Source organism: Lissotriton vulgaris, chromosome 7 (assembly GCF_964263255.1).
Source record: "Lissotriton vulgaris chromosome 7, aLisVul1.2, whole genome shotgun sequence".
Lineage (NCBI taxonomy): Eukaryota > Metazoa > Chordata > Amphibia > Caudata > Salamandridae > Lissotriton > Lissotriton vulgaris.
Window position 1 is genome coordinate 668,977,737 of NC_141695.1, and position 288,358 is coordinate 669,266,094.

Genomic DNA, 288,358 nt, shown 5'->3' on the forward strand with positions numbered 1-288,358 from the left:
TCAGAAATGGTTCTAGCTGTGCATCCTCTCCTGAAAATGAATCATGCCATTACTAAAATTCCGATAGAGGGTATTTCACTTAAACTACATTAATCAAATCATGATTTCTCTTCATCCGCCCTCAGTTCAGCCTTAGTAATGGATTCTATTACTGTTCCAGGAAGCAATTCTGAGGAAGTCACACAGTGGTATTACCTTCACTAGCAATGTGATTTGGGACTCCCTTGTCCCTTCTACATCTGCTTGAAAAGCTTTCTGCAACTCGATTATAAGTTTAATCATTGCTGGCCCAGCATTGTTCATATTTTTCTAATGACATATTATTATATATGATTCTATAAAAGTTACCTTCATTTTGTCTTACTGCGCAAAAGAAGCGTAGTCCCAGACCTTTTAATTAATATGAATATTTGGCCCAATTTAAAGCAATATTTGGAATATGCCGAACATCACTGACAACTCATACAAAGCTTTCCACTTTGCCGTGTGCTATAGTCGGTTCCAACTGTGGATGGCCAAAACCATGTAGGCAGATTAGGCATCAGCTGCAGCATTTTATCAAGGTTTGGGGAGTAATTGAAGGATACTCTCTCTTTGGTGGTTAATCAACCTACTATGGCCATAGACAGATGCAAGACTACAAATTGAGGTTCAGCAACAGGAAAGGTAGATGAAGAAGAGAAGGCCTGCACATTACACCATGGACCGATTCTGATGCAGTTTGGAAAGCTTCCCAACTGAATGGGTTTGGGTATGGTTCCCGACCGAATCCGATCGGTAGAGTCCAACCGACTGAGGACGATGCATCCGGATGCTTCAAGATACGATTTGGTTGGACTCCCATTGACTACAATGGAAACCTTTGTTCCGACCTAATGCATAGGCTCCTATTGAAGAAAGGGGTGGCTGGGGAAAATTGGGCACCCTGTCATGGGCACCCCCTGGTGTCAGCCACACTCTGCATGGCTCATAAGGGGGGACCCATGGGTATCCCCATGGGCACAGTTGTGAAGGTTCCGGGTGCAGGGGGGTCCACTATGGGCTCCCAAAGTCTGATTCTGATTGCCGATTCGAGTCGGACGGCAAGATTCAGAAAGACTGTCTAAATCCAGCATCGTACTCGGTCGTTCCGAAACGCGGCCAGTAGAGAAGTACAATTCTGCTCTGTCATTCCAAATGCTGTCGGCTTCCGATTGGGACATTCCTAGTGCCTAACTCACATCACACTCAGTCGTTTGGAACCTTTCCGAGTCGGTCAGAAAGACACGTTCCCGATCCGATTTGGACGGAGCAAATGCTGTTAACTAATATATAAAAAGCTAAATATTTTCTCTAAAGTAGAGAAATTAAAGGCTCATAAATTCTTTCTTGATTGACAGATACAGTCACAGGCATGAGTAAAAACTCCATATACAGATTCAGCCTACACGTTTCGCAGTACAGCAGTACAGGACTGCTTCTTCAGGGCTTTAGAAGAAAAACATAGATAACACCATGATTAGCACATGTTGTCTGCAAGTTAAAACCACTTCTAAGAGTGCTTTACAACAAAGTGAATTGATCTCAATAAAATTTAAAACAATTTGACGCCCTTCGGATACTCCATATCTAGAAAGAATATGTAAGATAAACACATTTTTAAAGGAAGTCTAGCCTATTTAGAGTTTGCATTGTTCTATGGGAGAGCTTCCAGGCTGATTTTGATGTAAAGTTAATATAATTATAATTCTACATGAAATTCTTGAATCCCAACTAGTTACAAAAATATTCTAAGCTTTCTCAGTATAACACTGTATTAAAATATTCATGAGTCGCATTAGCAAGAATAAAACTAAACCACCAATGAGCACTAAAAGTATCCTTTCTTACCTTAATTAAAAAAGGAAAAATTAAAAATTAAGAAACCTGGCATCTGAATCCCAAAAAGTCCAACGTACCCAAAGTACACAACAGTGGATAAAAATATAACATCACTCAATGTGTTACTATTCAGGTCCCTATCTACAGTGGCCACTCATTGGGCAGAAGCTGGACATAATATAACACAACTCAGGTTTACAATCTTGGAAGCTATCAAACCACAGAAAGACATAGACCTTTGTAAAAAAAGATTACAAGCTGAATACCATTGGATTCGGAAAATGGGTAGTCTTCACCCTCATGGATTAAATGACAGAATCGAATTATCTTGTTTTTTGTAAATACCTTATATGAATGCATTTGTGATTCTGCATGACATGTATATACAACTTTATGCAATCTACAACTTGGCTGCCACTATCGTTTCCCTTGTTCATTCCATCCACATTACTAGACATCACATAGGTCATAACATGAATCTTTCCTCACCCAATATGGCTGACACTATTTACCTTATAAACAGTTTATTATTTTTAAGTTTGTTTAAACTATACAACCTCCAGGGTAAACCTACAGTATTCTTATAGTCCTCTACTATGTCGATTCATTGGAATTAAAACAGACTCTGAAGATCGGATAATAATTATTTTTTTCAATTTTTGACCCTAGCATGTTTCACATTTATTAGAGCGGGAAATCAGACTACCGTCTGATTTTATCCTTCTTTATAATGTTTAGCCTCCCGCTTTAGAATATGCAACATTATCTTATATTTTCGTGACTCTTCAAGCCGCGATCACGTGACTAACCCGGAGCCAATAGAGGATATTAATTTAAAGACACTAGCACACCCGAAACAGGCACCGACTCTGATTGGATGCAGAGACGACGATCGATTTAAAAACCAGCAAGAGATACTTCATGCTCACCATAGTAAGTTACCGTTTGATATAAGACTTTTTCGATAGAATTAATATGCAGGCTCTTGCATGAATATATATACCGGCTTGACGGTTTTTAACGGTGTTGAAGAAACCGGACTTTTCTCAAGATCGTTCTAGGCACTAAACAGAGTAGCGAATGGTTTACCTAAGAGCTAACTATTACACCGGCATAATTCGTGGGCACATTATTCACACAGATAGCATCCCAGACCATATGTTGATTGTTAAAAACAGCAATTAATTCACCTTATAAAGAATGATCGCACAGGAATTAACCATGAGGACTTAATCTTTGAATACAGCACCATTGACCACAAGGGAACCGAACTAAACACTGTAGCGATTTACTTATCCAGTAGTCCCTTAAGACAGTTGATTCAAATTTTTATAATGTTCACATTTATATATGTATTGTTGAAAAATGCATTAATTTAAGTTTAACATAAGGCTAGCTCAAGTTTCCCTTTCTTTCCTACCATAGACCCCTGAGGAAGGGTCCCACTAACGACCCGAAATGCATAGGGCAAATGTGGAACTATGAAGTAATAATGAAATTGAAAACATGAATGAAAATGAATAATGAAGAAAAAGAAAATATGAAATAAATATTATTCCTAAATGAACACAAGAGTGATTGGAATTGTTTATTAAAGAGAACAACTCGATAAGACCTAAAAGTCATGTAAATGTGCCCACACCCACCAAGGGCGGAACTTTCCATCCCTCCATATTACGATTCATGTCCCTTTATATTAGAATGATCTACTTAAACCCATTTTAGCTATACTTTCAATATTTATAGAAGTAGAGAAAATTTATTTTCTGACATATCCATGGTCTTACATATATTACCTTCCAATATAAAAAAAGCCAAATTCCTTCCATTATACTACCACCATACCCTCTTTACCCTACTGCATGCCTCCAGATTAAAACATGGTATACATCTGCAAAAACCAAACATTACATATTGTTACATTGTATACCCTAAATTTTTAAACCACACAAATGATTCCAACTGACCGGGCGATGGTCAATCAAAAAATGGACTTAAATGGGAGGGCATAAAGCATGAAGTATATGGGAACTCATGTAACTTCATCAAAAGGTGAGCAAGAAAAAGATTTATTTTTGTTTAGTTACCCTCACACACCCTAGTGGTGTCATGCTTCATCATCGGGTCACCCCGACGCCTATAAGTCGGGGTGGGCTCGACCACAGTGTTGGGAGCTCTTTGAAGTTTGTAGAAGACCAGGGGGACTATAAAGATAAAAAACCTCCAACAAGACCCCAGTTTGCCTTTATTTTTGGGTCCGTCAGAAAAACGGGTTGGTATAGGAATATTATGGTCCAAAGACTCTATTGCCAACATGTTTCAGTCCATATGCGGCCATAAAGGTCCTGGACTTTCTTCAGGGCTCTGGTTGGCCTCCCTGGGGTACAAAAAAGGGAATTCCCTATCCTGTCAGTGGAAAAAAAGGGCAGAGTAGCTGCTCCTTATGTGTGTGATAAATAATTTGTCCATCACATGTCGGTCTCTATCTGGAAGAAATCAATAAAAAAGAAGAGGGAAAAACATCCAGAATTGTATGAGTATACATGTAAATGTACACGTTCGTGTTTCCCAAATATATGCTTAGTTGAAATAGCGAGCCCACCAGTGCAAAAAGGTTGTGCCACTAGGTAGTATTCAACCTCTTTCAATCTTGTGCCACTCACATCAAAATCTGTACACAACCAGGCTTTGTGACAGAATATAGTGGTGTGGCGAGCTTGCTCACAAACCGACATTATCAGCATGCCAGGCCGTGCGTATTATCAATGAACCAGCACACAATTAAAAATCTCTCTCATCACTCTTGCAGTGTCCAATTTAAAACCTTTTGTAGATTTGTGATAGTTATACTACTCATACTCTTAGCCCGCCATACGATACACCATACACACAGTCTTACCCGAATTCTATGGAGTCTCCGTTTCTCAGGGGACCGTGTGGCCATGTAGGGGTAGCTTTGTAGTCAAATCCTATAGTGTGCCCCAATACGAAAAAATAACTCCTAGCTGGCTTCAGGGTTTTACATGCTAGTGATTTTGAATGGGGCCAGGATTCACATACAGCTCTGTAAAGAAAAACGGGCCGCAAGTCGCTCTAAGGATCTTGGGGCTTGTGGTTTGTTTAGAGTGTTTTTACCGTGATCAAGAATAGAAATGCCCATGCAACATTAATAGTTAATTTTTAAGTACAATGTGGGGCATATATATCACAATTACGGCGGGGCCCGCTCAGCATAAATAGGTAAAGTTGAGTGCACTGTTCAGTATTTATTGTAATCACAGTACTGGACACTCAATGGAGGAGTAGGCCTCGTACCCGTATCTGAGGTATTTTCTATCTCCATATACTGGCTCAATGAAAAAACAACCAAAGTGGAGTGGACATCCTGTTTTTTTTTTTTGTTAACGTGAGATTTACGATAAAGAATGTTTAAATTTCAAAATCAAGTGTCTGTTTCGATACTCTTCCTTGCTCATTCCTTATGTCGACGTGGGGCCCACTTTCTAGCTGATTATAAGTTAAATGCAAGGGATGCACAAGATAACATATAGAGCAATGCCTCATAGGACATGCAAAAAAAGGCTCATCTGTTCAGTTGGCTCCATGGAATATAGTCGTTCAAACCCACTTCGTGGTTCTTCAAATGATATACCCATCGTTGTTCACGCTCGAGGACTCTACACTGTAAATTAACAGTGTCTTTGAACTTCTCTATGATGGTCCACCTGATCTCAGTGTCTTTGTGACCCTTTTCCTTGTATTGTGCAGTACATTTTGTAGCTGTTATCGCATGACATATTGTCATATTGACATATGTTCGCTGATGCAAAGAACGGTGATGTATTAAACCCAGATCTGTTGACTGGGTGTGAGTGTTTGATTGGTTCAGATGCTCCGTCCATCACCATCCCCTTTTGTACCGCTTTGTTTGCCATAAGTTGGCAGGGTATGCTCAGATGTGAGTCTCTTGCTCACTTTACCACTGTATTCAAGCAAGCCTGGCTGAAGACGGCTGTAATGTCAGAAATTAGTCCTAGGAAGTGTGAATCCGGTCCAGGGAAGGCATGGCTTGGCAGTTCGGGCTGGACTGTGCCCATGATGCACAGGGTCAGACTGATTTGCATATGGCCATGTCTGAACTGGGGTGGCAGAGTGGGCTAAAGAACAGTGATGGATTAAACCCAGATCTGTTAACTGTGTGTGAGTGTTTGATTGGTTCAGATGCTCCGTCCATCACCACCCCCTTTTGTACCGTTTTATTCGCCATAAGTTTGCAGGGTATGCTCAGACGTGAGTCGCTTGCTCACTTTGCCACTGGATTTAAGCAAGCCTGGCTGTAGATGGCTGTAATGCCAGAAACCGGTCCTAGGAAGCTTGAATGTGGTCCAGGGAAGGCATGGCTTGCCAGTTCGGGCTGGACTGTTCCCATGAGGCACAGGGTCAGACTAATTTTCATATGTTATGTTATGTTATACTGTATTTCTAAAGCGCACAGCTACTCAGAGTATCCCGGTGCTGCTACCCTGAACCCCCACCCACCAGCTGAGCAGGAAGAGCCTCTAAGAGAATGAGCTTTGATCAATAGTGTTTTTAAGTTCTTTTTGAAGACAGCCGGATCAGAAATCCTCCTGAGAGCAAGAGGAAGCTCATTCCAGGCTAAGCCAGCCTTACGGGTGAAAGAGCAGCCACCTAACCTCTGGCATGAAAAGCGCGGATTCTGGATAAGGAGTTGGTCCGAGGAGCGCAAAGTCCTGGAAGGGATATAGAAAGCAAAGCGCTTCTGCAGATAGAGTGGGCCCAATCCATACAAGGCCCGTTGGACAATGGCCAGCATTTTAAATTTCAAACGGGCCTCAACTGGGAGCCAATGAAGGTGGCGGAGATGGACCCGCACGCTCTGCCTGGAAGAAAGACCCAGTAGGAGTCGAGCAGCTGCATTTTGGACTACCTGTAATTTTTTTTATCAGATAGCCTGGACATCCCACTAAGAGCGTGTTTGAGTAATCCAGCTGAGAAAGGATCAATGCCCGGACTACTGTTTCTTTGGCCTCCACAGGCAGAAGGGGGAGAAATTTGCGCAGGCTTTTAAGTATGCCAAAGCAGGTCCCTGTGAGTTTTTTGACATGCGTCGCAAACTTCAAATTTTCCTCAAACCAGACCCCCAAGTTTTTTGCAAGACCCTTGTCTGATTGGTGGGGTGGAAAGTCCGGAGGCCACAGTCTAGTTCTAAAACCCGCAGAAAACGCTCCAAACAGGAGCACCTCTGACTTCTCCTCATTGCACTTGAGTTGTTGACCGAGTCCTCCCCCCTTCTCCAGGTAAACAATAACTGCGTGTCATCCGCATAGGCCATCACCCTAGCCCCCAGTGACTCCGCCAGGAAAACCAGGGGAGTCACAACGATGTTAAACAAAAGGGGGCTAACGGGAGAGCCCTGCGGCACACCAGGGGAGGGGGACGTGGCAAACGGGGGGGGGAGCCAGACTTGCTGTGACCTATCCTCCAAAAAGGATTGCAGCCAGCTCCACGTCATACCCGAAATGCCGATGTCAGCAAGTCTATCAAGGAGGAGAGAGTGGGGAACCGTATCGAATGCTACAGAGAGATCCAGCATCACCAAAGCTGCTCTCCCGCCGGCATCCAAACAGTCCCTGATAGCCTTAGCCACCTCCAGCAGTGCTGACTCTGTGCTATGGGTGGCTCGGAACCCCGATTGCGCAGGATGAAGCACGCCCGACTTCGACACTGCAAAGTGACCGCCTTTTCGCAAACCTTGTCCAAACTAGGCAAAAGGGAGATGGGTCTATAATTACCGGGAAGCGAGGGGTCAAGAGTGGGCTTCTTAAGTAATGGAAGTAAGAGGGCCTGCTTCCAAGTGAGTGGAACGTGCGCCTCGCGAAGCGACTGGTTAATCAGAATATTAACTTCCGAATTAACCATGTCGGCTAGATCAGCCAGCAACCGAGCCGCACAAGGATCGTTGGGGGAACCAGATTTCAACGCCCCAAGGATTTTGCGGGAGGCCAAGAGGTCAATGGGGCAAAAAGGCCGAGAAGGAGTGATCTGCGTCCTTTGCCACACTAAGCTCCCGCTGGGGAGGCATCAGGTTTTTTGGAAAGGAATCTTGAATATCCCTGATTTTCTCCCTAAAGTGATTGGACAGAGTATTCGCCCTGATGACTGAGGGCGTAGCCACTATCTTCTGTGCACGGGGCGCCATAAAACTCTGCACAATGGCAAAGATTTCCTTCGCATTATTGTTCACCCTGTCAATGCGAGCGGCAAAATGGGTGCTTTTTGCCGAGGAGATGGCTGAATAGTACAGTTTCTGTTTGTCCCTAAGAGCCTGTCTGGCCATAGGACAATAGCCGCTGGCCCTCCATATTCTCTCCAAAACTTTACAAGAGTGTTTGAGATCCCTCAACTCTGCGGTGAACCAAGGCTTAGAGGGGGTTTCTCTCCCCAACTTACAGGGGCCAGAGGCCCATGACAGCATCACTAATCCAGTTCGAAAACATAGTAACATTCTCCGATAGGGTGCTCCCAAGGATTGGGCGCGAAGCCACCAACTTAGCACTCAAAAGCACATATGGCCATGTCTGAACTGAGATGGCAGAGTGGCTAAAGAACGGTGATGGATTAAACCCAGATGTGTTGACTGGGCGTGAGTGTTTGATTGGTTCAGATGCTCCGTCCATCACCACCCCCTTTTGTACCGCTTTGTTCGCCATAAGTTGGCGAGGTATGCTCAGACGTGAGTCCCTTGCTCACTTTGCCACTGGATTCAAGCAAGCCTGGTTTAAGACGGATGTAATGCCAGAAACCGGTCCTAGGAAGCTTGAATCTGGTCCAGGGAAGGCATGGCTTGGCAGTTCGGGCTGGACTTTTCCCAAGAGACACAGGGTCAGACTGGTTTACATATGGCCATGTCTGAACTGGGGTGGCAGAGTGGGCTAAAGAACGGTGATGGATTAACCCCCTCACTGCGGCGGCTATTCCGCCACAGTGCTAAGGGGGCGGGGCAGAAATACGGCGGGCGCTGTGCTTATGACAGAGCGGTTCCGTTATGGCCCCACCCGCTCAATAGAATGCTCAGCGCAGGCGCGGAACTCGCGCCACGCAGGAGTGTCGGGCGGGCCATGACGGAACCGCTCCGTCATCAGCACAGCACCACCGCAGCTGATGATGGAGCGGTTCCGTCATTAGCAGGGGAGGGGTTAAACCCAGATCTGTTGACTGGGTGTGAGTGTTTGATTGGTTCAGATGCTCCGTGCATCACCACCCCCTTTTGTACCGCTTTGATATCAACACTTTGTGTCATCATATTTGGTGTCTTTTCACTGGCATAATATGTTGTCAAATCTAGCCCTTAGCGTGCATGCCTGACATGCGCAATCCTTCCTGGGTCATTTCTCTCACCTTACTTTACCTTACCTCACCTCACCTCACCTCCTTCTTTACTCTTCTCTCTTAATTGCTCTTTATCTACCTCTACAGCGATATGACTATACATACTCCTTCTTCTCCTCACCTCTCTCTAACCCACCTTTTTGTACCTCTATTGTTTCTCAATATACCCACTACTCTTCACACAACTTTATCTCCCTCAATCTTCTTCACTTGACTTTGCCTCGCTCGCATTCTATATGCCTACCACAGGATTGCTCTGCTGCTTGAGGACTGCCTTGCTCTCTCAGAATGTAGATTGGTCCTGCTCCCTTTATCACAGGTAAGCCTGAGTGACTCCAATGGTCTGTTTGCTGACCTCTCGTCTGTCTCCTATCTAAGCTACAGGAACATAAAAAGCTCCAAAGGTCTCCCTGCAACTGTTCAGTTTACCTGCTGTAACTGCACCTGCCTAAACCTGCAACTGGACCTGCCTGAGCCCTGTAGACCTCTGATGCTGCCTGATCCCCAAGAGATGCTTCCCTAGGTCCTGGACCCATTGCTGGCATCAGAGTGTCCTCCTTCCCAAGAAAGGGCAAAAATCCTGAAGTTTTTGTTGGGGTCTTTGTGACTGCAAACGGACCTCTTTGTACTGAAACTCTGCTGTCAGCGATGACCACCAATGCAAAGCTACAGTGAGACCTGCTCTTTGCGCTACAGAAAATGAGAGCCCATGGTGACTGCCAACATGAAGTCCCAGTAATAACCATCTACAGTGCGAGACCGGCTTTTCATGCTACAGCGATGATAACCCATAAATTCCAGCCTGCTCTACACACTAAGGTGATGACCCAAGTCATCTCAGTTGGCCTAAACTTGTGACTTTCCCCTGATCGAGTATGATCAGATGATTGTAAGTACTGCTTTGTACTTTTAGGTGCTATTTTTATACTAGAAACATTGAATTTGTATAACTCCAAATCTGATAATTCGATTTTTATCACTCTTGTATCATTTTAATTATTAAAATGTACTCTTTTTTCTAAAATGGGTTGAGATTTATTTTGCAATGTGCTTTAATTTTATTAGCATTTCTGTGTTGCATAACTGCTTTATGTATTGGCTCTAATTAAAGCTTGACTGCTTTGTGCCAAGCTACCAGATGGATATGCACAGGTTAATTTAGTGACTTTTTGTAGTTTGCACTGACAAAGATTTTTTTTGTTTCCTGAGTGGTACTTCTACAGCCCTCAAACAATATCCTAATTTCCTACGCTCAACCCTGGCTATGTACCATACTGCTCTTTTCCCATCTGACCTCCCTTTATCTCTTCTCCATTGTCTTCACTTGTCACACCACCCCATCTCTCTCTTTTACTCACCTTTCTCTCTCTCTCCCCCTCTCTCTCCATGTCTTCACTACCTTACCTCTCGCTCTACCACTTTCAGATCTTTTCTACCTCTCCACTCCCTCTCATCTTTCTGCTCCATTTTTCTATCTCATATCTCCTCACTACCTCGCTTGTTTTTACACCACAGCTCTCTTTTTCTACTGTGTAGCCTCTCAATTTACCTCGCCAGTAGTTCAGAACCATACCTCTCCAGCTCCCTTTATCTCTAGTTACCTCTTTCAATTCTCTAAGTATCTTATTTACTCCTTTCTGTCTACTTCTAAACATGTATCTTTTTTTCTCTATCTTCAGCACCCCCCTCCCTCTTGCTGCCTCTCACACAAACACATACAGAACCACATATCTCTTTCTATATATCTCTTTCTGGAGATCAATCTCACTTTCAAACCACCCCCTTCACCTCAACCTACCTCTGTATCAACCTCACCTCGTTTTTTCTATTTCATGTCTCTCAACATTCTGTTTTTGTACTACAGAACATTTCTTTCTACCCTACAATCCCCTCTTTACCATTTTTCTCTTACCTGGTACTTACCTGGCCCATTTTTCTGTAACTCTTTCAAATGTGTTCTCTTGACCTTACTTCTCTTTGTTTTTCCTGTGATTCTGTCAGCATATCTCTGTCTCACTGCCAATTCTCCTCTCTAATTCACCTCTTTTTCTACATCACCTTTCTCAAACACCTCAACCCTTGGAGTATTGTTCTCCGCTGCTTCACTCTCCATTACCTTCTTGCTATCTCTCTCTCTCCTTCACTCTAAAACGTTATCTATTTCACTACCTCTATTTCTCTGTCTATATCTTCTTCTTTCTAGCTCACTTTATCTTTCCTTCTTTTTACCTCACCGTTCACTAAATACTGTTTCTCCCTGTCTCCCTTATCTTACTGAATTATATCTGTATTATATCTGTTTCTACCCCCTTCTGCTTCTGCTTCTGCTTCTGCTTCTACTCTCACTATTCTTTTCATTTTGCCTCTCTGTCCCTTTCCTGTATCTTGCCCTGTCTAATATTTCTTACTTGGCATGGTCACAGGTAACTGTCTAGCCTGAGAACTGCACACATATTAAGAGAAGGTTGGGCGTAACTTGGATAATTCCCTGAAACGCGCTATTTTCTTAGTGCATAAATGCCCTCTTGCATTCAAAATGGATGCAAGTGTGCATTTCGTGCTGACAAATATCACGAAATACAACAGAAAATGAAAGGCGAGCTCCCGCTCGTGCTCACTAAATGTACACTTGGGTTGGGATTTTCCTACTCTCAGCATTTAGAGCTAGTTTCTTAGCACAAAATACTCCTTGTGTCCAAAATTAAGGCCAGGCTGCTAAGAAAATAGAGCAATATGCAAAAGAACATTAACAGCACATTATTTGCGACTTGTGCTCACTGAATGTGCTCTCGAGTTAGGATTTTGTGCCCCAAATTACTCTTAATTACGCAAGCGGGCGCAATCTCTTCATTGTTAGTAATTCCATGTCCAAGAGTAACACTGAATTATTTAAATTACTCCAGCGTAATTAAGTTTACTCTTAGATCTAATGAATAGGAAAGGAGCGACAAGGCGGGGGAAGAGAAATTAGTAAAAATTATGACATTTTAACCCATGGAATGTTGAAAATCATCTGAGCAACACTTAAAAGTTCAATATTTGCATCAAGAATGCCTATAACAATAGGGGATATACTTGTGATACGAATATCCAGAAACTAAGGCTATGATTTCAAGAGCTTCATGCATATGTCATATTTTAATATTTTGTACTAGTGCTCCAAACACTTAGCAAGCACCCTTAGCAGTGGGACAGCCTACAATGAGAGTAGCAGGCTGTATAGAAACTAAACTACATTTTAAATGTTGTTGTTGCAAGTAAAACAATCTAGATCCAAGCTTAAAAAGATATTTCTTTATCCATGATTCTTCAAGCTTTCTTTGGTACTATTTGGATGGAGGATACCAGGCAATGTGAGCTTTTCTCTGTTTGTGCGTGCCCTCATTTCTGAATATTTAGCAAATAATTTAACAGATAATTCCATATACCGTATTATATCACGGGGGCTTCAATGAGCCAAATAGAAGTATTAAATTAAAAGGTGTTACAAGCAGGGGACCCCAAAATACATCTAGCCCATGACCCCACAAATCCTTAAGCTATACAGATGTGGCATCTGTATAGCTTTGCAGACTGCTTATGCTAATATTGTGCATTCTATAGTAATACGAACAGAGGCACAGGATCAGGCTCTATATTTAGCATGCTCTCAATATTTTCGATGCTGGCAGCTGAAAACTACTTACACCAGTCATCAGGGTCCACGAGGTTAGTTAATTTGCCACTTTATTGCATGTTTAAATGCATGACTAGTGTAGTCTGTAAACTAGAACATACAGAGCATATTTGGAGGAGCACTTATTTTTGCATTGCTTGTTCTCTGTTTCCTATCTACCCCAATCAAAACAGTGAGCTAGTAATTTCAAATGAATGATTTGGGAGACGTTATGGTAAGTGCCTTTCTGAATGTAAAGGTGCGTCTGGAAATGTAACCACTCAGTGAACCAAAAGGTCTACGATAATAAAACTCCAGATACGAGATCCTTATCACCCCAGTGTTTTTTAAGGATTTTGGGGGCCCAGGGCAAGACACCCTGTTCGTAATTTTACTGCCTATAACCTGCTAATTGAAGCCCGCATGATACCAAAGGAGTTTTTAGAAATGGAATCCACACACAGTCAAAATATGCCTTTCCAGGGCCTCTAAAAATCTTTAAGGGCAAAGAGAGAGAGTCTCATAGCTGGGAGTAGGCAGAGAGAAGAGGGGCTAACATATGAAAATATACAAAGCAGGGGATTAACGAAGGTCCCTACAGCCCCTGGAAAGCAGAGCACCCCTAGCATCCACTGGGTCCCCAACTCTTCTTGGGGGAGTGGTGGTGGGGGGTGGGGGGGATGTTCCTCCAGCCCAAGATAAAAAATATCAATGAGATATCAGAAACTGAGGGGTTTCTCAAATCATTCCTCAGGGTGGGCGTCATTTTGCCTTAAGGCTCTGTGAAAGAGGTGTGCTAGATAACTAGAGAACGTTTACTTTCTCTGGTGGGCCTTGTAATGACGTAAATAATTAATTTACTCTCTTAATTTCTATGCAGGTAAGTACTTAATCAATAATAACTCAATCAAAATGAAAAAAGACAGAGTCCGTGGTGTTAGAGTTTCTAAGGGTTTTATTCCTCATAAAGGAATCAGGATATCATGTTCTGACCACCACAGGGGTGTCAGAAGGGATAGATGAGCGCGCTCTCGTTTATTATCAATACATAGCTTATATACTTGATTTATACCATAGGAGTCAATGTAAGAGGCGTAACAGCTGAGAGAAGACAAGATAACAGTATACACGTGGTACTAGTACATCATCAAGAGGCGTAAACTAGGCGTGAACCAGAGGTGTGTGCTAGAAACGTCACTGATAGGTGACGCAAGTGGGTGGCACCAAGGGGTGGTGCTAACAGAATGTTGCAATGTCAGCAGAAATCGGAAGCTTGGATGCGCGTGCAGCTGCATGACGTGTGATTGACGGGGTGCAGGGGACTTGACATTCACACTGACGGAAAGAGACAGAAGTCTGGCATGTCAGATCAACTTGTACCTCTATCATATCTGATATCTGATGTTTAGGAACTATACTATCTGGGCGGAAAGGTCTCTAGGGCAGAAGCTATTCTATGCGAACTGTGGATGCGCGTATAAGCGCCTAAGTGTCTACATGTAGAGCGTGGGGGCACGGGGCCTTCCATGGAAGCATGGCAACGGAGGCTATGAATTACTTGCATTAAGACAGGTCGGCCCTTTGGCTCTGCAGCTGGAGAGGATGTTTACAGGATCTAGTAGGCAGGAATGTATTCTCGGGGAGCGGAACAGATAACTCGAAGGTTATAGTCAGTCTTGGCAGAAAGCAGGCTTGAGCTGAGCGCGAGGGGCCGCGCTGAAAGTAGGACAGAGTTCACGGGTACAGAGGTAGCCTGGGCAGAGTCAGGAGCCACAAAAGAGGTTCAGATGGCAGGAATTCAGGGCCTACTCTTGCTAGAGCAGGAATACATGAAAAGTGTACTACAAAAAGACGGTGGCATAGCATACTTAGGAACGGACTATAGGATCCATTCATGGTGGATCTGAAAGAGGACTTGTTAACGGTGGACGCAAATGTATTTGCGTCTTCATGGCTGGCACAGGAGGGAAGTTACCTGTACTTTAAGCTGGTACATGGAGTCGGTGGGGTACGCGTTAGGGAACACATCATGACCAAAATTTAATTTTCCTCATTCCCTCCTTGTTCCCTACGGACCCTTCATGAAATATCGATCCTCATGAATCGATCAGTCTGTTCTTGTAACATCATTTGTTCTTCATTCTTTCGGTTACGTTTTGAGTGAAAACTGGAATGTTCAATACAAGAGGTGGCACACAGTCCACAAATCGCTGGCCCACACTGCAGGCACAGGCAGCAACTGAATACTAGGACTAGGCCAATGCCTAGGAAGGATAGGATCTTCCATCCCCAAGCTGTTAACGTTGTCGAGAACCAACCGGACCAAGTCCAGGTGCCTGGAGTCTGATGTATCTGATTTGCAATTTTATGAAGACGGGTGATAGCTTGATATACTGATGGTGCATTTTGTGGGATGAAAACACAGCAGCTTGACCCGATGACCTTACAGGCTCCACCTCTATCAGCCAAGATGACGTCAATTACAAGACGATTTTGAAGGACAACAACCCGCATAGCGGACTGCTCTTCTGTTAAGTTACCTAAGGCGGAGGTAGTTTCATTTACTACGGCTTCAAGTGTTCTAGTTAATCTGCGTATTAATTTACTATTCTGGACAGGGCCTAAAAAGAAAAAGAATCCTTTATTAAAGTCAGTGTACTGTTCCCATGCCGTTTCTGTGTAGTCGACAAGTGGGACATCTCTTCTGGGTCTATTCTTTACTAGATTGCTATTTCTGTGGTAATCGGAAGGAGCTAGAAAAACAGGTGGCAGGAGGAATGCAATGTAACAGGTACCATCCCAATCTGGAGGTAGACGTATGTATGCGGTATGACCACAAACAAAGTAAGAATGGCTGGTAGCTTTGAAAGATGATTTTCCATCATCACTGAATTCGACCACAGTAGTGCATTTACTATGACCTAAGTGTACTGAACCTTTCTTCTTGATACATAATTCACCAGAGACTGGCAGTACTGACATAATAGGTAGAACTGGTGTGTCTTCGGATTCGACAGTAAGAATCATAAAGCTAATTGTATAATTACCTAATCCATATACTTCATTTTCTAGATCAGTTCCTATTCTAGTGGGAAGTCCCTCCTTATCTGGGTAACAGACGTCTAGTAGGACCAAGTTCAGGTTTCCCCAAACCCAACCCCCATCGAAAACAGCAATGTCGGGATCTAAAGAATTTATTATCTTAAACCATGCTCCGCAGGAGCCATTGTGAGAGAACGGGTATGGAAAGAGAGGCAGAGCTCCCTTGTGATTCTGGTAGGGAGGGAGTCGGCCACATATCCAGCAATTTGTAGCATTGTTAGTTTGATGAGAATGATGTAACATACTAATGAATGTATTGTTGCGCAGCGCGAGTCTGTAAGAAAGCTCATGAGGAGGTAACTCACTAAAAGTGTGTTCAGCAGAGACATTGTAAGCAGATTGTTCACGCTTGAAAATAGGATAGTAGATAGGTAATAAGATGCTAGCAACAATGATTAAAATACTGAGAATAAACATAATTATTAGTGTCACTATGCAGTGACTACGAAGTGATTTGCAATATGTTCTTTTCTTTTCTTCTCTCTCTCTAACTCGATCTAGGGGATACATGTCAGAAACTATTTAACCGATTCACCTAGGGGAGGACTTAAACAATTAAACTGTCTGACTTGCTAGATCGTAATTTCGTGCGGTATTGTTCTTGAGGAGTCTTTTCTCGTTTGGCTTCGGTAAAGTCTTTGTTAACACAGTCTTTGGTGGGGGTGGGTGTGTCTTGTTCCGGTTTTAGTCCTGGGAATGTTTTGATATGGCTTAGGTGGACCCACCCCTCTCTGCCTTCCAATTTGACTGCGGTCTTTGTAGTAAGAAGAACGGTCTTCGGAGACTTGCAATAATTACATGTCCCTTTAACGGGAGCGGCAGAATGATTGGTCTGGGCCCCACCTTTTCTATGACCTTCGGCTGGAATCGTCTGAGCTACTAACATTTTCATTTTCGTGTCTTTCATACGTTTCTGTTCCTGATCTTGTTCTTCCCTTATTCTGTTCTGGTGATATTGTAACATTTGTAACATCTGTGATGGCGTATTTGCCTGCCAAGTACTTTCAACCTTGTACACTCTGTTTTTAACTAAGGGTAGGGCGTTCTCGACTAATTTTGTTACAAAAAGGTGTGGATATGACTCGCTGCTGACTTTTAGGCCACTATTTATAATGAAACATTTCTCGAATCTTGAATAAAAGTCACTAGTATCTTCATCTTGTTTCTGTTTACAGGACGAGATTGCGTCCCAATCTTCCTTTCTTGTCGTCAATAATCTTGGCAAAACCTGTACTATTAGACCTGGTAATGCTTTAGTCTTATCCCCAAGGCCTACCCCTGGGACTCGTTTGCTTTCTTCGTCTTCTATTTCTGCCCATGCTATCTTTGACTCTCCCACCTCCCAATCTTTTTCCTTTAATTTCTCGTAAATGCCCGTAGGCAACAGTACTTTTAACATTTTCATAATATCATCATACGTGTAATCTCCCATCAGTAACATGTCTTTAAGCTCTCTATGAAAACCTGCAGGGTCTTTATCATGGCACGGAACTAATTTCTTCATTTCTAACAGTTCTAACTTAGTCAGTGGTGTGTGAACATACACACGTTTCAAGCGCTGGTCCTCACCCATAACTGGATGTACTTCTCGTAAAGGATTCTGGCTTTCAATGCCACCACCGCATTGCATGTGGTACGTTTTTCTCTCTTGAGGCGGGGCGGGAACATATTCAGAGTTTATGAAGGTGTTATACTTACGTCGTTGTTCTAGAATTATTTGTATTAATTTGGTACTAAAACCTCTCCATCTATCCATGAGTAGTGCTTCTAATGTCTCGTGTAAGGGACCTGGATCAGAATGGTGATTTCTGAACTTGATGAGGAGGTGCTGAATCATGTATATACCTGCTATTTTCTGCTCTTCCGGGGAAAGGTTCAAGAATGTCTGTACTAACGTGTCATCATTATATACGTCTGTGTTTTCGGCCCATAACACGGCTGACCGGGCTAGTTCCTGTTCATCCATAGAATTGAGTACATGGTACCCCATTCGGTCTCGAAGCCTTTTATCAGTTTCCTGGAACTGATGTTCAGAAGAATTCGGATTTGTTAAAGCAGAGAAAAGAACTCTCTTGCTCTCCGGACGGACACCTTTCCTAAGGTAGGCTCCCCTTCCTACATACGCTATAGTATCTGTAGATCTTCCTGGTGCCTCATGTTCATCTTCCTCCTCGGAGGAAGTTTTATCATTTTCTTCCTGGTGTGCAGTCAATACTGCCTTTCTAATTTTCTGGGACATACTGGCTATGCAAGCCCCCTTATCATGCCTTACGTCTGCTATATTTTGACCCCACTTGTTTAATGCGTCTAACTCACTTTGATCTGTCCCGGGCCTGTCTCGTTCTCTTATCACACAATTTATGAAAAATCGTAATATCTGTGCTTGAATGTCAACTTTCTGTTTATGCATGGCAGCTTTGACACTGTCGGGGTCTTTCCCTGTCTGTATGAACTTATATAGTCTGTCGAGAATTTCCTGCATTCCTACATAGCATAGCAAGTTATCGGTGGCAGATCTTAATCGGAGTGATGCTAATATCATTAAATCGTCTTTTCCGGGTACTGGATCATATCTGCAAACTGACATCTTATCTTTAAATGCGTCAAGCCGGGACGAGTAGGGGGACTGGAAAGGATTCTGCGTGTCTCTTAAATGCAATCTGTGTGTCGGTGGCGGGGTCTGTAGACCCGCTGTCGCACCTCCTGAGGCGGAGGCTTGGGCATTATCTCTCCGCGGAGTCTGGATTTGGACTTGAATTTGTCGTTTAGTAAGGTCAGGTAGGACTGGTTTCGGTAGGTCTGTCTTAAGTACGGGGAGTGGCGGAGCTGGCGGAACGGGGGAGGTCTGTTGTGGTACCGGCGGGACATTATCTGGGGGCGCAGCGCCACCCCCATCCCTGTCAGTAGGCAGAGCACGAACAGGCAGATTGGTATAAGCTGGTGCTACATCCTCTAGATATGAATTTAGGAATATGTCTTTAGTAGTTTTATGCATTACTTTAGTTGGAACTAATGGTGTCGGTAAGTTTTTCGGTATTTCTGATTCAGCTTCAGGTGTGCCATCTGCTGCAAGATACATACCGTTTACAAGATTATTTCGGGCATGGTCTATTTGTTCTGTTTTTACTCGGATCCCTTCAGTAACTAATTCGTTTTCTTGCTCTTTATCTGATTCCTTAAGTCTGTCTTCTCTACGGAGTGCTTTGTCAGCACGCTTACGTGATTCCTTACGCCAAAATTCTATGGCGTCCTTCTGAGATTGTCTAGCTTTCTTTTTCCATAATGCTTCTTCTACCCTCATGATGCACTCGGCATCCCACGTTCCGGTAACAGGCCATCTGTGTCTTTCGTCTAGGTGTTTGGTGTAGTCGGCCCATAAATCTAGATATAATATGGCATCTATGCCATGTTTCTGATACATAAAATTGCCTGGAGTGTCCCTAGGGGGGATAGGAATTTCTTCCTCCAGTAACCCTTTCCTAGTTCCTATCTGTTTTAACTTGTTGAAGAACGGCATCTTGCCTACTTATTACTGAACGCTAGATCTTTATTCCTTAATACAAGTTACAGCTATATTGTACGAGAAACACAATAATACACGTTTAAACAGTCACATTCATACCACAACATTAATCACATAAAAACATTGAAAACATAGATGACCACCCCCCTATACTAGATGTACTGCTCAACAGTACGGATACACTGGTGTAACAGTGCAGAAATTCGGAATACTTGATATACTGCTAAACAGTACAGATACACTGCCTAAAAACAGTGCAGACCGGACTTGCGTACCCAAACCCGTCTAGATACGACCCAGCAATGGTACTCACCGGGAAGCACGGAAACAGAAGGCCTCGGAAAACTCGACTGAACTCGACTCGGAACTTCGGAAAACTTCGGAAAACTTCGGAAAACTTCGGAAAACTTCGGAAAACTTGTGGGCCTCTTCACACCTCGGACCTTTCTTCTTTCGGCTGGGCTCTGGTCGGGATCCTCCGCACTCCTCACCGCCTCGTCTGGGCACTGATCGCAGTCTTCGTCACCTCCGTGGGTCAGAGGGAGATGCAGGAAATCCTGCCAGTACACGTGTGTTCCGTCTAACTGATGGCAGGGGGCAGAGTTTGCAACGCACCAACCGGCGCGTGAGGTGGGGGAGGGGTCCCTGTTCGGGCGCCAAATGACGTAAATAATTAATTTACTCTCTTAATTTCTATGCAGGTAAGTACTTAATCAATAATAACTCAATCAAAATGAAAAAAGACAGAGTCCGTGGTGTTAGAGTTTCTAAGGGTTTTATTCCTCATAAAGGAATCAGGATATCATGTTCTGACCACCACAGGGGTGTCAGAAGGGATAGATGAGCGCGCTCTCGTTTATTATCAATACATAGCTTATATACTTGATTTATACCATAGGAGTCAATGTAAGAGGCGTAACAGCTGAGAGAAGACAAGATAACAGTATACACGTGGTACTAGTACATCATCAAGAGGCGTAAACTAGGCGTGAACCAGAGGTGTGTGCTAGAAACGTCACTGATAGGTGACGCAAGTGGGTGGCACCAAGGGGTGGTGCTAACAGAATGTTGCAATGTCAGCAGAAATCGGAAGCTTGGATGCGCGTGCAGCTGCATGACGTGTGATTGACGGGGTGCAGGGGACTTGACATTCACACTGACGGAAAGAGACAGAAGTCTGGCATGTCAGATCAACTTGTACCTCTATCATATCTGATATCTGATGTTTAGGAACTATACTATCTGGGCGGAAAGGTCTCTAGGGCAGAAGCTATTCTATGCGAACTGTGGATGCGCGTATAAGCGCCTAAGTGTCTACATGTAGAGCGTGGGGGCACGGGGCCTTCCATGGAAGCATGGCAACGGAGGCTATGAATTACTTGCATTAAGACAGGTCGGCCCTTTGGCTCTGCAGCTGGAGAGGATGTTTACAGGATCTAGTAGGCAGGAATGTATTCTCGGGGAGCGGAACAGATAACTCGAAGGTTATAGTCAGTCTTGGCAGAAAGCAGGCTTGAGCTGAGCGCGAGGGGCCGCGCTGAAAGTAGGACAGAGTTCACGGGTACAGAGGTAGCCTGGGCAGAGTCAGGAGCCACAAAAGAGGTTCAGATGGCAGGAATTCAGGGCCTACTCTTGCTAGAGCAGGAATACATGAAAAGTGTACTACAAAAAGACGGTGGCATAGCATACTTAGGAACGGACTATAGGATCCATTCATGGTGGATCTGAAAGAGGACTTGTTAACGGTGGACGCAAATGTATTTGCGTCTTCATGGCTGGCACAGGAGGGAAGTTACCTGTACTTTAAGCTGGTACATGGAGTCGGTGGGGTACGCGTTAGGGAACACATCATGACCAAAATTTAATTTTCCTCAGTAAGGTGGATGTCTTGGCAATAGCCCTCTTTATCCATCCAAGAAAACATCTCTGTATCATACCTCACATTCACTGTAAGACCATCATGCCAATTGAGCCCTCTGGAGCTCACAAGAGTATGGATAATATGCATGTGCAGAACACTTTGTAAATAAAAGTCATGCAAAGCATTATATGGACATGGGTACCGAGTGTTTAGCGAAGGTTGAGACACAATTAGGATCTGCACAAAGTGCACGTAATACCATTGTCAGTCTTCAAACTTTTTGATGCCAAGACCCCCCCCTGTCAAAACCTTTTAGGTGTAAGGACCTCTTAATGACAACATTTTCTGGAACTAGGGCCTCCTCATCATTTCCAACTATCGACAACCATAAACGCCCCCAATTCCCACAGCAAATCATTTATACATTGGGGAAATAAATTAAGGCGTGTTTAGGAAACCAAAGGTCAGTGGTTGGGGGGTGATGAAAGGTGTGGCTAAAAACAAAGGGCCTCATGTATGGGGCATTGGCATAGAGCAGCACCTCGAGTCTTCTTGCTGTGTTCCACTACACTAATGTGAAAGTGCAGGAATGCATCTTATTTATGAAATATGGTGCATTCTTGTACTGTTGGCACACAAATTGCTGCCTAGCGTGAACATAGGCAGGATGATTTTTGTGCAGGAAGGGTTTTCTATACCATGTGTGCTGCAAATGCAGCACATATGGAAAGAGGGGAAAACAAGGAGAAATGAAAACATTCCTTCTTGTTACGACTGCTGTGGGGAGGCATAAGGTTTTGGCACTGCCCCAATTTACATGGTTTTGTAAATAAGAGGCAGTGTCAAAATCCATGGGCGCTGTGTGGGAAAAGCCACCGCAACGCCTATGGAACACCATCTTAACATAGAGTAAGGCAACCCAGCGGCTTGCGCAGTTTTGTCTTACGCCATATCTATGATGCCATGCAAGACCACGCAAGGAGACTTTGTCTCGCCTCATAGATATGATTACAATGCTTGTGCTGTCAAAGCTTCTAAAAAACTGGCGCTCCAGTGGGGCAAGCCTCTCATAAATCAGCTCCAATATATTTTGTTTGTTTTTTAGGTCTTTCACCATTAGGTAGCTGCATATAAAACAATCAGTAGCTTAAATTAAAATTAAATTTAAAAAGTGGCTACTCAGTGGGAAATGCACAATATAGTACATTATAAAACCTCTATTTTCTAATGCACTGCATAGGTCTGTGTGTAACCAGAGAGCTGCAGAATAAAATTTGGTAGGTGCAGTGGAAAATAGTGACTATTTTTAGTGTTATGAGGTCACAGCCTGTGACAGAAAGCACTGTGAATGTGTGCCTACTTATTTTATACTTGTATTACACACATTAAAAGATAGACTGATGCAAAATGTGCAAAGAGTTTTAGGATAAAATAGAGCTTCAAAAGTGTAGATTTGTGTAATATCAGACCACAATTATTGCATTTTTGTTTATTTGCATTACCGCCCCCTTCCACACCTCCACAGGGGTACTAAGCGCTTTGTAAATACATTTAGCATTAAAAGCACACACTTCAGAGCCCAGTTGCTAACCACCACACAAAAAACACATCTTTGCCATCATAATTCTGGAAGGGATTCGAGCAATTAAAGCCAAAACCACTCCCAAGCATCCTTTACATTTGCAGATTAACTCCTAGGGAAATTTGCATTTCATTCAGGCAAGAAAGGCACCCTGGCATGAAGGCTTATTTCAAGGACTGTTTTACCTGTCTGCCAGGCATCTTCGTTTTTACAGCACGTGTCACTGAATTAACTTAAGCTGAAAAAAGGAAGAGCGCGTTTTGTATTCCAGGCAGAAGTTAGGCCTGGAAATAATGCGCGACCCCCTTCACAGGACTCCGGGGCACCCCTGGAGGTTGCTGCCCACAGATTGAAGACCTCTTGCCTAGAACCAAGGTGCTACAAGACATCTGTAAGCACCTCTACAAAAACACAGAAGAGTCTACTGCAAAGTCTTTTAGAGAGCCCAAAGGGACTGCTTTACAAAACACTCTACTTAGGCCATCCAACCATAAAATCTGTTTTAAGACATTACCAGACAGACGTGGTACAGTAGCCCTAACCTTAGGCAGATTATACATATATGTTTAGCATGAAGAGACAGTCCCTGCATATAAAAAAGTAGGGTAGGTCCTAACTTTTTATCTGCCGACACTCCACAGTCATGAAGATACTACTGGTAAAATATCTGAGTGACTAGCAAACAATCAAAAATGTATAAAAAAGTATATTTTTACCTTTGAGAATCAGGCCCCCAGTGACTGCATCACCTGTCACACAATGATATTCAAATGGCCTAGACACAGAGACAGCCTATATGGAAGTCCAGAGTCCGAGCTTGAAAAACGAATGAGAGTCAAATTAAACTACATGTATTAAAAAAAAAAAAACCTCAAGCTCGGATCTAACAAGATAAAAAGAGATGAAGAGTAACTACGAAACCAAGAAAGTAAAGAATGGCAGTAAGTGGAGTATCGGTGGTTGTACTGATTTACCGCGGGATATAAAAAGAAGTTAGACAGTGGGAGAGTGGGAGACCCATCTGGATGTTGAGGTATAGTAATACAATCAGTAAAATTAAAGAAAAGACCTCATGAGCTGTGTCTTTTAAAATATTGTTCATGCCAAGCAGTACGTTACACACAGAACGGCTTTGCCGAGATAGAAAGGCTGTGTGGACTTGTTTTGCAATATGTCGACACAAGGGCAGTGCTCGGCATCGATTATAACAGCCTTAAACGCAAAGATGACAGAGATGAAGAAACTACCAATGTGTGGGGCGACAGGACGAGCATGCAACAGAGCTAGACTTACTGTTAATCCCACTTGGGCTGGACACGTCCCGAGATGGAGTATGGCATAATGAATTCAATCAGTGGTGGCCGTAATTAGAGTTAGGAGGGATGTAAATATGTTGCACGTGCCCCGGAAATGATCGTAATGAGCAATGAGTGCACAACGGTGAGAAAAGTGGAGCGCCTTGTAGGAAAAGAAAAATGGTATGCAATATGTCTAGGAGAGAGGATACAAAATGGGACATTTCAGTGTCTATAGATACTAATGCAGTCAATGAAATGTAGAAATATGAAAAAGATATAATTGAAAGGGAAATAACGTGAAATGGAAGAGTAACAGGGGATGATGGGGTAATGGGCTCCACCTATTAGATAATCCACTGAGATCTAAAATTCTGGCATGTTAGAATGGACCAAATCAAAGATCATTTATATAGGGCAAGGAGGTGCAAAGGAAATGTACTTCTGAGAAAATACGACTACAACATGCAATGCAACTGTAGTTAGTAGTTGAAAAGTATGGCTTGTTCACAAAGTTTAATTATTGAGACCCTGAATCTTTGTATTGAGAGAGAAAATACCAAAAACCTATCTGCCTTTACTGATTGCTTCTGGATTGATACCTGTTTGCGCTTTTATTTTATCTAAAATAATACATTTTATGTCTTCAGGTGTGTGGTCTAGGTCCAGATAATGTTGGACCAAGGGAGCTGAGAGTTTCTTCGCCCGAATTGCTGATTTATGTTAAGTAAGTCTAGTTGAATGGGTACATGAGGTTTCTCCCATGTACCCTAACTTACACGGACAAGTGATTGCAATTGGGGAAAGTCTTGAGGTTGATTTTATGACCATTGAAAACATAAAATGTCTGTTTCTAGTGCTCGATCGCACGCTTTGCATGTTGTGCATTTAAAGTTAACCAATACAGGTTTGCTGCCATCTATGGTCTTTTGGATAAATCTTGTGCTTGGTTGGAGTCTGGATCTGACCACAAAGTCTCGTAGGTCCTATATATTTTTTTATTTGAGTTTTATATAGCGTTGGCTAAACCCTAAGGCATCAGAGCGCTTTACATAAGGAAACAGTGAGTTACAGGTTACCACTTATTCACATAATTTACAGAATGATTACATAGTTGAGACAGGTGTTACTAGCGAACATAAAATCAAGACCCAAGAAGACCAACGAGAGCTGGAAGTCCACTGGGAGGAGACAGCAGCAGAGAAAACAACGAGACGAATGTCCAAAGTCCGCCTGGGTAGGTGACGGCCATAGCGGTGTGCCGGAGCCAATCTCCCCTATAGCTGTTGGTGCAGCTCCACCGGGAATTGCCATGTGGTTCGGTCTCCGCCTGGTTAGAGTAGAGATCATGAAGTGACCGAAGGTCTTGCGTCCTGAAACTGGTGAGAGGAAATAAAGAGGATGGCAGGATAGGAAAGGGTATGTAGCTTTGTGCCATCTTACAGTCAGGCAGTTGAGTCGGTTCGACCCTGAGACTCTGCAGCTGGGCTTGCCTATAGTTCAGTGGTTCGTATTGCTCAGTTATGCAAATTATCCCGTTGGGACATCGGTACTCCCTAAATTAATGGGACATCTTCCCACTTTGGTGGAAATACCTGGCGGGCGCCATTTTAGAGAGATCTTTCCTCTCTGCTGGAAGTACCTTGGGGGGGACGCCATTTTAGGGTCAGGCTCAGCAAAATCCGATTTAAGAGTAATTGCCGAGGTTTCTAAGGGGATTCATATTAGTGCCAATCAGTCTACTGAGCCCACAATTGGGCTTACATGTGGCAGTTTGCCGCTCCGCGATGCCCCAGCGATTTTGAACAAAAGGGGCTAGGGTGCACCCTACAGCTTTCTCTGCAGTGAAGGTCGACTTCTAAAGGGGTTGAACCACCCCTATCCCCGCTGGTGTAGACTCAATGGGCCGGACCATGGAAGCAAATTAATTTGTAGGCTAGTAGAGGGCGCTTACTTGGTTGAGCTTTTTATTCGGTCATCAATTCGGCAGAGGGACGGCTGCCAATTTTCGGTCAGGCGTGATCCTACCTGGACCTGGTGATTTTTAAGCTTTTGGGTCTTGTCCTGGTGATTTGTCCATCTGGTGCGGTCAATGAGAGCTCTCCTCTCTCGTCCGAGCACCTTGCTGTGCTCGTTATCATCAGAGCACCGGCCTTCACCTCTCCTCTGCGCCCACAGGGCTCACTCAGGCGCGTCTTTCCGGCTCCTTGCAGTGCTAAATAATGAAGCGGGTGAAGACCCGGGTCTCCGCCTCGTCAGCGCAGGAATATTTCTCAGCTGTATGGGTATCCCCCGCAATGCTTCTCTGGCTACTTTCCGACTTCATCAATGGCAGGGTCTGACCCCTCGCTTCACGGCCTCCATCTTGGGTTGACCTGCAAGGAATCGAGTTCTTATTGAGTCGGTGAGCAAACATTGGTCTCGGTATTTGTTGTGTCTTCTCTTTTTCTGCGTTAAGAATGTGCCCGTTGGAACAAACAATTTGGCGTATCTTTTTATAAAGTATAGAGTGTCGAGTGACAAATACTAGCTTGGGTGTCTCTTTGGGTCTTGTATTTGTTAGTAGATGGAGGTGGTCATATAAGCATGCCCTTTTGTATGAGTCTCTAACAAGTTTCTTAAGATAGCCTCTGGAGATGAATTTTGTTTCATATCAGTAGCTCTTGTATAGTAATCAGACAGGTTGCTACTGTTTCGGCGTAACCGTCCAAATGGTATACTCTTTTTTTTTGTTGTGTGGAGGGATAAAAACTATCGAAATGAAGAAGAGTATTCAGACCTCTGGGTTTTATGACTAAACCGCAGGGGCAGATCTTCCTTGTGGGCAGTAGTACAGCACCCCACTGCTTTCTCGTAGTGTGAGAAGCAGAAACACAAAGTGGTATTATGAATACCATTTTATGTTTCTGCTTCTCGCACTGTGAGAAAGCAGAAGGGTTTGGCTTGGGGTGGGCGGGTGGTCAGTCCTGCTTTAGGGCAGGGGAGGAGTGGCTTGCCCACTGTTGTGGGCACTGAAGGTTTGGGGCTGACCAAACCAGTCATGCGCACTCTTCCTTTTCTTCATGTGGGCTGCATGCAGCCTACTTGGAGAAAATGGCCTCCCCATAGACACCTGACTGGTCGCCGTTGTGATTGGCTAAGGGAGGGAGGCTTCCTGCTTCCTGCCTCTAGGAGAGAAGGAGACACGACGCAGGACCTGGCCGATGAAGGTAAGTTAACTTTCTTAAAATGTATTTTTTATTTTAAATTAAACCTCCACCCTTCCTTGTGCGACCCCAGGTGCCCGTGCCCCCCACCAGTGAGTCATGCCGGCCGCAACTGCTAAATCGACCTCACGTTGGTCAGCTTTGTGTTTAATGATAATGTTGAGAAACTCGACCTGTTATGTATTAGCACTTGTTTGTAAAAATGCATGTTTTCATCACATAAATTGAGCCAAGCTATAAATTCCCAAAACATGTCAGAAAGACCTGTCCACATAAAAAAGATATCATCAATATCTCGGGACCATCTGATGACTGATTCTGAAAATAGAGCAACTTCATTGAAAATAAATCTCAAATTTAGCCATGAAGATATTAGCTATGGTAGGGGCACAAGATGCGCCCATGCTGATAACTTTTATTTGCTTATAATGCCTACCATTACATTTTATTATATTTTCCTGCAGAACGATTTTGAGACAGTCAAGGATAAAGATCATGGAACAATCTATGTGAAAAAAGTGTTGATGAACCATAAGATAGCATCTAGGGCTTCTTGTTTGAAGATGTTGGTGTATAAGGCCTCAATATCTAAGGTGACCTTTAGATCAAGGGCAGGGTTGAACTGGAGTCCTTCGACAATATTGATAATATGTCTGGTGTCTTGGACATGGGAATGAATAATTGATACATAAGGTCTTAAGATAGTATCAACATATTTTGCTAATTGTTCCGTAACTGAAACTATCATAGCCACTATGGGATGATATGGGGGTACATTGCTATTTGTGTGGATTTTTGGGACACCATATATACTGGCCATCTTGGGGTGTCTGGTATTCAAAAAGGCGTATACTTTTACGCAAATGTGCTGATTGCAGAGAGCTCTGGCAGTGAGGCGTTTTATTTTGGTCTTAACTCTTGTCCTCGGATCAGAGTCCACTGGCAAATAGTATGTAGTGTCTTGTAGTAGATCCATCATTTTGGATATCCAACTTTTGGTATCAAGAACCACCTTTAATAAAAGTTCTTAATTGTGATAGTGGGGGTCTGTTTGAGCACTGAAAGGGCCAAACATTTGTGGCCATTAAGATTGGATCGAGTCTTAGGACTATACCCAGTCGCTGGAATGAATTTTTTGTATACCACCTGTTCAAAGATAGCTAATTTAGGTCCTACCTGATCTAAGGTAAGCATAAAGGTGGATACAGGGGCTATGCCTGATCTGTTGGTGGTATCTGAAATGGCTAGTTGGTTGGAATTAAAAATGCCCTAAGTTAAATTTTTCAGAAAATGCCATAAGATCTGTGAATAGTTCAAAGGTATTTATACCAGTATGGGGCACAAAAGAAAGGCCTTTAGAAAGTAAATGATGTAAGGGAGAGTAAAGGAATGAAGTAGAAAGTTTAAAGATAGGAATCTGTTTAATTTCTTCCAATATTGGGCATTCCTCGTGACTAGATATCGATTGTGATCTAGTGGCTGTTTGCCCCGATATGGGAGCTGATACTGTGGTCGCCATTGCTGGCCTGGCTAAAAAAGGCTGGCCATTAAAGTGTCCTCTTGGTGCAGTTCTGTTCCCATTATGGGCAAACTGGTTCGAACTGCCTTCATTCTCAGAATCAGAGGTATCTGAAAAAGTTGAATCCTTGCAATTGAATTGCCTGGAAGAGTGTTGATCTGTTACTTGATATTCTCCTTGGCAATAGTAGTTTTGTGCTAGATATGGATATGTATTCTCTTGTGTAGCAAATCGGATGTCTTTTTTAATTTATCAGTTTTCCTTTTTGTTGAAACAATCATTATATGAGGCCATTTCCAGCCTACTTCTTCCAATTTCTTTTTTGCTTCTTCAAGTACTAGTGTGCTTTTGATCTTAGTTTCTAGTTCTGCTATTTCTGCCATGAGTGTTAGTACAAGTTCCTTCGCTGTCTCAACAATTAGCATCAAGTCTCTTAAACAGCAATTGGCAATCATGGACTAACATTCTCGAAATTTCTTCACTTGCACAAACAACCCTGGGATATTTTTAATTCTTAGGCCTGGTGGGATAACCCTAGCATGCAGATATTCTATTCAACAAAGTGTGCATCACAATACAATTCAGAAAAGTGCTGAGCCCGGGTCTCAGGTGGAAAATGAATCTCCTGTTTTGTCACTGCTTTAGTACCTCCAGAATATACGAAAACATATTTGTGTCCTTTTTACGTGATGCTACGGCCATGATTAGATCCTACTAGAGATTGTCTTCCGACTGACCTTACATTCCCTTTGAATGGACGTATAGGATGATCTGGCCACTTTAATTTTGTCCCTGGAGCAAGATTTTATTGTTCTGAGAAGAATAGTTTTGGCCGGTTTGCAGCTTTCCTCAAAACACAAGTGTTGTTTTCAAGGATGCTTTCTATCCTTTGATAGCTTGGTGAAAAGTTGTCTCAGTTGTGAAAATATTAGTTTACAGACCTCAGTAATCATTTGGCCTAAACTGTTTTGATATATTCAATGGCTGCATCTTCACATATTCAAAACTGACAGTAGTTTGACTGGCATATTTGGTGGGTGTGATAAGTCACCCACTATTCACCCTTCATACTGACGGATAGGGTATTGTGGTCACTTTCAGGTCTTAGAACAGCTTCCCATGTCGATCAAACCATACCAAAGGTATAGATAAAATAATACATGATCAACGTTGCTGGTTGGGTTGCCTCTTCTAAATGTGGGAGTTACCAGGCAGAAAAAGTCTTCCCATTGCAGGTTCGTAATCATATATCATTTAAGAGAAAGTAATTGAAAGGCTGCATACGACCACAGATTAAGGGTCACCGATATAAGAGGCATTAGACCTCAATGTTCACCCACCAGTGACTTGACCTCAATCATGAAACACAAGGGCTCAAATGTTACTTTGAAATCCCTTGCAGCGATCATAAATTGATTACATTATTCTAAATAATTACTGAGAGAGTATAGAGTGGTGGAATCCTGATTATTAGGCAGACACATATTAAAATATTGAATATGAGCAGATTTTGGGTCCTATTGAGTTTTAATGATTGTGTCATTATATCAATTGACCCCCACATCAATTTGACTAATTATGCAATCTAGTGATGACTTCACCCAAATGGTCAAACCCTTAAAGCTCTACCTCTAATGGACTGCACAACTTCTAGGCAGTAATCAATGTATCCTGTTCTATGTCCTCGGGCGGTAAACCATGTCTCTTAAAAGAGATAAAAGTTATAATCATCCACAAACTTCCTGCAATCACGATCCCTATGTTTTGAAGTAAGTAAGTAAATTTATTGTATATAGTTAATTAAAACTGATACAAAATTTACAATAAAAAAGAGCCTACAAATTATGTTTGTGTGTGACTAGGACAAGGAATTAAAACCAGAAAAAAATTGCCAGGCCCAGTTTAGAGAAAGTTCATGAGTCCTAAGGTTGACCCTCTTGGGCTATTGCTTGATTTGTTCTTCAGCCGGTTTACGCAAAGGTTTGTAACAGTGCGTTAATAATATGCGCTCTTCCCACTGAGCAGCGAAGTTCTAACATTTGGCTGTGGTGTTACCATTGTTACCCAGCTTCTCTTCTATCCGTGCTAAGATTTTTACTAGCTTACAATTCATCTGTGGGTCGTCTGAATTAAAGCAGCCTATCACAGCTTGCCTCCATGTTCGGATTTTATACAGACTAAAATGAAACTTGTGCAGATGTGATCTTTCTCTTCTTAGGCTGGGGCATGTGCAGATCAAGTAAGCCATGTCCTCAACACCTTTACTACACAAGCAGCAATTTGGAGACTTTTGACCCCTCAGACATGTTGGAAAATGATGAGCAGCTGGCAATTTTCCAAATTGATGTTTCAGGAAATTCTCCTTGATGGTCCCGGAGTACCCTACACTGAAACATGCTTGTGGCTTTAGTGATACATAACTGTTTTTGTCATCCAAGCGTGTTTTCTCTGCGGGTAGGTAACTTTGTCTTCTACAAGGGACATACTCCTTATCGTCTTCCCCACAATTTTCTTCAAGACCGCATCGGTGGTCAGAATGTTCCAGACCTGACAGAGGCTGGTGTTCTTTATGCACTGATATTAGCTTTTGCTTGCCGGAGCCATTTTTCTCTGTTGAAGCTCCTGCAACAGTAAATGGCTTAGAGTGTTTGCAGTAGCGCTCTTGATCTTGTCCCAGGAAGTGTTGTATGCCCCCTGCCTTGCTAACTGTTATTTGATGAGGCCAAATTCAAGCTGAATCTGGGAGGTGGATGTGTATGACTGGATATTGAACATGATTCTATAAGCCCTGATTAAGGTACTGTCCAAGGTGTGTGCATCTCTTCCTTTTAACGCTTCATTGCTGTATGTAATCGTGGTTAGGATTTTGGCTTGCGCAATCTGAAGTAGTGGAGAGAGCTTTGGACCCATGAGCTGAGTTTTTATTTGCCTCAGCGTCATCGCCAGGGCCATTCCTTTCCTTTCCTTTTGATTGACTCTAGCTGGCTTGTAAACTGGCCTCTATTGTCAAATATTACCCCAAGATATTTGTAATGGGTTGTTTTTTGTAGCTGGTTTTCCCCAAGTGTCAGGGGTGAGGTTTTCCCCTTTGTCTTTTAATGGACATTATTTTCATTTTATCCACATTTTCTTCCAGTGAGTTTTCATTGGAATATTTTTGGAAAGCGTTTAAAAGATGTTGCTTACCCACATGCGTGTGACTGATTAATACTACATCATCAGCATACAGGATTCTGGTTACAGCCTTCCCTCGTAACCTTGGAGCGTAGATTTGAAGTGATTCCAGTGAGGTTCCTACTAAGAATATGTCAATTTTTATTACATAAAGGCTAGCAAATGCTCAATAAAATAGAGTCATAGGGAAAAGCAGCAACTATTGGATGATAAATTGATTAACATTGTAAGACTAAAAATGGTAAAGTGCAACAAATAGTACAGTGGGTACTTGTTGTGAATTGCTTGCAGCTTAGAGTTAATCGCATTCTCAAAAACAGACCTGTATGTAGATTGATACGACTCACAAGCTGATGGCACACAATCTACTGACAATTGCTTTAATTGTTTCATATTATGATTGATTAAAGAATCTTTTGGGGAGGGTATGTTCTCAAATAGAATGCCATTAGGCCCTCCACCAGAGAAGAATTAGCTAAAGTCAAATGGATTTAGTCATACTTCTCTCTAGGGCATGAGTATCTCTTTGCAGACATTATATCGGACCTAATTGTTAACTATCAATAACAAACATTCTTTATCCAGTATGTCAGTTGGTTCTTTAGTGAATAAAAATCTTCAAATACATAACATTTTGTGGTATTTCTCTATAAAATCTCAACTTTGTTCAAGGGTGTGCTCCTCTGGTCTCTTTGCCTTCCCATCAGTTTGTTGGTCAAAGGTCCATTGAACAACTGCATATATTTGAGGTGATATATCTCTATAGCTAATTTGTTAGCATTATTTCCCTAGTATCTCTCTTATTAATGACAGTGGGCATCAGGATACCTTTGCGGGTGATACAGCACTTTACAAACACACATAAAAATGACTAGAGACCTGGTCAGGGCTACACCAGGATCCCTTATTGCATCCCATTACTATAGCCAAAAATATACAGTCTGGTATCATTAGAAAATGACCTAACCTATCTAAATATGAGGCATCTAGGTTTTGTTGGTTAGAGTAGAACCCATTGAAGATAAACAGGATAGACTGCACAGCTTCTTGTTTTGCTCCTGTTAGTGCTCTAGTATTCTTAAAATGCACAGGGGGCATTTTCATGACTTGTTCAGAATTGGGTCTGCCTAGACATCTGGGTAACCCAAGATATGGGTGAGGTAAAGAATGAATCTGACTAGATGAAGACTAATCATCCATCTTTCTTCCTCGCAAGCTTTAGCCCTGCCTACATGACTTTCACTGCTAAATTCTATCAGTCCATAGTCTATATCCTGTACCAGGCTTTTTAAATCATCAATCTTAGCTGTTAATTTTTGAATGTGTGGTATCAGCCATTAATAAACAACCTATATTAGGCCAATTTTCACATTGTTATTTAATATTGTCTTTCCTTCATGTTCTGTTTTGGAACTTGCAACAGTTGGGAAGAGCTCCACACAATCAGCATAGTCTGTCTCAATTAAGTTTAGGGGGACAAACTTGTTTTGGCATACTATATTCAGTTCAACATGTACCAAAGTATTACCATCTTGATTAGTCCCTTCCCCAAAATAATCTACCTCCACTGTTAAATTATTTATGTTCTTAATAGTTATATTCTCAGTTGTGGCTTTCTTTGCCTTCTTTACATTGGCTCTGCCCTACAGGCTCACATTAGTTTTTTTGTTTCCACATATTAATGCAATGGCACCCTCAACAGTTCATTCAGATCGCATTATTTACCCCTTAATTAGTGGACATTTTTGACTAGGAATACAAATCCAAATAGAGAACAGACTTGAACCCCAAACAAAAAAAAACACAACAAAAATAAATTCTTCCACGCAAAAAACACTTAAAACCAATGTCTGCATTATAAAGTTATGCCCTAAAAGCTATAACAACTATAAACATTTTATCAACATAAAATAAACATTTGGCCACAGTACTCATTAGCAGTAGACAACCTCTTGCAAGTCAAATAAACAGCAATCTAAAGCAAAGGAAAATATCTCTACAAAGTAATCGTCTACCATGACGAGTTATATTGTTATAACTGAATGCCAAACATTTGCTTAGCAGGAACTATTAAAAATCCAGAGGTGAAGATGCAGAAGACAGTAGATTCAAAAGAAGTTAGGGGCTCATTACGATGGCGGAGGGACTGCCACCGCTGGGCCGGCAAAGGCGGTCTGTCCGCCATGTGGCTCCCATTTCCCCGGCCACATTAGGATGGTGGGGAAATCACTTACTGAACACAGCGGTCACAGAGACCGCCCTCCATGCTTCTGCCACGGCAATCATCACAATTGCCTGGTGGAGCGGTCAGCATGTGTGAAATGTCGGCGGTGCCTAGCAAGCACCGCCCTCCAGATTGCAATGCTGGCACCGCCATGGAAAGGCTGACGGAGGCTGGGTTCTTGGGCCCGTTGCGAGCCGCCCCTGTGAGGGGGCTGGGTCAATGTGCACTGGGGGGGTACCCGTGGTACCCTCCTATATTCCATGCACAAGGTGGCAGGCATGGCGTTGTGCATGGAAATGCACTACGTGCCATTTGTGCATTGCGAACAGTGCTTCAGCACCGTCCGCAATGATCAGGGGCCTTGATGCACCCGCCATAGTGAGGGGCACATCCTAATACACTGAGTGAGAGTGCCGCCTTACCGGCAGCAGGTCCCAGCTCCACAGTGTAATGAGCCCCACTGTCACGTATCTAATATCACAGTACCTTGTTATCAATACCATCTGTTACCAACAGGATTTGAGAACGAGGGCCAAGGAGTGTGTCCCTGCCCTACCTTTTTATGGCCATGATGCTTGTGGGCATGGATTAGACTGTCCTTGGCCCATGCTTCACCTGCATGCATCCCATGCAGCAAGGTCACAAATGGCGCTTTGTAGCACTACACCTGATGTGAAGGACTAGCCTTTCTTCTCAGGTGGTTGTAGGAAACGTCATCCTCTTGATGGAAAGTACAGCAGCAGCCCCACATATGTGTCCCATGCAGTGAAGTTATGAATGGTGCTTTATAGTGGGTCTCTCAAAACAGCGACAGCACTCGGCGTTCCATTTTCTAAATTCAAATGTACAGTGTATAGGTAGTTGGCTGGTTGAATAAGAAAATAAACCTTATTATCCAGGCCTCACCAGATGTCTTCCCCAGATTAATTTTTTCTTCTTTTTCTTCTTTGCTGAGATAAAGAACTTTGGCACAACATAAGTGATCTGTAGGGGTACTTTGGATTTTAAAAGCATGCACTGCTGTGGCACATGCCAGGTGACAATGTACACATCCGAAGAGAGCCTTGTTCACTGTAAACTGACCAGTAATTACTGTAAATGATTGTGAGATTTTAAGATACAGTTTTCCTGGAAGTCTGACTAGGTACAAACTAAGGGGCTTATTTACAAGTTCCTTGCACCACCGGTGCATCACTTTTTGTGATGCTCCAGGGGCACATCTGCAAGTGTAAGGCAATGCAGCCCAAATCACTACGTTGCCTTACAATGCTGCAGGGGGCAGTTCCATGGGCATTGTGGTGGGTTTTCCCATGCAACACCCATGGGTTTTGACACATTCCCAGATTAACAAGGATCTGTTAACCTGGGAATGCATCAAAACTGTACGCCTTCCCAGGGAGTTGTGACGAGGTGAAATATGTTTATTTCTCCTTGTTTTTTCCTCATTCTAAGTGTGCTGCATTCTATTTTTATGCAGAAAGGTGTCCCTTTCTGCACAAAAACAATCCTCTCAGCAAAGCAGGCACCCTAGCACCATATTGCAAGAGTGCCTGCATTGGCACTAGGCACCAAATTGTGCATTGACACAGGCAGAAAGGACAGGAATGCACCTTATCTTGTAAATAGGGTGCATATTTTGAACCGGCATAGGGTAGAACAGCAAAAAGACTTAAGGTGTTGCCTTTTGCCAATTCATTGTAAATGAGGCCATAAGTCAATTATTGTGATTTTGCATTCATTAGGGAAAATTTAAATTAAGTGTATTAGAAGAATATTACCAAGGATGATTTTTAGTGTAGATAGGCAGCCAAGCCTGTTACCCATCATTTTATAAAACTAAGAAATATTGCTTCATGAAATTGTTTTTGCCATAAAGCCTATGAAGTGCTGCAAAATAAAGGTAGAGTTTGCATTGTAATTATGGCTTGATAGGTTTAGGGAAAGTCATAATTCACTAGAGGGTCATTAGTGGGTCATACCTATTATGTAAGATTTCAGTACATTGAAGTCAGAATAGTGCTGGTATAGAAGGAATGAAGTTATCTGCATGGAAGAAATTATGATGCCTCTTGTAAAAGTATATGGAGTGATTTTTCAGCTCTCTTGAATCTCTGCTTCCGAGAGCTATTTTGACGATCACGGAAGCTGGTGGTTTGGTCATTCATTAAGGGGAAAAGGAATCCAGGACTTTTCTAATCGAGTTTAGTATTATTGATAAACTTTTCCTGTTGTGAATAGAAGAAAATGAGTAGGAATTGGCAGAATTTTAGTTCCACTTGCGTAATAGGCGTTATTTTGTTAACTCCGCATTGCACTTGTAATGTGGAGTTCCTGCTGAATTCGGAAAAATAGTGCACAGTGGAATGAATCTGCAGTTCCCGCCCCACATGACAATGCAAGGCTCCAAAACACTTACTTGCGAGTGTGAGCAAATGTTGTGTGCCAATTTTTATAATGCCAGCAGACTCAAGTGGTCACACTTAGAAAGGGTTACTCTTCTAGTAGACTTGATGCCACTTGAGTAAATTTTCTACTCGATAAGCAGCAACATCAACTCAAATGGGTTCATGCTAATTTTCACCGCTGTTTGCACTACCGGCATTAAGTTGCAAAGCGAGCCGCATATTTTATGCCCATTGGGAGAATTCAGCAGAATTCAGCAAAGTGAAGCTCTGTGAGTTCCGCCCACCTCTAAAAATTAGTAGACGTTAACATCTTGGAGAAAACTACCCGGTGCACTTGGATCTGGGACTTTGGATGTGGTCCTCAAGAGAGTGCTTAAGAAGCATGAGTCTGAATGAACTCCATAGCCTGTTACCCTAAAAAGTATTCAAGAGAATGTGGGGACAGATAGACTATTACTTTTATACATTTTTATAATAATAATAATAATAATAATAATAATAATAATAATAATAATAATAATAATAATAATAATTTGTAATGAAATTAATTAACAATACCATTCGTATTTAAATATAATTGTTATTTGTATTAATATTATTATTATTTTCAATAATAATAATAATAATCTGTACCTACATCTTCCAATAATGAATACTATTTATTATCATTATTATTATTATTATTATTATTATTATTATTATTATTATTATCATAAATAATGTTACTTTTTTCCATTAGTATTAATATCATTATTGTTATTATTATTAGTATTAATGCTAGAAGGAGGAAATATTTAGTTATGCATGGAGTAATGATTGACAACTGCCTCACTTTGAAGCCCCAGATTCTTGGCCTAGTTGGTAAATGCTTTGGCATTGTTAAGATGCTCAGGAAATTTCTTCCGTTGCTCTCCCCTGGCCATAGAAAAATCACCGTGCAGGCACTAATAGGTTCACGCCTGGACTATGCTAACCCGTTATATCTCGGACTTCTGGAGTATCGCCTATCACGTCTTCAAATAGTCAAAAATTCGGCCGCGCACGCCATTTTTGGCCTTCACCGGAGAGCCAGTGCTAAAGATCTTCTGAAAACTCTCCACTGGCTTCCTATTCGGAAACGTATCGTTTTCAAGAAGCTCACACTGGCCTTTAAAGCTCTCCACGGAACTGGCGCTAAGTATATCAGTAAGCGGCTGGTCTTCTACCAGCCATCTAGATCACTTAGGTCAGCTTCGCTGGCATTGGCCGCCGTTCCTGGTATTCGGCGAGTCCGTATCCGAGGCCGTTCTTTTAGATGCCTGGCGCCACAATTGTGGAATTCCTTGCCGGTCACTCTGAGAAAGACTGTCACCTTGCTAGCTTTTAGGAAAGGCCTGAAGTCCTGGCTTTTCGTTCAGTAAAACCGGTCATCCTCTGCCTGCCCTGCTCCTCTTCGGGTTTGAAGCGCCGGGACACTCCTCGGAGTAGCTGAGCAATATACAAAACATACAATAACATAACATAACATAACATAACATAACATAACATAACATAACATAACATAACATAACATAACATAACATAACATATGCTAGCTAACCAGGACATTTTCAACAGAGTACCAAGTTATTGTGCCATATAAACTTTGCAGTTTGCATGTATAAACCTGAACCTGTAAGTCTTGATGTGTTTTATTCCAGAATGTTATTATAAATATGGGTCTGCGGAGGTAGGGACATTATTTCCTATACAGAAAGAAGATCATCATCATCATAAACTTTACATGGTAATGCAGTTATTGGTTTTCTGCACTTGCTACATATTCAACTATATGCAGCAACATGTGCTTATATTTATAGGTGAAACGGGTCAAAGATTGTTGTAAAATGTGCTCCTCGTGGTGCAGAGCAGTGACAGGCACTTAAAAAAAGGTTAAGGGAAGATAGATTTTAGAAGGGTTGTTCTGTCCTGAAGAAAGAATATGGTTGTAATGGTTGTTATTCATATCCTTACCCTAATAACGTATTTTGTAATGTAATAGCCATTACTATTATTATTAATCTGATTGTTATTAATATTATATTTTTTCTGCATTAAAGGTCATGATCAGTGCACACCTCTGATCCTCGCAGGGGCGGCTCTAGGGTCATGGTGGCCGTGGGCAGGGAGCGTAGGTAGGGGGCCCCGGAAGAGGGGGTCCGGGTGGGGCAGAGCGCAGAGGCCAGTAAAGAGGGGGGGGTCAGGGTGTTTAGAAGTGGAACTGAGCCGGAGGCCGCCAAATCCCTGCCAGGGGCCACCACACAAATATGTATCCATCCTCGGAGGATAAATATATTAAGGATATATATTGGTGTGGTGGCCCCTGGGGAATGGTGGCCCTGTGCAGGTGCACAGCTTGCACATGCCTAAGGCCGGCCCTGGATCCTCGCAGACACCTCCATCCACTTGCACGTCTTAACACATTCTCCAAGCTATCAGTAGCCACCGTCAATTCCTATCTCTGTACAATAAATGCTGCACCATGACTTGATCCCGCCTCTGTACGTCGTGTATGTGTACCCATTACACGTATTCACCTATGCAGTTTTGCACTCACATGGTACTAACCGCCACACTGAAGCCACACAAATGTGGTAAGGCCCCCATCCTAGCAGTCATTTTATCCCATTTCATTCTCATGCATGTTGTGTTTTATTATGCTGCATAGTCCCTGCAAAATGCTTGAGTATTTCACCAGTAAACACCCAAAGAACTCCCATGTCAACCAGCACGTCTGCCATAGATATGCATATGCACCTACATGCTTTTCAGAGCAAGGAAGCAGATCCTTTGGCTAAATTAGTTGCTTCAGTGGAATTTTGACCTGTACAAAGTACTGAATCAGACACTGTACTTGGCAATAACTAACATTCCACATGAAAGAAAAAACAATGTACTCAGGTTTTTTGTGTTGCTGTAACAACGTTCTATGCTGGAAACAGCTTCATATAGTCGATGTGTCACACAGGCCCTGTATCTCCTTATAAAAAATTAAAAAAATAGGTGGGGCGGGTCCATGCTGGCACCAGGCATGAACAAATCCTTTCATCTTTCCCCAGGTGCCTTGAGCCCAAATACTGCAGTCATCCACATGGCAAGTGAGAGGAAATTTGAATGCCTTAGAGTGTAGTTATGGGCCTTTCCTGGGTGGCTGAATGACTATCTAGTTTCTGAATATGGGACCCGATGCTAAGGGTGGTTGTGCCCCACACCATTCTTTTTTTAACACAACCCTGGTGTCTAGTGTGCTTTCTGTCACTTGGGATAGGAAAACAGGAGGGTGCCTCCAATCATTTCTCTAAAGGAGATAAATAATAGTCCAGTGGCCAGGACTGGTGGCTGTAGTGTAGTCAAAACACAATAGTACATCAGGTGTATATGTTAGCATGTGGATTGTGTGTGATGAATGTACAAGTACTCTCAAAAGAATTGTGAAACAGATATAATTCCCCCTTATTGGTTATATCTGTTTCACAATTCTTTTGAGAGTACTTGTACATTCATCACACACAATCCACGCGCTAACATATAGACCTGAGGTAGTATTGTGTTATTGATAAGGTGTAGGGGAAGTTCTCCTCGCTGGTCTTTAAACTTATTTCCCCAGCACCCCACCCCATGCTTTTGTTTGTTACTGCTGTAGTGATGTGCCAGGATGGGAAAGCCCTGCATCACATTCTGTTCAGCACTCTTTTTGTGACGGCTTGGTGGGGTTTCTGACCTCCCCAGGGATTGGGAAGAAGGGGGTTAACACCCTAATCTTCCAAAACAGATTGTTAGAAAGCCTGTCAGAATACCAGGGGAAAAGTGAGAAAAGGTACGTCATAGTGGAATACTGGACCATTTTAATATCAGGCCTTATCCAACCCTTCCAGAGGGAGACAGAAAGACGGTAATTATTTCAGAGACAGAAAGAGGGTATTGTTATGTTTCATACAGGTATCCTGATATAGACTCAGGTAGTAGTACCCAGACCTTCCACCTATATTTCCCCTGCCATTACACTACATAACGGTTCATGGTACTGACCTTTTACCTAGTTATGGTACTGCATAAATGACCTGGGGTTTTCTCCACGAACTAGCCTCATTCTTATGCATGAGGAATCTCAGCAGGACTACCATCTCCTGCATAATAACTATGTAAAAGGGTCAGTCCTTCCATTATCCCAGTCCGACATGACACAGCAAGGTAGATCCCCTGAGGATACCACTTTGGATAGATAAATACCATATCTTTGCTGAGGCAGGGAGAGGAGAAAAAGGACTTCCATGCTGACACACTGACGCAAGATGCTGAGGTTCCCGCATGCAGACACTCCAGCTAGCAGTGGTCTGACATCCCTCGCGGGGTTCCCATCTCTAGACCAAGATGGGTTCCCACAGTCTCTTACTTCGGGTAAAGGGGTTGACTTCAGCCTTGATGGATTCTTGGCTCTACACCTACATACATGCTGGTGACACTTAAGTACAACTGGTTAGGGTTGCTTCGTAGGAGTACTCATTATTACTGTCATGTATTTTTATACCTGCCTGTGTTCATTGTTTTAGCACTATGGTAGGAATCTACTATCCTTTTACTACGTTGGTGCTTGTAATCATTTATATCTGTTTCTGTCTTATGGTTGTCTCAGCACACCTATTTTACACTAGAATGACGCTGGTTCAATAAATGCTTATTGAAAGCCTCCCCACGGTTTCTTAAGTGTATCTCTCTGAGATAAAGTGAGCACCAGCGATTGAGAGAAAATTACTTCACCCTTTCCACGATCCTTGATGGGACAGAGTTGGCATGTTCAATAGTTGCCAAGAACTATTCTCTCCGTGGTAAGAGGAATTTACAGTGACACTGTGTGCTAGCTGGTATACAGGCTAACATGCCAGGTGTGGGTGTCTGGAATCAGTATGGACACCAATTCCACAGTCTATGTTGTCTAAATGCCCAGATCCCATATATGCCTGTAGGAACTACACAGCAGTAGTTACTTCCTCTCTGCTAGTTCAAATATCTAAACTGCACTGAAATTTCTGATTAAAACTCATCCATGGCTGTAGTATGTGGGCTCTGAATCAGATGGCAGTGGGGAACCCTGCAGATCCGTGGCACTCCTGAAACCTAGAAATCAAGGGGAATCCACAGGGCTGTGGCTTCAATGAATCTGAGCACATGTTCTTACCCAGAATGCATGGACAATGTTAACAATATGCCTAAAACACCTAAACGCCCTGTGAATGTCCAACTAAGGGGCAAACAATACTGTTTTTCTTATATTTATGTTGCAAAAAATGAGGGTACTTAAAGCCAATGGCCAGAGTCTTACTGCACTCTACCACTTTTCGCATTTGAAACAAAGCTCTTCATGTGTGGGTGGACCCAAAGCATGTCATTAGAAAGAACCAAACCTTTAACCACATGAAAGCTTCATTTACACCACATTGAGTTCAACCAGTCCACTTTTTGGCGAGTTCCTGTTACAGCCGAAAGGTTCTCCAACATGAAGTTGGGTATTGTTTTTGTTAGGAGTGTAGAAACAGTGGGTGGTAGGAACATTGTCAATCATACAGATTCTGGAATTTAAGCTCACATGAAGGTGGGAAACGTGTGATTTTAGCAAAAGTTTGATATCTATAGGGCATTTTGGGTAAGCCACAGAATCCCTGACGTATGTGGGTGTTTATTTTTAAGAAATGTCTGGGGTGGTAGGTTTCTGAGGGTAGTATCAAAAGGGAGAGAGGGGACAGGGAGCAGATAAAGGTCCTGTACCTGTGCGCCAAAGCTGTTGTCAAATCAAGGTCAGGGGGGTCGCTGTTCATTATATCGTGGTGTGGACAGATCAGGAGGGACAGTCAACACAACTGTTTCTCGTTCCCCTCACACATCCCTGGGGATGTCATGTTTCATCATCAGGAGAATACTCCTCATTGGGCCAGCACTGCAATACCCTGACGGTCACTTAAGAGGAGATCTTTTGATTTGGTTGCCATCAGATGAGTGCTAGGGTGTCCACTCCAAACTAGGGTGATGAGTGTAGTGTGATAATAGTGGGTTAAACCTGGCTAGGAGATGTCAGATCCATCTTTATTCTGTAGACTCCCCTGTTAGATTAAAAAACAAGTGTTAATGCCACTTATAAGGTCAATAAGGTACCCAAGTGGCTGGATGAGTTGAGTTTGGGTCAACATGTGTTGCGCCTCTTTGGTCTATGTAAGATCTGCAGGGTTATATCAACTACCCCACTCTTGATTAACATGCTACCCCCCCCCCCCCTATATAGGTGGTACCTGTTTGATGTGATAAGACAGATTGTTCTACCTAAAAAAAAGTTTGAGAGAAGAGATAGTAATGCTCATAATCAGTGCATTTAATTTTTGCCATTTTATTTCTGGCATAGTTATCCTTGCATACCAGAAGGGCTCCGCATGGGTGGACTCATAAATGTGCCCAGGGTTGCTTCCCTACAAGCCATCGTGCCATTGACGTTGACAGCACACCGTCGCTGTTTCCAGCCCTCCACATCAAAAATTGAGCAGGCTCGACTTAGAGACCAGCAATCCTGATCCCCGGGAGTTCATAATTATCTGGATATTACGGGAGATTAAATCACCTCGCCTGCAAGGTTTTCTAACTGCCTGCCGCACTTGGGCTGGTTCTTAAAAGCGGCAACCATCTGGCGGCTGAGGCGCCGTTTTCCTTGGCTGCAACAAGCGCCCAAAATTGTTTTGGGCTATTATTACTTTTACCAGTCAAATGTAATTTATTTGGTCCTGATGATGATCCTGAGAATTAATGAGAGATGGGATCGAAACGTCGACACTTGTAAATAGCACCACAGTTTTCCATTGTGCCTAACTTGTGTGGTTTCTATTCCTGGTTAAACTTGCTGCATAATATAATACATGCGAGTGACTACAGCTCAAAGGTTTTGCCTGTATTTATGTTTATATGTTTTGTTTGATTGATCTGTAATGTTCTACACACTCCTTTTCCTATATAGGGTACAGCTTGTGCCCTATCATAGAAACCGTTGTTTCAGAATTATTGACTGTATTCTTAACTATTGTTGAATAAAACTCCTCGTCCGGCTGGACTGTGGATTCATATAGTAACCTACTGTGGCCTATATTGTATTTTCGTTTTTCATTATTCAGTCTGCTAAGGACCATTGTTCCTCTTAACAGGGCTCCTTCCCTGGCATTTGTAATATACTGCATCCCTAAAACTAAACACATTTCTAATATTTCAATCATGATTGTACGCTTTAATTACTATGTGATGGTTAGAAAATGTAATCAGGATTATAATAAAACTGTTTGTCATGCAAATAAGTGATGCAATTAGTAACCACTTCTAAACAATTGTGTGGTGAATCGCTCATTACATTCTCACGCAGGCAGTGAGGTCATGGCCATATCTGTAGCCCTGGCTGACAGCTCAGTATAATTGTGACATAGAGCATGCCTACAATGATAAACACAGCATTCACTCGTGCTTGCCAAAATACCCCCTGAGAGTCGATATGCATAGCCTTACCAGAATGGTGGTTTGCTTTGCCCATTTCTGGTGGCCATATTGTGGTGGTCAAGCTAATCGTGATTCTGCAACTTTCTCACGGAAGGGGATGGTAATAAATATCTAATGTGTAGTTTGTTATCCTCACTGTACTAGCAGTACTTGCTTTGTAATCTATTATTGGTGATTAGTCCAACAGTATATTAAGGATAATACCACACTTATCAATGATGACCGATGCCTTAATTGAAATAGTATGATGGTCATGGTATCATTGTGGTGTATTATCTCTGCGACTTCGCTCACAGAGTTGGGTAGTTGTATTGATACATAGTGAGTGTGTGTTATATCCTCACTATATGGGCAATATTTCCTCCGAGATCTAATATTAGTTCAAAGGTGTGGCCAAACTTATAAGTGGGAAGAGAATCAACACATTATTCCAAATTATATGGCGTTCATGGTTTCATGATCGTGTTAGTCTAAAAAGGGAGGCTTGTGGAACTTATATGTCTGTCCAAGGTTCTCATCATGACCCTAGGTGGCCACAGACTCACAGTGAGTAAGGATCTTGGGGTGTCCAATAGAAAAGACTACACTGATATTTCCTGGGATATATCACCTGACTGTAAGAATACATGGTCACAGTTGAATCCAGGGTATCCAGTCATTAAGGCCGTGTTTGTGTGCACGAAGGCAAAACACCCAACGTTGTTCCCTTTTGATTAATGATGTTGCATTCCATGATTGGTCGGCTTCCAGGATTGTCCACCTGAGATCATATGGTGTTTTTTTTTAACTCATTAAAATGATTGCATATCCTGGTTGCGCTGCGTGCACATCAAATGGTATCTCTGTGTTCCCCAGTCCTGGTCAAGATGGCCCTAATTATCATCCCTACGCAAGAGAGGTTTGGGGTTTCTGACAGTGCCAGCTGAGTCTAGGTGCTAATATCAGATACCATTCCAGTAGTTCTGTTTGGTTTTGTTGTTTGTGAGTATGAGCATCCATGTGAGAGGGGAGCTCCTGAGTTGAGGCCCATGAGTGCAGCAAGGAACTGGCAGATCATTGCTTTTACCGCAGCTGCTGCCACCACTGCAGGCAAAGATCTTTTGAGATCTGCACCGCAATTGGGGGAGAAGGCCGAACCAGTTGTGCTGACCCTATGGCAGTGGGAGCTTTGGAATCCTCGCCTTCAGGCCGCCTCACCCCCAGCCCCCAGCGGTCGCTGCAGCAACCAAAAATGTCACTCCTTCTCCCAGCTCTTGGCCTGCAAGTGAGCAGCCTGTCCAGTCATACCCGCCATTGATTGCCTCCTCCCACAACTCTTTGGGCAACACCCAGGATTCAGCAGCAAGGCATGAGTGAGTGCTCAGTACGTAATTCACACTTAATACACTGCCAGCACCAGTGCTTTAATTCCTTAAAACAAGTGCTCCTGTGTGGTAGATGACTTAAAGCAAAAAAGGGGGTTCACTGCACGCCTGGTACAGATGTGCACATACCTCCCGGCGCCACCCAAACTGATATAGCACCATACAGCTTGCAAGTAAGCAAGAGTGGTGCTGTGGCTAGTTCCACAGTCCTGGTTGAACCTTGTGGCCATGGAAGCAGACTGCCAAGGTGCAGGTGTAGCTTGCAGCCCGGGTGAGCTCTCCCAATCTATGGAATATGCTGGCCCAGCAGAAGAAAACTCTGTAGTCTGCCCTCGCAAATCCCCTCAAACATCACAAACACGGCTTGCTTGTGTCCCTCCAACATGCTCACAGTCACTAAAACATGCATGAGGGGAGGTGATGCAGATTGTCCGCTATCAAACTATGGGGAGAAGAAGGACCACCGCATCAGAAGGGATGGCATCACTGTGACCTCCTCATCAATATCTCGCACCAGCAAGAGGCAGGCCAACAAGGCAGTCACAGTCAAGCAGAATGCAGATGATATCTGCAGGAACTCTCAGATGAGAGGACAGGCAGAGGACCAATCGGTGAGGAGCAAACTGAATGGCATGGCAAAAGTACAATTCACTAGGTTTAGCACTTTAGACATACACAAAGGCCTGTGGACACCCACTCTAAAGCCCGCACAAAAATGTCATTATTATTAGGGCCACCATGATCACTAAGCTCACCAGGGTACTCCACACCAGGTCCTGAAAACTATTGCACATCATCTGTACTCACAAGGGAACTATGGCAATGCCCAGAAAGAAGTCCCAGAAAGTAGCAACAAAACAAGGAAGGGGCAGAGAATGGTGCAGAAAGACACCCCTTTAACAAAGTCAAGGTGCAGGACTGAAGGAGATGGGCTGGGATGGCCACAAAGTCCAAGTTCATAGAGCCCCTGAAGAGGAGCAGTCCAAATAACAGCAATATACAAGACATGAGGATTATGGTCTATTTTTTTAAAAATGGACAAGGATACAAATATTGACAGGGACCAAAGCTCACCCTCACAACAAGTGCAACCAACCTTAAGGCATGCCAGGGAGGCTGCCCCCCCCCCCCCCCTCCTGGGGAAGGAAAAGGACACACTCATGACCAAAATTATGTGATCTCAGGGACACAATTTCAATGATTGCGCTCTTCTCAACTTTATCAGATCTTCTGTGTGCTCCTCAGACGAGGAAGGTTGAAAGTAATTCACCACAAGGACAGCCAGCAAATCCTTCCCCACATAGCCTAGTGCAGCATAAGAAACCAATCTATGCTCAATCCCACTATTGAGTTCCATTTGCATGGAGGCAAGGACGAATCAAAGGAGGGAAACTCCCTTGAAGACAAGCTGCAAATAGAAGACCCCGAAACAAGAGGCGCTCTCCTAAAATTGGACCTTCTTCCTTTGGGCAATGAAATAGGCCAAGAGGCTTTATTTCTGCCAGAACCAATTGACTTCCGACAAAGATACCAAACCTTAGCGCCATTCAGACTCTCCTATGTATGGGACAATCTGCTATGGTCCACCAATGCCTGCTTAACTGGGGCCACATATTCTGTAGCATGGCAATCACAAAATCTTGAAATATAGATGGAAATACTTCAAGTAATGGCACTTACCATGGTGGAAATGGCCAAAAAGGGTTCACTGACATAACATTGATGTAAAAATAATGACTACAAATATATGTACTCCTATACTTAAAAAGGTACAAAAATAATTACTAAAAGATATCGATGTTGAAAATATAGATGTATAAAATATTGAGTTTTATAGAAATATAATAAAATAATATATATTAAATATATCAAATATAGTTTAAACAAAATAAAATAAATGTAATATATAGTGTATTAAAATATAACAAATAAACTTAATTAAAACAGCAGACACGCATAATAACATATACATATATATTAAAATAATTAATAAACCATTATTTTAAATTTATGTTAAAAGTTTAAAATATTATACAAAAATAACAATGTATATTAATGATTTAAAATGTAAAAACAAAAATCTATAATAGATGAAAACATTAAAGTATTAAAAAATATTTACATTTCACAATCCAATCAGTGCAACAATAGGGAAAGTGTTGGATAGCAAAAGGGTAAAAATAACTTTCCCAATACAGTGAGTGCAAAAGTAGGGTAAACGGACAGCGGAGGAATTACATTTATTATTCAAACTCCAGTGAGTGCAACAGTGGGGATACTGTTGGATAGCGGAGGGGTAACAATTACACTATTCCCACTCCAGTGACTGCAATAGTAGAGAAAGTGTTAGATAGCAGAGGGGTAACATTACTATTCCCACTCCAGTGAGTGCAACAATAGGGAAAGTGTTGGATAGCGGAGGAGTAAAAATAACAAATTCCACTCCAAAGACTGCAACAGTAGGGTAAGCGATGGATAGCGTAGGGGTAAAATTACTAGACTCACTCCAGTGAGTGAAAGAGTAGGGAAAGTGTTGGATAGCAGAAGGGTAAAAATTACTTTTCCAACGCCAGTGAGTGCACCTATCGGGAAAGTGCTGGATAGCAAAGGGGTAAAATGTACTATTCCAACTCCAAACAATGCAACAGTAGGGAAAGTGTTGTAAAGTGGAGGGGTAGAAATTACTATACCCACTCCAGTGAGTGCAACAGTAGGGTGAGTGTCAGACAGTGGAGGTGTAAAAATTACTATTCCCGCTCCAGTGTTGGATAGCAGAAGGGTACAAATTACTATACCCTCTCCAGTGAATGGAACTTTGGATAAGTGATGGATAGCAGAGGTGAGAAAATTATTGTTCCTACTCCAGTGAGAGCAACAGTGGGGAAAGTGTTGGATAGCAAAAGGTTAACATTTTCTATTCCCACTCCAGTGAGAGCAACAGTAGGGAAACTGTTGGATAGAGGAGGCGCAAAATTGACTATTACCACTCCAAAGACTGCAACAGTAGAGAAAATGTTGGATAGCGGAGGGGTAAAAATGACTATTCCCACTCCAGTGAGTGCAACAGTAGGGAAATTGTTGGATAGCAAAAGGTTAAAATTTACTATTCCCACTCCAGTGATAGCAACAGTAGTGAAAGTGTTGAATAGTGGAGGGGTAAACATTACTTTACCCACTCTAGTGAGTGCAAAAGTAGGATAGGTATTGGACAGTGGAGGGGTAAAAATGACTATTCACACTCCAGTAAGTGCAACAGCAGAGAAATTGCTGGATAGCGAAGGGGTAAACATTACTATTCTCACTCCAAATAGTGCAACAGTAGGGAAAGTGCTGGATAGCTGAGGGGTAAAAACAACTGTTCCCACTCCAGTGAGTGCAACAGTGGGGAAAGAATTGTATAGTGGAGGCGTAAAATTACTATTCCCACTCCAGTGAGTTCAGCAGTAGGGAAAGTGTTGGATAGTGGAGGGGTAAATATTACTATACCCACTCCAGTGAGTGCCATAGTAGGATAAGTGATGGATAGCAGAGGGGAAAAATTACTATTCCCTCTCCAAAGAGTGCAATAGTAGGGAAAGTGCTGGAGAGTGGAGGGGTAAAATGACTATTCTCACTTTAGTGAGAGCAACAGTAGGAAATGTGTTGGATAGCGGAGGTGGAAAAGTTACTATTCCCACTCCAAAGAGTGCAATAGTAGGGAAAGTGCTGGATAGTGGAGGGGTAAAATTACTATTCCCACTCCAGTGAGTTCAGCAGTAGGGGAAGTGCTGGATAGTGGAGGAGTAAATATTACTATACCCACTCCAGTGAGTGCAACAATAGGATAAGTGATGGATAGCAGAGGGGAAAAATGACTATTCTTACTCCACTGGGTGCATGCAACAGTAGGGAAAGTGTCTTATAGCAGAGGGGTTAAAATGACTATTCCCACTGCAGTGAGTGCAACAGTAGGGAAAGTGTTGGATAGCAAAAGGTTAAAATGTACTATCCCCACTCCAGTGATAGCAACAGTAGGGAAAGTGTTGGATAGAGAAGGCGCAACAATTACTATTACCAATCCAAAGAGTGCAACAGTAGGGAAAGTGTTGGATAGTGGAGAGGTGAACATTACTATAACCACTCCAGTGAATGCAACAGTAGGATTAGTGATGGACAGTGGAGGGGTAAAAATGACTATTCCCACTCGAGTAAGTGCAACAGCAGGGAAACTGATGCATAGCGAAGGGGTAAAAATTACTATTCTCACTCCAAATAGTTCAACAGTAGGGAAAGTGCTGGATAGCAGAGGGGTAAACATTACTCTTCCAACTCTAGTGAGTGCAACAATAGGGAAAGTGTTGGATACCTAAGGGGTAAAATGTACTATTTCCACTCCAGTGAGAGCAACAGTAGGGGAAGTGGTGGATAGCGGAGGGGTATAAATTACTATTCCCACTCCAAAGAGTGCAACAATAGGGAAAGTGTTGGATATCAAAGGGGTAAAATGTACTATGTCCACTCCAGTGAGAGCAGCAGAAGGGAAAGTGGTGGATAGCGGAGGGGTATAAATTACTATTCCCACTCCAAAGAGTGCAACAGTAGGGAAAGTGTTGGATAGCAGAAGGGTACAAATTACTATACCCACTCCAGTGAGTGCAACATTGGATAAGTGATGGATAGCGAAGGGCTAAAAATTACTATTCTCACTCCAAATAGTGAAACACTAGGGAAAGTGCTGGGTAGCTGAGGGGTAAAAACAACTATTTCCACTTCAGTGAGTGCAACAGTAGGGAAAGTGCTTGATAGCGGAGGGTTAAAAATTACTCTTCCAACTCTAGTGAGGGCAACAATAAGGATAGTGTTGGACACCAAAGGGGTAAAATGTACTATTTCCACTCCAGTGAGAGCAACAGTAGGGAAAGTGTTGGATAGCGGAGGGGCACAATTTTTTTTCCCACTCTAAAGAGTGCAACAGTAGAGAAAGTGTTGGATAGCGGAGTCGTAAAAATTACTATTCTCACTCCAGTGAGAGCAACAGTAGGAAAAGTTTTATATAGCGGAGGTGAAAAAATTACTATTCCCACTCCAAAGAGTGCAAAAGTAGGGAAAGTGCTGGATAATGGAGGGGTAAAATTACTATTCCCACTCCAGTGAGTACAACAGTAGGGAAAGTGTTGGATAGTAGAGGGGTAAAACTACTGTTCCAACTCCAGTGAGTGCAACAATAGGAAAAGTGGTGGATAGCAGAGGGGTATCAATTACTATTCCCACTCCAAAGAGTGCAACAGTAGGGAAACTGTTGGATAGCAGAAGGGTACAAATTACTATACCCACTCCAGTGAGTGGAACTTTGGATAAGTGATGGATAGCAGAGGTGAGAAAATTACTGTTCCCGCTCCAGTGAGAGCAACAGTGGCAAAAGTGTTGGATAGCAAAAGGTTAACATTTACTATTCCCACTCCAGTGAGAGCAACAGTAGGGAAACTGTTGGATAGAGGAGGCGCAAAATTGACTATTACCACTCCAAAGACTGCAACAGTAGGGAAAATGTTGGATAGCGGAGGGGTAAAAATGACTATTCCCACTCCAGTGAGTGCAACAGTAGGGAAAGTGTTGGATAGTGGAGAGATAAAAATAACTTTCCTAATACAGTGAGTGCAAAATTAGGGTAAACAGATAGTGGAGGAATCACATTTATTATTCCAACTCCAGTGAGTGCAACAGTAGGGATACTGTTGGATAGCGGAGGGGTAAAAATTACTATTCCCACTCAAGTGACTACAATGGTAGGGAAAGTGTTGGATAGCGGAGGGGTAACATTACTATTCCCACTCCAGTGAGTGCAACAATAGGGAAAGTGTTAAATAGCGGAGGGGTAAAAATAACAAATTCCACTCCAAAGTGCAACAGTAGGGAAAGTGCTGGATAGCGTAGTAGTAAAATGACTAGACTCACTCCAGTGAGTGCAAGAGTAGGGAAAGTGTTGGATAGCAGAGGGGTAAACATTACTTTTCCAACTCCAGTGAGTGCAACAATAGGGAAAGTGCTGGATAGAAAAAGGGTAAAATGTACTATTCCTACTCCAGTGAGAACAACAGTAGGGAAATTGTTAGATACTTGAGGGCAAAAATCAGAATTCCTACTCAAAAGAGTGCAACAGTAGAGAAAGTGTTGGATATCTGAGGGGTAAAAAATACGATCCCCTCTCCACTGAATGCAACAGTAGGATAAGTGTTGGATAGAGGAGGAAAGAAAATTACTATTCCAACTCCTGTGAGTGGAACAGTAGGGAAAGTGTTGGATAGCAGAAGGAAAAACATTACTATTACCACTTCAGTGAGAGCAAAAGTAGGGAAAGTGTTGGATAGTGAAGGGGCAAAAATTACTATTCCCACTCCAAAGAGTGCAACAGTAGAGAAAGTGTTGGATAGCAGAGGGGTAAAAATTTGTATTCCCACTCCAAAGAGTGCAACCGTAGAGAAAGTGTTGGATAGCGGAGGCGTAAAAATTACTATATACCACAAAACACCTCGGGTCTAGACAGAAGGTGGGAGAATGAGAAAAGGACAGGGGTAAATGTGTGTCAGAAATTAAGACAACAGCCTCCTCTATTCGAGAAGAGAAATTCTTTTGCCAAAACCCATCATTCACAAATTGTGATGTTTCATCATTTGGGTCTGGCCTCCTCTCGCCAGGGATCCTAGTCTTCAGAATTGACTAGGGTTCCCTTAGCTGATTGAAGAGCTAGAGGATGGCTGATGACTCCACAGAGTACAACATGAAACCCAAAGACATGACTGTGTGCTATGTGAAGAGGGTTTATGACTTGAAGAAGAAGAAAAAGTGCAGCGCTGAATGATACAAAAGGGTGTGTGTTAAAAATCACTAAAGGAACTCTATACCAATTTTATTCTAAGAGTGCCATTGTTATGGTTAAAAAGCAGTATGCTAACAAATAAGAATTCCAAATGTTAAGCAGTGAAATTAGGTCGACATGTTTCTGCTCTCACAAGGATCTACTGGTATCGGGGCATTCTTCTGGACCAGACAAACAAAATATATAAAGCTGCTGTTAATAGTGAAAAAATATACAGTGATGAATATAAAAACATATACTCCACCGGTAATGTCCAACTAGGCAAGTGTGGAAGTGATTACCGGGCACCTGCAAAAACAATGTACAATAGTTCAAAACAACAGTTATCCCACCTAACACATTCAACAGAGTTGCACATGACATAATAAAATGCAGAGGAGTCATGTTACCTAAATCAGTTTCACCTAGAAGAGTTTCAATTACTGATAAGGTTTCGTTTTGCGGTATGCATGTGTATAATGACTCAACGTCAAATGAGACGAGATAGTTTAGGTCTTCATCGAAGGGCATATCCATCAAAACTCGTAACAGATCCTTAGTATCCTGAATGTACGTGGGCATTGATTTGACAATTGGTTTCAGAAAAAAATCTGAAAAATTACGAAAGTACAAAGTACAAAAGTACGAAACCTTATCAGTAATTGAAACTCTCCTAGGTGAAACTGATTTAGGTAACACGACTCTTCTGCATTTTATGATGTCATGTGCAACTCTGGCAATGAAAGAAAACTTTTTCAGGTTCGAGAATGACCTGTTTCTTCAAGTGTCTGGAACTTCCATGGGCAGTGTTTCTGCTCCCTCGTTAGCTAATCTCTATGTCCATCATTTCGAGCAAACTGAGGTACTGCTTGAGACTAATCCATTCTTAGTTCACATTATGACTTGGAGACGATATATAGACGACATCTTTGTGGTCTGGAGAGGGTCATCTACATCGATTGACGAGTTTCATGTGTGGCTCAATCAGCACAATGAATTTCTCAATTTCACTTGTGAATATTCCAAAAACAGTTTGCCATTTTTAGATCTGAGAATATACCCACATGAAGGCCTATTGCATACAGAACGTTATAAAAAACCAATGGCAAGAAATTCACTGCTACATTTCCAAAGTTACCATCCTCAAGCCCTACGACAAAATCTGCCTTTCGGACAGTTTTTGAGAATACACCGAAACTGTTCGGATGTCTCGAGATACAGAGAACATGCCAATTTGTTGTCTAGTCAACTCCGGGATAGACAATACCCGAAAAGGACAGTGAAAGCTTCTAAGAAAAGGGCTATTAATAATCACAGAGACGACCTGCTTGAACCAAAGGTGATGATTCCAGATGATCCTTCAACCCAGAGAATTACCTGTGTTAATACCTTTTGCAGCTACTCGAATGCCTTAAAGAAAGGCATCTTGGAGAACTGGAAGGTATTAAAAATTGATGGTAAGACACTACCTCCACCACTGTTCACATTTAAACGGTGTAATAACTTGAGGGACCGGTTGGTGCACACTCGCCCAAGGGATAATAAGACTGTTTCTACAGAATTGAGCTTATGCGGCCTTCCGCCAGTGAAGGGACATTTTCCTTGCGGAAATTGCTCAGTATGCCCTCTGACGAGTCATCAGACAGAGGTTGACATATGCACTTCTATCCAGTGGGTGCTTAATAAACACACTAATTGCAACTCTGACCGGGTTATCTACTTGATAACATGCCCATGTCACAAGAGATACGTGGGCATGACTTCACATAAAGTCAAAGTTAGAATTTCGGAGCATAGGAGCACCATTCGGTGCAAAAAAAGTGTGACCAAACTCACCAACCATTTTATAACTACAGGGCATACAGACACCGATCTTCACTGGATTGTTTTAGAGAAACCATACAACCCAGCTCATGTGGAGAAGTGTGGCTCAGGGGTTAGAGGCGGCAGACCCGGAAGCTGAGATCAGCTCTGGACCAGGGTTCAATTCCCCGCCCCGACGGGGGTTGGGCTCAATAATTCCACGGACTCGATAATTCTCGTTCCGGTGCCTACTCGACTCACGGGTTCACACTCTGTGACTCTGGGCAATAGCTTGCTTAATCTCCACAACGGCCCCTCGCGGCGGGATGCCTGGCTTTCACCTTGTGGATACCCTGCCGGGGTATCTCACAGGGGAATACCAGGACGGGTTCCCTAAGCAAGCGCATAGATGTGGGCGATTTGCGCTATATAAATACATTACATACATACATGTTACTGACATTCAGCATTTTTTGCTGCGCAGAGAGCAGAGATGGGTATACAGGTTGCAAAGTGATCTCGTTGGGCTCAACGATGAGATACCATGGCTGTCACTCTGAGTACGTAATATTATGTATAGATACATGGCTGTCATTCTGACTACGATACTATATATTTTCACTGTAGACCAAGACAGCATTGTGAGTTACCCTTTGCACACAACTTGAATGGTGCCACGACCTCTTCAGTTATTATTTGAATCACACAAACATTTGAGATTGAACCTAAATATGAATAAGGGTCACAGCGCAATAACACATAAGGGGCATAAGAACCGCATTAACCTCTGTGCGGTTTCCTCATAGTGCAATGGTTGTCATTTTTCCATCTAACTTTATTTAAAATGACAGGGTAACACATAGCCTACGCATAGTCACTAATCATATTTATCAGGGTAGACAATCACTGTATTCTATCCTTGTTGGGTGTTATGCCGGTTTTCATCTGTGATTATAAATCATACCGTAAGTTGATATTGTAATTACACTTATTAGGACTACATTGCAGTAGCATGTGGTGGCCATCTATCTCACCATGATTTATGGAAAGGGGCGACCACTCGAAAAAGTTGTTCAGCATATCCCGATTGAGGTAAAACAAAGGATATGGGCTGATAAGTATGTGAACATGTTTTCCTTGGTGACCGATCCCTATGAGATCGAGCATGTAAAAAATCAAAAAGAGTTTCTGCATCCTAGTGTATGGCGCGCCAAGATGGCCGGTTTCAGAGTTGATCAATCGATAGGCAATTGGGGCAGAGCGTTTGGAATGTTCACTGCAATTATGGGGGAACGTAGGCCCGAATTATTGGTGGAATTAGCCGTGTATCAGACACGTATCATGGAATTTTATGAGACGTATGGTGGCAATCAATGGTTTTGTTACGATAGCATATTTCGTAAGTCCAAGGAGCACGACTCATCCCTGACGTGGGATTGTTTCGACTCCATTTCCTGGCAGAAAATGGAGAAGTCAGGCACGGTGAAGTCGCCATCTTTAGGGGGGAACTTGGTCGAGTTTTCCAGCCATTCGTCTGGGGCGCCCTTTCGGGCGGGATCAAGCAATGATCAGCACACAAGGAATAATGGCAACCCAGGTAAAAAAGGGGTCTGCTGGAGCTTTAACAGAGGCAAATGTACTAGGCCGCAGGGATCTTGCAGGTTTAGGCATGAATGTGCTGGGTGCGGGCAGTCCTCGCACCCCGAGACCATGTGCAGAGCCAAAAATGGTGATCCGGGAAGTAGAGGGGGCGCCAAACAGGTCTGAAACAGTCCGAGGGGCGCCTCTCCCTACCCCGATTGATATCATGGCAATGATTCCTTGGCTGAACGAATATCCGGATCATAGCTCCGCTGGGGTGTTGCAAGATGGTTTTTCGTATGGTTTCCGCATCCCGGCGTAAAGGGTAAAGCGCAATGTAGGAACCAACTGTCGGTTCTGCAGAATACGGCGGTGGTACAAGCAAAGATTGGGAAGGAGGTGACCCGTGGTCGGGTTGCCGGCCCATATGACATGCCGCCTGTTGCTAATTTTGTTTGTTCGCCTCTGGGAGTGGTCCCCAAAAAGGACCCAGGGGAATTCAGGTTGATACATAATTTGTCAGCTCCAAGGGGTCTTTCGGTGAACGATGCGATTGACCCGGGAGTTTGTTCGGTGCGGTACGCATCTTTTGATGAGGCTGTCGCCATGTTGAATCGCCTGGGGCCCGGAGCGCTGATGGCCAAATCGGACATTGAGTCGGCGTTCCGGTTGCTCCCGGTACACCCCGAGGATCAGCGTCTCCTTGGTTTCATGTTTCAAGGACGCTACTACATGGATAAATGTATGCCAATGGGTTGCTCCATCTCCTGTGCGTATTTCGAAAAATTCAGTAGTTTTTTGCAATGGGTGTTCACAAGAATGACAGGGTTTACACATGTTATGCATTATCTTGATGATTTTCTATTTCTGGGGGCAGCCGGGGACATAGAATGTGCACAGGCTTTGAATGAATTCTGTGATCTCATGACTCGCTTTGGTGTGCCATTGGCACCAGGTAAAACAGTGGGCCCGGATACTTCGATTGAGTTTCTTGGAATAGAGCTCGACTCCGAAGAGGGGTGCTTCCGTTTGCCTGAAGAAAAGGTAACGAAGTTTAAGGCATCGCTTGAAACATGTATTAGTGAAACGAAGGTAAATTTGCATCAGTTGCAGCAGGCTGTGGGTCAGCTGAATTTTGCCCTTAGAGTGATACCGATGGCTCGCCCCTTTTCCCGCTCTATTGCTCAAGCCATGGTCGGCCTTAAGGAAGGGCACCACCGCACAAGGCTCTCGGCAGAGGTCCGCCAGGACATGCGCATATGGTTGGCATTCCTGGCGGATTTCAACGGTCGTGTCGTGTGGACCAAACCAGCGGTCTCCTCCGTGGAGCTGGGGTTGTGGACTGACTCGGCAGGGAGTGTGAGTTTTGGCGCCATCTTGGGTAATCATTGGTCAGCACGGACCTGGCCGACATGGTGGCACGAGAGTGGGCTGACAGGTAACATTGGGTTTCTCGAACTGTTCCCTATTTTGGTGGCCTTGACAACATGGCCTGAAGAGTTTCGTGATCGCTCTGTGGTATTCTGGTCTGACAATATGACCGTGGTGGAGTGTATCAATAGTCAGGCAGCACGCTGCAAATGGATCTTGAGACTGTTGAAGGAAATTGTCCTGCTGTGTATGAGACTAAACGTCCACTTTAGGGCAAGACATGTGCCAGGGGTGTTAAATCAGGCAGCTGATGCGCTTTCTCGTTCCCGTATGCAGGCCTTCTGGGGTTTTCTGCCCTCAGCGGACCCGGTGGTGGCACCATTTCCCGATGCTCTCTGGTCTCTCGGTGCCCCGGACTACAAGACCTTGTGGGAGAGAGTTTAGCACCCAGGACAAGGAAAGCTTATGAAGGGGCGTTCCGTTCTTATTTGTCCTTTTTGGGTTCAGCTAGGGGGGAGCTTTGGGGCCAAGAAGAGTATGTCCTGAACTTTCTGTTATCATTACATCAGGCAGGCAAATCAGTGGCTACGGCCAATAGGCACCGGGCCGCCATTTCTTTCATGGCACGGGCCCATGGCATACAGGATCCCACGGCGTCTTTCTTGGTACAGAAGGGGCTGCGTGGGTGGCAACGCCGTGAGGGTTGCAGAGTGGATGAAAGACACCCGATAGGTCTTGAAAGGTTGGCCCTGTTACTGTCCGTACTTCCTGCGACATGTTCATCTCAATCGGAGACAGTGCTATTCCGGGCCGCTTTTGCATTAGCATTCCATGGGGCTATGCGGGTAAGCGAGCTGGTAGCGAGGAACAAGCAGGATACGGGGGGAGGTCTGTGCCGTGAGCACATCCAAATTAAGGGGGAGACAATGGTAGTCTCATTTGCCAGGTCCAAGACCGATCAGAAAGCGATCGGGGACAGTGTAGTGGTTCAGCGGATTCCGGGATCTCCCATGTGCCCGGTAGCATGCGTTGAGGAGTATTTGGCGCAGAGGGCGGCATCATGGGGGGGAAGCTTGCTGAGACACGCCGACGCCACCCCACTGACTAGGTTTCAGTTCCAGCGGGTGCTAACGATGGCAATCGCAGCGGCGGGCTTGAACCCGTGTGAGTTTGGGACCCATTCCTTCCGGATAGGGGCTGCTACAGAGGCTACAGCCAGGGGTCTGAGTGTGGAAAAAGTGAAACAGTTGGGGCGTTGGTCCTCGAATTGTTATAAAGGGTATGTGCGGTTGCACATGTTGTGAAGCCTATGTCTTGCACTCACGCTTCTTGTTTTTGTTTGGTTTGCAGTGTCGCGAGCTTACGAGGCAGGGCGGACTGTGCAGTCGACCCGACACCTGGGAACCAGCGGTCAAAGATCACTGGCTGAGGAAAGAGTGGTGTGGGTCGTGGGCCACTCATACGTGAGGCGTGCCGCAGACGTATTCAAAGCAGGTGACATGATTCACATGGCTGGGGAATACGGGTACAGGGTGACCTTCTACGGAAGGGGCGGGCTCTGTATTGACCAGTTTCAAAGTTTTATGGAGGGTTTGTTAGGGCGGACAAGGTCACCGCCATCCGTAATCATAGTGCATCTTGGGGGCAATGATTTAGTGACCACTGGTAGATGACTACTTCTCGAGTTGATACTATCCACAGTGAGTTGGTTGGCGAGAAGGGTTCCAGGGTGCACGATTGCATGGTCCCATATGATTCCACGAAGGGTGTGGCGGGGGGCTAATTCTGTGGCTGCTGTAAATCACTCAGTGAAGAAGGTGAATAACAAACTTGGTAGATTGTTCCGTACAAGTACATTGCATTCTATTCCGCATGGGTGCATCAGGGGGGACCATATGTATCTAGAGGATGGAGTTCATTTGTCCCGGGTGGGGAATTCTTTACTCATAGGAGACTTCGTAGCTTGGTTAAAGAGTTTGCAGCCATGACCTTTAAGTAGGAGTTTTTGTGGGGGGTCCGGATAGCCGGTCAACTATCCGGCCTGTGGCGGTAAGGTCATGATCGGTGAGCAGGAATTAGAAGATCCCTAGAGGTGGGGCGTCACCCATTATGGATGGGAGCGCCCGGGGGAGGCGGCCATTGGCCCCTCAAACGGGGAGGCGGTCCCCTCTAAGGATGGGGACGCCGAAAGGGAAGGCGGCCATAGGCCCCTCCCTGGGGAGGAGGGGCTAGGGCCCCTCCTGGGAATTTCCCGGGGCCAGGACATCTGTGACGGCAGATGTGGTAAGTTGTGTGGGGTGGGAGGGGGGTCTACGCTACCTTCTAGACACCTCACACGAGTCCTCGGACGACCACTAAAGATGGCGTCGAGTTAACAGGGGGCCCCCGCTAAGACAAGGGAAATTGGAAGTTGGCACAGAGGTACAGTCCTCTGTGCGACCGCCCCTCACAAGTGAGGGGGGAGTTATGGTATTGGGGATCTGACACCAGTTACGACCTTGCCGTTGGCCCGTAATGTTAGGATGTACAATTTCAAAGTTTGAGTAATACATTTGCAGGATGTTTAGTATCGGCTAGGAAAACCTTTGTATTAGAGATATGTTAAGGTCAGCCAAGAACATCGTAATGTGTAAATGAAATTGTACATGATATGAAACTGTTATTTTAACGTTTTAATTTTGTTTCATATTTTAATAAATACGGCCGGGAGGGTAACTCCCTCCCGCCTTCCACAAGTTCAGAACCGTTTCCGTCTTCCCATCCTTGGGGGATTGTGTTGAGAGGGGGTGGCGGGTATCTCAGCCATATGGAAAGGGGCGACCACTCGGTCCCCCCGAATGTATGGTGGAGTACCCCGATCCCCCCTGGAAGCCATTTTGGGCGGGAGGCGAGTCTCGGCTGGTATGCCCAAAGCAGCGTAGCCGGGGCGCGCCTTTTCCCGCCCAAGAGGGGGTTGTCCTAGACACCAACACCGCTAGCCACGCCCTGGAGGCGGATTGGAGGTGGGTCCACGCCCGCCCGAAGAAGGATAAAAGGAGCGACAAGCCAAAGAAGCATCCTCTTGTTCCTGTGCTCTGAAGCTGCACCTCCCCGTTGCACGTGAGCTCGAGACGGAACGAAGAGCCAATTTTGACCCACCCACCAGCCCCTGATGACAGCGATTTGTTGGAATAAAGTCGAGTGTCGTGATCTTGTTTTCTTACAGGTTGTTTTGAATAAAGTTGGTAATTTGGTGTGTAATAAAGTTGATAATTTTCCTTTTCAGCATGTTTTATTCAGCAAAGTAGTTGCGCCGGATACCCGGTAGAGATTATACTTTGATTTGCTGAAGTATATATTGTTTTTCTCCATTTAGTCTTAGATTGTCGTATTTATTTTGGTCGGGCGGTAAGGTCATGATCGGTGAGCAGGAATTAGAAGATCCCTAGAGGGGGGGCGTCACCCATTATGGATGGGAGCGCCCGGGGGGAGGCGGCCATTGGCCCCTCAAACGGGGAGGCGGTCCCCTCTAAGGATGGGGACGCCGAAAGGTGAAGGCGGCCATAGGCCCCTCCCTGGGGAGGAGGGGCTAGGGCCCCTCCTGGGAATTTCCCGGGGCCAGGACATCTGCGACGGCAGATGTGGTAAGTTGTGTGGGGTGGGAGGGGGGTCTACGCTACCTTCTAGACACCTCACACGAGTCCTCGGATGACCACTAAAGATGGCGTCGAGTTAACAGGGGGCCCCCGCTAAGACAAGGGAAATTGGAAGTTGGCACAGAGGTACAGTCCTCTGTGCGACCGCCCCTCACAAGTGAGGGGGGAGTTATGGTATTGGGGATCTGACACCGGTTACGACCTTGCCGTTGGCCCGTAATGTTAGGATGTACAATTTCAAAGTTTGAGTAATACATTTGCAGGATGTTTAGTATCGGCTAGGAAAACCTTTGTATTAGAGATATGTTAAGGTCAGCCAAGAACATCGTAATGTGTAAATGAAATTGTACATGATATGAAACTGTTATTTTAACGTTTTAATTTTGTTTCATATTTTAATAAATACGGCCGGGAGGGTAACTCCCTCCCTCCTTCCACAAGTTCAGAACCGTTTCCGTCTTCCCATCCTTGGGGGATTGTGTTGAGAGGGGGTAGCGGGTATCTCAGCCATATCCCTGCGCGGATTTTCAATCGCACAATGCTGTCATTTATCATCAAACTTTATTCAGGATACAAAGAAACATAAGTGCCTGCATATCGCCACTAACTACACTTTGCGAGTTTGAGTGTGCGTGCCCGGGAAGTGTCTCCACTACTGGACATGCGCAGAACTACTACTCGGTGGGTTTTCCAACAGACAGCAGACTAGATACAAATCAGGACCCCAGACGCAAAGGTTAAAAGATCGCGATATGGCTGCCTCCGGAACCTCCGGTCAATGCTCAATGACCGCCCTGGGGTACCGACGGAAAGATACGGCGCCCCCCTTTTTTTGAAGGATTTCACGACTCTGGATCAGATCAACTCTTGCTTTATAATCCCACTTACTTTATTTGCCCCTTGACCCTTGAGCACACTGACTCGTGCTTTGTGAGCCTTGATACTTTGTCTGCCCCTTGACACGCAGAATAACAAAGTTTAGACTTAGGCTTGTTTAAGAACTTACAGCTCTCTAAACTTAGACAGACTGTCATATTATTGGCATTACACTAGAGCATTTAGTGTTGCTGGCTTTCGCATTGATACTTGTTTGCCAGGATAGAACTAAATTTTTAGACGCAGGTACACGTAGGATACTAGAGCTAGTTGTCTGAACTACACACTGCCGTATGAATGTAATTTCACGAGAGTCACTATACCAAACTAATATTTTATTTGTGGCATATGTCTTCCTTTGCTCATAATCATCGAGTGAAAGTGTGGTATTCATTGGCTTACATCACACTACTTGTCTGAACAACATACACTGCCATATGAATGTAATTTTTTGAGAGCCATTATACCAAATTAATATTCTATAAGTGGCTGATGTTTTCTTTTGCTCATAATCATCGAGCGAAAATTTGGTATTCATAGGCTCATATCACACTTCTTTTTATCTGCATTTCACCAGAGTTGCTTTTTAACCATGAGCGTATTAGAGTACATCAATGTATTTGAAGGTGCATTGCATTTGTGTGGGTGCTAAATGAGTAAGAATTTTGTGACGGGCAGTTGTGCCATGATAGATTGCGGCATGGATATCGCTTTTTTGTTACAGAGTGGGGCCCTCTTCCCTGAGTAGTGACCAGGTAGAGGTGAGGGTGACACCCAATTGATATGGGTAATTACCTGTGCTATTTAGACTTGGTTGAAACCCCTTCTGGGTTTCATTCAAGCCCTCATATATGAGAGAGGCTATTATGTTGTTGAATGTGTTAGGTGGGGTAACTGTTGTTTTGAACTATTGTACATTATTTTTACAGGTACCCGGTAATTACTTCCACACCTGCCTAGTTGGACATTACCGGTGGAGTATATGTTTTTATATTCATCACTGTATATTTTTTCACTATTAGCAACAGCTTTATATATTTTGTTTGTCTGGTCCTGAAGAATGCCCCGATACTAGTAGATCCTTGTGAGGGCAGAAACATGTCGACCTAATTTCACTGCTTAACATTTGGAATTCTCATTTGTTAGCATACTGCTTTTTAACCATGACAATGGCACTCGTAGAATAAAATTGGTATAGAGTTCCTTTAGTCATTTTTAACACACACCCTTTTGTATCATTCAGCGCTGCACTTTTTCTTCTTCAAGTCATAAACCCTCTTCACATAGCACTCAGTCATGTCTTTGGGTTTCATGTTCTACTCTGTGGAGTCATCAGCCATCCTCTAGCTCTTCAATCAGCTAAGGGAACCCTAGTCAATTCTGCAGACTAGGATCCCTGGCAAGAGGAGACCAGACCCAAATGACGAAACATCACAATTTGTGAATGATGGGTTTTGGCAAAATAATTTCTCTTCTCGAATAGAGGAGGCTGTTGTCTTAATTTCTGACACACATTTACACCTGTCCTTTTCTCATTCTCCCACCTTCTGTCTAGACCCGAGGTGTTTTGTGGTATATATACATTCTGAAGGGGAAATACATCTTGCAGGTCTTTAAAAGTTCCCTGAGACCTCCCGTAATGTTTTGTTTTTCTTGTAAAAATTACTATTCCTACTTCAAAGAGTGCAACAGTAGGGAAAGTGTTGTATAGTGGAGGGGTAAAAGGTACTATTCTCGCTCCAGTGCATGCAACAGTAAGGAAAGTGATGGATAGCAAAAGGTTAAAATTTACTATTACCGTTCCAAAGAGTGCAACAGTAGGGAAAGTGTTGGATAGCAGAGGGATAAAAATGACTATTCCTCACTCCAGTGAGAGCAACAGTAGGGAAAGTGTTGGATAGCGGGGGGGGGGGAAAGCTACTATTCCCATTCCAAAGAGTGCAATAGTAGGGAAAGTGCCGGATAGTGGAGGGGTAAAATTACTATTCCCACTCCAGTGAGTACAATAGTAGGGAAAGTGTTGGATAGTGGCGGGGTAAAAACTAGTATTCCAACTCCAGTGAGTGCAACAATAGGGAAAGTGTTGGATAGCAGAGGGGTAAAAAATTACCATTCCCACTCCAGTGAGTGCAGCAGTAGGGAAAGTGTTGGATAGCGGAGGGGTAGAGATTACTATTCTATTGCAGTGAGTGCAACAGTAGGGAAAGTGTTGGATAGCAAAAGGTTAAAATTTACCATTCCCCCTCCAGTGAGAGCAACAGTAGGGAAAGTGTTGTATAGAGGAGGCACAAATTTACTATTACCACTCCAAAGAGTGCAACAGCAGGGAAAGTGTTGGATAGTGGAGGGATAAAAACTACAATACCCACTCCAGTGAGTGCAACAGTAGGATAAGTGTTGGGCAATGGAGGGGTAAAATTGACTATTTTCACTGCAGTAAGTGCAAGAGCAGGGAAAGTGCTGGATAGCGAAGGGGTAAAAACAACTATTGCCACTCAAGTGAGTGCAACAGTAGGGAAAATGTTGGATAGCAGCGGGGTAAAAAATACTCTTCCAACTCTAGTGAGTGCAACAATAGGGAAAGTGTTGGATATCAAAGGAGTAACATTTACTATTTCCACTCCAGTGAGGGCAACAGAGGGGAAGTGTTGGATAGCAGAGGGGAAAAATGACTATTCCCACTCCAAAGAGCGTAATAGTAGAGAAAGTGTTGGATAGCGGAAGGGTAAAAATGACTATTCTCACTCCAGTAAGAGCAGCAGTAAGGAAAGTGTTGGATAGCGGAGGGGGAAAAGTTACTATTCCCACTCCAAAGAGTGCAATAGTAGGGAAAGTGCTGGATAATGGAGGGATAAAATTACTATACTCGCTTAAGGGAGTATAACACTAGGGAAAGTGTTTGATATTGGAGGGGTAAAAACTACTGTTCCAACTCCAATGAGTGCAACAATGGGGAAAGTGGTGGATAGCAGAGTGGTAAAAATTACTATTCCCACTCCAAAGAGTACAACAGTAGGGAAAGTGTTGGATAGCAAACGGTTACAATTTACTATTCCCACTCCAGTGAGAGCAACAGTAGGGACATTTTGGATAGAGGAGGCGCAAAAATTACTATTACCACTCCAAAGAGTGCAACAATAGAGAAAGTGGTGTATAGCGGAGGGGTAAAAATTACTGCTCCCACTCCACTGACTGCAACAGTAGAATAAGTGTTGAATAGCGCAGGGGTAAATAATTGTATTCCCACTCAGGTGTTTGCAACAATAGGGTAAGAGTTGGATGGTTGAGGGGTAAAAATAACTAGTTCCACTCAGGTGAGTGCAACAGTAGGGAAAGTGCTGGATAGTGTAGAGGTAAAAATTACTATTCCCACTCCATTGAGTGCAACATTAGTGAAGGTGTTGGATAGCTGAGAGAAAAAAAATTACTATTAATACTCAAACAGTTAAAATAAATAATATTACTTTTTTTAAATCATAAAAATAAATAAACACTATTTGAAAAAATGAAAAATAAAATAATATTCATACATATAATTTTAAACATATAATAATATTATTTACATATTAGGAAAAACTACAAATAATATATAAAATAAAATTATAGACATTCATAAAACATAATTCTTTTAAACTAGAAAATGTATTTAAATACTATTCGTAATAAAAAAACGAATAAACATTAATTGACTACACACACTTTAACACTATAATATCGACAACTCTCACCTATAAAATATTAAAACACAATTAAAGAATATTGTTAAAACAAAAACTAAGAACAACTAATGCTAAAGTAATTAAACAATTAATTCCCACCCTTTACTCCTCTAAACACCACAAAACACACCTAAGATTAATTACACAATCACCATAATTAATTACCAATTAATTATTCAAAATTAACATCCAATTATTAATTCATTATTTACAAATACATTACTTTCCACCTTTTACACCTATAAACACCACAACACACATCTAAGATAAATTACACAATTACTATAATTAATTACCAATTAATTAATTTAAATAAATTAACAACCAATTAATAATTGATTTGTAATAAATTACTTTACACATTTAATACTATGACATCTCAATTAAACAAATATTCTTAAATGAAAAATACATTTAATACAATTAATTTACTTCCCACCCTACTCCCCTATAAACCCCAAACCCGCTATGGAACTAAAAATGAAAATCCAAATAATTTTTTTTATGAATACTAAACGTTTAACACATATATTAAAAATACAAACAATTCTTATCCAAAAAACATGCTTCACATACATATAAAATATATACTAAAATACATATCATTGCAAAAAACAATATTTTTAGCAATGACTCGATATTTGTGCAACTCGATATTTTTTACTCAATATTCGGTCTCTGCACTGCCAAAAAGACTGACAAATTCAATTAAACCAATAGAAAAGTAAAACCAACATGAGACGGCCTATGGCACAATATTGTGGACAAACGTTTTGCTTACATATGTACTTGCTGCATTGGTCTTAAAGTTAAAAATCATAAATAATACTCGAGTCAACTTACACAAATGTGAGGGAATCACAGGTGACAAACACATAGTGGCCACAGGGCCCACGCCAATGTCAGCCAACTCAACAACTCATATAATCACTCATGCAGAAAGAGAGGATGGACCGCCAACCCAAATTGCTCTACTATGACTGAGGTGTGCTTAGTTACTGCTAACCGGGTCCCCAGTGCCAGTGTTCTTTCCTTAAAAATGTTCAATTGTTCCATCAAATGGCAAAACCTTTAGCACCCTCTGTAAGTCCCTAGTAAGCAGTACCCCTGGTACCAAGGGCCTGAGGTACTAAAGAGGGTCATTAAGGGCAGCAGCACAAATTGAGCCCCCCTAAGGGACCCCTCACATGCAAGGCTGCCATTGCACGCTGCATGTCTTGGGGCAGACAAAAGTGAAAACACAACATGTCACACATCCCTGTGTGCCATGTCCCTTAACACTGCATGTGACCCCTACAGCAGGCCTGACAGCCGTAAGGCAGGGTGCTGAATATTACATGTAGGTTCGTACAGATCACACAACTTAGTATCATTCGGCCACCAGGATCAAAAAAAATTCCCCCTGGTTTCACAGTCTCCAAAATGCCAACTAAATCAATGATGTGTGGGTGGTTCTGATAGCAAGATGCAAAGAAGGCTGTCCCAATGCAGTGTTTATTATCAGGATATTTTGTTAAAGCGGTAAAGGTGTGGTTAAACACTATTCCCTTTCAATCCAAATAACAGACTAACATGTCCACCAATCAAATCAATTTTATATTTCCTTATACTAATTTACCACTAATCCTGTTTTGGGTTCTGGAGTAGCATGCTACCCGCCAAAAAGTGCTTCAACAACTCATCAGGAGTAGCAAGCAGTTTTGAAATGCAAACCCTTCTCTCTTCCATTCCTCCACTATCCTTTTCAATCCAAATAACAGACTAACATGTCCACCGCTTAAATTAATTTCATATTTCCCCAGAAAAATTCACCACTAATTCTTTTTTGGTTCCGGACTAGCTTGCGACTTGCCTAAAATTGCTTTAACACCTCATATGGGGTAGTAAGCGCAATATAAATGTAAACATTTGACCTCTTCTATCCCTCCACTATCCTTCTCAATACAAATAATAGACTAAAATATCCACCGCTCAAATTAATTTCATATTTCACTGTACTAATTCACCACTAATCCTTTCTCGGTTCCGGAGTCACGTGCTACTCTTTAAAAAAACACTTTGATGCCTCGTCAGGGGCAGTAAGCGATATATAAATATAATTACAATGCAATTACAATACAAAGTTCAAGCAAAAAGCCAAGAGTGGCACCCTGCACAGACAAAGTAGTGCAGGGCATCATTGAGGTGGGGGTCATCCACCACTCACTCAGAAAGCAAAGAAACTATTAAGGAAACATCAGAAGCAAACCGAAAAACAGACAATGAGAATGATATCATTAACAGCCCGCAAGCAGGCTTGTGGCATAGCCACAGCTGCATCAAAAGAAAACCCACCCACCGGATCTACTGTACCCTTGTACCGAATAATTCAAATGGGACTACAACTTCCCGGCCCTCCAAAGGAAACAACCACAACCCTTACTTCCTCAAATAAGCTGACCTACGCACAGGCTGTTCAGGGTCAGACCAATAGCCACCTCGATTCAGCACCTCCTCTCTTGAGGAAACATCTTACCCACCCAGGAAGGACATAATTAATGCCCCACATGGGTAGGATGCTAAGCCATGGCAGCAACACCCTCAACAAGTTAGCTTATCGCATGTTGTGTTATGTTATGTTATGTTATGTTATGTTATGTTATGTTATTATTATTTGCTATAGTGCACGTATCACCCAGGGGCATCTCGGCGCTGTTGCGGACCCTTACTAGAGTTACAGACCATAGAGGGTTAGTATAAGTAAACTTTTAGTAATTTCCTCAATTAACTGTAGGTAGGAGTTTCTCGTAGAGTTACATGTAATTTATTCCAGTATCCTGGGGCGAGATAGGAAAAGGACTTTCCCCCGGTACAAGTTTGGTGAATTTGATGCCAGCACAGAAGGGTTTGAGAGCTATATCTGAGAATACGTCCGGGAACATAGGTCTTTACTTTGTTTTGGAGATAGCGTGGGCCATTGCCTCTTAGGGCATTATACGTGAGGCAACAGATTTTAAAACAGGGGCACTTTTTCCCTGAACGCTAATGCAGCTCTTTCAACTAGGGCTCAGAAGGGGTGAATGCGGGTCGGTTCGGTATGACTCTGGCTGCAGTGTTCTGGACCGCATCGAGCTTAGTGAGCAAGGTATCACTGACTTTACCGAAGAGGGCATTTCCATAGTCCAGTCTCCTTATCACCATTGCCTGAACCAGGGTTCTACGGACATGTGTGGGGAGGAGAGGGAAGATTCTGCGCAACAGGTGCATATTGTAATAGCAAGAGCTAGTAAGAGCTGCAACGTGATATTTCATTGTTAGGGCTTGATCAGATTTTATCTCTAGATTTTTTACCTTTTGTTTGGGCACGGGGTGGAACCCAACTGATGAGGCCACCAGTTGTCTGACCAGATGGCTGGGGTTTTTCCAAGCAACATAATCTCTGTTTTTTCTGGGTTTAGCTGGAGGCAGTTCTCAGTCATCCAGCTGGAGATTGCCAACATTCCTGCTGAAAAACGTAGTTTCTCTGATTCCAGGTCTTGGCCCATAGTGACCATCAGCTTAGTGTCATCAGAGTATGATATGATATCAAAGCCAAAGTACGCCACGATCTTTGTTAGTGGGGCCAAATAAATATTGAACAAGGTGAGACTCAGGCACAAGCCCTGAGGTACACCCTTGTCCAGACGTGTTTTGCCTAAAAAGTATGGCCCCAGGATGACCGTCTGTTGTCTATCTGACAGAAAAGACTGCAGCCATTTCAGTGCTGCTCCCTGGACACCGATTGCCTGCAGTCTATTCATGAGCCTTGGATGGGAGGTTGTATGAAAGGCTGCTAACAAATCTAATAGTATCAGTGCCACTGCTCTTCCTGCACCCATCTCCTGTCTCAGTAAATCAATCATGGCCAGAAGTGTGGTCTCTGTACTGAATCCTGGTCAGAATCCAGATTGTGAGGGATCAAGGATGTGATTGAGTTTGAGGTATGATCCCATCTGCTTATTAATTTGACCTTCCAGTTGTTTATCCAAAAGAGGTAGCAGGGTGCTCGGGCGGTAGTAACTGAGAGATTGTTGGTCCAATGTTGCTTTTTTTAGTATGTGCTGTACGCAAGCTTCCTTCCACTCAATAGGAATAGTTCCTGTTTTTATGGAGCAGTTGAAGATCTTTGGTTTTGGATCACAGGGCACACTTGGTGGCTAGAAGAGGTATTGTCTTTGGTGGACATAGATCCCAAGGGGATCTAGATTGGGCTGTGGCCAGGGAGTCATATACTTCTTCTAAGGTGGTAAGCTGAATACAGTCAACTTTACAGGGAATTGCTTTTCCTTGCTCTCCTATCATGATGGTGGTCTCTGAATCCTGCAACAGATGACCAGGAATTTTGAATAGATGTGATCTATCTTTTCCTGAAAGTACTTAGCCAATGAGTCACAGATTCCGCGGGGGATTTCGTGCATGCTTGTGGGGAGATAAAATCCTGTACTATACTGAAAAGGGCTTTTGGAGAGTTGAATTTTGTTGATAATAAGCATCCCTATACAAAAAAGGATCTATAGGGGTAGTGAACAGGTCATCCCCCACTCATAGTCTTATACACAAAAAAGGACCTGTGTTTCACTCTTGTTTCTTTAGGAACACTAAGATAAAAACTAAATTAGTGCAGGGTGGAGTGACAGAACCCACGTCCTGATGAAGTTGCCCTGAGTTTTTCCTTGGGCAATGAAACATGTCGGCTTTTAAGAGGGCAGACACACAGCACTGAATAAAAGTCCTACAGCCAGTGTGATTGTTAGGATTTCTCTTCCTTAGAATTTCATGATGTTGCTAGGTGCTTAGAATGTTATCTTGTGAATTGTAGTCAGTACTGAAGATGCTGGGAAGGAGCTGGAGGTCACTATACTTATGACCAATAAAGATACTTTTATTCCTTCAATACATTGGAGTTTGGATCATCTTTACATTGGCAACGAGGATGGGATCAGGTTCTCCAGGGTATGGAGAACGTATTATGTTTTCAAGACGATGTACTTATTGTTGGTAAGAATTGTGATCATCATGACAAAGTCTTGATTGAAGTTTTGGAGCGAATGGAAAAGAATGGTTTGACCATCAAAAAAGATAAGTGTCAATTAAAGAGAGATAAGGTAACATATTTGGGGCATGACATTTCTGGTTTGGTAATTAAGCCAAAGAAAAGCATCATATCTGCAATTAATGATGCTCCTACTCCATCTAATAAGGATCAGTTGAGATCTTTTTTAGGATTAGCTGAATACTGTTCTAAATTTATCAGAGGATTTTCTGATATGGTTGAACCTTTGAGGTTGTTAATGAAGAATGGTGTTACTTTCGTATGGAATGATTCTTGTGAGAGTGCATTCAAATCTGTTAAGAATGGAATTCTACATGCACCGACCTTAGGTCACTTTGATGTGAAAGCCAAGACTTTAGTTACCACTGATGCTAGTGCTGTGGGAATCGGGGCTGTGTTGTCCCAGATTTGTGATGGTGCTGAGAGAATTGTTGGTTTTGCTTCAAGGAGGCTCCAGGGTGCTGAGGTTTCTTATTCAGTGATAGAGCGAGAGGCTCTTGCATGTACCTGGGGTATTAAGCATTTCAGGTATTTCCTTTGGGGGTTACCTTTTAGAGTGCGAACAGATCACAAGCCTCTCGTGCATTTATTTAAGGGTGGAAGAGGTTTGGAGGGGAATGTTACTCCCCAGATAATAATGTTGTGGCAGATTATTTATCCAGAATGCCGGTGGACCAAGAGTTTGGTGAATCAGAGGACATGGATGGTTTGATTAAATGCAATGAAGTGCAGGCATTTGATAAAGAAGAGTGGGAAAGTGCAATGTCTGACGACGAGCTTTTATCCAGTGTCATGAAGTGTGTTTCTGAAGGTTGGTCTAATGATTCTTGTTCTGATAGTCGTCTTAAGAGTTTTTACCATGTGGAAGGGGAGTTAAGTGTTTGTGAAAACAAACTGTGGAGAAGGAGTAGGTTGGTGCCCCCATTAAAACTTAGATCCAAAATTATGAGTCTAGCTCATGAAGGTCATTTGGGAAGGACTATGACGAAGAGGAGGATTCGTGAATCATTTTGGTGGCCAGGCATGGATGGTGAAATTGATGAACTTGTGAAGAACTGCTATGCTTGTGCAGGGAGTGATAAGACAAAATTGGTTAGACAGCCTCCTCTTTCTTGTGTTGACTTTCCAGCTCGTCCGTGGGAAAAATTAGGGATTGATTTTCTAGGACCCATTTCTAGGTTGGGTGTTCGCAGCAAATTTTTAATGGTTCTTGTTGATTACCATTCGAAGTGGTTTGTGGTGGAGTCTATGGACAATATTGATACTAAGAAAGTCATTAATTTTTTGGAGAGAACATTTTTGAATGAGGGTATTCCGAGAACGTTGGTATCTGACAATGGTGTGCAATTGGTGTCAAGGCAAATGAAGGAGTTTCTAGATAAGATGGGAATTTGTCATGAAAGCGTGGCGTTGTTCAGGCCACAGGCCAATGGTCTGGTTGAAAGGATTAACAGGTTATTGATGGATAACATCCAGCTATCATTGGCAAATGGTTTGTTGTGGTCTGCTGAACTCAAGAAGATGGTATGGTCGTACAGGGTTATGCCACATTCTATTAACGGTGTCTCACCTTTTGTTTCTTTGAAGGGGCGTAAGCCTGGGGTGAAGGAAGTTCCAGGTTGGCTCAAGAGTAAGGAGTGTGTGTGGGTTGACTGTGCGAAAGTCAAGTGTGGTGTAGAAAAACAACAGCTTGATTCAGCAAAGAACTACAATTTGAGGATGAAGGTGAGAGAATGTGATTTCAAGGAAGGTGATTGGGTTGTGGTTAGAAAAGGTGGAATTGTTATTAAGGGTGATAGTAAATGTTCTCAGCCCAAACGTGTAAAATGTGTTAAGAAAAATGTTCTCATATTATCTGATGGATCTGCTTGGAGCTGTGGTAATGTTGCAAAGTGTCCAGCTCCATAGAGAGTTGTGTATTTTTAATGCTATCTCATGTTTATCCTATTCTTGTCAAATTGTTAATTTATCTTATCTATTGTTTTTATATTGTGATGGGGAGATGTGTTAGGATTTCTCTTCCTTAGAATTTCATGATGTTGCTAGGTGCTTAGAATGTTATCTTGTGAATTGTAGTCAGTACTGAAGATGCTGGGAAGGAGCTGGAGGTCACTATACTTATGACCAATAAAGATACTTTTCTTCCTTCAATACATTGGAGTTTGGATCATCTTTACAGTGATCTATTCCGGTTTTAACTTAGTATTCAACATCCTAGCACCAGTGTTCACCCTTTGTTTCCTTTTTCACAATTTATGTTCAGGTTGGTGGATGCTGATGATGAGAACCTGAGGTAGCAGGTGAGTACCTTCCTACTTACCCCCATGATGTTACTTCCGTGAGGCACCACAATCCGCTTCACACATTTTTTCTTTATGTATCTCCATGTCACTCTTTAGAAGCACTTCTCTCACATTAGGGGAGGGAGAGTGTGGGGGACACATCAGTTGGAAGCAACGCAACAACTTGTACAGTATACTGTGTTTTAAAAGTGGTGACCCAGATCTGGTAAACACAGAAGGTATAATTTTAACTGCTGTAGCCATAGATATCTCAGAATCGAGGTGTGGATCTGAGGATGAGAATTACCGTGTGAACAGGTCCTTTGTTGTGTATATGATAATAAACATCCGCCTGGATGTTTTGATGTTCCAATGGTATTGGGATAGAGCCTGTTCATACAGTTCCCTATCAAGGGGCTTTTTCATTCTCCGGCAGTGTCTCTCTAAGGTTTTGCTTTTCTTTTTTTCTATTTTTAGTTCTGGCGATAACCATGGAGCTGAAGGTCGCCAATTTGTGGAACCATGCTATTTGAAGGGAATTGTTGTGTCCAGAGCCATCTTGAGGTCAGAGTTAAAGTATTTCAGCAATTCAGACACCTCCAGGTTATTGTTTGGTAGCTTGGAGTGAAAGACATTGCTGAAAGCTTCAGGTGTAAGTTTGTGCCAAGGTCTGCGTGCTTCATGTCACCGTTCTTTGTTTATAGTGGTACCCTGAGAGGACAGGAATTGGAACGTGACTGTAAAATGATCGGTCCATGTAAGGGAAAGAGGAGGATTGCAGGTCAACTGGTCTATGTTAGAAAAAATGAAATCCAGCGTATGTTCAGCAGAATGTGTTGGGCCGTTAACTCTTTGAACAAGGCCTAAGAAATCTAAATTAGTTAGAAGTGTCCTGACTTCTGGGTTAGTATGTTCTTACCCATGGAAATTGAAGTCCCCTAACAAAAGAAAGGTTTTAGATGCTAGGACATGTGTGGCTAATTGTTCTATAAATAGATCGCTAAAATTTGTTTTGGGTGCTGGAGGCAGTAAATCAATGCTCCATTCCAGCTTTCTGTAGCAGATACATTTATCTTGAAAATACCTAACTCTATAGACCTATTGCTATGGTTGAAATCCAAGTCCCATTTAATGTGTTTTTGAAGGCTATAGCAACGCCACCACCGATTTTTCCTTATCTGTTGAGATGGATTAGTTTGTAGCTAACCAGAATGGCTAATTCGACAGTTCGGAGATTAGGGGGGAAAGCCAAGTCTCTGTGAGAAACCAAATATCCGGGGACTGAGAGGTAATCATACCTCATATCTCGATTGAGTGCTTGGCTAATGACCTAACATTGCAAAGAAAGCTGTTTAGGTCATGTCTTGGTGTATTAGGTCTCTTAGCTCTCCCTGGTAATGTGGTCATTTCGGGGTTGCCTTTTGAAATGTCAATTGAGGCAGGCCACCTGACCTTCTAGGTATGTGGATACTGGTTGGGGCAGGCAAGCTGTATTGGACATTTTTCATATTTCTGTATGCTGATCTGGTGCACAGATTCAGCTGAATAGTACAGATGGTGCATGGGCTAGCATAGAACTTTCAGTCTGCCACATCATCAGGCACACACCTAATTAGCAAGTGCCTGGGGAATTCCAAACAAAATCAAGCCCATGAACATCCAGGAACTACGACGAGCAAATAAGACAACACCGGGAGGCCAGTAGAACATCAGAGAGGCCCTATGGTTGGTGAAACAGCAATGAGAGGCTGGAATTGTCAATCATCAGGCAGATGGGGCATTGAACACATTACAACAGTAAGCTCTTTAAGATCTCAAACTCCCTGTCCTACGAAAAAGCGACAATGGGGAACCACCATGCTCACCTCAATTCCAGTCAGCTTGAACAAAGAACCATCGTGAAACACAGCCAACATACAGCCACAAGCTGGCAGAAGTCGGTTGTCCCTAAAAAACAATATTCATTCTGCAGTACACATCTGGAGGCAACATGGACATTCTTAACAGAGGCAATATTTAAAAAATTCTGCAGCACATTTGATGACTGTCACCTATTACCAGCGAAGATATAACCCGGGTACAGTTTGACGTTATCACCTTAGTCACAGGGAGAGAGTCAACCATTGTAACAAGGCTTGACAACAGCACTTCCATAAACGTGCTGAATGAAAGGTGGCAGTTCTCTGACTGAGGGTTTCAAGTACGGACAGTGGTAAAAAAAATATCTACATATTCTACAGTTCCAGCCTAAAAGCAGCCCAAATAAGGGTATCCTAAAGATGGAAAGAGAGCAGAGACTCCTCACGGCTTCAAGAATCTCAACATTCAGTGTAGGCTAGACAGTCAGAACAAGGCTTGGCAAATAAACACCACTCAGAGCAGTGCACTCCATTGCACACTGGACTCCAATTACTGGGGCTGACTTGCCAGTAGCCTCCCCCAAGAGAACCTAAGACATACCTAGTAAAGCGCACACAAACAAATAGGATGAGACAAGCGATCAACATCGTAACATGGAATGTGACCGGAATCACCAAGATGCTCCAGAGCATGGATGCTCTTATACATCTAGAGGAAGCAGACACCGTCTGCTTGCAGGAGACATGGGCACTAACACCAAGGTTGCTACCTGGCTACCGCAAATTCCATAAGCTTGCCAAAAAACCCACACCCGTTCAGAAGGTCCTTGGGAGATATTTACCCATACATTAAGCATTCAACAAATATGACCTTCCTGGACCTACACAGTACCTTGGGAATGCTCCACGTAGGCATTCTGAAACGCTTCATAGGTCTCGCCACCCCTCCATCTACATTATTCATCAACGTCTACTTCAATGCCCATGCCTCAGGGACTCTATAAAAGCTGGACCAGCTGATTCATCTTCTGGAAAAACTAATAGCTCAGCACCCAGGCATTGAAACCTTCTTGCTGGGAGACTTCAACATGCATCAGTGGGGAAAGGTTGACGCAATTCTTAGGACGCACAGTGATTCAGTGAGATTCAACATCTTCCTGCAGACATACAATCTTGAGTCCGCAAACTCAATAGTAAAAAAGAACAACCTGAGGACCACTTATCCACCTTCCATTAATAACCAAATCGCAATCGACTAGATCTTCCTGACTCAGGGCTTGAGCGAATCACAAACTATGTGGTTATCCAATGAAACAAGAGTGACCATGCTGTCCAGCCAGAATTCGCAACCCTTTATTCAACCTTGGTAGCACCAATTTTGAAGAGAACTATAAATTCCTGCGTAGAACTAAACGTCCATAGGGAGGTTAGAAAGTTGGAAAGCTAATTGGGAACCATGGACTCCCGGTCGTCGTACATATGCCATCATTAAGTCTAGTTTGGGCTGACATTGGAACTGTGTGCACTCCTTCAAGGAAAATCTTTAAAAGCAGCAACAAGCAATGCAACTCACATGCTGGGTATAATAGTCACAAAAAAAAGTGTACAGCATTTAAGGGTGATAGAAAGAGCACACAGGAAAACAAATCCAACCTCTCAAAGGAGCAGCTAAGGATCAGTGACAAGAATCATAAACACCGTGTATGGAAGCATGGAAGGAAAGCACAGGAAGCAAAGTGGATTAAAATCTGTGACTTGATATCTGCCAACAAACACCAACAATTCTAACAATATCTCGACACTCTATACAATGGGGACTGCAACAGAGGGAATTCAGTCCCAGCAGGGGAAAGGATTACACATGTCAGATCCCTCTACACTGAGCACCAGGGCACACCTCACCAAAATAAATCAGGACTTAGAAGGGCAGAAGAAGAAATTGACTCAGAGATGATTGTTGCCTCAATGAAGCAATCAGCACCGAGTGAATTGGCGATCCGCAACATCCTGAAGAGGATTTGAAAGAACAGTGCCCCTAGCCCCAACTGCCTACCAGGATCATTATTCAGAGATGACACACAGTTTTGGGTCTCTGCACTTGCTCCCTTGTACATAGAGTGCAGGTTCCTTGAAAATGTCACGGAGCCGTGGAGGGTCTCTCGACTGCAACCTATTTTTAAGGTCGTAATGCACTGGGCACGTATAGCATAGAGAATGAGCTTGTAGCTAATGCAAGCAAAAAAAAGTAGTGATCTTCTGACGACACCCAAAAAAAATTTCCTCAAGATGATAGTTAGGGGCACAAAGGCTAGAATGAGTTCAAAAATACAACTAGCTGGGAACATGCAGGAAGACCAGCATTGCACCTATAAAAAATGAAGATCAAAGGGAGGATGGTTAAGTACGTTCTTTGAAAAGAAAACTCCACTCTTGATAGCTCATCAACCACGCTATAGGGAGGGTGACCTGAACAAAGTTGCTCCCCTTAGTCAACTATGTACAGCAGGCATTCCTGGTATGCTATTGACCAAACTCAAAAAGATCCAATGCACAGCTTACAAGAAACTGTTTTACCTGCACTCTCTCACACTAGAAACACACTGAATACGCTTGATTTTGGCCTCATCCAGCAAAAACTCAAGTGCATGGCCATCCTGGCAAGTATTATTTCCAGGCAACAGCTTCTGACAATACCATCAAGGTACTCATAAAATCGATCTTCTTAAAACTCAACAAACCTGGTCAGTAATTTGACAGCTGCACAGGAGTTTGTGCAACGCGCTGTGGAAAGCTAGGATATAAACGCTATTAATTAATTTAGCATTAAATAATCAATAAAAAAGCAATTGTTATATCTTCACTCACTGAACTTGTCATGGAAGCAAAAGTCTCACATGACACTCCAGCAATGCCCTATACAAACCATACAGCCAAGCTCAGTTTCCATTAAGTGGTGGGAAAATGGACTTCAAACCAACTTCTATTAGCAATATTAGTGCTACTTCCAGTTAAAGAATTGAATCCGACTTGGAGATCCCTTGATACCATCATACATTGCAGGCTGTGCAACTACAGAAGGGAATCCCTGGTGCACATATTACTCTGTTGTCTGGCCCTCCTACACACCCGCCGAACCATACTGAGGCCAATCGTTTCACAACAGGGCACCTGTTTGGCCAAAGAGGACGTCCACCTCTCATACTCTCTGGAAACTGTGGCAGATATGGCCAAGTTTGCGAAATTCATGTTTTATGCACATCCTTTGTTAAAAGGAAAAACGTCGCCATCAGTTTTTCTTTAGCCCTGCCCACTGTCTAATAAGCTGAACGAATCAACATCTTTTAACAAAGTGCCTGGTATTTTAACCTGTGCTACTTTTCACCCAGGGCTTTATTCGCTGTCTGCCCTTACTAGTTGTGTCCCTCGTGACTGCATACTTTTGCAGAGAGTTTACCAAACCACAAAAGCAGGCAGTCATAATATGCCCGATTCCATTTGCCAATTATGAACTAACTGCCCGAATTACCACTGGGCCTTGCCTTTTAATCACTGCACTTTTTAATTTATGTCACTACATATCAATGATTAACAGCCTACTACAAACTTCACACTGGGAATTTATCCATCTCCGCATTTTTTAGTGGCTCATATTTTAACTACCTCTACTATGTAGCAATGACACTACCAGTTGCTTGAAATTTATCACGTTTATTATGAATAGCATGCATGTTCGGAATGTTCTTATTTAACGTTGCATTTTATAGTATGCATTTTAACGTTGCATTTTATATTATGATATTTTAAATTTGAATTGCACAAATGTTCAATGGTTTTAACGTTATACAGTAAAACTCGTTTTATCTCTTTTAATCCTACAGCTACCCACATGCACAGATCGAGTGAATTTCAAAGCAAAGATCTATGGCCCACATGCATCAAGGGTTTTTGGAGTCGCAAACGGTGCGATTCCTTAAAATCGGCCGTTTGCGATTCCAAAATCCCTTTTTGGAATGCATCAAACATTTTCAGAAATCGCAACATTTTTGCGATTTCTAAAAATGCGATTGCTTTTAAGAAATTGCAAATTAGCGATTTCTTAAAAGCAATGCATGATTAGTTTTAAAATTGCGAATTCGCAATTAGGGTGTCAAATTTACCGAGTGGTTGAACCACTCGGTAAATTTGCAAAAAGTGTTAAAAACGCAGCAAATGCATTTTTTAAACATTCATGTTACGGACACACATGTCCTTAGGCAGCGACGGCTCGTGGAGGGAGTTACGGTGGGGCAGGAGGGTGGGGAGGGGGAGGGGCAGGGCGGAGGTTGCTAAAAACCGGCATATGGATAATTGCAGGTAAGTAAACAATTTAATTAATAAAACGAATTTCGTAGTGCGCCTTGCATCGCAAAATGCAATGCAGTGCGAGCTACGAAATTCGTTTTATTAATTAAATTGTTTACTTACCTGCAATTATCCATATGCCGGTTTTTAGCAACCTCCGCCCTGCCCCTCCCCCTCCCCGCCCTCCTGCCCCACCGTAACTCCCTCCACGAGCCGTCGCTGTCCTTAGGACATGTGTGTGTGCAACATGATGCGAAAACAACATTTCATGGGTGCAGGGGGGGGTTCATTTGAACCCCCCCTCACCACCCTTGAAATGCAATCAGGATTTGCGATTTTCAAATTGCGATTTCGCAATTTGAAAATCGCATTTTTATGCGATTCGGTAAAAATAGCGTTTTTTACCGAATTGCATAAAAAATGCAAAAATATTCATGCATAGGCTTTTGCGATTTCTAATTTGCGAATCGCTATTATTCGCAAATTAGAAATCGCAAAAGCCCATATTGATGCATGTGGGCCTTAATGTTTGTATATTCGATTTTTCCGCATTTCCTGTTGCAGGTGATAGGCTCACCCACACAAGTGGAATGCGATTTATTTGCGTGAATGCTGAGTGATAGGGATTTTGTAGATCTCTGCATACTCCGGATTTTCCCCTGTTTCCCTCCTGTTCCTGAGAGCTAAGAAGCAGGTGATATTAGGATAGCAATCCGTTGATAAAAAAAGACTCTCTTTTGCATTGCACTTTTTTCCAATTTTCCCCAAAACACCATATTTTGTATCATTTTGGCTATTTTCCCTGTTATCTCCAGGACTATACACAGTCACATCATATAACCGTTCCTGGGTACTTTTAAAATCCCAGTATGTGGAAATAAAGGACACAAATTTGGTCTGGACACCTTTTTGTGAAAAAAAAGGTCTGAAAACTTAAGCATAAAATATAAGATAAAGAAAGCTCCGCTCTGGGGCAGATGATAAATGTGTGTAGCTTTGGGCACGTTGTTTCTGATGTAATTGGACCTTGTATTTCCAGCTTCATATGTTATTACCCATTCTATGGGAAAGAATTTAGGGGCATATTACCAAGCAATAGCGATAATTATCGCTATTGCTTGGTTAGAGACAAAAATTTACCGCTGCGCTGTGGCGATTTTTACCGCAAATAAACCTTGATATTACCAAGGTTTATCGCAAATGCGATAAAAATCGCCGCAATGCATGAATATCGCTGAAAAGTCCGCGATATTCATGCATTACCGAGCTAATGCTCTTAGCCATGTTATCCACCTCCCATTGGATAGCATGGCTAAGAACTGCTCAGGGCAGGTGTTAGCTTTTGGAGATATTCGCGCTTAGCGCGAATATCTCCAAAAGTTGGTAATAGGAGATAGCGATGTTAGCGACTGTTTTCAGTCGCTAACATCTTGGCACGCCCACTTTGCATATCATTAGTGATTAATATCACTGACATGCAAAGGTGGGCCCAAGATGGTCGCTATCTCCTACTAGCTGTCGCTAACTGGTGTTAGCGACAGCTAGGTAATAGGGACATAATTTTATCTCCGCTTTCTTGGCTTTTAAAGCCAAAAAAGCGGAGATAAACCCCCTTGATAATATGCCCCTTGGAATCCCCAGATTTCATAGCAGCGATGCCAACCAGAAAAAAAGATTCTGGACCTCTGGTATCCCTGCTGCCAAATAGAGGGAAGTGATACTGAGGAGCTTCATGTGAGAAATGTATAAAATGTGCTGCCATACACATCGTAGATAAAATCCACAAAGACCACAAGCCTCATATTTCACCCAACAAGGTATTAAACTTAGGGGATGTGTTGGCCAACACTCACTATCTTTTCTATTACCCAATCCAAGGTGACTTCTCCTGATCCCAGAAGTCAACTGGGGGTACTTGGAAGTAAGGCTGCTCCTCCCACCAGACTTTCTTTTATACACTTGGGCACCTCTGTGATTCAGAACAAATAAGCAAGTTGTGTGGATGATAGATGGTAAGCGTTGCTGCTCTGGCCCTGAAGAAGAATGTGTATAGATCTTGCTACCTTGAAAAAACCTTTCCATAAAACAGAGCAAGCTGTTGGCTACTGGTCTTCACAACTTCACACATCTTTAATCTGTATGCTTTTTTAATTTACCAAGAACTATGCATGTCTCTCCCGGCCCCTGTATCGATGTATTATATTTCCGTGTGACAGCTGATATTTCACTGCTCCCTTGTCCCAGTGCAGTTGCCACTCTTCCTCTGTCTATGAACATTTTACTCTATCTGTTTATGTTGGTTGCTGATACTCCCTTGCAAAATGTAAGCGTTTTTTTCATGGATTTGAATGAATGCCAATAATTTAATTTAACATTCGTTTTAATAATTATTTTCCCCCTACCAGTCCGATTTATTATTTTTTAGAACTCTTGAAATGTGAGCCAGCAAAAATGAAGTTTGCAGTCCTTTTCAATGGTAGAAGAGAAGAAAGATTGCACTTTATGGTCCTTAGGGGCTCAAATGAATTATGGAAAATAAAGGGGCATATTATCAAGGGGGTTTATCTCCGCTTTTTTGGCTTTAAAAGCCAAGAAAGCGGAGATAAAATTATCTCCCTATTACCAAGCTGTCGCTAACACCAGTTAGCGACAGCTAGTAGGAGATAGCGACCATCTTGGGCCCCACTTTGCATGTCAGTGATATTTATCACTAATGAGATGCAAAGTGGGCGTGCCAAGATGTTAGAGACTGAAAACAGTCGCTAACATCGCTATCTCCTATTAACAACTTTTGGAGATATTCGCGCTAAGCGGGAATATCTCCAAAAGCTAACACCTGCCCTGAGCAGTTCTTAGCCATGTTATCCAATGGGAGGTGGATAACATGGCTAAGAGCATTTGCTCGATAATGCATGAATATCGCTGACTTTTCAGCGATATTCATGCATTTCGGCCGTTTTTTATCGCATTTGCGATAAACCTTGTTAATAGCAAGGTTTATCTGCGATAAAAATCGCCGATGTGCGGCGATAATTTTTGTCTCTAAACAAGTTAGAGACAAAAATTATCGCTAGTTGTTGGTAATATGCCCCAAAGTTTTTAAGCAGACTCTTAAGAATAAAAGACCATTGAGACTTTGCGAAATAACATCGAGCAGTTGTTTTTACCAAAAAGCACAGCACGACATTCAAACGTCAATACATCAGAGATGCTTTGCATAGGGAGATAGGCTGCCACCAAAAATAAGCCAACAACATGACAGCTGATATAATGTTAAAAAGATCACATAAGAAAGCAAGAGAAGCTATTGAAAAGCACTAGTGAAGAAAGGCAAATGCTGATAAATGGACACAGGAACAAGTAGTTCTCCTTTAGGTCATTGGCGATCCCTGTATTGCCAGGAAAATGTAAGTTATTTTAGTAACAGCAGCTAATATTTATTTATGATTATGGACTTGAGCTGAAAGTCAGTAAACAGCCCGCAGCACTTAATATTACAAACACAATCTTGAGACTCGAGCAGTGACTTTCCCCAAGAGACACTCGAAATTAAAGCGGTAATTTATTTACATCAAATCCGTACTCTACGATGTGAAATCCGGAATAGTAAACACATTGCAAACTGAGTTGTTCCGAATTGCCCTCTGTCTGCATATTAATTGGACCCTGCAAATAGAGACAAAAAACTTCTTTCAAGGATTTATGACAGTTTATTAGTGAATGGGCTCGTCATATCGAAGTATAACACATGTGTATATGTCCACTTGAATTATGTTTTAATCACATTATTTGCATTTGTATATTAAGTCTGCTGACTTAACGTCACATGGTGCTTTTTAGATTCGACCCAGAGAAAGCACTTGTTGTCTACCAGATTTTTGGAATAATTCAAATAATACTGAAAATAATACATAATGAAGCTTTACTATTACTCTCTTTCAGGTACATGCATCAATCTCGGCATTTGCGATTCCTTAATTGCGATTTTTAAGGAATCGCAATTAAGGAATTGAAAATGCCTATGCATTAAGAAATCGCTAAACAAATTGCGATTTCTTAGAATTCCTTAATTGCGATTATCATTTTGCGAATCGCAATTAAGGAATCCCTTCCCATTCATTCCTGGGAAGACAATCTCAATTTGCGATTCGCAATTAGCTAATCGCAAATTGAGATTGCGATTTCAAGGGTGCAGGGGTGTCCAAAGGACACCCTGTTGCACCCCTGAAATCAAACAATGCACATATGTTGTGTACACACATGCCCTAAGGGCATGTGTGTGCACAACATGAAAGTTAAAAAAATGCACAAAATTGCATATTTCTAACATTTCGCAAAATTACCATGAGGTCCAACCTCATGGTAATTTTTTCTCTCTAATTGCGAAATCGCAATTTTTGTCAGTTTCATGCATTGCTTTTAAGGAATCGCAAAATTGCGATTCCTTAAAAGCAATCGCACTTTAAAAAATCGCAAAAATAGCGATTTCTTCACTTTTAGGATAATGCATCCCAAATAGTGATTTGGGAATCGCAAACGGCCGAATTTTGCGATTCGCACCGTTTGCGATTCCTAAATCGCTTGATGCATGTGCCTGCACGTGTCGTAGCACACCTTGGGAGTGGAGATCCCCTAGAGATAAAATAATTAAATTCTGACGTTTCTGAACAGACATGTCTAGAAGTATGCCCGGGGACCTATACCTGGATTTTTGGGAATGATTCATAATCCAAATAACCCGGCAGTACGATTTAAATCTGAGCGATTTAGGCCCACATGCATCAAAGCAAAAACCGGTCACAAGCGGGCAGATTCTCAGAATCTGCCCCTTTGCGACCGGTATTTTTGCATTTGGGATGCATCATCCCAAATGCAAAAATCGCAATTTAAGAAATCTCTAAATTGAGATTCCTTAAATTGCGATTGCATTTAAGGAATCGCAAATTGAGATTCCTTAAATGCAATGCATCAAAGTTAAAAAAAATGCGATTTCGCTATGAGGAGTAGCAAATTACCATGAAGTTCAGCTTCTTCGTAATTTGCAAAAACTTTGAAAAATGCACTTTTGTGCATTTTTCAAAGTTTCATGTTGCCAGACACATGCCTTAAGGGCATGTGTGTGCGCTACATATGTGCACATATCAATTTCAGGGGTGCAACAGGGTGTCCTTTGGACACCCCTGCACCCTTGAAATTGCATTCTCAATTTGCGATTCGCTAATTGCGATTCGCAAATTGAGAATGTCTTCCCATTCATTCCTATGGGCCTCTGGGCCCATAGGAATGAATGGGGAGGTATTCCTTAATTGCGATTCGCAATTTGCGAGTCGCAATTAAGGAATATTAGGAAATCACCATTTTTTTAGCGATTTCTTCACGCATAGCCTTTTGCTATTCCTTATTAGCGAATCCTTATTTTTCGCTAATAAGGAATAGCATATGGCATTGTTGATGCATGTGGGCCATAGGGTTTTGTAAAAAGGTACATACAAGGCAGTGATGAGGGTCTTTATAAAGGAAAAAAGGAACAGGATTTTAAGAGGGGGAACCCCTCCTTAGGTGCCTATAAAGACCTGAAGAAAGGATTTCACCTGGTTGATTTAGTTAAACTCATGAAACCATTTCTTGATTTAAAAAAATCGTCTAGATCTGTTGAAGATTGGCTCAACGAAGGTATTCCACGTATTTGTGAAAAACCCAACCCGATATTGCATTCAAGTGCCTTTGTCAAGCCATATTAAGGCATCAGATTTTTCCTTCCATTCTCATGTATTGACCTGTATCTTTGGAATGTAAATACAGTCAGCGTTCGAGTGTTCAACCTAGTCCCTATTCTTCTCTGCCATTGCTGTTCATAAATAGCATGGTGTGCCAAATGCATTAAACACATGGAAACTGGCAATACTAGGTAGATCTGGTGACAACATTCATCATTTCTGATCACAGCCTTCAAATTACTTATGGGGCAAGAATTTTTATCCAAACCGCATTTTTCTATTTTCTCACTATGCAACAAATAGTTAAGACAATGTGCCATACCAGCAAAGCACTCGAGCCGTCAGGCATATTCAGCAGTACTGTAAAGGGCTGCCACATAAGTGTTTCTGCTTTACAATGGGCTAGATTAACAAAGAAAAGTTAGTCATTTAGACCCAGATTTTGTAAAACAAATGCTGCGCAGCACTTCGCCACAACTCATTGTATCTACATAGTGCTTTTCATACTTTTTCGCGAGCCCTCATGCGCTTCCCAGGGTGGTCCAGTTGCTTTATTTCTATTGCAGTTGAATTACAATATAGTTTAGCGGTTCCCGTCAGAGCGCATGATTGAAAGAATTATGTATAGTTCATCCTGTATGGGATATGCTGTCTGGGGAGTGTGAGGCCCATGACACATATAGCCTGACTGCACACAAGCAGGAGTGTAGAAGGGATTCTGAGAAAATACCCAGCTATGCATAGCGTTACTGAATTTATTGTGAGGGATTTGTATCATGCAGAGATAGGGCAGTTGATGTGCACCTAGAGTCCACTCCGGATAGCAAGAACAAGCAACTAATAGAGGCAATATTAAGCCACCAGGGAGTAATTATAGTCTACACAGAAGTATCAGACCAGGAGCCCATTGGAGGCACAGTAAAACTACCCAAAGGCGTATAATATGTCTATCAAGACACACAGGGGATTCAGGGAAAATTAATGTTTTTGGTGGGAGATGGGGATTCTAGCACTAGCTCTAGGGCGTACCTGGCCCTAACAGACAGAAGAGTAAAATTAAGGCACCCTTAACCTCCCCATTCTTTAGCTTGTAGCCTGGGCTGGATCCCTTGAAGAAGAGTTTAGATAGGTAGTGAAGGGGTAAAAGGAGGGAGGCAGAAAGAGCCCATAAAGTGGTTGAGAAAGTCCAAACAATGCTGGAGAAAGGATCTGCAGGTACGACTGGGGGCAGGCTGGAAAATAGATTGAGTGGAAAGAAAGACAGAGGTAGAACAGGGAGAAAGCGAGAGCGTGGAGCAAAAGAGAGGAAGGAAAAACTGAGGAAAACAGAGTGAGGGAGAAAAAGGGGGGAGGAAGAGAGGGAAAGAGAGCATATAGAAAAGGATGACGTGATTAAGGGTGGTTTCAGAGAGAGAGGGTGCAATAGAGGCTGAAGTCAAAATTTAAACATAGCAGCATCAGAGTAGAACACCTATCAGTGTGGCATGTATATCAGATCAATACACTTAGAAATATAAAACGGATTGAATACAACAAGTGCATGCAAATAAACCTTTTTTAATGTGATAAAATTGCATCTCCTCTCTCTGAGGAGAAGGGGAAACAAGAAGCATCTGAAAAAGTCCCCAAACCAGGAAATGGCTATGTATTCCCTTGCATGCTCACACCCATACACAGGCTAAAAATGTCAATAATGCAAGTGAACTACCACTTTTGTCATTAACGATAACTATACTCAGTCTGTGATTTGTGTCCAAATGGACTTTGGCCCTGATTTACCATAATTTTGCAGCACGGTTGCATCACTTTTGTGGCACAAACTTGACACAAAGTATTCAATTATTTGTAATGTACTAATCCCCATTGTTGCATGCAAACATTTTTCCATTTTATCCCTGTGAGACGGTGGAACTAAAATGTCAAATTAAGAATATACACTTACATAAATATTGTGTCCTAAATCATGTTTACATGAATATTGCCACATTAGAGTGGAAAACAAAAATTCTACATCCACGGGACAATGATTTTGTAAACGATATTTAGGACACCTTATTTATTTCAGAAGACCCACTATGAGATGGTTCTAAAGTGAAATCACCATTGGAAAATAACTATTTGTGTTTGTCAAACAAAAAGTCACATCATTAGCCCTTGAAAAAAGTGGCTTGTGACTCCATCCTTCTGAAAACCCGTATAAGCAACTATGTTTTACTTGCCTTTAATAAAATCGAAAGATCTTGGGTAACACAAAGCTGAAAATGTTTTTGGTCTAGTATTGGCTGATAGCCTCACTTTTGAGAAAGAAATTAAGAAAGAAGGGAAAAAAGTAAGTGAGGAAGGAAAAAATGCAAGAAAGGCAGACAAAAAGGAAAAGAAGAAACGCAAAAAGGAAGGAAGGCAAAAAGAAAGGGAGGAGAAAAGGTAAGGAAGAAAGGAGGGAAAAATAAAATAAGGCAAATAAGAGGAAGGAAAGAAAGAAAGAAAGAAAGAAAGAAAGGAAGAAAGAAAGAAAGAAAGAAAGAAAGAAAGAAAGAAAGAAAGAAAGAAAGAAAGAAAGAAAGAAAGGAAGGAAGAAAGATTGAACAAAAAATAAAGAAAGAGCAAAATAAAGAAAAACAAAACGAAAGAGGACAGGAAACAAAGGACGAAAGAAGGCAAAAAGAAAGACACAAGGAAAGAAATAAATAAGGCAAAAAGGGAAAGAATAAAGAAAAGAAGAAAAGGAGAAACGAAAGATGAAAAAAGAAAGAAGGCTAGAAAGAAAGAGAGAACAAAGCATAAAAGAAAAGAAGGAAAATGAATAAAGAAGAGAAGAATGAATGAAAGAAGTAAACAAAGATACAAAGAAGGAAATCCAGAAGGAAAGATGGAAAGATAATAGGAAATAATGAAAAAAGAAAGAATAAAGAGAAAAAGGCATAAAGAAAGAATGAAGGAAAGAAAATGGAAAGAAGGCTAAAAGGAAAGAAGGCAAACAAGATAGAAAGAAGGAAAGAAAAAGAAAAAGAAAAGAAGGCAATGAATTTAGATGCAACAAATGAAAGAAAAGACAAAAAGAAAGATCGAAGAAAAGAAAGAAGAAAGGAAAGTAGGCAAGAACAAGAAAAAACTAAAGAAGGCAAAAGAGATAGTAAGAAGGAAAAAGGAAAGAAAAAAGAAATGCAAGAAAGAGGAAAGGAAATAAAAGAAAAGAAAAAGAAAAGGAAAGAAGCCTAAAAGAAGGATATAGAATGAATGAAAAAAGACAAAATTGAAAGAAAAGAAGAAAGGAAAGAAGGATAAAGGGAAGAAAAAGGAAGAAAGAAAAAAGACTAGAAAGAAGAAAACAAAAAAGGAGCCAAAAAAGAAAGAAGGAAAGAAGATGGAAAAACAATTTACACTCTTCAGCACACGTTGAGTATAAGTGAAGTTTCCCAGTTTTAAGCAGATTACAAAGTTTAGCACAATACATATAAAGTAAACACAATTCTTTTCTCTCTCTTCTTGGTCATTTTAATAGCGTAGATCTTCAAATAGCTTCCAACAGCCAAAACACGTGTTTTGTTGCAAACATGGAAGTTATCCCACGACTTTCTCAAGGATCTATCTCCTTAGTGAAAACCTTCGATTTGTAGTGATACTTCCAACCCATAAAGGGTTTCTGTTCAGGCGGCGTCAAAATCAAAAGTTCCTATCAATATCCCAGGTTTTTCCACCATACCCTGTCTTCAAAAGGCTTAATCATAATTCCTCCCGATATCAGACACCGCCACTCGTGTGAAGCAGAGTACGGCAACACCTCGTTGAAGAGAGAGAAAAGAATTGTGTTTACTTTATATGTATTCTGCTAAAGTTTGTACACTGCTTAAAATTGGGAAACTTCAATTATACTCATCGTGTGCTAGGGAGTGTGAATTGTTCTTGTTGGCTTTGGCCCATCTTGGGGATGTTGGTGGTTCTCCTCACCTTTCAGCACTGTTACGTGAAATTAGTACATCCAGATCACCTAAAATTAATACCACTGGCCGGGGTTTTGAAGATGGAAAGAAGGCAAGAAAGAGGGTTCACCATATAAAATATTGGACACTAAAACCCAAATTGCACCACACCAATGTTTAAATAAAACTACTACAAGTGTGCTGCATTTTAAACACCATGATGTTTGATTTCCTTCCTGTGCAAAGTTTATCAAAGAGACATTGATGAAACCGAGTCCGGGAGCACAATAAGGTATGCTGTAAAAAAGCAGCAATCCACATCAAATGGAAGTTACAACAGCATTGGAAGAAGAAAAGAACTGATAAAGGTGGAAATGCCCTGTGCTCACTTCAAATGTGGCATACTAACACATCGGGCAAAACTGGCACTAAACGGAACTCCTTGTATGTGGATGCACACCTTGTAAAAGAGCTAAATGCAGTCACTCAAAGCGATGTTATCCAGTGGCTAAAGTAGGCTGAGCCATTGATCCATGCCGTATGCTGTAGTGGCTGGAAGCTTAGTAGGAGTGATAATACAAGAGACCATTGGGAGAAGAGAGGTGATATATAGCCCCTTTGTATAAGTATTTTATACATATTACTTTAGCAAAATCAAAGCGTCTAGGCTAAAACCAGACCTAAAAAGTCAATGAGGTCCAGACCTTTTCATTACCACATTGATGTTGTAGAATGCATTACGAATATATAAGTATAAAGTCCACATGCAGGTCACAACTCCACAGTTGATTCCAGCCCAGGCAAATTATCCAAAAAAAGCAGGGGCAATTGATGAGCCTAAAGATACATCTCACTTATTTTGTACAAATTATCCATTGACATGGAAATATATAAATACTGCGATGACCAGTTGAAGCATTTATAAACACCATTTACAAGTATGCGTCATTTCCACAGCAACATCATACCTGCATGTACATGCATGTCAAAGTGGAAAAGTCCACAATGATTGAAGATTGTTGACACAGATCATATAGGTGTTACCTAATGAAAATGTTGTAATATAACACGCAGAATCAAAGCTTATCTTGGTTTAACTTTAATTCCAGGAGAAACCCAGAACCACCCTACCAGACGCAGCTGGTTAAACTGTCACTACCACACTCGACAGTGAGCTCAGAGATAGAGCCCCAATACATCATAGATGACAAAACCCAGCCTCACATATTACATTCTAGTACAATATAACATATCTCCCCATCTTATATTTACATAAAAATAAAGAAAGAAATGTCCATGTGAATAAACTTCTTTGGAAGATCCCCCATGCTCTTCACTCCCACACTCTTCACTTCCCACCTGTCTCTAAACACGAGGAGAACCCAACAACCCATCTCCTCCTCTTCCATAACCACTGTCTCTTACCACTTCATCAGAGACATTCCTTCTGTAATCTTTCATTATTTCCCTTAAATTCACCATCAACCAACATCATCCAAGGCAACACTCCTTCTTTTCTACCCTCCATCTACAAATCCAACTTGCACTTTCCATTCTACTCTGATACAACGCCACTCTCTTCAAATTCCACGTCTGTCCTTTCATCAACTTTACCCAATTTCCACCAACCGCTTTGACCGTAACCGGACCTCTGAACTTCTTGAGAAAAATAGGTGTAAAGACAAGGCTTGACCGTAACCCAATCACCAACATTGATGAGCAACTTATCTGCCTTCTCATCAGACAATGAGTTTTCTACCTGTTAGAAACCGTACTAAAACGCATCCAAGCCAGAAGCAATCACGCCCCAGCTACCCTACCGAGCATCATCTCAATAGGACTCACACCTAGACTACTATTAACAGTTGTCCTGTATGCCCACACTGTCTCTTACCACCTCAACAGACACATTCTTTCTGTAACTTCCTCTGTCATTATTGTAGGACACTCACCACCCTAATTCACGTCTACACACGCTTCGGTTCGTTTTCTGTGTTCCAAGTTGATCTATCTCCTGCTCTTTCACTCTGCCACGTCTGGATGTCGCCAACAATGTTGTAATATAACACGCAGAATCAAAGCTTATCTTGGTTTAACTTTAATTCCAGGAGAAACCCAGAACCACCCTACCAGACGCAGCTGGTTAAACTGTCACTACAACACTCGACAGTGAGCTCAGAGATAGACCCCCATTACATCATAGATGACATAACCCAGCCTCACATATTACATTCTAGTACAATATAACAGACACATTACTCAAATAGCAAAAGAAGACTGAAAAGCAAAGGTAACTCAACCAGGGTTCATCCTTGTTCAAATATAGGTGATGCACCATGTAAGAAAGGTGGTTATTAGTTGTGAGACGCAACGTCCTTCACAAATAATACGTCTACAACCTTCCATCGGCTGGTAACCACGTGCCCTGTTGCAGCACTTCACTCTCAGGGTAGCAAGGCAGAGCAGACCAAGGCCTACTCAGAGAATGTGGCATGAGCTAGTTTCTCAGTCCAGAGGTATGCAACAAAGAAAACCCGAAACATCATTGTTTAGTCAGTGTTTTTTTTTATAAAAAGGAAATATTCTTCATTATGCTCACACTACTCAACACTATCCATATTTTAACAAATATGTAGATGATGATAGGTGAAAATACCTGTGGTTACAGTTTCCTAACAACTCACACATATAGTGAGTGCTTAACCCTATAACCAAAATGCCCTCAAATATACTACAAACAGTGTGAGGCATTGACACTATTAAAAGCCAGGCCTAATGGATTTGCCAGGGTTTCACTACATTATTTAAAGGAAACATATGTAACCATAAACCAATGCAACACTATTAAAATCACTAAGCATGGTGAACTCTTACAATAACAATCACTAGGGCATGCAGTGACTCACCGTTAAATTTGTGATTGTGAATGACCATAAAGCATTTTAACAATTGTCATTCTTAATAAAGCTTTATCCTGATCTTCGTTGAAATGTATAATGATTCGCTGTAACTTTTTATTGGATATAGAGCATTTCAATTTTCAATAAACTGTGTACAAACATTTTTACCATACTTTTAAGTGTACTGTAGTTGAGACTTCAAAGAATGCTTTAAGCAACCGAGAACCTGTCCAAGGGTCACTAATGGACCCCCATGGGAGACTTAAAAGTGCGGTATTTAAAACTCTACAATTGGCTTTTCTTGCGTTTGCTGCACTCTGGCAAAGCGCCTAGTGTCCTTTCTACAGCCTCTACCATCTTTCAGCACCAACTGGCAAATATGCCGATGTTTACAAGTGCCCTAGAGGCTTCTGGGGTGCTTCTTTCATTAGCCTTATGTGGGTTATGGTGAGATACCTTGCCTCGAGGCTATGTTCTCTTTTGTTTTCAAACGCAGCTTTGCCCTGGATCATTTTTCCTTTTTCTTTTCGTCACTGGGTGCGCAATTGGGTAACCAGAAAATTTATCACGGGGACCTGCGGGGTGTTCAAAGAACCTACAGCCTTTAAGCCAATAGAGTGTCCTCTCCTGCATGAAGAATGGGTAAGAAAGCTAACTGGGTGAGCCCACCCCATCCTGACATGGGCACAAAGTGGGAGAAACCTCAAGGCTTCTTTTAGTCATCTTTGTCACAAGGAGAATGGGGGCATCCAGTATCCCAAAAGTATACTTGAGGAATTGGTGATGACCTGGTGTAGGCCTTACAATGTGTGTGAGCATTCATAGTGTAAGTCTGTAGCACTTAAGTTACAAGAGTGCATGTTTTATTGCATTAGACAATATTAAAGTCTGCAGTCTTACCATAGTTAGGCCTAGAAATTTGTGTGATTCTTATTCCTGTGGTAACAATAGATCTGAGTTGCAGATTCAATGACACATTTGTCAAACCTGCACTGCTTCTAGAGCTCTTGGATTTGTCATATTTCTCTGACTCAATTACTAATTAGTTCAGGTACAAAGGCTACACTGTGTAGGCAGGCCTCAGAAGGCTTATCGCAAGAAAGACAGAAGGGAGAAGGCCAGGCCTTGGGAGCCAATCAAAGTAGGGGCTCTCATTTGATGTTTTGGGGTAAGGGACCAGGCAGCTGTTGTAGTTTGGGGCTTGGTTTCAGGCTCTCAGAAAGGTTTGTTAAGACACCACTTCAAATCACCATCTTAAAATGTATCAAAATGCCTCGTAGCAAGGTTGGGACAGTGGTGGAGAGATCATGATGGCATCCTGGGACTTGACAGAAGAGCATACCATCTAGAACATTTGCCCCCACTTAAAAGCCTCTGAATGAGAAAGAGAGAGAGAGGGAGAGAGAGATAGAGAGAGAGAGAGAGAGAGAGAGAGAGAGAGAGAGAGAGAGAGAGAGAGAGAGAGAATTTTCAGTACCTGACAAGGATGCCCTATATTTGATGTTGCAGGACCTCTGTGAGGGATGACCACCAGTTCACACACAGAATTACACCATTAGACTGTCCCCAAAAAGAGGTGAAAGAGGGCCAGGTGAACCTCAATGGGGCATGAATGACATATTTCTCAATCAAAGCAGGCAGTCCTATGAAAACATAAAAGAAATTTACTTCATTTTACATGGAGTCAATGTCGTTTTTTATGGACATCTCAGAGCAATTACACAACCAATCCAAGTGAAAGATCTCCATCGGAAGCTGACAGTCTTCTGGCTTGGATGTCTCCATTAGGGTAGCAATATAGGTACTCAATATGGGCCAGACTAAAATCTTACTAAAATTGCTTATGGCAATCTAAGAACAGATGAAAAAACATTGTTATAATTTTTTTACATTAGCAACTTGTCGACATTTAGCACACAATACAACCACAGTTAAACACATTTCTCAAACACAACTGCCTAACGATCTATTCATTCTGTGAGTATCTTTGAGTCTTTGGTCATGACGGGCATTTTTAATATGAGATTTCACATTGCAACGTTGCTCATTGCATACATCATTGCGTCACTAAAGTCTAAAGTATAACAGTCATGAAACACATCATTTGGGACTGCAACACTTTCAACCACCAAGCAGATATATGCCATTTTACTTTCAATTGACTACTACCCGCTGATGTGATCTGTACGCGTACAGTACACTGGGTAAACTATTTTACGATGAATCCTATTTGCAAAATATATGTAACTCATTTTTGTACAATATATGAATCCTCTCTGCCAACCTATGGGAATCCATACTTTCCTGATAAATAAATGGAAACATGACATGTATGTATCAACGCATAACTTGCACCACCATTAAATAGGAGACACATTTGTACCAACTCGATAAATGTTTGCACAGATATCTTAAGTCCTCAACACTTCCCCATGACAATTGGTTGATAGGCTACATTTCCACGACCAACATGCCATGGTTATCCTCACTCTGTAAGCACCTTCAATCACTGCATGAACTCTAAAATACTACAGCAATATGAAAATAAAGCACTCAACATCACGTTCAGACATTTCACTGCTAATGTGTCACGTAGGTACACTGTCACAAATTCCTGTCTGGATCACATCACCTTGTATCGTCATCACGGTGTTTGCAAATGGAAATCGTATAGCATAATGTTCCAACTGGAGGTGACTCTTTTTTGTCAAGTATTGACCTAGAGCTTTGTGGTCGCTACTTGGATGGTGGTAGCCCGAAACTACCAGAGGCTATCAAATCTTCAGCGGGCGCTACTCCCTCTGGACTATTGTTGTACAGTAGTACTCCCTCTATAAACGCACAAGACATGTCCTCTCTGCTTAATGACACTAAGAGCCCTGTACTTAATTTATCTGGCATTTGTCCTCTTGTTTCTTCGGGTGAAAAACCTATTTCTGAATCCTTAATTGCTCTGGAACATTTATTGGCTTCTATACTATTACTATTGAGCAAATTCGTAGGAAGCTCTGATTGTATTCTAGATTGAGTTACACAAATATTAAATGCTATGTTGCTAAAAGCCCCGGATAAAATTTCTGATCCTGCTTCTGAGGCGGGCTTGCAGAGGGCAACGGTGTGTGGTAATGCTTCTGCGGGAAATTTAGGTATAAATATTCCAGTGGTAGTCCAAGAAAATGATTCCACCGAAATTCCTATTTCAGCCGCAGTTAATTGTGTAAAGGTTTCTGACCTTGAAATAGAGGAAGAAAGTATGATTGTTCCAGATTCAAAAGCTGGAAATGAGTTATTCCCAATTTTCGTGCCAGAAAAAAAGGGGCTTCAGGATGAAGAAAAAGAAAAAGAAAATAGTGGTAGACATAGAAATAACAAGGGAAAAAAGAGGAAACCAGTGCGTAAATACAGGAAGAAAAGACAGAGGCAAATAATCTTTCAAGATCTTATTGCTATAACTGGTAACGATGATATTGTTAGTGAGTCTATAACTGGGTCCCTAAGTCCAGATGTTGATACTCTCGCCTCTGCTTTTGGAGAAAAAGTTCTTTCTAATACTCCTCTCGCTTCTGTGGGAGCCCTTCCTCCTGATGGTGGAGGAAGGTTGATTTATCCTCCAGTGGCAGAGGTGATAAGACCTATCCCGGTTGTATCTGGGGCTCTTAACCCTCTAGCTCCTCCTTATCTGTTACCAGAAGATGTTGATGTATGTTCCCAACACTGTCAGACAAATGTATCAAAGACTTATGTTGACACTCTGATTGTGGACTTTTTGCCATTGTTTGATTCTGATCTGCTTTTAAAAAGGACATGGTTGCTCAATTGTTTCAAAGATTTAGAGAGTTTAAAACTTATTCAATCGAGTGATATTGAGTAGGTTACTTTGTTAGGTGGAGACAGCGTGTCCCGTATAAGGGTAAAATTTCATTCCAAAATTATTGTAAACCTTATACTTCAACAGGCTGAGAATTTTCAATGTAGAGGAATTGATGTCTTACCTATTTGCTCCTTAGGAAAGGGTAATTTTCCCCAAAGTGGGTTTGCTCAAAGGGACAATGGGCATGATGGGATCCTTTCTTCTTTCAATGATTTAAAGATTTGGGTTTCAAAAGGCAAACGTTTGGTTTCCCAGGTCTTGCCTCCTCCGTTAATTCAGAATTCTTTTCCTGTAGAGGATAATCTACGGTGGAATTGGCTTCCTGGTGCCTTGTCAAATAAAATCACCGATAACCCCAAATTGTTTCAACATCTTTAACAATAAACTGAAAATTATTTCTTGGAATGCAGCCGGGATACATAATAGCCCAGAGAAACTAGAGTTTTTGTTTTCTGTGGAGGCTAACGTGATTTGCATCCAAGAAACATGGTGCGTTAATAATTTATGTGCAGGGAAAGACTACTTTGTGCTTGAGGCTGCGGCCTCCCCCTCAAAGAAAGGGCATGCTAAAGGGGGAGTTGCTTGTCTTTTGTCTTATAGATTGCAGTGGAGATTTTCCCATTATGTTGATCCAAGTAATAACAATAGGTAGTCTTGCTAGCACTGGCAAAAAGCATTCTGTTGTAATTATTAATGCTTACATTCCTCCCGAAGAATGTTTTAATATTTTACTGAAGCAAGTGTTTCTCTATATTAAGCAGATTAAAGAGGTATACCCCCCACCTGAAGTAATATTAGTTGGGGATCTGAACTGTAAAGTTTCTAATTCAAGTATAGATTTGTTTCGAAATAGATCTAAAGAAGAAGCCTACCTCATTCCACAATCGCTCTTTCCAGATAAAATAAAAACAAAAGAGGGAAGATATTGCTGGAAGAATTGTCTGTGGTTGAGGGGCTTATTTTAAATGGGAGGTTCCCCTCTGATATCCCTGCTAAATTTACCCATAGGTCAGCTTATAGCGAGTCAATTCTAGATTACGTGATTTCTGATTATGGTATTTTCCCGCTTGTCCTGGATCTAATGGTATTCCCAACAGCATTGAGTGACCACAATGTGATTCGTATAAGTATCTCTTTGCAACCTCCTCCCTCTGATACTTGGTCATTTAATAATAAAGATGTCAATTTCCATAAAATTTCGGGTAGATGTTTTTGGAATCCAAGTGCCAAGAAGGGTGTGCACAATATTCTTTGTAAAACTATAGTAGAATTAAGTGATTGGCTGGGTTCTGAAATCATGTACTTTGAAAAATTTATGAGGGAGATCACTTCGGTTGCAAAAAAGTCTAGTTTTCCTAGGAAAAAGATCCAATATCCTAGTGCAATGCTTCCCCTAAATAAGGAAATAAATAAATTAGTGCGGGAGCAGTTTCTATGTAGATCTAGTGAATTAGCAAATAAAATATCTCTGCTAAAAAGAAGGAGAAGTAGATTGAGAATGAAACTTAAAAAAGAAAAAGAAGACTCACTGTGGATAAGTTTAATGATATGGATCTTCTCCGGTATGTAACCTATGTAATATGACTGTAAAGGATCGAACTCATGTGTTGTTTTTATGTCCTGCATTGTGCTCTTTGCGGTTGAAATGGCTTAAGCCGATCTGTCTTCAACTAGGCATTCTTAATGCGAACATCTTTTTGCAGGCTTTGTATTCCCCCCCAAATGAAATGTTTTGCTTCTATATTTTTAATTTTTTTAAAGGTTTTTTAGCTATTTATTAATGAAATATGGAGGTGTTTGCTGTGGATTAATCTTGTCTGATGTTAATTGTTGCAAACCGTTTTTTGGTATTTTATTGTATCTTATTTCATTTTCATTTGTGTATTTGTAGTATGTACTTTATGTGGCCATCTTTTGAGAGCCAAAACATAATAAATAAATTGAATTGTGATTGTATAGCATATGAAATGTCATGGATAAGCACAAAGGTGGCAGCTGTAACATTAATGTGTGTTGTGTTGAATACACCACAGATGCATCCTCATACACCTAATGTATAAGCTATGATTACCAAAAACAAAAGGGGCATTGACATACTTTTGGGTCTGTAGTATTGGCAAGATATAAAGCAAATATATCTTCTTTTCAGCAAAGAAGCGATTCAAAATCATACAAAGCCAATGCGAGGAGTGTCAGAGGATGAGGTAAGCCTTACTGACAAAAGTAGTTATGTAATTGCAGTGCTTAACATGACACTCCTACAACGATAGGTTGAAGGGTTTGTAAAAAAGGCAATGTTGAATCTACACCATGTGAATATGGGCAACACTACATTACATAGGGCAATCGTGATCCACTATGCAGATGCCTGAGATATGGACATTGTCCATTGTTTGCAGTGATTCAATGCCAATGAAGCTGCCATTATACAGAAGCAGTGGAAGTCAAATTGGCATGATTAATCATCATCCCTGGGTATGGAGGCATATGAAAACACTTTGTAAGGATGAGACAATGTGGATTTATTGTACTCGTTATTGTTCATATATTAGTGTGATGCCACGTTTACACAGGCATACACTCCTTTCTCCACACCATGTATGTCTGTCGGTCATTAAAACATGCCAAACCCATGACACATCACAAGATGTTAAAGATGACAAATGTTGCTATATAAACATTATTTTACTAAATTTTGCGTAATAAGCTAAATTGCTCTCTCAATATGCACTCGTAAAACACCCTCTCCCAAGCAATTCCTATAATAAGTACAATACAACTTGGAATTCACACCCCTTCCAAACATACACAACAGCTACAATTAGTGCACGTAGAAAAGGAAATATGTGCAATGGGGCAAATTATCCAAATTAAAAACTAATGCCTCCTGGCTAGCAGTAGACTTGGGTGAAATTTAAATTGCCCGGAGTAACTCACGTAATCTGGGGAATTTCGCATTATGCTTGTTATGTGAAATTCCCAAAATGACTTTATTATGCTACTTTGTGTATTTACGCACCATTCACAGTAAAAGAATTACTGTGAGCAATTGACTGGTGGAATTTACCACAAATGTGCAGGAACAACAGAACTTGAGTGGCTGTTATTTGCGACGCTTTTGAATTGTACCGAGTGCTCATTTCTTGTTAAAATATAGTCTGATATTACAACTTTGAACTTTGTGTATGTTATTTTGCTTAGTTTTGCCATAATTTCATATAATTACACAATAGCAAATAATGCAATTGTTGGCACAGTCTTAGCTAGAAGGTGGTGCATCGCCCTTCTATAGGATCTTAGGGCCATATTATCAAGGACGGGCGATACATTATTGCCGCTTTTATTGGCAGGAAACTGCAGAGAATGCAGCGATAATGGGCTTGATAATATGCTCTATGGGATTCCAATCGAAGCCCATGTTAGATATGAAGACATCTAACATGGGCTTCGATTGGAATTCCGTAGAGCATATTATCAAGCCCATTATCGCCGCTTTATCTGCAGTTTCCTGCCGATAAAAGCGGCGATAATGTATCGCCCATCCTTGATAATATGCCCCCCAGTTCCTCTAAAATGTCCTAGAGCAGCAATTTCACTCCTCTGCCTCCCCCCACTTATATGCTACCACTCCTGGTCACCCCAACTGTGGCATGGATGCTGGGAATTTTTTCATGCCCTCACTGGTGTTGGTGGTGGTTGTGATGTTGTTGCAGTTTTTGTGAACCAACTGGCCTCCACAGCAGCTGCTCCTTCAGCCAGTACTCATCTGCCGGAACTGTTTTGCCACAGCCTTCATCTGGTGGCAGTGTATCTGCCTCAGTCCATCCACCCAAGAATACATTATCAACATTAAACATTGGTAGAAACACAATGTAAACACTACCTGTTACACATAGTCATGAAACTATGACGTGTTGCACATGCTGTTTAGCAAATGTAATTTGAAGAATTCATGATTCATCCATCGCTCTAATCATTAAGAAGTTTACAACCTAATGCATAGTTGAAATGATTAGTTTATAGTGTAATGGCTAGATTATGTGTACTTAATAATATTGATAGACCCAGGTGTCACACACCACCCCAGTCCTGGCCACGCCTGGTTGAATCCCTTGGACCCCAGGCAGTGCAAGTATATCACATAACCATCTGTAAGAAGGAAAGAGACAATTGGTGTCCCATGCATCTCTTTCAAAATTTCCTGGACAGAGTCCATTTTAAGAGTTGGGCAATAAGTTTGAGAATTACATTCACCCTTTCCCAAAAGTTAGCATAAAAAAGAAAACAGTACCTGTGTTTTATAAGACTTTATTAGAAGCCAAGCAGTTGCAAAATACGTGCAGATGAATAATGGAAATAGCACAATAATTTCTATGACTAGAACCTTTAAAGGAAAGTAAATAATATGAAAAAAGGCAACATATTATACTATATCATTCCTTTTCCTGCTTCACGTTTCCATATAGGGAACTACTAGGTCTGATCTAAACCATTCTGTTCCTGATTCACAAACTGTACTGTGTAGTACGTGTTGTACTATAGTCGTACTATAAAATGTACTAAAACATGCTTACTATAAACTGCAGGTCTGTAGTAACTTACACAATTAAGGAACTTTACTATTTATCGGTTTTCACAACTTTTCTAGTAACTTACACTGTTGCATTACCTTACACTTTTGTAGTAAGTCCACACCTCAATTATTTTCTATGGAGGGTATTGTTGTACCTGTTGCTGACCACATGTAGTGCTGGAGTTACTTCGAAAGTGTATGCTTACTATGTAAGTGTAAGTTACTACAGAAGAGCAGGTTGTGAATACTTAAAAGTCTTAAACTTACTCAAAAGTGTGAACTGACTCAAAAGTGTGTCACCTTTATAAACCAGTTAGGGGCAGGCGGTAAACTCCACTCCACACTGTGAAATTTCAGAGATTTTCACACTCCGCGCTCTGCTTGGTGCAACGAGTTTGGCAACAGTTCTGCTAACTGCCACATGACGGAGTTTACCAACCATCCCTAGAAATGATGGTGTTTCTTGTCTGCTCGGGTGGGTTTGACTCTGTCTAAAGCAGACACCGTAGACCAAACAGTATCCTGTTACAGATTTCCTGTGTCTCACTTTTATCCAATTCTGATTTTCAGGTGTGAATGAATCTAACAAAGAGCGTACACATTCTGATATTTTATTACCAAAAATTCATACACTTACAACCATCAAGAAAAAAGGTTACTTGTTAAAATGATAAAATATTCACTGAAGACTTAAGTCAGAAAAATCTGCACCTAAGCACAGTCAGACAGGCATTTATGTATTTGCTGTGTTTTCAAGTAATGGGAAAAAGATCAGATTTCATTATACTGTAATTTGATTCGAACAAAGTTACCACTCCAGTTTTCAGCAATACCAGCTACTCGAGAAAGCGGGTTCTCTGTAGCTCAGTTGCCAGCTTCTGATTGATGTAATCAAAAGCGAGCTGTGGTTATCAATAAAAACTTTATTTCGTTTTTGTTTTCACAAACCATAAAAGTACATAAATAAATTACAACAGGATAACAATTCATTGTGGAAAGAACCAACATTAAAGTGCAATTAATACTGGGTTTAGCAGTAATTTATATCAAAATATTTTTTTGTCAACTATGTAGCAGCATAGGTTTTACTAAATGTACTATAAGTAAAGTGTAAACAAAGTGCATTATAGATCCAATCATTTTCTGTATTTAAGAACTGATTTTAAGAATTCCAATACAAAAAGGATGCAATCATTATGTAATAATTGTAGATACATCATCGCTGGTCTGCTCTGATAAAAATTAAGTTTCTTTAAAAGGGGGACCAAATAGCGTTTGCGGGGAAATTCATATAATTTACATAAAAACATAAAATGCAGCAAGTCCTGCGGAGACTTCCCGTCGCAGCTGCAGGGAGCTGCTTCTTTAATAAAAACAGAATTTTTAGGCCTTACAAGCAGATGATGAAATTGATTCATCCGTAACCTTGTTAGCAGAAATTTTTCGTATGAGGACAAGGAGCCCAATAAGTAAGGCTCAGTATGTGGTGTTGTTTTTAACATAATATATGTCCTAACACTTGGTTTCAATATCTCAATGGTTTCCCTCTTCAGTTTTCTTTCTGTGAGGAAGGCCATTTTATTGCCTCCACATCCCCCTTAAGAATACATTTAGGGGTATCAAATAACTCACCCGCCCTAAATTTAACAAGCCTTTTCTGATGTAGTTCAACCAAGGTACGGCAGAGGAGTTATCCATAGACAGACACTCTTTTAAAATCATATGTGTAAGGGGGATATCAGGGTTTAACCACAGTTTTAACCAGCTGGTCAGTGGACGTAAAGAAAAAGAGTCACTGACGTACTGGATCCCCAATTTCTCATGAGCAGATAGGTTTGATATACCTTGTGGGAGACACAATAAGCGTTTCAGGAAGGTATTCTCTACTATTTGCAGTTGCTCTCCCGAGATATACCCCCAGATTTCGCTTCCATAGGTTGCAGTCGCCACTGATTTAGCATTATATAATTGCCGCATTGCACCAATGGTCTTTTTCCCCAATTTAGATGCAAAATTAAGATGCAAAATTAAATATTGCTGCCCTAGCAATGTTCCCTTTCTTTTTCAAAACATGAGGGCCCAGTTCAATTTTTTATCAAAGAGGACACCAAGATACGAGAACGTGCTGGTGAGCGGAATTTTTGCATCTCCCACATAAAAATGGAAATTATTTTTCAGAGGCTGGCCTACCTGCATAATATATGATTTAGAATTGTTTATTGTAAGATCTCTGTCAGACATAAAGGACTTGAAGGCAGTTAAGAGGGCTTGAAGGCCTCGTTCAGTCCTAGATATGAGGACCGCATCTTCCCCATATAGTAAGACCGGTATACCCTGGCGTCCCACTCTGGGACAGTCGGCCCCCACCTCCCCTAAAGCGCTATCTAGGTCATTAATATAAAAGTTAAACAAAAAGGGAGCCAGAATACATCCTTGTCGGACTCCCCTTTTAATGATAAAATCCTTGGTCATGCTCAGGTCCTGAGAAAACCTAACATTTGCTCTTGTGGCCCTATGTAGATCTTCTAAAAAATATAAGATGCCACAATCAACCCCCCTTGCCCTCATGGACTGCCAAAGCTTCTTCCTGTTCACGCAGTCAAAAGCTGAGGACAGGTCCATGAAGGCAAGGTGAATAGTCCCCTTATGTGCCACTGTATATTTGCTTAAAATCCGAAACAGATTGAGACATTGGATGACTGTAGAACGTCCCCTACAGAACCCGTACTGGGAGTCAGACATGATATTACTGTCTTCTACCCATACAGTGAGTCTTTGCAATAAGACCCTTCCCATTACTTTGACCATAGAATCTATGAGTGAAATAGGTCTATAGCAGTACAGGCTACTTTTATCCCCTTTTTTAAAAACGGGTACTATTGTTGAAATCCCCCGTGACTGAGGGCAACCACTTTAAGCTGCAGCATTAAAAACAGATTCCAAAATTGGTGCCCAAAAGGAGGGATCAGACTTGAATAAGTCTGGGGGGATCCCATTGGGGCCAGGGGCTTTGCCGGCTGTTAAGCCTATAATTCCTTCCAAGCTCTCCCCCCTCCCAAACTTAATTATGTTACCATTAAGATTGGGTGCCCAGGTGTCATTCTGTTCATCGGGGCAGGCATACATTTGCTCAAAATGGGCTCTCATTCCTCTTTTGTGATGTAACAATCAAGGCCAACTTCTGCCTCCTGATCTAGGAAAGCCTTTTTTAAAATACCCCAAAACTTAGAACTATTCTTGAAAGTTTCAGGATCCAGTAACTCATCCCATAACTCATCCCTTAAGGCTCCCTTGCATTTAGCTAACGCTATTTTGTAATCCCTACGACAGACTGTTACATTAGCTTTCACTCTGGGGCTAGTGGCTAGGGCTTCCCTCAAATTTCTTGCTGATTTCGAGCACTGTTGATCAAACCATTTGGTGCCCACATTTTTCTGTTTCTTAACTGGTGCTGACATCATTTCCGTAAACCTTTCTGTAATAGTCTGGAAGGCCACCAACACCTTTGGTGCCCCACCTGTGTGCAGACAGCTATTTCATCTGCACATACAGTTTTATATCATTATGTAAATGTAAAAAAATGGCCCTTAAAAGTAGGCACCTCAAATCGGGCATATGGGTCCATCAAAGCCATGGTAGGTGTCAAATCAAATTCATTAGTCATTTCATTTAGCAATTCCCCTTCAACCGAGTGCTCAAAATGAAATCCTTTGACAGGTGGACAGTTCATCTCGGAAATACAAGAGGATAGGGAGTTGCCACAAGGATGAATATTGAAATCACCTACACCCATAAGATTATGTAAACAATGGCTCATAGATCTATAAATAAAAGCATTCAGAGCAAGTATATAACTTTGATCAGGATGTAGAGAGGAAGAATTATACAAATTTACCAGGCCTACCATGCCATGCTATTCCCAGTATGCAGTGTTATTGCAAAAATGCCCGGGTCAGAAGTAGGTACTACACGGATTTTGCATGCCAGAGCTACAGAAACATAGATAACCATTTCCCCCATTGATCCCCCCTGATCGACACAATTGCTGGAACAAAATAAGCATTGTAACCTTCCAAAAAAAGTTTACAATCAGCCGACCAGGTTTCCTGCAAGCAAATTATCAAGAATTGCTTAACTAGTTTATCCAGCTAGGGTTCCCTATCTTGACAGACAGTCCTGCAATATTCCAGGAGATGAAGTTATTCGTACTTCCTCTTGGCAGCCTATCCTCTAAATCTCCTGGGGTGGTCTTCCTCCCTCCTACTGGAGTACCCGATTCCCTAAGTCAATCACAGGCTTCCAGGCTAGACAAGATTTCATATCTGTTTTGTACTGGAAATCTACACCCATTATTATGTGAACTGCTATGTGATATCTGTGGTGGCAAAGGGGGAGCATGATGTAAAAGGGGTCTCCCTAGACCAGTCATCCCCCGTTGGTTTACCTCCCAATTGAATCTAACCGGGTCCCTCCTCGGTAGTGGCCTGTAAAAAAAAAACCAAGGGTAGTAATTTAATTACAGTGCCCGTTGTTGACTCTGATCTTAGTCCCCTTGAGAGTAAACGACCTGCGGTGTAAGGGTTATTGAAATTAATGATGATGCAATCACCACTCCCTGTTTTATTGAAGCTACCAATCCAGTTGACCCTACGTGCCATTATTATATTGTTAATAAGGTTTACTCCATCAAGGGTATTCTTGTTAAGCCAATACATTATTTTGTTCAATAGTTGCCCATAGCTTTCATTATCATCTGGAGGGAAGCCAGGAACATGTCCCAATATGACTACATATGGCGTAGCTTCTGGCAGGAGATCAATAACTGCTGCTTTGCGGGACATCCTAGGTCCTTACTCTGGCCTCTGTTTGATTCAGGGATAGGAAGCTCTTCATAGTTTTCAAAAGTTGTGTTAAATCTATCTTTTCTCTCGCATTACTCCTGCGGTTACTTGGGTCATCTGTAACAATTGACCTAGTATTAGACAACACTGGTTCAACCTCTCTGTCATTGCTACCTTCTATTCTATTTGTCGTACTCAGGACTTGAATATTAGAGTTCTGGGTGTCCACTGTAACTGTGACCTTCAAGAGTTTGGCCAACGAGGATTCCAAATTCAGTAATCTGGATTCTAACCCATTCAGTTTTAACACAATGGGTTCCAGTAAGATTTTTACCCTGTCCTCAAGTTTCCCCCAGAAATCTCTGTCTAGATGCCCAGTGGATGATGTCCCTCCAGCACTTAGATATTATTAGATAAATCTCTCTGGGTCTCTTTACCCATGTCGTGTATTTCTACCAGTCACCCCTTTAATTCCTGGGGCTGTATGTCCCTGCTGTTTAGATGCCCGTGTTTTTTTGGGTATGGTAATAGTTGGGTTTTTTTTGGATCGGTGGGTACTGTTTTATGTTTCTGCACTCTTCCCCGCAGTTTATACTTAACCGGGCTAGATATCAGTTCCGGGGACCCAGAGAGCCTACTTACATTAGATATAGATGTGTCAGACTCTGTCTGAGGGACCCTTTCTTGAACTAAGGGTGACATAATATGGGTCACAGTATCTATAAGAGCCGGAGTGGTAGATAGCCTGCCAAATGTGGGATCCAGGGATAACCTGCGTTCCATCATTATGATTTCTTTAATAATAACAGATTCTGCCCTGGTCAAATAAGCATCCAGGGTACAAACTATCCCCGGGCCACCTCCTAATTTCCTTTTAGTCATTATAGAGAAGGTCAATTCAGTGTAACCAGATAGAAAATTACTTAGATCATAAAATACCCTAATTCAAAGATAATCAAGATCTAGTGTAATTAATTGAGCGTGATAGCAACAGACTAGGCTCACACACAACCTGAATCCTGGACTGCCATATACACAATGTCATACATAATTACCAATGCAATAATAAAATATTAAAAGAAAAACAACAACAAAAAAGAAAAAGCTTAAAACCAAGTATTAAATGTCCACAATGGCGCTTTAAAAGAAATGGATTAATTTTTGCTTCTTAAACCGTTAGTAGTCCTTTTTATTATAGTTCAAAATGTCCGCGAGTATCAGGTTCACAAAGGTCTGGAACATAAACCCTTCTAGTTGCACAAAGTTGAGAGTACCATATATTTACTCACAGGGTAATGAAGACATCATCCGGGATTAGTGTTTTTAGGGGGTTGGCCCGGCCTGGCCTCTTCTGGCCCTTGACGACCACAGACGGCCCGCCCTTTGCCCGGGCTTAGCCCAGCGCCGCCCACTCGCGCCCCGCTATACGTGGGGACAGGAGCGCTTTTGAGTGCTGGTGCCGGCGCAGGACTGACGTTTCTCCCCTGCAAAGGCTGCTGGGAGATGTAGGCAAAAATGTTAGAAGCGGTTCCCCTCACGGTGCGTGAGTAATGCTGGAAGCCGTTCCCCTCACGGCAGGTGAGCAATGCTGGAAGCCTTTCCCCTCATAGCGCAGCCCAGCGGAACCTGAGATCAGCCATTCCCCTCATGGCAGGATGGTGAGTCTGCAAGCTCGTCCCGCAATGCGTGGGGGCGGGAGCACTTTTGAGTGCTGGTGCCCGCGCAGGACTGATGTGTCTCCCCTGCAAAGGCTGCTGGGAGATGTAGGCAAGAATGTTAGAAGCCGTTCCCCTCACAGCGCGTGAGTAATGCTGGAAGCCGTTCCCCTCATGGCACATGAGCAATGCTGGATGCCGATCCCCTCATGGCGCAGCCCAGCGGAACCTGAGATCAGCCGTTCCCCTCACGGCAGGATGGTGAGTCTTCAAGCGCATCCCACGATGCATGGGGGCGGGAGCGCTTTTGAGTACTGTGCCGGCACAGGACTGATGTGTCTCCCCTGCAAAGGCTGCTGGGAGATGTAGGCAAAAATGTTGGAAGCCGTTCCCCTCACGAGCAACCCAGCGGAACCTGAGATCTACTGTTCCCCTCACGGCAGGATGTTGAGTCTGCAAGCGCGCTATAGTTAAACTGCAGCAGAGTCGATGGTCGAAGTCTGAATGGCTGAATATATCTTGATTTGTGATTGGCTACCAAGAATGGGCCTGGACGCAGCTTACTCTATCTATTGGCTACAGTTTTATTTATTAGGTAAGAGGCTCACGCTTGTGGCTTATTACTCCATTCGGAAGAAAGGTGGGGGGTTAGTAGAGCAGAGACCAGTCCGCAGCAGGCAACAGGGAGCACTAATGTAGCAATTGCTGCCACAGAGTTTGCTACTTGGAAAGAAACAAGGGGAAAAGTATGACACTACAGTATTGGGCTATTTTAAACAATATAGGCTTTGGTTGATAGGTCTTTGTTTTGTGTAGAGTGCTTTTTATCGACCTTCCACATTTTTCTCTGTGGTGGGTGTGCACCAACACATTAACTTGTTCTAAATATTCAATAGACAACCCTTGGATTATGTATTGCCACAATAATGCCTCTCTGCTCATAACGTGGGTGCATCCCCATAGGTGACGCCCCAAGGCCTCAAATGGTATGGCCCACTGTGGTTGAATCAGCATGAGTTTCTGTTCACTGGTGATTGCTTTGGACACTTAATAATTGTGTTGTATCCATAATTTCGTTCTTTTTACTTTTGTATTTATTATTATTTATTTTTAAATTACATTCCACCATTTATTGAACCATGTCCCATAAAAAACAGTGGCGCTTAAACACACACTCACCTAGAAATATATTGCACATGTGCACTGCAACTCTGCAAGTTCTTTTTCCGCACGATGGACAAAAAAGAGCCATGCCCTGCTCCTGGACAGACTGGCCGCGTTCGGGATAAAGGATCTAGCACTTCAATGGCTAAAAACCTTTCTGTCAGGGAGGACCCAGAAGATTCAATTAGCGGATTGTATATCTGAGGTGGGTGTTCTTGAGTGTGAAGTCCCGCAGGGCTCTGCACTGTCACCACTCTTATTTAACCTTTATTTACAACCACTGATAGACTCCCTGGCAAGCATGGGCTGCAGAATTTTTAACTATGCCGATGATACTCAGCTGTTGCTGAGTATTGACAACACGACATCGACTCAGACCCAGGCCCAGAATATACTTAGGTTTACGGTGAGCTGGATGACGGCAAATTTGCTGAAAATAAATCCCGAAAAAACTGAGATTCTGGTGGTTTCAACTGCTGCCTCGCCCTAGGGTGATTTGTTCTGGCCCCAAGAGCTTGGCCCCACCCCGTAACCATGCCCTATCGTAAAAAGCCTTGGTAATAAGATCGACCATGAGCTGACAATGGCTAACCAAGTATCTTCTGTTGTCGGAACCAGCACCAATTTAATTAGGCAGCTGCGCAAGCTAGTTCCCCTACTCTCCCTAAATATGCTCCGAAATATTGTCTCTGCAACAATAATCTCAAGGATTGATTATGGGAACGCACTCTATCTAGGCTTGCCAAAAAATTTGATCAACCGCCTGCAGGTTATTTTGAACGATGCAGCGCAATGAATTTTTAGATCACCCAGACAGACCCATGCTTCCCCATTACTGCACAGGCTACACTGGCTCCCCATAAAGCAAAGGGTGGAATTTAAAAGTTTATGCATCGCCCACAAGGCAATCTACGGGCATGCGCCTGCCTATATAAAAGAACGGCTTGAGGTCTATAATCCCAATCGAGTGTTGAGGTCTTCCAACTCCCAACTGTTGTCCTGTCCGCATTTCAAAATGGCAACTAAGGGAGGGAGATCCTTTTCTGTCCAAGTCCCACAGATATGGAACAAATTACAAGAGCCCTTCCGCAAAGAAACTAATCTTCTCCACTTCAGGAAGTCATTGAAAACGCTTTTGTTTAAGGAAGCTTTCTGTTCCATTTGAGCAAGGTTGTTACATCTGTACCTTTTGCTCACTCATTTTAATTGTTGTTACTGCATCTGTCAGAAGCGCCTAGAGATCTGACGGTGATTTCGCGCTATACAAACCTCAGATAACAATAACAATAACAACAATTCCGCAGATCACAGACCTCTGTGGAATCTTACCGAGTTTTAAGGTGATAACTCCTCAAGTTCCGCCCACCCCTAGAATCAGGCTATGAATGTTAAATAAATCTATAAACTAAGTCATGTTGTCACAATTCATAAAACATACACCAATTATTGGTACATCACAATTAGCTGAAAAGTAGCAAAAGCAAACAGCAATGACAGTAAACAACTGATTTCGAGACTTTCGCAGGGACGTGGATGTGGTAGTCCAGCCACCGCCATACCGGTGGTCCGACTGCCATATTACAACTTTGCTGATCAGACCAACACTGCACCACTGCAACTGCCAGGGAATTGTGTTCCTTGGCGGTCCCACAGCGTTCATGGTCTTACCATATGCTGGAAGTGTTGTTGCGGCACCTCCATTTATATTCCAAGTTTTAGGTCAGCCAGTGGTGTCATGGAGGTTCTTCCTACATAACATTGATGGCGGTCATAAAACAAAGGGGGCACTACACGGCCCTCTCATGTCCAGGCATGGTGGTGCATGCGCACCACTTTGTGCATGCACACGCAGTTCGAGAACAGCATGAACTTTACAGTCCATGCCTTGCTAGTATGCACTGTGGCAGTCCTGCAGCGGTGCCTTTCTAATGCATACAAAGGTGCCTTTGAAAGGCACCGTTGCAGAACCACCATGCCACCCACCCACCATACCACAACAAACTTGTAATCTGACGGTCTGGCTGCAGCCCTGTTTGGGGGTCCTGGAGTAGGGAGGTGGCATGGTGTCCTGCTCCAGGACCCCCAAACTCATAACCACATCTTAAGTTTTAATGGGCTCAAGGACAGAAGGATGTAGGAAACACATTTTTCTCACATTAGTTGTATCATGACATCATGATGAAATAATACACATACCATACTACAGTTTCACATCTATAAGACAGTGGCAGTTGAAGCGCATATGCGAAAATGCCATGCGTATATTCTAGTGCCATATCAGTTTCTCCCAGAGGCCATTAGAATTGGACAGAATGGTACATTATATACTACATTGCCATTCTATACAATTCTAGGTATAGTATCAGCATTATCTCAACATTGTCAATTGGTTCAGACCCCCCTGCAAAAATATACATGCAACACTATCATCTACATGGATCATAGCATTCACATATTTTCATAATTCCTTCTGCAATTAACACAATTGTGTGTTAAAAACATAATTCTCAGCACCTAATGTTCTAGAACCCACGAATAAGTGAACTTCCCAAACACAATGCATGCCCCGCCTTCTGCTACAACAGTATATGATGTATGACTGCAAATAAATATTCATATAGCTTCATCAATTGTATTTCAACAGCCACAATTAGTTTGAAAATCTAATGATGTGTTCTTTCTGCTATCTTAACATAATCAGTTACTTGGTAGAAGCCATATGAGGAATTTATGTCATGAACTACGTTCTTCTGTATTTGAAATGTATATATTAGGATGCTGTGTGGGATATTTTCTGTCACATTGATGGTAAAGCGTTTTGTAAATAAATGTAGATTTCAAATATTTTCAGACTCAGTAAATATTTTGAGAGCTTTTCACCTTAAGATGCCTAACAAACCCTTTATTTATTATTAACATTTGTATTACTGACATATTAGAGTTCGCTTGGCTCTGGAAACACAGAGCTCCCAAATGACCCTAGTTTCTTAAAAGTTCAATTTAAATTCTGACAGAAGTTGTTTGAAATCTATATAATTGTTTTCAATTAAATGATCTATAAGGAACAATTCCTATTCTGATAGTTCTGGTTCTAAGTGTGTACCACAGTGCTTCACTTGTGACCTGTGCCAGGACCCAGATTTTAATATAAATTGTGTTCTCTGATTATGGTGCAGTTTGTTTTTCAATCAGGAGCATAGCTGATTGTTTAGAACTGGCCCCACCTGTTGTTCTTCTTTCTGGATAACGATTGATTTGGTAGCTGTAATGGTATAGAATCTCTGTAGGACAGTCCAAAATGTTCTCTTTCCCCTGGCTTTTCCTGAATTCTGGATTCAAAAAGAGTGATGAGCTATTCTGAACTGCTTTATACTCATGGCCAACCAAGCTTAGTTGGTTTATGAAAGTTAGCAGAAGACCGAAGGGAAAAGGAATGGGATAAAAGGCAGCACTAGATATAAATAGCACCACTTGTACATGTCACATACTGAATGCTGATATCTACTAAGTTGTGTTGGATATCTATGAACAAGATTGATATCTTTAATGCTTTATTTCTGTAGAAGCGCCAAACACTTCCTACAACCAATGATCTATATGTATGTGGGTATGTATTTATGAATGTATGTCAGGATTCAGAGCCAACCACAGTCCTGAGACAGCCCTGATTGTAGCAACAGATGACATCCGCACCTTACAATACAAAAGAGAATCAGCCATCCTGATCCTGCTTGACCTCTCTACAGCCTTCTACTCTGTCTCCCACCACATACTCATTGATCGACTATGACAGATTGGAACATGCTCAAATGTATGGCATCCTTTCTCACGAGGTGCACCCAAAGGATCCGTCTCCCTCTCTTCATCTCTCAACCCTGCTTACCGTTTTCCTTTAAGGAAAATAAGCTGCATTTTTTAAAAAACTGCTTCATTTAAAAGCAGTCCCAGACATGGAGGTCTGCTGACCCTAGCAGGCCACCATCCTTGGGAGTGTCAGCCATTCCCAATGGGGTTGCAAATTGCGACAGCCTCATTAATATGCACGAGGCCGGCAATTTGCAACCCCATTGGGAATTGTAACCAGTGTCTCAGACACTGTTGTAAATCCCAAATTGGCGAGCCACAAATTGCGAGTCCCTAATTGGCGGGTCGTACATCTGGCCCTAAGCCTCTTACGCCAATGACACCCTAGGTCATCCTCTCACTCTCAGTGGACACCACCACCACAAATACACACCTCCCTTTGGAACAACTCCCGGTGGCCATCCGACTTGGACCCACCCCCACTCAAAAAGACCATGCTCTCAACCATGTCATGATCCTGGACAGCGAACTCTCCATGAAACGCCAGTTCAGTACTTTCTCCTAAGCCTGCTTCTACACTCTCTGCATGGTCCGCAAAGTCTTCAAGTGGCTCTCCATTGATGCCATGAAAACTGTGACACAGGCACTCAGCACCAGACAACCTGGCTACGTCAACTCACTCTATGCAGGCACCACCACTGAATTCAGGAGAAGATTCAAGGTGATCCAGAGCTCAGCAGCCAGACCTATCCTCAACCTCCCCACATCACCCAGCATCTGACAGTCCTCCACTGACTCCCCATGCAGGATAGATGCCACTTCAAGCTCTTTGCCCATGCCTACAAAGCCCTCCATGATCAAGGACCCACCTACATAAACCACCACCTGAACTTCCACCTACCTTCTAGGCTCCTCCGTTCCACTCATCTCACCCTCACACAGATAGCACGCATCTGACACTGCTGCACCATAGGACACCCTTCCCTCACCTTACCTCAAAGTCCTGGAACGCCATTCTGCTCCACCTCTGTACTTCTCCCTTTCTAACCCACTTCAGTAAGGGACTTAAAACCTTGCTCTTCGACTGAAATTGCACTGTAGTGCCTGGATACCCTTTCGGGTGAGAAGCAGTGCTACACAAGTAATGTTTGATTAAATGATTTATTGATATGTATGCAATATTTCTATATGCAAAACTAGCCAACGGCAAGTGGAGCACTCTACAAAGACCAACATAAAGTAAACATGTGATAGGCGAGATAACTCGGTTGTGGACTGTTAATGCATTGTGAGGTAGTGTTCTTTAAAGAGGTGCCCATTCAACCCTTTCCTAAAGTGGAGCAGCATATGGCGATCCTGATCTATAAGGGAATGTTCATGATTCTAGATCGAAAAGGCTCGATGCCTTTTATTTTTTACACTTTTTAATCTGTAATCTGATGGTGTCCTGGCTGCAAGTCTGCTGAGAACCATCAGAGTTAGTGAGCTTTTCTGTAAGTTTAGTGGAATATAGGTATTTCTCAGACAGTAGTAGCCCTGCCGTCATGCTTTGCACTGTCACTCTAGTAGTGGTACAGTGTGTGATGTAGTTCATTAGTAACTTTTAACCTACAAGTTCTGGGTACACTTTGCACCATATATTAGGGACTTACAAGTAAATTAAATATAATTAGGTGGATACCAATTTTGACATTTTCTAGGGGCCAGAGCAGTTACAGTGGGCAAGGGACAGCAGTGTCCCAGTTTTAAGAGTCTAAAAAAAGCAATAAAATATAGCAAAAGGTGGTGTGACCATACAAAAAGGGGCAGGATGGGATATCTCTTCACCTCTAAAGCCTTAGGAGTTTTGTTCCATGGTGTGGGGGTCATTTTTAATTTATGTTTGGTTTGAGACCACAGTGTTCTTCTGATGCCCCAACTGAAAAACACAACATAAGACCATTAGCTTTAAATATGGCAGATGGTCTGATGGACCTACACCAACGACACCAACTCTGTTTGTTCATCTGTATAGGGTTTCGATGATGAAAAAAGGAGGATACTGCTGTCAAAAATATCATGGTCCGCCTGACTCTAAATATAATGTGCAGTCTGTATGCTTGATGTGCAGGGTACTCTGACATGCTTCTGTTGGCATACCCAGTCCACCAAATTCTAAATAAAGTATTATCTTAGAATTTTTCTGTTTATTTAGCTACAACTTTCAATAATGCTTTAAACAAAACATACCATATCCAAAAATGTTACTGAGTTTGGTATAAAGGTCCTGAATGCAACAACAAAGTGTCTTGATTGCCTGGTAAGGACACTCTGGACCACTCAGAATGTTAAACTCAATATATTTAAAATGGCTGTACTTTTCTGCATTTGGGTTCAGGCACTTCTGCATAGTTCATTCTCCGAAGGAGCAAAGACTGTCCCCAAAAGGCATCAAGTTCTAAGGGCATCTCCAGATTTTCTTTCTCCAAATGAGCAAAGCCCTTGAGAATCTAGAGTATTACTCTTGGGAGACTAAATATCTATTGCAACGTTCTTGGAATTTGGTTTATGATGAACAATAAAATCTTAATCAGTGAAGTACAGCATCCATCTGACTTGTCTGGTAGTCAGTGTTCTGGGCAATTAAAAAAAAACCTGTGCTCAGTCTGCAGATCTACAATGTGTTTTTTCCAACAGCATTAATCACCAAAAGCACTCAGTGAAGGTAGAATTTAGCTGGAGAAAACATTTGAAAAAAATAAGCTGGATAACTGCATGCAGTGTTGGGATTCTGCTCAGACAAAGCCTCTACCAAAGCATGAAAATAAGTATTTTTTTCTGCAATAAATGGATGTTCCACATTGAGACACTTTCTTCTCATCCAACGTAATGACCTAAAGTGTAGCTATGTAACCTGGAAACTCTAAATTGCTATTACAAAATACACACTTAGCCATCTTATAAAAAGATGGTGATCTTCCAACCATTGTAAAACTGTCTCAATATGTTATGTGCGTCTCTAGAGGATTTGAATAGATCAGAATATGATCCAAATAAACTATGCATAATACATCTTCATATGCTCTCAGGATCTCATCTATGAAGTATTGAAGTGTCACAGAATTCCAAATGAATTACTTGCAATTGAATAAAAAACAAGCTTTTTGTTGAATGCACTTTTGCACTTATCACCCTAGTATGGTTTAATGAATATTTTATACTTTTAATCTGATCTTCTGATCTAACAGTACATATATAAGAGACAATGGATATTGTTTTTTTAACTGGGATTCTGTTGAGTTTTCCAAAGTCTATACACATTTCTAATTCTCCTAATTTCTGAGGAACAAAGAATGATGGAAAAGAGGCTGTTGACTTTATGCTCTATAAAGTCTTGTACAAAATGCCATCTAAATACTGTCTAAACTATTGTATGTTTGATTGTGATAGTAGACTACAGGTTATTGGTGCCCCATGTTATAAATCAGTTTAATAATCATATCTCCAGTGAGGAGTTATTATGTGTGTTGTGTTTGTCAATCACATCACTGAAACCTTTGTAATGTCAAAGTACTCTACAGCCATGAGCATAAGGTATTTCTAGCCTTCCACAGCTTTAGAAGAAAGATTCATGGAGAGTTGATGTGATAGCAAAGAACTGTTCTGACAATAATTAGAAATCAGTGGCATTGCTCTTGATAACCAATCAATCCTAGGGTTATTTAGTGTCAAAAACATCATATCCCAAACCACATTGAATTGTGGTGCATGGGTTAGACCAAAACAAGCCTTACCATGATGTTTCCAAAAACCAACCAAATCAATGTATCCTATGCAAACAGACGGGACCTGAAGGAAAATTATAATCCTCTACTGCCTTAATCTACCTCCGAATCTTTTCTTAATCCCCGGTAGTTGTTACGTTTGGGCAAATGTTATGTGTCAGGATTCAGACAAAAGATATGACCATGACATAGGCATAGGGCACTTGGGAGTTGGAGATAGTAGAAGACAGGATAGTGGAAACTACAAAGATTCAAGGTGCCAGACCATTAACCAGATCATTACCCGTTACTCACTTCCTGGGTTGTCGCCATGTGTGGGTCAATGGTGATAGAGCAATATTTTGGCTCATTGACTTTGCCTGGTAGTGAGTCACTAGTTGCATTAGTTTTCTGAAATATATTAATTTACATCTGTTCTTTGTCCATCATGTTTGACATTTTCTTCTCTCTCAGGTACTTTGGTTCCCAATTAAGCCTTCAACATACCCTCCTTTTTCTATAGTTGTGTGCTACCTGTTCCATTTGCTGCCTAGATTTTGACTGGTGTGATGTTGGTGGCATCTGGGGGCTATTAGCTGGATCCAGGTCAGCTGATGCCCATCTATGAAATGCCAGCCCTCAAAAACGTAAAACTTTTCAAACTCACTTCTGCAGAAAATCATGAACCAGTTCTTAAACCCTACATTTGCGTTTTTTACTTTCTCTCTGTAGTTTGTATAGTAGGGACACTATAGTGCCAGACAACTAGCTCCAGTCTTGGGGTTCTAACTCTCTTTCTTTCACTTTCCCCATTTCTCGTCAACTTTCTATCACAGATGGCAATTTTAGTATAGCTACCGAGTGTAGGTACTTAGGGATAACAAGACTTTCCGTGGGTCTTGAGACTCAGAACCTGACATGATGTCCAGAAATTTTCTTAAATCATGTTCAGTAGTACAATAATTTAGGCTACGTAAGAATGCATGGTCTTTTATTAACCATTTCATTTCCAACACAGCAGCCTCTTTCATTGTTGAGGAATCTAGGTTTCTGTTGTCTGTTGCTTTCTTTTGTGTGATGTTACTGATGCTTGCCATTTTTGGGCGACTTTTGACAGTACTTAATAAAATGGGCTGACCTTCCCCAGTAGATGAATACTTTCTTAGTATGTCTTAGTTCGCTATCTCCTTTTCAGATCGGCATTTTACCCTGCCTAAGTGCTTCTCTGGAGAGTGTTCAGCTAAGCAGTAATCTATTTGTGCTAACTCTATATGCATTGCACACTGAGGCCTTCATTAAGATTAAGGCAGTTGATTATACTCAGGCTGATTCCAGCTTTTTCTACATGCAATTTGTCTGCATACAGACTCTCTTGCATTTTAATGTGTGTGGCTTTAGCTTATGGTAAGACCTGGTATATTTCTTCATTTGTAAAAATCATATGCGGTAAATCATATGATTCAGAAGATGCTGGGTATGATGTGTATGAGGAAATATCTCATTACAATTCCTCCTGCTAATAACAGATGGAGATGATGGTTAATCATATTTATGGACATTACATACCCTTAAATCTTTATGTTTATCATTTTTAATAATAATAGGATAATTTCAAAATCTTGTTTACTGGTTTACGGTAATATTCCATAAAGGTTCTGCATATGTGTCCCATGGAACATTCAAATGTGTTTTGAAATAATTTTAAATTACATAATAATTTTAAGCATTTACATTTTTGTCCCACATATACAAATATTTGTTGGGGTTTTGAACACATTTAGTGAAATGTTAATTTTAATCATGTACGTGGATTTAGAAGCAAAAACTCTGGGTAGGAAAGGAGTTTGTCGCTGCATAAACAACCTGGCAGAGCCCTATTTAAAGACTTTAAAATAATCTAAATGAAAAATGTATATTTCTTTTCAGAACAAATCATTTTTCTTTCACATATACATACCCACCTGCAAAAATGAACAATTATTCTACAGTCAAAAACATATTGTAGAAACTTGCATGAAAGATTTAGCAGCACTGCCCTGATGATGTTTACATTTACATTTTTCATGTGTTTCCCTCAATGAATACATAACTATAATAATGAAAATACATGCAAAGTTTCCCAAAAATACAAGATTAACACAATGACAAACCACAAATGAACTTTTTAGTGGCATTAGTCCTATTGACTTCTGTTTTTTTGCAGCTCTCTCTCACTGCTCTGGGATGTTTGTGGATCAGACAGATGTACTATGAAACCTGATAGGGATACATGCTTGGAGCTTGGTATTGATCTTCATTGAGGAGGTTTGACTGGTGTCAGAGGTGGCTGATGTTTATACAAGTGATGTAGGTAATTGTGTCAAATTACTAAATGTTATCAAATTATCGTATGTCTCCAGTAAACATTAAAATTTCTGACAACATTCCTACTTGTCCTTGTGCATCGTGCTTGGTGAAGTTGCAAACTGCTTGGTAACATTTTGTTTTTTTTAATATTACCAATCACTCTGTTCTTAATATGCAACTGTGAATGCTCACCATGCTTGAAAAAAGATAACATAAGCATTATATGTAACTATAATTTCATAAATCAGTGTCTATATAATTAAAAATTAATGTGCTCATTTCAAATGACATTTTTCCTAGCTCCATAAATACATAGTTATATGTTTTTGCTGAATGTGAATAGAAATAGAATAACTCGTCTGTACTGTATGTCTTACTATTCCTTTTAGAGACAAGAAAAATAGCCCTCCTTTTTCTTCAACACCTGCAGCTTCTACTCAGTCTCTGATACCATGGACACTGAATGGGCCTGATTCACAAACTGCATTTTGTAGTATGTAAAATAGTATTACAGGTAAAGTAGTACTACTGCCACTACAAAATTCAATTCATCAACCTACAAGTGTAAATTTCCACCTCCTCCTCTCCTATTTTTTCTGGTGGGAGATCATCACATATATATGTTTACTACTTAGGGGCCGATTATGATGTTGTTTGCAAAAACCCTTCTGACTGAATTGGTTTCAGAATTGTTCTGAATTGGTTTCAGAATTGTTCTGACTGAATCGGGTTCTAAGAGTCTGACCTACCGATTACGATGCTTCCAAACATCGTTCGGTCGTACTCGCATTGATCACAATGGGAGCCTGAGTTCTGAATGAGAACACAGGCTCCCATTGAAAAAATGGGTAGTTGGGGAAAACCTTGCACCCTGTGATGGGCACCCCATGGTGCCTGCCCCACTGTGCTTGGATGTAAAGAGGGGTTCATTGGGCACCCCCATGGGCCCCAACCAGAGGCCTAGGATTGAAGGGGGACCTGCTATGGGTCCCCAAAGTCAGATTTTGAGAGCTGTTTCGTGTCGGACAAACCTATTTGGAACGGCTGTCAGATTCCGACATCATACTCACTCGTTCGGAAACAGTGTCCATAGAGCTGTATAATTCGGCTCCAAATGACTCGGTTTGTCCAAATGCTGATCATAACCAATTCGGACAGCCCGAACAGTTTCCTGCATCATAATCAGTTGTTTGTCCATGCATCCGATTTGGTCGGAAACAGAGGTTCTGAATCGGAGTAGCCAAATCCAAATGCCGTTTGGAGCCTTTCGGAATGCTCTTGTGATTGACCCCTGAGTAGTTAATAAAGGAGGGACCGGGAGAATGGCTGGAAAAAGGGCAATGCTATCTACTAATCGGGAGGGATTTAGGGAGAAGGACAGAGTTTGTTTTTTTAACTTTATTTAACTTTTTTACACAGTAACAACTGGCATTCTGGCAGTCAGTATTTATTTCTTACATTAAGCATTACTTATTTATTATCACAGTGATTCATTTCAATGGCGTAATCAGCAGTGATGATCATCATCATTTGACTCAATGAGAGAGGGATAGGGTAATGCTGGTATATGCAAATGTTCACTCCATGATGTAATTGAGCAAGTCCAGGTGGGGGATCAAGTTGTGGATTGTTGGGCTAGGAGGTATAGGTGAAGCCGGCCCAATTGTCTATAGGTCACCATGCCTATAGCCCTCCGGTTCCATAAAACATAATGTATGTTGAACTGGTGGTGAGATTCCTCAACCATTGTATATATCAAGGAGAGGAGGGATTCCTTCAGTTCATTGCCACCCAACATTTTCCCTACCAGTTGGGTGCTTCTACATGTTGGCGACATCTTATAAATACAGTTGGTGCTCCATCAAGTCATACATGCATTGTTTTAGGGAAATCTTTTTTTGCTGATTAGGGCAGCCAGACTGCCCCCATTTCCAGCAGCAGGGTCTTAACGTCTAGGTTCTCTGGGGTATCTGACTTTACCAGTCCGCTCCCACCATCAATGGTGGTTAAAGACTGTGCATAATTCTTTGTTGCCATTTTGCTTCCTACAAAGATGAGATCTGATTGCTGCTTGTGTGATTTAGCCATGCTGTGCTGTACCACAATAAAATTTACTTAGAACCCAGCATGCCAGAAATTCTCATGGGCGTAGTCATCCCAGGATTTGCTCCTTCTGTGTGTGCCTGCAAATGCAGTGCAACCCTGCTGGAGATGGTGTTTAGCAGCTATGTGTTGAAGTAGGCTGTCAGATCGTGGGCCACATAATGTTACTGTGCCTCCATGATTTGGCAGAGCTTGCTTTTGGGCCCCAGTGCTACTCTACTAGGCTCCAGCTCTCCTCAGGGCCTCACAAGCCCTGCCCAACTGGGTTTGGGCTGCCCTAAAGGGCCCGTGTGTAGATCATCAAGGCAGTGCATCTTCCAGGGCCTGCAAGGGCCTCAGGGGCTCTGTGTCGCTGCTGTCGTCTTCTGTGGTTGACTTGACTGAGCGCACCTGGCAAGGCCGAGCTGTAAGAAAGACCCAATCGGCTGGGAGGGCCACTGAATCACCGGCTGACACGGCTCCTCGGGCAGCAGTGGCCTTTGTTCCAGCTGATGGTACCAGGCTGCAGGGACTGCTCCACACAGTGGGCTGCTGATGCAAGGCCCCGTTGCCAGCACACACTCTGCTAGGCTGCTTTCTAACTCTGGATTGTGGCTCTGGCATCAGGAGCTCATACTTTGAGCTGCTATCTTTTTTCATGCCCTCTGGTGCCTTCCCTGAGTAAAAAGGGGTTTAGGGAGGGCCCTTTCACACAGCGCAGTGCAGCAAGACGGCTTACTGAGCCAGTGGATGCTTTAAAATGCTACCGCAGTCTGGGAGAAGACTTTTGATTTGTTTCCCTGCCAGCAGTGATGCTCCTGCCCGGAGGGAGCAGCATAAGTAGCTGCTCCCTGCGAGCAGGAGCAATGCTCCTACTGCATTCAGGGAGCCAGCTGGGGTTGCGGGGCTTTAGGGCTCCCCTTGCAGCTCCCAATGAGTGCATGGTGGGTGCCCTGGGTGGACATCAGGGCATCCACATTTCATGAATGTGGGCCATGTGGCCCCCTCCCCTTTAATTAAAAAAGGCCCTGGATGATGGTGTCCCCAGGGCCTGATAAGGTTTGAGGAGATAGCTATGTGGCTCCCCTTTAATAAAAAAAGGCCCTGGGAAATGGGGACCCAATAGCCTAAGGAAACTGAGGAAGGGGGCTCCCCTTTTTTGTAAGTTAGGCCCTGGGGAAGGCTCCCCAGGGCTTGATTGGCTAAGGGTGTTTGCACCCCTCCCCTTTAAAAAAGGCCCTGGGTATGGAGTCCCCAGGGCCTTATAAGGCTCTGGGAGGGGGCCACTTGGCCTGTTGAGGCTCGGGAGGAGACCGCCTGGCCCCATTTCCCTATAAAAGAGAAAGGTACATGGGGATGAGGTCCCCAGGGCCTTTTCCAGGCTCAGGGAGGGGGAGCCTGAGGCACCCTCTCCTTAAAAAAACCCAGCCCTGGTGGATGTGGTCCCCCGGGTCTAATAAGGCTTGGGGAGTTGGGCCACTTGGTCCCACTTCCCTTTAAAAGCATAGGGCACTGGGAGTGTGGTCCCCAGGGCCTGAGGCTGGGGGGACACATGTGGCACCCTGCCTCTAAATAAAATGACCTGGAGGATGGGGTCCCTATGGCCTAATGGACCTAATATGGCTCAGGGAGCAGGACTCTCACCCCCCCCCCCCATCCCCATTAAGAACATAAGGCCCTGGGGCCAACCACCTGGCCATGCCTGATGGGGATAGGCTTTACGTAAGGTATTAAGATATTGTTTTACTTTTAAAAAAACTAGAAATCCACTGAAAAAAACAAAGGTTAAAGTAACATTATAGTTAGGTAAACTTGTCAGTGACAATAGCAGTGTTCTGAACACAAAAAAGACAGAAATTCATCAGTTGTAGTTGGCAGAGTTTAAGTTTGTAGATTTATATAGTGCAGCTTATCACCCGTGAGGGTATCCAAGTGCTGTCCATGGGCAGAGGGAGATTAAGTGATTTGCCTATGCATAAATACTAGACTCTGATAAACACCATCTCCACTAACACTCCTTCCCACATTGTGCATATCCAGTGAGTATTTTGAGAGCGCAATAATAAAATAAATAACATTCTATTCCTCAAAATACTTATGTCTTACACACTGTAGAATCTTCATGTTATGAGCTTTTAGGACCCAAATGGTTCTCAGAGGACTTCAAACGGAAATCCCATAAGCTTCTAGCAGGTGTTATGGGTGGTTATTAAATCATGATGTAAAGCGCACCATTAGGAGCTGTGTGATCGTATGCAGAAAAATAAAGATGTCTGTTACAAAGCTTTGCGAGTGGTGTGTTTCATTTATGTGCTCCCAGGCTGGGGAGGATATGAGAAACTGGTGTTAAATAGGGGATATATGCCCCAAAATAATAGGACTGCTAACCCGGTACGAAAGCAGAAACCTACTTACTGACATAACCAAGTGGAGCTTCCTACGACCTTCAATCAAACGTGGTGACTCAAGCACTAACACACAGGTTGGGTTTGCAGAAGTTGGAGGTTCTAGGGACTGTCCTACAGTGTGGTTGCTCAGACAGCATGTGCCTACACAATGCCAGCAAAGGGATTGCGAAATGTTCAGCAGCCATGTTCCTGATACCACCACTGCAATTTGACATGGCTAAGAAACAGAATATTTGTGTCAGATGGGCTGTGGGGATTGAAACATTCAATGACTTTGTAGATGCGGTAAAAGAAGATGATAGGAAAATCATTAAATACTTAAAGAACCTTGCTGATGATGAAGTGAATGAAGTAATAAAGAAAGCCTCATCAGCTGAAGCCAAATCATACCAAAAGGTAAAAAAAGCATTGGAAGCCAAGTTCAACCTAATACTGAATGTCAACTATGAAAGATACATCTTTTGCCAAGCATGACAGCAGGTTTGTGTAACGATGGATGAGTTTGTTGAAAGACTTGAGACACTTATTACACATTGAAAGTTCTGTGATTTTAGCAATAAAGAAGCCATGCGACTCAGAATTATAGATGTCTGCCTTTCTGACTAGTTTAGAAGTTGCATGCTAAGAGAAACACACTGTCTGGACAAAATGCTAATGGCTGCAAGAGCCATAGAGCAAGCAGATTGACAAGCTGCTGAAATGGAAGCCGGAACAGCCCAACATGAATCAGCCCTGACCGTGAAAAGCATGCAGCAGTGAAAACAAGATGCAAATAAGTCGACATATTTAAAGAAATACAAATTGTGCTTTTGATGTGGATTTTCATTTCCCCCTGAAGGTAAATGTTTAGACAGACATGTAAACGTTGCAGGAAAGAAAACCACTTCATAATGGTCTGCAGAGCAAAAGAAAATGTAAATGCATCGTTCTCACCCCTCAAAAACAACAAATAGAAACAAGACAAGTCCAATCGTCATCAAGCTCATCCTGCAGAGGCTCTTCAACTTCACTATTGAATGTCAATAAAAAAGGGTGTTCATTAATGGTGGCTACCAAGGAATAACATGCACATGTTGAAATAGATGCTTGCAATTAAGACCACACTTCAACAAAAAAACCTCACCAAATGAAGTGACAACTTGTATGTGGAAAAAGTCCCAAAATCACACAGAAAGTGAACGATGAACAGTAACTTTCATCATAAACAATGGTTATTAAATTTACTTCATGCATGTGAAAATGTTTAACAGCCTGTCCCCCGTGCCGGCCTCACTCCATCAGGCACAAAGGTATGCACATGGGCTGATTGTGAACCACTGCAAAGCCAAGGATCATTCATAGCAACCATATGACACAAAACAATGTCAGTACAAGCGATTTTCGATTTACTTCAAGGAACTTCATCCAGTGCATATCTACTGAGTTTTGCCAACGTAGCTCACATGGGGCACCACAGAATGTCCTTTCATTTTCAAGAAAACCTGACGTCATTGAATGCTCAACTGGCCCTATGCCATGGATTTTGAACATAGTGGTAGTGGCTAAAAAACAACAGTGGAGGTGCCATGTGCCTTTGCATTGATATGCACCAGGCCAATAAAACAACCAAGACAGATAGACATCCTGGTCCCACATAGCATACATGATCATGCAACTGAATAGAGTCAAAGTCTTCTACCATCTCAATCTGAACACAGGATACCATCAACTCGAGCTAGAAGTGAATTGCAAGTACATTACTACTTCTTTTTTTGACTCATTTTGGTTTGCTCAGACTCATTCGTGCCGTTCCTACCAGTACATAGGACCTGCACATTGTTTGGACAACATAAACTAAGGGTTTGGTATCAAGACTGATTCTGGACACCCATGCAGGATATGTTGGCCTACAGACCAGCTAGCTCACAGTGCCACCGTAAGCCCCCCTAACCTACCATGGATCGAATAGTTTCTGGCAAACACTGAACATGACAACCCTGGCCCACTGTAGTGCAGTTCCTATATTCCCAATAAGCTCTGCGCATTGGAATAATATATACTGTAGTTTAGACGTAGGACTGAAGTCGACTAGGTCTATACCGAATATTATAAACTTAATAGTGAATGCCAGATAGCTCAGAGGTCACTAGAAACTTTCTTGAATTCACTAGAAAGGATTAGTTTCTGACAACCGCATAAACATGACAACTGTGTTTCCCAAGAATAAGAAATCAATCTCTAGAGTCGCGAAACAATAGATAACTATTTTACTCAGTCAATCGTGCATGCTTCGTTTCACCAGAGATGCAGAGAAATAGAGAGACAGGCATTTTCAATAAAAGTATTTATTGAACAGTCTTCTTTCTCAAGCATTGGAAATGAACTGCTACAATCTTAATTCTGGTTATAAAGTATAATGCATATAATACGAACAGTATTATAAAGTAGTACTGTAAAAGCATGACATGGTTTCTAAGCCATAAAGTGCATAAAATGTATAAAATACATAAAGTAATAGATAATGACTAAAAGTACTCAACTGGTGCTTCTAAAATACGCCTACCCCGGTGTACCTAACCTAAGTCTAGTACTAGGGAAGGAGTGTGAGGAGTAGCCTAACTTTAGTAGTTCTCAGCCAGGAATCTATTCCAGGAATTCTCTAAGAGGTCTAATCTGCTCCGTACCTTGGTTTTAGAATGAAGGAGGTCTTGTATCTCTCTCTCAGGACTCGATTTCCCAGATACCCGCAGGGGTAAGCCGGAAACACTGGAGCAGGATTTCTCAGCAAGAGAAAAGACAGCGTCTCTCTCAGTGCGTCAGCTGGAGGGTCGGCTTCCTTCGGCACTTGCTGCTGCAGGGCGTCGGGCACGTAGATAGTTGATCTGCTCCAAACCACTGTGTGTTTGTCTGGGCAAACCTAGGCATATTTATACTTTGAAGGTGCCGAGTTTGACGCATGTTTGGACTTAATAACGTAACTCAAAGGCTAAATTCTTGGAAAATGCCAGGAGTTCTTGGAGAACTTAATATTCAAGCAGGGGAGAAGTCCCTAGCTGCTGAAGGCAGGTTTTTCCAAGAAATTGTTGTTAATTCTCGGAACTTAGTGGAAGTAGCCATGCCGCATTTGGGCTCTATGGCTATGGCCAAATATGGTAGTGATTTCTATGCCTATATAAGGATATGATAAAGTATACCTATATAAGGGCATGAATTGGGAAAATTACACTAGGGTCCTAGATTCGTTTACAACACCCACTCCACTAGCTTAAGTTCAATAAAGCTAACCTAATAAGCACAGAACCTATTTAAAGCTAGTGTTTACAATTCCACCCCAAAATACATAAAAATGCACTTGAAATGGTTGTACATGAGAAAAATATTGAGTATTTCTACAATACGCATTTTAAGGAAGCGATGACATTCTAAGCATATAGTATGGTATCTAAATATGCAAACTGAATGAATGATGAATTTAACTTTATGAAAATGGCTCTTAAATGCAGAAAGAAAAAGTCGAGACCATTTCATAACATAACATATCATATCAATAGTTATAGTAATGAGGACAAGGCCAAATAGTTTCTCTAAAAAGGAAAATAATTTCTTGTTCTGTAAGAATAGTTCTACTTTAAGCAGATTAGTCTGTGCCAAAAAAGTTCAATGTTTTGGGAGAGAAAAAATTCAGAAGGGTATGAAAAAATAGTGTCCCAAAATTAGAATTCTATGTTTTGAAAAATTGAAGGCCGAATTTCAGAGTTCAGCGAACGCTGGGTGCATGAATCAAAAGTTATTCTCGTTGTCAGGAGAAAACATCAGATTGTCTAGGCTGGCAAAGAAACCGTCTACCATAGTAGGTGAAAGTGGAACTATTTGATCTAGCAGATCAAATGTGCACAGATGAGAAGCATTGCCGTCAGCGCCAGGTGCCGCATTAGCAGTGTTCATATCAGATGGTACCTGTGTGCCTGTTGATCCTCGTATCTCACCCTCAGTTAGACTTACTAGTGAGACCTCAATGAATGCCGTCATCAGGATTGGTAGCAGTTGGGGACAACACAATGTATGAGTCGTTACCGGACCTAGCAAGGCGTCGACATCCGATGGAAGGACTGATGGAAGTGTAAGACAGATGTCCAGCACGCATTCCTCTCCGCAAAGCAGGCATCTTAGAATAGGTAAGATGCAATCTTGCCAGATTGGTCTGAACGATAGAAAACAGGTTGTGTTCAGATCTCTTAAACGAGCCAAGCCAAGAATCAGTGTAATCCTCTCACTATACCTCATGGCAAGGAGGGTCCCTTCTATGCTGGTCTGGGTATCGTTGGTTGCCAGACTTGCCATATCGGAGCAGAAGGAATAAAAATAGAATTCCTACTACGAGTCCCAAGTTGAGAGGTAGGCCGCCGAACACAGAGTGCACAAAGTTTGGAAAAATGCAGAGGACTGCTTCGAATGGTGTTAACAGTCCCGAAAAAATTGTCTTAAATACATGTGCGATGCCACTGGTATCAGACATGTTTAAGATTTGACTTAACATTTCTGCGAAATGTACTGGGTAGTTCGTTGATAATAATGCATGTATCTCTGAAGATGTCCTCACACTTGCAGATCATACGTTTCTTCAGACGAGGTCAGTGGCACAGATTTTTGCATAAGAATGGCTTTTATTCTGCTTAAAGTATCAATTCGTATAGAAGAGATATTCAGTGAAGGCCATAATGCCGTCCCACTGTTTGTCTTGTGCGTTGGATACAATACTTGCATACAACAAATGACCATGGACAACACACTAACGAGATAAAGTTTTCCTGGCATCATGCCACAGCAGCTGTGATCATTCAACATAACGTAACTGCCATTGGATAGCTGCCTGAAAATGGGTTCTATCACTGTGGAGGGAGTACCGTGCAGGTGGCAAGAGAGGTTATTTGCAGAACCGTCGCTGGCTCCGTGTAAATTAATACCTTTGCAAAAAAGTGTACCACTTAGTGAGTTCTTACAATTTTTACCACTAAGGAATACCTCTTTTCCCTTGTTCCAACATTTGTGTGTGTAAGGTAAAGTCCATGTTGACTAAATGTAGTCTTTACACAACCTTTCATACAGGCCCGCTGACATATGCTGTAGACAATACTGAAATTGGAAAAACGTCACTGGTATCATGATGGTGCCATGAATTATCCATTCAATGACAGGCTTCTCAGAAACTATCAATGTTAATCTTTCCAGTTGTTCAATGCTCAGCACTGTATATTCTGTTCCTCTTTGTGCCAAAGAGATTTGTTTATCTGTAAGGTTAAATACAGCAAACAATGACGTTGTGTTGATTAGACGCTATGGCACGTGGCCTGAACGAAGGTTTTGCAATGCCCAGCCTAACTGCATTATAGAACGTAATTGAGACTGGCCATGGTACAACATCAGCAATTCCTGTTCCATTATGTAAATTGCAGAGGATACAATGCTGTTCAAAGTATATATCCTGGAGCACAGAGTCGTTAACCCATTGTCCACTACAGAGAGAGCTTTCTCTAAATTGATACGATCAATTTCTCGTATTCTTTCTGCAGTTTCCATTTGCGTTATTTTCCCAGCTTCGTTGTGCGCAGCATATATACCGGCGTATATGAAACATTTTTCCTGTGGTTTGCGAGGCCCCATTAAGAAATCTCGCAAATCATTGCTTTCTTTAAGTAAAGATAAGTGTTGTTTGATTTCCGGAAGTGTGGATGTCTTTAGCCACTGAAGGCATAGTTTTCCTACACTGTATGTTGTTACTATCAATGGATGTTGTCTCTGGGAGTATCTTGGATCTGGCCTGTTCAGTTTTAACCCCTGTGTTTTGTTTAGGAATCTATCTTGACAGTTATTGGTGTCTGTTGGCCAGATTAACCATTTTTTACAATCAGGATTAGTTCTGTTTTGTGTTAAAATATATGGTACGTCTACCTCCTTTTCTGTAGTGTCATTACTCTCAGAAGTGGGTTTAGGTAAAGACGGTTTATTTAAATCTTTTATCTTAGCCAGGCCAAGACAAGAAGTCTGTTGAACTGTGTCGTTTAAAAACATTATTTGTTCTGGTATAACGCAGGCTCTGAACAAGGCCCCTAAACCTTGTACCTGCCAGTCTTTCGTGCCCCAGTTTTTGTCTCAATGTTGTCTTTCCAAAAGTCGAAACCTAATGTAGACAGCTGAGCATAAAAGTTTGCAGAATAAATTTGTTTAGTATTGTTCAACATTGTTTTCATTCCTGTCTTATTCACATTTTTTAAATAAAACGCTTCTGGATTTGTAACATTAAACCCTGAGAAGTACAAAAACTTTTCATGAAATGGTTGTGAGCTGCCTTTTGGTGGCGTGGGCCAATGTTCCCATTGTTTACATGTAAAAACATTCCTAGGACTTGCAGATTTGGGCAAATAGTGGTTATCATAATGATTAAAACAATACATTTGTTCATAATCTGATGATTAGTAAATGTTGCAGATATTTCTAAATCTGACATAATATTATTAATAGTCTCAAAGTCCCAATCATCAGTAAATGTGCTGGGTGATACAAAGTCACTTAATGAAACCTTGAACTGGTGTGGAATCTTCAACAGCTCCACCGGGCCATAGATGTCATAATCAGTTCTATCCCATGCTATATCACCAGGCATAGGAACGGCTGTGATGTTCACTGACGACAGGTCTCTTTTTTCACGATGGGATGATTTGTGAGGTTTTGGGACCAAGTTGATTTTCTGACTTGCTGTGTCCATTGTACTGTATTTTCCATCTACCATTTGTCCCAAGCTTAAAACTAATATCAGCCAGAGTAGAGAGAAAATACACCTAAACCAATACAAAATTCAATACATGGTGAAACCAGATATATTTTCTCAAGTTGATGAAAGAGTTCTGTAGTTTTTTTTTTGGATAGTTTTATTTGCTGGCCTTTCTTCAGGTTCACTGGGATCCTCAGAAAATGTATCAAAGTTGATGAAATAGCCAGAGGCAGTTCTGTCAATTGTTGGAATTGCATCAGGATTGTTATTAATCTTTGGAGTTGCTTCTTCCTTTGTCATATTAGTATAGTCAGAGGCTACATCATTGTCTCAAGAGGCACAAGTTCCATGGCTTTGTTGCATAGTCCTTCTTTTCTTACTGCAGGTTTATCAAAGGTGATAAGTCTTTCAGTTTGAACCTCTTGAATAGTAGCAAGATTTGGTCTTCTGCTACATCCTGGGAGTCCACTGGGCCTACTACTTATAATTGGCCACATGTTGTGCTTTGACCAGGTCGATGGACACGACTCAGTTCTCCTTTTTACCAGCAAGGGGCGGTAGTACTACTGATCTTGTTCCTTGGATTGCTAAGACAGGTACCGCTTTTATGTAAGAAGGCCCAAATTGCTTCTTTACCGCTATCTTTTCCCTGACTAGATCCCCAATCTTTGGAATCCAGACAGGTCTTGCTGGGACAGGCGGTTTTTCTTCAGTGGCTGTTGGCTTTTGTGTTGTGTTACTCAGACTTCTTCTTGTTTCCTTTAAGTCCTGTAAAGCAGTCAAACGATCTTTGACATAAAAGGGTTTTTGTTCCACCACTGAAGTATGACAATCGAGGTCTTCGATTATCATTCTAGTACCAAACAGTAATTCATAAGGAGTGATTCCGCCCAGAGAATTTCTTGGCAGATTGTTAAGACTACGTTGGACACTTATTAAATGTTTGACCCACCCATCACCCGAACCTAATACCTTAGCTGTTATGGATTGCTTTATGTCATGTTTTTTTCTTTCCACTACCGCATTAACCTCAGGATGGAAGGGACTAGAATACCGCAATGCAACGCCCAAGCTAACCATAGCCTCCTTGCAAGCTCGAGAGCTAAACCCAGGACCATGGTCAGAATGCAGTGCGCCGATTGCGTATATGCCGATAAAGTCTCGCTAATCCTTTATGACAGTTCGAGCATCAGCCAAACTCTGGGGCCATATCCAAATAAATCTTGTCCTAGTAGTTGTGGGACCGCATCTGTCCATGGTGACGTCTGCGTGTAGATAGCCTAATGCTGTCTAGCAATGGTAACTGAACTGGGCTGGCTATACTGTAGTCAGGTATCTGGTGGTCCTCAAAGCTATGATATCTGTAACAGGCATCACAGTTTATTCCACATTCGTAAACTTGAATTCTCATTCATGGCCACCAGTTCATCTCTTCTAATTCTATTAGAGATTTCAAGATCACTTGATGGGTCAGACCCTCTCCCATATGTGCTTCTTGAAACAAATAAGCTCTCCGCTTCTGTTTGGAATTACTCTGTCTCCTAGTCCAGGAATTTGAGCAAAAGGAATGGAGTTTACATCAATTATGTATGTATACGTGAGTGGATAGTTTAGAGGTAACGCTGCATGATTGCCATCCATTGAGACTTTTACTGCTAATAGCGTTTCACCATCTATTACTCTTTTTGAGCGAGTGATTGTAGCTACGGAAGCCGTTTGTACAGCTGCCTTCGCGGCTTCATCAGCCAATGAATTCCCTGCAACGTGAACACCATCACGCTGATGACTCAGTGTATGAATCACATGAGTCTTTTGTAGTTCTTTCTGTAAAAGTACTACTTGTTCCCAAAGCATTTTATGCTTGATTGTGCCACCCTTAGAATTTTTGAACCCGTTTTTAACCCAGTTCTGCAAATTTTTGTTGTAAGATTCAATGCAGAAATACCAGTCGCACACTATTAGTGTGGGGAATTCGCAATCGGTATTTTCAAGCGCCATCTTGAAAGCCTGAAGTTCAGCTCGCTGAGCTGTACAGTCTCCGAGAGATTGAGTTTTTGTGACTATAGGTCTGAATTTGCCTTCGCACCAGCGACCTTTAACAATCGTGCACGCAGCACTATAAGCTTGTTTACCCCCAATTGCGGGCTGTGCTGATCCGTCTGTATATAATATACATCCGTAATGTCCAAGAGGCAGAACTTCGGTCGGCAGAGGACATTCGTGTTCGTATTGGAGAAATTATTGCGTTTTCAAGCTGGGATCAAAAACGTATTCAACGTCTGTTGCAGCAAGAGAGTTAACCCATTGTATCCATCTTGGATGTAAAGCTTTAGCATTTGGGATGCTTGCTTTCATCACTGCCTCTAAGGCAGGTACAGGTGTTACGATCATTATGCGTTTACCCTACGCGAGAGCTCTCTCTTTTGCTACTGCAGTTTGAACCGCTGTCAGAATTTTCTCAGTAGAAGTGAACTTCATTTCAGCTTGTGTGTACAAGTGTGATTTGAATGCTATTGCTACAGTTTCTCCCTCATTAAAGGTCCGGTACGTTAATCCACATCTCCCTGGGATTATTCGGATCACAAGATTGCAAAAGTTTTCACGTGTCTGTAACTGTGTTTTTGCTAACATGTCTGTTTGGAGTGAACGCAGAATTTCTGTGTGTGCTTGAGTCCAATTAGTTGGTTTGAAATCAGGTTTAATTACTTCATAGAGAGGTTTAACCCTTTCTGCGTAATTCAGACCATAAGTTCTTCCAAAATTCAGGAAACCTAGAATGGACTATAAGTTTTTCAGCGTTTTTGGAGCTTGGAGCAGTGCATATTTCTCTAGAAAGTTTGCTGCCAGGCTTTTGGCTTCACTTGTGGAGGAGCGTGGCTTAATGGTTAGAGTGGCAGACCCTGATGCAGAGGTCTGTCCCGGGACCATGGTTCAATTCCCGCCTCGGCGGCTCTTGGACTTAATCTACCCGGACCTGATAATTCTCGCCTCAGTGCCTAGTCTAATCATGGGTCCCACTCTGTGACTCTGGGCAATAGCTTGATTAATCTCCACAACGGCCACAGCAGTGTTTGGATGCCTGGCTTCACCTTGGGGGTTCCCAGGAATGGACATCTCACAGGAAAGCCAGGAAGGGTTCCACAGCGGTATGAGAACAGCGCTACAAGACCTCTGGGTAGAAGTCACTATATAAATACAAACACATTTACATTTACTTGATAACTCGTATCCTAGAAATAGGACATTGAGGTGGGCAATTCCTGATTTCTTAAAATTGAATTTATACCCGTCAGAAGCGAACCCAGGTATTATGGTATTCACTCTTTTCAAGTGCCTGTCCAAGTCGTCATCTGTAAGATAGATGTCATCGACATAAGATAAAGCCTCATCATCGTACGTTTATAGTAACTCTGTTACTCTGGCTGAAAATAACCCTGGACTATTCTTGAATCCTTGGGGGAGACGGCAAAGTTGTCGCTGTGTCCCCATAATTGAAAAAGCAGTCAGATGCCTGCTTTCGGGTGCAATGTTTTGACAGAAAAATATCTAATGTGGTTTTATATTTTTTGCGGACAATGTTATTCATCAGTGCTGCACTGTGTGCATTTTGTACTGCAAAAGTTTTGCAACAAGAGTTTAAGTGCCTGTAATCCAATACTAGACGATATGAATTGTCTGGTTTGGAGACAGGAAACAAAGGATTGTTCACTGACGAGTTGCATGTTTCAATCACCCCTTGATATTCAAGTTGATTTAAAATCTCCCTGACTAGTTTTTTAGCTTCTTGCTTAACTGGGTACCTCCTTTGTGCAGCAGGTTGATTTTTTAATTGGGTTTTATGGTGAGGAGAATCCTCATCCCATCCTACATGATTTTTATATAATGCTGGAGCTTGAGCTACTGCCCATTTTCTGGCATAAGTGTCTTTTTTATGAATTGGAATGTGATTTTAGAAGTCTGGCATAATTATCTATTTGCCATGTGGGCATTCCCTGACGAATTCGGCGGCCAGTCTTGTTCAGCTAGAAGAATGTCATAGCCCTTAGAGAGCGTTTCCCAAAAGAGTGCTCTTATTTTTCTAGTTATTTCCCCCTCCATCCGGAGTGTTTACTTCATATAACTTGTAGGGTACACTAACCCTGGTGTCGGCAGTTTCAACCTGAATGCATTCATTCAAGTCCACTGTCTCCAGATGATCCTTCAGGATCCTGCGAACTATGGGGACTTCTGCTGCGCTGTCTAGCATTGTTTGAGCCCACTCCCCGTTCTTGAGTTGTGTCCTCAAGATTCTCGGCATGTCTGATTTTTTTTTCTTGCTACCTTCTTTTTGGGAAATTGAGCTTTTTTACTTTGGTGAACGGGTTCTTTGTCTTTGGACTTGACGCGTTCTTCCTTGTGTTCTGACCGTCCTCTTCTTTCCGATTTCTGCGAGGAAGTATGAAAAGATCGAGAGGGACTTGTATCATTATCTTGATATCTGTCAGGTTTGTTCAAATTATCCCTATTCCTAAGGTTATACCTTTTGTCAGAGGGCTCCCGTTGGGGAAACCTACCTCCCCTTTGGGGAGATCTTCCTCTGGAATGATAACTTTCCTCTCTAGGAAGTGTCTGTTTAGTATTTTCACACTTCTTTTTAGGAGTAGTGAGATTATTTTTAATGAACACCTTTTTAGGATTTTCTGTTAATTCAGGTTTTACTGGTTTCCCACCTAAACTATCTCTTTCTAATTCTTCATAAGATTTTTCAATAATTCGAACAAGCTCATATGGTTGATCTGTTATGTCTGTTTCTTTTAACTTTTAGTGGATTGCCACAAAATCTGCTTCTCCTTTAATGTTAGCTAATAATATAGCTGAGACCTGTTTGAAATCTTTCAGTAATTTCATACCTAGATTTAAGGCCGGTTCTGGACTATATTCTTTTTGAATCTGCCTCAGAACATCTGGTATTACCGCCATGGACGGTACACCATGTGTTTTTGTGTAGACTGAAGCAAAGACTGTACCCCAAGTGTCACAGTCCTCCACATGTGGTGCTATCCCCATTGGTAAACAGATTGTCAGAATTCTGTGTTTCTCATGAAGTGTACTATCAGGGAAAACTGCCTCTATCTGAGTAATTTTCTGAGCTAACCAGAACGGAATTTGTTCCCTCTTTGCGGGTAATTTACCAATGACTGATTGTATAGTCTGTGGTGTTATTTTATTTGTGATCCCCTGATACGGGGTGTGCTGTGGAATTTTTATAGCTGGTTGGACTGTTAAAGTCCACATGACATATTGAACCAATTGTCTGTGTATTTTAACTAACTGTTTCAGATGAGCTAACAGTTCTGTACCTGTCATTCCGTTAATGTCAGGATGTGGTGTATAGCTCGCTAGTACCAGCCATGCAGCTCCTGGTCTACCTAGTGGACCAAGCCTGGTAATGTGATTTTGATGTTTGTAGGGCGCCTTTAAACCAGAGCTGATGCTCCTGGTAAGTTAATGGAATTTCAACGTCCTTGAAAGGAAGGTATTCCGCTGGAGGTTCCTCTAATTTGTAGTAGTGGAACTCGTGTGTTACTGCATTTGCTGCAGGAAATATAATCCATGAATAGAATACCTCTGTCTGCCGATATTCATGTGCCTCTATAACAAAGATTACTTTACCACCTCTTGATGATACCACATTTTCTAGAAGTTTTATAGTTATGGTTTTTCTTACATTTACCGGGATGATTATTGCATCCGCGTCATTTTGTTGGAGATTTGTGTCATCTAAGAACTGCTTGAGCTGCTACTCTAGCTCTCTCCCTTTCATCGTCACTCTCCAACATTTTTGTTGGCTGAAAGTTTTTACAGAGCAAAGTTTCAAGGAAACAAAGATTAGGTGCACAATATTTTAAAACACTGTATCCTTCAACGTTGAATAAACCAAAAACTAATACATAGGATTTTCGTCCTACTCAGTTTTGGCGGATATTATCCTTTTACCCACTCCAGACATCTATTGGAGTATTTTACGGAAAAAATGGGTCTGTGTGAAAAGCACGACTGAGTTACTCTAGTAAGTATGGGCGAAATGCGCAAATTTGCGGTATTATTTTTTTGCGTGTTCGTGGGGCATTTTGCGTGTTTGCGGGACGCTTGCAGTGCATCGAACTCGAAGTTACCCATGCGGTCGTACATGGGCGTGGCCATCCTGTTCGCGTTGCGTATTTCCATTTCCGGGCACTATTTGGAGCTCACGTTGTGTGCGGGGCGCGAGTACGTGGTCGCGTGCATTTTTGCGTGCTCTCGGGGGAAATATCGAGCAAACTTACCCAAGCGGTCCTCAATGGGTGCAGACAACTTGTTTTTCAGTCATTTCTATGGTTCTGGGCATGCTTTTTCAATCCTACCCTAATCTTTGCAATCCTTTGTTTCTTTGAACTTTTTTGGGATCTGCTTTACTCATTATCTATCCCTCTCTTTTTCTACATCTATATTTTGTGTTTTTTTCTACTTTTGGTTACTTTAAAGCTACTTTTCTTTTCTTTACTTTTTCCCCATTCTTTCCTATTTTTTTTCAGCTGTCCAGGACCATGGCAAAGGGAGCCGGGTAGAGCAAGGGGAAGGGTCCCGCACCCCATACCCGGCTCCCTTGCGGATAATTGAGGGGGAGGATGTAGTGGCCAGTGAGGTTTTCAGCGCGGTGGAGGTGGCCGCACATATATTTTATGTTCAGCGCCACCTCCCGAAGACTGTGGCAGCAGGGGGCAGGCCCGGTCAAGGGTATGGCCTCCGGGAGCATCGCCAGCTATAGGATAAGATGTGCCGGGCCATACGTAGGGAGTCGGGGGTCCAGCGCACATATCACCAAGCGACGCACCGATGGGCAGATGTGCTTGACCGGGAGCAGGACCTGGTCCACCTGCTAGGTGTGGAGATCCCTGGCCTTGGTGAGTAGCTATTTAATAACTACTATGTTTTTCCCGAAGAGCAAGAATGCTGCCGATTCGATTACATTGCAGGTAAAATAATATTTGAATAGCTTCTGTGATTGCAGGTGCTCGCCTCCTCAGTGGCGTTGCTACTATGCTTACTTGTTTGCAACTTTGTGCTCATTTGGCGTGAATATTTATGAGTGTAGTACTTGACAGAACTGCTTAATGCTAGAGAAACTAGAGACTCAAGTCTGGTCCTTCCTTTGTACTCTTGTTGACACTAAGAAGAAGAGATAGTGGTGGATTGATAGATTGAGTATATTATGACTTGTTATTAGTAGTAGGACATTTTTTCGTGGTCTGCAATCATGATGACGGACTGTGTCTGTCACTTCGCCTGCTGCTGAGTGCCGGCAGTCGTAGTAGAACCTTTTTGTTGTTGGTTTAGTTAGTGATTCACATAAGTTTCCAAGTAGATGGTCTGAGAATCCCGCAATACTGTACTAGTATCCTCCTAGTTGACCAGATCAGATAGGTCAATACATGCAGTGCAATTGTTGGTAATTTGTTTCCCCGAGATAATTTTAGATTGTGGTCAAAGAAATCAAATATTTAAAAAAAACAATCATCCATGTTTGTGTTAATTTCATGTTAACATTCAGCACCTCCCAGGGGCAAGAAGACTACACCCCAGACTCCGGCGGAAGAAAGTGGGCAGGAACAGTCCTCTGCAGGCTCTTCTGTTGGCCCAAGTAAGTTTTTCTGTTGTTAATATAATTATACTTCCCTAACTTTTTTAGCTCCTATTCATTACAAACTGTTTCCTAATTCTATTTTTTACCAAATAGTCTTTGCTCTTGTAGACTGTTGCTACATTCTTATCCTGCCTCTCTACCATCACTCTCTGTGCTACTACTATTTACTATTATTATGAGTCGGTCTGTGTAGGTAGCTAAGCTTGCCCAGTCGGCAAACGGTGTTAAACAAAACTCTGATCCAGCAATAGCTCTAGAGGCACTGAGTGCAGTCCTCTGGGTTGCCCTTGCTGTGTATTCCAGTCTTCTTACTGTTAGTACTTTGACAATTTCCAACAACGAAATGTCAATGTCAACCAAGAATAAGCAAGTAGTTGGCTTTTTGATTTGATAGTAGCACATACCATACCGCTAGTGTTTCAGGGACTATTCTGCATATACAGAAGTATGGACAAGAGAAATATGACATTGTTGATGATAGGTGCAGCCCTCACCTTGTTGGAACTTCAAATACTCCTGGTGGTGATGAGGAGTAGTTGGTTCTGTCTGTAATTAGAAAAATGTTGCACGTTAAAAAGCAAGCATTCATCAGTTGTGCCAAAACGTGTTCCATGTTATGGCTAAGCATATAAGTTAACACCCTCCCCAAAACCGTGACTTTTCTTCAATCCCAATAATTAAAAAATGTATATGTATTAACATTTTCTCTTCCATTACGAGATGAAATAGGGGGTGGTGTATGTCATCTAAAAATATGACATGTTTTTTCTAGGCATCACAACATCGGATGCGGCACTTCCCACCACCAGTGCCGGGGCCAGCAGCGTGGAGGGGTCTTCTCCAGGGACGGATGTGGCGGCGCCACAAGTGCCACGAGGAGGAGCTGAGGGGGATGGCTCAGCAGCGGCAGACGGTGGTAAGTTATTATACTCCTTACTTATTTACATTTTAGAGTAGGTTCGCAAAGGAGTGTTTGATGTACTGTACAGTAGACAGTACACTAGTACAAGTACATTGTACTGTTAAGAACAGTTACTAATTTAGAAGTAAATTTTTGCCTATGACGGAGAAGAAAGTCACCCTTGACTTAGCAATAGCATTAGAGGCGGTAGTTCTTGAGTAACCAATAGCTCCCTCTATTTGACTTCAACTCAGATGGGAAACTTTTATCGCGAAGCCAAGTCATATCACATGAACTTGAGGGATGTGATGAAAGAAAAGGGAAAGAACTTAGGATGAATGGAAGGACGAGCGAATCGTAACATTTATGACTGTAAAGAATGAAAAGGGTTTTTGATAGGAAGGAATCAGATGCATGGCTGCTTGAAGCAAGGTTGGTTGAAGAAGAAAGAAAATATGACTGCCTGTGTGGGTGAACCAGAAAATTCATGTGTGGTGTGCATTGCAATATAACATTTGGGTGAAACTCAAATGCAAGTCAAGGCTGTGGTTTACCAAATAAAATGAAAAGGGTGTTATTTGGTTGTTGAGAAAAAGTAAAGTTGGTACAGTTGAGACATTAAGAATAATGATAGACGTTTACTTTGTAAGCATGGATGGTATCTTCTTCCTCATAGATAGCAGAGGTGTATGTAGAGCAGACGCTCAGTGCATGAAGAGTGTTACTTTGTTTGAACAGCATGTCCGTGCCAGAGCAGCAAAGCAGAGGAAATCCAAATACAAGAAGTTGTGATTGTTCAGAAACTCTCCCTTGCCTAAAGTAACAGTACAGTAGTTTACATTGCAAGCACAGCATACATTGTGTATGTATTGTATAGTTGACAATTATATCAAGTGAAGTCCCTTCCTCTGGCAAATATGGTTACCACACTCAATCCCTATGTTCATAATTTTCTTTCCGCTGTGTCAATCATGGGTGGACTATCGCTGTTGTTTACCCAATCTATCACAACAAAGCACCTAAAGTCATCCATCATATGAGCAAAGAGATCATGTGATCGGCTGAATAAATGATCAGAAATGAATAATCTTCATTTTCCTTTTGCAGTACTGAAGGCCCGGGGGGGCAGTGTGAAATATAAATTACATTGAGCAGTAGCCCTTGATTTAACCGAGTATGGCCAGTGCCACCCCTATAGAAAAGTAAGAGCTTCCCCATCCCCACCTGCATGTACTGCTTAAAGTAATGCGAGTCTGCGTCATCATGGCTTGTGTCTGTTTTTCTTGGGTGAAAGCTGACTGAGCAGGCATTATGCCGGCTACCACACGTTCACATACAAGTAATTTCTTTTGCAAAACTAGAGAGAAAAAGAAGAATACTGGTGTACTCTCTGACTCTCTGACTATGTATTGAGTCCATACTGCTGCCTGCTAATAGAATTTCTGAAACTCCCACTAATGTTACAGGCCTACAAAGACGGCGGAAAGATACATTCCAAAATGTTATACTGTGCTTGCAAATTGCTAGTGTTACTGTGAGACAACTTTCTGTTGAATTATTTTGTGTTATTGTTAAAGAGTATTGGTTACAGTATTTTTCTCTCTTTCTTCATATAGATGCCCCAAAACAGTTCACCCGACAGGAGATAGCTGTCCGGGCCAGGGCCCGGAAGCTGGAGGCCATTTGTGTGGAATATCGCCGGCTGTGGGATCGGGAACAGGAGGAGTAGGCAGCAACAGCTGCTTCCTCCTCCAGTGCCCCAGGATCCACCAGACAGCAGCCTCCAGCACGGTGCCGTGGTCGGACAGCCTCCTGCCGCCGCCGCTCATCTCCAAAAACAACAGCAGCTACCCCCCCCCCCAGAACCTGGATGGCACGCCTGCGCCGCCTACGCCTCCGAGTAGACCACCTAGAGCGCAAGTTGGAGAAGCAGCAGCAACAGCTCCGGGACCTCCGCAAAGAGTGGCGGGACCGCCTGTCCACACACTGCCAGAAGTGACTGTGTCCCTTGCCCCTTTTTTAAAGACTGTTGGGGGGGGGGATCGGGAGTTGGGGATTCTTTGAGACTTTTCCCAGGACATTTGAAATGGACAATTGTTTGGGTTGCGGAGGTTGGTGATTTGGGTCTTTGGGATTAGTTTATTTTTGTTAGGGTAATATATAAATATTTATTTTACATACTTCAACATAGTGTACACGTTCATATTATTTTGTGGGGTGGTGGGCGTGGGTTACTTCACGTTTGGTTTCCTCAAACTTACCAGCATGAATTATGTAAAACATGCAAAAATGTTCAAAAGTGCCACTAACAGAGTTAGTGAATTCAATTGGCCTACTAGTACTTTACTAGTACTACTGTCAGTCTCTCCTCCGAGTCCTAGCCCAATATTCTACCTCCCCAAAATGCTTATCTTACCTGTGATTCGTGTTTGAGAATAGAGCTAGGCACAGCGCTGGCTGCATGGCAAATGGCGATTACGGTTGCCCATGAAATCCATCTAGGACCGAAATTCCGTTGTTGTGGTGTTAGTAGGAGGGGTACCACACTAGCAGTAGCAGCATATGAAAACCAAAGAAAAAAAATTAGACATTGAGGGGCCTGAGAGGAGTATTAGAAGGAATAGTACATTTGTAGCCTAAGCAATGCTGAAGATAAGTATGGGGAAATAAATTGCATGGATGATTATGGCCATAACAAGAACAGTGACACAGCAGCGTAACAAATCTTCTTGACATGTAGGAGGATGATGTTGACGATGTGTGGAATTTTAGTTTGCGATCTAAACATCATCTGCGCCAGCTTGTCATCTACGTACTACGTGCACGGCAGCCATTTTAGGTATCATGGCCTCCCTGTCCACGATCGATCGCCAGCGCGCCCCTCTGACCCAGCAAGCATCCTCCACGCACCCTGGCTCCCCCTCCCTCCTCCTCATGAGCATGACCCTTCTGCATGACCCTGTCCTTGGGAGTCACGCCAGCGCCTGACCAGCACCTCCTCTCCTCCCATGAATGCCCCTCTGTTGATAAACCTTCCCTCCGCACTGGATTGTCCACGCGGCATGAATACCACTCCTTTGATGACCCCTCACCCCGTGTCCGACTGTCCACACAGGTCCGAGGCCATTGCCTAAGCCGGGAGATACCATTTACTGCCCCTCATTGCATGGAATCGCCCCTCTTCAAAGGACACACTGTTGATCAGGGCCTCCCCACCCCCTGGGATATGATCAGGCGCACACATCCTAAGACTTGGCGAAACACTCAGCTGCGTGATGACCCCCCTCCTCTTATCAGCAGGTTGAGGACCTCTATTGTGAAGGTATATGGGGGTGGGATTGACACGAGGATTACGGGGATGTGTCTCTCCTTGCTTCACAATGTTCTGATTGTAATAAAGAAAGGTCACATGCCATAAACCAGTGTATAAGAGGCCAGGCCTCCGAGAGGCTGTTAGAGCACCTCGAGATGATACCTTGTTGTCTGATCTGATGTGTTCTGCTCCGTCGGAATAAACTTCTGTTTCCTGCCTTCTGGTCTCCGGCGCCTGCCTCATTGCTTGGTAATTTGAATGGTACAATGGCGGTTAGCGCCGGGCAAATCTTGAAAAAGGTCATAGCCCTACCTTTTTCTACAATTGGCGTCCCAAAGCGTGGGGCCCATCAGCGACACGTGGATCCAGTGGGAGAGGTCTCGATGACAGAGTGAACGACTGCAACGATCGGGAAGAGCTCGTGTCCTATAGACCCTCGTCTGACAGCCGATCATCCGACCTTCACTAGTTCCGAACAGACCTCTCTCGAGTGATCTACGGTCCTGACTGGGAACCATCAGGAGTGCCACGAACATCACGAAGAAGAGAGGACGATCGGGCGCTGGATTCAGAAGACAGGAAACCGTCCATGCGGTCCGGGTAAGGTCGTGTAGACACGACGAACTGAGAAAAGATTGTTTGGTTTGGATAATACTAGTATTACACTTTGTTGAAACCTCTGGAGATTCACCGTCTGCAAACGGAGAAAACAACAGGCTCTCTCTTTGCAAGCAGTGAAGGATAGGTAACGCAGACTTTTGTCCCCATTGTAATCCGTCGTACCTATCTTCCTCCCCCACTGTTTTCCCGAACTATCGTTCGTGGATTATTGTCTGGAGATTCTTTTTCTGCAAACAGGGAAGAACAAGGTCTCTCTTTGCAGGTAGAGAAAGGGTGGGTAACGCAAACTTTTCGTACCCACTTATTCTCCCCACTGATTGTTTGATTGGCCGAACGTTGATTGTTCGGTATTGGTTCTTTTGAGGTATTCACCGCCGGCAAACAACGGAGAATAGAAATATTCTGTCTAGTCTTTGCCCGCCGTGATAAGATAGGTAGTGCAGACCTTTGTCCCCGTTGTAACCCGTCATGCCTATCTTCTCCCCACTGATTGGTAGCCTGTACAGCCCGGACCGCTTATTAGAGATGAACCATCCGGCTCCACTGGAAGGCACCCCTAATAAGGACATGTTCACTAAGCATGGACTAGTCGCCATAGCTTATACTAAGCTATGGCATAAATGTACAAAAAAGAACCCTGAAAGTCAGTGGCCACTGATAGGTTCCTTTGATGAAAATAAAATAAAAACATTGGAAATAGCGCTCCAGAAAAATAAGACCACGCCCACTATGCTCGATAGTATAGGCATGTGGCGCAAAGAAACGGAACAACGAAAGAAAAGGGAGGAAGCAAAAATAGGGAAAGAATTACGAAAGGCAGCCCACCTAGCCGCTAAGCAACTAGAAGAAGAAATAAAAGAAAGAAAGGAAGCTACACAAAACCAAGAATCAGGGTCGACAGGTCAATGTCCTGTAAGGACCCCCTCTGCACTCTACCCTGAATTGCCCTCTAAACAACGGGCGAGCGACGAGCTACTGCTAGGTCCCCCAATCATCTACATGCCCCCTCCATATGCCCCCTGCCAACCAAGCTTGCAAGCCCCGAGTGCGAGCGAAAGTGACCTTAGTGCTAGTGCACCAGCCGTCACGGCCTCTGCACCAGCCACACTAACAACATCGTCAGATGACCCTGAGGCTAGCAAACAACCACCAGCCAGACCAAATAGGTTGAGCAAAGATGAGCGGGATGGGATCGACAAAATCGCAAAGACATTAGTAGAGCGAAGGGAGAGCGAGGATTACACAATGAGCGTATATAACTCACATGCCGACAGCCACAGGCGGCACTTCATTTTGCGATTCAGCTACCACACCCTGAACGCATATGAAGATAGGTATCAAAGTAAGGGTCCCGCTAAACTAACAACGCTGTATAGGAAGATTGACGTTGGAGATGGGACTGAATGTGAGGCGACGGAGCTCTTCATGCAGATGCTTGAGGTCCTCCGCCACCTCACGGAACAAAAACCAGAAGCCAAGGTTACAGTCCCTGAAACAACCCCAGTAGAAGTAGCCAATACTATGATGCCCATCAGAGAGGCGGCTCCTTACTGGATCCCGCCACGTGGCCTGGGAACAAGCGACGATATTAATCACGCAGATGCAAAAGGGAGAGTTGTGTACAATTGGGTTTACCAACTATGGGACCGACAAGATATCCTAACCTTTAAACAAACTCTACCCGATTTAAGGAAGAACCCGACGGCATTCTATACCGAATTAGGCACAGCCTTGGGTTCGACGATAATGACTTTAGCGGACATTGACTTGTTCTTCGGGTTATGCCTGCCAGCCGACGTGTGGAAGCAAATCCGGAAGGCTGACCACACGGATCTGTTTGGACATACCTGGGACCAACTCGGTAAACTAGATAGACAGCGAGAGCCAGGAAGGAAACCAGTAAAGGACATACTGGAACTCCCAGACAAACTAGTTCAGAAGTTAAAGACACTGATCCCAGAAAGAAAGGTAGACTGGTCAATAGTCACGGCCTGTCGACAGAAACCCCAGGAAGATGTGTCAGAATACTTCTCCCGATTCGAGACAGTGTCCTCCGACTACAGTGGCCAAGACATGACCACCGCAACCGGACAGCACCTGTTTGTACAAAATTATGTAAAGGGCCTAACACAAGAGGTCTCCCAAAAATTGCAGACGAGTGAGAGTAGTTGGGGGGCCTCCAAACCCGCAGCTATCCTTCAGATGGCTCAGTATTACGAACACCAAAAGAACGAGAATGATAGGGCGTCCGAGAAAAAGAAGAAAGATTTAAAAGAAAGGGTAATGATAGCCCAGATACAAGGTATAGCGGCAGGATGGGAACCCCAAAAAGGGAACTACCAATCGACCACCCCCAGAAATCTACCTCCTAAAGATCACTCCCCAACACCACACATTGGACGTAGAGACATTAGCAATGACCAATGCGCCTTCTGCAAAGGATTCGGCCACTGGAAATCCGAGTGTCCGGTTCTGCTAGAGATGAATAGAAACAGGGACCCCAGGGATGTGGCAGGTGGTCAGAGAAGCAGAGGACAAGGACGAGGACACACAAACGACACCAACAATGACAGATCAGGGAGATTGAACACATTTGACCGTCCCCGACAGAACCAGTATCAAGTATCTAGCGGTGAGAATACCCCTGATTTTGCATAGGACTGCCAGGGGCAAGGGAGGGATCCAGTCGAGCTCTGTGTTGACCAGCAAGGTCCTTATGTCACCGCTAAGGTCCTGGGTACAGAGTCTCCATTTTTGGTAGACACTGGGGCGACACGTAGTGTGTTATCAAAACGACTGATTCCAAGGGCACCCTTGTCTGGCTCACACATTACGTCGATAGGTTTCGATGGAACGCCCTCCACTAATCCCCTGTCCGTACCTATCACCTTTGACCTAGAAAGCAACATCACTGACACAACATTTCTGCTCTCCTCCAACTCCCCTGACGCCATCATGGGCATCGACTTACTGAAACATTTTCGAGCGACCATTAGGTGTTCCCCAGATGGAATCCGAGTCATCCTGTACGACAACCCAGATATACCCAAATCTTGCCCGACACGACACATGTGCTCCATAACTGATGCTGACCTGTCCTTGCTTGATACTCTGCCTCCGTACCTATGGGCCAAAAATGACTCTGATGTGGGACGAATGATGATTGACCCCATTCACATAACTGTAAGACAGGACGCCATGCTCCCGAAACTCCCACAATATCGGATATCACCCGAGGGCGAGAAGGCACTGGTAGCGATCATTCAATCTCTGGTGGATGCAGGAGTGGTTGAAGAGGTGGTTAGCAACGTCTGTAACAGCCCAATCCTACCCATTGTTAAGAAACAAGGTGAAGGAGATGAGAAAGCGTACCGCTTCATCATCGACCTGCGAGAGATTAACAAGGTGGTTGTACCCCAATACCCCGTGGTCTCAGACATCACCACCATTCTGACCCTCGTCCTGTCCACTGCCACCACCTTCACCGTTATTGATCTCAAGAATGCGTTTTTCTCTATCCCCATCCACCCAGATAGCCGTTATCTTTTCGGCTTCACCCTAAAATCCCGCTCGTACCGATTTTGTAGAGCTCCCCAGGGGTACACTGAAAGCCCGAGCATTTACAGCCAGGCCCTCAAAAGACAGCTGGATGCCTTCCAGCTACCAGATGGAGTGGTGTTGATCCAATATGTCGATGATATCCTTTTGGCAGCCGACACCACCCCACTGGCAATCACAGCCACTGTCCAACTCTTACACTTTCTCGCAGACAATGGCCACAAAGTTTCCAAAAAGAAATTACAGTTCTGCCAGCCACAAGTGACATACCTAGGCCATCTCCTGTCCAAAGAAGGGAGAAAACTCACACCCGACCGAATCCAAACCATTCTAGACACCCCTGTCCCAAAAACGCAAAAGCAAGTCCGCTCTTTGGTTGGCCTAACTTCTTTCTGCAGACAGTGGTTACCTAAATACAGCCTCATTGTGAAACCATTACTTGCCCTGTTGACCAAAGATGTCCCCTCCCCGCTTCCTTGGACCACTGAGTGTCAAGCCTCCTTTAAGGAATTACGGGATGCACTCTGCTCAGCACCCGTCCTCGGAACGCCGGATTACTCCAAACCCTTCTCCCTCTTCACCCACGAAAGGGAGGGGTGTGCATTGTCTGTCCTAACTCAATCGATTGGTCCTAAGCAGCGCCCTTGTGCCTACTTCTCCGCCACTCTTGATCCTGTAGCTAGAGCTTTGCCTGCCTGCCTTCGAGCAGTAGCTGCCGCTGCTGTCTCTATCCGTCAAAGCGAAGGGATCGTACTTTCAAACCCTCTCACTGTGTTAGTACCCCATGCAGTTGACACCCTTTTGAACCAGACAAAGACCCAACACCTGACTAGCGCACGACTGACAGGGTACGAACTGACACTACTTGCACCCCACATCACACTAAAGAGATGCACGACTTTGAATCCTGCCACATTATTGCCCCTGCCTGAAAATGACCCCGACGTCCCTCCCCTACACGACTGTGTGACCCTCACGGACGAACAAACTAGGAGTAGAGTTGACCTCCGAGACACTGCTTTCACTGACCCCGATGGAGAGCTATGGGTAGACGGCTCATGCATCAAACTCCCAGATGGCACCACTTCAGCTGCCTATGCAGTTACAACAGCCCGAACAGTAGTTGAGACAGCCTGCATCACACAACGATCTGCCCAGGCAGCAGAACTGATAGCCCTCACACGAGCATGCATCATAGCCACAGGGACCACTGCGAACGTATATACAGACAGCCAGTATGCCTTCGGGGTGGTCCATCATTTTGGGCTCCTGTGGAGAGAGAGGGGATTCCTGACGTCCCATGGCACCCCTATCCTCCACGGAGATCTAGTCTCCGCCCTGATTGAAGCAGTTCTCCTCCCCAAACGATTAGCGGTGATCAAATGTCAGGGTGACAGACTTAGTTGGGCAAGAGAATGCATTGGCCGACATCACTGCACGAACAACAGCTGAGAATAGGACGATAACACGCATGTATGTGGCCAGGTCACAAGCAGAGAGATGGACTGACGCAAGGGAAATGATCAGAGACATCCAGTCGGCCAGCACCCCTCACGAACTGACTGAATGGGCAAGGGTGGGTTTGAAGGATGATGAGGGCTGCTGGCGAACAAAAGATGCAAACAGATGGTTGCTACCCGACTCATACCTGATCCCCATACTGACAATGGCTCATTCCCCTGCACACATAGGATCTGCACCCATGATCGAACTCATTTCCAAAGTCTGGCACAATGACAAAATCCCCGACTCAGCCAGACGTCTAGTCCAACAGTGCCTTATCTGTTTGCAACACAACCCCGGGAAAGGAACTGTGGTACCCCGGGGAGGGTTTGGGACCCCCAATCACCCCTTTGAGGTCCTTCAGATGGACTACATCCAACTAGAGAGATGCCAGGGCTTGAAGTATGTACTAGTCATTGTATGTGCCTTCAGCAAATGGGTAGAAGCCTATCCAACCCGTGACAACACTGCCATGACTACTGCCAAAGTACTACTGAAAGAATTTTTCCCTCGCTATGGCCTTTGTCGAATTTTATGGAGCGACAATGGCCCCCACTTCATAGCTGAGGTTATCCAATTAATCTTAAAGGGATTGGGGGTGAAGCAAAGGTTTCATGCGGTCTTCCACCCCCAATCCGCCGGTCTGGTGGAGCGCCATAATGCCACATTGAAGTTGAAATTGTCAAAAATAGTGGCAACCACCGGACTTAAATGGCCAGACGCTCTCCCTTTGGCCTTGTTATCAATGCGCTCCACTCCCACTAAACACCACTTGACCCCCTATGAGGTCGTATTCGGGCGACCGATGAACCTCTGGGCCGCTCCCAAGCCGACCTCCATTCATGACGTCCCGGACGTTCTACTGTCTGATTATTTGTGCAAATTAACTAAGACATTGTCTGTCATTCATCAACAGGTGCAGCAGGCCATCCCCGATGCTTCCAGGGGCCCCGGCCATGACATCCAACCGGGAGATTTCGTGTTGATACGAAATTTCCAGCGGACCAAGAGTCTGGAACCTCGGTGGACGGGCCCCTGGCAAGTGCTGATTACCACCCGGACGGCGCTTCGAGTGGAGGGGAAGAGGCACTGGCTGCACGCGCATCACTGCCGGAAGGTCTCTGCAAACCTGGCCACCACAGAAAACGTCAACACCCAAGGAGAGCTCCTGAACAAAGACCGACCGACATTGAACTGTTATCCCGATACTGAGGCACTCGAACTTGCGAAATTCTCTGATCCCACTGTGCCATCCAGAGAAGGGTATTTCCTGCGTCGAAAGGAGGGAGCTTCGGCTAAGTAGGCCACGGACTAAGTTGAATCTCAGAACGGTGACCTAAGCACAACCAAGGGTTGCCGGGAGAGAAGCTAAACGAAGTCTGTGGTCCTGCCTGCCACCGAGCCCCTTGAAGGTGATGGAAGCGCCAGATAAGAAGATGATGGAAGCGCCAGATAAGAAGATGATGGAAGCAACAGGAAATACCCACTATAGAAACCCAAAGACTGACAATTTGCACAAATCAAAGACAATCGCCCTTTTTATTGTCTTCCTCTTCTGCCTCCTCCTCATGACCTCCTTCTGGATTCTGGAGGAAAGCACACCGGCTCATGAGGCATTACTACCTACTGCGCAGCCAACACCCCTGAAAGAGCATCACCTAATCTCTCTGTCACCTCAGCTCCGGGAGAGGCGCAGGGAATTCTGGAACAATTCCTTCGTGCAACTGTTGCACCAACACAACCTTGCTGCAAATGCTACGAACTGCTGGATCTGCGGGTTGCTCCCGCATGCCACTGGACACTCCAACCCCTTTATCCCTTCTCCTTTCTCAGTTCACGGCTCCTGCCTCGCCTGGTTGATCCACATGCAAGAGAGCCACAAGGATAATGCCACCTCCAGCCAGACAGTGTCGCACTTCTACTCTGGGTTCTGGCTAAACAAAATCGGAAAGACCTCTGCTGCCCTGTGTCCTGCGCTCACAGGCGCCACCTTCCTTAAAGACATTCCAGCCAAGGAACGAGTCGAAGTACAGGTGCTCCACAATCCAGCCAGAACCACCTTCCCTCATCTGCAAAAACAAACTACCGCCACTCTGACTGTGGCACTGTCTGTTATCAATGTCACAGGTCTTGTGTGTCTCGAAGGCCGTGGAACACAGCTGGTGGGTCACAGTGCCTGCCGAATCACCAGAACATTGGACTCAGTTGACCCCCCTTCTTTTGTTGCTTCTCCAAATATGTACTTTGTGTGTGGCACCAAAGCTTACACCTGGCTCCCGAAAGGTTGGAAGGGTACCTGCTACATTGCCTTCATCCTTCCCCCCACGTATGTAGCCCCTGCTAACCATCACCGGCAGAGGCGTGCAGATGACATGGAACAAGCCGACTCCACTGGAGCTCAGTTCCTAGATGCAGCAAAGGGACTTGTTCCTCTGTGGGGCCCAATGGCAAACAGCCGCGCTATCCGACACCTGACCCAGGCAGTAGAAACAACGATCAACATCACGGCTGGCATCCTCGCTAACAACACGGCGGAGCTTCAGGCGGTCCGCCTTGTGACCCTCCAAAACCGCCTTGTCCTAGATGTGGTCCTAGCCGACCAAGGAGGAGCATGCCGCATCATCGGATCCAGCTGCTGCACCTACGTGCCAGACAACTCGCCTTCAGTCTACAAAGCCATTGAGCACCTCCACAGACTTTCCTCGGAGGTTCACCAAGAACAAGAAGGATGGTCGCTCGGGAGCTGGTTTTGGGACACTTTGAAGAACTGGGGTTGGAAGTTGTTTTCCTTCGTGCTGATACCTGTTGTGATATTATGTGGGTGTTGCTTAGGTATCCAATGTCTACCATCTTTGTGCGGCCTTGTTTCTAACTGTATGTGCCCAAAGACTTTGGACTTCCGAAATGAGCACTTGAGTCCCCTCTATGAAATAGAGACACGTGGCCTTATGGGGATAGATCCAAACTGACAAGTTGGCGAGACATGTTAAAAGGGAGGACTGTGGAATTTTAGTTTGCGATCTAAACATCATCTGCGCCAGCTTGTCATCTACGTACTACGTGCACGGAAGCCATTTTAGGTATCATGGCCTCCCTGTCCACGATCGATCGCCAGCGCGCCCCTCTGACCCAGCAAGCATCCTCCGCGCACCCTGGCTCCCCCTCCCTCCCCCTCATGAGCATGACCCTTCTGCATGACCCTGTCCTTGGGAGTCACGCCAGCGCCTGACCAGCACCTCCTCTCCTCCCATGAATGCCCCTCTGTTGATAAACCTTCCCTCCGTACTGGATTGTCCACGCGGCATGAATACCACTCCTTTGATGACCCCTCACCCCGTGTCCGACTGTCCACACAGGTCCGAGGCCATTGCCTAAGCCGGGAGATACCATTTACTGCCCCTCATTGTATGGAATCGCCCCTCTTCAAAGGACACACTGTTGATCAGGGCCTCCCAACCCTCTGGGATATGATCAGGCGCACACATCCTAAGACTTGGCGAAACACTCAGCTGCGTGATGACCCCCCTCCTCTTATCAGCAGGTTGAGGACCTCTATTGTGAAGGTATATGGGGGTGGGATTGACACGAGGATTACGGGGATGTGTCTCTCCTTGCTTCACAATGTTCTGATTGTAATAAAGAAAGGTCACATGCCATAAACCAGTGTATAAGAGGCCAGGCCTCCGAGAGGCTGTTAGAGCACCTCGAGATGATACCTTGTTGTCTGATCTGATGTGTTCTGCTCCGTCGGAATAAACTTCTGTTTCCTGCCTTCTGGTCTCCGGCGCCTGCCTCATTGCTTGGTAATTTGAATGGTACAAGGGCGGTTAGCGCTGGGCAAATCTTGAAAAAGGTCATAGCCCCACCTTTTTCTACAGATGGATCCAATTGATGGTGGGCATGAAATTCAGAATTTATTTTAAAATACTCATTGTTGTTTTTTTAACCAGAATTACAATATCCTAGGATTCATCTAGATGCCTTAAAATGTATTTTAGGCGGTTGCTTGCACCTTATCCTCCCCGGCAAGTGTGTGGAATTATTGTTGACATTTAGTCCCACCTCAATGAAAACCACACAGCCTGGGGGAAGAGGGTTAGGGTTTGAAAATTGGATGGGAATGGGGTTTGTGGGGAAAGTTTTGTGGAGAGAGGAAAAAAAACACAGCATGTACAAACAACACATGAAGATAAACAAAATCTTTGGATACGAAGCTATCTATAAATCTTCTAAGGGACATAAAGGAAGTGCATGTACTACTGCATGCATGAAGTTGTTTGCTAAATGGATAGGTTACTGAAAAGTAAGTAGTACTTTTTACAACGTACTAACTATGAAGAAACAATGTGAGAGTACAGGGCTGCAGTAAAACACAATTTCACTGCCCTCAGAGAAAAGAACCACTTAGTACATTACATTAGTTTGAAAAATAGCAAAGAAAAGTGTATACAATGGCTGGAAGGATGAATTGAAGCAGAGAGCAAACAAATGCACAGTCACACTCACAGAAGTTCACAGCAATAACATTACTTTAAAGATAAGTAGAAATGAAGATGGATACTGTAACTGTATGTTGTAGTTGTCCTGTTGAATTTGGGAAGTTGAATGCATCCAGCCACTCCTCTTATTCGTGGTACTCCTCCATTCCATCTGATGCTCCGTCGATCAATGCTGATGACCAGAAGACACCTTGTCCACTGCCTGCCTGGCGGATGCGGAATTGTGGATCGCTAATGGTAAGCCTGAGTTTTTCCCATTGCAAAGGGTAAAAGCCGGCCTGTAATTGTTGATGGAAAAACAGGAAGTGATATTAAAACACCACAGAGAAAAAAATATAAGGTAAGCTGTGTAGGGCAAAAATAACACTTTCAGTTTCAGAGTCGACAGTATTACATACAAGCATCATTTCGAAAGTACTCTGGGCCTCCTTTTCAAGGATAGTAATTAGTAAGTACGGGAGAATTTTGCGGATCTTTCCCCTCAAGCTAGTGGCAAACTGCAATTTTAGAACAAAATTAGACCTTCCCAGCAGTGCTCCCAGACCCCTCAACCCACCCGCAAAAATCTTGAACACCCCCAAACAGCCCCCCAAAAACATGAAATACTGCAAAAAAAAACTTTTCCAACATGGATTTTCTTCAAACCACTTGCAATCAAAATTAGATCTTCCCAGCAGTGCTCCCAGACCCCTCAACCCACCCCCAAAAAATCTAGAACAGCCCCCCAAAAACATGCAATACTACAAGGCCTAAGTTTAAATAATGCCAAAACGCTCTCTGCAACTAGGCCCAAACCCCCCTTTTCCACCACGGATTTTCTTCAAACCACTTGCAATCAAAATTAGACCTTCCCAGCAGTGCTCCCATACCCCTCAACCCACCCCCAAAAATCTAGAACACCCCCAAGCAGCCCCCAGAAAACATGCAATACTGCTAAGAAAAAAAACGTTTCCACCATGGATTTTCTTCAAACCACTTGCAATCAAAATTAGACCTTCTCAGCAGTGCTCCAAGACCCCCTCAACCCACCCCCAAAAATCTAGAACACCCCCAAGCAACCCCCCTAAAACATGCAATACTGCTAGACCTAAGTATAAATCGTGCCAAAACGCTCTCTGCAACTAGGCCCAAACCCCCCTTTTCCACCATGGATTTTCTTCAAACCACTTGCAATCAAAATTAGACCTTCCCAGCAGTGCTCCCAGACCCCTCAACCCAGCCCCAAAAATCTAGAACACCCATAACCAGCCCCCCAAAAACATGCAATAATGCTAGGCCTAAGTTTAAATCGTGCCAAAAAGCTCTCTGCAACTAGGCCCAAACCCCCCTTTCACACCATGGATTTTCTTCAAACCACTTGCAATCAAAATTAGACCTTCCCAGCAATGCTCCCAGACCCCTCAACCCACCCCCAAAAATCTAGAACACCCCCAAACAGCCCCCCAAAAACATGCAATACTGCTATCCCCAAAACATGGCAAATCGCTCCTTGACAAAAAAATTGCTGTTTTCAGCACTTCCACCACTTCGATCCTCTTGAAACTTACCAGGACACTTGTTCCAGTGATTCCCAAGACTCTCAGCAAGGCAGAACAAAATCAATCCACCGGAAGGTGTACGACTAGTTTTCACCCAAACACACGTGCCCGCAAAACACCAAAAAAGGCCATAATTCGGCCAATTCTGGACCAAAAAACGCCAAACCCCCATAAAAACCTTGCCAACATTATTATGAACGAGCCTGCATCGGGCCCTGAGCCGTAGACTCCGGGAACCCTACCAAATTATTTAAACCCTAAAACCCTAGTAAACCGCACTGAACCCTAAACCCTAAATATGAATTGTCTGTCTGTGTCAAAGAGCCTAGGTATGCTACATCAGGTTGCTTCACTCAGTGGTGCCTGCCTTGACCGTCTGCATGGCCGTGTCGCAAGCATAGGCCAAAAATCCATTATGCTCAAGAATTTGCTAATTTTCGGCAATTTCGCGAGATTCCCGAATTGCGAATTTGCCGCCGAAAAACAGCAAATTTCGCGAGCGGAACGGATTTTTGGCCCATGCCTGAGGCAGGGCCATGCAGATGGTCAAGGCAGGTACCACTGAGTGAAGCAACCTGATGTAGCATACCTAGGCTCTTTGTCACAGACAGACAAACCATATTAACTAATTGTATGCGGCAAGCCACATAGCCCCAATTTTACATGAACTGCTGTCTGGATTCTGCCTGGCATAACAACAACACTACACTGCCTCAACCACTCCATACCACAACTGGACAGACATGTAGTTCTGCTGTAGTAGTTGTTGTAGACTGGTTTACCTGTTCGCCACTCACAAATTGGCCATAGTTCCTCCGTAAACTGACGCTGATGATCCATCCATCCCAGTGAGTGACTGTAAAGAAAAAAGATATATTATTTAATCAATCATCATGGTATATTGGCAAACAGTAAGTCCAAGGACATTTTGCATATTGGAAAATAAAACGTAGTGGCCCCTGCAGTTGAAGTACAATTTGAATTAAACAAGGTAAAAAAAAGCAGAGTAGACTTGAGTTACATTTAGTGTGTAAAAGATTAAATAATAACAGAAGACACATGATTCATTTCATGCTCAACAAAAACAGCAAATGCTCTCATCAAAGCCAGACAGCCATTGCTGTCCACTGCATGCCATCTTCTTCTCATTATTCATTACCTGTCCGCATCTTCTTCTGAAAGTGAGGGCCCACAAGGCAGCCTCTCGTGTCAATTCAGAAGTAACTGTCAGCAAGCATGTAGTCAGTAATTCCAGTCCCACTTGAGGGAACTCGTCTATGAAGAAGACACCGTTTCTTTATTCTGCGTAATCCAGCCATCTGCCTTGAGAGAAATGGATAGGTGGAGTCTGGAGTAGGAGGAAAGAGGAGCATGATTGATTTGTGAACTTGTGAACCTCAGGAATGCAGACTGCGGCACCTTCAAATCAATAAGGATATAAGATGAAGACAGTGCTGCTGATGGACTTGTTGTGATTAGGTAATTAGAGTTTTGTTGTGGTAAAAGTTGCAAAACAAAGAAAGACACACAGGAATAAAAGTGAATAAGGACAAAAAAAAAGGAAGTCATTTTCAGGCCCGGTTGTCAGGGAAGTAGAACTCGTCCTCAATCGCTATGAATTGAGACGGGAGTAGGTAAGCTAACAGAGAAGAACTTCCATCACCTAAGTCGGTGTCCTCTTCTTCCTGCGTGTATTCACATATTTTGTAATCTGGTGGTATGAAGTGCTGATTCATCTTGATCAGTGTTAACCTCTCCACATTTTTGGGCGAGAGGCGGGTCCTTTTTGAAGTTACAATGGCACCAGCAGCACTGAAAACACATTCAGAAGACACGCTTGCAAGTGGGCAAGACAAATAATTTAGAGCCAGGTTGGTGGGCAGTCGCCATAGAGGCCTTTACCCATACCAATACAGCAATGGGTTCTGATTAACAAAGACCTCTGTTGAGTCATCCAGATAGGCCTGCACCATTGACTCAAGGTTCTCTAGGGTTGCTCCACTTTGCGTACAATCTGTGGCCTTTGCATCACTGGAATGAGAAAACCCTTGATGAGTTAGCCAATCCGCTTTCGACAATATTATGGCTGGGCCTGGTGCAGGTGAGGATGATGATACGGTTGCTGGTGTCGTTAACGGCTGTGAGGGAAAGTGACTCCCTTCGGCCACAGATTCAGAAGTGGAACTTGATGCCGGATGGCCTTCTGATTCAGTAGTACTTCTGCCGGCTCCTTCGATTTTCTGCTGCTATTTTTCTAACCGAGTGGCTGACACAGCTAGCCAATGTTTGTACTTTAAAACATCTGCTTCATTAAGAGGAATGAATGCTTTGCTGGCCACAGCCTTTTTGTACCATGGATCCAGAATAGTGGCACAAATGTAATGTTGTTCTGTATGTATTTTTTTAAACCTTCCATTGTCAACTAGGCGGCTTAATAACCTCTCCGCCAACTGCTATGCGTCTTGCCTTTTAGCATCATCTCGGAACGTTGAAGACACTGCCTTAAGTTGCTGCTCTAGCATGCGCACCAATGGGATAGCTTTGCCCAAAGAACAGTCCTCCCTGCTGACTTCACGCGTGAAGACCTCAAAAGGACGAAGCATGTCTGTCAGGCTTGCAACTTACTTCCATTCCTCCAACTCTAGCCTCATGTCTTTCATAGTAGAACCCCGTTGAAAGACATACTCATTGATTACCATGCACTGCTCAGACAGACGCTCAAGCATGTAAAAGGTTGAGTCCAAAGTGTTGCCACCTCCTGGATGAGTCCTTTGACTGGCAGTCTACATTCATGGTGCATGTTCCTCAGCTTCTTCCGGGCCTTAAAAGAATGGCTGAAATGTGTGCAGATTCTTCGGCAGGTGGTCATTAACTTGCTGACTGTGGTTTCTTTTTTCAAGAAATCTTGCACAACAACCACCTGGGCTTGCCCCGAAGCGGTAGCTCACCCACGCTCCCTTCCTTGCTGCCTGATCGTGTGCCTCATCGCTGCCTGCTTCCCTGCTGCCTGGACCCGTCCTGGTATCGTAGCCTGCACAGTGCGATTAGTGACCAGTTGCACAGCTTTGCAGAATTAAATGCAACGTAGCCAGTGCATTTAAAAATAGAAATTGTATCTGCTTATTTGCATAGTGCACGTTAGCGCTGCTTTGTTGGGAAATAAAATTGCCGCAGACTGCTAATTCATTCATTGCCAGTCCTCGGCTGTGCCCCGTTTCGCTTTCAGTATTAAGCAGCCATTTTGTTGTTGTTGTTGTGTCCACTCCTGACCCGTGTCTCCTCCCCGCTACTGCCTCCCAGCTGACCCTCCCTCCCACAGACAGAGTAAGCTTGTCCCTTCCTGCCTAACGCTGTGACCACCTGGGCTTGTCCCGAAGCGGTCGCTCACCCACGCTCCCTTCCTTGCTGCCTGATCGTGTGCCTCATCGCTGCCTGCTTCCCTGCTGCCTGGACCCGTTCTGGTATCGTAGCCTGCACTGTGCGATTAGTGACCATTTGCACAGCTTTGCCGCATTAAACGCAACGTAGCCAGCGCATTTAAAAATAGAAATTGTATCAGCTTATTTGCATAGTGCACGTTAGCGCTGCTTTGTTGGGAAATAAAATTGCCGCAGACTGCCAATTCATTCATTGTCGGTCCTCGGCTGTGCCCCGTTTCGCTTTCAGTATTAAGCAGCCATTTTGTTGTTGTTCTTGTGTCCACTCCTGACCCGTGTCTCCTCCCCGCTACCGCCTCCCAGCTGACCCTCCCTCGCCCCGCGCCCCTCCACCATCCACATATGACAGATGCCATTGCACGCATCATTCACGCGCATCGGTCGCTCCCCATGCGCGCTGAAGGTGCGCCAAAGGTAAGCCCGTCTACGCCCGTCCGTGCCTGGACCGTGCCCAGCGCCAGACCCCCTGTCCCCCGCAAACCGCACTCCTCCTGCATAACGTTTGACGCCGCCACCCTCCTAGCCCTTAACCCCGGACGCACACCACAATGCTACGAAACTGCCCCAGGACGTACCCACGGTCCCTTCGCCTGCCACTCCTGCAAGTTCGCCTGCATCAAGACCCACACCAAATCCACGACCTCCAAACACAGCTCCGACTCTAACCACCTGAAATGCATCCTGCTAAACACCCGCTCGATCCACAAACACGCCACAGAACTCTAGGACCTACTCGACACTGCGTCACCGGACATCGCCTTCCTTACAGAAACCTGGATGAACGCATCATCAGCACCCGACATCGCCATAGCCATCCCGGACGCTTACAAGACCATCCGAAAAGACCGTACCAACCAAACAGGAGGCGGCATCGCCATCGTCCATAAGAACACCATCAGAATCACAACCAGCTTCGACGACTATCTTGAAACCGCCGAACACCTCCACTTCCAGATCCACACCGACCCCAGGACCACACTTAGAGGCACCCTCATCTACAGACCACCAGGAACCCGTTAACAATTCAGCGAAGACATCACCGACTTCATCAGCCCACATGCCCTCCCCTCCGAGAACTACATTCTACTGGGAGACTTCAACTTCCACCTAGAAAAGAAAAACGACTGCAACACCACTACTCTTCTGGACAGCCTGGCCACTCTCTGACTCAAACAACTTGTTGACACCCCCACCTACTTAGCCGGACACACGCTCGACCCTATCTTCACCTCCAGCAAACACATCTTCTTCAATCATACCACAGCTCTCCATTGGACGGACCACAGCTGTGTTCACTTCAGCTACGAAACCACCACGACTCACAACCCCCCACAACCTGCTCCTCGAAGAAACTGGAACAAAATCACCACCGACCAACTCCTCACATCACTCAACCAAAACCCTCCAGCCCTCTCATCGGACCCAAACAAAGCTGCCACCAAACTCAAACAATCGATCAATCACAGCGCTGACGAATTAGCACCCCAAAAAAACCACCAGATCAAACAAGGTAGCAAAAAGGCCCCCTGGTTCAACGATGACCTTAAGAATTCCAAGAAACTATGCCGTACTCTCAAAAAAACATGGAGAAAAAACCCAACCACTGACAATCTGACCACCTTCAAGGCAGCCACCCGCAAACACCACCAATTGATCCGATCCACCAAGAAATCAGCATTCAAGGATCGACTCGACAACAACGCCCACAACAGCAAGGAACTATTCAACATCGTCAAAGAATTTACCAACCCCACCGCAGCCTCAAACGACATTCCTCCCTCCCAAGACCTCTGCGACTCTTTATCCTCTTTCTTCTACAACAAAATCGCCGATATACATAACAGCTTTAAGAACATTTCGAAAGAACAGCCCACCCCACCCACTTCCAAACCCGAGCCGCTCTCTAACAACCTTAGTGCCTGGAACCCAATCACCACTGAAGACATCATCCGCCTAATGAACTCCATCCATTCAGGTTCGCCAACCGACCCCTGTCCCCACCACATCTTCAACAAAGCAGACTCCATCATCGCACCCCATCTCCGTGATGTCATCAACTGCTCCTTCAACTCTGCTACCTTCCCAGAAAGCTGGAAACACGCCGAACTCAGTGCCCTCCTGAAGAAACCCACAGCTGACCCCTCTGAACTTAAGAACTACCGCCCCATCTCCCTCCTCCCATTCCCTGCCGAAGTCATTGAGAAAGCCGTTAATAGCCAACTCGCCGCCTTCCTTGAATCCAACAACTCCCTCGACCCCTGACAATCCAGCTTCCGAGCCAAACACAGCACCGAAACCGCCCTCATTGCAACGACAGATGACATCCGAACGCTTCTGGACAACAGAGAAACAGTTGCCCTCATCCTACTCGACCTCTCCGCCGCCTTCGACACAGTCTGTCATAGCACCCTCATACAACCACTCAGCAACGTCGGAATACAAGGAAAAGCCTTGGACCGGATGATCTTGTTCCTCGCCGGGAGAACCCAGAGAGTCCAACTCCCCACATTCAAATCAGAGGCCACCAAAGTCATCTGCGGAGTCCCACAAGGATCATCACTCAGTCCCACCCTCTTCAACGTTTACATGAGTCCCCTCGCATCCAGCGACAACACAACCTCAACATCATCTCCTACGCTGACGACACCCAGCTGATCCTTTCCCTCACCAAAGACCCTAACACCGCCAAAACCAATCTTCATGAAGGCATGAAAGAAGTAGCCGAATGGATGAAAAAAAGCCGCCTAAAACTTAACTCAGACAAAACGGAAGTTCTCCTCCTAGGATCTTCACCCTCTGCCTGGGACGACTCTTGGTGGCCATCGGCCCTGGGCACAGCACCCATACCCACAGACCACGCACGCAACCTTGGCTTCATCCTAGACTTCTCCCTCTTGATGACCAGACAAGCTAACGCCGTCTCATCCTCTTGCTTCAACGTACTCCGCATGCTCAAAAAAATCTTCAGTTGGATCCCCACCGAAACAAGAAAGACGGTCACCCACGCACTGGTCACTAGCCGACTGGACTATGGAAACACCCTCTACGCCGGAACCACAGCCAAATTACAGAAAAAACTCCAACACATCCAAAACGCATCTGCCAAACTCATATTGGACATCCCACGCCAAGCTCACATTACCGGCCACCTGAAAGACCTCCACTGGCTCCCCGTCAACAAGAGAATAACGTTCCGTCTCCTCACCACGCTCACAAGGCCTTCTACAAACTAGGACCCGAATGCCTCAACACACGACTGTCCTTCTACACACCCACCCGCCAACTAAGATTCTTCAACCAAGCGCTTGCCACAGTTCCGCGCATCCACAGATCCACCATGGGAGGAAGATCCTTCTCCTACCTGGCAGCCAAGACCTGGAACTCTCTCCCCACTCACCTCCGCCTCACACAGAACCACATTTCCTTCAGAAAGGAACTTAAAACCTGGCTATTCGATAAATAATGCACCCCCTCCCACAAGCGCCTTGAGACCCTATGGGTGAGTAGTGCGCTATACAAATTTCTGAACTTGAACTTGAACTTGCGCTAAACACGGCACTCTGAAATAGCCACCCTGCTGCATGGCCTTAACTATATTACTGCCATTATCCGTGGAAACATATCCAATCATACGATTTCTTGGATGCAGTCATTCATAGACCTTCCTATCAAACTCCTCCAAAAGGTTAGGTGCAGTATGAGTTTTCTCCATGGCAAACATGGCTACTGTTGCATGTTTCTGAGTAGCTTGAAAGACTGTATCCATGTCAACACCTGCTTTTAACTTGTCTTTGACCCCTGACCCCTGAAAAAGAGACCCAGTGTGCAGTGATGCACATGTAATCAAGGGCTTGGCAACTGGTCCACATGTCTGTTGTCAGGTGGATAGTGTGAACAGCACTCTTCTGAATAGCTGCGCCATTCACCTCCAGCACATCTTGATATAGTGCTGGAACAGCAACTCTAGCAAAATAGGACCGGCTAGGAACCTTCCATTTAGGGCAGACTGTTGCCACAAATTCTAGAAAACCCACCCCTTCCACGAAAGAAAAAGGGAGAAGGTCCAGTGCTAGCATTTTTGCCAGCTTTGCGTTGGGTGGTTGCGTTCAAATGGCACATCCGACCAAAACATTCTGCTAATGGTGGTCTGTACCGTTTTACGTGATGATGGTGATGCAGACTTCATTAAACCAGTTAGGCTCATTGATGTACTTTTTTGCATTGGTGTCTCTCCCAGACTCTTAGTGTGCCTCATACATGTTTCAGGGGTAGAGGGTGTGGGCGCTACCACTGCAGTGCTGCTGCCAGGGGTATTGGGTGTACCAGAAAAAATGTCTGTCGCTTCTTCACTTCCCCCCTGCACGATAAGCCCCTTGTCATCATCATCAGATGCAATATCAATGGATACATTTGGATTTGTTGTACTTTTGGCTCCCTGGATCTTCCTTAGGTGCGCATCCCAAATGATAGTGTGATGTTTTTTGAGATGACCTCTCTAGCCTCTGGTGCCATAGTTGGTACCAAGCTTACCCTGACTAACTACTTGTTTACAAATCGAACAATTGACTAAGCATGGGCGAATTTTGCGAATCTGGCGTTCGCGAATTTTGCGAATTTGCGAACTTGCAATCCGCAAAATCTGCGAATTCTCGCAAATTTGCTGAACTTTTTTTTTGTGTTCGCAAGGGTTTCTGCCAGTTCGCGAGGGTTTGGTACTAGTTCGCAATCGCGAACTTACTTGTCGGCTCGCAACGGTCGCGACTATGTTGTTTCTACATCTGGTTCATCATCACAGGTTCCCAGCACCCTCTGTTTCACCGCTGCCACCCTCTGTTTCACCCATGCCACCCTCTGTTACATCAATGCCACCCTCTGGTTCATCATCACTGTAGATTATGGGGGGGGGAAAGCAAGCACACCTGCCCTGCTTCAACTGACATGAATTAATTTGGGATTAGTTTATTAATGTGTCACTGTTTTAAAATTCCAGGTCTGGCACCTGCTTCCTTATCAGTAATTTGCTTTCTGTTGCAGTGCAATTTTTTTTTCCAGGACCTTTGTGGCCTACTTGTAGCTATTCTATGAGCCTGCTGTGAGGGTCAGAGCAGGGTCATACAATTGTTGCAACTAGCAACTGAACTCTGGAGGGGCCCCAGTCAGGAAGCACTACAGGGAATGGTTACTAATGATGAGTTTGAACTCTTGCACCTGCCGAGTGCTTTCAGTTTTGCAAAACTCGTTTTTCTGCAATTTCGCGGGATTCACGGGACGCGAACACGTGCGAGATCGGATTCGGAAGCCGCGAATTCGTGCGAATATGCGATTTATTTTTTTGCGGTGTGTTAGTTCGCAAGGTTTTGTGCGTTTTCGCGAGCCGCTTGTAGCGCAACGGCGCGAAGTTACCCTCGCGGTCGTTCAAGGGCGCGGCCATCTTGTTTGCATGACGTATTTCCGTTTCCGGGCGCGAAGTGTAATCTCGCAAAGTGTGCGGCTCGCCAGTACAATTTCGCGAGTGTTCGCGAGGAAAATCTCGCGCGAACTTACCCGCGCGGTCGTGAACGGGCGCGGCCATCTTGTTTCTCATTCATTGCTATGGTTCTGCTTCTTGTATCCTCTCTAAATCTCTGCCATCCTTTGCTTGTTTGAAGTTTTTTTTAATCTATTTTACTTATTATCTATCCCTCTATTTTTCTAGCCCTATATTTTTGTGTTTACTGCTAATTTTGGTTAATTTTAAACTACTTTTTTAAACTCTTTTCTTTTCTTTTCTTCTCTTCCCTATTCTATTTTCTTTATTCCTTTCCACCCAGACCATGGTGAAGGGAGCCGGGAAGCATCCCGAGAAGGGGAAGGGTCCCGCACCCCGTGCCCGGCTCCCGTGTGGGCGTTTGAGGGGGGAGCAGGTCGTACCCAGGGAGATCTTTAGCCCTGAGGAGGTGGCCGCACTCATTTTTTATGTTCAGCGCCGCCTCCCCAGGACCATAATGGCAGGCAGCAGGATCGGTGTCGGGTATGGGATCCGGGAGCGCCGGAAGCAGTGGGATAAGGTGTGCCGGGCCATGTACCACCACTCTCGGGTCCGGCGCACCTACAACCAGGCCACCCACCGCTGGACGAATGTCCTGACCCGTGAACGAGATCTACTCGACCTGCTTGGCCTCGAGATCCCCGGGCTTGGTGAGTAGTAGTAGCTATTTCTTTACTACTCTGTTTTCTCCTGCTGTGTTATTATATTGCAATTTTTTTTTTTACCAAGAGCAATAATGCTGCTCATTACATTGTAGGTAAATTATATTTCAAAATCTTCTGTGCATTTCAGGTGCACTGCTCTCCTTCTCAGTAGTGTTGCTACTATGCTTATTTGTTTTAAATTTTGTGTTCATTTCATTGGCCTGTGAAATTATGTATGAGTGTAGTTTAAAGAACTGCTTAATGCTAGACACTAAGATTCAGATTTTTAATTACTGGCACAACCCTGCAAAGTAGCAGGGATGCATCAGTAATTGTGCGACACGCCACCATCACCCATGGTGCGCCGTATTTACAATGCGGCGAACCATGGGCCCAAACCGTCACCAAAGCGTTACGCATCTGTGCCGTAAAGGCGGCACATTGCTGGAGTTGCGTCGCAACGATGGCGCAGCTCCATCAATGCTCTGGGGTGCCCTATCTCCCCAATGCTGTGTCAAGCTGTACGTCTGCTTCAAGCAGGCGCAGGGTTTGAGTCACGTATCATTGTCCTTAAAGTGACTGATTGAAATCTTGTAGATTTCCCTAAGCCACTTTTAGGATGCGTTCCTGCGCAGGAACGCCCTCCCTTGCGCTGGAAGCCCCCTGATGGCGCAGGGCTTTACAACGTGATGCATCTCCCATATGCGTCACATTGTTAATATACGCCGCACCATTGCGCCTCTTTTGTGCTGCCGCTGCGTCACAAAAGTCACACAACAATGGAGCAAAAGAGCCGCAAGGGGCTTCTAAATCAGCCCCTACAGACTCAAGTCCAGTCCTTCCTTTGTACACATGGCGATAAGAAGAAATAGTGGTGGTGGATTGATAGTTTGAGTATTTTAATGACTGGTTAATGTAGTAGGAAACTTTAGTGTTGTCGCTGATCTGCAATAACGATGGACTTTGGCTGTCACTTCGCGTGCTGCGGACTGCTGCCTGCCAATCCTAGGCAAACCTTTTTAGTACTTTGTTTAGTGAGTTACACAAGAAGTTTCCAATTCGACGGTCCGCAAATCAAGCAATACTAATAACGTAGTAGACCACATGAGATTGGCCAATAATATATCCCGTGGAATAGTTGTCTATTTGCTATTTCGCCAAAATATTTTGTTAGTTCTTTTGAAATGTTTGATTTAGTTGACAAATATCATCCATGTTTTCTGTTTTTCTTTCTTTCATGTTGTACATCAGCTTCCCCCAGGGGCAAGAGGAGGACACAGGAGGAGGAGGAGGGTGCTGTTGAGGATACAGGCCAGGATTGGGCAGGCGAGATCTCCTTTGCTGGCCCCAGAAAGTTTTAACTTTAATATAGAGTCCTTATTTTTTTGGCAGCGTTCCTCATTCGATTTTTTCTAAATCGTCTTTGATCTTCTTGTAGACTGGATCTAAATTCTTATCCTGCCTCAACTATGACTCTGTGTGGTATTACTAGATTATTCTTATTAGTCTGTCTGTGTAGCTAACTAAGATTGCACATTTGGCAATTCCATTGGACTCCCATTCTAGTCAGCAATAGCTCTATGCACTGAGTGCAGTCCTCTGGGATTGTCCATAATGTCTTTTCAAGTCTTCTAAATGTTTATGCTTTGACAATTGCCAACAATAAAAAGGTGAATGACCACCAAGAAAGAATAAGATACTACTTTACTTTTGGTTTGGATAGGAGGACAATCCATTCTACTACTGTTGCAGGGACAAATCTGCACAAACAGAACTATGGACACTAAATAATGCATTGCTTAGCTTATCAATTATAATAGGTGCTGTTAGACTTTCCACATACCTCAGTGATAACAGACTTTGTAGTAGAACCCCCAATCTCCTTACTGACTAGATAGTGTGGCAGAGTCATTTAGCTCCCAAAGTCACTGATGATTGATCCCCAATGATGTCAGAGGCACGGGCTCATGCTTGCAAAAATTGCAAAACCTTTAGCTCATCCACTCTAGTCTGGAGGACCAAAAACCACAGAGTCTATTTAAGTTTAAAATCTTTATTAAAAGTAAACACATTTATTAAAATCAAGTTTGTCATAAAAGTAAACGTTTAATTGAAAATGGAAAAGTGCTTAGTGCTGATGATTAATTGGACACATTTCTTGTGGTCGAGCCGAGCTCTCACCTGGTTTGAACTTGATCCTGCTCGTGTTCTTACAAGTCAAGCTTCTGTCTGTTAGGAGAAAAAGTGGTGCGTGTTAAAAATAAAAAGCAAGCATTCATCAGTTGTGCCAAAAAGTGCAGCAAGACAAAAGCCTTCACTGGAAAAAGGGACATTTTTACTTTAGAGTAGACAGTCACAAATTATTAAATTGTATACTGTTTGTTTCACATTTCTTTCTTCCTCCTAGACCAAATATTATATAGTAGTGAGTGGTGTATTCTAACATTATTAAATGTACTTTGTAGGTGGAACATCTGGAGGCGGGGCCAGCGCGGAGGTGGTGGTGGCATTGGGCGAGGACAACTCTGGGGAGGAGGCGGTGGAAGTGCCGTACATTTCTGTGGGGGATGACACGGTGGTGGCGGGCAGAGGTAAGCTATATATTCCTTACTTATTGACATTGAAGACTGCAGAGTGTGCTTTCTGCACGGGTGTATTATAAATAAACCAGGTAGTAGCCTTCTCTAAATGTACTTCGACTAGGCTGTGAAGTTTTTGGCGAGAAGAATCCCAATCAGATCTGAGATGAACTTGATGGATGGGATGAACGAAAAGCGAAAGAAGGGTGTAAGTAAGTGTGGAAGGACGAGAAATGTAATGATGACTGGCAAAGAAGAATGATATGTGTTTGTTTGGTCCCCGAGGTGGCTGGGAAGAAAAGAATATGGTATGGTGCATGGCTGGGTGAATGATGAAGCAAGGATGGGTGGAAGGAGAACAGCCTGGGTGGGTGAAACAGAAACTGTATGTGTGCATATACTTTGAATGGATGGATGCCTGGATCATTCATGGTACTATCTGACTCTTAGATAGCATATGTGTATCTAGAGAGAGTAGACGGTCACTGGATGAACTAAGTGTTACTTTGAAGAGCTTGTAACACTGCACCCGCACGTCCATTCCAGTGTAGGAAAGGCAAGGAAAAGAAGTTGTAATTTTGTCCAAATACTACCATGAATAGTAGCAGTAGTTTGTATTGCAACTGCAAGCACAGCATATATCCGGTTATTACGGTGGACACTCCATACCTCTCTTAATAACTTTAGTTTAGTAGTAGTACGTCATTCATGTGTGGGTGTATCACTGCTCACTCAATAATAAGCAAAGCACCTAAAGTCATCCCATATGTCATCAAATACATCCCATGTGAAGTGATAGTTAATCAGATTATTTAGCTTCTTCATTTTCCTTTTCTAATACTCATTTGCACTGTAGGGTGAAAGCTAAATTAATTAAGCAGTAGCCCTTTTACCAGAGTATTCTCAGTGCCACCAGTAATAGAAAAGTAAGACCTTCACGACCTGCATGTACTGGACCGGTACAGTGACGCAAGTCTGTCTCACTCACCATGGTGTGCGCGTCTGTTTTTCTCGGTTGCAAGTTCTCTGGGCTGGCATTATGCCGGCTTGCATAAGATAACGTACCAATTTTCCTAAACAAGAGAGAAGAAGAAGAAGAAGAAGACTGGTGTACTGTCATAGTCGACTGTAATGGAAGTCCATAGTGCTCGTAGAATTTGTTCCTTAAACTCCCACTAATGTTAGAGCAAGGATGAAGAAGGTTACATAGATACTGTCCTCAATAGTTATGTACTGTGCTTTCAATTTGCTACTTGTACTGTGACACAACTTTCTGCTCAATCATTTTGTGTTAATCTTAAGGAGCATTGGTTACAGACTATGTCTTTCTTTCTTCATATAGTTGCTCCTTCCAAAATCCAAGAAACCATCAAGGAGGAGGGAGCTGGCTCGAATGGCCCGGCAACGGAGGCTGGATGCCACTGTCGCTGAATATCGGCGGCTGGTGGCCCTGGAGGAGGAGGAGATGCAGTCTGGTACTACAACAACATCCACTGGGACAGCTGCATCCTCCTCCTTGCGGGCTGCCAGCCAGCGCAGTGCTCCAGCGGTACAGAGCCGGGCTACCAAAGCCAAACACTACCGCCGAGCAGCAAAGACAGCAGCTGCCCCCCACAGGATTTGCAAGGCACGCCGGCGCCGCGCATCCCTCAGACTGTCCTACCTGGAGCAGGAGGTCCTACGCTATAAGAACTTGGTGGAGGGCCTCCGCTTCGAACATGCCACCCTCCGCAAGGAGCATGATGCCCTGGCTGCTAAAGTCAACAGCACCCTGCCGTAGTGTCCCTTGCCCCTTTTTTAGAGACTTTTGGGGGGTGGGAATTGGGAGTTGGGTTTTTTGGGGACTTTTGAAGGACAATCGTTGGGGTTAGGGAGGGTCTTGCGGGAGATTATTTTGTTAGGGCTTTAAAATATACTTTTTGAAACTTTATCTGACCATACCTGTTTTTTACTGCTTTTGAGTCTGGTGGTGGGGGTTTAACAGTAAGTTTGTTTTCCTGAATAGTCCTAGGACTTTAGTAGTACTACCGTCAATCTCTCGTCTCTCCTAATACTCCATTATACTACCTCCAACCAAACGCTTATCTTACCTGTAATTTCTGTTTGAAAGTAGGGCTAGGCCCAGGGCTGGCTCCACGGGAAATGGCGATTAAGGTTTCAATCCAGGGCGGCTGAAATTTCCTCCTCATTGCGGTGGTTCTAGTGGTGTGACACAGTGGCAGTTGCATGGCTATGGAAAAAAAGAAAATGAAGCCTGGTTTGTCCTTACTGTAGCATTACAACGGTACGATAGAGAATATAGCAGGTGACAGTACACTAGAATACAACAGTGCCACAATGCAGCCTAACAAATGGTAAAGTATAGATAGTATAACTTGTACTTGTGTAGGATTTCTTTGACATTGGCTACTACTACAAGAAATAGTACTGAAGCTGAGTAAGTCTAGAATATATCCTCGGATTTCTTCACCAGCCTGTTGCTATGACCTTGTCCTCCCCAGCATGTGTGTGGAATTATTGATGTCATTTAGTCACAGATCAAGCAAAATCAGACAACCCGGGGAAGAGGGTTAGGTTTTGTAAAATGGATGGGAATGGGGGTTTCTTTTTGGGTAGGTTTTGTTGTGAGAAAAAAAAAAGCACAGCATGGACAAACAATAATTGAACATAAAGAAATTTTTGGGTACAAAGCTAACCATAAATCTTTTACGTGACGTAAAGGAAGTGCATGCACTACTGAATGCATTGTTACAGAAAAGTAAGTAGTACTTTCGACAACCGTGAATGACAGAATGCGACAGTACAGGGCTACATTAAATTAGGTTTAAAAAATAGCCGAAGTAAAACCTATAGAATGGCTGTAGGGATCAATTTAGAAGCAGAGAGAGATCCAAGAAATGCAGTCACACACACTCATTGAAGAAACGAATGGATACTGTATCTGTATTGTTGTAGTTGTCCTGTTGAATTTGGTAAGTAAGTTGCATGCAGCAAACAATTCCTCTTATTAGCGGCACTCCTCCATTCCAGCTGACGCTTCGTCCATCAATGTTGGTGACCAGAAGACACCCTGTCCACTGCCTGCCTGGCGGATGCTGAATTGCGGCTCGCTAATGTGAAGCCTGACTCCATCCTTTTTTCCCCATTGCACAGACTGAAACCCGGCCTGTAATTATTGAACGAAAAACAGCACTGATAAATAAATATAAGGTATGTACGCTGTGTAGTGCAAAAAGTCACACTTTGATTTTCCTAATAGACAGTACAACATTTTTGAAAGTGCGTACTCTGTCTGAGTCACCTTTTGAAGGATAAATAAGTATGGGCAAATTAATTTAGCGGATCTTTCCCCTCAAGCTAGGTGTACTGTAAACTATGTTTTAGATCAAAATTAGACCTTCCCAGCAGTGCTTCCACCCAGACTCTTACTAAAGCCAGTTGCAAAAATGTAGAAGACCCCCAATCAGATCTCAAAAAACGAGGCCTAGCAGAAAACTGGTGACAAAACATACTTCGAAAGTAAAAGTAGGCCCAAATACCCCCTTACCCACCGTGGATTGTATTCAAACCACTTGCAAGCAAGCAAAAGTATCCATAGCCAGCATCGCTCCAAGACTCGAAAACCCCCCCACCCAAACACATGCAATAGAAATACTGCTAAACCTAACGAGCCCTAAGTTAAGAATAGTGGCAGAGGCTTTCTTTAACTATGCCAAATCCCCCCTTTCCCACCATGGATTTTCTTCAAATGACATGCAACCAAAATTACACATTCTCACGAGTGCTCTAAAACCCCAGAACTCAGTTGCAAAAATCTAGAACACCCCAAAACACATGCAATCCTGCTGCTAGGGCTAACCCTAACGAACCCTAAGTTACAAAAAGTGCCAAAAGGCTTTTCCCTATGGATTTTATCCCAACCACTTCTATCCAGTATTAGACCTTCCCAGGAATGCCCCAAGACCCGCCAACCCACCCGCCAAAAAGCAAAACACCCCCAAACAGCCTAAAAGGAAAATCTCATACTTACAATATTTCTCGGCCTTCGTTCCAAACACGCTGTGCAGCTAGTTCATAACTCCCGTTTTCCAGCACGGATTTCCTGAAAAGCAAATGCAATCAAGATTAGAGTGTCCCAGCAGTGCTACCAGACCCCAAAACTCACCCACAAACAGCCGGAACCCCCCCAAAGAGCACCTCAAAGGCAAGCAAGTCAGCAAAAACACAAAAAAAGTCTGCCTCCGATTTGGTCCAAACCACTTTTATCCGGTATTAGAGCTTCCCAGCAATGGCCCCAGAGCCGTCAACCCAGGAGAAAACGAGTAGAAGACCCCCAAACAGCCAAAGAGCAAAAGTACAAAAATGGGGACTTAGTCATTTTTTTGCCAATTTCTCAAATCACTCCGCGCGCACTCTGTAGCTAGGCCCTAACTCCCCTCTGCCACCATGGATTTGCTTCAAACCTCTCGCAAACTAAAGTATCCATAGCCAGCAGTGCTCCCAGACCCCGAAACCCACCCACAAACACCAGGAAGCCCCCCAATCAGCGTGGATTTTGTTCTAACCACTTCTATCTGGTATTAGACCTTCCCAGGAATGCCCCAAGACCCGCCAAAAGCACAACATCCCCAAACAGCCCAAAAGCAAAATCTCATACTTACAATATTTCTCGGCCTTCGGTCCAAACGCGCTGTGCAGCTAGGCCATAACTCCAGTTTTCCACCACGGATTTCTTGAAAAGCAAATGCAATCAAGATTAGAGTGTCCCAGCAGTGCTCCCAGACCCCAAAACTCACCCACAAACAGCCGGAACCCCCCCAAAGAGCACCTCAAAGGCAAGCAAGTCAGCAAAAACACAAAACAAATTCCGCCTCCGAAACCACTTTTATCCGGTATTAGAGCTTCCCAGCAATGGCCCCAGAGCCGTCAACCCAGGAGAATACGAGTAGAAGACCCCCAAACAGCCAAAGAGCAAAAGTACAAAATTGGGGACTTAGTCATTTTTTTGCCAATTTCCCAAATCACTCTGTGCGGGCTCTGCAGCTAGGCCCTAACTCCCCTCTGCCACCATGGATTTGCTTCAAACCTCTTGCAAACTAAAGTATCCATAGCCAGCAGTGCTCCCAGACCCCGAAACCCACCCACAAACACCAGGAAGCCCCCCAATCAGCGTGGATTTCGTTCTAACCACTTCTATCTGGTATTAGACCTTCCCAGGAATGCCCCAAGACCCGCCAAAAAGCACAACACCCCCAAACAGCCCAAAAGCAAAATCTCATACTTACAATATTTCTCGGCCTTCGGTCCAAACGCGCTGTGCAGCTAGGCCATAACTCCAGTTTTCCACCACGGATTTCTTGAAAAGCAAATGCAATCAAGATTAGAGTGTCCCAGCAGTTCTCCCAGACCCCAAAACTCACCCACAAACAGCCGGAACCCCCCCAAAGAGCACCTCAAAGGCAAGCAAGTCCGCAAAAACACAAAACAAATTCCGCCTCCGAAACCACTTTTATCCGGTATTAGAGCTTCCCAGCAATGGCCCCAGAGCCGTCAACCCAGGAGAATACGAGTAGAAGACCCCCAAACAGCCAAAGAGCAAAAGTACAAAATTGGGGACTTAGTCGTTTTTTTGCCAATTTCCCAAATCACTCTGTGCGGGCTCTGCAGCTAGGCCCTAACTCCCCTCTGCCACCATGGATTTGCTTCAAACCTCTTGCAAACTAAAGTATCCATAGCCAGCAGTGCTCCCAGACCCCGAAACCCACCCACAAACACCAGGAAGCCCCCCAAACAGGCCCCCGAAAACGCTACATTGAGCAAAATGTCAGAAATAGCAAAACAAAAATCCGCGTGGATTTTGTCCTAACCACTTCTATCCGGTATTAGACCTTCCCAAGAATGCCCCAAGACCCACCAACCCACCCGCCAAAAAGCACAACACCCCCAAACAGCCCAAAAGCAAAATCTCATACTTACAATATTTCTCGGCCTTCGGTCCAAACGCGCTGTGCAGCTAGGCCATAACTCCAGTTTTCCACCACGGATTTCCTGAAAAGCAAATGCAATCAAGATTAGAGTGTCCCAGCAGTGCTCCCAGACCCCAAAACTCACCCACAAACACCCGGAACCCCCCCAAAGAGCACCTCAAAGGCAAGCAAGTCAGCAAAAACACAAAAAGATTTCCGCCTCCGATTTGGTCCAAACCACTTTTATCCGGTATTAGAGCTTCCCAGCAATGGCCCCAGAGCCGTCAACTCACCCGCAAAGAAGTAGAACACCCCCACAAGTGCTGAGTCTTTCTTCATTGGGCATAAACCAGCCCTCTGCTTTGATGGAAATAGGAGTCTGGAGGAGGAGGATAGAGGAGCATGTTCTTCTGAACTTGTGAACCTGAGGAATGCAGACTGCAGCACCTTCAAATCAATAATCAAACAGGTGAAGACAGTTCTGCTGATGGGCTTGTTTTTGTAATTAGGTGATTAAAGTTTGAATTATATTAACTGTGCACAACAAAGAAAGACAGACACACAGGAATAAAAGTGAATAAGGGCGAAAAAGAAAGTTATTGATTCATTGTCTCACTTTCAGGGCTCGGTGTCATGGTCCAGGAATAAGAATAAGGCTTCGTCATCATACTCTGCGAATTCAGGCAGGGTGAGCTCAGTGTCACCTGACAGAGAAGAAATTCCCTCATCTACGTTGCTGTCCACCTCGTCTTCATCCGGCGTGACTTTCTCGTACTCTGTAATCTGGTGGTATGGGGTGCTGATTCATCTTGATCATTGTTAACCTCTCCACATTTTTGGGCGAGAGGCGGCTCCGTTTGGAAGTTACAATGCCACCAGCAGCAATGAAAACACGTTCAGAAGACATGCTTGCGAGTGGGCAAGACAAGTAGTTTAAAGCCAGGTTGGAGAGCTGTGGCCACAATTCTTTTTTCCCATGCCAATACGCCAATGGGTCAGCATTAACATAGACCTCTGTTGAGTCATTCAGATAGTCCTTCACCATCGACTCAAGGTCCTCCTCCAAGGTTCCTCCACTTTGCTTAGCTGTTGCTGTGACCTTTTGAGAACCAAACCCAAGCCGAGCTAGCCAATCCTCTTCAGCCTCCAATGTTACCGTTGTGTCTGGTGCAGATGATCCGGTTGCCGGTGTCTTTAATGGCTGAGAGGTCACTTGTGCCACAGCCACAGGTGCAGAAGTGGATTGTTTTGACTGGGGAGGGCCTGCTGATGCTGATGTACTGCCTTTTCCTTCAATTTTCTGCCGTTCTCTTTCAAACCTCTTGGCTGAGAAGGCTAGCCACTGTTTGTACTTTGTAACATCTTCATCAGCAAAAGGAAAGAATGCTCGGCCTGCCAGCGCCTTTTTGTAGCGTGGATCCAGAATAGTAGCACAAATGTAATGCTGGTTTGAGTGGATCATTTTAAGACGTTCATCACCTTGAAGGCGCTCTAATAATTTCTCCGCCAAAACAAAAGGGTCTTGGTTTTTTTCATCTTTTTGAAACACAGAACACACCTCCTTCAGTTGGTGCTCCAGCATGTACAACTATGGGATAGCTTTTCCCAAATTACAGTCCTCCTTGCTGACTGCACGCGTGAAGACCTCAAAGGACGAAGCATGCGTGTCAGGCTTTTAACTATGTCCCATTGCGCCGCACCCATCCTCAGGTCCTCCTTTTGAGCTGTACCCTGTGTTAAGAAATAGTGATCGAGTACCGTATACTGCTCATACAGACGCTCAAGCATGTAGACGGTTGAGTTCCAACGTGTTGCCACCTCCTGGATGAGTGCTTTCACTGGCATTCGACATTCATGTAGCAGGCTCCTCAGATGCTTCCGGGCCTTAAAAGAATGTCTGAAATGGTTGCACATTTTTCGGCAGGTGTCCACTACCCTGTATGCTGCACTGTCTTTATCACTCAAGAATTTTTTGACAGCCAGGTTTATACAGTGCGCCAAACACGGCACTCTGAAATAGTCACCCAGCTCCATGGCCTTAACTACATTGGCGCCATTATCCGTGGGAACATAACCAGTCTGCCGTTTTTTTGGGGACAGCCAGTCAAGGACCTTTGTGTTAAACTCATCCAAAATGTTTTCTGCTGTGTGACGTTTCTCCAAACCAAATATGGCTAGTGTTGCATGTTTCCAAGCAGCTTTAAAAACTTGGTCCGGGTCAACACCTGCGTTTAGCTTTGCTTTAACCCCTGAAAAAGAGACCCAGTGTGCAGTGATGCACATGTAATCAGCGCCTGTGCCACTGGTCCACATGTCTGTTGTCAGATGTATAGTGTGAACAGCACTCTTCTGCAAAGCTGCCCCAATCACCTCTAGAACATCTTCATGTAGTGCTGGAACCGCAACTCGGGCAAAATAGAACCGGCTAGGAACCTTCCATTTAGGGCAGAGCGTTGCCACTATTTCTAGAAAACCAACCCCTTCTACAAAAGAAAAAGGGAGAAGGTCCAGAGCTAGCATTTTAGCCAGCTTAGTGTTATACAGACGCGTCAGTGGGTGGTTGCGTTCATATTGCGCTTGTGTACACAACATCTTTTTAATGTTGCCCTGGACCAAGCATTTACGGGATAATGATGATGATGATATCTGCGACCCAGTTACGCTCGCTGATGAACTTTTTCGCATTGGTGTCTCACTCTCTCCCACACTCTTAGTGTGGCTCACATGGGGTGTGCTGCTGACAGGGGTACTGGGTGTAAGTGAAGTGTTTGACACGTCTTCTTCCTCCTCGTCATCATCAGATGAAAAATCAACGTTTTCATTACGTGCAATTAGGGCTTCCTTGATCGCCTGTAGGTGCGCAAACCATTGGACAGTGTGCTGACCTCTCTGGCCTCCGGTACCATAGTTGGTACCAAACTTACCACGACTAACTGCAACCTTACAAATGCTACAAATGGCAAAGTTTTCCCTTTTTGGGCAAACACTAAAGAAGTCCCAAGCTGGGGACTTGAATTGTCTGTGGGGGCCGGAGGAGGCAGCGATACTGGTGGCGGTGGTCTTGCTGCTAATGCCAGATGAAGTGGAGGATGTGGATTGCCGAACTTTAGTACGTTGTGCACTTTCACCACCACTTATTGAGGTCGAGGTGGATGGAGGTCCCTTCTTGATAGGAAGAAATATGGAAGCAGTAGGTGTTGGTGTACTAGTTAACTCCAATGATTGTTGTGTTTCCATTGCCTCCTCGTCGACATCATCATCACGCTCAGCAGCTTCTCGGGCTAGGGTCAAAATGTCTCTTTGCTGCATGCCCGCTGGGGCTGCAGTGACCTTTATGATGACTGGATCGTCGTCGTGAGAGGCTTCATCAGCAGCAGTATCCGCCACTTCTTGTTGAGCCTCATCACACTTCATAACTATGAGTTTTTCGACGACCTTCCTTTTACGCTTAAATACCTTTGTCAGATCATGGTGTGCCTCACTCCCAGACGGCCGTGATGGTTCCCAATCTTCATCCAGATCATCAGAAGGTGGTGGGCTTGAAGAAGATGTAGACACCCCCCTTGATCTTTTCCTTGCTAGGGATGTGGCAGACAATGAATGATCATCAGGAGGAGTGGCTTCCTCAAATGATACCTCGGCTTGATTGTCGATTTCCTGATGTGCCCCTACTTCAGGAGGAACAACTATTGTGGGCACTTGTGACCCTCCATGCACCTCTGCTTGCGCATCTCCTTGCGCTGTCTCTCCTTCCACATGTACTTGAGCTGTGGTTGTTGTTGCGGCTGTGGTTGTTCAACACTTGTCAGATGAGTTACAACAACCTGTGTTGATTCAGGGACATTGCTGCTACTTTCTTGCGAAGAGCCAACATCACTGGTCGATGGTGATTGAAGAAGTACACTGACTGCCTCTGCAGCACTCAAGGGCTTGGACTTAAGTTGGCGTGGTGGTGGTGGTGGAGGCACTGAGCCCAATGGAGCGGTGGTGTTGCTCCCAGCTTGGTCCCCAGCAGATCCCGCTGCTGCTGCAGGCGTACTTTTTTTTTACTCCCAAAAAACATGGCGGGCGGCACACCAGCCTCCTTGGTAACTTTCTTCTTCTGCTCCTTACTGGCAACTTACTTGCTAGAGGAGCTACGGGGAACTCTTTTTGGGGCCATCTTCTTCAGAGCAGGTCAGAACAGCAGGCCGCAGTTGCACAAGTTGCAGAGTTGTCTGTGGCCAGACGTGACGTCGCGTGACGTTATGCTGCACACACACACCGCTGCAGGACTTCTTCCTGGCACTGGTGGTTCTCTTGAGTCTTGTGCACCTAAAAGCAATGGAAGACAGAGGAACATCAGTTCAGTTATACACCCCCAAACAATCAAAAAAAACACAGAAAAATCAGCACAATCCCATGCCCTCCATGATTTTTAAATTCAAGACACCCCACAGAAAGACTAGGCACATGCACCACTCACTATCCCTGGTGAAAAGGCCACAACAACAGGCCAAAAAAACGAAAATCACAGAAAAATCAGCACAATCCCAAACCATCCAGGCCCTCCATGATGTTTAAATTCAAGACACCCCACAGAAAGACTAGGCCCATGCAACAATCACTACCCCTGGGCATAAAGGTTGAAAACTAGGCAAAATGGTTGCAGGCCTAACAACACTGACTGCATTCAAAATGGCCACCTGCCTCCCAGCACATGGCCTGCCTGTACCAGCACTCAAAATGGCCCCCACCCACATGGCCTGTCCCCATGAACACCCTAAAAAAATCGAAAACCACAGAAAAATCAGCACAATCCCAAGCCATCCAGGCCCTCCATGATGTTTAAATTCAAGACACCCCACAGAAAGACTAGGCCCATGCAACACTCACTACCCCTGGTGAAAAGGCCACAACAACAGGCCAAAAAAACGAAAATCACAGAAAAATCAGCACAATGCCAAACCATACAGGCCCTCCATGATGTTTAAATTCAAGACACCCCACAGAAAGACTAGGCCCATGCAACACTCACTACCCCTGGGCATAAAGGTTGAAAATTAGGCAAAATGGTTGCAAGCCTAACAACACTGACTGCATTCAAAATGGCCACCTGCCTCCCAGCACATGGCCTGCCTGTACCAGCACTCAAAATGGCCCCCACCCAAATGGCCTGTCCCCATGAACACCCCAAAAAATCAAAAAACACAGAAAAATCAGCACAATCCCAAGCCATCCAGGCCCTCCATGATGTTTAAATTCAAGACACCCCACAGAAAGACTAGGCCCATGCAACACTCACTACCCCTGGTGAAAAGGCCACAACAATAGGCCAAAAAAACGAAAACCACAGAAAAATCTGCACTATCACAACCCATCCAGGCCCTCCATGATGTTTAAATTCAAGACACCCCACAGAAAGACTAGGCCCATGCAACACTCACTACCCGTGGGCATAAAGTTTGAAAACTAGGCACAATGGTTGCAGGCCTAACAACACTGACTGCATTCAAAATTGCCACTTGCCTCCCAGCACATGGCCTGCCTGTACCAGCAATCAAAATGGCCCCCACCCACATGGCCTGTCCCCATGAACACCCCAAAAAATCGAAAAACACAGAAAAATCAGCACAATCCCAAACCATCCAGGCCCTCCATGATGTTTACATTCAAGACACCCCACAGAAAGACTAGGCCCATGCAACACTCACTACCCCTGGTGAAAAGGCCACAACAACAGGCCAAAAAAACGAAAATCACAGAAAAATCAGCAAAATCACAAACCATCCAGGCCCTCCATGATGTTTAAATTCAAGACACCCCACAGAAAGACTAGACCCATGCAACACTCACTACCCCTGGTGAAAAGGCCACAACAACAGGCCAAAAAAACGAAAATCACAGAAAAATCAGCACAATCCCAAGCCATCCAGCCCCTCCATGATGTTTAAATTCAAAACACCCCACAGAAAGACTCAGTGCACCCACCACTGAGTACCCCTGGGCAAAAGGCCCCAAAACAGCCCAAAAATCGAAAATTCCAAAATTGTAGTTGCAGCAACTGTAATGCCCCAAACAAACTTACTTGTGAAATTTCTAATCCAATCGTGATCCAAAGAAAGTCAAAAAGGCCTCAAATCCAAATATCCAGCAGCATCCACAAAAAGTAATCCTTCAAGCTCCAGATCCAAATGAAAAGTGACCAGGAGATGGACAAAGCACTGGGAGGAGCCTGCTGGACAGGAACAGGAAGTTGAAGACTGTGGGGCACTTCCTTCCTCCCTCCCCCCCCCCTCCCCAAATTGGACTCCTCGCAAATAAAGTGCAGGCAAATGTCAACCTGAGGAATTATTCAGATAAAAATCATCATTTCCAGAAGGTTTATGCTGCTTGCTGGTGGATTTCTTGTGCAGAATTGCAAATTTTGTATTTTCGCGAGTGCGAGATTGTTGCTGCTTGCCGCATCTACAAGCTCGCAAATGCGAAGTCCAGCGATACGTGATCACGACGTACTCGCGTTGACAAACTCTCGCTGTGCAAGTTGGCAAGCCGCGATTACGTAATCGCGCTCGCCAAATTCCTCCGGGATCCCGCAGCAAGATCCAAAATGGCGCAGCACTCGCAAAATATCAAGAAAAACAACTCGGCAAACGCTGAATGACGGTAAGTAAACGCCGCGCGCCGCAAAATTGTATCACCAAGAAAAAAAAATCTGCTGCGTGCGAATTTGCGGATTTTCAGTAAATTCGCGAGCGTTCGCGGATTGCGAATTTACCGAAAATCCGCAAAATCCGCGAGCGTAACGGATTTTCCGCCCATGCTTACAATTGACCATGTTTTCTGCCTTTTGGCTAACACTAAAGAAGTCCCAAACTAGGGACTGGAGATGTCTGCTGGTGGTGGAAGTGCTACTTTCAGTTTCAATGCCAGATGAAGTGGAGGATGGGCGTGGCTGAATTCGACTCTGTTGTTCACTTACAGCAACACTACTTGAGGTAATGTATGTCGAGCTGGATGGAGGTCCCTGCCAGCCCTTATGACGAGAAAATATGGAAGCTGTAGGTACTGTCGGTGTTGTATTTAACTGCGATGGTGGTGGTACCAGTGCCACGCTGCCCACATCCCGCTCAGCAGCAATTCGGGATAGGGTCAAAATGTCTGTCTGCTGCATGCCCACTCGGGCTGGAGTGATGACTGTGATGAATGGGTCGTCGTCAGACTCTTCATCAGCAGCAGAATACAACACTTCTTGTTCGTCGTCATCACCCATAACTGAAAGCCTTGCGGGAACCTTCCTTTTAGGTTTAGCTACCTTTGTCGGCTCATGGCGTGCCTCACTCTCAGACTGCATTGGTGGGTTCCAATGAAGATCATCAGAAGGAAGGGGGCTGGAAGAAGAACTTGTAGTAGCCCTCCTTGACTTTTTTCTTGCTGGGGATCTAGAAGACAATGGATCATCCTCAGGAGGAGTGGCTTCCCCGGATGATACCTCCGCTTGAATCTCGATTTCTTGTTGTGCCCCTACTTCTGGAGGAACAAGTATTGTGGGCAGTTGTGCCACTCCATGCGCCTCTAATTGCACCTCTAGCTGTGCCTCTCCATGTGCCTCTCCTTGCGCCTCTCCTTGCGCCTCTCCTTGCGCCTCTCCTTGCTCCTCTACTTGTGCCTCTACTTGCGCCTCTACTTGCGCCTCTCCTTGCGCTTGTACTTGCGCCTTTCCTTGGGCATGTCCTTGTGCCTCTCCTTGCCCATGTACTTGCGCTTGTACTAGTTGCACCTGTGGTTGTCGTTGCGGCTGTGGTTGTTGAACACTTGTCAGCTGAGTTACACCCTGCGTTGATTGGGTGCTACTTTCTTGCGATGAGCCAAAATCACTGGTCGATGGTGATTGAGCAATGACAGTGGCTGCCTCTGCAGCACTCATGGGCTTAGACCTAACCTTGCGTGGTGGCACTGAGCCTAGCAGCGGAGATGCTGCTCCCAGCATGGTCTCCGGCGGACCCCGCTTCTGCAGGCGTTGTTTTTTCCCCCGAAAAAAGTGTCTGTGGGCACACCAGTCTCCTTTGTAAGTGGCACCACTTGCTTCTTTTGCTCCTTCTTACTAACAGTGGCACTGGCAACTTTCTTTGTAGAGGAGCTACTGCCACCTTTCTTTGGGCCCATGTTCTTCAGATGGCAGAACAGCAGGCCGCAGTTGCACGAGTTGCAGAGTTGTCTGTGGCCACACGTGACGTAACGTGACGTTGTGCTGCACACATAATAATAATAATAATAATAATCCACATTTATAAAGCGCACAATCACCCGTAAGGGGACTCTAGGTGCTGGGGGCCATCGGGAAGATTAAGCAAGCTATTGCCCAGAGTCACATGGTGCTCGGGTAATCTGCAGCCGGTGCCGGGGATCGAACCGTGATCCCCAGAATCCGGAGTCAGTCGCCCTAGCCACGGCGCCACACCTCTTCCTGCAGGACTTCTTCCTGGCACTGGTGGTTCTCTTGTGCACCTAAAAGCAAAGGAAGCCAGAGGAACATCCGTTAAACACCCCAAAAGTCGAAAAACACAAAAATCAGAACAAACCGATGCCATCCATGCCCTCAATGATGTTTAAATTTAAGAGGCCCCACACAAAGCCTTGGTCCATGCACCCCTCACTACCCCTGGGCATAATGGGTGAAAGCAGGGCATGCTGGGTGCAGGCCTATGGCTCAAAGCACACTGCCTGGCTTCAAAATGGCCCCTTGTCCCCAGCCTACCTGGACCAGGCCTCAAAATGCCCCCCCTAACATGGCCAGGCCCCAACAACACCTCAAAAAGTCAAAACACACACACAAATCACCACAATGTAATACCATCCATGCCCTCAATGATGTTTAAATTCAAGAGGCCCCACACAAAGCCTTGGTCCATGCACCACTCACAACCCTGGGCATAATGGATAAAAGCAGGGCAGGCTGAGGCCTATGTCTCAAAGAACACTGCCTGGCTTCAATATGGCCCTTTGTCCCCCAGCCACATGGCCAGGCCCTGCCTGGACCAGGCCTCAAAATGCCCCCCACCCACATGGCCAGGCCCCAACAACACCCCAGAAAGACGTGGTCCATGGACCACTGAGTACCCCTGGGTATAATGGATGAAAGCAAGGCAAACTGGGTGCAGGCCTGAGCACACTGTCTGGCTTCAAAATGGACCCTTGTCCCCCAGCCACATGGCCAGTCACCACAATCCAATGCCATCCATGCCCTTAATGATGTTTAAATTCAAAACACCCAACAGAAAGACTTGGTCCATGGAACACTGAGTACCCCTGGGCATAATGGGTGAAAGCAGGGCAGGCTGGGTGCAGGCCTATGGCTCAAAGCACACTGCCTGGAATCAAAAAAGGCCCCTTGTCCCTCCACCGCATGGCCAGGCCCTGCCTGGACCAGGCCTCAAAAAGGCTCCCACCCACATGGCCAGTCCCCAACAACATCCCAAAAAGTGGAAAAACACACAAAAATCACCACAATCCAATGCCATCCATGCCCTCAAGTATGTTTAAATTCAAGACACTCCAAAGAAAGACCTGGTCCATGGACCACTGAGTAACCCTGGGCATAATGGATGAATGCAAGGCAAACTGGGTGCAGGCCTGAGCACACTGCCTGGCTTCAAAATGGACCCTTGTCCCCCAGCCACATGGCCAGGCCCTGTCTGGACCAGGCCTCAAAATGGCCAACACCCACATGGCCAGACCCCAACAACACCCCAAAAAGTCGAAAAACACACACGAATCACCACAATCCAATGCCATCCATGCCCTCAATGATGTTTAAATTCAAGACACCCCACAGAAAGACTTGGTCAATGCACCACTCACTACCCCTGGGCCTACTGGCTAGTGAGGTTTTACAGGCACCCCAAAATTAAAAAAATAAAATCCACATATAACAGTGAGCTAAAATTCCATGACATAAAGGACATTTAAGTTAAAAAAAACTCACAGAAACAGTTGTATCATGCACCAATGACTAACCCTGGGCCTACTGGATACTGTGGCTACCCACAATATATATTTTCTTAAGTTGTGAAAAAGTTTAAACATTTTAGTTGCAGCAACTGCAATTAAGCATGGGCGAATTTTGCGAATCTCGCGTTCGCGAATTTTGCGGATTTGCAAACTCGCAATCCGCAAAATCCGCGAATTCTCGCGAATTTGCGGATTTTTTTTTGTGTGTTTGCGCGGGTTTCTGCCAGTTCGTGAGGGTTTTGTACAATGTCGCAAATTGCGAACTTACCTGTCGGGTCGCAAGTTTCGCGAACTTGTTGTTTCTACGTGTCCAGCCTGTTTGGGACACTCTTCTTCATCACTGCCACTCTCTGTCACCACTGCCACTCTCTGACTACTCATGCCAACCTCTGGCCCACCCATGCCACCCTCTGTTTCATCACAGCACCCTCTGGTTGTCCAGTCAGTGTACATTATTGTGGCAACGCAAGCACACCTTCCCTGCCTCAAGTGACCTGAATTAATTTGGGGCTGATTAATGTGTCACAGAATATTTTTTTAGCTGGCACCTGCTTCCTTAGTGCTTCCTGATTAGTGATCCTTTGAACTTGCTAAGTGCTTTCATTGTTGCAAAATTAGTTACAACACCTGCCCTGCCCCAACTGACAATAATGAATTAGGGGCTGATTAATGGATTTGAACCTCCAGCCTGGCTTGTCTCCCTTAGCTGTAATTCAGGACCTTTGTGGCATATGTGTAACTATTCTGAGGTTCAGAGCAGGGTCACATAATAGTTGCAACTGGCAACTGAACTCTGGAGGGGCCCGTCAGGAAGCACTACAGGAAATGGCTACTAATGATGAGCCTGAACTTTTGAACCTGGTAAGTAGTTTCAGTTTTGCTAAGATCGTATTTCTGCAATTTTGCACTTATTCGCGGGGCGCGAAGTTGTACTGGGAAGCCGCGAACTCACGCGAACAGTGCGAGCAGTGCGAGCAAAATCCGCTGCTCGCGGATTTGCGGATTTTGCGGGAGATTCGCAAATCTCGTGGATTGCGAATTTACCGAAAATCCGCAAAATCCGCGAGCGAAACGGATTTTCCGCCCATGCTTAACTGCAATGCCCCAAACAAACAACACCAACTTACTTGTAAAATCTCAAATCCAAAAGTGATCCAAACTCCAAAGTCCAAAAAGTCTTCAAATACAAATATCCAGCAGCAGCCACAAAAAGTAATCCTTCCAGCTCCAGATCCAAATCAAAAGTGACCAGGACATGGACAGAGCACTGGGAGTGATATTCCTGCACACTTAGAAGGTTGTATGAATGACTCACCGAAACTAAGTGGAGAAAGGGTGCCTGTGTTACTTTTTGCGTATGATACCATTCTAATTACGCAAACAAAGAAAGGTCTCCAGGCACTACTTCATTCATTTAGTGACTACTGTAATAAGAAAGTGTTGGAAATCAACGCAAAGAAAACAAAATGAATGGCCTGTGGAAACCCCAAATTGAAAAAAGCAAGGTAATATTTGCACAGAATACCAAACCCATTCTTAAGAAGCAAAGTTTAAGCATCAGCAAAGCTGTGTCACCAGTAGTGGAGCTCTTTAAATTCTAAGTCCAACCGGCAGCCCTATATGGTGCCGAGATTTGGGGTCCCGCTTCAAAGGACGCTTTTGGAATCATGGATAACAAATTCATGCGAAGCATCGTAAGGGTCCCAAAATGTACCCCTCTGGTACCTCTTCATTTGTACTGGAATATTAAGAGGACTGACCATTACATCATTGTCAGGCCATTAATGTTTTGGGTGAGATTGTGGCAGACACCAGAGTTGCTTGATTATAGAAATGAGCTTACAGAGATAATGTGTTTAGATGTACCAAATTCCATTGTCTGGCTTAAACATATGAGAACGTGGTTTATTAAAATAGGTCTTCCTCACTTTTGGGAATGCCCCGAAAGGTTACCGTCAAATTAAAAAAACATGGTGAAAAAGGCTTTTTGGGGTTTCATTAATAACCAATTAATCAATGGGAACAGTGGTGGGAGTTTAGTCAGTAATTTCTTAACCTTCAAGGATGAGCCCCTATTTGAGGTTTTCCTTGATGAAGTTGAGCCCCCACTTGCAAAAACCCTATTTATGAAATTTAGGTATGGGAACCTTATGACTAACTCTACTCTGGAGGGGGTGATGTGGCACTCTGTGAGTTAATTCATAAGTTAATGCACTTCTGGTAGCTTAGGTGCTGACCGGTTTGCTCCCTCTGACCGTAGGGGAGTTATCAATTATGTCGATTAGATGCTGTCAGATTTGACAGATTACCCAGTCGCACTCTTCTGGGGAAATCAATCCCTTCTATCTCAATACAGTTCAAACATAAAGGTGTTCATGAATGTATACCAGGGGAAACTGTTGGTTGCACAGGTTTATTCTTCTGGTTCAATAATTCAATCCTTCTCTCAAGATTAAGCTGTTACATCACAGCTATGTAACGTTTCATTGTCATTCCAATAAACAATTTGTTGTCCACATTTCTGTGGGGTGAGATCAAAATGAAGCGTAATCAATGAAGAGGAAGCAGGTCACAGTCTATTCAGAATGTTAAGGCTACATAATCAAGGGGTAACTGGGATGTATCTAAAAACATGCTGTCACGTAGGTGAAATTATAAGAGTGTTGTGAGAAACAAGTGCACAACCCAAGTGTTGTTTAAAAAGAAAAAAAAGATAACATTTCTAAAGTTAGTCTGACTATGTAAGGGCGGTTATCCTGAGTGTCAATAGACCCAGTCTTGCGCGTTGCTAACATGCTGTTGAACTGGTGGCATTTGCATCATTAGCAGTTCTGTGAAGTTAAGCGCCGCAGTGGCGTGTGCCTCGACGCTCGTAAACATGGAGTATAAAATACAGTGCAGAGGGTGCTCAATGCCCGTGAGAATAAGTTAGAAGGCTGTGCGCATTAAGTGCGGGTCGGTACGCGCCGTGTATTACTCACCGGTCTGGCGGTCGGGTGGGACGCGTAGCTGGTCCAGTGTCGGATTAGTGTTTACTCGCGCATGCGCAAGGAGCGCGTTATAAGAAAGTGGTCACATGACCCGGAAGAGGACGGGATGAGGGAAATGTAATTCCATGTGTAGGAAATAAAGGTGGTGTCGGATAAATAAGAAAGAGAGGTGGTGTCGGATGGATAAAAAAGGGAGGTTTGACGGTATATTCAGGTTGTGTTAAATAACATTTTCTAAGGAAGCGAGTGGTACGAAAAACACATAGAGGTAGACAATAATTCACTGTGTATAATCCAGATCGCGGCCATCTTGGAACAGTCAGTGACATATAGGTGGTTATACAAAAACAATCATAATCAAAGTCAAAACCTAATCAAAACATGAATCAAAATCAAACACGAGAAATGGTGATTAAGGTAGAAGCAGCGATTACATGTGTGTCTAAAGCATGTTTTTTTAAAAAAAAGGGAGTAATATCAATGTCTCTAATAATGTGGTAGGTTAAGTAGCCAGAGGCAGCTAAGCAGGATTATAGAAAGCTACTATATTCAAGACGTTCATTTAACCCCGTGGGGTTGCAGGAATTCAGTTTTTTGATCCAAAATATCTCCCTTTGGAGCAGTCTTTTTTTATTGTCACAGTCTTGCCTCACAGGAACACACTCCAAAACCAGAAAACGGATCTGACTGATGTTGTGGCAATTGGAAATGTAGTGTGCGGCTACTGGGGCCTTGGTAGATCTGTTTCTAATAGTACTTTTGTGCTCTGTCAAGCAAATTTTGATTTTTCTCTCTGTCTTTCCCAAATAAGGGAGTCCACACGGACACTTAAGTAAGTAAACAACATTTTTGGAGTCACATGTGGCGTTAGTAAAGAGGTTGATAATTTTTCCTGTGGTTGGATGATTTATGCTGGTGCCACGAATAACGTTATTACAGTGACCACAGTTCGCGCATGGAATTGTTCCTGTATATTTTTCAGATTTGTTGCGTACCTCCTTTTCTATTAAATCCTTTAAATTTTTTGATCTTTGGTAGGCAAACAGCGGTTTGCTGAACAATCCTTTGAAATCTGGTTCTTTCTCAACCATTTCCCAGTTGTTTAAGACGATTTTCTTAATTTGGTAGCTTAAGGTGGAGTATTTAGATACAAAAACTGGTCTGCACTGATTCATATCCTTTGTATGTGTTTTAAGCAGTTCTTCCCTAGGGATGGCTTGTGTTCTTGCCTTAGCTTCTTCTAGAATGTTATCAGGATATTTCCGTTCTAGAAATTTTGTGATCATTAGATTTGCATTCTTTTCGTAGGTTTGATCGCTTGATGATATTCTTTTCATCCTTAGTAACTGTGAGTACGGTAAATGCCGTTTCAATGACATAGGGTGGCAACTGTCAAAGATCAACATGTTGTTCCTGTGCGTCTTTTTGGAGTATACGTCTGTCTGAAAACGATTGTTCTGCAAAGAAACTAACACATCCAGGTAAGGGATGGACCCGGTGTTGATGGAATGGGTAAATTGAATGTGGTCATCAATGTCGTTGATCTCTTTAATGAATGAGTAATACACGGCGCGTACCGACCCGCACTTAATGCGCACAGCCTTCTAACTTATTCTCACGGGCATTGAGCACCCTCTGCACTGTATTTTATACTCCATGTTTACAAACGTCGAGGCACACGCCACTGCGGCGCTTAACTTCACAGAACTGCTAATGATGCAAATGCCACCAGTTCAACAGCATGTTAGCAACGCGCAAGACTGGGTCTATTGACACTCAGGATAACCGCCCTTACATAGTCGGACTAACTTTAGAAATGTTATCTTTTTTTTCTTTTTAAACAACACTTGGGTTGTGCACTTGTTTCTCACAACACTCTTATAATTTCACCTACGTGACAGCATGTTTTTAGATACATCCCAGTTACCCCTTGATTATGTAGCCTTAACATTCTGAATAGACTGTGACCTGCTTCCTCTTCATTGATTACGCTTCATTTTGATCTCACCCCACAGAAATGTATTTCCCCTGATGAAGTGCAGACAGCACGAAATGCATTGGGTACTTGGTTGAATTTGTGGACAACAAATTGTTTATTGAAATGACGATGAAACGTTACATAGCTGTGTTGTAACAGCTTAATCTTGAGAGAAGGATTGAATTATTGAACCAGAAGAATAAACCTGTGCAACCAACAGTTTCCCCTGGCATACATTCATGAACACCTTTATGTTTGAACTGTATTGAGATAGAAGGGATTGATTTCCCCAGAAGAGTGCGACTGGGTAATCTGTCAAATCTGACAGCATCTAATTAACTCTACTCTGGCGCATTGGTCCAGGAAAAGTAATGGTGATACCGCAATGGCAAGTGAAACCTGTACTATGTGTGAGGGCAATCACAAGGAGGACGACCTGCATATCCTTTTCTTTTGCCAAGCCTGTGTGCTGGCCAGAAGAAAGTGGATTAAACCCTTGTGTAATCTTTTGGGTATTAGGTCATGTAAGATGGCACTTAGAATAATCAAATCTGATACAACTCAAACCATAGTATTCGGTGCCAGTAGATTCCTCCATTCTATCCATTTTGTACGTAGGAAAAAAGGTTTAAAGTTATAAAGATAAAGCGGAGGCCCTGTGTACTTCTAAGACTCTTGTTTTAGTACAGTGAACCAGACAGGCATGTTGTTATGTTCTTATGCTTCTTTTAACTGTAACTATTTTATTAGGCACAATTGTTTTACTTATAACGAATGGATTACAACTGAGAATTGAAACGTTTTATAAATTAAATGTATTGTTGTGCAAATCCCTGGGAGGAGCCTGCTGGACAGGAACAGGAAGTTGGAGACTCTGGGGCACTTCCTTCCTCCCACCCCCCCCAAAAAATGGACTCCTTGCACAAAAAAAGTGCAGCCAAAAGTCAATCTGAGGAGTTATTCTGATCAAAATAATCATTTTTAGAAGGTTTATGCTGCCTGCGGTGGATTTCTTGTGCAGAATTGCAAATTTTGCAAGTTCAGGAAAGTGAGCTGTTCAAATCTCCCGCCGGAAGTTAGCTGCACGCGCATCTAAGTGTTAGCAATTGTTTACTCCCGCGATGCGTGATCGCGTGCCCTTATGACGTACTCGCGTTGTCAAACTCTCGCTGTGCAAAATGGCGGGCCGCGATGGCGTAATCGCGGTCGAAAAACTCTCGCATGATCACGCAGCAAGATCCAAAATGACGCAGCACACGCAAACCGGGAGAACACAGAATCACGGTAAGTCAACGCCGCGCCCGCGATATTGTATTCTTCAAGCGCTACCAAGCAAAAAAGTCCGCCAGTTTGCAAATTTGCGGATTTTTGTGCAAATTTGCGGGATTCGCGGACTGCGAAATTGCCAAAAATCCGCAAATTCCACAAACGGAACGGATTTTGTGCCCACTCTAAGTATATAGCGCTAAATTATCGCCTTACCAAACGTTGCGCGCCATGTAGTGTAGTTCCTATATTCCCAATAGGCTCTGCGCATTGAAATAATATATACTGTAGTTTAGACGCAGGACTGAAGTCGACTAGGTCTCTACCGAATATATTAAACTTAATAGTGAGTGCCATCTAGCTCAGAAGTCACTAGAAACTTTCTCGAATTTACAAGAAGGGATTAGTTTCTGACAACCGCATAAACATGAAAACTTTTTTTCCCAAGAATAAGAAATCAATCTATAGAGTTGTGGAAACAATAGATAACTATTTTACTCAGTCAATCGTGCATGCTTCGTTTCACCAGAGATGCAGAGAAATAGAGAGACGGGTGTTTTCAATAAAAGTATTTATTGAACAGTCTTCTTTCTCAAGCATTGGAAATGAACTGCTACAATCGTAATACTGGTTATAAAGTACAATACAAATAATACGAACAGTATTATAAAGTAGACTGTAAAAGCATGATATGGTTTCTAAGCCATAAAGTGCATAAAATGTATAAAATACATACAGTAATAAATAATGACTAAAAGTACTCAACTGGTGCTTCTAAAATACACCTACTCCGGTGTACCTAACCTAAGTCTAGTTCTAGGGAAGAAGTAAGTGGGGAGTAGCCTAAGTTTAGTAGTTCTCTGCCAGGAATCTTTCTAGGCCAGGGTGTAAAACTCCACTCTGCTCTCAATGCTTGCAGAATTCATGCACTCCACGCTCTGCAGAGGAATATGGAGTTCCTGAATCCTGCTTTTTGGGCAACAAGCAGAGTTTTTTCACGTTTGAGCTGTCAAGTTTTGTTTTGCACTCACTCACGAGCACCAAGATACTCTCAGGCCGCTTGGGAGAGCATGCAAGACTTCTCGCATCGCTGGTGAGCTCCCACAAGACTTTGTGCTCATTGGCATGGCTTCTGGATGCAACGGTAGCCAATCTTGTGGCAATTGTGATCGCACACGGAGTGCTCAAGAAGAGTTTGTGCTTGAGATGCAGGTGCGACGCTTTTGGAGTGGTTGTTCTTCTCAAACTTGCCATAGGAGGTTTTTTTGTGAGAGAAGCCTTTTTCAAAAAAATTCAAACAGGAAGGAAGTGACCCAGAGACTCCAACTTCCTGTTCCTGTCCTCCCATTGCTTTGCCCCTCTCCTGGACACTTTTCTTTGGGATTTGGAGTAGGGGTGGGCGTAGTTCGCGAAGTAGCGCTACGTGAAGCTACGCGAAGTACACTTCGCACTACGCGAACTTCACATAGCACTACGCGAGCTGCAAAGTAGCATGTTTGCACTGTGCAAGATCCGTTTTCAATGATTGCACAGTGCGAACAAGCATCCGGCACTGTGCAATCATTGAAAACGGCATCTTGCACAGTGCGAGCTGTAGTTTTCTGCTGCTCGAGTAGATTATTACTCGAGCTGCAGCTTTCTCAACGCGAACTGGTAGTTTCTCATTGAGAGCGGTCGCGAGCATGTGCAAGCAATAACAATGAGAAACCTGACCTACCGGCATTGAGAATCTTGACTGAATGTCATTTTGCTTGCTCGTGGTCACAAACATGACGTTGAGGACCGCGAACAAGCAAAAAATGACTGCTGCACTACGCGTGTTCGCACTGTGCTACGTGCAGTTCGCGTAGTGCGAAGTTGCGTAAACTTCGCTAACTCCGCGAGCGTAGGGTAGTGCTTCGCCCAGGGTTAATTTGGAGTTGGAAGGATCACTCTCCTTGTCTGCTGCATATATTGCATTGGATTTAAGGACTTTGTATTTGAGATTTCACAATCTCGTTGAAAATCTGGTGTATAATGGTGTTGTTTGTTTGATTGAGGACATACACCTGGATGTATTTGTGCTTTTATTTATTGTGGTAGGTGGCCTGCAGATTTAGTAGGGGTCTAGTTATTTTTTTGCATGTCATTTATCTTCTTTTGTGAAGGAAAAATGTTGCACAGTTTAGTACATTTTTTCTTAATGTTTTTAATAAGTTTGCAATATTGATTTAATTCACTATGTGGCCTAGTCTGCCAATGGGCAATCCAGCCAGTAGGCCCAGTACTAGCCATGGGCAACTGTTTCTTTGGTGTCTGTTAAATTTAAACCAAATTTAAGCCGTGGATGGCACTGAATGAAATTACAAAATGTCTTTTTTTGGGGTATTTCATGGTTTTTTTCTACAGTGTATAGGTGGGGTAATCTTATGTGATGCCTTTGGAGGATGTATGTTTTAGCCCAGTTAATTTTCATTTTTGACATTTCTGAATTAATGCTGTTTTTTTCTGTGTTACCATGCCTCCTTTGTCTGGCCAGTCTGTGAGCGTTTTTGCAATAGGCCACCATTTGTCTTTAGTCCCCCATGCCATGTGGCCAGGGACCATTTTGTATAGTCACAGCCCATACAACATTGTATTGTGGCCTCCTTGCTTTCTGTTTGACCATGTGGGCAGTGGCCATTTTGTGTGGGCAGCAGGCGTGCTTTTGCCATAGGCCTGCATGTGTTCTTTGATGCCCGTGAGTGTTCCTCACTCATACTCGCCTATGTTAAGTGAGTGAGGAAAATCCAACAATAGACCACCTCCCTCTGTGAGATTTCTCAATGAGGGCAGGCAGGGAACCATCTCTGACCATTCACGTTGAGAAACCATCCGTTCACGTTGAGGTAGATGCCGCTGAAGAAAGAAGCAGCAACCTCCCGCACTGCACATGGCATTGTTTGGGCTGATTTTCCAGTGTGGGACAAACTCTCAGCACTAAAAATCAGCATGAACTGTGTGACTTAATACACTTTCCACTTGCGGAACTCTGAGTAGTGCAGCAAAGTTTTTGGTCACTTTGCAGAGTTGTGCTATGCTATGGATGCCTTTTGAATAACAGCTTCCGGGAGTTTTGTTGTTTTAATATAGACTAGAGGTTGCATGTTTCCGTGTATGAAAAGGTATTGCAGATTTTACTTCATGAAGGATTGTGAAACATCCCGTCCCCACTCCAGTATTATTCTACTTCTCTTGCAAGACTAATTACCTTGCATCTTTTCCATTTTTTTGCAAGTAAATTTATTGATGTCTTCTTTATAGTGTTTGGGTGCTTTGCACTCTGAATTGGGAACAGGTCTGTTTTGAAAATTGTATTTTACCCTACAGTGGCACTAAATAAGGCATTTTATCTCAGATTACACAAGTAGATAATTTGGTGAATTTTTGGCATGTGATGATTATGGAATTTAGTTAAGCTGTTCATGGGTGGTGATTGCTCTTTGGACTTATTTTCTATTTCATTCTTTTGATACGTGGAAGTGTCTCATGGTGGCTGACCTTTCAATAACTTTTTTAGATTGGTCTTTATAGTATTTTATGCATGATATTTTGTCTTGTTTTTGTTTTGTGCTATGTTGCCAATTATTGAATTAACATTTCTGTTTGTGGTACCCTTCTATAAGTAGGTTTCTTATTTAATTTCCGATTATTTGAATTGGATCCTCTCCTAATAATTCCCTTGTTCTGATGATGACCTTGAAGACTTTATAGGTCGAAAGGCCCTTGATGCCTGTCTTTGACACATACTTATGAGGAAGCATTGATTGCGATCTTCTGTTTTTGTTATTTGTTATACTTTTTTTGTTTTTACATTTTGTCTCCCTCTGCCATTGTTTTTGTTAACACTGTACATGATGCCTTTAGTGATGTCCCTTGTGTAACTATAGAAGCACTTTCTATGTATTCTTCAACTGTTTTGTAATTGCTGTTCCATATTTGCTGTTTTAGTAAAATTATGTTTTTGTATTAACTTTTGTTTCTATGCTGGGTACCTTTTCAGGATTTCTTAATTAGTTAATTTCTTCTGTGTTTTCATTTGTTTTGTTAGGCAGACACTGTGTTGGGCCATGTCTAATTTCTTGCTGTTTGACTAAGTGGTCAGTGGCCATTATGTGGAGGCAGCAAGTTTGTGTTTGCGAGAACCCAGTGTGTGCCCTTTGTTCCCCATGCCTTCTTGCTTGTTGTTGTGACCATGTGTCTGGCAGCCATTTTGTGCAGGCAACCAGTCTGCTTTAGCCATAGGATGCATGTTGTCTTTGTTGTGGGCATGCCTCCTTGCTTGCTGTTTGAATATGGGGGCAGTGGCCATTTTGTATAGGCAACCCCTGTGCTTTTGTCATAGGCCCGCATGTGTTCTTTGCTCTCCATGCCCTTTTGCTTGCTGTTGTGAATGTGTGGCTGGTAGCCATTTTGTATAGGCAGCCAGTGTGCTTTTGTCATAGGCCTACAAGTCTTCTCTATGTTCCCCTATGGCTTCTTGCTCAGTGTTGTTGTTGTTGTACATGTGGCAATGGTTGGCAGCCACTTTGTGCGTCCAGCCCATTTGGCCCTTTGCCATATGCTTGCATGAATGATTAATATAGCAGGTTAATAAATTATATGCTTCAGGATAATTTCACTCATTTATATTTTTGGTTTTGATTTTTTTTTGTTATATTTGCCTAATTTTAATTTGTGTAATGTAATTTTTTTTATTGTGTTATTTAAATTTCTTTTTTATTAAATGTTAATTATTTTATTAATTTCTTTCATAAATTAAAAAAAAACCCATTTCCTAACATCCGGTATCAACCTCATGTCTGCTATAGGTGCTCAACAGCATTCACGTCTAAGGATCATTCCATTGCCACCTACACCTCCCTGAGATTCTTAGAATTTATGGCAGCCATCTGCCCAAAATGGAAGGTAGCAAGTCGGACCTATTTTGCCAGAGTTGCTGTTCCAGTGCTGCATCAAGATTTGCTGTAGTTGGTTGGACAAGCACCTAAGTGTTGTTTACACCATCCACTTTACGACAGACATGGGGACCAGTTGTCAGGCAACTGATTACATGTGCATCACTGCACACTGGATCTCATTTGCTGGGGTAAAGCAAAAGCTATCTGCAGGTCTTGGCCCTGAAGAAAGTTTTAAGAACATTTGGTGGTTTGCAACAGTGGGTATGTTCACCATGAAGAAATCACATGCCACTGTAAACATCTCAGAGGAATTTAACAGCAAGGTGAAAGGAATGGCTGTGACCCAGTGTCTCAGAATTTGATTTGTTGACATGGACATTGGCAGTAACATAGTCAAGGCCATGTCAGATGGAGGCTAATTTATGGTCCTGTGTTTAGCTCATTGCATCAACCTGGTGGTGCAAGAGTTCCTCAAAAAAGAAGACATAGTCAGCCACATACTGACCACCTGCAGAAGAATCTACACTCATTTCTGCCATTCTTTTAAAGCCCAAAAGCAGGTGCAGATTATTCAGTGTAAAAAAAGAGCACCAGTTAAAGCCCTGATACAGGAGGTGCCAAAATGTTGAAACTCCACCTTTTACATGTTGCAATGTCTTTATATATGAATTACAGAGCACAACATAAATCATAACTTATCGTAATCTACTTTCCATTTTTGAGCTGACAGTCTTTGGCTTAGGGTGAATTCAACAATAAGAATGAATTCACAGACTATGATTCTGTTTGTGCAATTGACAATGTTGTAAGACCACCGCACATTTTTGCTAACATAGATTATGGGTGACTGTTTTTTGTATTCTCCATTATTCTAAATACAAACTGATCATTTGTGATGCATCAATAAGTCTCTCTCCTATTGAACATTTACTTTGTATGCGATATAATATGTAACTTTGTTCTGATCTAGTACAATAAGGATCCTTTGAACACTTTCAGGGTTTTTCGAATAATATTTTCACCTACTGTTGTAGGAATACTCAGTGAGGTATTTTTCTTTGTCCCTTTTTTCTCTTGTAAAGCACTGGTGGATCTATTTGGTTAAATACATTCTCTACACAATTTATGTTTCAATATAACCACTCCTGTATTAACATTTTAGGGATGCACATTACCTGCGGAGCACTAACTTTTTGGACAGTTGTCATCTCACTTCTTCTTTCATAAATTTTTTAATTTTTCCTATTATCCTCCAAAACCATTCACACTTGTTTGATTGTGTTCCTCTCTATGGCGGGTGTTAAATTTTGACCTTACACAAAGGTGATGGTAACTTCTCAAAACCTCACTTTTCTGGATTAAACTCTGTCTCCTTACAGTGTTAATGATACGTTATAGCCAGTTTTGACAGATATCTCATTGTTTTATCTAGATATAATGTATTAAGATTTGCAGCCACAAACTTTGAATGCTTATTATAGAAAGTCAAACAACTGTATATTGTTTCTACAGCCTAATAAAAGTTGTATCAAACGACGAAACAAGTGCCGGCTGTCTGCTTCTTCAACTTGCACTTCGGGTCAACTAGATCAAGACTCCCAAGGTCTTTTTTCTAACATATGTCAGTCTCTGGTCCAGCGCACCTACAGCCAGGCCACACACTGGTGGTCCAACATCCTGGACCATGAACACGACCTGCTCGACCTGCTAGGCATCGAGATCCCTGGGCAAGGTGAGTAGTAGTAGCTATTTAATCACTACTCTGTTTTCTCCAGCTCTATGTTATCATATTGCAAATGTTTGTTTTTTCTGAAGAGCAATAATGCTGCCGCTTCCATTGTAGGTAAATTATGTTTCAAAATCTTCTGTGATTACACTGCAGGTACACTGCTCGCCAGTTCAGTGGCGGTGCTAGTATGCTTACTTGTTTTCGATTTTGTGCTCATTTCATTGGCATGAGTGATTATGTATGAGTGTACTTTACAGAACTGCGTAATGCTAGACACTAAGGGGCAGATTTACAATTACTGGCGCATCCCTGCAAATTAGCAGGGATGCGCCAGTAATTTTGCGCCACGCCTCCACCACCCATGGTGCACCGCATTTACAATGCGATTCAGAAAAGGGGGTGGTGATGAACAGAGTGTCTGAATTAAGCAGACCACTCTTACCCAGTCCAAAGATCAGGGCTTGATCCATCACCGTTATTTATCTCACTGCCCCATCCCAGCTCAGAACCTGGCTATATGCAAATCAGTCTGTCCCTGGCCCAGTGCATCATGGGAACAGGGCAGACTAAACTACCAAGCCAATTCTTCACCAGAAAGGAGACAAGCTACCGGGGACCGGTTTCTGGCATTTCAGCCATCTTCGGCCCGGCTTGCTTGAATCCTGATGGAGCAGTGAGAAAGGGACTCATGTCTGAGTATACCCTGCCACACCTATAGTGGCCAAAAACGATTCAGAAAAGGGGGTGGTGATGAACAGAGTGTCTGAATTAAGCAGACCACTCTTACCCAGTCCAAAGATCAGGGCTTGATCCATCACCGTTATTTATAATACTGCACCATCCCAGCTCAGAACCTGGCTATATGCAAATCAGTCCGTCCCTACAATGCGGCGCACCATGGGGCAAAAACGACCACAGATGCGTCACGTATCTGTGCTAAGCATGGGCGACTTTTGGGAATCTGACGTTCGTGAATTTGCATATTTGCGAACTCGCAATCCACAAAATCCGCGAATTCTCACTAATTTGCGTATTTTTCCTTTTTTTTGGGTTCGCAAGGGTTTCTGCCAGTTCGCGAGTGTTTTGTACCAGTTCGCAATTGCGAACTAACTTGTCGGCTCACAACGGTTGCGACTATGTTGTTTCTACGTCTGGTTCATCATCACAGGTTCCCAGCACCCTCTGTTTCACCACTGCCACCCTCTGTTTCACCCATGCCACCCTCTAGTACATCAATGCCACCCTCTGGTTCATCATCAATGTAGATTATGGGGGGGGGAAAGCATGCACACCTGCCCTGCTTCAACTGACATGAATTAATTTGGGGTTGGTTTATTAATGTGTCACTGTTTTAAAATTCCAGTCTGGCACCTGCTTCCTTATCTGTAATTTGCTTTATGTTGCAGTGCAATTTTTTTCCAGGACCTTTGTGGCCTACTTGTAGCTATTCTATGAGCCTCCTGTGAGGGTCAGAGCAGGGTCATACAATTGTTGCAACTAGCAACTGAACTCTGGAGGGGCCCCAGTCAGGAAGCACTACAGGGAATGGTTACTAATGATGAGTTTGAACTTTTGCACCTGCTGATTGCTTTCAGTTTTGCAAAACTCGTTTTTCTGCAATTTTGCGGGATTCGCGGGGTGCGAACTTGCGCGAGATCGTATTCGGAAGCCGCAAATTCTTAAGAATATGTGATTTGTTTTTTTGCGGCGTGTTAGTTCGCAAGGTTTTGTGTGTTTTAGCTAGCCGCTTGTAGCGCAACGGCGCGAAGTTACCCTTGCGGTCGTTCATGGGCGCGGCCATCTTGTTTGCATGACGTATTTCCGTTTCCGGGCGCGATGTGTAATCTCGCAAAGTGTGCGGCTCGCTAGTACAATTTCGTGTGTGATCGCGAGGAAAATCTTGCGCGAACTTACCCACGCGGTCGTGAACGGGCGCGGCCATCTTGTTTCTCATTCATTGCTATGGTTCTGGGAATGCTTTTTGTATCCTCTCTAAATCTCTGCCATCCTTTGCTTGTTTGAAGTTTTTTTTAATCTATTTTACTTATTATCTATCCCTCTATTTTTCTAGCCCTATATTTTTGTGTTTTCTGCTACTTTTGGTTAATTTTAAACTACTTTTTTAAACTCTTTTCTTTTCTTCTCTTCCCTATTCTATTTTCTTTATTATTTAGCTTCCTTTCTGCCCAGACCATGGTAAAGGGAGCCGGGAAGCATCCCGAGAAGGGGAAGGGTCCCGCACCCCGTGCCCGGCTCCCGAGGTGGCGTTTCAGGGGGGAGAAGGTCGCACCCCGGGAGATCTTCAGCCCGGAGGAGGTGGCCGCACTAATTTTTTATGTTCAGCGCCGCCTCCCCAGGACCATCATGGCAGGCGGCAAGATCGGTAGTGGGTACGGGATCCGGGAGCGCCGGAAGCGGTGGGAGAAGGTGTGCCAGGCCATGTACCACCACTCTCGGGTCCGGCGCACCTACAATCAGGCCACCCACTGCTGGACGGATGTCCTGGACCGTGAACGCGATCTGCTCGACCTGCTTGGCCTTGAGATCCCCGGGCTTGGTGAGTAGTAGTAGCTATTTCTTTAATACTCTGTTTTCTCCTGCTCTGTGTGTTAATATATTGCAAATTTGTGTTTTTTACCAAGAGCAATAATGCTGCTGAATACATTGTAGGTAAATTATATTTCAAAATCTTCTGTGCATTTCAGGTGCACTGCTCTCCTTCTCAGTAGTGTTGCTACTATGCTTATTTGTTTTCGATTTTGTGTTCATTTCATTGGCCTGTGAAATTATGTATGAGTGTTGTTTAAAGAACTGCGTAATGCTAGACACTAAGGTTCAGATTTTTAATTACCGGTGCATCCCTGCAAAGTAGCAGGGATGCGCCAGTAATTGTGCGCCACGCCACCACCACCGTATTTACAATGTGGCGCACCATGAGCCCAAAACGTCACCATAGCGTTACGCATCTGTGCGGTAAAGGCGGCTCATTGCTGGAGTTGCGTCGCAACGATGGCGCAGCTCCATCAATGCTCTGGGGTGCCCTATCTACCCAATGCTGCGTCAAGCCGTACGTCTGCTTCAAGCAGGCGGAGGGTTTGAGTCACGCATCTTTGTCCTTAAAGTGACTGATTGAAATCTTGTAGATTTCCCTCAGCCACTTTTAGGATGCGTTCCTGCCCAGGAACGCCCTCCCTTGCGCCGGAACGCCCCCTGATGGCGCAGGGCTTTACAACGTGATGCATCTCCCATATGCGTCACGTTGTTAATATACGCCACACCATTGCGCCTCTTTTGTTCTGCCGCTGCGTCACAAAAGTCACGCAACAATGGAGCAAAAGAACCACAAGGGGCTTCTAAATCAGCCCCTACAGTCTCAAGTCCAGTCCTTCCTTTGTACAGTGGTGGTGGATTGATAGTTTGAGTATTTTAATGACTGGTTAATGTAGTAGGAAACTTTAGTGTTGTCGCTGATCTGCAATCACGATGGACTTTGTCTGTCACTTCACGTGCTGCGGACTGCTGCCTGCCAATCCTAGGCAAACCTTTTTAGTACTTTGTTTAGTGAGTTACATAAGAACTTTCCAAGTCGATGGTCTGCAAATCAAGCAATACTAATAACGTAGTAGCCCACATGAGATCAAAAGGATGCAGGCCAGGATCGGGCAGGCAAGGGCTCCTTTACTGGCCCCAGTAAGTTTTAATTTTAATATAGAGTACCTATTTTTTCGTAGCGTTCCTCATTCGATTTTTTCTAAATCGTCTTTGATCTTCTTGTAGACTGGATCTAAATTCTTATCCTGCCTCGACTATGACTCCCTGTGGTATTACTAGATTATTCTTATTAGTCTGTCTGTGTAGCTAACTAAGATTGCACATTTGGCAATTCCATTGGACTCCCATTCTAGTCAGCAATAGCTCTATGCACTGAGTGCAGTCCTCTGGGATTGTCCATAATGTCTTTTCAAGTCTTCTAAATGTTTATGCTTTGACAATTGCCAACAATAAAAAGGTGAATGACCACCAAGAAAAAATAAGATACTACTTTACTTTTGGTTTGGATAGTAGGACAATCCATTCTACTACTGTTGCAGGGACAAATCTGCTCAAACAGAACTATGGACACTAAATAATGCATTGCTTAGCTTATCAATTATAATAGGCGCTGTTAGACTTTCCACATACCTCAGTGATAACAGACTTTGTAGTTGAACCCCCAATCTCCTTACTGACTAGATAGTGTGGCAGAGTCATTTAGCTCCCAAAGTCACTGATGTTTAAACCCCAATGATGATTAGATTATCCAACGCAGGACAAGAGTACGGAGTCAGAGTCAAGAAGTGTCAGAGGCACGGACTCATGCTTGCAAAAATTCCAAAACCTTTAGCTCATCCACTCTAGTCTGCAGGACCAAAAACCACAGAGTCTATTTAGGTTTAAAAGCTTTATTAAAAGTAAACACATTTATTAAAATCAAGTTTGTCATAAAACTAAACGTTTAACTGAAAATGGAAAAGTGCTTAGTGCTGACGATTAATTGGACACATTTCTTGTGGTCGAGCCGAGCTCTCACCTGTTTTGAACTTAATCCTGCTCGTGTTCTTAGAAGTCAAGCTTCTGTCTGTTAGGAGAAAAAGTGGTGCGTGTTAAAAATAAAAAGCAAGCATTCATCAGTTGTGCCAAAAAGTGCAGCAAGACAACAGCCTTCCCTGGAAAAAGGGACATTTTAACTTTAGAGTAGACAGTCACAAATTATTACATTGTATTCTGTTTTTTTCACATTTCTTTATTCCTCCTAGACCAAATATTATATAGTAGTGAGTGGTGTGTTCTAACATTCTTAAATGTACTTTGTAGGTGGAACATCTAGTGGCGGGGCCAGCGCGGATGTGGTCGTATTGGACAAGGGGAACAACTCTGGGGAGGAAGCGGTACAAGTGCCGGAAGACACCAATGTGCCTGTGAGGGTTAACACGGTGGTGGCGGGCAGAGGTAAGCTATATATTCCTTACTTATTGAGATTGAAGACTGCAGAGTGTGCTTTCTGCATGGGTGTATTATAAAACAACCAGGTAGTAGCCTCCTCTAACAGTACTTCGACTTAGCTGTGAAGTTTTTGGCGAGAAGAATCCCAATCAGATCTGAGATGAACTTGATGGATGGGATGAACTAAAAGCGAAAGAAGGGTGTAAGTAAGTGTGGAAGGACGAGAAATTTAATGATGACTGGCAAAGAAGATTGATATGTGTTTGCTTGGTCCCCGAGGTGGCTGGGAAGGAAAGAATATGGTATGGTGCATGGCTGGGTGAATGATGAAGCAAGGATGGGTGGAGGGAGAACAGCCTGGGTGGGTGAAACAGAAACTGTATGTGTGCATATACTTTGAATGGATGGATGCCTGGATCATGGTACTATCTGACTCTTAGATAGCATATGTGTATCTAAAGAGAGTAGACGGTCACTGGATGAACTAAGTGTTACTTTGAAGAGCATGTAACACTGCACCCGCACGTCCGTTCCAGTGTAGGAAAGGCAAGGAAAAGAAGTTGTAATTTTGTCCAAATACTACCATGAATAGTAGCAGCAGTTTGTATTGCAACTGCAAGCACAGCATATATCTGGTTATTATGGTGGACACTCCCTACCTCTATTAATAACTTTAGTTTAATAGTAGTACGTTATTCATGTGTGGGTGTATCACTGTTGACTCAATAATAAGCAAAGCACCTAAAGTCATCCCATATGTCATCAAATACATCCCATGTGAAGTGATAGATAATCAGATTATTTAGCTTCTTCATTTTCCTTTTCTAGTACTCATTTGCACTGTAGGGTGAAAGCTAAATTAATTAGGCAGTAGCCCTTTTAACAGAGTATTCTCAGTGCCAACCGTAATAGAAAAGTAAGAGCTTCACCACCTGCATGTACTGGACCGGTACAGTAACGCAAGTCTGTCTCACTCATCATGGTGTGCGTCTGTTTTTCTCGGGTGCAAGTTCACTGCGCTGGCATTATGCCGGCTTGCATAAGATAACGTACCAATTTTCCTAAACAAGAGAGAAGAAGAAAAATAAGACTGGTGTACTGTCATAGTCGACTGTAATGGAAATCCGTAATGCTCATAGAATTTGTTCCTTAAACTCCCACTAATGTTAGAGCAAGGATGAAGAAGTGGGAGGTTAGATAGATACTGTCCTCAATAGTTATGTACTGTGCTTTCAATTTGCTACTTGTACTGTGACACAAGTTTCTGCTCAATCATTTTGTGTTAATCTTAAGGAGCACTGGTTACAGATATGTCTTTCTTTCTTCATTTAGTTGCTCCTTCCAAATCAAACAGACCATCAAGGAGGGAGCTGGCTCGAATGGCCTGGCAACGGAGGATGGATGCCACTGTCGCCGAATATCGGTGGCTGGTGGCCCTGGAGGAGGAGGACACGCAGTCTACCGGTACAACAACAACATCTACTGGGACAGCTGCATCCTCCTCCGTGCCCCCACGGGCTGCCAGCCAGCGCAGTGCTCCAGCAGTACGGAGCCGGGCTACCAAAGCCAACCGCCACCGCCGAGCAGCAAAGACAGCAGCTGCCCCCCACAAGAGTTGCAAGGCATGCCAGCGCCGCTTATGCCTCAGAGTGTCCTACCTGGAGCAGGAGGTCCTAACCTATAAGAACTTGGTGGAGGGCCTCCGCTTCAACCATGCCACCCTCCGCAGGGAGTATGATGCCCTGGCCGCTAAAGTCAACAGCGCCCTGTCGTAGTGTCCCTTGCCCCTTTTTCAGAGACTTTTGGGGGGTGGGAATTGAGAGTTGGGTTGTTTTTGGGACTTTTGAAGGACAATCGTTGGGGTTAGGGAGGGTCTTGCAGGAGATTATTTTGTTAGGGCTACAAAAATATACTTTTTGAAACTTTATCTGACCATACCTGTTTTTTACTGCTTTTGAGTCTGGTGGGTGGGGGTTTAACAGTAAGTTTGTTTTCCTGAAGAGTCCTAGGACTTTAGTAGTACTACCGTCAATCTCTCGTCTCTCCTAATACTCCATAATACTACCTCCCACCAAACGCTTATCTTACCTGTAATTTGTGTTTGAAAGTAGGGCTAGGCTCAGGGCTGGCTCCACGGGAAATGGCGATTAAGGTTGGCAATCCTGGGTGGATGAAATGTCCTCCTCAATGCGGTGGTACTAGTGGTGTGACACAGTGGCAGTTGCATGCCTATGGAAAAAAAGAAAATGAAACCTGGTTTGTCCTTACTGTAGCATTACAACGGTACAATAGAGAATATAGCAGGTGACAGTGCACTAGAACAGTGCCACAATGTAGCCTAACAAATGGTAAAGTATTGAACGTATAACTTGTACTTGTGTTGGATTTCTTTGACATTGGCTACTACTACAAGAAATAGTACTGAAGCTGAGTAAATCTAGAATATATCCTCGGATTCCTTCACCAGCCTGTTGCTATGACCTTATCCTCCCCAGCAAGTGTGTGGAATTATTGATGTCATTTAGTCACACATCAAGCAAAACCACACATCCCGGGGGAAGAGGGTTAGGGTTTGGAAAATGGATGGGAATGGGGGTTTCTTTTTGGGTAGGTTTTGTTGAGAGAAGAAAAAAAAGCACATCATGGACAAACAATAATTGAAGATAAAGAAATCTTTGGGTACAAAGCTAACCATAAATCTTTTAAGTGACATAAAGGAAGTGCATGCACTACTGCATGCATTGTTACTGAAAAGTAAGTAGTACTAGAATGCGACAGTACAGGGCTGCAGCGTTTTCACTTGCCTATCTCTGCACTCAGAGAAACACTTCTTACATTAAATTAGGTTTAAAAAATAGCCGAAGTAAAACCTATAGAATGGCTGTAGGGATCAATTTAGAAGCAGAGAGAGATCCAAGAAATGCAGTCACACTCATAGAAGAAAACAATGGATACTGTATCTGTATGTTGTTGTAGTTGTCCTGTTGAATTTGGTAAGTAAGTTGCATGCAGCAAACAATTACTCTTATTAGCGGCACTCCTCCATTCCAGCTGACGCTTCGTCCATCAATGTTGGTGACCAGAAGACACCCTGTCCACTGCCTGCCTGGCGGATGCTGAATTGCGGCTCGCTAATGTGAAGCCTGACTCCATCCCTTTTTCCCCATTGCACAGACTGAAACCCGGCCTGTAATTATTGAACGAAAAACAGGGAGTGATATTACAACACCACTGATACATAAATATAAGGTATGTACGCTGTGTAGTGCAAAAAGTCACACTTTGATTTTCCTAATAGACGGTACAATATTTTTGAAAGTGCGTACTCTGTCTGAGCCACTTTTTGAAGGATAAATAAGTATGGGCAAATTAATTTAGCGGATCTTTCCCCTCAAGCTAGGTGTTCTGTAAACTGTGTTTTAGAACAAAATTAGACCTTCCCAGCAGTGCTCCCACCCAGACCCTTACTAAAGCCAGTCGCAAAAATGTAGAAGACCCCCAATCAGATCTCAAAAAACGAGGCCTAGCAGAAAACTGGTGACAAAACGGACTTTGAAAGTAAAAGTAGGCCCAAATACCCCCTTACCCACCGTGGATTGTATTCAAACCACTTGCAAGCAAGCAAAAGTATCCATAGCCAGCATCGCTCCAAGACTCGAAAACCCCCCCACCCAAACACATGCAATAGAAATACTGCTAACCCTAACGAGCCCTAAGTTAAGAATAGTGGCAAAGGCTTTCTTTAACTATGCCAAATCCCCCCTTTCCCACCATGGATTTTCTTCAAATGACTTGCAACCAAAATTACACATTCTCACGAGTGCTCTAAGACCCAGAACTCAGTTGCAAAAATCTAGAACACCCCGAAACACATGCAATCCTGCTGCTAGGGCTAACCCTAACGAACCCTAAGTTACAAAAAGTGCCAAAAGGCTTTTCCTTATGGATTTTGTCCAAACCACTTCTATCCGGTATTAGACCTTCCCAGGAATTCCCCAAGACCCGCCAACCCACCCGCAAAAAAGCACAACACAACACCCCCAAACAGCCAAAAAGGAAAATCTCATACTTACAATATTTCTCGGCCTTCGGTCCAAACGCGCTGTGCAGCTAGGTCATAACTCCCGTTTTCCACCACGAATTTCCTGAAAAGCAAATGCAATCAAGATTAGACTGTCCCAGCAGTGCTCCCAGACCCCAAAACTCACCCACAAACACCCGGAACCACCCCAAAGAGCACCTCAAAGGCAAGCAAGTCAGCAAAAACGCAAAAAAATGTCCGCCTCAGATTTGGTCCAAACCACTTTTATCCGGTATTAGAGCTTCCCAACAATGGCCCCAGAGCCGTCAACCCAGGCGAAAACTAGTAGAAGACCCCCAAACAGCCAAAAAGCAAAAGTACAAAAATGGGGACTTAGTCATTTTCTTGCCAATTTCCAAAATCACTCCGCGCGCGCTCTGCAGCTAGGCCCTAACTCCCCTCTGCCACCATGGATTTGCTTCAAACCTCTTGCAAACTAAAGTATTCATAGCCAGCAGTGCTCCCAGACCCCGAAGCCCACCCACAAACACCAGGAAGCCACCCAAACAGCCCCCCGAAAACGCTACATTGAGCAAAATGTCAGAAATAGCAAAAAAAAATTCTGCATGGATTTTGTCCAAACCACTTCTATCCAGTATTAGACCTTCCCAGGAATGCCCCAAGACCCGCCAACCCACCCGCAAAAAATCACAACACCCCCAAACAGCCAAAAAGGAAAATCTCATACTTACAATATTTCTCGGCCTTCGGTCCAAACGCACTGTGCAGCTAGGTCATAACTCCCGTTTTCCACCACGGATTTCCTGAAAAGCAAATGCAATCAAGATTAGACTGTCACAGCAGTGCTCCCAGACCCCAAAACTCACCCACAAACACCCAGAACCCCCCAAAGAGCACCTCAAAGGCAAGCAAGTCAGCAAAAACGTAAAACAATTTCCGCCTCCGATTAGGTCCAAACCACTTTTATCCGGTATTAGACCTTCCCAGCAATGGCCCCAGAGCCGTCAACCCAGGCGAAAACTAGTAGAAGACCCCCAAACAGCCAAAAAGCAAAAGTACAAAAATGGGGACTTAGTCATTTTCTTGCCAATTTCCAAAATCACTCCGCGCGCTCTCTGCATCTAGGCCCTAACTCCCCTCTGCCACCATGGATTTGCTTCAAACCTCTTGAAAACTAAAGTATCCATAGCCAGCAGTGCTCCCAGACCCTGAAACCCACCCACAAACACCAGGAGGCCCCCCAAACAGGCCCCCAAAAACGCTACATTGAGCAAAATGTCAGAAATAGCAAAAAAAATTCTGCATGGATTTTGTCCAAACCACTTCTATTCGGTATTAGAGCTTCCCAGCAATGGCCCCAGAGCCATTAACTCACCCGCAAAGAAGTAGAATACCCCCCTCAAGTGCTGAGTCTTTCTTCATTGTGCGTAATCCAGCCCTCTGCTTTGAGGGAAATAGGAGTCTGGAGGAGGAGGATAGAGGAGCATGTTCTTCTGAACTTGTGAACCTGAGGAATGCAGACTGCGGCACCTTCAAATCAATAAGCAAACAAGTGAAGACAGTTCTGCTGATGGGCTTGTTTTTGTGATTAGGTGATTAAAGTTTGAATTAAATTTACTGTGCAAAACAAAGAAAGACAGACACACAGGAATAAAAGTGAATAAGGACGAAAAAGAAAGTTATTGATTCATTGTCTCATTTTCAGGGCTCGGTGTCAGGGAATAAGAATCGGAGTTCGTCATCATACTCTGCGAATTCAGGCAGGGTGAGGTCAGTGTCACCGAACAGAGAACAAATTCCCTCATCTACGTTGCTGTCCTCCTAGTTTTCATGCGGCGTGCTTTCTCGTACTTTGTAATCTGGTGGTATGAGGTGCTGATTCATCTTGATCATTGTTAACCTCTCCACATTTTTGGGCGAGAGGCTGCTCCGTTTGGGAGTTACAATGCCAGCAGCAGCACTGAAAACACGTTCAGAAGACACGCTTGCGAGTGGGCAAGACAAGTAGTTTATAGCCAGGTTGGAGAGCTGTGGCCACAATTCTTTTTTCCCATGCCAATACGCCAATGGGTCAGCATTAACATAGACCTCTTAGTGTATCAAATCAAATTTCAATCTTCAAATGGTCAAATGGCCAAACCAATGGGATAGATCAAACAAACAAAAGTTTTCAAAAGGTTTTATTGTTCAACAGTGTTCTTTTCTCAGAATCACTGTGCTTATCACTCTAGCCTACACGTGTTTCATCACAGCATGTGGCTGTGAATCTTCAGGGCTAAAAGGGATGTATAAAAAACAAAAGAAAATAAAAGGCAAACAGAAAAACATACATGTATTAAGTGTGGAGGGTAGGGGCACCAGTGAAGTGGATACCAAATAAAGAGGGAAGGGAAAAGACAGAAGGTGACTTTGGTTATGTTTGTTCACAAAAGATTTCTAACATTAGGTCTTGACTTTATGGCGCGTGCAATAGGTTGTCTGTAGTGACATACGGCCTGAAAAACGGTTGGTTTATCCTATATTTAGTGAAACGGTCACGAGTTTACAATAAGCATACAATTTGTGTAGTGCGGTGACTTATCATGGTTAAGTATTATCCTTTATGCGGTCTACACATTATTATTTCATTAGTGAAAAGGTTTCAAGCTTCAATTAAGCATACAGTTCTGTAGCGCAGTGATTGAGTGTTTCAATTTATGGGGTCTACACATTATTTCATTAATGAAAAGAATTCAAGCTTAAACTAAGCATACAATTGTGTGACGCGGTGACTTAACAAAATTGAGTATATCACTATTACGAGGTCTAAGTATCATTCCATCATGCCTTGAAATAACCAATTATTGCTGTAAATAGGACAGGTGTTAATAAGTGAATAAATGTACATTAAGTAGAAAACGTCTTCCATTACTCCAATTCTAAATAGTAATCTATTTCAACATGCCATTTATCTAGAAGTATTCTCTGCCTAGAATGGGTACATGATATATTAGCATCCACCTCTTATCCAATAAACTTATTTATGCTATTTCTCATCACATAAATGCTGACCTGCATGGTTCATGAAAGTGGAATTATGTTAACATATTCTTTATATTTAATTTTGTAATCACTCGCTACGACAAATTTTTAGAAAAGTCAAAGCATATGCAAATGTCCCAACCATGTTAAGATATCTATGTCAATATCAGTGACTATAATTCCAGACCTGTTAACAAAACTCTATGCACTGAGAAACATGGACTAGACATACTTGGCTGCAAGGGAAAAGCGAACAAATAAGGGAGAAAGTGTAAAAAAAGGGGGGGGGGGTTTGTTGATTACTTGATCTAAATGATCGAGGCGCGTTATCTGTAGAGTGAGGATAAGTTATAATCAGCAAGGAAATAATGATTGCCGGTATAATACAAACGTTTTAAAACGAACATGAGGGAATACTCAGGAGTAGTGAAGGAAAGACTCACCGGGAGACCGGTGATAATTCCGTCCCGGTCCTAATCGGGATGTTTCTGTTTACAGGAGAGCGGTACCGAAAATAATCGGTTTCCGTTCTGTCAGAATGGGGGTAGTGTGTAAATTTACACAGCGACGGTATTTTCGGGCTAAAAAACCAAAGAAGGGATAATATCAATTTGGTAAAATGGTTTGCTGACACATATAGCGAGAGGCAAAGGTCTCCAAAGAGATCGCTTCTACGGCTTACCTGTTTGTTGCCCGTGGGTTGAGCTGAGTGCAGCTCCTGTTTCCGAGTGCGGGAACAAACACCACGCGGTTCACGCCCATTAACATAGGGCAGTTTCAAAAACGACTAGAACGCTCAGTTCGAATATTAGTAGGCAGGAATTAGAAGAGTTACTCACATTAATGCTAAAAATTCCCCTCATTGAGCGAGGTAAAAATGCACAAGTAGGGGACGCAAAATATACGTGAAAAGGACCGGGTGAAAAAAAATGAAATGCTGAAAAATAGAAACCCACAAAAATAAGAAGGGGAAGAGAATTCACATAAAGGAAAATAGAAGAAGAATTTTTCCCCGCGTGGTTTAAGGTTCTGTATGGACCCAAATGTGTCCGATATATCAGAGACTAATAAAGCGTATTGTTATTACTGCGCCTGTAGAGAAGTGGAATCACAAAAGTATTAATAGTCCCTAAATTATTTGGTGTGGAGAGTAGCGGAGACCCCAGACGCATTAAGGGTTACTCCAACTAAGAGGTCCTGCGGAGATAATTGAGATCTCCTTTGCAGCCGGTATGGAACAAGCTCCATGGAAAGTTTAACCCATAAAGGGGGGTTGGAGTATCTTATAAAGTCCTAAATAGTAAAAATGGAAATTAATCCATTTTTTTATCATTACAATCGGCAGAAAAATTGAAGAGCAACTCCCACTAGAGAGGAAAAGAAAACATTACCCTCAAAATCTTGGGAAAATACTAGCGCTAGAAATCCCTAATGGGGATATTTGATGCCATCATTTGCATGGTAATTCATTCCACATTTTCAACATAGTTATTCATATATCTCAGTTATACATGTCCACATATACTGAAAATTTTGTTGGTGAATTTGAATCCGCAAAATAATTATATAGTATAACTCATTACATTTACCACTGCACATTAACTTCATATACAGTAGTAATACTTAATGATTGTTTATGATAGCATCCTAATGGTCCGAACCTAAGAAGAAATGTAGTTCATCATCTGTGTTTTGGCCTCTGTTGGTAGAGTCCAGACGCATGATCCATAGTGCTTCTTGCCTTCTAAGGCGAAGTTCCCTGTTTCCACCTCTTACTGAGGGTTGTATCACATCAATGCCATAGAAGGTAAATGATTTGATCTCTCCTTGCGAAGGACAAGAGGCCATATGTACGGCCATGGGATATCTTGGGTCCTTAGTGGCATAAGCTCTAGCATGTTCTCTGATGCGTTCTTTGAGTGCCCTGATCGTACTTCCCACATATCTACTTTTACAAGCACATTCAATGATGTATACAGTAAACTTTGTGTTACAGTTAATTTTTGTGTTGATTGTATACTGTTTCGATCTGTGATCCTGAAATGTCTTAGTTCCATGGTTAGCCCACCTGCACATTGGGCACATGCCGCATTTGAAAAAGCCTTTGGACTTTTGAGTCAGCCAGTCACAAGTTCTTGTAGCTTTGGGCACAGTTGGACTTAGTCTATTCTTGAGATTTCTCCCTTTACGAAAGGTAATTTGAGGATGATTACCTATAGCCTCAGTTAATGTTCTGTCAGCACTAAGGATGCCCCAATGCTTTTGGAAACTTTTTCGTATTACAGGACTCAATTCATTGAAGTCTGTCACAAGTCTCACCGGTTGTTGTCTACTATCAGTTCTTGGGCGTCTGGCTGCCAAAGTTGATTCCCTGCTAGTTTTTATGATCTTTTGGCCAGCTTTGGAAATAATTTGAGGATTATAACCTCTATTCGAGAACCTGGACTGCATGTCTTGTAAGCAAGTTTCAAATTCCTGTTCTTCACTACAGTTCCGCCTTGCTCGTATGAATTCTCCATACGGGATTCCGTTTTTTTTGATGATCAGGATGACAACTGTTGTTGTGAAGTATTGAGTTACATGCTGTTTCTTTGCGGAATAATCTACTCTGTAGGATACCATCCTTAATGTATAGTTCTAAATCCAAAAAGGAAACATTTGTAGTGCTGATATGTGTGGTGAAGCGCATGTTCATCTCATTGTCATTTAAATATACACAGAATTCCTCAAGTGTGGTTTCTGATCCTGACCATATTAAAAGGCAATCGTCTATGTAGCGACCCCAATACACAATATTATCGATCCATTTGCTGCCCTTAATGCTCCAGATCATGTTAGCCTCCAGAGCTCCCATGTATATGTTGGCAAAAGAAGGAGAAAACCTTGAGCCCATGGCTACTCCTCTAGTTTGTCTGTACCATTTTTTGTCAAATACAAAGAAATTCTGATTTAAAATGATATCCATCATCGTTATCAGCATCTTGGTGTGTTCGAGCAAAGTAGTTGGTCTGGTGTTCAATGCTTTTGTAACAGCCTGTAATCCAAGTTCTGGTTCAATGGAAGTATAAAGCGAAACCACATCAAGGGTCGCCATTATCAATCCCGGTTGCCATGTGATGTCCGTTAAGATACTAAGGATATGTTTAGAATCCTGAATATAGGATGGCAAATTTTTCACTAGAGGACTCAAAAATGTGTCCACATATTGGGAAAGTCTCTCAGTTGGACCCCCAATCCCCGATACGATTGGTCTGCCAGGGGGAAAGGGTGCGGTTTTGTGAACTTTCGGCAGGGTATAAAGCCACGGATAGGAGGGACGTGTGACTTTTAGAAACATGTATTCCGCATCATTAATCAAACATGCCCCTTTCCATTCTCTCAAATGGTTATTGATCAATATTGTTACAGGGCCCATAGGATTATTAGGAATAGCTTCATAACAGGAATTGTCTGAAAGTTGGGAGAAGATTTCTGTGTTGTAGTCTATTTTATTCATGACAACTACGTTCCCTCCTTTATCAGCTTCACGGATGATAATGTCCTGGTTATCACTCAGAGTTTTTAACGCTATTCTCTCTTCTCTGGTTAGATTGTCTTTGAATGTAAGACCCTGTTTCGAGATTTTGTTTTCATACTTGTTGATATCATCCAATACGAGTTTATAGAAAGTGTCAATGGTGTTGCCACTAGGAAGTGTTGGTGTCCATTTGGATTTGTTTTTTAGCCCACTGTCTATTGTGCCGTCAGTCTTCAGTTCCAAGTCAGTTAGTAGGTCATTGAATGAATTTGGGGGATCATCAAAATCCGTGATTGACAATAGGAGGTGTGATGCCAGGACCTCTTGGATACTAATAGGGTTAGTTGTAGTCTCTTCTAGGTCATCATTAGAAATTGTATGTTCTGGTGGGGTGCCCCAGAAATATGGATAGGGTCAGGACAATGAAAATTACCAATCGAACAAGAGTAAACCCAACCCACGCAAAACCCGCAGAGGCCATATGATTTCTTTATTGAGCAAAGGTCTCAGTTTTAATCCTACGGACCAAGGTGACCCATGTAGGATGAAGATTGATTTGTTCAAATATATCAGAGGACTCAAACTCAAAAAATATTTCTGGGGCACCCCACCAGAACATACAATTTCTAATGATGACCTAGAAGAGACTACAACTAACCCTATTAGTATCCAAGAGGTCCTGGCATCACACCTCCTATTGTCAATCACGGATTTTGATGATCCCCCAAATTCATTCAATGACCTACTAACTGACTTGGAACTGAAGACTGACAGCACAATAGACAGTGGCCTAAAAAACAAATCCAAATGGACACCAACACTTCCTAGTGGCAACACCATTGACACTTTCTATAAACTCGTATTGGATGATATCAACAAGTATGAAAACAAAATCTCGAAACAGGGTCTTACATTCAAAGACAATCTAACCAGAGAAGAGAGAATAGCGTTAAAAACTCTGAGTGATAACCAGGACATTATCATCCGTGAAGCTGATAAAGGAGGGAACGTAGTTGTCATGAATAAAATAGACTACAAAACAGAAATCTTCTCCCAACTTTCAGACAATTCCTGTTATGAAGCTATTCCTAATAATCCTATGGGCCCTGTAACAATATTGATCAATAACCATTTGAGAGAATGGAAAGGGGCATGTTTGATTAATGATGCGGAATACATGTTTCTAAAAGTCACACGTCCCTCCTATCCGTGGCTTTATACCCTGCCGAAAGTTCACAAAACCGCACCCTTTCCCCCTGGCAGACCAATCGTATCGGGGATTGGGGGTCCAACTGAGAGACTTTCCCAATATGTGGACAAATTTTTGAGTCCTCTAGTGAAAAATTTGCCATCCTATATTCAGGATTCTAAACATATCCTTAGTATCTTAACGGACATCACATGGCAACCGGGATTGATAATGGCGACCCTTGATGTGGTTTCGCTTTATACTTCCATTGAACCAGAACTTGGATTACAGGCTGTTACAAAAGCATTGAACACCAGACCAATTACTTTGCTCGAACACACCAAGATGCTGATAACGATGATGGATATCATTTTAAATCAGAATTTCTTTGTATTTGACAAAAAATGGTACAGACAAACTAGAGGAGTAGCCATGGGCTCAAGGTTTTCTCCTTCTTTTGCCAACATATACATGGGAGCTCTGGAGGCTAACATGATCTGGAGCATTAAGGGCAGCAAATGGATCGATAATATTGTATATTGGGGTCGCTACATAGACGATTGCCTTTTAATATGGTCAGGATCAGAAACCACACTTGAGGAATTCTGTGTATATTTAAATGACAATGAGATGAACATGCGCTTCACCACACATATCAGCACTACAAATGTTTCCTTTTTGGATTTAGAACTATACATTAAGGATGGTATCCTACAGAGTAGATTATTCCGCAAAGAAACAGCATGTAACTCAATACTTCACAACAACAGTTGTCATCCTGATCATCAAAAAAACGGAATCCCGTATGGAGAATTCATACGAGCAAGGCGGAACTGTAGTGAAGAACAGGAATTTGAAACTTGCTTACAAGACATGCAGTCCAGGTTCTCGAATAGAGGTTATAATCCTCAAATTATTTCCAAAGCTGGCCAAAAGATCATAAAAACTAGCAGGGAATCAACTTTGGCAGCCAGACGCCCAAGAACTGATAGTAGACAACAACCGGTGAGACTTGTGACAGACTTCAATGAATTGAGTCCTGTAATACGAAAAAGTTTCCAAAAGCATTGGGGCATCCTTAGTGCTGACAGAACATTAACTGAGGCTATAGGTAATCATCCTCAAATTACCTTTCGTAAAGGGAGAAATCTCAAGAATAGACTAAGTCCAACTGTGCCCAAAGCTACAAGAACTTGTGACTGGCTGACTCAAAAGTCCAAAGGCTTTTTCAAATGCGGCATGTGCCCAATGTGCAGGTGGGCTAACCATGGAACTAAGACATTTCAGGATCACAGATCGAAACAGTATACAATCAACACAAAAATTAACTGTAACACAAAGTTTACTGTATACATCATTGAATGTGCTTGTAAAAGTAGATATGTGGGAAGTACGATCAGGGCACTCAAAGAACGCATCAGAGAACATGCTAGAGCTTATGCCACTAAGGACCCAAGATATCCCATGGCCGTACATATGGCCTCTTGTCCTTCGCAAGGAGAGATCAAATCATTTACCTTCTATGGCATTGATGTGATACAACCCTCAGTAAGAGGTGGAAACAGGGAACTTCGCCTTAGAAGGCAAGAAGCACTATGGATCATGCGTCTGGACTCTACCAACAGAGGCCAAAACACAGATGATGAACTACATTTCTTCTTAGGTTCGGACCATTAGGATGCTATCATAAACAATCATTAAGTATTACTACTGTATATGAAGTTAATGTGCAGTGGTAAATGTAATGAGTTATACTATATAATTATTTTGCGGATTCAAATTCACCAACAAAATTTTCAGTATATGTGGACATGTATAACTGAGATATATGAATAACTATGTTGAAAATGTGGAATGAATTACCATGCAAATGAAGGCATCAAATATCCCCATTAGGGATTTCTAGCGCTAGTATTTTCCCAAGATTTTGAGGGTAATGTTTTCTTTTCCTCCCTAGTGGGAGTTACTCTTCAATTTTTCTGCCGATTGTAATGATAAAAAAATGGATTAATTTCCATTTTTACTATTTAGGACTTTATAAGATACTCCAACCCCCCTTTATGGGTTAAACTTTCCATGGAGCTTGTTCCATACCGGCTGCAAAGGAGATCTCAATTATCTCCGCAGGACCTCTTAGTTGGAGTAACCCTTAATGCGTCTGGGGTCTCCGCTACTCTCCACACCAAATAATTTAGGGACTATTAATACTTTTGTGATTCCACTTCTCTACAGGCGCAGTAATAACAATACGCTTTATTAGTCTCTGATATATCGGACACATTTGGGTCCATACAGAACCTTAAACCACGCGGGGAAAAATTCTTCTTCTATTTTCCTTTATGTGAATTCTCTTCCCCTTCTTATTTTTGTGGGTTTCTATTTTTCAGCATTTCATTTTTTTTCACTCGGTCCTTTTCACGTATATTTTGCGTCCCCTACTTGTGCATTTTTACCTCGCTCAATGAGGGGAATTTTTAGCATTAATGTGAGTAACTCTTCTAATTCTTGCCTACTATTATTCGAACTGAGCGTTCTAGTCGTTTTTGAAACTGCCCTATGTTAATGGGCGTGAACCGCGTGGTGTTTGTTCCCGCACTCGGAAACAGGAGCTGCACTCAGCTCAACCCACGGGCAACAAACAGGTAAGCCGTAGAAGCGATCTCTTTGGAGACCTTTGCCTCTCGCTATATGTGTCAGCAAACCATTTTACCAAATTGATATTATCCCTTCTTTGGTTTTTTAGCCCGAAAATACCATCGCTGTGTAAATTTACACACTACCCCCATTCTGACAGAACGGAAACCGATTATTTTCGGTACCGCTCTCCTGTAAACAGAAACATCCCGATTAGGACCGGGACGGAATTATCACCGGTCTCCCGGTGAGTCTTTCCTTCACTACTCCTGAGTATTCCCTCATGTTCGTTTTGAAACGTTTGTATTATACCGGCAATCATTATTTCCTTGCTGATTATAACTTATCCTCACTCTACAGATAACGCGCCTCGATCATTTAGATCAGGTAATCAACAAAACCCCCCCCCTTTTTTTACACTTTCTCCCTTATTTGTTCGCTTTTCCCTTGCAGCCAAGTATGTCTAGTCCATGTTTCTCAGTGCATAGAGTTTTGTTAACAGGTCTGGAATTATAGTCACTGATATTGACATAGATATCTTAACACGGTTGGGACATTTGCATATGCTTTGACTTTTCTAAAAATTTGTCGTAGCGAGTGATTACAAAATTAAATATAAAGAATATGTTAACATAATTCCACTTTCATGAACCATGCAGGTCAGCATTTATGTGATGAGAAATAGCATAAATAAGTTTATTGGATAAGAGGTGGATGCTAATATATCATGTACCCATTCTAGGCAGAGAATACTTCTAGATAAATGGCATGTTGAAATAGATTACTATTTAGAATTGGAGTAATGGAAGACGTTTTCTACTTAATGTACATTTATTCACTTATTAACACCTGTCCTATTTACAGCAATAATTGGTTATTTCAAGGCATGATGGAATGATACTTAGACCTCGTAATAGTGATATACTCAATTTTGTTAAGTCACCGCGTCACACAATTGTATGCTTAGTTTAAGCTTGAATTCTTTTCATTAATGAAATAATGTGTAGACCCCATAAATTGAAACACTCAATCACTGCGCTACAGAACTGTATGCTTAATTGAAGCTTGAAACCTTTTCACTAATGAAATAATAATGTGTAGACCGCATAAAGGATAATACTTAACCATGATAAGTCACCGCACTACACAAATTGTATGCTTATTGTAAACTCGTGACCGTTTCACTAAATATAGGATAAACCAACCGTTTTTCAGGCCGTATGTCACTACACACAACCTATTGCACGCGCCATAAAGTCAAGACCTAATGTTAGAAATCTTTTGTGAACAAACATAACCAAAGTCACCTTCTGTCTTTTCCCTTCCCTCTTTATTTGGTATCCACTTCACTGGTGCCCCTACCCTCCACACTTAATACATGTATGTTTTTCTTTTTGCCTTTTATTTTCTTTTGTTTTTTATACATCCCTTTTAGCCCTGAAGATTCACAGCCACATGCTGTGATGAAACACGTGTAGGCTAGAGTGATAAGCACAGTGATTCTGAGAAAAGAACACTGTTGAACAATAAAACCTTTTGAAAACTTTTGTTTGTTTGATCTATCCCATTGGTTTGGCCATTTGACCATTTGAAGATTGAAATTTGATTTGATACACTAAGTGTGCTCTGGATTCTTGTCCAATTACTTTAGAGAGAGGTCCCTGAACCTCTTCTCTTACAGAGGTTAAGGTTTTCCTCTGCCAAGAAGCACCTAATCCCACCACGACATCTTAATACTTACCGTGATAAGCTGAGCGCCACATTTCTGAACACTTAAAAACCTGTTCACTGATTGTATTAACATAGACCTCTGTTGAGTCATTCAGATAGTCCTGCACCATTGACTCAAGGTCCTCCAAGGTTCCCCCACTTTTGCTTACTTTTTGCTGTGACCTTTTGAGAACCAAACCCAAGCCAAGTTAGCCAATCCTCTTCAGCATCCAATGTTACTGTTGTGTCTGGTGCAGATGATCCGGTTGCCGGTGTCTTTAACGGCTGAGAGGTCACTTGTGCCACAGCCACAGGTGCAGAAGTGGATTGTTTTGACTGAGGATGGCCTGCTGATGCTGATGCTGATGTACTGCCTTTTCCTTCAATGAGCTGCCGTTCTCTTTCAAATCTCTTGGCTGACAAGGCTAGCCAACGTTTGTACTTTGTAACATCTTCATCAGCAAAAGGAAAGAATGCTCGGCCTGCCAGCGCCTTTTTGTAGAGTGGATCAAGAATAGTAGCACAAATGTAATGCTGTTCTGAGTGGATCATTTTAAGACGTTCATCACCACGTAGGCGCTCTAATAATTTCTCCGCCAAAACAAAAGGGTCTTGGTTTTTTTCATCTTTTTGAAACACAGAAGACACCGCCTTCAGTTGGTGCTCTATCATGCACAACAATGGGATAGCTTTTCCCAAATTACAGTCCTCCTTGCTGACTGCACGCTTGAAGACCTCAAAAGGACGAAGCATGTCTGTCAGGCTTTTAACTAGGTCCCATTGCGCCGCATCTATCCTCAGGTCCTTCTGAGCTGTACCCTGTGTTAAGAAATAGTGATCGACTACCGTATACTGTTCATACAGATGCTCAAGCATGTAGAAGGTTGAATTACAATGTGTTGGCACCTCCTGGATGAGTGCTTTCACTGGAATTCGACGTTCATGTAGCAGGCTCCTCAGATGCTTTCGGGCCTTAAAAGAATGGCTGAACTGATTGCACATTCTTCGGCAGGTGGTCACTAACTCGCACGCTGGACTGTCTTCATCACTCAAGAATTTTTTAACAACCAGGTTTATACAGTGCGCCAAACACGGCACTCTGAAATAGTAACCCAGCTCCATGGCCTTAACTACATTGGCGCCATTATCTGTGGAAACATAACCAATCTGGCGTTTTTTTGGGGACAGCCAGTGAAAGACCTTTGTGTTAAACTCATCCAAAATGTTTTGTGCTGTGTGACGTTTCTCCAAGCCAAACATGGCTAGTGTTGCATGTTTCCGAGCAGCTTTAAAAACTTGGTCCGGGTCAACACCTGCGTTTAGCTTTGCTTAAACCCCTGAAAAAGAGACCCAGTGTGCAGTGATGCACATGTAATCAGCGCCTGCGCCACTGGTCCACATGTCTGTTGTCAGATGTATAGTGTGAACAGCACTCTTCTGCAAAACTGCCCCAATCACCTCCAGCACATCTTCATGTAGTGCTGGAACCGCAACTTTGGCAAAATAGAACCGGCTAGGAACCTTCCATTTAGGGCAGAGCGCTGCCACTAATTCTAGAAAACCAACCCCTACAAAAGAAAAAGGGAGAAGGTCCAGAGCTAGCATTTTAGCCAGCTTAGTGTTATACAGACGCCTCAGTGGGTGGTTGCGTTCATATGGCGCTTCTGTAAACAACATGTTTCTAATGTTGCCCTGGACCAAGCATTTACGGGATGATTATGATTTCTTCGACCCAGTTACGCTCGCTGATGAACTTTTTCGCATTGGTGTCTCACTCTCTCCAACACTCTTAGTCAGATGTATAGTGTGAACAGCACTCTTCTGCAAAGCTGCCCCAATCACCTCCAGCACATCTTCATGTAGTGCTGGAACCACAACTCTGGCAAAATAAAACCGGGTAGGAACCTTCCATTTAGGGCAGAGCGCTGCCACTAATTCTAGAAAACCAACCCCTACAAAAGAAAAAGGGAGAAGGTCCAGAGATAGCATTTTAGCCAGCTTAGTGTTATACAGACGCCTCAGTGGGTGGTTGCGTTCATATGGCGCTTCTGTAAACAACATGTTTCTAATGTTGCCCTGGACCAAGCATTTACGGGATGATTATGATTTCTTCAACCCAGTTACGCTCGCTGATGAACTTTTTCGCATTGGTGTCTCACTCTCTCCCACACTCTTAGTGTGGCTCACATGGGGTGTGCTGCTGACAGGGGTACTGGGTGTAAGTGAAGTGTTTGACACGTCTTCTTCCTCCTCGTCATCATCAGATGAAACATCAACGTTTTCTTGACTTGCAATTCCGGCTTCCTTGATCTCCTTTAGGTGCGCAAATCATTGGACAGCGTGCTGTCTCTCAAGATGACCTCTCTGGCCTCCGGTACCATAGTTGGTACTAAACTTACCACGACTAACTGCATGCTTACAAATGCTACAAATGGCGAGGTTTTCCTTTTTTGGGCAAACACTAAAGAAGTCCCAAACTGCGGACTTGAAATGTCTTTGGGGGCCGGAGGAGGCGGCGATACTGGTGGTGGTGGTCCTGCTGCTAAAGCCAGATGAAGTGGAGGAAGTGGATTGCCGAACTTTAGTACGTTTTGCACTTTCACCACCACTAATTGAGGTTGAGGTGGATGGAGGTCCCTTCTGGCGAGGAAGAAATATGAAAGCGGTACTTGTTGGTGTACTAGTTAACTCCAATGATTGTGGTGTTTCTTCCATTGCCTCCTCGTCGACAACATCATCACGCTCAGCAGCTTCTCGGGCTAGGGTAAAAATGTCTGTTTGCTGCATGCCCGCTGGGGCTGCAGTGACCTTTATGATGACTGGGTCGTCGTCGTGACAGTCTTCATCAGCAGCAGTATCCGCCACTTCTTGTTGAGCCTTATCACACTCCATAACTATGAGACGTTGTACGAGCTTCCTTTTACGCTTAACTACCTTTGTCAGATCATGGTGTGCCTCACTGTCAGACGGCAGTGATGGTTCCCAATTTAGATCCGTATCATCAGAAGGAGGTGGGCTTGAAGAAGATGTAGACACCAGCCTTGATCTTTTCCTTGCTAGGGATGTGGAAGACAATGAATGATCATCAGGAGGAGTGGCTTCCTCAAATGATACCTTGGCTTGATTGTCGATTTCCTGATGTGCCCCTACTTCTGGAGGAACAACTATTGTGGGCACTTGTGACCCTCCATGCACCTCTCCTTGCGCATCTCCTTGCGCTGCCTCTCCTTCCACAAGTACTTGGGCTTGTACTTGCACATGTGGTTGTTGTTGCGGCTGTGGTTGTTCAACACTCGTCAGATGAGTTACAACAACCTTTGTTGATTGAGAGACATTGCTGCTACTTTCTTGCGATGAGCCAACATCACTGGTCGATGGTGATTGACAACTAGACTAAGTGCCTCTGTAGCACTCAAGGGCTTGGACTTAAGTTGGCGTGGTGGTGGTGGTGGCACTGAGCCCAATGGAGCAGGGGTGCTGCTCCCAGCTTGGTCTCCAGCAGATCCCGCTGCTGTTGCAGGCGTACTTTTTTTTTACTCCCAAAAAATGTGGCGGGCGGCACACCAGTCTCCTTGGTAACTTGCTTCTTCTGCTCCTTACTGGCAACTTTCTTGCTGGAGGAGCTACGGGGAACTTTTTTTGGGGCCATCTTCTTCAGAGCAGGTCAGAACAGCAGGCCGCAGTTGCACGAGTTGCAGAGTTGTCTGTGGCCAGACGTGATATCGCGTGACATTATGCTGCACACACACACCGCTGCAGGACTTCTTCCTGGCACTGGTGGTTCTCTTGAGTCTTGTGCACCTAAAAACAATGGAAGACAGAGGAACATCAGTTCAGTCATACACCCCAAAAAATCACAGAAAAATCAGCACAATCCCAGTCCCTCCATGATGTTTAAATTCAAGACACCCCACAGAAAGACTAGGCCCATGCATCACTCACTACCCCTGGGCATGAAGGTTGAAAGCTAGGCAAAATGGTTGCAGACCTAAGAACACTGCCTGCATTCAAAATGGCCCCCTGCCTCCCAGCACATGGCCAGGGCCTGCCTGTAGCAGCACTCAAAATGGCCCCCACCCACACGGCCTGTCCCCGTGAACACCCCAAAAAATAGAAAAACACAGAAAAATCAGCACAATCCCATGCCATCCATGCCCTCCATGATGTATAAATTCAAGACACCCCACAGAAAGACTAGGCCCATGCACCACTCACTACCCCTGGTGAAAAGGCCACAACAACAGCCTAAAAAACGAAAATGACAGACAAATCAGCACAATCCCAAGCCATCCAGGCCCTCCATGATGTTTAAATTCAAGACACCCCACAGAAAGACTAGGCCCATGCATCACTCACTACCCCTGGGCATAAAGGTTGAAAGCTAGGCAAAATGGTTGCAGACCTAAGAACACTGCCTGCATTAAAAATGGCCCCCTGTCTCCCAGCACATCGCCAGGGCCTGCCTGTAGCAGCACTCAAAATGGCCCCCACCCACATGGCCTGTCCCCATGAACACCCCAAAAAATCGAAAAACACAGAAAATTCAGCACAATCCCATGCCATCCATGCCCTCCATGATGTTTAAATTCAAGACACCCCACAGAAAGACTAGGCTCATGCACCACTCACTACCCCTGGTGAAAAGGCCACAACAACAGCCCAAAAAAATGAAAATCACTGAAAAATCAGCACAATCCCAAGCCATCCAGGCGCTCCATGATGTTTAAATTCAAGACACCCCACAGAAAGACTAGGCCCATGCATCACTCACTACCCCTGGGCATAAAAGGTTGAAAGCTAGGCAAAATGGTTGCAGACCTAAGAACACTGCCTGCATTCAAAATGGCCCCCTGCCTCCCAGCACATGGCCAGGGCCTGCCTGTAGCAGCACTCAAAATGGCCCCCACCCACATGGCCTGTCCCTATGAACACCCCAAAAAATCGAAAAACACAGAAAAATCAGCACAATCCCATGCCATCCATGCCCTCCATGATGTATAAATTCAAGACACCCCACAGAAAGAATAGGCTCATGCACCACTCACTACCCCTGGTGAAAAGGCAACAACAGCCCAAAAAAACGAAAATCACAGAAAAATCAGCACAATCCCAAGCAATCCAGGCCCTCCATGATGTTTAAATTCAAGACACCCCACAGAAAGACTAGGCCCATGCATCACTCACAACCCTGGGCATAAAAGTTGAAAGCTAGGCAAAATGGTTGCAGACCTAAGAACTCTGCCTGCATTCAAAATGGCCCCCTGCCTCCCAGCACATGGCCAGGGCCTGCCTGTAGCAGCACTCAAAATGGCCCCCACCCACATGGCCTGTCCCCATGAACACCCCAAAAAATCGAAAAACACAGAAAAATCAGCACAATCCCATGCTATCCATGCCCTCCATGATGTATAAATTCAAGACACCCCACGGAAAGACTAGGCTCATGCACCACTCACTACCCCTGGTGAAAAGGCCACAACAACACCCCAAAAAAACGAAAATCACAGAAAAATCAGCACAATCCCAAGCCATCCAGGCCCTCCATGATGTTTAAATTCAAGACACCCCACAGAAAGACTCAGTCCACCCACCACTGACTACCCCTGGGCAAAAGGCCCCAAAACAGCCCAAAAATCGAAAATTCCAAAATTGTAATTGCAGCAACTATAATGCCCCAAACAAACTTACTTGTGAAATTTCTAATCCAAAAGTGATCCCAAGAAAGTCAAAAAGGCCTCACATCCAAATATCCAGCAGCATCCACAAAAAGTAATCCTTCCAGGTGAAGAATCTGAATGAAAGTGACCAGCACATGAAGAAAGCACTGGGAGGAGCCTGCTGGACAGGAACAGGAAGTTGGAGACTGTGGGGCACTCCCCCCCCCCCCAAAATGGACTCTTTGCAAAAAAAAGTGCAGGCAAATGTCAACCTGAGAAGTTATTCTGATAAAAATCATCATTTCCAGAACGTTTATGCTGCTTGCTGGTGGATTTCTTGTGCAGAATTGCAAATTTTGTATTTTCGCGAGTGCGAGATTGTTGCTGCCCGCAGCATGTACGTGTTCGAAATTGCGTACTCCCGCAATACGTGATCACGGCGTACTCGCGTTGACAAACTCTCGCTGTGCAAGGTGGCAAGCCGCGATGACGTAATCGCGGTCGCCAAACTCCTGCGGGATCCCGCAGCAAGATCCAAAATGGCGCAGCACTCGCAAAACATCGAGAAAAACAACTCGGCAAAAGCTGAATGATGGTAAGTGAACGCTGCCCGCCGCAAAATTGTATCACCAAGAAAAAAAAATCTGCTGCGATTTTACGCCCATGCTTAATCTGTGCCATAAAGGCGGCGCATTGCTGGAGTTGCGTCGCAAGCACGACGCAGCTCCAGCAATGCTCTGGGGTGCCCTATCTCCCCAATGCTGGGTCAAGCCGTACGTCTGCTTCCAGCAGGCACAGGGTTTTGACTAGCCCTGGGCGGAGTTGGCGGAGTGGGGCTTCGCCGAGCTACGCGAAGTGGGCGAGAAACTACGCCCACCTCCGCACTCCGCGTAGCCCCACTCCGCAAACACCACTGGCCGCCAGCCCCGCCACCCGCCTCCCTCCCGCCCTCCCTAAATACTTTCAAATAGCGCAATCAAATAATTTAAAAAGCACTTACCTTGCCGCCGCTGCCCGCCGCGTCCCCGGGGCTCGCTATCTTCCATCTTCTGTAGTAATGCGCATGCGCGGGCGGCCGCGCATGCCCATTTTCTCGTGAAAATGCACATGCGCGGCCGCCTGCGCATGCGCATTACTACAGAAGACGGAAGACGGAAGATAACGAGCCCCGGGGACGCGGCGGGCCGCGGCGGCAAGGTAAGTGCTTTTTAAATTATTTGATTGCGCTATTTGAAAGTATCTAGGGAGGGCGGGAGGGAGGCGGGTGGCGGCCAGCTACGCTCCGTCTGCGGAGCGTGCGTTGTGCCGCCTGGCTACGCCAGCTCCGCAAAATGCGGAGTAGGCGGCACTACGCATACTCCGTGCACGGAGCGTAGCTGGCCGCCCACCCCTAGTTTTGACGCAGCATTGGCCTAAAAGTGACTGAGTGAAATCTTGTAGATTTCACACAGCCATTTTTAAGAGGCGTTCCAGCGCAGGAACGCCCTCCCTTGCGCTGGAACGCCCCCTGATGGCGCAGGGCTTTACAACGTGATGCATCTCCCAGATGCGTCACGTTGTTAATATACCCCGCATCATGGCGCCTCTTTTGCGCTGCCCCAGCATCACAAAAGTCACACAACGATGGAGCAAAAGAGCCGCAAGGGGCTTGTAAATCTGTCCCTAGAGACTCAAGTCCAGTCCTTCCTTTGTACTCCTGCAACTAAGAAGAGATAGTGGTGGTGGATTGATAGATTGAGTATATTACGACTGGTTATTTAGTAGGAAACTTTTTAATGTTCTCACTGGTCTGCAATCACAATGGACTGTGTCAGTCACTTCGCGTGCTGCGGAGTGCTGCCTGCCAGTCCTAGTCGAACCTTTTTGTAGTTGGTTTAGTGAGTTACATAACTTTCCAAGTTGACGGTCCGCGAATCGAGCAATACTAATATCCTCGTAGACCACATCAGATAGGTCAATAAATTTAGTGCAATTGCTGTTTATTTCCCCGAAATAATATGTTATTGTTTTTATTAAATGTTTGATTTGGTTGACAACAATCATCCATGTTTGTGTCTTTCTTTATTACATCAGCACCCCCCAGGGGCAAGGGGACACAGGAGGAGGTAGCGGTGCCGGCGGAGAAGGGACAAGATCAGGAAGGCCAGGATCAGTCCAGCGAGGGTAGGGGTGGGCGGAAAATCCGTTCCACTCGCGGATTTTGCGGATTTTCGGGAAATCCGCAATCCGCGAGATTTGCGAATCTCCCGCAAAATCCGCAAATCCGCGAGCAGCGGATTTTGCTCGCACTGCTCGCACTGTTCGCGTGAGTTCGCGTGAGTTCGCGCCCCGCGAATAAGTGCAAAATTGCAGAAATACGATCCTAGCAAAACTGAAAGTAACTACTTACCAGGTTCAAAAGTTCAGGCTCATCATTAGTAGCCATTTCCTGTAGTGCTTCCTGAGGGGCCCCTCCAGAGTTCAGTTGCCAGTTGAAACTATTATGTGACCCTGCTCTGAACCTCAGAATAGTTACACATATGCCACAAAGGTCCTGAATTACAGCTAAGGGAGACAAGCAGGAGCCAGGCTGGAAGTTAAAATCCATTAATCAGCCCCTAATTCATTATTGTCAGTTGGGGCAGGGCAGGTGTTGTAACTAATTTTGCAACAATGAAAGCACTTAGCAAGTGCAAAAGATCACTAATCAGGGCGCACTAAGGAAGCAGGTGCCAGCTGAAAAAATATTCTGTGACACATTAATCAGCCCCAAATTAATTCAGGTCACTTGAGGCAGGGAAGGTGTGCTTTGCTTTGCCGAAAATAATGTACACTGGACAACCAGAGGGTGTGGTGATGAAACAGAGGGTGGCATGGGTGGGCCAGAGGGTGGCATGAGTAGTCAGAGAGTGGCAGTGGTGACAGAGAGTGGCAGTGATGAAGAAGAGTGTCCCAAACAGGCTGGACACGTAGAAACAACAAGTTCGCGAAACTTGCGACCCGACAGGTAAGTTCGCAATTTGCGAAAGTGTACAAAACCCTCGCGAACTGGCAGAAACACGGGCGAACAAAAAAAAATAAAAAATCCGCAAATTCGCGGGAATTCGCGGATTTTGCGGATTGCGAATCCGCAAATCCGCAAAATTCGCGAACGCGAGATCCGCAAAATTTGCTCATGCCTAAGCGAGGGCTCCTCTGCTGGCCCCAGTAAGTTTTCCTGTTAATATTAATAATTATACTTCCCTATCTTTTACAGCACCTTTTTTTTTCCTAACGTTCCTCATTCGATTTTTTCTAAATCGTCTTTGATCTTCTTGTAGACTGTTTCTAAATTCTTATCCTGCCTCTACTATGACTCCCTGTGGTACTACTAGATTATTATTAGCCTGTCTGTGTACCTACCTAAGCTTGCACAGTTGGCAAAAGGTGTTAAACAAAACTCCCATTCTATTCAGCAATAGCTCTATGCACTGAGTGCAGTCTCTGGGTTGTCCATAATGTCTTTTGAAGTCTTCTAAATGTTTATGCTTTGACAATTCCCAACAATAACATGTCAATGGCCACCAAGAAAGAATAAGATACTAGTTTACTTTTTGATTGGATAGGAGGACAATCCATACTACTACTGTTGCAGGGACTATTCTGCACAAACAGAAATATGGACACGAAATAGTGCATTGTTTATCAATTACAATAGGCGCAGTTAGACTTTCCACATACCTCAGTCATAACAGAATTTGAACCCCCAATCTCCTTACTGACTAGCTAGTGTGTCAGAGTCATTTAGCTCCCGAATTCATCGATTATTGATCCCCAATGATTATACAACCCAGGACATAAGACTACGGAGTCAGAGTCCCGACCTCTCAGAGCCACGGACTCATGCTTACAAATTGCAAACCCTTTCGCTCACTCACTCAATGACCAAAAACCACAGAGTCTATGTAAGTTTTAAAGCTTTATTAAAAGTAAAAACATTTATGAAAATCAAGTTCATCATACAACATAAACGGTGGTTTGAAAATTGAAAAGTGCTTAGTGATTTCACAAATTAATTGTGGGCGAGCCCTCACCTGGTTGGAACTTCAAGTCTTCTTTGTGGTGCTGAATCATTGCTGACTCCGTCCAAGTGATGATGATATGATCTTGCTCTTGTTCTTAGAAGGGAGGCTTCTGTCTGTTATGAGAAAAATGGTGTGTGTTAAAAAGCAAGCATTCATCAGTTGTGCCAAAAAGTGTAGCAAGACATGTTACGGGTAAGCATAACTAAAAAACACCCTTCCCTGAAAAAAGGGAAATTTATAGTTTAGACTAGAGAGTCACAAATTATTACATTTGTTTGTGTTGTCATACTAATTTGTTTCATTCCTAGACAAAATACTAGGGAGTGGTGTATATGGCTCTAAGAATCTGAAATATATTTTCTAGGTGGAACATCGGCACAGCCATCCACCGGTGCCGGGGCCAGCGCGGAGGTGGGCACTCCTGGGGTGGAGGCGGTGCAACAGCCAGCGGGAACTGCTGTGGGGGATGCCACGGGAGTGGTGGGCAATGGTAAGCTATTAAATTCCTTACTAATTGAGATTGCGGACTGCAAAGTGTGCTCTCTGCACGGGTGTATATGTTGTACAGTACAAGTATACTTTACTGTTAAGAAGACTTACAAATTTAGAACTAAGTTTTTATCAACCAGCTAGTAGCCTCCTCTAAATTGACTTCAACTCAGTTGTGAAAGTTTTATCGAGAAGCCAAGTCAGATCAGATATGGACTTGATGGATGGGATGATCGAAAAGGGAAAGAAGGGTGTAAGTAAGTGTGGAAGGACGAGCGAGTTAAAAGTAATGATGATTTCCAAAGAATGATACGTGTTATTGAATGCTGCCCGAGGTGGCTGGGAATATGATGCATGGCCAGTTGAAGGATGAAGCAAGGATGGGTGGAAGGAGAAAGGGAAGAGTACTGCCTGGGTAGGTGAAACAGAAACTGTATGTGTGTGCAATATATTCTTTGGTTCAAATTTAAATGCAAGTCAAGCACGGATGCATAGCTTGCGGTTTCCAAAATAAAAATAAAAATGTTGTTTTTCCGTTAGAATAAACTAAGGTTTGTCCAGTTGAGACATTAAGAAGAATGATTGACATTTACTTTGAATGGATAGATGCCTTGATCATGGTACTATCTGACTCATAGATAGCATATGTGTATGTAGACAGAGTAGACGGTCACTGGATGAAGTAAGTATTACTTTGAAGAGCATGTGACACCGCACCCGCACGTCCGTTCCAGTGTAGCAAAGGCAAAAGAAGTTGTAATTTTTCCGAATACTACCATGAACAGTAACAGTAGTTTGTATTGCGAGCACATCATATATCCGGCGATTATGCGGCCAACTCACTACTTCTGTTAATAATTTTAGTACAACTCTGTCATTCATGTGTGGCCTATCAGTGTTCACTCAATAAAAAACAAAGCACCTAAAGTCATCCCATATGTAAGCAAATATCCTGTGAAGGGATAGATAAATATATTATTTATCTTCTTCATTTTCCTTTTCTAGTAGTCATTGGCACTGTAGGGTGAAAGTTAAAATAATTAAGCAGTAGCCCTTGTAACAGAGTATTCTCAGTGCCACCCGTAATAGAAAAGTAAGAGCTTCACCACCTGCATGTACTGGACTGGTACAGTAACGCAAGTCTGTGCGACAATTGACAATGTTTTAAGACCACCGCACATTTTTGCTAACATAGATTATGGCTGACTGTTTTGTGTATTCTCCATTATTCTAAATACAAACTGATCATTTGTGATGCATCAATAAGTTTCTCTCCTATTGTCATCATGGCTTGCGTCTGTTTTTCTCGGATGCAAGTTGACTGCGCTGGCATTATGCGGGCTTCCAGAAGTTTACGTACCAATTTCGCTAAACAAGAGAGAAGAAGAAGAAGAAGACTGGTGTACTGTCATAGTCGACTCTAATGTAGTGAGTGCATATAGTGCTCGTAGAATTGGTTCCTGAAACTCCCACTAATGTTAGAGCAGAGGCTGATGAAGTGGGAGGTTAGATAGATACAGGCCACAAATGTTATGCACTGTGCTTGCAAGTTGCTAGTTCTACTGTGACAGAACCTTCTGCTGAATTATTTTGTGTTAATCTTAAAGAGCATTGGTTACAGTATGTCTTTCTTTCTTCATATAGATGCTCCTTCCAAACTGACACGGTAGGAGCTGGCTAGATGGGCCCAGCAAAGGAAGCCTGAGGCGTTTGTCACCGAATATCGGCAGCTGGAGGCCCAGGAAGAGGAGGACACGCAGTCGCAGTCCACCACAACATCCACCGCGACAGCTGCATCCTCCTCCGCACTCCCTGGGTCAGCCAGTCAGTGCAAGCCTCCAGCGGTACGGAGCCGTGGTACCGCAGCCACCCGCACCGCCAAGCAGTCAAAAAATCAGCTGCCCACCACAGCAGGTGCAAGGCCCGCATCCACCGCCTAACCCTTAGGGTGTCCAGCCTTGAGCAGGAGATGGAGAGAATGAAGAGCCTGCTCAAGAAGAACCTCCGTGCAGAGCAACGGGCCCACCTGGCCAAAGGACACCGCCGGCGGCAATAGAGGAGGAGAGACTGTCCCTTACCCCTTTTTTAAAGACTTTTGGGGGGTGGGAATTGGGAGTTGGGTTTTTTCTTGGACTTTGGGGACTTTTTCACAGACATTTTTTGGGGTTAGGGAGGGGGTGGGTCGGGTCTTGTGGGATAGTTTATTTTTGTTATGGATTTATATAATTATTTACTTTCAACTTAAACATTGCATACGCGTTTAAACTGTTTTGTGGGGGAGGTGGGGGGTTAACTGTTCGTTTGTTTTCCTGAAACGTAACTGGCTGCTTGATTCAAATTGTCTATGTAATCGCCCAAATGTTTACAAAAGTAAGTGTCACTCACAGAGTTAGTGAATTTAATTGTCCTACTATTACTGTCAGTCTCTCCTCTCTCCTTCTACTCCATTATTCTTCCTCCCTGAAACGCTTATCTTACCTGTGATTCGTGTTTGAGAATAGGCCTAGGGCTAGGCACGGAGCTGGCTGCATGGCAACTGGCGGTGAAGGTTGGCAATCCTGGGCGGATTAAATGGTATTGTTGTGGTGGTAGTAGTGGTGGTAGACATTGGCAGTAGCAGCATATGAAAAAAAAAGAAAATGAAACTTTGAGTGGCCTGAGCGGATCATTACAACAGTACGATCGATGGCATAGTGCACAAGAACAGTGCCATAATTTAGCCTAACAAATGCTAAAGATTCCAAAGTATACTATTTGCTTGGAGTTTGGCTTTGAAATAGAAATAGTACTGAATGTGAAGGACACAGCAGTGTAATCATTCACCATGTGGAGGAGGAGGATGTTCTTGATGATCAATACAGTTGATGGTGCCCATAAAAATCAGATTTGATTTTCAACTAGTCCTGGGTCTGTTTAAAGCTGAGTAAGAATATCTCCTCGGATTCCTTCACCAGCCTTGAAATTGATTTTCTGTTGCTTTGACCTTATCCTCCTCAGCAAGTGTGTGGAATTATTGTTGTAATTTACTCACACCTCAATGAAAACCACACAGCCCGGGGGAAGAGGGTTAGGATTTGAAACTTGGATGGGAATGGTGTTTGTGGGGAAAGTTTTGTGGAGAGAGGAAAATAAAACACAGCATGGACAAACAACAAATGAAGATAAACAAATCTTTGGATACGAAGCTATCCATAAATCTTTTATGGAACATAAAGGAAGTGCATGCATTACTGCATGCATGAAGTTGTTTGCTAAATGGATAGGTTACTGTAAAGTAAGTAATACTTTCTACAATGTACTAACTATGAAGAAACAATGTGACAGTACAGGGCTGCAGTAATTACGCAATTCCACTTGCCTATCTGCCCTCAAAGAGAAGAACCACTTAGTACATTAAATTAGTTTAAAAAATAGCAAAGAAAAAAGTAATGGCTGGAGGGATGAATTGAAGCAGAGAGCAAATAAATGCACCGAGTCACACTCACAGAAGTTCACACCAATAACATTACTTAAAAGATAAGTAGAAATGAAGATGGATACTGTAACTGTATGTTGTTGTAGTTGTCCTGTTGGATTTGGGAAGTTGCATGCATCCAGCCATTCTTCTTTTTCGCAGTACTCCTCCATTCCATCTGACGCTCCGCCGATCAATGTTGGGGACCAGAAGACACCTTGTCCACTGCCTGCCTGGCGTATGCTGAATTGCAGGTCGCTAAGCCTGAGGTCATAATTTTTGCCATTGCACAGGGTAAAAGCCGGCCTGTAATTGTTGATGGAAAAACAGGAAGTGATATTAAAACAACACAGAGAAAAAAATATAAGGTATGCTGTGTAGTGCAAAAATAACTGTCAGTTTCAGAGTCGACAGTATTACAAAACATACAAGCATCATTTCGAAAGTGCGTGCTCTGAGTCTCCTTTTCAAGGATAATTAAGTGTGGGCGAAATTTGTGGATCTTTCCCCTCAAGCTAGGTGTAAAGTGTAAACTGCGATTTTAGAACCCTAACCCTAACCCTAGGCCCTAACCCCCCTTTTTCACCATGGATTTTCTCCAAACCACTTGCGCCCGATATTAGACATTCCCAGCAATGCCCCCAGCCCCGTCAACCCACACGCAAAAAAGTAGAACACCCCCAAACAGGCAAAAAGCAAAAATGCAAAAACTCACACTTAGAAAATGTAGGGCCGGCCTACCTTCAATTCAGTCCAAACGCGCTCTGCAGCTAGGCCCTAACTCACGTTTTCCACCATGGATTTCCTTAGAAACAAATGCAATCAAAATTAGACTGTGCCAGCAGTGCTCCCAGACCCCAAAACCCACCCTCAAAAACCTAGAAGCCCCCCAAATAGCCCCCCAAAAACAGGCAAGTGAGCAAAAAACGGAAATACTTTTTCACCATTGAGTTTCTCCAAACCACTTGCGCCGATATTAGACCTTCCCAGCAATGCCCCAGACTCCTCAACCCACCCGCAAAAAGTAGAACACCCCCAAACAGGCCAAAAGCAAAAATGGAAAATGTGACACTTAGAACATTTTTGGCCTACCTGTCAAAATCACTCCAAACGCACTCTGCAGCTAGGCCCTAACTCCCCTTTCCCACCATAGATTTTCTTAAAAACAAATGCAATCAAAATTAGACTGTGCCAGCAGTGCTCCCAGACCCCAAAACCCACCCCCAAAAACCTAGAACCCCCAAACTGCCCCCCAAACACACGCAATACTGCCAGGCCTCAGTTTAAATTGTGCCAAAACGCTGTCTGCAACTAGGCCCAAACCCCCATTTTCCACCATGGATTTTCTTCAAACCATTTGCAATCAAAATTAGACCTTCCCAGCAGTGCTCCAAAGACCTCCCGACTCACCCCAACATATCTAGAACAACCCCAAAAATCCCCCCAAAAACATGCAATACTGGTATATTCAAAACATGGCAAATTGGGTAGGGTGTTGAAATATCGATTACAAAAACAAAGTTGACATAAATATAGTTGTAAAAATATCGTTTACAACAATATCGACACCCTATACTTAAACAGGTAAGTACATAAATATCTACTCAAAAATATCGTTGTAATAAATATAGATGTAAAAATATCGACTTTTTAAATTAATTAAATTTACATTAAATAATAAATAAATATAAGTACTATTAACAAAATACATTACATTACTTTTATTTTTAAACTATTGAAAACAAATTAACTACACTTTACAATATATTATTAGTTAAAACATTTGATAGCGTAGGCGTAAAAATTACTATTCCCACTCCAGAGGGTGCAACAGTAGGGAAAGCGTTGGATAGCGTAGGGGTAAAAATTACTATTCCCACTCCAGAGGGTGCAACAGTAGGGAAAGCGTTGGATAGCGTAGGGGTAAAAATTACTATTCCCACTCCAGAGGGTGCAACAGTAGGGAAAGCGTTGGATAGCGTAGGGGTAAAAATTACTATTCTCACTCCAAAAGGTGCAACAGTAGGGAAAGCGTTGGATAGTGTAGGTGTAAACATTACTAAATGTATTTACTCATTTATAAAATAACAAATCGTTTTTTTTATTTATTTAATCATTAATTAAATAATTATTCAATTAAAATGTAATTAATTCACTACATTTTCACTAAAAAATTCCAGTACACACACCTAAAATTAATTAAACAATTAACATAATTAATTACATAATTATTAATCAATTAACTATTTGAAATTAATTAACTATTATTTATTACACTATTTATAATCATTTAAAACATTAATTAATCTATTATTTTATTATATTTAAATTACTTCCCGCCCTACTCCCCTATAAACCCACAACCCGCTACGGAACTATTAAGACTGAATTCAACATAAAATACATTATTAACTAATAAAATACTACAAAAAATACTACTTTGACAACAAATACTCATTAAAAACACTACATTACTTATAATTATTTAAAAAACGATATTTTTGTAAACTATGTTTTTGTAAACGATATTTATTACAACTATATTAATGTTATCGATATTACTTACCTGTCTGTCGATATTCAGGTCAAACTATATTTTTGTCATCGATATTTCTTCCTGCAGATATTTTTGCGACGATATTTAGGTTAGTCGATATTTTTACGACGATATTCCTGCTCTGTACCGGCAAATTGCGCTGTTCACAAAAAATAGCTTTTTCAGCACTTCCACTATTTCGATCCTCTTCAAACTTACCTGAACACTTGTTCCAGCGATTCCCAAGAATCTCAGCAAGGCAGAACAAAATCGAACCACTGCGCTCTTTGAAGAAGAAGAAGAAGAAGAAGAAGGTCTACGACTAGTTTTCACTTAGTTTTAACCCAAACACACACTTCCGCAAAACACCAGAAAAGGCCCAAAATCTGCCAATTCGGGACCAAAGAATGCCAAACCCGCCTAAAACCTTGCCAACATCATTATGAACGAGCCTGCATTGGGCCCTGAGCCCTAGACTCAGCGGGATCCCTACCAACTTAAACCCAAAAAACCCTAGTAAATCGCACTGAACCCTAAACACTAGATATGCTTTGTCTGTCTGTGTAAAAGAGCCTAGGTATGCTACATCAGGATGCTTCACTCAGTGGTGCCTGCCATGACCGTCTGCATGGCCCTGCCGCAAGCATGGGCCAAAAATCCGTTCCACTACAGAATTTGCGATTTTTCGGTAATTTTGCGAGATCGCGAAAAACAGCAAATTTCGCACACATAACGGATGTTTGGCCCAAGCTTGAGGCAGAGCCATGCAGGCGGTCAAGGCAGGCACCACTGAGTGAAGCAACCTGATGTAGCATACCTAGGCTCTTTGTCAGACAGACAAAGCATATCTAATTGTATGCAGCAAGCCACATAGCCCCAATTTTGCATGAACTGCTGTCTGGAGTGGACTCTGCCTGGCATAACAACAACAGTACACTGCCTCGCCCTCGACCACTACATACCACAAATAGACAGACATGTAGTTCTGCTGTAGTAGTTGTTGTAGACTGGTTTACCTGTTTGCCACTCACAAATTGGCCATAGTTCTTCCGTAAACCGACGCTGATGATCCATCCATCCCAGTGAGTGACTGTAAAGAAAAAAGATATACTATTTAATCAATCATCATGGTATATTGGCAAGTGAGTCCACTCCAAGGACATTTTGCATATCGTAAAATGCAACACAGTGGCCCCTGAATTTGAAGTACAATTTGAATTAAACAAGGTAAAAAGAAAAGAGTAGTAGACATGATACTGTGTAAAAGATTAAAAAATAAGTAAGACAAGACATATGATTCATTTCATGCACAAAAAAAAACAGCAATTGGTTTCATCAGAGCCAGACAGCCATTGCTGTCCACTGCATGCCATCTTCTCAATTATTCATTACCTTTTCTACTTTTTGTCCGCATCTTCTTCGGAAAGGGAGGGCCCACAGGGCAGCCTCTCCTGTCAATTTCAGAAGTAACTCTGTCAGCAATCAGCAAGCATGTAGTCAGTCAGTAATTTCAGTCCCACTTGAGGGGACTCGTCTATGAAAACAAAGTTTTGTTATTATTCGTAATCCATCCATCTGCCTTGAGGGAAATGGATAGGTGGAGTCTGGAGGAGGAGGATAGAGGAGCATGATTGAATTGTGAACTTTTGAACCTCAGGAATGCAGACTGCGGCACCTTCAAAACAATAAGGAAAATAAGATGAAGACAGTGCTACTGATGGACTTGTTGTGAGAGTTTTGTTGAGGTAAAAGTTGCAAAACAAAGAAAGACACACAGGAATAAAAGTGAATAAGGACGAAAAAAAAGGAAGTAATTTTCTCGCCTCGGTGTCAGGGAAGTAGAGCTCGTCCTCAAACTCTATGAATTGAGACGGGAGTAGGTCAGCTAACAGAGAAGAACTTCCGTCACCTAAGTCAGTGTCCTCTTCTTCCTGCGTGCATTCACGTATTTTGCAATCTGGTGGTATGAAGTGCTGATTCATCTTGATCAGTGTTAACCCTCCACATTTTTGGGTGAGAGGCGGGTCCTTTTTAAAGTTACAATGGCACCAGAAGCACTGAAAACAAGTTCAGAAGACACGCTTGCGAGTGGGCAAGACAAATAATTTAGAGCCAGGTTGTTGATCAGTGGCCATAGAGGCCTTTTCCTATACCAATACAGCAAAGGGTTCTGATTAACAAAGACCTCTGTTGGGTCATCCAGATAGGCCTGCACCATCGACTCAAGGTTCTCCATGGTTGCTCCACTATGCATACCATCTGTGGCCTTTGCAGCACTGGAACGAGCAAACCCTTGAATAGTTAGCCAATCCGCTTCTGACAATATTATGGCTGGGCCTGCTGAAGGTGAGGATGATGATACGGTTGCTGCTGGTGTTGTTAACTGCTGTGAGGGAAAGTGACTCCCTTCGGCCACAGATTCAGAAGTGGAACTTGACGCCCGATGGCCTGCTGATTCAGTTGGACTTCTGCCGGCTCCTTGAATTTTCTGCCGATCTTTTACGAACCGAGTGGCTGACACAGCTAGCCAATGTTTGTACTTTGAAACATCTGCTTCATCAAAAGGAATGAATGCTTTGCTGGCCACTGCCTTTTTGTACCGTGGATCCAGAATAGTACCACATATGTAATGTTGTTCTGTATGTATGTTTTTAAGCCTTTCATTGTCAAATAGGCGGCATAATAACCTCTCCGCCAACTGATATGCATCTAGCTTTTCAGCATCATCTCTGAACGTTGAAGACACCGCCTTTAGTTGGTGCTCTAGCATGACCAACAATGGGATAGCTTTGCCCAAAGAACAGTCCTCCCTGCTGACTTCACGCGTGAAGACCTCAAAAGGACGAAGCATGTCTGTCAGGCTTGCAACTTGCTTCCATTCCTCCAACTCTAGCCTCATGTCTTTCATAGTAGAACTCCGTTGAAAGACATACTCATTGATTACCATGCACTGCTCAGACAGACGCTCAAGCATGTAAAAGGTTGAGTTCCAAAGTGTTGCCACCTCCTGGATGAGTCCTTTGACTGGCAGTCTTCGTTCATGTTGAATGCTCCTCAGCTCCTTCCGGGCCTTAAAAGAATGGCTGAAATGTGTGCAGATTCTTCGGCAGGTGGTCAGTAACTTGCTGACTGTGTTTTCATTTTTCAAGAAATCTTGCACCACGACGGTAATACTGTGCGCCAAACATGGCACTCTGAAAAAGCCACCTTGCTGCATGGCCTTAACTATATTACTGCCATTATCCATGGAAACATAACCAACTATGCGATTTCTTGGATGCTGCCATTCAGAAACTTTCCTATCAAACTCCTCCAAAAGTTTAGGTGCAGTATAAGTTTTCTCCATGGTAAACATGGCTAATGTTGCATGTTTCCGAGCAGCTTTAAAAAGTGTGTCCGGGTCAACACCTGCATTTGTCTTGTCTCTAACCCCTGCGAAAGAGACCCAGTGTGCAGTGATGCACATGTAATCAAAGGCCTGGCAACTGGTTCACATGTCTGTTGTCAAGTGGATAGTGTGAACAGCACTCTTCTGCAAAGCTGCCCCAATCACCTCCAGCACATCTTGTTGTAGTGCTGGAACCACAACTCTGGCAAATTAGGACCGGCTAGGAACACTCCATTTAGGGCAGACTGTTGCCACAAATTCTAGAAAACCCACCCCTTCCACGAAAGAAAAAGGGAGAAGGTCCAGCGCTAGCATTTTAGCTAGCTTTGCGTTATATAGACGTACCGTTGAGTGGTTGCGCTAAAATGGTGCCTCCGACCAAAACTTTCCGCTAATGGTGGGCTGGACCATTTTACGTGATGACGATAATGACTTCTTCAAACCAGTTAGGCTCAGTGATGTACTTTTTCACATTGGTGTCTCTCCCAGACTCTTAGTGTGCCTCATACATGTTGCAGGGATAGAGGGTGTGGGTGATACCACTGCACTGCTGCTGCCAGGGGTACTGGGTGTACGAGAAAAAATGTCTGTCGCTTCTTCACTACCCCCCTGCACGATCAGCCCCTCGTCATCATCAGATGCAATATCAATGGATACATTTGGATTTATTTTTCTTTTGGCTTCCTGGATCTTACTTAGGTGTGCCTCCCACTGGATAATGTGGTGTTTTTTTAGATGACCTCTCTGGCCTCGGGTACCATAGTTGGTACCAAACTTACCCCGACTAACTAATGTTTTCCAAATCAAAAAACGACTGTGTTTTCCACACTTTGCCTAACATTAAAGTAGTCCCAAACTGGGGACTGGAAATGTCTGCTGGTGGTGGAGGTGCTACGTTGACTTTCAATGCCAGATGAAGTGGAGGATGGGCGTGGCTGAATGTGTTTTTGTTGTTCACTTACAGCACCACTACTTGAGGTCGAGCTGGATGGAGGTCCCTGCCGGCCCTTCTGACTAAAAAATATGGAAGCTGTGGGTTGTGTTGGTGTTGTAGTTAACTGCGTTGGTGGTGGTACGAGTGCCACGCCGCCCACATCCCGCTCAGCAGCCATTGGAATAGGGTAAAAATGTCTGTCTGCTGCATGCCCGCGGGGGCTGGAGGGACGACTGTGATGACTGGGTCATCGTCAGACTGTTCATCAGCAGCAGAAGACACCACTTCTTGTTCGTCGTCATTACCCATAAGTTGAAGCCTTGCGGGAACCTTCCTTTTAGGCTTAGCTACCTTTGTCGGCTCATGGCGTGACTCACTCTCAGACTGCATTGCTGGGTTCCAATCACGATCAAGGTCATCAGAATGAAGGGGGCTTGAAGAAGAACTTTTAGTAGTAGTAGTAGCCCTCCTTGACCTTTTTCTTGCTGGGGATCTGGAAGACAATGGATCATCATCAGGATGAGTGGCTTCCTCGGATGATACCCCCGCTTGAATATCAATTTCCAGATGTGCCCCTGCTTCTGGAGGAACAAGCGTTGTAGGCAGTTGTGCCGCTCCATGAACCTCTAGTTGCACCTCTCCATTCACCTGTCCATGAGCCTCTCCTTGCGCCTCTACTTGTGCCTCTCCTTGCGGCTCTACGTGCGCCTCTCCTTGCACCTCTACTTTTGCCTCTCCTTGCGCCTCTCCTTGCGCCTCTCCTTGCGCCTCTCCTTGTCCATGTACTTGCGCTTGTACTAGTTGCACCTGTGGTTGACGTTGCCGCTGTGCTTGTTGAACACTCGTCAGCTGAGTTACACCCGGCGTGATTGGATGGGACTTTCTTGTGATGAGCCAAAATCACTTTTAGATGGTATTTGAGAAAGTAAAGTGGCTGCCTCAGCAGCACTCAAGGTCTTGGACCTAACTTGGCGTGGTGGCACTGAGCCCAATGAAGCGGAGGTGCTGCTTCCAGCTTGGTCCCCGGCAGACACCGCTGCTGCTGCAGGAGTTGTTTTTTCTCAAAAAAGGTGTGATGGCACACCACTCTCCTTGGTAGGTGGGCCACTTGCATCTTCTGCTCCTTCTTACTGGCAGTGGCACTGGCAACTTTTTTCGATGAGGCGCTATGGCCACCTTTCTTTGGGCCCATCTTCTTCAGATGTCAGAACAGCAGGCCGCAGTTGCACGAGTTGCAGAGTTGTCTTTTCTGTAGCCACATGTGAAGTCACGTGATGTTGTGCTGCACACACTGCTGCAGGACTTCTTCCTGGCCCTGGTGGTTCTCTTGTGCACCTAAAAGCAATGGAAGTCAGAGGAACATCAGTTAAACACCCCAAAAAGTCGAAAAACACACAAAAATCACCACAATCCAATGCCATCCATGCCCTCAATGATGTTTAAATTCAAGACACCCCACAGAAAGACTTGGTCCATGCACCACTGAGTACATCTGGGCATAATGGTTGAAAGCAAGGCAAACTGGGTGCAGGCCTGAGCACACTGCCTGGCTTCAAAATGGCCCCTTGAACACCACCACATGGCCAGGCCCTGCCTGTTCCAGGCCGCAAAATGGCCCCCACCCACATGGTCAGGCCCCAACAACACCCCAAAAAGTCAAAACACAAACAAAAATCACCGCAATCAAATGCCATCCATGCCCTCAATGATGTTTAAATTCAAGACACCCCACAGAAAGACTTGGTCCATGCACCACTGAGTACCCCTGGGCATAATGGATGAAAGCAAGGCAAAATGGGTGCAGGCCTGAGCACACTGCCTGGCTTTAGAATGGGCCCTTGACCCCCAGGCACATGGCCAGACCTTGCCTGGACCAGCCCTCAAAATGGCCCCCACCCACATGGCCAGGCCCCAACAACACCCCAAAAAGTTGAAAAACACACAAAAATAACCACAATCCATTGCCATCCATGCCCTCAATGATGTTTAAATTCAAGACACCCCACAGAAGGACTTGGTCCATGCATCACTGAGTACCCCTGGGCATAATGGATGAAAGCAAGGCAAACTGGGTGCAGGCCTGAGCACACTGCCTGGCTTCAAAATGGCCCCTTAACCCCCACCATATGGCCGGGCCCTGCCTGTACCAGGCCTCAAAATGGCCCCCACACACATGGCCAGGCCCCAACCACACCCCAAAAAGTCGAAAAACACATAAAATTCACCACAATCCAATGCCATCCATGCCCTCAATGATGTTTAAATTCAAGACACCCCACAGAAAGACTTGGTCCATGCACCACTCACTACCTCTGGACCTACTGGCTAGTGAGGCTTTACAGGCACCCCAAAATTATTTTTAAAAATCAACACATAACAGTGAGCTAAAATTCCATGACATAAATGAGAATTAAGTTTCAAAAATCACAGAAACAGTTGTATCATGCACCCATGACTAACCCTGGGCCTACTGTATACTGTGGCTACCCACAATATATATTTTTTTTAAGTTGTGAAAAAAGTTTTAAAACTATAGTTGTAGCAACTGCAATGCCCCAAACAAACAACACCAACTTACTTGTAAAATGTCAAGTCCAAAAGTGATCCAAACTCCAAAGTCCAAAAAGTCCTCAAATACAAATATCCAACAGCAGCCACAAAAAGTAATCCTTCCAGCTCCAGATCCAAATCGAAAGTGACCAGGACATGGAAAAAGCACTGGGAGGAGCCTGCTGGACAGGAACAGGAAGTTTGAGACTCTGGGGCACTTCTTCCTCCCACTCCCCCAAAAATGGACTCCTTGCACCAAAAAGTGCAGCCAAATGTCAATCTGAGGAGTTATTCTGATCAAAATCATCCTTTTCAGAAGGTTTATGCTTCCTGCGGTGGATTTCTTGTGCAGAATTGCAATTTTTGCAATTTCGGGAAAGCGAGCTGGTCAAATCTCCCGCCGAAAGTCAGCTGTGTGCCCCATCTACGTGTTCGGCATTGTTTACTCCCGCAATGCGTAATCGCGGGCTCTTATGACATTCTCGCATTGTCACACTCTCGCTGTGCAAGATGGTGAGCCGCGATGACGTAATAGCGTTAAAAAAACTCTTGCGCGATCACGCAGCAAGATCAAAAATGGCGCAGCACACGCAAACCGGCAGAAAAACAACTCGGCGGACTCAGAATCACGGTAAGTCAACGCCGCGCGCGCGATATTGTATTTTTCAAGCGCGATCAAGCAAAATAATTTGCAGCTTGCGAATTTGTGGATTTTTGGGCAAATTTGCGCGATTCGCAGACCGCAAATTTGCCAAAAATCCGCAAATTCCACGAACGAAAACGGATTTTACAACTACTAAGTCAGGTAAAAGACATATCGGTGGATGTGCTCTTTTTAATTTATATATAATTATATTGTATATGGGAAAGAGAATTATTTTCTTTATATAGGACGGACACTGATAACTGGCACAGTGTTCTACATAGAGCACACCTAGTAAGTGCATATTGTTGAAATACTGAGGGAAGACTGTTACGGAGGCGCTGACTTTTGTCGTAACTACTGCCATTTTTTATTCTATATTATGTTGCAATGTCTGTTTGAGTAGTACATACAGATCAATATCTATGTCATTTAAAGAGAAAAGGATGCAGTCGAGAAAGCTATGAACATGGGTGCGGACAAATAGGACCTAGTCAAATGCCTGACACAGATTCTACTCCCTTTTGAAGTTTTCACATGAGAAGTTAGTAAGATGAGCCAAACTATCTTATTTTTGCATCTCCTACAGTACCAGGTGAAGAAGGTGTCTGAAACGTTCTCCCCCGCAGGTGTGAATGAAAACACAGAAGTGTAATCCTTGGTTGAGACCTTATTCCTTCTCTTAGCTTGTAATACAGGGCAGCAACATGACATCATCAGTTAAAGAGTACACATGTGCCACACTACTTGATACAAGGTCCAAAAACATCTGCCAACTGTCATTCCTTTATCTAAAGGAGATATTTTAAAATACAATAGGTGGATTGTAGAGCAAGCCGCAGACTTGGAAGAAGAATGGCTGTAACTTTAAGTCTCATCCCGCAATTCTGGTGTGCAGGCTTTAATTTCCAGAGAGGGCACCATCTCCAGAATACAGGCAACAACAGCAAAATAAGGACAAGACCCAACCTCAGCATTGCAATGGCTTCAATTGGCAGGGCTTAAGTCCAGAGCAGAGGTGATGGCAAAATTAGTTGAGCCAGTGGCAGCACCTATACCATCCAAGGAACCATTGATGTATTGGTATGGGAAGATGCGCCAATGGCCAGAGGTCAGCAGAGTGGCAATGAAGTATCTGGCTTTTCCTGTCGCCAGTGTGGCTGCATGTGTTCGGTTAAGCTATTGCAGTTATTGCTGTGAGAAGGACCAGTCTCTCGCCTCAAAACGTGAAGAGATTGACTATGATAAAAATGAACCAACATTTTACGGCACACAATTACACCGGTCCTGAATTAGCAGCACAGGAGCAGGAGGAGGAAGTTGATTGGATCGAAATTGAATCAAATGTGTTAGCTGGTCAACTTCTTGGTGAACTACCTGAGTTTGAGGACAAACTCTCTTTCCTGGACTAAGAATGCCAGTGCCCGTACAGAACTTTTTTTATTATTTCTCGTTGAACTTATATCTTTGCAAAACAATAAAAAATAAAATAGCCACAAGTGGAACATTATTATTTTTTTTGTCAGAATTATGCTGCTGCACCATTTTTTTTAGTCACATATATTGCTGGATTGCAGTTGGACCATTGTAAAATGAAAAAGCCTTCTCAATTCCTTCATGGCCTTGGGAAAAATACCTGCCCCCCTTGCATGCCTATTGCCTATCTCTTTTTGTATCACTTAGCATTAGAAGGTCTACCCCAGAAGATCGTTTATTATTTAAGACTGCCTGCAAATACCAAATTCCAATGTATTACCTGCATCAAATATGAATGAAACTACCGGTGCTTGGATTGGAAGAGGTAACTACAACTATTGTAAGGGTAAGTGAGTGATTGTGAGGAGTGTGGCTCAATGGTTAGAGCGGCAGACCTTGATGCAGAGTTCTGGCCAGGGACCAGGGTTTGATTCCCGCCTCGGCGGGTCTCTGGCTCATAAATTCTGCTGACTGGATATTCTCGCCTCAGTGCCTATTCTAATCATGGGTCCCACGCTGCAACTCTGGCCAATAGCTTGCTTAGCCTCCACAACGGCCCCCTACAGCGCTGGGGATGCCTGGTTGCACCCTGGGGATGCCCAGGAGTGGACATTTCACGGGGAAAAGCCAGGACGAGTTCCCTAGCGGTATGAGTACAGCGCCAGGACACACTGCTTGCCGGGGTATCAGTGCGCTTTACAAATACGTCTACATTTACATTTACATTGTGTGACTGATGATGATTGATGATTCATGTGGTGACGGACAGTGAGGGAGGGTGTTGAACTGCAATGTGGGAACTTGCCTGAGAAGATTGATTTGCAATGTTTGGGGCTGGAGTGATGGGCAATCATTTTTTCCCTTGAGGTGATTGGCCTTCACAAACGTACTTAGCAAAAATTAATGAACCTGTATGGTACGCTCCTATGATCCATCTGATTTTTTCATCATCGAGGATGGCTACCCCAGACAATCATTTGATTTACAAGCCTGCCAAATTCCAATCTGTTGCTTGCATTAAAGGGGAGATAGTGTACCTAATACCGCGCTTGGATTGGAACAGGTAACCATTGCAACAATAAGTGATCAGATTATCAGGTGACTGTGAGTGATGATTGATGTGGAGGCTGACAGTGTGGGAGGGTGTGCTTGAACTGTTATACTGGAAATCTCTTGAGATAATTATTGATTTCCAATGTTTGGGGCCTGAGTAATGGATGATAATATTTTTCCATAGAGGTGATCAACACTTTCACATTTCTCCAGATTTAATTGCAGGGTCCTCTCCTTTTTTGGGGTCTTCAGAGACCAAAGCAGTCACTTTAGGTAACAAATAGAAACCTAGCAAAATACTACAATACTGTTTCTCTACGTGTTCTTCAACAGCAGTGCACTACACGTCTATCATGCTCTGGTCCTGATGATGATTGGTCTGGGACAGAGTTACTCTAAGTCAGGAGGAGGATGGAAGTACTCAAGGTGGGAACTGCAGGATTACCTCATCAACAGCTAGAAGCAAGAAGTTATCAACTTCAGTTCAAAGGTAAGCCAAGACTCTGAGTCCTTGTACTCAGCTATGTGGAACAAAGAGAGGTGTGTTTAATTCTGAAATGCTACTGTGTGTGGTACTTGTGGGAAGAGTGAAACTCCGAGTGCCCCTCTTGGATTTTTTTGCTCTGCCTCCAAGTCTTCTGTATGCATTCCTCATAAAGCTTACAGTGTGTCCTCCTCCTTGACTCTAAAACACAGTTTCTCTTTTACAATCAAAAAGCCTTCTTCTATTCTCCTGCATTAACAAATGGTAAAAGCTGAGTTCGAAAACAGTCTTGCTTATCTATCGGACAAGTCCAGACAGGCACTATAGAGTGGACATTCCAGAGGAGAATGCAGGTGCATAACTTAATTTTACAATTTAGTATAATTTCTCTTTCAATAATCATATTTGGAGAACTGGGTGGGTGGGTCCACTCCCCATCCTAGAAGACTGAACATTTACATATCAGATAACTTGGGTCTCAGGATTCAGGACTGTTTGAAATGCATTTATCTGTACTCTGTCATACTCATTCCTTTGTTTCCTTCCACAACAGATTGATGACGAATGATGTGCTGCTCATTGCCCAGATGAATGTTGTCCTTGTGAAGTATTTATCTTTGTCAAACATTTACCCAAGTACCCCTTCTGATTCATTCATCAAACCACTAACCCTCTTCCACCAAGCTGTGTGATTTATTGAAGAGTGGCTTAATTTACACCATCAATGGCTCACACACTTGATGGAATATATGTGGTGAAAGCAACACCAAAGTACTGCAAGATTTTCTAAGCAATAGCCCACACTGACCCCATTTACCCAAACACGTACAAAAAGTTGTCCATATTTTAGATATACAATGAAGAACATCAGTCATCAGCATCATCATTCAGGCCTTGTGTTGCATAACTACAAACGCCTAACCTAAGATTGACTTTGAGCCCATTTTTTATAACTCAAAGTTTTTGTGAATAATACTACTTGCTCCCCATTAGCCAAAACTTACTAGTATTGCTATTTGTTGTATTTTAGCAGTATCAAGTGTTCTTGTTGTGTTGTAATGTAGAGTTTTATATAGCACAAACATGACCCAAGTGGGTATCAGAGCCCTTTACAGAATCTCAGTGTGAAAGAAGCAGGTACAACAAATGATCATATGTGATATTAACAGCTACACTAACAATATAGCAGGTAGTAATACCAAGGAGGGATGAGAAACTCCCTCTAGTGCAAAATGGAAAAAACAGGCAACAAATCATAGGTGCAGCCCATGTGCATTATCAGTGCCAGAGATCTTGAGAGCTAGAGCAGGATGTTGTTCATCAGTAGCAAATTCACTTGTTTTTGTAAAGCCACAAGTGAAGGGTTAAGTCAAATTTCAGAATGTTGGAAATTCCAGATTCTCGTGCAATACAAGAGAAGGCCTGATTGTAGGTTTTCTTCTTTTAAAATGTATGAGGTTTCTATAGTAGGGACATTGTGCTTCTTGAGGTTTGAGCTCCTCCTGATAGCTCCAGTTTTTGTGCAATGCCCCTCGGGGTGTTGAAATGTAAGGGTTTGTGTGTCATGCATGCAATTTTTAACTGCCTTGAAAGGGAGCCAGTTTAGTGATTTCAAATCCAATGTGATGTGTTTATTATGATTCCAAGCAGTAATGAGTCTTGCAGCTGAGTAAAGGGATGCGCTAAGGGGGGACAACTTTGATCTAGGAGAGCCACCAAGGGTTATATTTCCTTAGTCCATCCTGGAGATTACTAGGGTTTGAACAACTAATTTGAAGTCATTCAACGGGAGGAAGGGTTTAATTTTAGTTAAGATGCTCATTTGAAAGTTAGCTTCTCTGGTGGCTGAGCTTATTTATTTTTTATTTTATGTAGTTTATAAAGCGCACAGCTACCCCCGAAGGGGTGTCCCGGCGCTAGAACCTAAGTCTCAGAGGGGAGAGAAGGAACAGAGAGGGGGAGTAGCGTAATAAATCAGAGTCTAGAGAAGAGCCAAGTTTTGAGTCTGGCCCGGAAGATAGATTCGGAGGGGCAGAATCTGAGATCAACTGACAGCGCGTTCCATAGCTTTGCAGCAATGACACTGAATCCTCTGCCACCCATTCTGGATAGTCTGAAGCGGGGAGAGATCAGAAGGCATAGGTCATTGGATCTCAGAGATCTGATGGAGCGGGATATAGACACACGTTTTTTTAGGTAGTTTGGTCCACGATCATTAATGGCTCGATGAGTCAGAGTAAGGATCTTAAACTGGATACGGCTGGCCACAGGTAGCCAGTGCAGTTCCCTAGGATATGCGGCAACTGACTGACGATAAGAAATATTACCAATCAGCCTCGCCGCCGCATTCTGGACAATCTGCAGCCGGTCAATCAAGTATTGGGGAGCTCCGGCATAGAGGCTATTAGCATAGTCCAGGTGGGACGTGATGAGAGCGTGGGTAACTGTACGGCGGGAATCCAGAGGGAGATAGGGGAGGATTTTCCTGATCATGCGCAGCTTCAGGAAGCAGGCAGAGGTCACTTTTTGAATCTGAGTCTTGCATGATAGGGAGTTGTTGAAATGGAAGCCCAGGTTACGGGCCGAGTGGACGGGAGAGGGAGCGGGATCGAGTGCCGCTTATGTGCTCCTGCATGTTCAAATTATTGTTGAGCAATATTTCCAATGATTGTATAGAATCTATAACGTGTGGAATACAACTGGGGTCTTTTAAATGTGTCATCCATTCAGCAATGTCAAGTGTTTGTTTGGAGGTGCAATTAAAAGGAATTCTGTTTTAAGTTGATTTAGTTTGAGATGGTTGCAGGTCAACGAATTTGAGATTTTTATAGAGTTGAGTTAAGAGACCTTATATCTTCAAGGGAGGAGATTTTCAGATGAAGTTTGGTGTTGTTGGCGTACATGTGATAATTGATGTTCGATTAATACAGAATTTCAGTTAACAGCTCAATGTACAGGTTAAAGAGGGAGGGTGAGAGCGTAGAACCTTGTGGAACACCTAATCTGAAAGGTGTGGGGTTGGACAGGGAATGATTAATATTTATTCTTTGGGACTTTTGTGTAGGAATGAGGCGAATCAGTCAAGGTCTAGACCAGAAAGCCCCATCCTGCGTTCCAGTAGGTCAAGGAGGCTGTCATGTTTCAGCGTATCGAATGCTGATGAAAGTTCAAGGAGGATTAGAAGGCAGGATTCATTTTGATCAAGCATTTGTAGTGCATCATCAACTAAGTGAGTTATGGCCTATTCAGTGCTATGGCCCTGACGGAAGCCAGATTGGTATGGTCTATGAGTTGGAATTGATCATTATGATCGCATAGCTGGTTATGGACACATTTCTCAATGAGCTTTAAAAGAGTCGGGATGTCGAAGATAGGGTGGAAATTATTCAGATCAGTGTGATCCGCAGTGGGTTCTTTAAGAATGGAGGTTATCTCTCCAGCTTCGAGGCAGTCTAGTAGGGTGCCTTGATGTAATGAAGCACTTACTATTTTGGTCCAGAGTGGGAGAAGAAAGGTTTTAATCTCACTGAAAAGATTAGAGCAAAGTGGATCACTGAAATGGTGAGAAGATTTCAATGGCAACAGGATTTTTAGTATGGTTATTTCGTCAACGGATTTGAATGATCTCCAAAAGGCATTATTTTTGGGGGTGCAACCTGGATGCTCAGGCCCCAAGGGAGGGGGGTCTAATGTGTGAGAGCTAGGGGAGGAGATGCAAGGCCAATCGGAAATCACTTTCAATCTTACCCGTCTTTCCTAGGAAGAAGGCAACAAGTACTTCACAGTTAAGCTGCAGCCTAGACCCAGAAAGAGGGTTTGGTTGCCTGTTAGGTTGCAATTTAATTAGTTCAAACAGATTTTTATGCCAGTTCCTGGAATTGTCCTGCTGTTTCCTAAAGAAGTTTGCATTTGCGACACATATGTGTTTGTTGTAAATGCTTCTCATTGATCTCAGATGCTTGAGGTGTTTGAGAGAGGGGTAGAATCTCCATGATTGTTCAGCTAATCTAAGAGTGCGTCCTTGAGCGTTTAGGCTACCATTACACCAAAGCTTGGAGTCTTTGGAGGACATTATTTTTAGGTGGAGGGGTGCCATAGCATCTAGAATGTTTGGAATTGAGTTAATATAATCAGTAAGGACCTAAACATCTGACATGTCTTCGGATGGGGTTAGGATGTAGTTGCTGATAGATGACAGTTCATTCAAAGTTTATTTTAGAATACTCCTTTTCCAGTGACTGGTTTAAGGTTTAAGGTTTAAGGTTTAACCTTAAACCTTAAACCTTAAACCAGTGACTGAGTTTTTAAATGTGTGCCTTTTTTGAGGACACTGATTCAGTGGTGTGGAAAGTGATGCAGTGATGCTCTGTCTAATCACAAGGAATGATACATTCAAATTGAATGGAGTTGGCATTGGAGATGATTAGATCCAAGATTGCTCCCAGGTTCTGGGTAGGACTATCAAAGATTTGGAGCAAGTTGAGTTAGGAAGGTTTTTAGGCTAATCACTGCTTTGTCATTGGGTCATTACAAGGAAGATCTGGGTGCAGGTTAGATCATGATTGGTTGTGATGATTTTGATATTTTGTTCAATGAATGAGAGGTTATCTCCTGTAGGATGGTAGAATTCAAGCAATTTGTATTGAGGTCTATCATTATACAAGATATCGATGCCAAGGTACTCACATGCAATGAGAGTGTCGTTTTGAGCTTGCTTCACAGAGTTATTGTTGAAGAGAGTACCTCCACCTGGTCTGATTGGTCAGTCTAATTGGATAATGTCATAACTGGGAGGTACAAGAGTATAGGAAATTGGTGTGGAACTTGGTGTGGAGAACTCATTTAGCCATGTTCAGTCAGAACTATGAGGTCGATATCATGTGTAAGGAAAAGGCCAGCAACATCTGCATAATATCTAGATGCCGATCTGTAATGCCGATCTGTAATTGAGTTACATACATTTCAGGTGGGAAAAGGTGACCGCGGAGGGAGCCTAAGTTATAGGAATTTGCTTGCGGTTGCAATTGTTTATTACTCAGGTGTAAAGCCTTTGTAAAGATTTGATAAAATATAACCCACTAATTCAGCCTTTTTAATTCCATTTAGTTGCCTACAATGGATAACTAATCATTCAGAATAATCTTACAGTTGGAGCTCACCTGGGTGGAACTGGAAATGGGACCTAACTTGTAAAGTTGGTATGCCTTATCTGTTTCTGCTTTATCTATATTCAGGTAAGACAGCTAGTATGGAGTAAACTGAAGTAGTTAGCTTAGTAATTAAATAACTAACTGCTACTATTGTTTTTCTAGGTTATTGTATACAATACATGTCATCATGGCAGCATTCCCCTGATGGTCTAGATAATTAGAGAAGTATAACTCTATGACTAAGCACTACACTCACTCTTACAAGCACAAAAACAGGCTGCAATAAAGATGAAGGCAGCAGTGCAAGGTAAAAGTAAAACAAACTAATTCAGGAATAAATTTAGGTGCAATAAAATAGTTTCCTCCTTTATTTTTTATAAAGAAATCCACCCTCTCCACCCACACAACATGCCCCCTCTCTCCCCAAACTTAACTGACCCAACCCCCAAAGTCCCAAAAGTCAAAATGTCCAAAGAAAGTGTTATAAAGTGTTACTTAATCTCCTTGCAACTTAAAGTGTTAACTTTCTAAAAGGAAAGGTTTCAGTACATCATCACTCCCAACTCCCTTCCACCAACATAAAACATTTTAAAAAGTGCTGGAAGAGGGTATTGTGGATGTCGGTCCTGAGCTGGTCCAGACTCTGCTTCCTTGTGGTGAGCCAGCTCTTGATGGAGTCCATCCACTGCAGGATGCAGTGCACCAATTGCCTGGTGGTGTTGTCAGTGTGGGAAGGGGTGGCAGCAGTTGATGGAAGCTAGCAGTGATGGCAGTGATAGGACAGCCAGGAGGTTGGAGCCTGAGGGGGACCAGCTGCACTGGAGCTGGTAGGTGTTTGTTTCCTCCTCGTCCTCTTCCAGGACCACCAGCCACCAGTACTCTTGGTGGATATGCTCCAGCCTCTGCCACCGCAAAAGGGCCGCTATCTCCTGCCGGTTGGATGGTTCTGCTTGACCAGTAGGAGCAGTTACATGGATACTAACAAAAATACAAATTGTAAATAATACTCTGAGCAAATAATTGTTTTAAATTACTGGATGGCACAGTAGCAGGGCATTGCTGGTCCCCTAGGGCCATTGGAATTTGAGGTGATTATATTAAGGAGAGTCACAAAGCCAATTTTAAGTTTTACAAACACATGCCTTGCATAAAAAGCACTGACTGTGTGGCAGGAAAGGTTTTAAAGGCAGAATAATACCAGATTATAAAAACTGTGATTTGATCATTTGTTTTCTTCTAAATACTTTTAAAGTAACTATAAACAGACACTTTGAGTTAAAAAATAAATGACCTAATGAGTACAGCATTATGCACTAAATAGAGTACTAGTTGTGTGTTGTGCTAAAATAATGAAGCCATGTTGATTGCTAGCAAGCGCGTTGGGCAGTTTGCTACTGTCTTCAGCTAGGGTAGCTGTAGTTGACTATTATCTATTTTAATTCAATTGGCCCTGCTCTTCTCCAAATGTATTTCTCATTCTACCCAGACTCCAAAGAGACAGATGAGTAATAAATATGATGCTACACCACACACCTCACATATAAATTGCTGATATTAATAATATCCTGTCTGCTGTAAGTAGATGTTGGGGGAAATGAATCTGATGGACTGTAATACATGGAAAGGAACAGACCCTATAAATTGTATTTGACACATTTGTCATTGTGTAGTCCATATGCCAAACTTGACATTAAATCATTTGCTTACTCCAACTTTACTCTGTGCCCTCGCCCATCACCACATTTTCCTAACAAATTAATTTGCTGGGCAGAAATCAATTAATGGAAACCTGATTTACTCTACTGCAGGGGGTAGGGTAGAGGGATTAGAGCAATATGTGTAAGGAATTAGAAGGAATAATACACGCAAAAGACTTGTTTTGTATTGATCTGTCACTGTTTTATTTTATAGTGAAACATCATGGAGAGCTTTAATAACATTCCTTTTTCTCTCTTGTTCTTTTCTTTCAGGTTTGAGTATCATCACCTTCCTTTCTGGCATTCCTCAATGGCTGGAATGCCTCGAACAGACCATTGTAAGAATTAATTTTTTTGGGTAAATTATGCTATAGGCGAGGGGATTGTGATGGGATAAGTGCAGTTCAAACAGTTCAAGCAATGCCCTTCACCAAGGTGCTCATTCAGGAGTGAATTGCCAGCCTCCCTTTCTGTTCCCCTAGTTATCTTTTATCTGTTTCAGCCTTTCGCCTCCCTATCAGGACCCTCAAGTGGTCCCGTACCAGGAACAGCCTCATTCCTCCTGGAACGTGGCAAGAGTGTATGCGGGGTCGTTTGTTCTCCTCGCCTTGGGCAGCTTCTTCTCTGACTTTGTCTTTGTGTCATGTTGGATTCCGGCTTGGAGTATAAAGGTTCACTACGAGCACACCTGATTTAGCTCTTTTTTTGCTCTTGAGATAACATATGGGGACCATCTCTCCACACCAATCACACACCATTCATTGGTATGTACAGACACCATTTACTTTGCTTGCCATATTGCATACCATTGCCATGCACCACAAGTGTCATTTAATCAAGGAGGGATCTCCCCAGACCGCAAGGGGTTCCCACCACCTAAGTCACTTTTCTTTTCCCTTCACCTTTGTATTGGGAAATGTTCCCCTTACGTGACCACAGTTAGTCTTTTTTCTATGCCCTGGGAACGCGCTACAAACACAGATTGAGGAGACTGTTTAGTGTCTTTAAGTATGTATTTTTATGTGTGTTTTGTAGACATGTGGCTTTATATGTATGACTATGTGTGTTTGGGTCTTGCCATATGCCTTTGTTTTTACGTTGTTGCCTTGTCATATGCCCTTTGCCATCATGTCCCTTTTTAGCAATGTTCTATGTTGAGTGAAATTACATGTTTGTGTATATATTTATGTTTTTTATATATTGTGACTTACAGCCCTGAAGAAGTTCATTTTCAAGTGAACGAAAAGCGTTGGCTGGAACTGTTTACTGTCGGATGACATTGAGAATAAAGGATTTATTGACAGAACAAAACAAGTCTATGTGATTTATTGAGAAATGTCACCTGAGTAGTGCACCACTCCTCGGTGCACCACTCCAACTTTGTTTTAGTTCTCTTTCTGCCTGGCAGCTAGCAGCTGGCAGCTGGCATCTGGCACCCAACAATGGCAGGTGCAGGAATTTTATGTGCACACTGATCTGGACTACCTGTGGATATAATTACAAAGGGAACATAGCAGGGAAGTGAGGTTACCTGGTCCACCGTTGCTCGCCTTTGTTTTGATTTTGAATTTTAGGAAGTGTTTTAGTTGAGATCTACTACCTATATGGCCGGGATGCCCGTCACCCCCTCCCAACACAATCCCCAAAGGATGGGAAGTCAGACGCAGTCTTGAACTTTTGGAAGGCGGGAGGGAGTCACCCTCCCGGCCGTATTTATTAAAATATGAAACAAAATTTAAAACATTAAATAAAAGTTTCATAATCATGTACAATTTTACATTTATTACATTTCGATGAAGACATGTCCTTTGGCTAACCTTAACAGATCTCTAATACAAAGGTTTCCTAGTCGAGCCTAACATCCTGCAAATGCATACATTCTAAATTAAAATTGTACATCCTAGCATTAAGGGCCAACGGCAAGGTCTTAACCGGTGTCAGATCCCTACTACCAAAACTCTCGCCCTCACGGTGTGAGTGGCGCATGCACAGAGGACTGTACCCTCATTGCCAACTGTAATTTCCCTTGTCTTGGTGGGGGCCCCCCTTTCCACTCGACGCCATCTTAAAGGTCGTCCAAGTTCCTGTGTGAGGTATCTGTAGGAAGGACAGCGTGGACTCCCCCCCATCCCCACACTCTCTATCCGCCGTCGCGGATATCCGGCCCCCGGGAAATTAGTAGGAGGGGCATATAGCCGCCTCCTCCCCTGGAAGGGGCCTATGGCCGTCTCCCCTTAGGCGACCCATCCTTAGTGGGTGCTGCCTCCCCGTGGGAGGGGCCAATGGCCACCTCCCCCCGGGCGCTCCCATCCATAGTGGGTGGCGCCCCCCCTCTAGGGACCTTGAAATCACCGCTCACCGATCATGACCTTACCGCCACAGGCCGGATAGTTGACCGGCTATCCGGCCCCCCCAAACTCCTCCTAAAGGTCATGCCTCCTCAAACCCCTTAGCCATGCTATGAAGTCTCCTATGAGTAAAACATTCCCCTCCCGGGGCAGGTGAACCCCATCATTCAGATACATGTGATCACCCCGAATACACCCATGAGGAATGCTATGCAACTTCGCAGAGCGAAACAATCTACCAATTTTATTGTTTACCTTCTTCACCGAATGGTTCAGTGCTGACACCGAAAGCCCCCCCGCCATACTTTCCTGGGAATCATGTGGGACCAGGCAATAGTGCACCCCGGGATTCTTTTTGCCAACCAGCTAACAGCAGACAAAACTTGCTCAAACAACACTCGTCTACCCAGTGTCACCAAGTCATTGCCCCCCAGGTGTACTATGACTACAGATGGCGGTGACCTTTGCCGCCCTAAGAGACCCTCAACAAAAGACTCGAATTGGTCAAAACAGAGCCCGCCCTTCCCATGGAAGGTCACTCTGTACCCGTATTCCCCAGCTGCGCGACTCGCGTCACCTGCTTTGAATACGTCCCCGGCGCGCCTCACGTATAAGTGGCCCACGACCCACACCACTCTCTCTTTAGACGGTGATCCATGACCGCTGGTCTCCTGGTACTGGGTCGACTGCAAATTCCGCCCCGCGTGACAGGCTCGCGAAACTGTAATTCAAACAAAAGACAAGAAGTGTGAGTGCATGTCAATTGACTTACAACATGTGCAATCGCACATACCTTCTGAAGCAATTCGAGGACCATTGTCCCAACTGTTTCACTTCATCCACACTCTGACCCCTGGCTTTAGCCTCAGTAGCAGCCCCTATCCTAAAGGAGTGGGTCCCAAAATCGCTCGGGTCCATGCCTGCGGCAGCGATTGTCAGTGCTAGCACCCTCTGGAACTGAAACCTCGTCAGTGGGGTGCCATCCTTGTGCCTCAGCAAACTCCCCCCCATGTAGCAGCCCTCAGTGCCAAGTATTCCTCTATACACATTATCGGGCACGTGGGGGACCCTCGCATGCGCTGCACAATAACACTATTTCCCGTAGCCCCCTGGTCGGTCTTGGACCTGGCTATCGTGACTACCATCGAATCGCCCCTAATTAGGACGTGATCCTTGCACAAGCCTCCCTCAACGTCTTTCTTATTCCTTGCGACCAGTTCGCTCACCCGCATAGCCCCATGGAACGCTAATGCGAAAGCTGCCCGGAACAGAACTGCTTCGAATTGGGAGGAGCATGTCTCGACTAGTTTCGCCATGTGTAGGGACAACCTTTCTAAGCCAATCGGGTGCCTCTCATCTTGCTTGCGACCCTCAAGGCGCTGCCAGCCGCGAAGGGCTTTTTTCGCCAAAAAGGAACTTGTTGGGTCTTTTATGCGATGCACCTGTGCCATAAATGAAATGGCCGCCCTGTGCCTGTTGGCCGTTGCCGCTGATCGGCCTTCTCGGTGTAGAGCTACCAAGAACCCCAGGAAGGATTCCTCCTGACCCCAGTTCTGATTCCCTGTCGGACCCAAAAATGTGCAATAGGAACGAAACGCTCCTTCGTATGCTTTCCTCGTCCTGGGGGCTAAGCTTGCTGCCACGAGGTCTTGTAATCCGGGGCACCGATTAGCCAAAGCGCTTCGGGGAATGGTGCCGCCACTAGGTCCGCTGTAGGTAGATAACCCCTGAACGCCTGCATATGTGAACGAGAGAGTGCATCAGCTGCATAATTCAGTACGCCCGGCACATGTTTCGCCCTGAACTGTACATTCAGTCTCATGCAAAGCAGCACAACTTCTTTCAACAATCTCAAGATCCATTTGCAGCGTGCGGCCTGTTTGTTAATGCATTCGACAACAGTCATATTATCAGACCAAAATACCACAGAGCGGTCTCTGAAATCGTCTGGCCATGCCATCAGAGCAACAAAAATAGGGAATAGCTCCAGGAACCCAATGTTACTTGTGATACCGCTGGAGTGCCACCACGCCGGCCATGTTTGCGCCGACCATCGGTTACCAAAAATGGCGCCAAATCCCACGCTCCCCGCCGAATCAGTCCACAAACCTAGCTCGTCAGACGATGCTGGCGGCTTGCTCCATACCACTCGACCGTTGAAGTCCGCCAGAAATGCCATCCAAATGCGCATATCCTGACGAACCTCTGCAGACAGTCTTGTACGGTGGTGTCCTTCTTTCAGACCAACCATAGCTTGTGCAATAGAGCGTGAAAAGGGGCGGGCCATTGGTATAACTCTCAAGGCAAAGTTAAGCTGACCCACTGTTTGCTGTAACTGGTGCAGGGTCACTTTCTCCTTACTAAGGCAAAGCTTCAGGGAAGCACTAAATTTGGCTACCTTTCCCACCGGCAAACGGAAACATCCCTCCACAGAATCGAGCTAAATTCCCAGAAACTCCAGTGAAGTAGATGGTCCAACCGTCTTACCTGGTGCCAATGGGACTCCAAACTCCCTCATGAGGATGCAAAAGTCATGTAGCGCCTGCGCACATTTCGTGTCCCCGGCTGCTCCCAAGAACAGGAAGTCATCTAGATAATGCATAACATGCCTATGCCCTGTGGCCTCGGTGAATGCCCACTCTAAAAAACAGCTGAACTTCTCAAAATAGGCACAAGAAATGGAGCAACCCATCGGCATGCATTTATCCATGTAATAACTCCCTTGGAATGCAAAACCTAGCAAACGCTGATCCTGTAGGTGTACCGGGAGCAACTGGAACGCTGATTCGATATCTGATTTCGCCATCTGCGCCCCGGGGCCCAGGCGATTTAACATGGCGATGGCATCATCGAATGATGCATACCGCACCAAACAGACTTCTGGGTCAATGCCCTCGTTCACCGAGGAACCCCTTGGAGCAGACAGGTTATGGATAAGCCTAAACTTCCCCGGGTCCTTCTTCGGGACCACCCCTAACGGGGAACAGATGAAATCCGCCACCGGTGGGCGGTGAAAAGGCCCTGCCACTCGCCCTAAGCTGACTTCTTTTGCAATTTTTTTCTCTACCACACTTGGATTATGTTGCACTGATAACTGGTTTTTACAAAAGGATTCCCCTCGAAAATCCCCCGCCGGGATGTGGAAGCCGTGCAAGAATCCCTTCCTCAACACCCCAGCGGAGACATGATCAGGGTATTTGTTTAACCAAGGAGTCATAGCCATGAGATCAACGGGTGTAGGCAATCGGTCACAAAGATCTACCTCACTCCTGCTTGGACCCTCCCTTTCCTCCCGCCCCGTTATTTTTCGATCTACATGAACTCTCCGGGTGTGAGGAATTCCCACAGCCCGCACACACATGTTTGAACCTACATGTCCCTTGCGGTCTGTTACAGTTGCCTCGATTGAAGCCCCAACAGACCCCCCGCTTTCCACCATTCCCGCCGGTTTTCGGCTGGTGATCGCCACCGGCGCCTGCTCGAAAGGGCACCGCGGGCCTTTGGCGGGAAACCCCTGACCCACTCCCGCCTGGCGAGGATGTACCTGCCGCCCCCGGCAGGAGCTGCTTATGCCATGAGACCGAGTCGAGGCAGTCCCATGTCAGAGAGGCATCATATTCTTTTGCTTTTCGGAATTTCATGTCATAACCTTTCCATTCCTCTCCCTCATACATTGCATAAAAATCCATTATACGAGTTTGATAACAAGACAGTTCAGTTAATACCTCGGGTTTGCGTTCCCCCATAACTGCAGTAAATATTGCAAAGGCCTTCACCCAATTTGTTATCGTTTCATCCACCCTGAACTCCACCATCTTGGCGCGCCAGACGCTCGGGTGCCACAAATCTTTCTGGGTTTTAGCATATTCCATCTCGCGATGGTCAGTTAATAACGAAAACATATTGACATACTTGTCTCCCATTATTAACTCTTTTGCGGCAATAGGAATGTGCTGTGCCACCCTCTCCCGCCTTGAGGGTAATGAGCCCTCCCCCGCCATTGGCAAAGCGAGCTTACCCGGTTCGGTCGTTGTTTCCGCCGTTTTCTCGAGACCAACTGCCGGTCCTACCGGTGTCACCTGTGGGGAAACAAGAGGAAGATTCACCTTCGCGGCATCTCGCGACTGCCGCAACTGCTGGATTAGTAACTTGGCCTCTTCGGCCGTGTCTCCGGGCGCCGTAGCACCCCCTGCCTTTTAATTGAGCCATGCGGCCAACTGGGTGGCCAATTCAGGAGGCATATCCTCATCGTTAGCGGGGGTGATCACAACCGGGATTGGTTGACCTGCGTCTGGGATTGATAACGGGTCGTTAGCTGGTGTGACAGGGGTGACCGGGGGCACCTCAGGGACCGGAACCTCCCCTGCAACCGCCCTCCTCTTGACCCACTTCCCTCTACCCTCGGGGACGATTCCCGGCAAGGCCGGGCCTATTACCTTCTTAGGGTTACCAGGATTGTTCCGTGCAGCCAGTTGCTTTTTGACGTCCGCCAAACCTCGACCGATCGCTGGGACTTGTCCGATTTTCCGCTCCATGCCAGCCATTCGGTTCACCAACATGCGTAGCACCTTATCTGTCTCGGAACCCTTTCCTGCCTTCTTGCCAGCCATGGTTTCGATTATCCGCTCCGAGTCGATCAACACGGTCCTGGACTCTTTGCCTTTAAGTACCTGAAAGAGAAACACAAGAATTACAAGTTCTCAAAATTGCTGCTTGTTCCGTCGAGGGCTCACGAGCAACGAGTGGGTGCAGCCTTCAGAGCACAGGAACAAGAGGACGCTTCTTCAGATTCCCGCTCTATTTATTCTTCTGTGGGAGGGCGTGTACCCTCCTCCGGTACGCCTACTGGGCGTGGCCATCGGTGTAGGTGTCTAGGACAACCCCTCTTGGGCGGGAAAAGGCGCGCCCCGGCTACGCCGCTTCGGGCATACCAGCCGAGACACGCCCCGCCCAAAATTGTTTCCTGGGAGGATCGGGGCACCCAACCATACGTTCGGGGGGACCGAGTGGTCTCCCCTTTCCATATGTACCATTTCGCAGGTTTTAGAAATTGGTTTAATGGTCGACTGTAGAGTGAGCCCAGGTCATGCAGGAACCGCAATCCCAGCTAGTCAGAGTAAGGCACAAGCAAACCCTAAATGAACCTGTATTTTACCTCTTGTTAGCTTGGCACTGAGCAGTTAGGCTAAAGTTAGAGCCAATGTGTAAAGTATTTCTGCAACACTTCATAAAGTAAACCTGTTAAAGATACCACACAAAAATATCCCACTCCAGATTGGAAACACTGAGCCGAATTAAATAACTGTTTGGGCATGACAAAAGATTTATTTAGCCAGGTCAATATGGCAGTCTAAAATTGCACACAAAGGTTCTGCAATGACAGGTGTGGGACATGTGTAAAAGACTACATAAGTAGATGGCACAACCTGTGCTGCAGTCCCACTAGTAGCATTTAAAGTACAGACCCCAGGCACATGTGGTGCACTTTATTAGGGACATATTGGTAAATTAAATATGCCAATTGGATATGAGCCAATTTTACCATGTTTTAACCAGAGAGCACTTTAGCAATAGTTAGCAATTGTAAAGTACACAGAGTCCTATGGCAAACAAAAACAAATTCAGCATAAAGTAGGAGGTTGAAGGCAAATATCTTGGGAATGAACCTGCAGAGAGGGCCATTTAAAACAGTGGGTTTATTTCTGTTGGTTGTTAATGTTTGGGATTGGCAGGCTGTTGTAATGTTACTTCATCTTATTTATCTCTCTGTGCTGACATGGATGTATTCTAGAACTGTTTTTTTGCCCTGGCTCAAGAGTAGAATCTTGACTGACAGATTACTGAGCTGAGCCAGAGGCAGTTGGGTTGCTGAGCTGTTAAATTTACGAACTAAAGAATAAACATCATGACAGAATATCCTCATCTCCTGTCTTCATTTAAGGATTCATCTATTTAACACAGGTCTAGCTTTAATAGTTTCTTTTAATATGTTATGATAGATTTGCGGTCACTTTGGACTCATTCGAATAGTTATCTGTTTTATCAAAGTCAGCTCTTGTGGTCATATTTTGCTGAATTGAGTGAACAAACTTTAGGGAAATCAGATGCTTGTTGACTTTTTCTAATCTATTTTTTTGTATGTCGTTGTGTAGAGGAACATTACAAAATACATAACGATGTGTACAAAATAAACGGACTCTTTTAAAAGTGAGGTAAGTATTAAATGTTTGTATTCAATCAGAAAACGGACGCGTTCGTAGACTTTTTAATACATGTTGTGCTTTCGTTCCTTTGTGTGGTAGTTCAGATTTTTTCAGGATCAAAAATAAACACCAAGATGGAAGTGCCAAAACGATTAACTACATGTCTAAAAGTCATCATGAGACAGAAGTTTCCTACTTTAGAATAAATCGCAATCTATAATTATTAATGATGTTGATGTAGATATTAACATCGTTGTTTTTATCGGCTGTAGTCTGTGTAAGGGCAGTGGGGATGGTAAAAGTTAGTATTGTCTCCGGTTTATGGCTCCATTACCATTTCTAGTTACTAAAGATTACTCACCCGTATTTACATGGATAAACTCTGCAGCATTTGCGACCTTCCGTTATGACAAGATATATGTGTATAAACGTCTTCAAAATGTAGCGCTATTAACCACAAATACCCATCTCGGGTAGTTATGAAACCAGCTGCTAGACGTCTTTAAAGTTTCCTACACATTTAATACCAAGCATTTGAAAAGTATAATTGTTATCAGAACCTTTGCACTTTAAATATTATGCCACAAACTGGAAAGAAATAAACAAAACTCGAGCCTCGTCAAGTAAAACAAAACGTCCTCTTGTGAAGGCGAAGATTGCAATCTTGTGGTTCTCCTCAGATGCCCTATCTGTGGAGTATTGCCAAATGTTAAGTCAATTGCTACTTATCTCACCTTTCTAATCTAGTTTGAGAGATGTGGGTCTAAAAACCTGAAAGCAATTGTTGCTTCTTTTGAGAGTGTGCCCTGCTAAATCCCGTGTATGTTATCATCAACGCTTGGATTTAGTGAACACTCAGAGGAGGCGGGGGCCGGGGCCGAGGGATTACTGCCCAGAAGTCAGCTTTATGTTGCACAGACCCCTGGGCTCCTAGATGTGAGCTGTTGACTGTTTGTTGAAATACTAACCTGACTGAACACCGTTTATCAACAGCACTTTGTCAGCTGCAGCATTAAAATGGCCACAGTGTGCGTGTGGTGCCAAGTCTGCAGAGCTAGCAATTCAAGTAATTTTTGTTCAGGAATTTGTTGCTGAGTTTGTGGTGATCTTTGAGGAGCTGAGCTGCAATCAACGTCAACACCACAAGGACACAATATTTTCTCCCTATTACAACATGTTCATTTATTTTGGGATTGCTGTGCCATGGCAAAGCAGTACAGGGCTGTGACAGTAAGAAATTGTCTCAGTGCCAAGAAAAAGAGAAAACTGTATGTGTACTGCTTTTCGCAGTTCGCCACAGAGAAGGGGATGTCTGGGAAATGATATGCAATCTTATCCCTCGGTTAGAAATTCGAAACAGGCAATGAATTCATATGCCATAAAACTACTGGGCACCTAATGACACAAACATAAAATTAAAGTGCACTTTTTTGGAGTCAGGATAATATTGGAAGAGTCTACGGTTGGTGCACAGAGTAATATCTACGCCTTCTGTTTTATACTCGACTATATCTCCAGAATTAATGCAAAACAACACATGTCAATTCCTTAGATTTTGCTTGAGATAGGAGTAGAATACGTCATCTTTTCTCAGTAAAAACGCTGTTCATGGAGATGGGTAGAAGAACTGAAATCTATACAAGTACATTCACTTCCACTAAATAAGTATGGATAGTACACGAGGGAGAGTCGCATGCATACTTTATTAAGTTAAAGATTTTCACAGGGATGATATTTTTACTCTGGCCGACAGCCATACTGCCATACTCTGATTGACACGATCAGTATAGGCACTTGTTCTTTGTTGATTATAGATTACGGCTCAGCCTTACTGATTACGAGCCAACCCTAGTTGTTTTCAGGATACTCTGATTGACAGCACAAGTGCTTCAATATCCTACATCAGTGATCTACATACTCATTTTAAACGTCATAACCACCATAACATGTCTGAGCATCGAATGCTCCAGAATGGCCAACATCTCGTTGGACTACCTATCCATCCAAGCATTCCATCCATCCTCCCAACCCACCCATCCGTCCGTCAGTCCGTCCGTCTGTCTGTCTGTCTGTCTGTTATTACACATTTGCAGCTTGTGGCATACATTATTCACATTCAATTACAATACTATGTAGGTATTAAGTGCAGGAACCACAAAAGATCTCCTGGCTGTAAAAGCTGCAACGTTCAAATATTCAACAGTAGAATTGAAAGATTAAAAACATTGCCAATATCATGAGCTTCAATGTGTAAACGTTAGTACTGAATGTCTTTCCAATAAAACAGCTCAAAAACATATGTAAGATTTCTTCAAATATAAGCACATTTTAATAATTATTTATGTATCCTATTCAAGTCTTCAAATAGTATACAGTTACACCATCTGCCAGCCAATATATTGTGTTCCCCCACATTTGGTACTTCTTCAGGGCCAAAATGAAACATTCCCACATGTGCGCATACCCACGCATGCACACATATACCTACCTATGTATTCACTGGAAAAATAAAGGTTAAAGTGACATTATAGTAACATGTTAAATCGATATAAAAACAAAACAACAAGCAAGAGCATAGGAAATAGATCTAGTCCCACTTTTGTGATCTTATACGTATTTAGCTATGCAGCACATTATCCTGAGTGCCTCGGCATCTAATATTACTTCATGTGCCACTGGTGAATGGCCACACACACCCAAGGATGGCTACAATGCTGTTCGTTTTATTTATTTATTTATTTGTATTTGTTTTTATTGGCATTTTGCATGATAACAGCACATTTTCATATATGACTGTCACTTCAGTTTACAGAATCCTTGTCTCCCCACCACAAGCATACATAATCAAGTATCACAAATTCATGTCCTCAGAGCCTCCTCTGGGACGCTTACATTACATATGTTGCATATACCATTTTTCCAACCATGTAAAATAATAATTTTAACTTATCCCCCATCCCCTCCCTTTAAGGTCGTGTTATTTCATACCCTAGCAACGGAAAAGGCTGTCCTACTTTATTATGTTTCATCCATCTATGCTACTCTCGTTTGTTGGAGATACTTTGGGCGTTGCGACTGTGTCACTCTCTTCCTGTCTGGACTGGGACAATTCTATCTCCTCAACCAGGGGTTCTTTCTTTTAAAAAAAAAATCTATCATCATGAGGTACCAGGCCCTCGCATCTTTTTCTAGCTTGTCATCTCGCCTGACTTTTTTCATTCGGACTAGCTCCGCCAGGCCCATTCGTCCATGTCCCTAACCCAACTCTCAACTGTTGGGGGATCATGAGCTCAACCACCTGATTGCAAGGCCCAGCTGGACGAATTTCCTGCTAAGTTTTTTGTTTTTAGGCGTGGGGAGGAGTCCTAGGATAGCCACTTTTATTGTGATTGGTATTTTCCTTCCCGTGGCTATTTGTAGGATGTCTGTGGGTTCCAGATATATTTTGTGTAGCACACACAGGTTTAATATGCCTGATGATGTACAATATTGTATTGTATAAGTTTGAATCTTGTATTAGAACTTATCTGCTTGACCCCTCCATTTCCTCTCTGTGAGGGGCTGGTCCATAGCATTATCCCTTTTATTGTGGCTTGGGAGGTGACCACTGGGGATATCCTCTCTCAGCACTCTGAATATGTGTGAAACCAGTCTACACTCTCCCGCCAGCGTTGTCATCATCTGCAGGACTCTTGTGATAGCTTGTGTCTGTGGGGAGTCAGGCCATATTTCCAGAGCCACTGTAGAGATTTGTGCATACTGTACGTACTGCTCTCTGCCCAGCTCAAATATGTTTTCTGCTTCTTCCCTTGTTAAAAAACGCTTGTTACTATATAGATCTCCCATCATTTGACATCCTCCTGCCATCCTCCTTCCATCCAATTATTAATTGCCATTGTTTGCCCTATGATTTTGAAGGGCTTTACGATCCATAACGGTGTCTCTGGGCCATAGGGTGCTCGCCTAACTACTTTTTGTACAGCTGTTTCCCAGATCCCAACTACATGTCTTATGACGTATGGAAAGGATTCGGGCACTGTGGACCCCAGCATGAGAAGCTCCGGTAGAGGAATCCCCCCGTGTGTTCCCGCCAGCAGCTGCTTCTCCGAATTGTCCTGTTCGTCCAACCAATGCACCGCATGTTGGAGTTGTGTAGCCATGTAATATAATTCTAATCGGCGACCTATATGTTTCCCAGCTCCCATTTCCTCTGTAAAGTGCTTAGTTTTATCCGTTTCCTTTTGTTTCCACCATAATAGTTCTACTATCAGCCTTTCTAGATGTGCGAAATAACTATGTGGGACTCTATATGAGGAGTTCTGAAGGGCGTAGAGACATCTTGGTAGGATGACCATTTCTGTTAGTGCCACTTTGCCCATTAGGGCCAGCGGAAGCTCCTTCCATAAGGCAATCGATCTTCTCATGGCCTCCACTCCCCTTCCTATGTTACTGTCTAGATATGGCGTGTGTGTTTGTATCAGTCTGATCCCTAAATATCTTACTTTGTCGTGCACCCACTTCATCCCCACTCTTGGTAGTTCAGCGTCACTTTTCCTTACCAGATTCCCCATGGGGAACAGTTTGGATTTCCCCAGATTAAGGCGTAGACCGAGCAACTCTCCGAACCTCTCCAGCTCTGTAATAAGCGCTGGTATTGCTTCTTTGGGGTGATGCAGGTATACTAGCATGTCGTCAGCATGCATGAAGACCCGTGGTTCGTGTCTCTCAACCGAACTCCCAACCTCTCTATTTTGTTTCTGAGGGTGATTGCCAGTGGCTCCATCGCAATGGCGAATAGGAGCCGGATCAGGGGCACTCCTGGCGGGTACCGTTCCATAATGTGAATCTTTCTGATACTTGACCTCTGAGTCTCACCCTCGCTGTCGGTTTAGTGTATAATATTTCTATCCATTTTATATATTGTCTTCCCACTCCTCTATTTTCAAGTACTGCCCAGATATAGTTCCATTCTACAGAATCAAAAGCCTGTTGTATGTCCAGTAGAGCCAACGCACAGCTCTCCTTTTCTATACTTGGTGCATGCAACACATGCACCAACCTGCGCAGGTTATGTGTGGTATTACGTTTAGTAATAAACCCATCTTGGTCCAGGTGAATCAATTAGGGCATGTAAGGTAACTATTGGGATGCCAGAATTCCACTTAGTACTTTGGCATCTATGTTTAAGAGGGAGATCGGCCTATAGGAGCTCAGTAAGAGGGGGTTTTTGTCCGGCTTGGGAACCATTGTCACCACTGCCTCTAGAATGGTTTTTGGTAACATTTTTGGACTAGGGCTCCATTAAACACTTCTAGTAGGCGATCCACGAGAATTGGAGCACATTTTTGATAGAACCCCACAGGGAGACCATCACCCCCATGGCTTTTCTCCGGGTTCAACTTATTAATGGATGTGAGAATTTCATCTTTTGAAATTGGTGCCTCTAGGGCCTCTGCATCTGCCTCTTCTAGAGTAGGAATACTGTGCCTTCCAGGAATTCCTGCAATAAGTGAAGCTTAATCAGAAGGCTATTTGTGCATGTGGTCTCCAAGTGCGTCGCAAATTCTTGTAGGGTTGCCCCATGTGTCTGCAGTGTGTACCTGTTGCTATTTTGAAGTTGCAAAATTGGTGTGTGTCCCCTCTCCATTCTGATCAATCTCACGAGCACTGCCCCTAACCTATCCCCCTCCATATGTAGCCTTTGTCTATAGGCAGTGTATGTGAATTTTTCCAATCTAGACCAGGCTTCGAGGAGTTCTCCGCGGACTCGAGTCCATTTGATCATATGTGCTCGTGTTGTGTGTGTGGTACCTTCTAACCTCTGCAGTTGGGATTGTGGTAATTCTATATCCCTACTCAGTTGCTGTTTCACCCCATATGTGGCCCTTTAACCACTTTCATGGCTTCCCATTCTATTGATCTGGTGGCTGTTGACACCCAATTTTCATCAAAATAGTGTTGTATAGCCTCTGATACTGTCGCCGGATATGGTGGGTCTGTGAGGGCTTATACTCTAAGCCGTCAAAGCAGGATGGCTGGGCGCCCCTCCCAGCTCTTCAAGGTGATCAGTAGCAGCGCATGATCGGATGAATAGCGAGGAAGAGAGGAGACACCCCTATCACAGCAGAGAGCCCGGGTGTAAGACAGCAGTAATCAATAAGACTAACTTTGTGTCGGCGGCTGGAGTATGGCATGAAAACACTCTTGATAGCGGGATTTTAGTCCTCCATTCAGCTCTAAGTTGCGGACCCTGTATTAGTATTTGCAGCAACTTCAACATGTGGGGATTAGTGTTGTGCCTGGGGGGTCTGTATCTAACACTGCCTCAAAGACACAGTAAAAGTCCCCTAAGAGGACAATCTCCACGACTATATAAGGTGCTGCCGGCTTCAGGATTGATGGGAAGAAATCAGGGCAATCAGTATTGGGGACATAAATATTAATAATACATAGCTCTCTGCCCTCCTATTTTCCGTGTAATATTACATACCTCCCCTCGGGGTCCAAAACATGGTGCAAATGCTGAAAGGGGACTCCAGGCGCCACCCATACAGGAATCCCTCATGCGAAGCCCGAATATGAGGTAGCATACATCAGTCCTCTCCATTTTTTAGGTAAACTAGGGATGGTGTCTCCCCATATATGTGTCTCCTGCAATCCGGCTACTGCTACTCTGTATTGTTTCAGAAATGTGTACACTCTGCAGTGCATTTCCATACCCGCCATACCCTGAATATTTCAATTAAGTATTTTCAGAATTTGTACGTCCATGTGTATCTCCCTCCTTTACCTCTCCCCCTACTGTCTTTTGGGACGGATCTCTTCCTTCCAACCAGGTTTTGCATGTTATATAAGCACATTTTTCCCACGACCTAACAAACGCCCCCGTAGCTGGTACAATATACATAACTGAACTTTGCCTTGTCCCCCTCATCCTGCGGGCGGTCGTGTGAGTTCCGCTGCTAGTAGTACAACCAGCACAAAATACAGCCCATACCACCCAATACCACCCTCCTCCCACCCCTTATGTAACCTTATGGTGCATGCCATGAATATCCAAGGCCCGAGAGATGCTCCGGCCTCTCATTAATCACTGTCCGACTAAACATTTTCAAAGCTGGATGAGAGGTCCAAGATGCGAAACAGCATTCCAGAAATAAAACCCAGTGACAGAAATGTGAGATCACCCAAGTTGCATGGGAACTATGACCTGAAATAAACCGTCATGGGGCCACATAAGTTCTACTGTACATTGTACATTGTCATATCTTTTGTGATGTGTAAAGCATTGACAGATTTGAATCACCCATGGGTATGTGTCCTTGTCATGTAAATTTTGTCATGGGTCTATATTTCAGTTCTATTGTTCACATGCCTTAACCTTCATGCTTCAGCTTTTCCTCCCATGTTCCTTTTGGGTCCTACACCTCTAAATCTTCTAGTTCTATATTTCAGTCCGGAAAAAAGGCACAGCTTCAGATAAAAAACAGCTACAAGAGGCCGCAAAAAGCCACTCGAAGAAGGTGTGGGCCGCAAAACGTGCACATTGCGAAGCACAATGGCTGAAAATCTTTGACCTGCTGAGCCCCGGGAAATCGCAAGAGTTCTGGACCTATTTAAGCAATCTCGGACGAGGCATAAATCATCGAGAAAATTCCCTTGAGGCCTCTACCTGGGTTGCCCACGTAAAAGCCCTATACAATGAAGACCAAGCCGCCCTCCACTCAAAGAATGCACCCACAGTAAGAGAAGAGAAGAGCCAGATTCCATCACCCATAAGAAGGCTCCACCTGGAAAACTGCTAGTTTCCAAAATCTTAAAAAAAATGGCCCCAATGGCCTCCCAGGACTATTGTTTAAAGCGAACATAGAATTTTGGTCTGAAAACCTGACCCACCTATATGCTAAATGCTGGCTTCTGGGGGATGTGCCAGACTCCTGGAGAGGCTCGCTCTTACACCCAATCCACAAGAAAGCGCCTAAATAAGACCCGTCCAACTACCGAATGATTGCCCTCCTGGACATTGAGGGCAAAGCCTTCGCTAGTGCCATCTTGTCAGATCTTGCAGACTGGGCAAGCGAAGAAGGTCTTTTGCCCCTCTGTCAAACCGGATTTAGACCCAGGTCTTCAACCGTGGATAACATCACTGCACTTTCTTACCTGGTCCACCAAGCACAACTGCGCAAAAGCCTCCCTTTATTCGCCTGCTTCATTGACTACTCTGCAGCTTTCAATGGGGTAGATCCCGCTATCCTATGGAGAAAGCTGGCTCAATGGAATATCAATCCGACCCTGTTAAACCGGCAGAAACTAGGTTCCGTGCTAAATTAAAAACATACCTATATGTCAGGTAGACTGCCCGCCCCTCAGTTAAAATTCCAGCTTCCGCCTCTCTCACCATAGCGCGGGGACACGCCGGTGTGCGTAACTCAGCGCTTTACAAATGCCCCTATTATTATTATTATTATTAAGAGAATCCACTCGCTGTATCAAAAAACGTGGGTGAGAATCAAACTTTCGAGCGACTCCGCATCTGAGAAGATTGACACGGATCAAGGTCTAAAACAAGGGTGCGCTTTAGCACCACTGTTGTTTAATCTATACACAGCGGACATAGAGACAGCCCTGTCCGGGGCAGCCCTAGCCACTCCAAGGATCGAGGGGACCAAAATCCAGTTCATGCAATACGCCGATGATCTGGTACTCTTTGACCACACTAAGATAGGCTTGCAAAAGGGGCTGACTGCCCTGGTAAATTATAATGACAAAAACAGGCTGGTAGCCAACCCTTCCAAATCAAAAATAGTAATCTTTGGGCGCTATCCAAAAAAAACTTGCCAAATGGAGGCTTGGCCACCTGTCTTTGGAAAGCACACAGCAATATACTTATTTGGGCATCTGCTACCACGAGTCAGGGCTTTCTGGTGCTCATTTAAAGAAAATCCAATGCAAATTACACGCCACCTTATATAGCCCATCTACAATGGCCATTCAAAGAGTACTCAAGGCAAAACTAATGCCGGCTCTTAATTACGCCCAACAAGCGTTTCCGGGCAAACTCAATAAGGAACTGGAAAAAATCAACTGCAGAGCCTATAAGAGACTATTCCATCTACCCAAGTGCACCAGAAACACTCTTGTCCGCCTAGAATTTTCGCTCAACCTACAAAAGCTGGAAGAGATGGCTGCCTTGAGCAAATATTACTATCTCACAACAGCGGCACAAGACAAGACACTGAAGGCAGCCCTGAAATATATTTTCACGGAATCTGGGAACCCTTGGTCAGTCACCCTCACAGCGGCAAAGGAACTCCTCAACCTCGCCATCGATCTTTGGAACCCCGAGCTAGTCAATTACACGGCAATTAAAAACGCGATTAAAAAACAAGTTTGCATCCGTTCCCGGGAACTGGATTTGGAGTCATAGGCAAAACGAGATTTTCATGAGTCCCTATGCCTGCCGCACACAGTGCACAATTTCAAACACCATCTCACGCAGGCCGTGGGCTGCTCAGCCCTTCACAAGATTTTAGCCTATAGACTACAGCCCCTGCCCCTTAAAGAACTATCAGGTAGATTCATGAAGCCAAATTGCGATCGCAATAGCTGCGAATAAGTAATTGCGATCGCAATTTGAATAAAAGGAATTCATGACAGTGTAATCTCTAAAAATGCGAATTCTCTAAAGATAAATTGCGATTTCGCAAATAAATTCGCAGAATCCTGGAAGAAGCCCATTTGCGAATCTGAAATTGCGAGAAACCATGGAATCTGCGAATTCATTTGCGAAATCGCAAAACAATCGCAATCGCTATTCATGAAAAATCGCAAAAACCGAAAAACACGAAAATCGCTATTTGCGACGCGCAATTTAAGGAGAACCCAAACCAGGTGGTAACCAGTAAGGAAAACATTATTTTTTTCAAAAAAACATTAACAAACTACCAACAGGTGCAGGCCTGACCAAACACACTTAAGGATATGCAGCTGGAGCATGAGGACTCTCACAATGCCAGGACTTTACATGGTGGTCAGGCGGCGAAGGCTACAGCGAGCAGCACGGAACAGACGTAGGATCCAGGAGCGGATATTTCACCAGCGGGTCACCCTTCTGGGCCAAACCAGGGAGCAAATTTATGCTAAGTACTGCCTGAATGGGGCAATGATCATCAAGTTGATCCGGGACCTATACCCCCTGATGCAGCACCCAACAAGGAGGACCAATGCCGTGCCCACCCATGTCCAGGTATTGTACAGCCTGCACCTTCTGGCCTCCGGAAGCTTCCAGGGGATAGTCGCTGTTGCAGGGGGGATATCCCAGCCCACCATGTCCCGCTGCCTAAGGAGTTTCCTGGAGGCTATGCTGACCCGGCTACACGACTACATCTCATTCCCGACACGCCAACAGGACTTGAATGACACCAAGATTCAATTTTACAACGTTGCACAATTTCCACATGTAATAGGATGCATTACCCACATCTGCCCACCAGCACAAACGGAATACATGTATCGCAACCGCAAGTCATACCACTCTCTCAATATCCAGATGGTGTGCAATGCTAAGACAATCATCACGGACATAGTGGCACAGTACCCGGGGAGCACACATGACTCCTTCATATTCCGGCACAGCGGCATTCACGCACGACTGGCCAGGGGAGATTTCGGGGAAGGACACCTACTAGGTAAGTACACATGCCCCAAAATAGTACACTGTGATAATGTAGCTGCGCTGAACAGGCACTCACCCTCTGCTCCTATAATTTATGTGACAGCGCCTTCGCTCTCCGTGAGTACCTCCTCACCGCATACCTCAACCCTGCAACACCACAGCAACAGCGTTACAATGCTGCACACATATGCACAAGAAATTGCATTGAGAGGACATTTGGCATTTTGAAGAGCAGATTCCGCATACTTCACAAGACTGGTGGGGCCATCAAATACGAGCCGGAGGTCTGCTGCCGCATTGTGGCCGTGTGTGCAATACTCCACAACATTGCTACCAAGCGCCGGATACCTGTAGAGGTATCTGGAAGTGAGTCAGAAGGGGACAACCACCCACCTGCCATGTGCGTCATGCACGCGGGGAAAATCCGGCTGAAGGACACAGACGGCGCAACCAAATCACAATGAACTGTTTCTAGTGCACCCACTCCCCTTACCCAACACTTCACTCATGCATGACAATGGAAATAATGACATGAGTCTGATGTACTATTTTTGAATATATATTATTGTTGGTTGCACAATAATATTGCATTATTTTAAACAGTAACATTTGAGGTGTATTGTGTCATACATCTCCACATTTTGTAGTGGGCATGCTTATGTCATCAGCATGTTCCTGCCCTATGAGCATTAATGTCATTGGCACCTCCGGCGCGAAGCTCCGAGTCGCGTCTCGACCTCTTCCTCCAGCTGAGCACGTGATGCCGCAGTGGGCCTGCTGCTGCGGCGTGGAACACTAACCTGAGACAAAGACAGGCTGCTGTGGCTAGATGTTCCCTCACTTGTGTCATCCCCTCCTGCATGGCCGTGGCCAGTTGGCTGCAGAGCCTGAACTGCAGTGGTTGCCTGCTCGAGTGCCCGTGCCACGTCCTGGCAGCATGGGACCATCTGGAGTTGCATGGCCAATGATCTACGGGACAGCTGGGAAGTTGCGTTGCCAATCATATAATTGGATCGTGTGTACGCCGAAGTGTTTGCCTTCACAGCTGTGGTCATTCGGTCCATCCGATCGGACAGCTGGCCAACATTCCTGGATGTATTGTGCAGCTGCAGGTGTATTGCTGCAAGGTGTCGTGCCTGTAGTTGGTGGACGCGCAGCATGCGGCGCTCTATTGAGAGCCCCGGCACACGCACAGTCATCACCCTCCTGCCGGCACGTGGTGTACTTTGGCGCCGCTCCCTGACCTGTCTGCTGGACTGGGTGGGCACAGTAGGTGTGCGTTGTGTTGGTGGCCTGGCGGCTGCTGGTGTTGCCGATGCCACAGGCATGGGTCTCACAGCTGACGATGGTGGTGCGCCTGTTGTTGCTGGCGTTGCAGGTGGTGGTACGGCTGCTGGCACTGGTGCTTGCCCAGATGGACCTGGTTGTGTGGATGGATCTTCCTCACCCTCAGAATCCTCATGAGTTTCATCAATTTGCAGCCCCTCACTGTCGCTGCTGGTGTTTTCAGCGCCACCTGTGATGTAAAGTGGATGTTGATTAATTACATGTATCTTTCACATGGAAGGTTGCTACATGCATGCAGGCTACCATTCCCTGACTGGCTGTTGAATTGACTCTTTTAGGACATGTCTGGCTGTATGGGGCTGAATGAAAATTGTGGTCAGACTACATGTCCCACAATGCAATAGGGATATTCTGGTGTGCATGGGCTGCATGACTGTGGTTTCTTATGGGGAGCTCTAGGGTCATGGCCATTGTTATGGGAGTAGTCCAGCCGGGTTACCCCCACGCTTGCCTCAGGTTGCAATGTGTCCTCGACAAGATTCTCCAATGGGGTGTTGGGAGGGACTGTTGGCTCTCCCCCTCCTGTTGCAAGGCGCTCACCCAGCCTCTCGGCAACCCTCTCCTTGGCATGACCTCGGAGGTCGTACCACCTCTTCTTGAGATCGTCAATTGATCTCTGTGTGACTCCAACAGAGTTTACTTTTGCGCTGATGCGCAACCACAGTTTCTCGGCCTCTGGCACCCTCCTGGAGTCTTTCCCGAAGAGTCTATCATGGTCTTTACAGACTCCCTCTATAAGATGTTCCAGCCCCTGTTCGGAGAATTTAATTTTACGCTTTCTCCCTGTGGTACTGGGCCCTGCTGCTTCCTGCGACATAGCTGCAGTGTGGAGTATCCAAATACAAAAACTGGAGGTGGTTGGAGTGGAGCTCTGAGCAGTGCTGCTTCCAAATCAGCCTCAGTATTTAGAATGAGGGAGGGAACAGCCTGTTTCCTGGTTGTGATGTCATCACTGTGCTCGAAATGCGACTTCCCGTCATTGCGATCTCGCTCATAGCGAGATCGCAATTTCAACACGGGATTTGTCCGATTTTGCGATTATTCTGCGATTTCGGGAAAATCGCTATCGGCTTTTGCGGCCGAATGCGAATCGCTATTTTTTCTTGCAGATTTACATGAATCCCATTATGCGAATTCTAAATTGCGATTCGGTATTATTCGCAATTTAGAATTCGCAGAAAATGGTTTTCATGAATCTGGGGGTATATGCCCTTGAACAGGCAGGATTGGGTGCTTCGTAATGCAGGCTCTGCAATTATAAACGTGAGTCGCTGGCCCATCTTTTACTCTGCTGTCCGGCCCTGCGCGTAGCACGCAGCCTTTATCTCAGGCCAAATGGGGACACGTACCGCAAAGGAGGCGGTTCCTCAATTATACACATTGTCCATGGTAAAGCAAGATGACCTCATTTGGCAAGTTCATCCAACAGACATGGTCCAAGCTGATGGCCACCAAGGGTACAAATGATTAGAGACTTTGCAGATGCATGCTGGGCCGCCTTATCATGGACACTATCCCTTTGAGCTCACCAGCTTTCAGGGATCCATCATATAGACTTGCCAGCTGACTTACTTGTTGTTTTAATTTTTGTAATTTTGTATTTCGGTTTTAATGTAATGGTTTTGAGTAACCAAACAATAAAAATCAATCAATCAATCAATATATTTCAGTCCCTATCTTCTCAGTTGTCCATCTTTCCCTGCTCTTCCCTTCCCGTTCTTCTTTCCATTTTCCCTCTTTCGTTCACCGTTGGGGAAGGAGGTGTGTTATAATCTCTCTTTACTCCCTGTCCCTCCTGTACACCTTTCCCCTCTTCCTTCCATCCTCCGCTTTTCCTGGTTGGTATGTTCCACCCTCCCCCACTCTTGGTACCACCTGGGAATGGTGACAGGAGTGCACCTAAGAATGTTGGCGATTGCTAGCTGAGGAGCGCCAGGCTAGGCTGCTTGGGGAATTGTTTCTAAATAAACTCATGTTTACTTTCACTTGCCTTTGTGGAATTTTTCTAACACTTCCTCTTCATAATAGTCAGTTCTGTGTGGTGTGATGATCCCACACAATGCACTATCCATTTGGGTTTACTGAAACCAGTTTCATGGAGTGCAGAAATGGCACCTGGTAAATCCACTGAGGCTCTTGAGAACAGCCAACCCCTCCGATATCAGTGCCACAAGCAGCCAATCTGCATCAACCTCAAACAAGCCCCCCAGCATCCAATTAGGACCAACAACGACCAAACCAAGAGGCGGCCAGGAAGGTTGCCATCAATCCTCCTAGGCAGTTACAGGTCAGTGCCCACTCCAGTAGAAGCAGTGACCAAAAAAGGAGCTGGGGAGAAATACCTGAGCTCACTTGCAGCCGTCTATGAGGTGGTTCTTACTCCAAGATTTTCAAGCGCAGGACGCCACGATATCCTGAACCGGAGTAACCTCCTACGCCTCTTCAAACACCTGGACACCCTGGACAAGACACAATCAGAGGACATAGAATGGGTGAAATTTGTGAGTTTGAAAGGGGACACACACGGAGACTCCACCGTGGTGGGATTGAAGAATAAAGAAACATGGCAAGCTATCGAGCAAAACTCCATCCTACTCGCGGAGTGGGGCATCGAAGTCCAGATATTATCTCCTCCAAAATATCCACTTGTCCTGGTCCCAGACAGCGGGAGAAAGGCCACTCGATCTGTCCTAAAAGGGACAACCAGTTTGGGCTCTCCAAACAGAAGTCAGACGGGCCAAAGGGCACTTACAGGAATTAGAATCCTATGTGAAAACAATCAACGAGTCATCCACAACATCTCCCCCACACCTGAACAAAAAGGTCAAGGAAGCGGGAGGTCACAGCACTCCTAGCCGCTACAAAAATCTGCCACCCAGTGGGGACGTCAGGCTCAACACCACTGCGAAGCCACAATTAACTGTAATCTCCTGGAATATAGCAGGGATTAGCAAGATCTGCAACAATGAAAACCTGAAGCAGTTCCTGGATTGCGGACACCTAATTTGCCTCCAAGAAACCTGGGCTCTGTCCCCCACCCCTCTGGCAGGGTATTATGAATTCCATGTACCAGCAACGAAAAGGAACATCTTCCGTCGTCCAGCAGGTGGACTATCAATTTTCATAAAACTCGAGTGTGCCCTCGTTGCTACTACCATCAACGTGAATTCTCTTGGTCTACAAGCGCTACAGATAAGAGGTCTGAGCGTCACTAAGCATCCAATCCATTTGCTAGTTTTAAACTGCTACATTAACCCCGCACAGACCCTAATGAAAGACCAGGTGAAGGCACTGGCATCAAATCTGGAGGACTTGTTAAATAAATACAAAACACACCAGGTCATTTTAGCAGGGGACTTCAATCTAAAAGATCTAGACAATTTGGAAACCCTTCCACAAGGATCAGGAAGGGTGGCCCCCCTGCGTGACCTTTTCCTGAGCTACAAATTGACATCAACCCACGTTCAGAAAACATCTCGCTCGAGCGTGTGGCAGCCACAGCCCACTTTCCGGAACGTGTCCAGAATCGATTACATCTTGATAAGTGGAATACTGGTGGATAGAATGACTGACTTTGAAGTTGTGAACCGTCAGGATAGCGACCACAGACCATTAAGAGCTTCATTCCAGCTGGTCATACCGGTCGCCACACTCTACCAACCTATTGGGGAGTCAAGCGGGGAAGAGACACACACCGTCCTGCGGAGAACCAAGTGGACAGATAAGACAGAGGGGAAACTTCAATCATGGCTGGGTCAGATACAGCAAGGGAATCAGCTAGCATTTGATTCCCCTACAACAGGATGGGAGCAAATTATTGTGGATATACAAAACAAACTTGGCAATTCCATACCACAAAACTCAATTATAAAAGGGCCTCCCAAGAATCGGAACACCTGCCTTCAGCACGTACGGGAACCTAAACGACTCCTGCGCAAGGCTCACGCAGCAAAGAAAAGAGGGGGCTGCCAAACAGTAGGGCCATCAATATCAGTACTGAGGGCTGCCCTAAGGAAGAAGCTATGGGAACTTAAAAAAACTGACATGGAAAGCAAATGGCTAAAAGTTTTCTTCCTCCTCAAACAAAAGAGCCCCGCACGACTCTGGAGATTCATCAATCAGCTGAGCAACCGAGGTCCAACGAGAGAGAATGGGGTAGCTGAAAAAGATTGGATCCAACATGTGAAACAGCTGTACGAAATAGTCCCCAGCACTGAACTCTCGTCAACGGACAAGGCGGAGCCAAATGAGGACTTCCACCAGCTCTGCCCCCAGTCTGAAGCAGCCATCCTAAGCCCAGGCCACATCCCAAGGGGTAGCAGCTCCCCGACCGACGTTGATGATATTACACCAACCTGGATGAACATCAGACAGGTCATCAACACAATCAAGCGAATAAGGAATGATGGTGCGCCGGGGCCCAATGGGATACCAGCGCCGGTCTTTAAACAGGCATCAGAGTTCTGGGCGACACTCTTAACTCCGCTGTTCAACCACACCTACCTGACCGCTACAATCCCCGACTCTTGGAGGGGCTCTATACTGTTTCCAATCTTTAAAAAAGGTGAACGCTCAGAGCCTTCGAACTATAGACTCATCGCCCTACTCGACTTGGAGGCCAAGGCATATGCACACCTACTACTCAGCGATCTAGAAAAATGGGCAGAAGAGGAAAATATAATACCTACGTATCAGACTGGCTTTAGGTCTAAGGCATCTACAATGGATAATGTCCTTGGGTTAGCACATCTCTCAGCCAAGGCAACCTCGAAGAACCACCCCCCACTATTCTGCTGCTTTGTGGACTACAGCACAGCATTCGACAAAGTGGACAGAAAACGCCTATGGTGGAAATTAGAAAAGTGGGGAATTCCACCAAAACTTTTGAAGGCAAATATGTCACTATATGAGGCCACTTGGGTGTGGGTTAAAACAAGCACTCATACTGTCACTCGCAAAATAGCCACAGCAAATGGGCTGAAGCAGGGGTGCGTGCTCGGCCCCATCCTATTTAATCTATATACCGCGGATTTGGGTGAGTCCTTAAAAGGCGCCAGTCTAGCAGCCCCCAGACTAGGAAGACTGAGGCTACCAGTTTTACAGTATGCCGATGATAGAGCCATAATGGATCACACGAAGATAGGCCTACAAAGAGCTTTAACAGCCCTAAACAGCTTTAACACTGCGAATAGCCTGACAGTCAACAAAGGGAAAACTAAGTGGATTATCTTCGGATCCTACCATCAGAAACGGCAAGCACAGTGGCAGCTGGGAAATGCTCAAATTCACTCTGTGGCCTCTTATAACTACCTGGGGGTCTGGTTCTCGGAACGGGCCAAAGCAAATATCCACCTCAATCAGTTGGCCTCGAAAGCCAACAAGGTAACACATTTGCTAAGACAACTAAGCCAGAACCTCATCAGACCCTCAGCAAGTCCAATACTGATAGCTTTAAGAGCAAAGCTTCTTCCTGCAATCTCCTACGGACACTTGGCCTTCCCCGGGAAGCTGGACGCCCTTCTCAATTCAAGTCAAGGTTTACAAGTCGGTGTTACATATACCAAAGTCTGCAAGAAGAACCAGGCTGAGACTGGAGCTTGGCCTAGCAAGGCCAGATTTGATCAACCCGGGGAGCTTATAAAGTCATATCTAAGGGTATTAAAGGCCCCGGCTAACTCCTTAAAACAGCACTTGAGATCTATTTTTGAAGACCCAGTATCGACATGGCACACTAGGCTGGTAAAAGCAACCAAAGCTCTTAAATTAGTGGAAGAAAATCTCGCGCGGCAGGATATCCAGCTGAATGTTTGAAAGAGAGCCATTAACAAACAAGTATATGAAATCTCCTTCGAACTCGATTACAACTCCCTTCGTCGAAGCTCTACTTTGGAACCGCTAAACAAGTCATACTCAGTGGGCAAAGCACAACCATATCTAAGCGAGGTTATTTCAACACAGGCCCGAACCAAAATACTAACTATGAGGCTGATCACACTCGGGATAGTAGATTTCAACTCTGCTTGGGTCCAACGAGGGGACTCTACATCCTGTAGGCTATGCACATATAAAAGGGAATCCTGGCTGCACTACTCTGCTGCTGTCCTTACTTCAAGAACAATCGCCGGCGACTGCTGCGCCCGATCTGCCTTAATCAGAGCATAACAACATGCTCGGAAGCATCAGCCCTGTGTTTGTCAACCACCACCACTATGACACTAGCAAGACTGGCGAAATTTGTTCACTAAATTAGACTAGCACTAAAAACCCACAACAAGAGCATTTCGTCATTCAGGAAGTTGACCCCAAATGTAATGGATCAGACTTGAAGTGAACTTGTTACGTAGTATTATTGACAGTGCCACCTATACGCCCCCTATTAAAGAACGTAAAGACTTATTCCTACGCCTACTAGGCTGGGAAGGCCAATCAAATGGGACTAAGACTGGGGGTGCTGTACCCTTCTCCCTTATTCGGTTCTTTTTTATACCAATCTTTTAACTACTACAGACGTACACCTTTGTTTTAAACAAGCAAAATTATTTTTTATTGTTCTCTGTATTTTCTATTTTTACTGTAAATATTTTAATTAATTGTACAGTTAATAAAAAAACCTGAAACCACTGAGGCTCCTGAGAAGAGTGCCATCTTCAGTTCTTTTATCTGTCAGGGTTTTGATTTCTAGTTGACCACCCAATGAGCAACATGCCTAGTACCATGTTATTGATAAGAGTGTGTTTGTTAGGGAGTTATAGTGCTGGCACTGAGGTTTGGATGACCTTGTCTGGAGTATTTGCTTCTACCCTAGCAGCTAAAGGGCTGAGAAGGCTGTTCCAACTTGATCTTTTAACACTCTCAGACTGAGCTGACCTCATCTTCCCTGTTACTAATGCACTATAGTGAATGTATCAATTATTCTTGTATATAAACTATTCTGGTCACCTGTCACTCAGGATACGAGAGCAACTTTCTATTGTAATAACGAATCTTATGGACGTCCAGAGGTTGGAGAGTCCAGGGTCAGCCATGCATCATGTAACTTACCTAAGCACAAGTGTTTATTGTTTTTCACTACAACTGCTTCCACTTTAGTCCATACTTTAGGGTCCAGAATACTCTGCTACCAAACAAAAGCATAGCCAGAATCATACAATACACAATTATTCAAGTCCAATGTCATGCTTCGAAATTAACTTCCAACGACTCCAACTGCTACACCCATAAGATGATCATCACCATGAAAATTCCTCTTCTTACCCAAAACATATTCACCGGATTTATTACCACTAACAATTAGATAATCAGAGTCTAAAGACTAAAGGGCTTTTGGTCTGCGATTTAAGGTCATTGGAAATTGACATATGTTATTATAGAGGGTACTGTTCTGATCCGGGCGTGCAATAATATTTGAATTGTTAAAAAGTCAGTACTTTGTTATTTTCTTAAAAACTACCAATGTATTGCTGCTTTTTCTTTCAGCATGCAAAAGGATCTTTTAGCCTTATCTGTGTTCATGTGGTCTTCTGCTGGTAGCATGAATCTCAGGCATATATATTATTTAGAGTCACTATTTTTTATGTTTCCTATTTTTGATAGTTTATAAAATGTGTGCCCTTGTTTGAAAAATTCATTATGTCCGATGATAACCCTATAATTATTGCCTAGTTTCAGGCGCTGACTGATGCTACTAGACTAGGGAAATAACTAAACTCATATTAAGGTGTGATTACCTAGTCCAGCTGTCTTTCATAGTAATAGCCTATGGACACTTGCATCTTTATATATTATGCACACTTTCTTCACTATTGTTTCATTTATGTGTGATCCCTGGGAGCACTGAGCAATGATTATACGTCTGTATAAACTATGTTCAATTAAAAAGCATTCGTTTTGAAATTAATGTTTAGCCACTTTTGAACATTAGATGTTTGATGATTTTAAGTTGACAAAATCAAAAATCTTTGAAGGCGTCCTAAAGGAACCACTGTGAAGTTCACTAGCTTATTGTATTGCGGTGGTATATGGTGATTGGTGAGATATCAAGGGGTAGAGTTTTGTGATATTATGTGGAGATCTGTTTATGTTGTGATCTGCCATTCTGTGGCTGCTTAGCAGGGGATTTCTTGTGATTAGGGTCATTGTATAAGGTAAACCTACATTGTGTGGTGTAGATCTTGAATGTTACTACACAGCTTAGTGTTATATAAAGGTTTGACTATGTTTTGGTAGGGTCACATATGGAGTGGTAATCTAATATTTGGTCAGTAGCACTGTGGTTGATGACACAGCAGAGCTAGCCTGTGTTTGCTGTGTGAACTGGTATGCTAAATGAATGTTGCATTGAGGTATTCATTCACCTCAATGATATGTTCTGGGATTGCGCAATTAGGTTTTGTGTGATAGCATGTGTTAGACCTTATGATGGTCTTTTCCCCAACTTTCTGCCTTTTGCATCCCAGTTGTGCTGATTCTTTTGTTGGTCCTAGGACTCTGAGCACTTTACCACTGCTAATAAATGCTAAAGTGCCTGTGCGTCTCCCCTAACCATGATAATGTTGGTGTATACCTGATTGGCATATTGGTTGTACTTTTTAATCTCTTGTAGAGTGGTATACCATTTACCCAGGTCCTGTCCTTCAAATGCTACTAGTGTGCTGCAGCACTGTTTTCAACACCCACAGAAGTAGCCTTTCCAACCTGCCTCAGGCTTACCACTACAGTGCCCATGTGTGCAGTTTACTGCCACATTGACTTAGCATTTAAAACTACTTGCCAAGCCTTAAACTAATTTATTAGTACAAATAAGTCACGCCCTACAGTAGGCCCTAAGTAACCCTAAGGGCAGGGTGCTATGTAAGTAAAAGCTAGGACATTTCCATTATGTTTTGCATGTCCTGATAGTGACAAACAGCATATTTTATTTTTCACTACTGTGAGGCCTAACCCTCTCGTAGGCCAGCATTGGTAATTCTTTAATCTTTTAAGATGTAATTCCTGATCGTAGAGGGTCAACCTTTTCATGTTTGATATGTATGGAATGATATTGACAAATACTCATTACTTGTGAAGTTGGATTTAGCCTTACTCTTTTAGAAATGTCACTTGTGGAAAGTGGACATTTCCCTGTACTTACTGCTCTTTGTCAGTCAGTCAGTCAAAAAGCTTTATTATCGGTTAAAAACCATAAAAGCAGACAATACATAAATAGAAGAATACAATTTGTCAGCAGTAGGCAACATAGAAAAGTGTGTCAATCAATAGAACAGCTAAAACACTATATAAAACATTAAAAAGTTAAAACTGATGGATAAATATAGGGCAGGCCATAAATTGATTAAGTTACAGTTCTCAGTAAGTTCATGGGGGTATAAAATCAATTAAGGCGAGTTGAGTTTTAATTTTAGCTCCTCTAGTTCACCACATCGGCAGCAGGTATCTGGAGGTCGCAAACACAGTCAGAGCAGAAGTGTCGTATTTCAAAAGTCTATACACCTCTCTGAAATCCCTGAAACCCTTGGACTTACATAACTGTAGAATCCATTTGGCTCTAGCCTTGGAGTACAAAGGGCAGAAGAGCAGAACTTGCAGATCTGCCTCTTCAGCCTGTTCGCACCCCGGGCATAAACGTGGTACAAGTTGAGCCATAGACCACTTGTTTGTTGCAGCCCTCACGGGGAGAGAACCATGCCTAAACTGGACGTACAGTTTCTTCTCCAGTGGGGGCTGGATGTTGTCCAAAGATTTCTCAAAGTAGTACTTATCCTTGACTTCAAGAAAGCTATGTGTCAGCCTACCCATAGATGGTTTCACTACCAACTGATCCAGTCGAAACTGGTTAAGCACTTTGGCCAGTGTTCTCCTGGGGGTCGAGCAGGCTGAAGGTTCCGGGGAGAGCCACAGATCCCCCCTCCCCAGGGCATGACATAGCCATTTCACATGCTTGATCCAAGGGATTTTCCCCACACCCCTCAGCGTCAGTAGGTAGCTAAGTACCCCCCGGTAGCTAGGGAGCTCAGGTGTTGCCCAAAGCCTCCTCCAATATTGGAGAGGGCGATTGGGGATAACTTCGTGTAGGGGGACCAAACCCAGGTCGAGGCGTAAAGGGGTCAGGGGTGTACTCTGTGGGAGTTTCATTAGGCACCTGATGAAGCTATTCTCTGTAATAGAGAGCATTGAGGCATTAGCATGGCCCCAAAGCTCTATTCCATAAAGTCCCCCCCCCCGCCTTGCCTGTGACTTATAAATTTCCAGTGGCAGGCCCAGGATTTTGGACGAGCACTAGTTATGAACCTTAAGGATACCTCCAGTAGCTTGTGCCAATTTCATGTTGACCTTAGCTATAAGGGTCCCCCACTCCGTCTTATCATTCAGAGTTACCCCTAAGTACTCAAAAGTAGAGACTCTCTCTCAAGGTTTATGCCATCCAAGTGGGGGAGGGGGCAATTGGGCAATTTAGAATTGAAGACCATAAATTTTGTTTTAGAGAGGTTAATCTCCAGCTTTCTGAGTCTACAGAAGGAGCAAAAAGCCTCCAATGTCCACTGACTGCTCTTTGTGCCTGGCATCCGGTCTTCAATACACCTCTGGGTGACAGCTACACTTTGTGCATACTCTCTAGACAGCCACAAATACAGGAAGATGAGGCTCATCTTCATTCTGAGCACTCATCTGCTTTTTGACGGGCAGGGTGGAATGGAAGGGACTGCCACTTACACTTTAATAGGTAGTGTCCTGTCCACACACAAATCACTGATTTACACCCCAGGGCTAGCCTGGTAGTCAGGACTGTATTAAAGTGGATTCTTGTGCACTTCAGAGAGTTCATTTGAAGTCATCCCCTACATCAAAGGCACTTTTGGGTATAAGTACTTGGTCTCTGACCCCTCAGAATCAGACACTTCTGGAGTTTGAACTGAACCTTTGTCAGAAGGACTGCTGTGCTGCTTAAATGACTCAACTGGAGTGATTTTCTGGAAAGACTGCTTTTCTGCTTGTTACCCTGCTGCTCCCTGACTCTGCTGGAAGGAATCTGCCTTTATTTATTTATTTATTTATTTAATTTATATGGCGCGTTATAACCACAGGGGTCTCTAAGCGCTGTCTGTCCAGATTTACGTGATAAGATGTTGCATTCACTTGAAACCAACTGTGCACCTAAGATCTGCTCCATGCTTGTTTAAACAATACAGTTTTTAGTTTTTTTCTGAAGGAAAGTAAATTACTTTCCTTCCTGAGCTCTGGATCCAATTTGTTCCATAAAGCTGGGAGCGTGTTGGAAAACGCACGGCCCCCCACCGTGGTCAATTTGAAGCGGGATTGGGACAGAAGAGTGGCGTCCGATGAACGCAAAGTCCTACCCGGTGTGTAGGGGGATAGTCAAGATTTCAGGTATTTTGGGGCCTTGCCATACAGAGACTTGTGAGCGATACACAGTCCTTTGAAGACAATTCTCTGACGAATTGGGAGCCAGTGCAGCTCCTGCATCAGGGGAGAGGCATTGGCAGTCCTGGGTTTTTTAAATATCAGCCTAGCTGCATCATTCATAACTCCCTGTAGTTTGTCCAGCAGCCGCTGTGGCAAACCTAAATATAGGGAGTTCCCGTAGTCCAACCTAGCCAAAATTGTGGCTGAGACCACGTGTCTCAAAGTAGGGAATGAGAGTAGGGCAGAGATCTTCCTTAGTTGTCTTAGGAGGCCTATACAAGTACCCACTACGGTGGTAACTTGTTTTTCCATGGATAATTTATTATCCACATATAGGCCTAAGCTTTTGACTGCGGCTGCCGGTTTTGGTGGTGCGCCCAGATCCCTAGGCCAAAATTTCTCACTCCAAGGGTTGCCCGAGATGGAGATGGGCAACACTTCCGTCTTATCCGGATTGACTTTCAGAGAATTCTCGGACATCCAATTGACTGTGGTTTTCAATATGTCCTGTAACCTAGTGGATGCTCCCGGACCGTCATCCAGCCGGATGATTATCTGGGTGTCATCGGCATAGTTATACACTAGGCAATCCATCCTGTTCAGGAGAGCAATTAGTGGCTGCAGGTAGATGTTGAAGACTAGGGGTGACAAGGCAGAGCCCTGTGGGACCCCACAGGTGATCGGAGCAGGGGTGGAAAGCAGGTCACCCAGCTGCACTCGTTGTGTCCTACCCTGCAAAAATGATGTGAGCCATGCATGTGCTGTACCCATGACGCCAAAGGATCTCAACCGCGACAGAAGCTGTTTGTGACACACGGTATCAAACGCCGCGGAGAGATCCAGTAGTATCAGGGCGCTCGGTGTTTTTACATCAGCCCGCGTTCTTAACTCATCTAGAATGTATAACATAACTAGTTCCGTGCTATGATTAGCACGGAACCCTGCCTGATTGGTCTCCAGCAGGTTGTTACTCTCTAGATGGCCCGATAGTAGAGCTAACACATGCTGCTCAACCACTTTAGCCAAAAAAGGCAACTGAGAGATGGGCCGGAAATTTTTCAGACATTTTGTGTCTGCACCAGGTTTCTTCAGTAAGGGGATCAGACGAGCCTCTTTAAAAGCTAGAGGGATCTGTCCTGTGCGTAGAGAAGTGTTCAATAGATGCAGAACCTCTTCCTCTATTCCTGGCATTGCCACCTTGAATATGTCAGGAGGGCAAGGGTCCACCAAGGAACCCGATTTAACTCGGCCTATGATTTTAAGTAATTCCTGTTTGGAGATAGGGGAGAACTCAGCTAAAGGTGGGATGTTTAACGGGACGATAAGGTCTGGTAGGCGAGGACATTCGAGGGGTGCAGTTTCCGCAATTTCGTCCAAGATATCGGATATCTTCTTCACAAAGAAATCCTGAAACCTCTGACAGTCCTCCTGAGTGAACTCAGGGCTTTGCTCTTTGTTCACCCTGAGCTCCGCCAGGACCCGAAAGATTTCTTTTTGCGGATTTGTTGCAGCAGCTATTCTTTCCTCGAAGAAAGCAGCCTTCCTAGATTGTATGGCTAGTTTATAATGGGCTAAGGATGAGAGGTATTCTTGTTTGGAGATGGCGTCATATTTTTTACGCCATGCCCGTTCTTTCTTCCTCACCCCACGTTTCATCTCCCTTAGAGAATCATTATACCAAGGCGCCCCAGCTCCTCTCGCCACCTTCTTCATCCTACGAAGAGGTGCCACCACATCAATGGCACTCCCCAGTTTATGCTGGAGATGTCCACATAGAGCATCAACGTTGACATCCTGCTCTTTCGCTGAAGGGTGGTGTTCTAAGAGGTGGACCAATTTTTCCCCATCAAGATTTCTCCATTTGCGGGCCGTTTTCCAGCCCTCCCCAGGTTTGGACAGGGGGCCCCTCAGTATGAGTCTACCCTTTATTAGAGAATGGTCAGACCAAGCACAGGGGAGAATTTCCGTAGTGCCCTGGGCTGGCATGGTGGTCCAGACCAAGTCGAGCACATGACCTTTCTCATGTGTCGGTCCCTTGACCTGTTGAGTAAGACCTAAGGAGGAGACCGCCTCCTCGATCTGTAATGCTTGTCCTTCTTTGGGAGATTTTTCCCAATGATAATTGAAGTCAACAACGATCACCATTTTATCATATCTTGTGCACAAGTCCTGGACCAATCTCACGAAGAGAGTGGGGAAGTCTGGCGACGCCCAAGGCGGTCGATATACCACCAAGAACACCACACAGACCGCTCCCCTCCTGAGCTTGACCCCCATGACCTCTGCTCCTCCAAGGGTTTCAGAGAGGAACCTATCGGCACGGAGGCATGACTGATATAAAAGGGCTACTCCTCCTCCTCTCTTGGCTCCCTCCCTGTTAAAATGAATAGCCAGATAGTTATCTGGAAGGGCCGCCACTAAATCTGGCGCTGAGCAATCCTCCAGCCATGTTTCAGTGAGCGCGAGGACGTCTAACTCCCCGTCTTCCAGAAGTGTGAAGACCTCCAACCTATGGCTCTGCAGAGAGCGGGTATTCAATAGACCGTAGCTCAGGGTCTGTGTGTTGGAAGTACGCTGTCGCCCTCTAATGTTCCTAGGTGAGATTAGCAGGCCCTCGCAACCCAGCCGATGTATGGTAGCCGGCTCCAGATGGGACTTACCCAGGTTAAGCTGCAGTAAGTCACTCCTAGAGTAAACCGCAATCTGGCCAGGGGTTCTGGCCCCAGGCCCCGGCTGGTCACGGATGGGCAAAGATGGGCTCACCTCTGGCGAACCTCCGGCGCACCTATGGCGCGCCCGCTGCGCGTAACCGCTGCGCGTTTGCTCCATGTGAGCTTTAAATAGGAGGCTGCTGATGGTCCTAGTACAACCACTAGACCGTCAGCTCTCCAAGATGGCCCCCGGAAGTGAGGGTGAAAGGGCTCCCTCTGTACCGCGTTAGACACTCCCTCCACAACAAACAGCACAAGCTGCGGTGGAACGGGGAGGTAAGCGGTGATCTACACAGGTCTACACAGGAAGGTGACTTTGCTAATGTACCCACAAAAGTTAAAATTATAGCGTGCAAATAATGGTCATTTACAGCAGTAAAGCGGCGATTTTAAAAATTGAAAATTGCAAGTCAGAAGCAATAGCGTGCTAGCGTGGTCCAGCAGCGCGTCTGCAAGTAGCGTTTCAGTGTCAGTAAATGCTAGAATCTAGCGCGGCAGGAAATGCTCGCCCTAAATAGGAGGCTGCTGATGGTCCTAGTACAACCACTAGACCGTCAGCTCTCCAAGATGGCCCCCGGAAGTGAGCGTGAAAGGGCTCCCTCTGTACCGCGTTAGACACTCCCTCCACAACAAACAGCACAAGCTGCGGTGGAACGGGGAGGTAAGCGGTGATCTACACAGGTCTACACAGGAAGGTGACTTTGCTAATGTACCCACAAAAGTTAAAATTATAGCGTGCAAATAATGGTCATTTACAGCAGTAAAGCGGCGATTTTAAAAATTGAAAATTGCAATTCAGAAGCAATAGCGTGCTAGCGTGGTCCAGCAGCGCGTCTGCAAGTAGCGTTTCAGTGTCAGTAAATGCCTTCCCTCCAAGTGATCTCCAAGGGCTCTCTGGCTTGTCTCATGTTTTTGAAATTTCAGGGACACAAAATATTTCCTACAATTCTGCTGGTGATGCAGGACTCTGTCTTCTGTGAGTCCCACCCTTGCCTAAGGTGCCCTCTAAAAGCTCCATGCCTCAGAAGTGGTTTTTGTTGCTGGTTCAACTATTCCCCCTCGCCCTTCGATATCTACACAGAGGCTGCCTAACAATATTGGTTCCACAGCCTACACGCTTGATGACAACGCTCTGCATGGCTCAATGACAATGCATTGCATTCAGTTCAACGGAGCTCGAAGACGATGTGGGACCCCCTTTGAGCGGATCGATTATGACACAGTAAGCTCTCGACATCGACCAAAGCTCCATCCAAGATATTTCTTAATCAGGACCTGTTTTGGTCCTGTAGCTGGTCCACCACCCATCGTGGTTGGCCTGAAATTTGAATTTGCACTGATGCCTCGCATCATCAAGTAACTTTTTGACCTCTAGCGACATTTAAGCACTATTTTCGATTTCAGCTTTAAAAATTAATACCTCAGTATTCTCTATTTTTCTAAGCCTGTGTGTAGTCTTTTGTGGCGTATTCATTGTTTTACTGTATGTGTGTGTTGCACAAATACTTTTCACATTGCCTTTGTAGATAAGCCTTACTGCTCTGTTTCAAACTACCTGAAGTTATCTTATTAGTTATCTTACTGTGTATCTAGCTTACCCTGACTACAGCGCAGGTTTCTGCCTGGCCTGGATGCATGCCTCAGCTAACCAGGAATCCCATTTCTAACAACATGTATTATCAGTTAGTATGAGCCAAATTGAGGATATATATTAATTTGAGTGTTTTGGTGGTATGAAATTTGTGAAGTAGAAGGAACTGTTAAAGTTGCTAATGATGATTAGTGCAACGATTGACGAACATTGGGGGTGAATTTTGGTTGTGTGGGATTTGGGATATGGTATAAGGGATAGTGTATTGTAACCTGCGGCATGTCATCAACATGCCATGTAATTTTAAGTTGTGAAATAAGTAAAGGTGATTTTTTGTTTCTGTGTACTATGGTTTGGTGTGGGTGAGTGTGAAGTAATATGGCTTCAGTTGCTATGCGGTGGAAAATGTCTGCTGTTAAATAATGTTTGCAAACTATGGGTAACAAAGCTGTAAACACTTAATTAACTGCACCAAATATTCCTGGCAGGTCCACAAAGATGAAAAATACTAAAGTAGCTCCAATTGTTTCTCAACCGTTCCTTTTTTCCACAGTAGTTCTTTATTGGTAAGTATCCCATTGTAAGTACAACGTATTGTCACAGAAAGCATTACTGTGCAGGGTGCCGTGTCTATTAATCAATAAAAAAGAGACTGGAGAGTAATAACTATGAAGACCAAAAGTTACAAATGAACAGGCCAGTGAGGATCCCGCTTCATTCCAAATAAATTGAATTTGTAGCTCTAAGCTCTCTGCCCTTGTTTAGTGCTCTACTGCTCTCTATATAGTTTTGCACACTATAAATATATGTGCATACATTCATTCAGAAATTGGCATGTAAATGAATATAATCTAGTTCTTGGAGAATCTATTTTGAACCCCTGATAGCTCATTTCTGTTAAATACCTGTTGGCAGCACCTCTGTTTTTCGTAACCCAGCACCCAAGTCAGTGTCCTCTGGGAGCAGGGCCGTGAACCCCAGCCAGGACGGTATATTGTGCTGCTCAGCGAGGACTGTATGATTAACTAATTCTGAACTGGTTTTCTCTCAGGCAGAAGAGTACACTTTAAAAAAATTGCTTTTTCCCTAATGTTATCAAAAACTACTTTCACTATTCAATTGGATTTTTGAATCATTTTACTGGGATCTTCATATGTGAAAAAAGAAAACAAAGATTGTATTTACACTGAGGGTAGTTTATTCAAAATCTAACATTACCTACATGATGAAAACAGATATGGAGTAATTTCAGTGTAAGGGCAAACTGTTCTCAATATTTAGTATGCCACATTTTTATCAGTGAAGCACCTATACCTGTGATCTAACAAGACACAGTTTTGGGGGATTTATCCAATTTTCTATGTGACAAAACACTTTTGCATGCCATGTGCCACTGTAGTACTTTCCAACCAGTGCTTAATTTGTAAAATATGAAGTCCAGGTGCTCAAATGTTTGTTGGAGGCCACACCTACTTTTCTCTGGCTCCACCCACTTCCTCCACTGGCCCCACCCACTTACTCTATTGGCTCCACCTACATCCTCAAATAGCACAGCAAAAAGTCAGATGGAATTTCCGATCTGAATTTCAACAAGGGAGCATTCCTTATAGTAAGGTTATGAGAGAAGGTTACGCTGCCCTGTGAAAAATTTGAAAAAGATTACATTGCAAGTGCATTTAAAGCACAATTTTGAAATAAATTGGCTAAAATGACTAATGCATTGAAAAGGGACACTTGAAATATTCCAGTGCAAAATGTACATTTCATACAACTTTGTACATAAATACTGCTGCACTAAACAACACTTCAGCTTTCTATTTACAGACTACAAACACACTCATGCTTGGCTGATGCCACCAGGGTAGAATTACATCAACTCATCAACTGGGCTGGAGTGGGAACTTGTATTCTTTGAAGAAAGGATTACAACTTTGTATACGTCATTGGGGTGGTTTTTCAAACTGTCACCCAGAGATTTTTTAAGGCATGGGCAAAGTGGGCAATTAATCTGGGCTCCCAAGGCCCTCCCTGAGTATTCTATCTCTAGCGTACTCGCTTCTATTTTTCTCTCTAAATCTCTCTCCCCACCCCCTGTCTACCTCTAACTCTGATTGTCTTTCTCTACCTATCTCTCCCCTCAAAACGCTGTCTTTCTATATATCTTCCCTTCTCTCCTATCTCTTGCTCTGTCATCTCTCTCTCTGTATCTGACCTCACCCCTCTTTACCCCTGTCTCTCTCTGCTTCCTTCCTACCCTTCCTCCCTTCCCTCTTCTAAGTTATTCTTCACCTCCTCACCTCCCTCTTGCTACTATGCTTTGGCCTCTCCTTCTGCCCCACCTTTCTCTATGCACAACCTCAATCTTTAACTCTGGCTTGTTCTACTTCACAAATCAAATTAGTAAATACTCACCCTTCTCTCAGCTCATTTCTCTATCGCGGTCTCTGACTGCTTCCAGTTCTACTGCACTTTTCTGTACCACCCTCCACCTTTTTGTGCCTTGCTGCTGCTTTATGTATCATGTATGTATCTTTTCTTCACTTCACCTCTCACTTTTCCGCTCTATTTATCTCTAGATGTGTATGTACCCGAGTAACTCCCTCCTCTCTTAGCTCAACTCTCTCAGCCTCACTCCTCTCTCGCAGACACATCTTTCAAGCGAGCCTCTCTCACGTGCTCACTTCTCGGCCAGTCTCTGTGCCCATCTCTTCCCTCTACCTCACCTGTCACCTCCCTCTCTGTTCTCCACCCTTCAGTGTGCACCACACCGCACTCTCGCCATCATCTCCCTATCTAGTGTCCACTTTCCATCAACCTCACCCCTTTCTCTCAACTGTATATCGCTCTTTCCCAAACCTATCTTTACCTTTCTGTACCTCAACTCTTAAATGTTCTCACTTATCTAGCTACCCACTCTTACTCACCATTCCCCTTACCTCATTTCTCTATGTCACATCTCACTCACTCATTTATTTCTACACAGTCTACTCTACTCTCTCTTTCTCCTATCCTCTTGATTTACATCACCATTCATTGTGTACCTCTCCTCTCCCATCTCTCACGGTCTTACTTCTTTCTTACTACACCTCTCCTTCTATACCTCTTTTTTTCTGTCCCTCTCATCTTTCTGTGCTCTTTTCCCAGTATCAACCCACTCTCCCTTCCTCACCGACACAACACCCATTCCCTCTACCTCTCCCCAGTACTCTCTCTCTCTACTTATGAACTTTTGTATATCACCTTTTACACTCTTCCTCTTCACCTCAACCGAGTATTCTCTAGCTTTTTTTCACAGGCTTCTGATCTCTTTCACTACCTCACCTGTGTCTTTTTTCTGCACCTCTTTTCTCTCAACATCTCCTCTTTCTGCCCTTGCTCTAACTTTCTTTCTACCTCTCTCCTATTGAGGGCACTCTTTTACATGTTCCAGACCCTAATCATACAGGCAACCTATGAAACATACAGCATTTAAAGGCAGCGCATTCATGATTTCGTTTCGGAACCTCATGCGATCACTGCTCGTCACTCTGTGATGAACTGTGAAGTGAGTCACAGAGTGACGATTCCAAGGCCTGCCCTGAGCAATCATGCCTCCGGCGGCGGGCACCATGTGCAAAAGTTGTACAATGGCATTGATTTGTTGGCAACTTGCCCGTGCTGCTAAAGTCTGGGGATAAGTTAAAGGCCCTGCACGGTCCCTGCCCTTCTTCCAGCCTTCTCCTGGACCGGGCAATGGCTCTGTAACCCAAGCATTAGAAGTTGGTATCTGCAGCTACTATCTGTGTGACGTTCTGCTTTAAGTGTGTGTTTTAAATAACATTTCTATTTTAAGTAAAACACTGATTTGGGCATTTTGTTATTGCACTGCTGGGTGGGTGTTGATTTCAGAGTTAATACACCCTAATCTACATCATTCAGTGGGAAGAC